Source organism: Amblyraja radiata, chromosome 18, assembly GCF_010909765.2.
Source record: "Amblyraja radiata isolate CabotCenter1 chromosome 18, sAmbRad1.1.pri, whole genome shotgun sequence".
In the NCBI taxonomy this organism is placed as follows: Eukaryota; Metazoa; Chordata; class Chondrichthyes; order Rajiformes; family Rajidae; genus Amblyraja; species Amblyraja radiata.
Genome location: NC_045973.1, coordinates 34,134,893 through 34,400,521, shown reverse-complemented (window position 1 = coordinate 34,400,521; position 265,629 = coordinate 34,134,893). Strand labels below are relative to the sequence as shown.

General features: G+C 41.2%; 1 protein-coding gene, 1 long non-coding RNA gene and 1 other non-coding gene across 6 annotated transcripts; 1 reads left to right on the top strand and 2 right to left on the bottom strand.

The window, feature by feature from the left end:
- The first annotated feature begins 27,288 nt into the window (after positions 1 to 27,288).
- On the top strand, positions 27,289 to 236,899 carry celsr3 (cadherin EGF LAG seven-pass G-type receptor 3). Of its 4 annotated transcripts, XM_033037097.1 has the most exons (36): positions 27,289 to 31,545; positions 69,738 to 70,376; positions 95,053 to 95,275; positions 102,596 to 102,711; positions 103,231 to 103,319; positions 106,160 to 106,317; positions 110,049 to 110,212; positions 114,349 to 114,474; positions 115,187 to 115,356; positions 134,462 to 134,647; positions 135,634 to 135,744; positions 135,997 to 136,165; positions 139,575 to 139,716; positions 141,385 to 141,505; positions 143,041 to 143,224; positions 158,827 to 158,928; positions 160,322 to 160,336; positions 160,544 to 160,638; positions 162,516 to 162,725; positions 171,808 to 171,991; positions 173,677 to 173,826; positions 175,873 to 176,050; positions 177,530 to 177,697; positions 197,545 to 197,671; positions 198,838 to 199,044; positions 205,981 to 206,155; positions 209,326 to 209,438; positions 209,976 to 210,055; positions 217,724 to 217,850; positions 219,549 to 219,668; positions 220,639 to 220,775; positions 221,456 to 221,574; positions 223,289 to 223,462; positions 228,176 to 228,385; positions 230,488 to 231,517; positions 234,458 to 236,899. In XM_033037097.1, the coding sequence occupies exons 1-36, from the start codon at positions 27,312 to 27,314 to the stop codon at positions 234,483 to 234,485; spliced, it is 10,581 nt and encodes a 3,526-aa protein (XP_032892988.1). In that variant the 5' UTR covers positions 27,289 to 27,311; the 3' UTR covers positions 234,486 to 236,899. The 4 variants fall into 4 exon arrangements, 3 of the variants coding, with proteins under 3 accessions (XP_032892988.1, XP_032892989.1, XP_032892990.1); XM_033037098.1 differs by lacking the exon at positions 160,322 to 160,336; XM_033037099.1 differs by lacking the exon at positions 228,176 to 228,385.
- On the bottom strand, positions 76,649 to 76,753 carry LOC116983612. The gene has a single exon (XR_004414764.1). It is a non-coding gene; the product is annotated as a U6 spliceosomal RNA (small nuclear RNA).
- On the bottom strand, positions 110,943 to 114,624 carry LOC116983372. The gene is made up of 3 exons (XR_004414676.1): positions 114,611 to 114,624; positions 114,105 to 114,108; positions 110,943 to 111,130 (listed from the first exon to the last, which is right to left on the bottom strand). It is a non-coding gene; the product is annotated as an uncharacterized LOC116983372 (long non-coding RNA).
- Positions 236,900 to 265,629: the final 28,730 nt, after the last annotated feature.

Here is a 265,629-nt window from a genome sequence, read left to right as displayed (position 1 = left end):
GTGGTGAATAGTCATGGTCCAAGCACTGAACTGCAGTACCCTGTCCCTAATTTCTCTTGTTAGTCAGAGTTGACCCATTTAAAAAAAAATCTCAGATAGAACTGAATGTGTTTCTATTTGTGCATTTAATTCATCTATCTTGTTACACGTGTTGTGTGCTTATGGACAAAGAGCTTTTAGATTTGTCTCTGTAACATTATTTCCTGCTGTCACTTTAGTTGAAGGTATACTCACATCCAAGACAGGATCGACACTATCCTGACAGAATCTTTTTATTGCCCATTTTTCTGCTGTGCACAATCAGTGCATTCTTTCTCCTTCACAGTCTAAGTTTCCCCTCACCAGAATTCACCCTCCGCTATCTTTGCATCCCTTCTCTTTAGCAGTCCACCGTTCGTCTCATCAGACCCGCCCTCCACTGTTTCAAATTTTATCTACAGCCCCAGTAGTTCCATTTGCTAAACTGTGGCGTAGGAAGGAACTGCAGATGCTGGTTTGCACCGAAGATAGACGCAAAATGCTGGAGTAACTCAGCGGTACAGGCAGCATCTCTGGATAGAAGGAATGTGTGACGTTTCGGGCCGAGATGTCTGAAGAAGGGTCTCCACACAAAACGTCACCCATTCCTTCTATCCAGAGATGCTGCCTGTCCTGCTGAGTTGCTCCAGCATTTTGTGCTTATCGTTGCAAAACTGTAGTGCTGGCCTGGCTCGAGTGAAGTCGATTCCAGGAGAAATGCTCTCTCATTCCCCAGTACTGATGGTGGTGCCACATGAATTGAAGTCCATTTACTCCCGAACAATCTTTGTGCCACACATTCAATTCTCTCATCGTTTGACTCTATGCCAATTTGAACATGGCTCGGAAAGTAATGCATAAAGTTATTACCAGCTTCACTGTAAATTTATTTAAGAAGGAACTGCAGATGCTGGAAAATCGAAGGTGCACAAAAATGCTGGAGAAACTCAGCGGGTGCAGCAGCATCTATGGAGCGAAGGAGATAGGCAACGTTTCGGCCTGAAACGTTGCCTATCTCCTTCGCTCCATAGATGCTGCTGCACCCGCTGAGTTTCTTCAGCATTTTTGTGTACCTTCACTGTAAATTTAAAAAGCTTTTCACTGTACCTCGGTAAATGCAACAATAAACTAAACTAAACCTTTGAAATTCTGATTTTGTTTAATTTGGACTCTGGTAGCTCTACTCCTTCTGTTCAACTTCCATTTTACAATGCAGCTGGTTCACACTTTGACCACAAAACTCTTTTCCCTGGAAATGGAGGGGAGGGGGCCGGTTGAAGATTTCAATGCTCATACCATCAGGTTTTAAGCTACCCAGGTGGAATATGAGGTGCTTTCCTTCCATTTTGTGTGTGGCCTCACTCTGGCACTGGAGGGGGCCTGGTACAGAGGGGTTGGAATGAGAATGGGAAGGGGAGTTAAAATGGTTAGCAACCTGGTGAGCAACTACATCACTTTAAACTCCCCATATGGTCATTTTGATCATTGTTCTTGCATTCCCTGCTGTCATCCGCACAGGCTGCAAGAACCTAATACCATTGGACAAGTGCAAGGACTGAGATGCTACTAGAACTACATTCAGGAACCCCATTTCTGCCTCTCGTGTAGTCACCCCTCCCCTACTTCTTCAATGACCATTTCTGCAGTATTTAATTGAAGGAAGGCAAATAAGGGAAGGCAAGATGATACATGACCTATCAAGAAAGTAGAAGATATACACATAGAGGAGGAACTTCTTCACCCGGAGGGTGGTTAGTTTGTGGAATTCACTGCCCCAGGGAGCAGTGGAAGCAGTAACGTTAAATTTATTTAAGTCAAAAATAGATGGTTTTTTAGCTGCCAAGGGGATAAGGGGCTACGGGGAGAGGGCAGGGATATGGACCTAGGTATGGTTAGTATAGTAGACCTGAGTGATCTCCTGGACAAGTGTCGATCGCCTGGATTGGGGTCGGGGAGGAATTTCCCGGATTTTTTTCCCGAATTGGACCTGGGTTTTTATCCGGTTTTTTGCCTCCCCCAGGAGATCACGCGGTTCTTGGGTTGGAGAGGGGTGATAGCGGTATAGAGGGGAGGGTAGTGTCTTGTGTTCTGTGTCTTGTGTCTACTGTTTGTGGGTAAGTGTGTCTGTTTAGTGTTCAGCCATGAGTGAATGGCGGTGCGGGCTCGACGGACCTGATGGTCTACTCTCGCACCTACTTTCTATGATTCTATGATTCTATGATATACTAAAATGAGACTATAACAGGCAAATGAGAGAGAGGGAAGAGGCTGAAAGCTGAGAGGAGATGTCCAGGTAATGTTCTCCCTCCTCGATCCACCATCATGTTCAAATATCAGACTCTGAGCCAGAGTCACCGAGCCATAAACATTTCCTGCAGTTCGAGCAGTCTTAGATCACAATGAAGTTTCACATGAAGGTAGCTACCCTTGATCGTAGGACTCATTGGGAGAGAGAAAATGTAGAAACTCTGAGGTTCCAATTGTTCAAAATAGACAAGGAAAGCTTTGAAAGATGAAGCTGATCCAAAAAAATGCCGACAAGAAGCAGCCTCCCCCTTCCCCCCCCATCAACTTGACACACACGGGAATAAAGAAGCATAAATGCATCGTTCCTGGAGATGTAAATGAAGTCTGTCATACCACTTGATGAAATGATTCATCCATTCATTGCAACTCTTGATAACCAGTTCAGCTCACATTAAGTTGTGCTAAATTATAACTGAAGGCACGAAAAAGATAGATAAAGAGAATGGAGGAATTTGAGTAACAGAATGTGAATTATTGATACTAACAATCATTAATATTACACCATTAAAAATAATTAAAATTGGAAATCAAACCAATATAATTTTGGATGATGAGAAGTAAATGAGACAAAACACCTTCCAGTTCTTCTCAGCTTTCAGTCCTTCCCTCTCTCTCTTTTGTCTGTTATTGTCCCCTTTTATTCTTTCTTCTACATCCTGTTCCTTGCTTGATGTATCATTTTACCTTCCTTTATTTGATTTCTGTTACACTGATCCTGGCATCCACAGCATCCGTTTCCATTTCATTTTGCATTTCTTCCTTTTTTTTAAATATAAGATACTGGTGCAGTTGAAAATGCAGAGTGCTCTTTAGCTTGCTGGTGGGAGAGGGCTCCTGTGTATTCTGCTAATGGTGACAATAACGCTAATTGCAATTCCTTTACAGGCACATTTCCTATTTCATTCTACCATCTCCCAGCTAGGCCTGGTTCTAACCATCTGCCAGGGGAGGGCAAGGGAGGGAGGGGGTGTAAGTATTGTGGGGGTTGGGGGAAGGAAGGGGTGGGGTTTTTGAACAGACAGTAAAGGCTGCTGCCATTATTGAAACTGGCATCGAGAATAAAAAGAGGATGGTTTAACTCTTCCAATGCTGGATTTAAGAAGTGGGTCTCTTTGTTTAAAGAGACGGTGCAGTCAAATACAAATTGTAAGAGATGCTGCCTGACCCTTTGAGTTACTCCGGCACTTTGTGTCCATCTTTGGTATAAACCAGCATCTGCAGTTCTTTGTTTCTACAAATCGGAACGAGTTTAGATCACATTGTCTCACAATATATCTGCATGCAAGTCTCTTTTATTAGTTCTCCTCTGCAGTCATTCAGTCAGACAATTCAGTGTAAATGAACATGTCACAAACTATCGGGTGAAATCATAAATTTTGTGCTGTCATGATTGGAATCTTTTAAATTATAATATTTATGATTTTGGATGACATTAAATGAACTAAGTGATAACAGTGCTTTGTTTAGGAACAGAACACAATCTATCATTGTTGCAGCCCTAGTTAGTTAATTTTCTATTCCACATCTCACACACACTGCTCCACGGAGATCAATAAGTCCCCATGGAGAATATTTCGTCAGTGTATTGAAATTGTAACTTTTTTTTTAGTTATGGCCACAATCTTGTTGCATTTATTCAAAAGATCCAGCAGTGAGTCGATGGGCCAAATGACTCATCGCAATATTTTACAATTTTACACTCAATAAATCCTCTCTTTCTCATGTGCGAATGATTGATACCACAAACTACTTTTTAATCCCTCCATAATCCTTTTATCATTAATAGTCCAGCTGCCATATCAAGCTCTCTGAATTTATGCCCCATTTTGCACTTATTTTCCGACTGATATCTTTGTACTGCGCTTCATTGGCAATGGAGGCAAATGGATGATATATTTCCAGGCACCCAGGGGTGGCACTTTGCAGCCAGCTGCTGTGTTGTAGGAACCTTCATATTGTTTAGAGATACAGTGTGGAAACAGGTCCTTCAGCCCACCGCGTCTGTGCCGACCGCGATCACCCATTCACACTAGTTCTATCCTACACAAATTGGGGCAATTTACAGACGCCAATTGACCTACAAACTAACATGTCTTTGGAGTGTGGGAGTAAACTGAAGCAGGGAGAGAAAACCTATGAGGGCCACAGGGAGAATGTACAAACTCCATACAGACAGCACCCGTGGTCAGGATTGAACCCGCGTCTTTGGCGCTGTAACCCAGCAACTATACTGCCGTGCCGCTGTGCCTCCCCTTCGAGAAACTCCAATGAATGTTGAAAGAGCTCTACCTTTATCTAGGGCCTTTCACACCCTCAGGGCATCTCACAGTCAACGAACAAACCATGCAACTCAGCATAGGGAGTACTTCAACCACTTGATGCAGGTTCGCAGCCTTTTTGGCATTTCGTTGGGGTTGTTTTTCGGTTAGGTTTGGGTTTAGAGATGTGGAATGTGGGAGGAAACCAGAGCTCCCGGAGAAAACCCACACAGTCTCGGGGAAAACGTTAAAAACTCCGTACAGACAGCATCCGAGGTTGGGATCGAATCCGGGTCTCTGGCACTGTACGGCAGCAACTCTACCGCTGCACCACCATGTTTATGTCGGTTTACATAACAAAGTTGGTTTTGATGTAGAAGCCTCTTTCAATTCAGGTCAGTAAAATGTCGAAGAGATTAATTGACACCAGCCAACCTTGAGCTACCAATGAAATAAATGCAGAGGACAAGCAACGGTCTTGGAAGGATGTCAGGACTGTCTAAGGAAGCATCCCCTCTCCTCCAGGCTACACAAAAGTAACTTTGCAGTTCCTTTGAAGGGCTATGTTCTCTGCTTGTGAAAATGATAAAGACATATGTCCATTGCTCCAACTATTTCCAGCCTAAAATGACAGTGGGGATAATACCATTTTAAATTGAACCTTCTGAAAGAGGTAAGTGCTTAGGATGTCCAGTGAGTAGAAACTTTTTAAATGGCAACAGATTCATCACTGTCCTTGGGTTTAGGTTTTCGTTTACTATTGTCACGTGTACCAAGGCACTGTGAAAAGTATTCTTCTGCGTGCTACACGATGGCACAGAGCTGCTGCCTTTACAGCGCCAGAGACCCGGGTTCGATCGTGGCTACAGGTGCTGTCTGTACGGAGTTTGTATGTTCTCCCTGTGACCAAGTGGGTTTTCTCTGGGTGATCTGGTTTCCTCCCACATTCCAAAGATAAACAGCTTTGTAGGTTAATTGGCTTCGGTAAAAATTGTAAAATGTTCTTAGTATGTAAGATGGTGGAAGTGTACGGGGAGCACTGGTCAATGCGAATTCGGTGGGCCAAATAGCTTATTTCCGTTCTCTAAACTAAACTTGATTATCCAATCAGACCAGATAATGCTATATGTAATTACAATTACATCAAACTCAAGTACAATAGTTACTTGACTAGACCCTTTTACAATGGCAGTAGATTCATCATGAACCTTAGGTTTAGGTTTAGGTATATTAATTTCACGTGTACTGAGGCACAGTGAAAAGCTTTGTTCTGCATGCTTTCCAATCAGGTCAGATAATACTATACGTAAATACAATCACGTGACATTCAAGCAGACTAGGTAGCGTAAAGGGGAAGATACAGAATGCAGAATATAGTTCTCAGTGTTATAGCTCAACAGTTCCATAGATAAAGTCCAATGTCTGCAATGGGATCGAGGTATCTGAGCTCCTCCTTTATCAGCCTCAAAAAAAAAAAAAGCAAGATTAGCTCCACATATTGCTTGCCTCTATTTTCAGTAATGACTGTGTTTTTCACAAAATCTAGCCACAATACTCTTCAGGTGGGGAATTTTAAGTCTGAAACGTGCCTCCTAAAGCTGAAAGGTTTCCTCTTATTATTACCTGGGGTGATTATGTCAGAGAAGATCAACTGCAGACAGGGGAGGCCCCATGTGGTGGTTAGAGGATTCACAGGGTATTAGCCAGTAGAGAGGTAACTCCCTGGCTGCCTTCATGTACATTGTTAGTCATGATGTTTGTTCACTGTATCTTTTAAAATGTTGCAATAATACACAGCGAGTTCCAGTCTGTGTGTGTGTTGGCAGAGGGAGGAATTGGTGTTGGGTCGACAGAGGGTGGTGGGGATAAGATGTGGATTCAACAATTTTATGGATAGAACATGGTGCTGAAGGAACTCAGTGGATCAGGCAGGAACTGTGGAAGGAATGGATCGGTGACGCATTTGACCGAGACTCTTCTTCAGACCATTCCTACCACAAGTGCTGAGTTCCTCTGGCACTTTGTGTTATTTCACAAGTTTCCAGCATCTACAGTTCCTTGCATCAACATTTTATGGATCTTTGCTCATCTAAAAAAATACAATTCAGATCAGTTTGAAGATGATATGATGCAAAATGTCACCTATCCAGGTTCTCCAGAGATGTTGCCTGGCCCTTTGAGTTACTCCAGCACTTTGTGTCTTTTTTTCAAATCTGCTGCACATCTTATCTCCTCAAATCAATGAGATCACAATGTTTAGAAAGGATCTGCAGATGCTGGTAGACACCGGAAATGGACACAAAGTGCTGGAGTAACTCAGCGGATCAGACAGCATCTTTGGAGAAAAGGGATGTGTGAGGACCCATCCTTGTTCTCCAGAGATGCTGCCTGACCCGCCCGCTGTGTTACTCCAGCACTTTGTGTCTATCTGAGGACAAAATGTTGCAAGTGGAGATAAACCAATTCACCGTAATTGACGTTTATAAAACTAATGCTTTCTATATTTCAAAACTGGGACGGGGAAGTTAATTAATAAATGCCACACAATAAAAGAGGTGTCTAGAATAAAAAATAGGGTAAAAAAATAGACCTATTGTCTATCGTCTATTGGGTCAATGTGGGTGGAAAAGTGCAGTAACAAGTCAGATTGAATCAGAAGTGTTAACACTGGAGAAAGCCTCGAGGCAAGAGCATGGATACTGTTCATCGCGAGAGGTCATGCTCCTTTCCTTCATTTTGTATAGCCCCAGCAGAATGTTATTTCTCCCTACCAGAAAAAAATATGAGGTTTTCCAAAACTGCACCCTGCTGCTAATCTGAAAATCCAATGCAGATATTGTTTGAACACTTTGAAGTGAAGCAAATACATAAATAATTGATGAACATGATGAACAGAAATGTTCTTATTAAAAACTCACTAAATATTCAGTATAATTAATGGATATGTAGGAGTGGTTTCAAGGCATTAATATAATTACAAACTTATGATTGTTTACATGGATAACTAGGAATGAGCAGTTAAGTGATCCAAATAGCGTCATCTCTCTTCACGTCATTTCCTTGTCTCTCTCCCTTTCTCTAAATTCTCTGTATGTTTCTGTTCATGAGCATGTGCCTTTGTGTAGATTATATTTGGCATTTTCTCGGATATTATACTAAGGAGTTCTCTGTTATTTTATACATTAAACAAAGCAACTTGAATTTATTCAAGTTGCTTTTAAAATGTGTTCCGCTCTACCCTTCAAATCAATTCCCTCTGAAATTCAGTTTACCTGATTCATGCCTTCAAGGTTTTCCTTCCACCATCTGTTCTCTGCGACTCTTATTCTTTTCCATGCATGTTCAAGATTCTCCTGCCCATTAACAATCCTCTATTTATCATCAGAATTCTCTATCCAAATCCATTTGATAATTCACAGACTTATAAATGTCTTATCGATTCTTTCCCTCACATTCCACTCAAGTGCATACTTTTGCGTGTTCTCTGTCTCTGAGATACAACCTGCTCTGTTTATATGCAGAGTTCTGTTATTCATTTAAGTGCTTTTCAGGTGTCTCATCCTGTTTATTTCCTTTGAAAGAGTAGCACCCATCTCAAATCAGTTTCAAATGTTATTATCACAACCGGGAAAAACTTAAATGTAAAATATGTTTAGGTAGACAAAAATGCTGGAGAAACTCAGCGGGTGAGGCAGCATCTATGGAGTGAAGGAAATAGGCAACGTTTCAGGTCGAAACCCTTCTTCAGACTGAAGAAGGGTGAAACCTTTCGGGTCGAAACACCTCTTCAGACTGAAGAAAGGTTTCGACCCGAAACGTTGCCTATTTCCTTTGCTCCACAGATGCTGCCTCATCCGCTGAGTTTCTCCAGCATTTTTGTCTACCTTCGATTTTCCATCTGCAGTTCCTTCTTAAACATAAAATATATTTAGCTTAGTTTAGAGATACAGCATGGAAACATCCCCTTTCAGCCCACCATGTCCACACTGACCAGCGATCCCCGCACACTAACACAATCCTACATACACTAGGAACAATTTACATTCTCACCAAACCAATTAGCCTACATACCTGAACATCTTTGGAGTGTGGGAGGAAACCCACGATCTCAGAGAAAACCCATGTGGCCACGGGGAGAACGTACAAACTATATACACACAGCACCATAGTCGGGATCGAACCCGGGTCTCCGGCGCTGCAAGACAGCAACTTTACTGCTGCGCCACCGCGCCGCCCAACGTATTGTCTGAGTATCGTCTTTCTAGCCTTCATTTCAATATTTTGTACCATAAGATGAGATAAACTAGGAAAGAGTAAATATAGCTTGTGCACTAAGTGAATGATCTTCACTTTAAGGCGGCATCTGAATACACTTTGTGATATAAATGCATTATGATTTTGAATGAATTGCACCAAGGAGTTAAAACCACAGAAATGGTTGCACCATGCACATGATACCATTTATAAGAAACAAATGATGTACAATTTTCCATACTGTATTTGGGGAGTTTAGTTTGAAGAATGTCTCTGCCCCAATGCCCATTATGACTAATGCCGTTTCACATTTGTAACTATATTTTTAGTTGCTGTGTTTCTGTGCTCCATCAAGATAATAACAAAGAAAAATAGCCTGAAGTTGCCATCTCAATTTTAATTTCTCCCTTCAGTGACATATAATAATCTTTTTTTTCTCTCTTTGAGACAAAGTTATTTCTTCCATTATCGAATTTTGTTATGGCCATACTTCAATCTTAACAACTTTCATTTAAATATTATGTCATTTTGACAAACCTTTCATTTAAACAAACTTCAATTTAAAACATTTTATGTATAACTTCAATACTATTAAATATGAATGGACCTCATAAAATAATTTTAATATAAATATTTTACTAATGTACTTTTTGCAGAATTTCAATTTCCATTTATCCAGACCAGTGAAAATATAGTGAAAATGCTCCTGTATTCCTTTTTTTAAAGAAACTACACCAAGTGTTTTAAAGTAGGTTGAATCAAGAGTATACATTAACAGAATGTCGGAATAATTATCTATAATATGGGTTACATTAAGAAAAATTTATGGTTGACGATTTAGACATGGCCAGCAGATAATCTAGGATCTTAGATGAGAGGACACATTTCATTTTGAGAAAAAAATAAAGAAATTCAACCAATGGCATCTGTCTAAACAAATGTGTAAAGCTATTGAAACCAAGGATGAATGAATTATGCAAAAGTACATTGAAATAGTTAAAGGTCAATTTTGAATTTGATATCGTGTTTAAAGCTAAATATTATACCATAAAGCTACGAGAGAGTTCTCTTGGTGAAATGCTTGCACTTTGACCCTTTGGCCTGTGCATAAGAGACTGCTTAATCTAAAGAAGATATTGCATTCTCTCATAGCTTTAGATTGACATCATAAGAAAATGTGAGGTAGACACAAAAAGCTGGAGTAATTTCGCTGGACAGGCAGCATCTCTGGAGGAAGGAATGAGTGACGTTTCGGGTCGGGTCTTGACCCGAAACGTCACCCATTCCTTCTCTCCAGAGATGCAGCCTGTCCCACTGAGTTACTCCAGCTTTTTGTGTCTATCTTTGGTTTAAACCAGCATCTGCAGTTCCTTCATACACATAAGAAAATGTAATACTGAACACAATTCTATTGATGAACTGGAATTAATAATTTGTAAATACAGTATATCATACTTGAATCTGTGTACATAAAAAAGGTAGACCAATTGCCCTGTTACGGGCCAAGAAATCCATGGTCATTACTGGGATTTCTCTCCCAATAAACGAGTAGTTATTTCATTGTTATGTACAGAGTAATAGTCATTTAATTACAATATGTCAAACTGCCTGAGTTCATTATGTGAAGGGTAATTGTAAATACAAAAAAAAAACATTACAAGCAGTGTTTCATTGCTGTATATTTGGTAGCAGATGAATTCACTTCAATTTTTGTAATCATAAAACACTGAGGTTAGAAAGAGGCCATTCAGCCCATTTGTTTAATAGTATTGCTGCATCATCCCATGTGTTTATTTTCTCCCTCTGTTCGAGAATTTATCTATTTCCCTACAGAAATGTACCCTTAAATTTGCTACCACCGTCCTTGCAGAAGGTGGATTACATCTCATAATGACAGTTTCTCCTCATTTACTCTTTCAGTGTATGTAGTTTAACTATAAAAAGAGATTAATTTTATCTGGGATGGAATGGAATGGGATTCGTTGCTGCATGCAACAATTTTCATTGAAGCAGAAAAAAAAATCTGCTTTGAGTGCAGCTGAGTAAAGGAGCTAATTAACCTCACAGGCTTCCAGATATCACATTAAGGCATCTGGGTGAATATCTTTTACCCATTGCTTTTAGATTTAACCCTCAATTGCTCAAATGACCTCAATAAATGGAGGTCAATGCAGTGTTGTTAACAAGCTTTTGCCGCTCTGTGGCAACTGAGTTGGTGAGGATCAATCATAGTTGGGTCACTATGCAGAAACATCCTTAAATGGATGCCAGGAAACTGGCTGATTTCATTATTACCACAAACTGCGACAGACATTTTCATTTAAGCAAAAAGTATGAACTGTTATGGAGTAAGTTGTAGTTTATCTTCTCCATGCCATCAACTTCTACCATGCTCTCTATATCCATAACAGGATCCTGCAGCAACTATATACCCACATACCAGACAGACAGACCCAGACAGATGGATAGATAGATAGATAGATAGATGGATAGATAGATAGATAGATAGATAGATAGATAGATAGATAGATAGATAGATAGATAGATAGATAGATAGATAGATAGATAGATAGATAGATAGACGGATAGATAGATAGACGGATAGACGGATAGATAGATGGATAGATAGATAGATAGATAGATAGATAGATAGATAGATAGATAGATAGATAGATAGATAGATAGATGGATAGACGGATAGACGGATAGACGGATAGACGGATAGACGGATAGACGGATAGACGGATAGACGGATAGATGGATAGATAGATAGATAGATAGATAGATAGATAGATAGATAGATAGATAGATAGATAGATAGATAGATAGATAGATAGATAGATAGATAGATAGATAGATAGATAGATAGATAGATAGATAGATAGACAGATTGACCGATATTCATATCTTTAAAAATGTCTGTTTGAGGGACAGAATGCAGAAGGAAAACTGAACTAAGAACATGTAACAGTACACACAGGAACAAGTCCTTATGCCCACAAGGTCTCTGCAAAACATGGCACCAAGTTAAAATAAATTACCCGACCTGCATGTGATCCATATTCATTGCTATATCCATGTGCCTATCTCTTAACTACCCCTATCATATCTGCCTCCATCACCCATGTAGGAATGTGTTCCAGGCATCCACCACTGTGTAAAATAACCTATCCTGCACATCTGCTTTAAACTTTACCCCTCTCACCTTATAGCTATGCTCTCTGGTCTTTGGCATATCCACTGCTATGGATAAAAAACATTCTGACTATCTGCCCTATCTATATCTCTAATAATTTTATATACTTCTATCAGGTTGCCCCTCAACCTCCGACATTCCAAAGAAAACAATCCAAGTTTGTCTCACCTCTCCTTATGGCAAATAACCTCTAATCTCGGCAGCATTCTGCTTTGGCACCTTCTCCAGTAAATCCTTTCTTTAACAGCCAGCTAGAACTGCAGACAATGGGAATCTATTTCACATTTACGTAGAAACAGATACATTTGCAAATGGTCATTGGATTTTAATTTCAGACTGAGGAAAATATGTTGCAATCTATATTTAATTACCATGTAATGAGGATAATGTAGCTAGAATTTTTATTATTTGTGCTGAAATTATTGCTTTTTGTGGAGAGAATTTCATAGCACAAGACATTTGTAGCGTAAAGATATAAAGGGCCTGTCCCACTAACGCGCCTTTTCAGCGACTGTCTTCGATCTTCAAGCTCGAGGGCACTCGCCTGAAAAACCTCGAGCTGGATCGACCGTCAGCGATGAAACCGCGAGCCGGATCGACCATCTACACACACACATACACAAACACATCGCAAAGGCGGGGGCCAGGGAAAGCGGGGGAGCGCTGTCTGAAATTCACACCTGCGATGAACAGGAAGGTAAAAGACGGCTGGCACAATTACGGTGTCCATTAGAGAGCGTGGAGGGGGGGGGGGTCGGAGAGAACGGGAGAGAACGGGAGAGAAGGGGGGGAGAAGGAGTGGAGACACTTTCAAGAAGCAAGACAACTTTTAATAAAGTTTAGCGGGCATTTAACATTACCGCTCGGTTTACTTACGTTTTTTTTCTCAACGAGCTTTACCTTCAATTACCTTTGATTTCCTTTGATTACCTACGATAGCATTACGACCTACTACGACCTACCTCGACTAAACCTACGAGTAAAAAAATATCAATTTTTTCCCATGGCGACCTTTTTTTACTCGCTGGCATTTTTCAGCTTGTTGAAAGAAACGCCGCGACCTAGCTGAGGCCTCGAATACGCGGGGACTACTCTCGAGCATGAAGGGGAGTTACAAAGGCCTCCTAGGACCTCATGCCGACCATGCTGCGAGTATGAGTCGAGGGCAAATTCTTCTAAACTCGCTAATTAGGTCGCCGCACTGGGACAGGCCCTTCAGAGAGAAAATGTTGGTTTGAGTTTGGAATATTTGTAGTATAAATCCTGTATTCTAAAAATATAAATTGCAAGACAGAAAGTAGGAAAAAAGAAATAGACAAGAAATGTAATGCTTTTTGGTCAACGCTTTGTTAAAAATGTATGTATTTTGAACAAGAATAGTTTTCTATGGACTCCTGCTGTCGAACCTATCCATTACTCTCCTGTACCAATCCGTTACATGGCTGATTCAGAGGGAGGGCAGTTGGGGTGGGGGAGACAAGGAGAGAGATGGGATGGAGTGGTTGACTATATTAGTCCGAGAAAACACACAGTATCTGTGGAGAAAAACATGTTAAACGGATCTTTTGTAAAGAAAACAATTCAAGGAGAAATTGGTATTGAAATAAATGTTTAAACCACTGCATCGGATATAATTCCATTTGGTTATTATGCCAATGTTCCAGGTCTAGAGAATAACAAAGACTGCTGACATTGCGGTTCACATTCTGCTCCTCAATAACTGGTTGCAATTTATTTTTATGATCTTGATCTTGGGACTTGCTGGAGGGCAGATGAGAGATCCCTTTTTGGGGCAATTCCTACGCCTGGCCAAGGCACCCATCAACAGGTTCATTTCCTTGATCCAAAATCCTTGCCCTGCTTCCACAACTTAGTTTAGAGTTTAGTTTAGATACATCTTGGGAACAGGCCCTGCAGCCCACCAGGTCCATGCTGACCATTGATCACCCGCGCACCAATTACATGTTATCCCACTTTCGCATCCTGCACACTTGGGGGCAATTTTTACAGAAGCCAATTAACCTACAACCCCGTCAGTCTTTGGGATGTGGGAGGAAACTAGAGCACCTGGAGAAAATGCACGCAGTCACAGGGAGAATGTAAAAACTCCACACAGCATCGGTAGTCAGGATTGAACCCGGGTCTCTGGCACTGTGAGGCAGCAACTCTACCGCTGTGCCACTGTACTGCCCTGCTGTGCCATTGTGCCTTTGTACCCCTATGTTTCTAGAGAGCGAGCAAATTGTGTCCACTAGTGTTCTCAAATGCATCAAAGGGACTGATGCATTTCATTCATCTCTGAGACAACATTTTAAGTTATATTTTTCTTCTCCATTTTCCAATCATTTCTGGATTTTAAATAAATTCATTGTTCCCTTAAGTGAGAGCATTCTACTTTATCAATATGTAAACTGTTCTCGTTTATGCACAGATGAATTAATTAATTGAGATACTGGGACATGTGCTGCTATGCTGTGACGGTATTTTGAATTAGCATCTCATCTTTCTTAATGACAAATATGAGATGGGAACTCTTTGATTATCTGAGGGAAGGATTGCTCCAGCCACCATATGAAACAACATCTGAAGAAAGATCTCGACCTGAAACGTCACCCATTCCTTCCCTCCAGAGATGCTGCCTGAGTTACTCCAGCATTTTGTGTCTACCATATGAAACAACAATGTATCTGTATCCATGGAGATTTGTTCTGGTTCAAACAGAATATGTTTCTAATTTAGCTAGGAATAGTAAACAGATCTATTAACTCCTCTCCTCCTCCAGGGCGGTATCATCACTACCTGTCATAGGAAATGTTAAGTCTATCATGGATATTTGTTGATGGGTGTTTGCTGTTTCAAACTTTTAACTCATTTTTTTCCCTCCTGTTCACTATTTCTCAAGTTGCTCTCTGACATATCTGTAATCACCCTTTTGCCATCTAAGTACATATTTTTCATTGACTTTGCATTCTCATCTGTCTACTTATTACTCAACAAAATTGACAACTTAATTTTACATTATGTTCTACTAATGATACATTAATGCACAGTATTAGAGATCCTACCACAGTTGTGGGCTTTGATTACTTTAACATTGTTTTGAGTAAAAAGCATGTCTAAAATGGTGAATGATGGTGTAAATGTCATGATGTGGATATAATTCAACCACAGTGAGATTAATGTTCCCAAAAAAATCAGATGTGAGCAACAGGATTCCCTGGGTTGTTTTATAAACCATATGTCAGCAGCAATAACCTCTTTATTATTTTAGAATGCACTACATGAAGGAGAAACAGTTGCACCCCTTGCACACAATGTTCAGAGCTGGCTTTCTCTATTTATGGTAAATCACTGCGATGTTGCCTTGAAATTCTCCTAATTAATCTTCCTTACCGGAGGGATAGGTTCCTTGCTGAGAACCTATTTAATAGAATCTAGAGTTCTACAGCATAGAAAAGGGTGCATGCCATCCTTTTTGTCTATCGACATTAATCCAATCTGTTTGTATTAGGTCCATGCCCTTACATGAGCACTTATAACCATATAACCATATAACAATTACAGCACGGAAACAGGCCATCTCGACCCTTCTAGTCCGTGCCGAACACGTATTCTCCCCTAGTCCCATACACCTGCGTTCAGACCATAACCCTCCATTCCTTTCCCGTCCATATAACTATCCAATTTATTTTTAAATGATAAAAACGAACCTGCCTCCACCACCTTCACTGGAAGCTCATTCCACACAGCCACCACTCTGAGTAAAGAAGTTCCCCCTCATGTTACCCCTAAACTTCTGTCCCTTAATTCTCAAGTCATGTCCCCTTGTTTGAATCTTCCCTACTCTCAGTGGGAAAAGCTTATCCACATCAACTCTGTCTATCCCTCTCATCATTTTAAAGACCTCTATCAAGTCCCCCCTTAACCTTCTGCGCTCCAAAGAATAAAGCCCTAACTTGTTCAACCTTTCTCTGTAACTTAGTTGCTGAAACCCAGGCAACATTCTAGTAAATCTCCTCTGTACTCTCTCTATTTTGTTGACATCCTTCCTATAATTAGGCGACCAAAATTGTACACCATACTCCAGAATTGGCCTCACCAATGCCTTGTACAATTTTAACATTACATCCCAACCTCTACACACAATGCTCTGATTTATAAAGGCCAGCACACCAAAAGCTTTCTTTACCACCCTATCTCCATGAGATTCCACCTTCAGGGAACTGTGCACAATTATTCCCAGATCCCTCTGTTCACCTGCATTCTTCAATTCCCTACCATTTACCATGTACGTCCTATTTTGATTTGTCCTGCCAAGATGTAGCACCTCACACTTATCAGCATTAAACTCCATCTGCCATCTTTCAGCCCACTCTTCCAACTGGCATAAATCTCTCTGTAGACTTTGAAAATCTACTTCATTATCCACAACCCCACCTATCTTAGTATCATCTGCATACTTACTAATCCAATTTACCACACCATCATCCAGATCATTGATGTACATGACAAACAACAGTGGACCCAACACAGATCCCTGTGGCACCCCACTAGTCACTGGCCTCCAACCTGACAAACAACCATCCACCATTACTCTCTGGCATCTCCCATTCAGCCACTGTTGAATCCATCTTGCTACTCCACCATTAATACCCAACCATTGAACCTTCTTAACCAACCTTCCGTGAGGAACCTTGTCAAAGGCCTTACTGAAGTCCATATATACAACATCCACTGCTTTACCCTCATCAATTTCCCGAGTAACCTCTTCAAAAAATTCAAGAGATTAGTCAAACATGACCTTCCAGGCACAAATCCATGTTGACTGTTCCTAATCAGACCCTGTTTATCCAGATGCTTATATATATTATCTCTAAGTATCCTTTCCATTAATTTGCCCACCACTGACGTCAAACTAACAGGTCTATAATTGCTAGGTTTACTCTTAGGCCCCTTTTTAAACAATGGAACAACATGCGCAGTACGCCAATCCTCCGGCACTATTCCCGTTTCTAATGACATTTGAAATATTTCTGTCATAGCCCCTGCTATTTCTACACTAACTTCCCTCAATGTCCTAGGGAATATCCTGTCCGGACCTGGAGACTTATCCACTTTTATATTTCTCAAAAGTGTCAGTACTTCCTCTTCTTTGATCCTCATAGTTTCCATAGCTACTCTACTTGTTTCCCTTACCTCACATAATTCAATATCCTTCTCCTTGGTGAATACCGAAGAAAATAAATTGTTCAATATCTCCCCCATCTAGAATAGAATAGAATAGAATAGTTTCTTTATTGTCATTGTAACATGAACCATGTACAACGAAATTGTAAAATGTCAGCCAGTCAGTGCACCATTCAAACATTTCTAAAAGCTAACGATACATACAAGGTAAAATATTTAAAAAAAGATAAACAACTAAAATAAATATCATGAAAATAGCACGCATAAACGTGCTGAGTGCTGAGTAACTCAGGCAGCATCTCTGAAGGACATTGGATAGGTCACGGTTCAGCTCGGGACCCAACTTCCATTTCTAGCCAATTATCAGATAGATTTGATAAGCCACATGTACTGGGAGGGAAGAGGCTGGAGAAGTCTTTTGGCTCTGCAGATAGCTGTCCACTCTGACTCTCTAATGGACCAATTTTATCCCTCGTCCACTTCCCATCCATTGGAACATCACCTGGTGCCCATTGTACGAATCTCGGGTATCAGAAAGTTATTCATTTACTGAGTGAGATTCACAGTCAACCCTGATCTTGCATCATTAAATAGCCTTCACCCGTCCATATTTCCAGGCATTGAAGAAAAGCAACCCTGCTTCCTTCAGGCATGCAGAAGCTATTTGAGGCATCCCTCTCTATCTTCTCTCGGGCTAAAAAGAGCTACAAACACGTCGGAGAGCAAACTAGGACTTGCAACTCTAGAGACACAAGATACTGCAGATGCTTGAATCTTGTGGAAAACACAAAGCGCTGGAGTGCTGAGTAACTCAGGCAGCATCTCTGAAGGACATTGGATAGGTCACGGTTCAGCTCGGGACCCAACTTCCATTTCTAGCCAATTATCAGATAGATTTGATAAGCCACATGTACTGGGAGGGAAGAGGCTGGAGAAGTGAATAAACAAAGCAGTCTCTTTGTTTAATGGGATTTCATGCTATGCAGGGGAACGTCCAGAGTGTCAAGCTCCCTCCCACAAAGATAAGGGGAGAAATCTGTATGAGAATTGTTGTGGGATTCTCTCCAACATTTCTGAATGAGCGTGTATACTGGCTTGAATAAAACACTTTATCATTTCGCAGGAAGAAACAGATTTATTGCACAAAGCTGCACTTAATGCTTTTCATGACCTTGGTTGAGAAATTTAGGATATTTGCCAAAGTGAAGAAATTTCCCAGAAGGAGGAGAGAGAATAATAGACAGAGAAGTGGCTCTGGGTTGATCTTAGCATATTCCCGCTTGTAGCGGACTTGAACAGTGGTTCGGGAACAGGTTGTTTACCAATCTATTAATTATGGAATGGCACATGTCACGAAGACACCCACAGGAGAAAAGTACAAATGAAAGGAAAAAAGAAAAAGAACTCTCGATACAGGCTGGAATATTTTATTCTGTGCATTTTCACAGCAAATCGTTTCACTGTAAATATTTGTTCTTTCTTTCTCCAGAATGACAGCTTGACAGTTAACTTGTTCTCTTGCAAGCAGGAGTTGAGAGATATTGCATTGTGATAAAAAATGATGGTCCGGTATTGAATCCCCAAACACATTGGTAACTCTTTTTGCTCATGAGCAAATGATTTTAGACTTTAGAGATACACCTTCGGCCAGGGGCGGAAAACCCGGGGGGGCCAGAGGGAACACGTCCCCCCCATGAGAGGTGGGGGTCATCCCCCCAAGTTTTTGTGATCTCGATTTAAAAATCTCCAATTTTAGTGCTGGATTGAGCCTTCGAAGCCTCGCGTGTGTGTGTGAGTGTGCGTGTGTGTGTGTGTGTGAGAGTGTGCACATGCGCGTGTGGCCGCCAAAAAATTGTGTCCCCGTCCCCTCCATGTTTTGACAGCGAGTTCCGCTCTTGCCTTCGGCCCACTGATTCCATGTCGACCAGCAATCACCCAATAGACTATCTTATACAGTATCTTATACGCTATCTTATACAGTAGGGATAATTTACAATTTACAGAAGCCAATTCACCTACAAACCTGCACGTTTTTGGTGTGTGAGGGGAAACCAGAGCAGCTGGAGAACACCCACGTGGTCACAGGGAGAACGTACAAAATCCGTACAGACAGCAGCCATAGTCAGGATCGAACCCAGGTCTCTGGTGCTGAAATGCAGCAGCTCTTCTGCTGCGTCACTGTACACAAATGATTCTTTAATTCCTATTATATCATAGAGTTGATGAATGAAGAGGTGTGCATGTATTGATGTTTAAAATATAATCTGAATTTTGTTTAAGCAGGAGTTAGACACAAATTGACTCTTACTGTTCACCTCTCTTGAATTAATTGTTATTATTACATAAGAGCTTTCTTTTTATTTTTAATAGTACGATTGTTTGTGCTTTTCTTCACTGCCTTTATTTCTAACAGGGAGAAGAGGCTCTCAATTCAGTGCAACAATTCATGTATCAGAAGCCAGTCAAATTGCCCTTTTATCATCACCCATAATCTAATTAAGTGCTATTAAATGAAAGCATTTACTTTACAAAGAAACTGAGCTCTAGGTCAGATGTTTGAAGAACCATGTCACAGGTTACGTCTTACCATTGTAGGATGGCACAGAGATGCAGATGGTGGAGCTGCTCCCTCACAATGCCAGAAACCTGATTTTTGATCCGGACTTCAGGTGGTGTCTGTGTGGAGTTTGCACATTCTCCCTGTGACCATGTGGGTTTTCTCTGGATGTTCCTGTTGCCTCCCACATCCCAAAGATGTGCAGGTTTATAGGTTAATTGACCTTTAAAAAAAAAAAATGCCCCTGATGTGTCGATAGTGTGATAGCATTGATGGGTATCAATGGTCAGTGTGGACTTGGTGGGCCGAATGGCCTGTTTCCTTGCTGTATCTCCATGTTCAGCTGTCTTTAAAACATGGAAGCGAATAATTTAGTTAATCATAATTGTATATTTAAAAGCAATGATTATGTCATAACTAGCAATGCTCAGGGTGCAACTGGCAAGCTATCTTGACATTGTTTTTCCATCAAATTTGGCAAAGATGTATGCATGGGCTTTAAGTGGGCTTTTGGGCACAGATAAGGTTTAATATTCTGTAATACATTATGTATTTTTAATTTATAAAATGACAGTCCTTTTTCTGAAGATGTAGGATGGAAATAATTCCCAGTATAAAAAGGCAAAAAAACAAAAAAAGTACAATCATATGTATGAGTTAGAGTGATAGTGTCATACTCTAGAGATCCTATAATAGATCCACTGGTTTACTTTTTTAATTGGTTTTGCATTGATACCATAATTTTTTGATGTCGAGACTTCTTCTTCCTTGCTGAATTATTTAACATTTTAGGCTGAGCTTTCACTAAGTAGGCATTTGCAATCTGCCGCCTGTTCACACACAATGCTTGGGAGCAGTGAGTGGGAATGGTGAGACCATTGAGAATTTGCAGTCTGTTCCGATTTGCCACTCCCCTGATCTTCAAGTTGCTCAGTTTTACCATTCCTGCTGTAAAGCGAAATACTAAAATGAGCATTAAGAAGTAGCTGTGAAAATTAATTGAATTGATTAGACGGTTAATATTTACTTAACAAATATGCTTCAACATATGTGGAAATCTTATCAGGCAAAATTAAGAAAAAGGCACACATTATTTATTGACTACCTTTTTCATAACCTTTTTTTACTGCTTTAACTTATATACCCTGCTGTAGCAGGATTCCATGGATGGGTTGATGTGCATACTGTGAATTCTAAGGAAAGCAAAATATCTCCAAGCTCGAGTATCTTTTATTATTTGTTGTTGTCAGTGTCCAATTAATAAGGTGCCTCATTAACTTTTACAGCCATATAATAGAAAATGAGGTCTGTCTTTAGAAATAACTATCCAATGTGCTATTTAGATGTAAATATACAGAAAGCCCATCAACACCTCTACTTCTTCAGAAGATTGAAGAGATTAGGTATGTCAGCGAATACTCTTGAACTTCTACAGGCGTAACATAGAGAGCATGTTGACTAGTTGCTTCACTGCCTGGGTTGCCATCTCAAACACCCAGGAACAAAGGAGATTATAAAAAGTGGTGAACACAGCCATTACAGGTACTGACCTCACCACCTTCGAAGGGATCTATAAGAGGCGCTGTCTCAAAAAAGCGGCCAGCATCATCAAGAACGCTGGCAACTCTTTCATTTCACTCCTGCCTTCAGGAAGAAGGTATAGGAGTCTGAAAACTGTAATGTCCAGGATCAGGAACAATTTCTTCCTAACAACCATCAGGCTTTTGAACACCACGAACTCCATCTAAACTTCAAGCTATGAACCTGCCTGGGTTGCACTAAGGACTTCGGGCTTTGTTTCGTTTTTGCGCCATGATTTATTTTTTAATTTATTGAACTTTTTCTGTTTATTATACTATTGTTCCATTTCAGTACATACGGCAATAAAGCACATTTAACTCTCTCTGGTCTTGAAACAGTTATAGTGATATTTTGCCTACATTGGATCATTTCAGTCCTAGTAATAGATAATAAAGGAGAAATGAAGACCTGGTTCTCAACAGTTATAATATGGCAACATTTATCTCTTCATATAAACTTCTGACACACCAATCTATGCTTTCTCCATTACACAAACCAGGTAATAATGTGTTCTCTTCAGACATGCACAATTTCTCTACCTCATACTTTAAATTGAGCAACCTATTTTCACTTATGTTCTCGTCATCATTTTCCTCAAATTGTTTTTCAACAAATTTGACCATTATCTGGTTAAAAATTGTGCCTCTGACTATCTTCCAAGAGACACACAAACGATGACCTCAGAATATTTCCTTCCATTCTAAATTTAAATTCACTTAATGTTGATACATTCCTGACATCACACCACTCCCTTTTGGCTTGATGACACAGCTAATATCGGAATTTCAAAAGTCATTCTAAATACAATGTCTTGGTAGCGATATGCTTCATTAAGAAGGCTGCCATCTATGTTCTGTAAGATCCCCCCTAATTGTCTCATTGTTAGAACGTTTCAGTTCATTGTTTGCACTGTTTCCCTATGCAGTCTAACTGATTCTGGATTCAGGAATATCAATTACTCCTGAAGTAACCAATTCACTCTGAGGGTGTACTTGTCAATACATTGTTCATGTGCTCACTACCTGTGTAAAGTTTGAAACTAAGTGCCATTATCACGATAGTCTGGGGCACCATTTGTTGCCCAAATTGAATGAAATGAATATGGATCACTGAATCATGGGTAGATAGATACTTGAATAAGCAAGGAGGTGAAAGGTTATCATATATATTTAGTGGAAATGCGAAGTTGAGGTGTTCTTATTAAGTGGTGGAACAGGTTTGAGGGACTGAGTGCCTTAGTTCTGTTCTAAATTTATATATTTGTTTGTTGAATCTGCCGCATATTTTAATGTTTGCAGCTTGGAAAAGATCAGAAGATCAGAAGACATAGGAGCAAAGTTAAACCACTTTGTCCATCGAGTCCGCTCCACTATTCAATAGCTTATCTATTTTCTCTTTCAACCCCATTTCCTACTTTATCACCCTAGCCTTTGATGCCCTTATTAATCAAGAATCTATCAATCTCTGCTTTAAAAATACCCATTGACTTGACCTCCACAGTCGTTTGTGGCAATTAATTTCTACAGATTCACCACAATGGCTAAATAAATTCTTCCTTGTGTCCCTTCCTTGTATGTTCTTTTATTCTGAGATCCAGCATTTTGTGTCTATCTTCAGTGTAAACTGGCATCTGCAGTTCCATCCTACACTTTCCTTTTATTCTGAGGCTGTGCACTCTGGTCTCAGACACTCCCACTACTGGAAACATCCTCTCCACATCTATTCTTCCTTGGTCTTTCATTATCCGGTAGATTTCAATGAGATTTTCTCTCATCCTTCTAAATTCCAGTGAATACAGGCCCCAGAGCCATTCAACGCTCCTCATATGTTAAACTCATCATCCCTGGAATCATTCTTGTAAACCTCCACTGGAGCCCTCCAGCTCATCCTTCCTAGGATATGGAGCCTAGAACAGCTAAAAGTGCTCAAAGTTATATGGAATAACATAAAACATATAGTGTAGTTATTGGCAATCCTGACTAACTAGATTGTATTTATACTGTAATTAAGTCTTCTTTCATTCCATCCACCCTCCAATGTCTTGTCTTTCAGCAAATGTCTTTCAGCATATATTCCCAGCCACATTACTGTTGTGCACTCATCTAATTTACTTCTAGGTTGCTTTAGGTTCCACATTCTTATCATGCAAACAAAAACTTCTTAATTTCCTGTTGGACATATTAGTAAATATCTTGTGCAGATAAAACAATTATCAATCTGATGAAGGTGTTTTTGACCTGAAAGTTTCACATTGTTCCTTTATCCACAGATGCTGCCTGATCTGCTGAATGTTTCCAGCATTTTTTTGTTTTATTTCAGATTTCCATCTTTTCGACTTTCTGCGGCAGCTGAGGAAGCACAATCTGCCACAGGCAATGATGGTCCAATTCTACATGGCCATCGTAGAGTATGTCCTTGTCTTCTCCATTATGGTCTGGTTTGGCTCAGCCACCAAGCACAACATCCAGAGGCTACAGCGAATTGTCCGATCAGCTGAGAAGGTTATTGGCTACATTGACGAACTGTACACTGCAAGGGCCAAGAAGCGAGCGGGTAAGATAATCTCTGACCCCTCTCACCCTGGCCACAAACTCTTTGAATCACTTCCCTCTGGAAGGCGACTCCGGACTGTCAAAGCTGCCACAGCCAGACATAAAAACAGCTTTTTTTCCACGAGTAGTAGCTCTACTCAATAACCAAAAATCTGTAGCCTCCTTTTGCTCTTGTATTTTATTTGATTCACATGTTTAATCAATAATGTTTTATGTGTCATTCTTAACTGTCGCTTTATGTCATGTTGTCACATGCAGGCGGAGCACCAAGGCAAATTCCTTGTATGTGAATGGCTTGGCCAATAAACTTATTGGTTCATTCATTCATTCACATTTTTTCTAATTTTCACAACGTTGCAGACTCCTGTGTCTTTTAATTTAATAAAATGCCTCAACTCGTTCAATCTCTCAGTTCTAGTATCAATTTTGTAAAACCTTTTATTTTTCTCCCTCTTAATTTTCTTTGGAACTTGTGTTTACAGATAAAGTGCGAATTCCTTGTGTGACAATTTTCATACTATTTTTGTTATCCTGTTTTATGGATAAGCTGCTGCATTTTGTTTCAAATTCTATTTGTAAATAAACTCTGTTTTGTTTGCTTTTGAGTGGCCACGCTTCAAATGGTACAGAATTACTTCAACAAATAAAAGCTAGAAGAATGAAAAGCTTCAAGGTAGATTGAGACCTTCATACAAACCAGGTGATTTGGGAATGATTATAGAACATGAATTTCAATTATTTAAAAATATCATAATTTTGCACCCTAGAGTAAATCAATTTTTATTGTCTTGTCTCCTCTTATGATTCTTATCCCTGACATAGATGGCTTCACGCTTTGCATAAACCTGGGCAATCATCTCCGACCATGCATTCCTGGATTCTTCAAGCACTACTCTGCAGCTTATTCCTTATCTGTATCTATGTGTACAATCTAGTACTTTGGAAATGTTCACTTGTATCTCCCCTTTCTGGTTTCAAATACCTCCTTAAAGAACCGAGTACACTGGGCTTTATGCTGAACTTACTTCGGGGGTAGAGGTTACCAGCGTGATCACGAAACTTTCAAATTGTCACATTTTATTTGGAATAATTTTGAAAAAAAATCTAAATAGTCTGCTATGTAATAATAGATAGACCCCCAAAAAAAACTGCAGTAACTAAGCGGAATAAGCAGCATCTCTGGAGAGAAGGAATGGGTGACGTTTCGGGTCGAGGTGTAATAAATGATTTTACAAATGTAAAAAACTCTATTAAAATGTGCAAATGTGTTTTTATTTTCCAATGGGAGCTTCCTACACTAATTTGTACAGACTAAGGCCGGACAAATTGCCAACACATAGATAGCCAGCCCAGGATAACTAAAAGTACGCTTACAGATAAATCGTTGAAAAAGGCAGCAGGAACGGCATTAACAGAAGTTCTTGAGAGAGGAGGTGTGGCGATTGTACAATCAGAAACATGAGAGCAGCAGAAGGTTGAGAAAACTTGGCACAGACTAGTCAGCAAGAGTGGGAAGACTCGCAGGAGGAGAACCTACAGCTAGCAGGCAGAAGGGGCGGCAGATGTAACAGCAGAGACGGTGGCTATGAGCAGCAGGAGGAGAGGAGAGGAGAGCTCGCGTAAACCAGCTCAGTAGAATAGCGCGGTTGCATGCAATTCTTCGTACAAAATCTAGCAGCGAAGACTGATCGTACATCATGCACATTCTTGCACTCTGACTACCTAACGTCTCCTGTTCTTTCTGGCAATATACTTACACTGTTTAACCTCTTATCTGCTGGAATTGCAAAAAAATAGTTGGCTGAATACTGGAGTACAGAAAACATTGCTGCTAAGTGCTAACATCCATCACAAAATCCACCAATGTTCATCTTTCTATTTATTTTCATATACTGTGTGACGCTTGCATAAACATTAAATGTTTATTGTCACTCCTAGTTCCCCCAGAGGATCCGGGCGGCATCAATTCACTGTGGGGATTACGTTTAAAATAATATGGTTTACTAAACATTGAGACGCCGTATTCGTTTTCACACTTTATCTCGCCGTTGCTTTTTCAGTCCCCATGTTCCACCTTTTATTCCCAAACAGAAAGCGACCGTGGAATGTCTAGGTGAATATGACACTTTCCATAATATGGAAAATGCTATGTTGTTTGTGACTTTTCTTTGAGCTAAAACGCTGGTCCCAGTAATATTTACCAATTCTTTTAAAAATCAAAGTTAAGTAGGAAACTGGTAATCAAGGCACTGAGCTTTAAAGAGAGTTGGGCAGGCGAGGATTTTATTCCTTGGCGTGCAGGAGGCTGAATGGTGATCTTAGAGCGGTGTATAAAATCACAAGGGGGAAGAGATAGGGTGAATGCATAGTGTATTTTATGCAGGCTAGGGGAATCAAGATCATATAGGACATATGTATAGGGTGAGAGGGGCAAGATAGGAACCTGAGGGACATCATTTTCACACAGAGGGAGCTGGGTGTATGAAACAAGTTGCCATAGGAGGTAGTTGAGGCAGGTTGTATAATAACATTTAAAAGACACCTCGGCATGTGCATGAATAGGAAAGATTTAAAGGGATATGGGCCAAACGGGATTGGCTTTGTTTGGACACATTAGCCAGCTGCCAGAGACGTTAGTTAAGCGGGTACAATAAACAATTCATAACTTAAAGGAGCAGAATTAGGTCGTTCGGCCCATCAAGTCTACTCTGCCATTCAACCTTTCTTTCCCTCTCAACCCCATTCACCCCCTTTTCCCCATTACCCCCGATTTAAAAGAGACTTGGACAGGTACGTGGACAGGAAAGGTTGATGGAGAGAGATGTGCCAAAGGCGAACAAATGGGACTAGCTTGGAGAGGTTGTGGACGGTTTGGGCAGAGGGGCTTGTTTCCGTGTTGTATGGCTCTAGACGAGCCTCGAGTCACTCGAGGCTCGTCTAGAGCCATACAACACGGAAACAAGCCCCTCTGATACTGGCATAGTGTGTTGGCTGGGTCCCACTCGAGTCGAGTGGAACCCAGCCAACACAAGGTGCCAGTATCAATGATGGCGGCGCCCGCATCCCCCCCCCCCCCCCCCCCCCCAATGGTCACAGGAGGCAGGCGGAAGTGGGGGCGCAGCAGCAACAGCAGCAGGGGCGGCGAGCGGACGCTGGCTGGCGCCGGCAGCGGGCGCCATGTTGGGGGCGAGAGGAGCGACGATGAGGAGATGCGCGGCGGCGGCGCGACGGCGAGGACAGGCTGAGCGAGGGAGGGTGGGCGGGCGCTGAGAGTGAGAGTGTGAGAGAGAGTGAGAGAGAGAGAGCGCGCAGGTGGATGTTGAGCGGCGGCGGCAGCAGCGGGCGGTTCGGGGCCGTGGGCCGGCGGAAGGACGAGCGACGAGGCTGAGGGACGGACGGTGATGGCGGCGGCGGCGGCGGCGGCGGTTCTGGGGCGCCTGTCTCTCCTCATCCTGCTGCCGCTCAGCCCTTTGTTCGCGCTGCCCGCCGCGGAGAGCGGGATGCTGAGGCCCCGGAGCGGCGGGGAGGGAGAGGGAGGACAGGCGGCGCTAAGGTGGCCGGGCGCCCCGTCCTGCCGGCCGGCCAAGCCGAGGAGAAGCCCCAGAGCCGGGGCCTGCTCGGCCTCCTGGATCCGCTGCCCCCAGGCTGAGAGGCGAGGCGGACGGTCAGCCGCACAAAGGAGCAGCGGAAAAGATTGGTTCCTTCACTTTGTCGCCGGAGCCTGTGGCAGCCGAGAGGCGAGGAGCCGCCGAGTTATCAATGTGTGGAAAGTGTCGCCTTGTTGCCGGGCTGTCCGCAGCATCTCATTGCCAGTCGAGGACACCCTCTGCTCGCTGACCTGGGAGAGGAAGGAGCGCTCACGCCCCCCGCAACCGGAGTTCATGGCAAACGTCCTGGCCCGTCAGCCCCTCTCCATCCAACTCTGCCAGGGCTGGGACAATAGCCCGGGGAGACTGTGTGGCGGCCGGTTTCCAAACCATCACAGCAACAAGAGCAAGTCGAACATCCGGTCGGGAGTGAGCGACGGGGTTACCTGGGACTGCGAAGAGGTGACTTGGAAGAGCCGATGTGTCGTGGGAGCCAGCGAGTGTCTGGAGAACGAGGAGAGAGAATTGGGGGAGAGTTTCAAACAAAGTCTAAATTTGCTTCTAAATAGCGCCAGACATGATCTCTGTCAATGCCACGTCTCAGTTATGGCTAAAATCCTGGACAGATGTTGCACAGAGCAGGAAAAGATTCAGCGCACCAACTACGTTTCAGCCCATCGCCCGCACCGACGCATGAATCAATGTGTGAACCTGTGTATGAGTCGGTTTGTTCAAAGCTGGACAAGATGGTCAAAATCGCATTTAATTAAAAGTAAAATTGGTTGTTTGAAGCCGTTCATTTGTCGCTTTCTACGTCCACAAAACCGCAATCTATGTTTTAAATCGTGCCTGTTACGCTTTCCAAACCTGTGCTCGCGGCCCGGAGTGTATTGCGAGCATCAAGATATTTCAGCACCAACAGCGCCGTGGACAGCTCCCGATACAGACGGAGAAACAGCTTCTGTTCAAAGTCGCTGCAATCCGGACAACAGAACAAAGAACTACTGGGGTTTGTCCAAGGCAAACGTTTCTTGTCCTCCCAGTTGTGTAGCATTTCTCAGTTTCCAGTTTTACAAACCTACCAAAGCTTCTATGAAAACTTGGCTCTCTGGGATTAGACCGAGGAGTAATTGTAAAAGTGATTCCCGTATTCTCCTCCAGTTAAACTTCACGAAAACTATGCAACACCATCTATTTAATCCCAGAATTGTCAAACGGGGGAAGAGAGCCGTGTTTTCTTTGCCGTTAACCAGAAGTAGTAGATCGGTCAATCGTCGCCCTCATTTCCCGCAATATAATTACCAGGTTCAGGTGGCGGAGAACCAGCCTCCGGGGACTCCTGTAATCTCCATTACTGCGGCGGACCCGGATTCTGGAGAGGCTGGAAGGCTTTTTTACTCTATGGCTTCGTTAATGGATAGCAGGTCAATGGATTATTTCACAATCGACGTCCAGAATGGACTGCTTTCTACCAGCAAAGTCCTGGACAGAGAGAGCATGAATCTGCACTATTTTCGAATCACTGCTGTCGATCACGGAATTCCTCGCCTTTCTGCCACTACCATGATCTCTATTACAGTGAGTGACACCAATGACCATGACCCAGTATTTGAACAAGCCGAATACAGGGAAACCATTCGGGAGAATGTAGAAGAAGGTTACCCGATCTTGCAGCTCCGAGCCACAGATATAGACTCTCCTTCCAATGCCAATATCAGGTATCGATTTATGAACCAGCAAACGTCACATGCCGTTTTCGACATTGATGCCAGATCTGGTTTAATCACTACCCGTGGATCTGTAGATAGAGAGACCATGGAGAAATATGCTTTGATTGTAGAGGCCAATGACCAAGGTAAAGACCCTGGTCCAAAGAGTGCCACAGTAAAAGTTTACATAACTGTCTTGGATGAAAATGACAACGTTCCACAGTTCAGTGAGAAGCGCTACATTGTCCAGGTGAGAGAAGACATCAGACCACATACAGAGATCTTGACTGTCACTGCCACAGACCTGGACAAGGACAATAATGCATTGGTCCATTATAACATAATTAGTGGGAATAGCAGGGGGCAGTTCTCCATAGATAGTATTACCGGTTCGATCGAGGTGGTGACACATTTAGATTTTGAAGTGGAGCGTGAATATGCCTTGCGTGTTCGTGCTCAGGATGCTGGGCGTCCTCCGCTATCCAACAACACAGGAATGATCAGTATTCAGTTGGTAGATGTTAATGACAATGCCCCTATCTTTGTGAGTACCCCGTTTCAAGTGTCCGTACTTGAAAATGCACCTCTTGGATACTCTGTAATTCACATCCAGGCAGTGGATGCTGATTACAGTGAAAATTCCCGCTTGGAGTACAGACTGATAGACACAGCCTCAGACACACCTTTTGTGATCAACAGTGGAACAGGCTGGATCACAGTGAGTGCACAACTGGACCGTGAGTCTGTTGAACATTATTTCTTCGGGGTAGAAGCTAGGGATCATGGATCTCCATCTCTGTCTGCTTCAGCAAGTGTTACTATTACAGTGATGGACGTCAATGATAACCGTCCAGAATTTACTCAGAAAGAATATTTTATCCGTTTGAATGAAGATGCTACAGTCGGTACCAGTGTACTAACAGTGACTGCAGTGGATCGAGATGTGAATGGAGTGGTCACATATCAGATCACAGGTGGAAATACAAGAAACCGCTTCAGTATTAGCACCCAAGCCGGCATGGGACTTGTAACGCTCGCCTTACCCTTGGATTACAAACAAGAGAGGCGCTATGTACTAGCAATCACAGCTTCTGATCGCACACTTCATGATACATGTCATGTACATGTTAACATCACAGATGCCAATACACACAGACCAGTGTTTCAGAGTGCACATTATTCAGTAAATGTCAATGAAGATCGCCCAGTGGGGAGTACTGTAGTGGTGATTAGTGCTACAGATGATGATGTTGGTGAGAATGCAAGGATTACTTACTACTTGGAGGATAACATTCCTCAGTTTCGAATTGATCCCGATTCAGGTGCTATAACATTGCAGACAGAACTTGATTATGAAGATCAGATGACATATACTTTAGCTATCACTGCCAAAGACAATGGAATTCCACAGAAATCTGATACTACCTATGTTGAAGTTATGGTGAAGGATGTCAATGATAATTCACCAGTGTTTATAAATCCTCAGTATCACGGATCAGTGTCCGAAGACGCCTCACCCTTTACCAGTGTCCTGCAGATATCAGCCACTGATCGTGACGCCCATGCTAACGGCAGGGTACAATATACCTTCCAGAATGGGGAAGACGGGGATGGGGACTTCACCATTGAACCAACATCTGGGATTATTCGATCTGTCCGAAGACTGGACCGTGAGACTGTTCCAATATATGATCTCACTGCCTATGCGGTGGATAGGGGCATTCCTGTGCGCAGGACACCAGTTCACATTCATGTCAATATTTTGGATGTCAATGATAATGCACCTGTGTTTCCTGCTGATGAATTTGAGGTGTTTGTAAAAGAAAACAGTATTGTAGGTTCAGTAGTGGGACAGATCACTGCAACTGACCCAGATGAGGGAACAAATGCACAAATTATGTACCAAATTGTGGAAGGCAACATTCCAGAGATCTTGCAGATGGATATCTTTTCTGGAGAACTCACAGCTCTAACTGACTTGGACTATGAAGTAAAATCCGAGTACGTAATTGTTGTGCAAGCAACATCTGCTCCCCTTGTCAGCCGAGCTACCGTCCACATTCTTCTGATTGATCAGAACGACAATAGCCCTGTTCTTAAGAACTTCCAGATAATTTTCAATAACTACATATCCAATAAGTCAAACACCTTTCCTGCAGGGGTCATTGGGAAGATCCCAGCCTATGATCCTGATGTTTCTGATAGACTCTTCTACACATTTGAACGAGGAAATGAGCTGAGCTTGATGATCTTGAACCAAACAAGTGGAGAACTGCGGCTGAGTCGGACGCTGGACAACAATCGGCCACTGGTGGCATCTATGTTAGTGACGGTCACGGGTAAGCTCAGGGTATTTATGTGGTGGATGTTTTCTTGTCACTGATAACAGTATGGTGTATTGGAAAAGAGGTGTAAAATAGGAAATTGACATTCCATTATGAGTGTTGGTAAAACTGAATTCATAAAATCCTGTAAATTTTGGTGAATGTTAGAACAAGCTTAAGTTACTGAACTATTATGAAAGCCCAAACAGTTCACGAGTGAAGGATTCTTCCTCTACCTGGTCTCGGCTGATGTGCTTCAAATTTAGAGTTCATCACATTCTCTCTGTACTCTCTGAAATGACTTAAACTGTTTATTGTACTGTGCTAAACTCAGTCCTTATCATTTTGCAACAAATAAGGTTGGATAATAAATCCACTTCTGCCTTTATGCATTTTCAGAAAAACTGCAATTTCTAACTTTATTCCACTAGTTTTTTCTGTATCTTATGCTTGTAATTTACACTGGAATTGTACCCAGGTACCAAAGTTATAGCTGACTGTAAGAAAATGTTAAGGAACCTCACCACTCTAAATAGCAATTATTTAAATATATTCTATAGGGCAATGGTGAATGAGGCTGAATGGAAAGATATCCAAGGAGTCAGATTGGGCCAAATGGCCCCATTCTCTGCCATAAGGATATCAGGATTCAGAATTGGCAGTGAACGTTTGTTTTGTCAGGGAATTGCAGTTCAAAACTAGTTACAAACAGCAAATGTTAAATTAGGGAAGTGTTAAACTTAATATGTAAACTGTGGTCTCTTACAGTGTTTTTGCTGATGACTGTAGTGGTGTGACATATGCATGGGAAACAAACAATTTGCTTAAAAGTCAGTGTACATTAATAGGTTTTCCACAGCAGCGCTTATTTTCCATATTCTGATCGAAGTTGTACTCAATTAGTAAAACAACCTGTGCTCTTCACCTGTCTCACCTCAAAGCTGTTATTTTCACTCATCTATGATGTATTGCAGATTGCTTTAAAATAAGCAGCCAAATACGGCTGCCGTTGTTGTTTGTGTGCCACCTATATTCAACTTCCACTTGCCAGAATGCTATACAAAATCAGTAAGCTAATTTCTCTCTCTGTGATTTCTCTCTGTGATTTCTCTGTGTGATTTCTCTCTGTGATTTCTCCCTGTGTGATTTCTCCCTGTGTGATTTATCCCTGTGTGATTTATCCCTGTGTGATTTATCCCTGTGTGATTTATCCCTGTGTGATTTATCCCTGTGTGATTTATCCCTGTGTGATTACTCCCTGTGTGATTACTCCCTGTGTGATTACTCCCTGTGTGATTAATCCCTGTGTGATTACTCCCTGTGTGATTACTCCCTGTGTGATTACTCCCTGTGTGATTACTCCCTGTGTGATTACTCCCTGTGTGATTACTCCCTGTGTGATTTCTCCCTGTGTGATTTATCTCTAATTTCTCTCTCTGTGATCTCTCTCATCTCTCTCTGATTTCTCTTTCTGATTTCTCTGTTATTTCTTTGATTTCTCTCTCATTTCTCTCTCTGATTTTTCTCTCTGATTTCTCTCTTTCTCTCTCCAATTATTCTCTGATATCTCTGATTTCTCTCTTTCTCTGATTTCTCTATGCTCTCTCTGTGATTTCACTCCCTCTGATTTATCTCTGAATTCTCTGATTCCCTCAGATTTATCTCTCTTTCTGATCTATCGGAATTCTCTCTGATCTCTCTTTCTCTTGCTGATTTCCCTCTGATTTCTCTATTTCTCTGATTCTCTCTGATCTCTGATTGCCTCTGTGTGATCTATCTTTCTTTCTCTTTGATTTCTCTCCCTCTCTCTCTGTGATTTCTCTTTTTCTCTTTTCTCTCAGGTTTCTCTCAGATTTCTCTCCGATTTCTCTCTATCATGATTTTCCCCTGATTTTCTCTGATTTATCTCTATTATTCCTCTGATTTCTCCCCTTCTGATTTCTCCCCTTCTGATTTCTCCCCCTCTGATTTATCTCTGATTTCTCTCCCTCTGATTTCGCTCCATTTGATTTCTCTCTCTGATTTCTCGCTCTCTAATCTCTCTCTCTGATTTCTCGCTCTGTTTTTTCTCCGATTCCTCTCATTCCTCTCATTCCTCTCTGATTCCTTTGATTCCTCTCTCTGATTTCTCTCATTCTCTCTGATTTATCTCTCTCTCTCTTTCTCTCTCTCTCTCTGATTTCCCCCTCTCTGTTCTCTCTCTCTGATTTTACTCTTTCTCTCTGATCTCTTTCTGATCTCTCTCTGATCTCTCTGATTCCCCCCTGATTTCTCTCCCTCTGATTTCGCTCCCTCGGATTTCTCACACTGATTTCTCTCTCTGATTTCTCGTTCTAATTTTTCTCCCTGATTTCTCTCTGATCTCTGTCTCTCTTTGATTTTTCCCTCTCTGATTTCTCTCTGATTTATCTCTCTCTGATTTCTCTCTTTCTCTCTGATTCCTCTCTGATTCATTTGATTCCTCTCTCTGATTCCTCTTTGATTCCTTTGATTCCTCTTTCTGATTTTGCTCTGATTTCTCTATCTGATCTTTCTTTGATCTCCCTCTTTCTGCCCTGATTTCTCCACCCGTGATTTCTCTCCCTCTGGTTTCTCTCTGATTTCTCTCACTGATTTTTCTTTCTGATTTCTCGCTCTAATTTCTCTCTCTGATCTCTGTCTCTCTTTGATTTTTCGCTCTCTCTGATTTATCTCTCTGATTTCTCTCTTTCTCTCTTTCCTCTGATTCCTCTCTGATTCAGTTGATTCCACTCTCTGATTCCTCTCTGTTTCCTCTGATTTCTTTCTCCCTGATTTCTCTCTCTGATTTCTCGCTCTGATTTCTCTCTTTCTCTCTCTGATTTCTCTCTCTGATTTCCCTCTCTGTCTGATTTTTTTTCTCCGTAATCTCTGATCTCTGATTTATTTGATTTCTCTGATTTTGTTATTCCCTCTGATTTCTCTTTTTCTCTCTCTGATTTTGCTCTCTGATTTCTCTCTCTCTTTCTCTGATTTCGCTCTCTTCTCTCTCTCTCTCTGATTTCTCTCTCTCTCTCTCTCTCTCTCTGATTTCTCTCTCTGATTTCTCTCTCTGATTCTCTCTCTGATTTCTCTCTCTCTGATTTATCCCTCTCTCTGTGATTACTTCAGTGAGTTGTTTGATTTATTTCAAGAGTTTTCAAGTGTTTATTTGTCATGTGGATCGGAACAATGAAAGTCACTTGTTGTATCTTTGCAGGCACATTACAGGCACCATGATAGCGTGGTTTATTTAGATAGCTGATAATTTATTGTACATTTATTTCTTGTTGCCTTAAAGAGAACTTTGAAAAAACAAACTTTGAAATTGATTTTGAATTCTGATATCCTTATGGCACACTAATACAATAACAAGAAGAAGTAAACGTGCAATAAATTACCTCACTCTAGTGCCAACATCAGAAGTATGTGGAGCCACCATAGTACTATGAAGTCACTAGCGGTTCATTTTTATTGTTGTGCAAGGTGGTTCAAGAATCTGATAGTTAATGGGTGGAAGCAATTCTTGACCTGGAGGTAACGGTACTCAGGCGTTTGTACCATCTTCCCAATGGTAGTAATGAGAAGAAAGCTTGACCAGGGTGGTGTTGGTCTTTGATGATTTTAGCCATCTTTGTGAGGCAGCACATCCTATAGATTCCTTTTATGGTAGGGAGGTCCATACCTGTAAGGGAATTACATTGTTCATCACATACTGCAACGTTCGGCATTCTTGAGCATTCGAATTATCGATAAATCCAATAAATATTCTCTCCATTGTACACCTGTAGAATTTCGATAGAGTATTCGGCGACATGCTGAATCTCCTCAAACTTCTGAGGAATAGAGGGACAAGTAAAATGCATGTACAACTAGAGGAGATTAGTTGAACTGCAGCATGTTTGGTGAAGCGCCTGTTCCTGTTTAAAGGTGAAGAATTGAGGAAAGATATGCAATTTCTAAGCTTTTGGTACATTGGTGGTAGAAGTGAGTGTGAGAACTTGGTTTCAAAGTAATAAAGTACTAGTCAGAATAAGTATGGTGCATATAGAACTTCAGTCTGTATCACAAAATTGCTGGAGGAACTCAGCGGGTGCAGCAGCATCTATGGAAAGCTGCACCCGCTGCACCCGCTGCACCCGCTGAGTTCCTCCAGCAATTTTGTGTACCTTCGATATTCCAGCATCTGCAGTTCCCTTTTGAACACCTTCAGTCTGTATCAGTTGCAGTGAGATAATAGTAATAGAAATATGTCATAGAGTGCGGAAACAGGCCTTTTTACTTGATAGGTATTTGGATAGGAAAGTAGTAGAGGGACATAATTCTTGAAACGGAAGGGTATTGGATCTGAAACATTAATTAATTTGCCAGAGATCTGCTGAATGTTGCCAACATTTCTGATTTAATTTCAGTTATCCAGTGTCTGCAGTAGTTTTGATTTTTATAATTCTTCAACTTTGAATCACATAATCCTGAGTTGGGAATGTAGCTATGTCAGTTTGCTATTCGGTTAGTGAACTGCTCCGATTGATACTCAGTTCCAAACTGATCAGCTCTTTAACATGCAGACCTAATTACCTGTGCAGTAGAACTCAGCAAAGTATACATACAGAAGTTAATCATTCTGAACAATTGCTCTTTATACTCTCATAACATTATTGGTAAATGTTTCCTGTCCTGAGACATTTATTAATTTTATAGGCATGAATGATTAAATATTTATAGAAAGGAGACACTTGTATTGTGTGTTGTAAGTGCCCCCTATGAACTGGAGCATCCAAACAGTTGTTTGAAATGGCAGAGAGAACATATTGCTCAAACCAAGTAATGCTGCAATGTATCAGATACATATTATTCAGCCATAAAAATAGGTGTAAACTATATCAAAGAACTAGACTTGTACTTAATGCCATCTCAAAAATGTTCAAGCCAGCATTGTTTGATTAGGCAACCATCTTGCATGTGATCTTATTGGCACCTGACAGCCAAAACCTCAAAGATTTGGAAATAGAAAAAAAACAATATTTGGCAACTTGAATAACTGTTAGACATATTTTAGTTTAGATTCCATTAAATATTTTTTCCGAACAAAAATGTTGAGTATAAATGCAATTGACAACATCACTGACAGTTAATTTTCTTATCTTGGTGTAGATATAATTTATCCTTGGTTTCATAGATACTCATTTTGGTTAAATCTGAAACTATTAACGAGCCAATTCTATACATACATCAGTACATTAATAACACATTGATGGCTGTGTAACCTTGCTCCTTTTAGGTTAACTTAATACAAGTAGAATGCGTTGTCATATTTTGAATTGGCGCCTGTTTAATTACAATGACTAAACTCATTTGAATTTTATACAGGATTTATTTACATTTGTAGAGACCCAAGAGTCCAGCTGCTTGCTCGCTGACCTGATTTGCTCCCAAAATAGATTCCAAGTACTGTCAATGGTTCTGTATGCTGTACGAGTGTATAGTCCTGCCTTGCCATTTAGGGATTGGCCTACATTTGTCCCACTATGCAACTGAACACTGGTTTACTGATGTAGGGCTATTATTCTCTACTATGCTAACAGTAAATGATATCAGCAATTCCTGTTAATTAAATTATAACTTTTTAATACAATTTCTATTACAACGAAGGGAAGGTTTGAATCAAAGCAAATTATTGTTAGTTTTATAACAATTAACTTTCTAAATGACCACTTATTCCTTTATTTTCCTGCCCAGTATCCAGTTTGGAATTTCAGCCAGATCTCTTCCAATTCTGCACTTATCTTGTATAACCTTGTGGATTATTATATTAAATTGTCATTAAATGTCATTTAAATACATTCCAACCATTGCTTTCCCTACATCCATTCAGCTCAACTCACTCTAACTCTAGATTTGTGAAATATGATTTCAATACATCTCTGTAACCTTGTTCAATCCCATTTCCTATCCTTCTTTCTGCACGGCAATTGAACATTTAACCGTGGGTAGAAAAAACTGTCTGGAATTCTTTTTCCTCTGAATCATTGTAAAAGTTCACTTCGATCCATTTCTTGGCCTGAGTTGTGGTCACTCCTGGTTCAACATCTGTTTCCTGTTCATCGTCTGATAAGTGTATGAGGTTTATTTGCTCTCAAAGATATTATGCAAAATGCATTATTGTTAGAAAATGGACAAAATTGAGAACAAAAATATATTAAAAAGAAATAAAACTATTATCGAGTTCAAATGAACATTTCAAAAATCTGCAAGGACTCATCTTGCAGTTATTTTTCAAGCCCCAAAGGATTTGGCTTTGTGGCTATTAAAATAAATGTTCTGTCTATAGATACCCTTGCATCCAAGTTGTTTACTTTAAATTATGTTTATCAATTTTTCTCTACTTTGTATTGCAAATCAAATTATTAAATAATTGATATCCGTGGCAGAAAATTAACAGGTGTTAGCTGTTCAGGAAAAAAGAAAATGTGGGGATTTTTAAATCTCATTGCTCTAGTAAATATTGTTGGTTGCAGGAAAACTGTACATTTTCCACTTGATGAGTGCAGGGTGGTGAGTGGTTCCATAAACCAATCACTTAGTCTTTACTGTAAATGTCAATAAAACTAGTCTATTACGAAGGCAGATAGCAGGTTAGTACAGTTTGAGAGACTGGAAAGACCTGGTGATTGAACCTCAATGTCAAAGTGTGAATATTGATGGAGAATAGATCTGCTCCAAGACATTTTGCTGTATGACTCCACCGAGCCTACTTGGCTATCAGAATATTGACTGTATTTTTCCACTGCGAGTTAAGATTATAGGAGATGTATCTTTAGGCAGGTATTGTACTTGTTGCTTGCATTGTAACAGTCGCCTTTAAAGGCTGAATGAAATGAATTTGATTTTCAATTCCACATGAAGAGGACTGAAATTTGCAATTTGCACCACCAAATAACATTTGGGTGCCCAAAGCACAGATTTAGCTTCTCGATGGTAATAAATAAAATACAGTAACTTGTTGTCTACCTTGGTTAGGTTAGACAATTTGTAAAAGCGCATCCTTGCTGGAAGTCATAATCTGATTGACATGGATCCTCCATGTTTGCACCATACTTCATCTCTTTGCATTATTGTTAGCACTCTTACGCATTCGCATTTTTACTCAAAACCAGTAGGAATAGTCTAGTAAAACAAAGGAATTCTTTTTTGATGCATCAATCCAAAAAAAGTAAATGAAAATGGAAAGGCAGTGCATTTCTGACAGTGACAAGTTGTTATGTGTCACAACAATATTTCTAACAACGTCAGGATTGACAAATTTAAGCATCCATTTTTGTTAAGAATAGATCTGAAGAAAATATATTTTTCTGTGTTTCCAGCAGCCACTTCGAAACTCATTTTGAATTTTCTCAGTCAGGTTAAGTCAATTTCTACTACAGGTGCACAACCTTTTATCTGAAAGCCTTGGGACCAGACACTTCTCGTATTTCGGAATGTTTCGGATTTCCGAATGGAAGATTTTTAGCGTAGATTAGGTAGGTAGCACGGGCGGCTTGAAAAGTCTGGAGCGGCTGCCTCCTCCCCGGAGACCGGGGAATCATTGTAAATCATTGCTTAAATGTTAGTCAGATAGTTTGGAGGGATTTTATGTGGTGGGGGGGGGGGTGAAGGGGGAAACTTTAATTCTTAGTCCCCTACCTGGTCGGAGAGGCGGGGAGCGGGCAATGCCTTACCGGGTCGCCGTGCAGTAAGCTCCGGAGCGCTGTGGCCGCCGACTCCCAACATCGCGGAGCTGGGGGCTGCGGGCGTCCGGTCGCGGGCGGCGCCGGTTGGAGCTCCGACCCCGGCAACTCTACCCCTGGCTGCGCGGCGCTCCAAATCCAGCGGACGCCGCAGCCCCAGCTCTGCGATTTTGGGAGTCGGCGGCGTCGCAGCTCTGGGATACGGGCAATGCCTTACCGGGTCACCGTGCGGTAAGCTCCGGAGCGCTGTGGCCGCCGACACACAACATCGCGGAGCTGGGGCTGCGGGCGTCCGGCCGCGGGCCGAGCTGGATTTGGAGTGCCGTGCAGCCAGGGGTAGAGTTGCAGGGTCGGAGCTACAACCGGCGCCGCCCGCGGCCGGACGCCCACAGCCCCAGCTCCGCGATGTTGGGAGTCGGCCTGGGGTCGCCAGAGAGGAGTGCTCCGATCGCTGGCCTAGTGACTTTGACATCATGGGGCTGTGGTCTGCGGAGTTTCTAGCCGCGGACGTGGAGAGGGCTTACCATCCAGAGTCTGGGATCCCTTACCAGGGATCACCGGAGAAGAACTCCGACCGCCGGCCTGCGGCCTATAACATCCTGAAGCCACGGTCTCCGGTATGGAAGCGCCAATTCGGGCGCTCCAAGCCGCGGAGTATGTTTGACCATCCCGACTTCGGGATTTTGATCATCCCGACTAGGGGGCCTGTACATCTGGCCGTCCGTAGCGGCGACTATGGAGGGTTTATGGCATTGACCACGGATGAACAAAGGAGGAGGACTGACTGAACTTTGTTGCCTTCTACTACAGTGAAGAATGTTTGTGTTAAATTCTATTGTGTATTGTGTGTTCTTTTTTTAAGTGTATCGCTGCTGGCAAATTCATTTCACAATTCCTTCTTCATGGCTCGAATTTAAGTGTCATAGCGAAGGGTCTGAATACATATGTAAATGTAATATTTCAGTTATTTCTTTAAAATTACTTTGCAAAAATTTCTAAACCGCTGTTTTCGCTTCTTCATTCTGGGGTATTGTGTGTAGATTGATGATAAAAGAAAGTTCTAATCCATTTTAAAATAAGGCTGTAACATAACAAAATGTGGAAAAAGTGAAGGGGTCTGAATACTTTCTGAATGCACTGTAAACAGCACACTTGGATTGTATGTGGGTGTTGAGGCAGAAGCAACAATATGAAAAGGAATTAGGCGAGTTAGAAAAATTGCATAATGAAAAAGAATATAAACTATGAAGTGGGTTTATCATGAATTATTTTTATTGTATAAATGGGCATATCACAAATATGTTGGACTGAATTACCGCTGAACAAGTTGGATGAGAATGAACTGGTTCTTTGCTAAATTGCTTTGCCTATAAGATAGACAATTATGGGTAGAAGTAGTAAAGTATAACTATTTGCAGGCAGTAAGAACTGCATTGAAAAATACATTTTCTTGAACTGTCGTTATTTTACGTAAGCCAGTTCTTTTTCTTAATTTGTGCCAGTGACTGGTAACATATTTCAACAAGTGCAAAGCCTACAACATGCAGTTGATTAAAAGAAATATGAACTTTTGCAATAGCAGTCTGCCTTTTTTAAATGACACCACTGCAGTAATTTAGGTCATTGTAAATTGTGGCTGCTGTGGGCAATCTAAATGTTTGATTACCCAGTGATTTTTGTGGCACATTTTTAAGATTTTCCTATGCTTCGTTCCTTTCTGTCGCAGTTGTAAAATAGCACGCCGCTTGAAATACTTAAATTAAAAATAAAAATAAGATCACGATGCAGCCAGAAATCTAACTAAATAGCATCTCTAGCAGTGTGTCTTCAACATAAGTATAGGTTTGTGCCAGTAAGAGGAACTGCACCCTCTAATTAAATTCACTGTGCCTTAAAATATTTGACACTTGGTGGTGGTTGAACAATTTGTCAAAATGCATGTAGCAGTTCTTTTTAAAGAAAATAGTCATTCTAATCTCCTCATAATGTTTCCAGGGCCATAATTGTTCGGTTGTCTCCTCCAACTAGGGGAGAAAAGAGAATTTGCCATCAAATTCTCAATGTTATTTTTCTTTTACTAAAGCTTAAATTTGATTATAATTTACCGTATTTCCCGGCAATGAAGACGCCATTTTTTTGCCCAAAAATAAGGGGGGAAAATTTACCTGCATCTTGGAGGCCGAAGGTTAGTTTGTTAGCCAAGAAAGATAGACTTGGCCATCCCTCAGTACAGCAACATCAAGAACGATGTTGCTGTACTGAGGGATAGCCAAGTCTATCCGTCATTGCTTGCAGCTGGTGGGAAGCGACTGTAAAAGAACAGCGCTGCTGGGGGAGAGGGGGGGGGGGAGTGTACCTTTCACAGCGTGTGGGGAGTCTGGCCCAGGTCCGCACAGGCAGGAGCGTTGAGAAGGAGGGGGTCGGGGATCATGCCAGCAACTCACTCACTCACCGCTGCTGCGGCGCTCCGGGCGCGGAGCCACCGCATTGTAGCTGGGGAGGGAAGTAGCTCGGGTGGCTGCGAGCGGCCGCCGGGACCGGACAGCAGAACCGGCCACCACCTCAGTGCCTTCTGGCGGCTCGCTCACCTCTGGCAGTGCTCTCCGTCTGAACATTTCTCTCCTGCCGGGCACCGGCCTCGCTCATGTCAGCCACTTCCCGCAAAACCTTAAATTCCGACTGCTGCCGGGAGCAGGACTTGGCTTCACTTGCTGCGCTGGCATTCATTGCCGGTCCGTGTCTTTCAGGAGCAAAGATCATAGAGCAGAGTGGGTCAGCGGGTGATGGATAACAGAACAGTGGGCGGTGGAGCTTACTCCTGTGTCAGCACGATCAATTGAGGTTACTCGCGCTGACACAGGAGTAAGTTCCACCGCCCACTTTCCTATTATCCATCGCCCGCTGACCCGCTCCACTCTATGATCTTTGCTCTTGAAAGACACAGACCGGGCAGTGATTGCCATGCAGTGTCACCCAGCGCAGCAAGTGAGGCCATGTCCTGCTCCCAGCGGCAGTTGGAATTTAAGGATTTGCGGGAAGCGGTTGACATGAGGGAGGCCGGCGAGCGGCAGGAGAGAGGTATTCAGACGGAGAGCACTGCCAGAGGTTAAAGGGCTGGCAGAAGGCACTGAGGTGGCAGCCGGTTTCGCTGTCCAGTCCCGAAGGCAGCTCTGAGCCACCCGAGCTACTTGCCTCCCCGGCCACAATGTGGTGGCTCCGCGCCCGGAACGCGGCGGCAGCGGTGAGTCAGTGAGTTGCTGGCATGATCCCCGACCCCCTCCTTCTCAACGCTCCTGCCCGTGCTGACCCGGGCCAGACTCCCCACACGCTCTGAAAGGAACTCTCCCCCCAATTGGTCCCTTGAACTAGTATTGTCATTGAATAAGATCACAACTTATTCAACTTGTCGCAGTGTGCTCCCGTTTTTCCCACCATCTCTTCACCTGGCATCACCCTCCACCCCCCACCCATTCAGTCATTCGGAATGGAAGAGATCTGGAAGCCTTGGGCAAATTGAATTGTTACTTTCTTTCTTTTTTTTATTTTTTACTTTTTTGAGCCTGAGAAATTCTATGTCCCACCAGCCTTTTTTTCAAAATTTAACAACTCAAAATGGGGGTGCGTTTTCGATGCAGGTGCGTCTTCATTGCTGGGAAATACGGTAGTTGTTGTAGAAATTTCACAGTGACCATTAGAAGTCTGTGTGAACTTCCAACTTGTAATTTTGTTTTGAATATGTTTGTTATGGTTTGTTATGCTATGAATCGATGAGAATCAGGGGAGGTGACTGAAGTCGTTAATAAGCTTTAAAAAATATATATATATTTACTATGAAATGGCCTTTAACAGTAATCTTCTGGAGTTTAAAACACACAATTCGCATTTCTAAATGCATGTCTATATTGCAGCATAGTAACTAACTGGACCATTGTGGAGTCTTTTCGATTCTGTGGATGTTGTATGAGAATAATCATTTGATTCTCGAATGTGGTTTTCAAGTTTATTCTTTGTATGTGGAGGGAATTTTGAAGTAGACAAAAATAATCTCTCATATGCCACTCTATTTTGATTTGTCACGGGGAAGATATTGGTTGACAAAATCTGAATCCATATTTGAGTGGAAGAGAAACAATCGAGTTATAATTTAATGTTTAAGAAGGAACTGCAGATGCTGGAAAATCGAAGATAGACAAAAATGCTGAAGAAACTCAGCGGGTGAGGGAGCATCTATGGAGCGAAGGAAATAGGCAAAGTTTCGGGCTGAACCCCTTCTTCAGTCTGAAGAAGGGTTTCGGCCCGAAACGTTGCCTATTTCCTTCGCTCCATAGATGCTGCCTCACCCGCTGAGTTATCATTTAAGGTGTTTTTTAAATTCATTATTCTCCATAATAATTAGCTTTGTGATCTCATCTGTGCTCTAATGGGAAATGGAAGCAAAGCATTCTCGAAAGAGGGGGAAAACTGATCAGTAGCCCCAGGTAATTGCATTGTCCGGTTTTAGGCAAGCTTCATCAGGGACCTGAGAGGGAAGCTCCAGATCATTCTCCCTTATGTGCGATAAGACTTGTGCAGGGCACTAAGGAAGGAATAATAATGTATCTTGGCTTTTTTTTAAACTCTATTGAAGCCAGTGGATGTCCCTATTAAAATAAAAAACAGTGACATCAAATGTTGCTTATTTTAAGTAGCAGGACTGAAGTTAATTTTGAACCTTTTTGGCGCCTGCTTGACTAAGTATCTTTAGTCTTTGCATTGTAAATATTTGAATTACCTTGATTTTCAGAAAACTCTTTCCAAATATCTAAATATAGGATCCATTATATCTTTGAATCTCCAGATTTAAACACCAGAGCAATTGATCCCAAAATCATTTATAAGAACTTAATATGTATGATGCTGTGAATATATGCAAACAACCATATTTGTTCAGAGAGATTTGGTTTGGTTTGAGTTCCATTCATTCAAATAAAAATCAATATAGTTTTGACCTGATACCCATTCAGATTGTTTCTTTTCTGTATTTATTGGAAGGAATCAATACCTTCCTGCATTCTGATTTAGATTAATTAAATCTTGAATACAATGCAATCAAATGGTGACATGTTAATTCCACGGGGACATAAGAAATCTAAATATTTGCATTCAGCATGTTGGGTAACATCTGTTGACTGATTAAAGATTATTGATCTGAAACATTAATCCTGTTTCCCCACCCTCTCTCTAGATGCTGCCTACCCAAATACATTTTTAGCATTTTCTGTTTTTATTTAAAATCTTCATCTTCCTTCCATTTTCCATCTTGTGAAATTGTTCATTGTGAAAATTATCTTAAGTAAGCTTAGCACTTTTAGTTTGCATCACCCACTGTCATCGCAGTCTGACAGTAATAAAATCTTTATTATTATCTTACAGTAATAATTATCTTACAGATCATAGCTAGTTTGGTCAATAGTGATACCTAGCTGTTAGTGAAATACACTGTGCCTTGCAGTCATTGTATTCGACTATATTGAACACTATTTTGAAGAAGCACTGAAGGAGGTTCTCTTTCTGATGTTTGATTTGGTGCCATTGGACTTCATGGAGTCCAGAGTTTTAGTTGAGGTTTTCCAAATCCTTTCTCTCCCAATTAGAATCCCGTGGCTTAACTACGTGTATAGAAGTTGGGCTAGATGGGAAATTACTCCCAACAAAATATTGGAATTTGGGACAAACCAGATTGTGGCCTGCAAACCCAGCTGTTTCAGTAGAGATGTCTGGTCTCTATTTATGTGAAAAGTGCCACATTTTCACATTGATAGTTGGGTTGAGCATGGAGCAAACCTCAAGCACTCTGGTTCACGTTAACTTCAGAACAACCGTGGCCAGGCCCTTCTTTTACATCTAAGCTGATTGTGCTCCTGATGATCACTTTGCTACTTTGAGGGCTATCTTGAGGTGGAGCTGAATACAAGGATATTCATGCAAAAGTATTAGATCGAAACTTAAGGATATTTTTTTATTATCTGGATCAGTAAGCAGTAAAATATTTCCAGCAGTTTATTTTGGTGTTCAATGTTCAAAAATATATGAGCATCAAATCAAATTGCTAGTTTGTGTACAGACATGACTAATTGATAAGCAAGCTAAAGGTATCTAAAGGTAAATATGAGAATGTTTGATAGAATCTACTACATTTCCAAATGGTGTGGTGCTTTCTCTGTAGATAATTTTATTCACATAATTATCTAATTGGAAAATTATCACTGAAATGCAAAAATCATTTCCTCACCTTAATACTTACAGAACCATTCTGACAACAGTGTGCTTCTGCAACCATGTGTAATTTGCAGAGCTAAAGGCTACACAGCCGCATTTGTTTTTAAATTGATGCTTTTATTAAAAAGTCAATCTTGCTTAAAGGCGATGCAATCAAATAAGGCATTGTCTCTGTGCAGCCTTTACAGCAGGAACTGTAATAATTCATGATCAATGTTCACCAGTTTGTGAGTGACACAAAGTCAAATATAAGTTCCTCTACCTTCCCCATTTAGCGAACTGTCTATGATATAATCAGCTAAATTGTCACTGGAATGTCCGGATATCCATCCCATACCTCTCCAAGTTAAACACTCAAAAGCATCAAACACCATGTAGGCAGTAGGGAGTCCAGTAAGTATTGTGCCTGGAAATAACTTGCAGACATATCGAGATTAAATGCTCCAAGGAGAGACAAGCAGACAGAATCTTGGTGTAAATGTAATATGACCAGGAATTCCCTTTAGTGTTTTTGTTTCATTATTGTCACCTCATTGGAAAAACCTGTTTATACATTGAACAGTTTCCTTTACACTTCTGGTAAAGATAGACCAATAAAGCAAGAGCAATTTCATGAAATGCAAAGTATCATATCTCTGTGGTATTGTGATTGTTTCTTGTCTCCCTCTCATTCTTGGTCAATATAATCTAATGGCGGCCATCACTTCTGGAACTATTTATCACCCCAACTACTATATAAGAGCCATTTCCCTAGGATGTCACCGGGATTGAGATGTGTTTCTCCTTTCCTCCAATGCAGCTACACAACATTAACACAAATGCAATGAACACAGTTCCTTTATTAAAATGCCTCCCAAATATTGTACCAATCAATATAATGGCAATGTATGTTACTTATAAAGTAGTGCTCTCTGTTTATTACATCCCGATTTTAAATATTGGAAACTACTCCTCATTTGTTCTAAATTCGTTTATCTTGCGATTATTGTTCAATATCAAGTATGAGTTAATCATGACGCCCTTCAGCCGAAAGTCAAGATGAGCTTTAATTTATAGAACTTGAATACTGTCCATCCCAGGGCATTGATTCCAATCCTCTCCCTGACTATTCAATCAAATTAAATAGCAATGTTGAAAAGTACCCCAGCTGCTGAAATTCATAGCTAACATATGGTAATTAACGTCACAGCTGTATGAAGCCTTGAACAGTTACGCCCACTGTTGTAAATAAAGTCACTAATAAAGTTAATATACACAAGGCATGAAGATTTTATTCTGTTAATGTGCAAATCTGCAAAGTTTGTGATTGCCTGAAGCAATTCCGTTGAGACCCTATAGAGAATTTAAGTACAGAATGTTTCATTATATGTCTGAAGACATGTAAATTATTAAGTCTCTAAGACTGTAACTTTATTTTATGGGCTGTATTGCACACCATATATCACGAGCATCTATTTACTGTGGTTGTTCTGCTGCTAGATTATCATTATAAATTAATCTTTTTGTTGACTCTGAAAAGCTCTTTGATCAAATATTACTGAAGGACAAAGTAAAGTGCTGGCATTCTCTTTATCTTGGAGCTTATCATTTGGTGTTGTTTGTGTCAGGAATGTGTGATATAATGCAGGCAGTTACCCAATGCATTGAGATATTTTTCCAAAGCATTCTCGTTTATTTCATCTATATTGTAATTTTTTTAGTTCCTCTGCAAATTTCCATTGACATAAAGGGTGGCAGTTCTTGGCTGCTTTTGTTGCACAATCTGTAGTTCCATCGTTTTCATCCAAAATGATTTAGACAGTTAACATTCTTAAATGGGAATCCAGAAGTAAAAGGGTATTTCATGGCAGAGTGGTGCCTATTAAGGACAAAATGAAAACTTGCACTCCTAAGGAATCAAATAGGTACAGAGAACATTGAACTGTACAGCACAGGAACAGGTACTTTTTGGCCGGCATTTTCAATGCTGAACATGATGTCAGGTTAAATTAATCTTCTGAGCCTGCACATAATTCATATCCCTCCATTAGCTGCCCATCTAACAGCCTTTTAAATGCCACTATCGTATGTGCCTCGATCATCACCTCTGTTCCAGGCACCCACCACTCAATATGTTTTTTAAATCTTGTCCCGCACATCTCCTTTGAATTTTGCTCCCCTGACCTTAAAGCTATGCTGCCCAGTCTTTGACATTTCCACGCTGGTAAAAAGGTTCTGATTGCCTACATATCTATGCCTCTCATAATTTTCTGTTTGTCCATCAGGTCTTTCCTCTACCTCTGACACTTCAGGTTGTGCAACCTTTATAGCCAGTACCCTCGAATCCAGTCAACGTTCTAGTAAACCTCAGAGCCTCCACATCATTCCTGTAATGGGGAGACCAGAACTGTACACAATACTCCAAATGAGGCTTAACCATAGTCCTATAAATCTGCAACATGACTTTTACACTCCAATGCTCAGTACACCAACTGATGAAGGCAAGTGCACCACACACTTTCTTTATCATTCAATCTACTTCTATTGCAATTTTCATGGTCTATGTTCTTGGACCCCAAGATCTTTCTGTATCTCACTTTTGTTAAGGGTTTTGTTATTGATTATATATTTTCCCTTAACACTTGATCTTCCAAAGTGTAAAGGGCCTGTCCCACCAGCATGCGATTGCATGCGTCTAGCGCGACCAAATGGAAGCGGAGTTCGCGCTAAGTTTGCATAAGTACATCACATTGACTACATTACCTCATCAAAATGCTCTATCAAATGGCAAAGCACGAGTTGTCCTTAACAAATACATGTTGAAATGCCTTAATCCATTTTCCTCCAGAAGGCTTTTGTTAAGATGCTGCTTAAACAGCTGATCAGCAAAGTTGAAGCATGTGACATGAAGAGACGTTGACAGCACAGGTACTGAATTGGCTCAATAATGGGTAATATAGTGTCATGGTGTTTGGTACTTTTCCTGATTGGATGATTGGGGATTGCGGTTAGGACCTTTGCTTTTTTGATCTATAATGATGACCTAAACTTGGGAACAACTGAATTTACCCATGATGTAAACCCTAGAAGTGGTGTGAACTGTAAAGAGGCCAATGATAAGTTGTGATAGAATAGAAATATACTGGTAGAGTGAATGGGCAGATGTGTAGTATACAAAGTTAATGTGGCGACATGTGAGGTGTTGGACTTTGGTTTATAGAAAAAACAAGTGATGTAGGAGCAGAGAGACATGGGTGTAGGTTCACAAGTCATTGAAAGTTGTAGAAGACAATTAATTAGTAAATAATTCTTAGCATTGAATGTAAATGTAGGATAGCTATGCCGATCCTTTATATAACACTGGTCGGATCTCACCTAGAGTTCTTGGTGAGGATTTCCAAATCCTCTCTCTCCTAGTTAAAATCCTTTGGCCCAACCACATGTATGGGACGGGCCAGATTGGAGATTGCTCCCAACAAAATATTGCAATTTAAGACAAATCATATTGTTGCCTGCCACTCCAGCCCAAAAACCTGTTTCAACATGGATGTCCTGGTTTCCGTTTCTGTGAACAATGCCACCCAGAATGCTATGTTCACCTTAATAATAGGGATGGGCATGGCAGATATTGAGCATCTTCTTACAGTAAAAAGTGGAGGCACTGGAAAGGGTACAAAGGAGATTTACAGGGATTGTTGTTGGCATCAAGGTCTAAAAATTACAGGGTAAATTGGTCACTGTGACATTTTTCACAAAGAAGAGATGGCTGAGGAGAGATCGTTGGAGCGCACCAAGTCCTTGTTATCCATTGACTCATTGCTAACTATAGTACATTCCTCCAGAACATTTATTTTTGTAGCATCAGCAAATCCTGTTTGCAGTAAAATAGAATACTTTTGATGTGCTGTGTTGGCAGGTAATAAAATATCAATATTTGTGTGTGTCGAAGTTGAGAGCAGAAATACTAGTGGGATTAAGAACAAGAATAGATTTGCAGCCTGAGCCTGTGTCCGGAGCGCTTGTTCATTTCAACTTATTCTGACAAATGAAACCTATGAGTTGAAGCATATAAGCAAGTTGTTATATCCATGGAGTGGGTTGATTGCTGTATGTTATTGCATCTTCAGTGTCATTGTCAGAAATCTTATTGGTATCCACATTTTTTTTCCCCCATTACCTCCAGAAAGTTCATACTCTATCCCTTTTGAACAATGAGGACTTTGTATCCCTAAAATGATGAGAGGTCTACACAAGTTGAATAGTGGGAGGTTGTCCCTGTCGACAGAGAGGTCAAGGACTAGAGATCATGGGAAAAAAATAATTTAGCGTGACATGAGGAAAACACAGAGAGTGTGTGGTTGACATTTGGAATGCAATGTCTGAAGATGTAGTGGAAGCAAGTTCCATATGTCCTCCACAAGGGAGTTGAAAACATGTGCAATAATGCAGAAGGATCTGGAAAATAGAACGAGAGAGTTGTTGTAGTAGAGAACCAGTCCAGGTACAATGTCGAACTAATCTCCTCCGCTGCTATAATCACTCTATGATTCCATGATATTATTCGATGAAAGTTGTAAAAAAATTGTTGGCAATCCAGTGTTCAGTGAACAATTCTGTAATCTATCTATATTACTAAAAGTCTGATCTTGACCACTTCCTGTTGTTCTGTATATTGATTTTAGAAAAAACGCTGCCACTTACGGCTGTGATTTTTGGCCATCTTACTCAGAGTCCCCCTCCGCTGTGCAGGACAAGAGGATTTTTCCCATCGATGAAAAATAAAAGAGTTATTAGTGTTTAAAAAATGTTGAGATTCTCTCTCCTGAAGGTTACGCCCCTTCAAGAGGGACTATAAAGCCCAGAAGTGTGGACGTGGTTCAGTCTCTGCAAGATGGAGGAGGGAGAGGTCATAACTTGCTGTCTTTAGTGGCCTTGCACCCTGCTTGAAATGGTATGAAACTGCACTTGAATTTGGTGGCCTTGCACCCTGCTTGAAATGGAATTTCAAGGAATAGCCGTGAGTCAACTGCCAGCCCACCAGCCGTGAGTGAGTCAACTGCCAGCACATCAAGCTTGAGTGACTGAGCTGCCAGTCCAAGAATCCATTCGGCCCACAATGTCCATACTAGCCCTCTGGAAACCAGTCCATTCAGCCCACAACACTCATACTAGCACTCCAGAAAGCCCCCCCCCCCCCCCCCCCCCCCCCCCCACTGGCCACCAATATTGGAATTGGTGGAGAGGTGGAATATTGCGTTGGGGGACCAGCCCTCCCGTGTGATGCTAGGACCCAACGGGTCCCACTTAGTCTAGTTTTTACTAAAAGGTTAGTTGACTGTGTTATAATCAAATCTCTCCTTGAACACTTATTTATCAAAGCCTCTGTACTGCTGGATCTGATGGCACTCCAATCGTCCATCATTATATCCCTCGTGTGCATTGAATGATGATGATACTTTATTGTCACGTACCTAGGTACAGTGACATTGTTTCTGCATACAATGTGCACAAGAGTCGCCACAATGGTGAGGACAAAGTTACAAAAAGTTCCCTTCATGCTGGGTATTCTTCGTTTGCCCATCTGAATGAAGTCCCATGCCCTCAATGTACATGTCACAGACAGTTGTTTGAGCTGGAAGAATCAGGAATTCAGCAAAACATTTAGAAGCTCAGTGATGTAGCTGCGTGTGAATGATCGCTGCTTTCTTAGTAATGCCTATCAGATGGATTTTTATTTTCATGTATTATGAACTGTTGCAAAATTACCTTTACTGTGTCCTATATTTCACTATTTTGTATAAAAACATTGGAGTAATTGACAAGGATGTATGGCCAAAAGAAAGATGCGACTTTATTTTAACATTAGTGCATCTGTCTTATTCTGTTGAATGGAGTACCTTAGTGAAGTGACAATTATTCTTTAATAATTGTGTTATTTTGTTGGTATAAATCTGGGAGCAGAGTTTGGACCTGACTGAGCATCTAAGGAGTATTCTTCTTGCGAATGGCATGCGCAGCCTAAAATTGTAGGACAACTTGTTCTATTTGATATTATTTGATTGTGCACGCCAAGTTGATTGGATTCGTCGAAACAGGGCGGATCACGTGAAGGTTGCAATCTTCCACCCCATCAAAGGAGTGAGATGACCATGACCAGAATAACAATGAAACTAAGAAGAATACCTTTTCCATTTCTTGAATTAAGATATCTTACCACACAGATGTCTGAGTGGTTTTAAAGAAGAAAGACAAAGTTCATTGAAGTGTTCAAGCCACATGAACAATGGTTTATCATGCTAATGCCATGCCAATCTGATTTGAAGAAGTGGTATTCTGTAGAATTAAGCACATGAGCACTTTTAAGATAGACTGGTGTTATTATGTCTTTTGGCCTGGTATGCATTCACACAGCTCTTTCTTAGAATAGGCCCTTTAGCCCACAATATCTGTGTGGAATATGATGCCAAGTTAAACTAATCTCATTTGTCTGCACATGATCCATATCCCTCCATTCCCTGCATATTCATGTGCCTATCCAAAAGCTTCTTAAACACCGCTATCGTATCATATTCCGCAGTTTTGGGGACAGAGCCTTCTCCAGGGCAGCTCCCAGGGTCTGGAACTCCCTCCCCCAACTGATCCGCAATTCCGTGTCCCTCACCATCTTCCAGTCCCGCCTCAAGACCCATCTCTTCACCTCTGCCTATCCTTAGCCCCACGTCCCCCTCCCTTTTCATCTCTACTTGAATTGCCTCATATTGTATTTTGAATTGAATTCTGTCTTTAATTTGTGTACTAGTCATGTCTCTACTATTTATTTCATTCCGCTTACATGTGTTTCCTCTACTTGCTAAATTTTTGTAAGGTGTCCTTGAGACTCTTGAAAGGCGCCCATAAATAAAATGTATTATTATTATATTCGTGGATTTTATTTGAACCTGAAAAAGGTTTGAGGCAGAAATCGAAGATGCACTTTAAACCCCTGCCTATATTAAACGCACACTCGCTTTACATCCATTTAATGCTAATTATCATGTAAGTGGTTGGCTGTCTTGTGAACTGAGTTTTTGTGTCCTGCTCTGAAGAAGCAATTTATTCTTTACAATATGATTTCTTGAACAGTGTATACTTCTACTTTGCTTCTCGGGGGGGTGGGAAACATTGCCAGAGTTGGTGGGTTTTGCTCTAAGCAACTATGCAGAAATGTCTTTGTGCAGCCTACAAAAGGGAAGTGACAACCTGAGACCAAAACTTATAATTTTTGCAACAAAGTAGTAATTGCAAGAATTCCCCTTGCATGGTGTGATTACCTTTTCCCTTTCTCTTTAAAAAAAAAGCAGGACAACAAGTATAATTGTTCGTTTTTGTAAAGTGTAGAGGTGTGACAAATCTTTTTAAGGTACTCTGTCTGGTCTTCATTATTAGTGCATTCAATGTACTAATGCATGGCCGTCCGAAGGGGGGGTGCGTTGGGTGCGACCGCACCCCCATTTTTTCCCCCCTAAGAAAAAATCACAAAAAAAAAACAACAAAAAAATCACAACAAAAAATATCAACGTTTCCACTTAGGAAACGGCCAGTTCTCTGTTCTCCCGTCGCCGGGCAAGAGTGGCTGAATCTGAACCCAACGGCTGTAACCCCAACACTAGACGCCGCTGCGGCGAAGCCCGCTCCCCTCGCCTCCCCCCGCAGCCGGGGCCCAAGCCATCTTACCCCCACACCACCCCGGCTGACCCCCGCTGGGCCCACGCCACCCCCGCTGGGCTCATGCCACCCCCGCTGGGCCCCCGCCACCCCCGCTGGGCTCATGCCACCGCCGCTGGGCTCATGCCACCCCCGCTGGGCTCATGCCACCCCCGCTGGGCTCATGCCACCCCCTCTGGGCTCATGCCACCCCCACTGCGCCCACGCCACCCCCGCTGGGCTCATGCCACCCCCGCTGGGCTCATGCCACCCCCGCTGGGCCCACACCACCCCCGCTGGACCTACGCCACCCCTGCTGGGTCCATGCCACCCCCGCTGACCTCCGCTGGGTCCACGCCTCCCTCGCTGACCACCGCTGTCCCACGCCACCCCCGCTGGGTCCACGCCACCCTCGCTGACCCCCGCTGAACCCACGCCACCCCCGCTGGGTCCACGCCACCCCCGCTGGGTCTATGCCACCCCCGCAGGGCCCACGCCAACCCTGCTGGTCCCCCGCCACCCCCGCTGCGTCCACGCCACCCTCGCTGACCCCTGCTGGGCCCACGCCACGCCCGCTGGACCCCGCTGACCCTTGCTGGGTCCACGCCACCCTCGCTGACCCCCGCTGGGCCCACGCCACCCCCGCTGGGCCCACGCCACCCCCACTGACCCCCGCTGGGCCCCTGCCACCCCCGCTGGGCCCACGCCACCTTCATCCCCCCCGCCCACTGGGCCCGCGCCACCTTCATCTTCGCCCCCCCCGCAAGAAAGAGGGGGGATGTGAGAGGGGGGAGGGGGAGAGAGAGAGGGGAAGGGAGGGGAGAGAGAGAGATGGGGAGGGGAGAGGGAAAGGGGGATTATTTTTAGTGAGATTGCAAAATTAAGGTAGGTTTTAGAGCTATTATATATTCTCCATATGAATAATATTAAACAATATCAAATAATATCAAACAATTGGAACTGCTTTCTTTTCCTTGATAACAATACTGAAAAATATGAATTCCATAGTTTGTGACATAAATACACATTTTAATGGGATCATTATATACAGATGTAACATTTCCATTTCGAGATCGGGGGGAGGGGGTGGGGGGTTGGGATCAAATATGCATCAAGCCGATAGCCTAATTGTTAAAGAGTTAAAAGATAGCCTAATCGATAAAGAGCTGAGAAGAGGAATCAGAGCTGCCAAGGAAAGGTACTCTGAGAAATTGAGGAGCAAGTTCTCAGCTAAAGACTCTTCTTCAGTTTGGAAGGGCATGCAAGAAATCACCAGCTATAAGAGGAAAGCCCCCCGCTCTTTGGACAATCGTCAGCTGACGAACGACCTGAATGAGTTTTACTGCAGGTTTGAAAATCAGAAACATAACCCTGGTACCCCTTCCCCAACAAACACAGCCAGACCCCAGTCTGCAAAGAATGGACCCTGCACCCTCTCCTTCCCATTCACCACTTCACATCTACTTAAGGCAAGACTCCAGTATGAAAAGAATGGACCCTTTCCCACCCCAACCAACACTTCACACCCACTCACAGCCCGACCTCAGTCTGCAAAGACTGGGCCCTTCTACACGCACCCCACTCCAATCACCACTTCACACCCAATTACTCATTTTAACCAGTCCCTGCCTGCTTCAAAGTCTCCACTATTGTCCCTGTTCCCAAAAAGGTAAGGATTACGGGTCTTAATGACTACAGGCTTGTTGCACTGACCTCTGTAGTCATGAAGACCGTTGAAAGGCTTGTGCTGGCCAAGCTGAAAAATATCACAATCCATTTGCATTTTGCATATTGGGCCAATAGATCTGTGGATGACGCAGTCAATCTGGGCCTGCACTTCATCCTCCAGCACCTAGACCGCCAGGGAACCAATGCGAGGATTTTGTTTTATTGATTTTAGCTCTGCATTCAACACCATTGTGCCAGAGCTACTACGCTCCAAACTTTCTGAGTTGACTGTGCCTGAACCCCTCTGTCGGTGGATCACCAGCATTCTGAAAGACAGGAAGCAGCATGTGAGGCGGGAAAGCATATCTCGGACCCGCAAACGCTCAGCATAGGAGCACCGCAAGATGCGTACTCTCCCCTCTCCTCTACTCTCGCCACACCAATGACTGCACCTCCACAGACACCTCTGTCAAGCTTCTCAAGTTTGCGGATGACACAACCCTGATTGGACTGATCCAGGATGGGGATCTCTGTACTCTTTTCAGTTTGACATCTTTCCTATAACATGGTGCCCAGAACTGAACACAATATTCTAAATGCGGTCTCACCAAAGTCTTATACAACTGCAACATGACCTCCCAACTTCTATACTCAATACTCTGACTGATGAAGCCCAAAGTGCCAAAATACTTTTTGACCACCTGATATACCTGCGACATGACCTTCAAGGAACCATGCAACCATCAACCATTCCTCTGCCCACCTGGCTAATTGATCCAGATCCTGCTGCAATCTTTCACAACCATCTTCACTATCTGCAAAACCACTCACTGGCTGAATATAGAAGTTGGGAGGTCATGTTGCAGTTGCATAAGAAGTTGGTGAGGCCGCATTCAGAGTATTGTGTTCAGTTCTGGGCACCATGTTATAGGAAATATGTCATCAAACTGGAAAGGGTACAGTGAAGATTTATGAGGATGTTGCCAAGACTAGAGAGCCAGAGCTATAGGGAGAGGTTGAGTAGGCTGGGACTCTATTTCATGGAGCACAGGAGGATGAGGGATGATCTAATAGAGGTGTATAAAATCATGATTTGAATAGATATGGTTGAGTATTTTTCCCAAAGTGAATCGAGGAGCAGAGGACATAAGTTTAAGGTGAAGGGCAAAAGATTTAATAGGAATCTGTGGGGTATGTTTTTCACACACAGGGTGTATGGAACAAGCTGCCAGAGGAGGTAGTTGAGGCAGGGAATATCGCAACATTTAAGAAACAGTTAGACAGGTACATGGATAGGACAGGTTCGGAGGGATATGGATCAAACGTAGGCAGGTGGGACTAGTGCAGATGGGACATGCTGGGCCGAAGAGCCTGTTTCCACACTGTATCGCTCTATGACTCTATCTTTCCCTCTCAAACCCATTCTCCTGCCTTCTCCCATTACCTTTGACACCCATATCAATCAAGGATCTATCAATCTCCTCCTGAAAAATGTCCATTGACTTGACCTCCACAGCTGTCTGTGGCAATGAATTCCACAGTTCACCACCCTCCGACTTAAGAAATACCTGCTCATCTCCTTCCTAAAGGAATGTCTTTTAATTCTGAGGCTGTGGCCACTGGCCCTAGACTCTCCCACTACTGGAAACATCCTCTCCAAATCCACTCCATCCAGGTTTTTACCAGGCTGGGACAGACAGCAACAGCTTCACACCGTGTCCCAAAGCTTGTGTCCTGCCCTGCATCACCCAAGGCAGCAGAGATGTTATAGGAGAGGGCAAGCACCGTAACAAAGTAGCTCACGATGGTTTGGGTAACATTCAGGAATGTCTATGCATGTCACATCATTAATATTACTGAAGAACGGTCTTGACCCGAAATATAATCTATACCTTTTCTCCAGAGATGCTGCCTGACCCACTGAGTTACTCCAGCACTCTGTGACACGTCACCTATCCATGTTCTCCACAGATGCTGCCTGACTCACTGAGTTACTCCAGCACTCTGTGACATGTCACCTATCCATGTTCTCCACAGATGCTGCCTGACTCGCTGAGTTACTCCAGCACTGTGAAACGTCGCCTAATCATATTCTCCGCAGATGCTGCCTGACCCACTGAGTTACTCCAGCACTTTGTGACTATGTTCCCTTCACTCATCTGCCCAAGCCCACTCTCCCCCCTCCTTTCCTATGTTCCTTTCCACCCATAAACCTCTCTCTGCCTTTACATTTCACTCCTCTTTCAAATCTGCTCTACTTATCTGCATGCATTTTTCTTCTTCACTTTTTAGTCATAGAATGATGCAGTATGGAAACAGGCCCTTCAGCCCAACTTGACCACACCGACCGACATGTCCCATCTAAACTAGTCCCACTCACACGCGTTTGGCCCATATCGATCTAAATCTGTCCTATCCATGTACGTGTCCAAATGTCTCCTAAACATTAGGATAGTCCCAGCCTTAACTACCTCCTCTGGCAGCTCGTTACATACACCCAACACCCTTTGTGTGAAAAAGCTACATCTCAGGTTCCTGTTAATTTCTGAAATATTGGTAATAAATTTGGTGCAAAAATGCTCCAAAATAAGGCTCAGAATGCATCAGAGAGCATCCAAAACCCCTGAGCTTCCAGGGCCCTTAAGCAGGCCCTGGACCCAGGCATCAAGGGACTTCACGCTTCGCGCTCGTGATGTGTGCAACGCGCACATTATTTCACATTACATTTTTTGTAATCCTGTCATGCCACCCCCCTTTTTGAAAAGCTTCGTACGGGCCTGTAATGTATTGTAAACTCAATGGCTGAATACAGTGGTTGAAGAATCTAAAGTGCCAATAGAGATGGATAGTTCCATCATATTTGGAGCAACGCAGTTAACAGGTATTGTTGATTCACAGCTGTTCACTTTCTAGTTCTGGTCTATTGAAGGCAATGCATTAGCACGGTGTCGGTATAACAACAAGTTAGATCCAATTTATGGCCACATCTTTAATAGAATTGCTGCAGACATTCTGCTGTGTGCAAAACTCATTGGACTGATCCATAATTTACCCCAGAACTGCTCTGTGGGCACATTTGTTACAAAAAAATTCACCTTCCTTATCTTAACCTGCTACTTGTTAACAGAAATGTGTAGTACCGAAGCCACCTTTTCATCTCCATGCACCCCTATTCAAGTGAGTTGGATGCAGAAGACTGTTCTTGTACCCTTTCATTTGAGTTGGGTGGTGACCCCTCCGATGATGTAGTGCTGAAGCCTTACTCTCCTGGATAATCCTGACAGACTTTGATTGCAGACAAAGCTTTCAAATCAAATATCATTAAAAACTAAAAAATTGAACTGAAACATTAAAAACTCAAGACCTTAAATAATTAAAATTACAAAGGTGAGAAATAAATTACTTATTTAAAAAAGGTGACTTGACTCCGTTTAGCCTGCAAATCTATGGGCCGAGAACAAGCACATCCATTTGAAATTAAAGGATTCTGATGTTATGGCGGATCTGAATAAATTATACCTGATTTGGAATTAGTGTGGACATATGTTATGTCCCATTGTGGAATCAGTAGACATTGGTACGGCTTGGACATCTGTCATTGGCAACACACAGGTGCGTGTGGCACAGTGGTGCAGCGCCAGAAGCACAGGTTTGCTCCTGACCTTGGGTACCGTTTGTGCGGTGTTTGCACTTTCTCCCTGTGACCGTGTGCGTTTCCTCTTGGTGCCCCGCCTTCCTCCCGCTACCCAAAGATGTGGAGGTCTGTAGGTTAATTGGCCTCTGTAAACTGCCCTGAATGCCTAGGGAGTCGATGAGAGAGTGGGGTAATATAGAACTAAAGATCAGTGGTCGGCTGGGAGTCAGTGGGCCGAAAGGCTTGTTTCCATGCTGTATCTCTAAACTAAGTAAAAATGAAAGTTAAAGTTTTCAATTTGGTAACCCTGATTCTACCCAGCAAGATTAATCTCAATATTTCACTGGCCTGATTTAGCAGTCAGCAATGACATGATGGAGCTGGTCATGGAACTAAAAAAAAACGTCCACATAGAACTAGCTACTGGCACCAACTTCCCCTTTTCCAAAAAAACAGTTACTGTCTGAAGATAGACACAAAAAGCTGGAGTAACTCAGCGGGACAGGCAGCATCTCTGAAGAGAAGGAATGGGTTTATGAGAGAGAGAGAGAGAGAGAGAGAGAGAGAGCAAATTGTGTCCACTAGTGTTCTCAAATGCATCAAAGGGACTGATGCACTTCATTCATCTCTGAGACAACATTTTATTTAAGTTATATTTTTCTTCTCCATTTTCAATCATTTCTGGATTTAAAATAAATGCAATGTTCCCTTAATTAAGAGCATTCTACTTTATCAAAATGTAAACTGTACTCGTCTATGCACAGATGAATTCATTAATTGAGATACTGGGACATGTGCTGCTATGCTGTGACGGTATTTTAAATTAGCATCTCATCTTTCTTAATGACAAACATGAGATGGGAACTCTTTAATTATCTGAGGGAAGGATTGCTCCAGCCACCATATGAAACAACATCTGAAGAAGGGTCTCGACCCGAAACATCATCCATTCCTTCTCTCCAGAGATGCTGCCTGACCCGCTGAGTTACTCCAGCATTTGTCTATCTTTGGTTTAAACCAGCATCTGCACTTCTTTCCTACAGAGTTAATGTCTGATGTCAGTTCAGAGGATCCGCTGCAGTCCAACAATTGTGATGTCATCAGGCTTGGAGCACAGCCTGAAGAATTGTTTTTTCTGCATTGAAGAATTCTCACAGCAAACAAAGACATCAATGTATAATTTACAGCTTGTATTTCAAATGTTTGATGGAGTATGAAATAAAGATGAGAAAATACAAAAGATGGCTGTGATAACATTTTTGGGTTAATTTGTGATATTTAAATTATTTATTTGGTAGAATTACATTTATAAAATAGTATAAAATAGTATACTTTTAATAGTATAAAATAGTATATTACTGATAGTTTGCTAATAGAGTCATAGAGTGATACAGCGTGGAAACAGGCCCTTCGGCCCAACTCGCCCACCGACCAACATGTCCCAGCTACACTAGTCCCACCTGCCTGCGTTTGTCCAGTATCCCTCTAAACATGTCCTATCCATGTACCTGTGTAACGTTTTCTTAAATGTTGGGATAGTCCCTGCCTCAACTGCCTCCTCTGGCAGCTTGTTCCATCCCCCAAACCACTCTTTGTGTGGAAAAGGTACCCCTCAGATTCCTATTAAATCTTTCCCCTTTCACCTTAAACCTATGTCCTCTTGTCCTCGATTTGCCTACTCTGGGCAAGAGACTCTGTGCATCTACCAGAACTATTCCTCTCATGATTTAATACACCTCTATAAGATAATGAAATAATTATGCGTGAGTTTACCATTGCAAAATCGGTTATACTTCATGCAGCAAGGCAGAATATTTTCATGTGTTCTTCACAATAGGAACAGCTGTATAAACCAGAATTTTTCATGAAATTATGCTGGAAACCTTCAACTGGTCGGACAGCATTTGAGGAAAGAATCAATCGATGTTTCAGGTCTGGGGACCCTTCATTGGAACAGGAGTTGAAGGGTCTCTGGGCCTGACATGCCAAATTTTTTCTCTCTTCCCACTGATTCTCTGACCTACTGTGCTTCCAGCATATTTGATTTTTATTTCAAGTTTCCAACATGCACAGTTTTTTGATTTTGATTTTGTTTTTCATCAGTTCACTGTTTTTATTTTTGACTGCAGTGGCGATGGATAAAATATAGTGCAGCTTATGAAAGAACACTTAATCACTGCCATCAGCTTCACGAATTTCCCATAAATTATGCAAGTGTGGAAATCCTGAAATTGCTTCCAGTTTCATTGTAGTATGCAAATGCTGATGGTTTCACCATCATTATTAATTCAAATTCCAATTCAAGGTTTTATAATCAGTTGTCTCTCTGTAGCTGTGAATGAATAATGATACTTTTGTGCTCCCTGTTTTACTATTCTGCCTTGTGTGCAGAGATACAGTCTTGAATCAAAAATCGATATTTGGTTATGTTTCAAGGCATATCTTAAGTTACATGTTATTGCTTTTCTTTGTGGAAGCATATCAAGATAAAAACATGCAAGCATCTATCTTAAACAAAGTAAAATGCCAAAACATTTTAGGGTCGATTTTCTTGTCCAACATTTTTTTCTATCATAGCAGATTCTTTTTTTCCCTTATCTTGCTATGATATCTACTGAGAATGGATGTTACTCTGGATTTGGTTAATTTAAATGCCATACATAAGTATCAGCTGGGCCTCCCTTTTTGGATCCATTGCATGTTCCATTTGAGGTACCTCCTGTAGCTTGTTGGGGCCAATTAGAAATTTGCTTTGTCATCAAATGCTGTGTAGTTGTGATTATTTCCACTCACAAAATGCAGCTCTGTTATTCTCTTATTTAAATTAAGACCACTGAGGCTTAAAATAAGTTGTTGGTTATCTCTTTACAAATCCTTAGAGTAAAGAAACAAATTGAATAATTCCTTAATATCAGGATTAAATTCTTTCAAGGTGCATGGTTGGCTAATGCTATTTTTGTAAACTAAAATATTCCTCAATTACTTCCTCCAGAATACTTATGCTTGAGTACGTACAATCTCAACCTTTATAAAGACATTTGGACAGGTACATGGTTAGATTAATTGAATGGAAGATACAGCATGGAAACAGGCCCTTCCGCTCATGGAGTCCTTACTGACATTAGATTATCCTAGTTCTATGTTATCCCACATTCGTATCCACTCCCTACCCACTAGGGGCAATTTACAAAAGCTAACTAATTATGAAAGGAAATCCGCACAGTCATGAAGAACGTGCAAACTTCATGCAGCCATCACCAGAAGTCAGGATCAAACCCACTTCCCTGGCGCTGCGAGGCAGCAGCTTTATCAATTGTGCCACTGTGCCGATAGGAAAGGATTAGAGGAATAAAGGCCGAACACAGGACTAACTTAGTTTATTTTGATGTGAAAGTTATGAATTTTTTTTATTATTATTTTTTTTTATTAGAAGCAATTGTACAAGGATAAAACGCTCGGCATCTACAATTATACAATTATTGTACAGCTTCATTTTAACCTTATAACCTAAATTTAAAAAAATAAACGGAAAGCAAGAAAAGAAGAAAAGAAAAAATGAAGAGGTAAAATAGAAAAGAACAAGAAAACGACCCCTGAGCTACCAAAGCAGTGCAGCGGAAAGAAAAATAAATAAGAAAAGAAAAGATGGAGATATACCTTGCCCTTCCCCCCCCCCCAACCGTAGCGTCGCATTTAAATCTAAATTTGTGTTTCACCATACTATTGTTGTAAAAATTCAGTAAATTGTATACATGCCTTAAGAATTTGATCTGCTTTTTCCACCAAGACAAGCATAATGTTTTCCAAGTGTAGTGTCTCGGACATATCTGTAATCCACATCTTCACTGTGGGGACTGTTGTCTGTGTCCAAAATTTAAGTATTAATTTTTTCGCCATTATTAGGCTGTAATTAAGGAACGTCTTTGAAATATCGTTAGCTTAAAGCAGGCCTCTGACATACCTAATATGATCAGTTTTATATCTAGGTCCAATTTAATTTTAAATATTTTGGAAAAGGTATCAAATATTTCTCTCCAGAAGTTTTGTAACTTTGTGCAGGAAGCAAAAGAATGGGTTGTAGTCGCTTCTTGGAGGAGACATTTATCACAAATAGAGACATTTGGGAAGATCTTGTTCAATTTGGACTTTGAGTCTGTGCAGCATTTTAAATTGTATCAGGTGAAAGTTATGAAATTGTATTATTTTTGCAGAAAGGAGACAGCTGTTCACCCCAATGTGTCTATGCCACTTGTAATAGAGGTACCCAACCTAATCCTACCTTCCATTACTTTGTTTCATGGCAGCTCAGTCACTCAGGCCTGGTGGGCTGGCAGCTCAGTCATTCAGGGTTGGTGGGCTGGCAGATCAGTCACTCGGGGCTGGTGGGCTGCTTGTTCACTCACAGCTACTCCTTGAAATTCTATTTCAAGCAGAGTGCAGGCCACCAAATTGCCAAACAACTCATTGCATTGTCATTGGTGTTTAGTTGAGAGTAGTGTTAAACTTGTTCATGATATATGTATTTTTATTTCTATTTATTTTTTACTGCACACTGAATGGACACTGGTTTGAGTAACGTTTTTTTTGTTTCCTCTGGTTATGTGAGTACTCAGGAAAATAACAATAAAGATATACAATACAATACAATACAATTAAGGGCTAACAAATAATTTATTGCAAGTACATTGCAGACTCACAGTTCAGTTGATTCACAGCTTAGAATCACAGTTGTGGACTCTCCCTCGCAATCTTCCAGAGTGACTGACTCACGTCCAGGCATCCGGGGTTTTATAGTCCTGCCCCCTCCACCCCCCCCGGAAGGGGCGTTACCTTCATCGTGGTGATTGACAGGCGAGGACCAGCAAGATTTTTTGAAACACTCATAACTTTTTTATTTATCATCGATCGGAAAAATCTTCGGGGCTGCCTCAGCGGAGGAGGACTGTGAGTAAGATGGTAAAAAATCATGGCAATATAGGGCAGCGTTTTTTGTAAAATCAATATACAGCGCAGAAAGGAAGTGGTCAAGATAAGATTTTTAGTAATATGGATAGATAGATATGTACTGGCAATGAAACAATGAAATTCTAACTTACAGCAATAATACACAAATAAATATACAATTACAAGGTAACCGGGCCATAATAGTTCAAAACCAAAGTTTGTAGTGCAATAATAACAAATTCCATTGAAGATCAGGGTTGCTTAGGTTCTGGTTATTGCTGTGCAGTGTTTAAGAACCTGATGGTTGCAGGGAAGGCAACTTCTTGAATCTGGAGGTCATGATTTTTGAATTCCGTTATCATCTTCCTGATGATGGGAGCGTGGCGAGGTTGGTGTGTTCTTTGATATTAGCTGCCTTTGAGACAATGCTTCCTGTCGATCCTTTCGATGGTGGGGAGGTCAGTGCCCATAATGGACCGGGCAATGTTTACCACTCTCTGCAGCCTCGTTTGCCCTTGGGTATCAAACGGAACTAAGCCATGATGAAACTAATCATCCTGTCGATAGAGATCGTTTTTTGGATCCACTGTTTTTCCCATCCTGAAATCGACAATCAGAGTTAAGAGCAAGATTGGTATTCTGGCATCATTCAATCATATTAGCAATCTCCCCACTGACTCATTATTACCTGTTATTCGGCCAACAACAGTAGTATTGTCGGTGAATTTAAAGAGGGCATTGGTGCTGTGTTTGGCTAGCCAGTCATGGATATAGAGAGCGTAGAGCAGGGGTCTGAGCACTTAAGGTACTTCTGTGTTGATGGTTATCAAGGAGGAAGTGTTTTTACCAATTCGTACTGATTGTGGTCTGCCAATGAGGATGTTGAGGATGCAATTGCACACCGGCAAGCAACAACCTGGTTTAGAGGGGGTGATGGTGTTGAATGCCGAGCTGTAGTCGATGAAAAACAGTACATGTACATGTTCTTATTATCTAAGTGGTTCATGGCAGAGTGGAGAGCCTTCTGTAGCTTTCTAGATACACCTCCAGGCATTTTTTAAAGTGCAGGGAAGATATCAGGCAGCGAGTTCCTTATCCTCATCAGCTTTGTGAAAAAATGTTTATTTATCTCATCTCAAAACTTCCTACAATTAGGGAGTTTTGTCCTTTTTAATCCAACCAAGCCCCTGATAATTGTGTACATATCAATTATGTCTCATGTTAACCTTCCCTATTCCAAACGAAACAAGTCCAGTCTATCCAATTTTCAACACACTCAAAATGTAGGCTCTTTTAAACAATGAAGATGTGACTGAGAGGTCTTTTTCAGCAGAAATAAATGAATCCAAACTATAGTATAAAATTGGAACTATGAGGTAGTGATTGATGATGATTTTATTAAATATCAAATTATCACGGGAGTCATAATATTCTTCAGACATAGTACTCAGCGCATTATGGATTCCGATGGAGGGGGAAGGAAACGTCCCAGAGTAAGTTAAAAGATTTTGAAGTCATATTTTAAGCTCAAGACAGTGAACTAAGATGGCCTTAAAGCCACAAGGTTTTAAAGATGATGCTTTAACAATTAATATTGAGTTTTACATTGGTGTGTTTAATTCTAATCTTTTTCCAATCGGTCTCTGATCTGAATGGACAAACTCTAGACACATGAAAAAGACAGGCAGGAAACCAGTACATAATCTAATGGCCCTGTTGTATATCATCATTGTTCAATTCTGTGAGGAAATCTCTTTGCAATGATGAAGAAAAAAAACATGGCAATTCACATGGGGGGAAAAAGCTGAAAGGAATGAAATAAGTTCCTGTAGTCCACAGTGGCAGGACACCCCCATTACATCGTAAACCTGTCATCCCAATTTGAACAGGTACAGTGAAACGTAATTCTTTAAACAATCAATCATTTTGTGTCAAACGTCAGGAGCTCGATGTGATAGGAACGCTCCTAATAAATAACCTAGTTGCATGTTTGAATATCTCTTGGGTTTCAATAACCTAGCGAAGTCGAATAGCTAAACTAATTTAAATTATTTTATTACTTGAACAACCCATATCCACCATTCATGCGATCCTGGGTTTAATGCAAGATTATACATTCAGCTTGCCATGTGAGAGCAATTAGAGGGCTAAATCCATATGCTACAATTGTGATACACTGAATGAAATTTGTACTTACACGGTCTCCTAGTTCTTCAGGATTAGTTTTGAAGTGCTATGGTGACTGTAAAACAGGCAAATTCTATTCTATTTATTCACAGTAGGAGTGTAGCAGCTGAAAGTGACTGAACATAAGTGATCTGGTTCTTTGTTAACTTTGGTCATGTAATGTTGGATCAATACATTAGGCTGTCTTCCAAAGCTGAAAGTGCTTGCATTCAAATCACTCTAGAGATTTATCAGCTAAAAGGCAAACATTCAACAAGAAAAGAAGAGTTGGAGGTTTAGTTGAAACAAATGCAAGAGATGCTCAGCAATGTCATTGAGATGGAAGTTGTGGTTTGTTCAGCTTCATGCCAAACAAAATTGCATAGTGTCCAATTGAGATAAACTATTTGACCCAGTTGGTCAAAGATTGGTCATGCTTCACATGAGTCTAATCTCACCTTTCCTACGCTAGTCCTAAAGTCATAGAATCATTACAGCACAGAACTGGGCCGTTCGGTCCAACTTGTCTATACCACTCAAGATGCCCATCTAAGCTGGTTCTGTTTGCTTGTGTTTCACCAATATCCCTCTAAACCTTTCCTATCCATCTACACGACCAAATGTCTTGTAAATGTTATTGTACCTGCCTCAACCATTTCCTCCGCCAGATTGTTTTATTTGTACCACATCCAAGGGTACTCGATGCCCTGATTAATAAATACCAGCATGCCCTAAGCTGCCTTCACCACTCTGTCTACTTTCAGGGAACTATGTACTTGTATTCCTAGGTCCCTCTGATCTACAATTCTCCTTTGGACCTCCCGGTTCACTCTGAAACTCCTACCCTGTATTGAGTTCACAAAATGGCACACCCGCATTTATCCGATTTATATGCCGTTTGCCAATCCTCAGCCCATTTATCCAGCTGATCACAATTCCAATGCAGTTCTTCATAATCATCTGCGCTGTCTACGAGACCATACAAGTGTCGTATGCAAATTTACTAACGAAGTCATACACATTGTCACCCAGATTATTGATATCAGGGCTCTCGCTTAACTTTTTTTCCCTGTTGCCAGCCGGGCAACCTCGGCAGCTTTTTAGGTTGCCAAATCACAGTTTAGGTGGTCATTTAAGACGGCTTGCATGACGCGTGCGATAATGTGCTCGGACGAAGTGCGTAGTTACCAGTCGGAATTATGCTCAATGAAGCATTCACATATTATTTCTGCTTCAAATAAAGTCACAAACTAAACATATTCACCAATCAAGATATGATATACACCACAATGACATGCAGCAAAATTACAATACAGTATCTCATCTCTTCTTACACATTGCAATGAATGCAATTTCTATTATCTCTTTCCGATTCCAAACAAAAATATGGTTATTCAGCGTATGATCAACCTTGGTGAGACCAAGCACAGGCTTGGCGATCGCTTCGCACAACACCTCCACTCAGTTCGCAATAACCAACCTGATCTCCCAGTGGCTCAGAACTTCAACTCCCCCTCCCATTCCGAATCCGACCTTTCTGTCCTCCATGGCCAGAGTGAGGCCCACCGCAAATTGGAGGAACAGCACCTCATATTTTGCTTGGGTAGATTACACCCCAGCGGTATGAACGTTGACTTATCCAATTTCAGGATAACGTTGGCTTATCCTTGCTTTCTCCCTCCTTCCCCTCCCATTGCCAGCTCTCCCACAGCCTACTGTTTCCGCCTCTTCCTTTCTTTTTCCCGCACCCCCACCCCTCCTGACATCAGTCTGAAGAAGGCTCTCGACCCGAAACGTCGCCTATTTCCTTTGCCCCATAGATGCTGCCTCACCTGCTGAGTTTCTCCAACATTTTCGTCTACACATTCACACAAGTTCTGTTATCCCACTTTCCTCACCCACTCCCTGCACATTAGGGGCAATTTTACAGAGACAAGTTAACCTACAAAGCCAATGCGTCTTTGGGATGTGGGAGGAAACCAGGGAGAATGTGCAAATTCAACACAGACAGTGCCCGAGAACAGGATCGAACACAGATCTCTGGCATGTGAGGCAGGAAGTCCACCAGCTGTGCCACTATATATTATTTTCGAACACACAAAAAATTATACGTTGATAACTTTGGTTACTAAAAAAAAAGAAACTATCCATTTTCAGTCTTAAATCTCTAAGTGACGCTATGTCCCCCTTTACAGCTACTGTATGTTTTAATTCAGTTCAAGGCTATTGGGGCAGTACATTGGCCATAAATGTGCTGCCTAAAATTGCCAGAGACGTGGAATTGATCCTGAATATGGGTGCTGTCTGTATGGAGTTTAGTTTTCTCGTTTATAACATTGTTTACAGAGTACTATGATTACATATTCTGTTGTGCTGCTGCAAGTAAGGATTTCATTGTTCTAACTGGGACGTGAGAGAATAAACCACTCTTGACTTACGTCGCTGATGTGTGGGATAGAACTAGAGTACGGGTGATCGGTGGTCGGCGTGGACTCGGTGGGTCGAAGGGCCTGTTTCCACGCTGTATCTTTAAATTAAACTAAAAACACTAAAACCAGAGGAAATGTAAAGAAGGGTTTCTACCCGAAACATCACCCAATTTTTTCTATCCAGTGATGCTGGCTGTTCCATGGAGTTTCCCCGCACAATTAAAGCATGGAATAGTCTTCACCCTACCATAGGCACCAACCAGACGCAACTAAATTTAAGGTAGCTTTTTTTTTTCCCCAAGAGCCATTTTTTGCTTATGTCCAAGTCAAGAGTCAAGAGAGTTTTATTGTCATGTGTCCCAGATAGCGCAATGAAATTCTTGCTTGCTGCAGCACAACAGAATATGTAAACATAATACAGAACAGGAGATAAAAGTTCAGTGTGTCTATATACTATAGACCATATATATACACAATAAATAAACAGATAAAATGCAATAGGCTGTTATTTTTCAGAGTTTGTAGTTTGGTGGTGGTGGTGTGTCCACCAATTTAAATTCCATTTTGAATATTTTTGGAGGATCAGGAAACCAAGAAGCAAGAGTTACTCCAGGGAGTTACTGCAGCTCCAGGGAGTGATTCTGCGTTGTTTTTCAGCGGTCGCGGTAAGGCAGCAAACGGACAGCAATGGTGGCCAGAACTCCCACAATGCAAAGGGAGGGAGAAAGTGGCCGACGCCGACCAGTTGCCGTGGCAGTGCGCATGTGCAGGGCCGCACATGCACACAACCACGGCCGATGATGTGCTCGGCGGCCGTATCTTTGGTGCCGAGCGGAGACCCGAGCCCCGAGCCGAGACCCGAGAGCTAGAGCTCTCATCAACCTTCTCAGATACTTCCTCAAGAAATTCAATCAAATTCGTGAGGCATAATCTCCCCTGCACAAGGGCTGACTATATCTTTTTCAACCCCAGTCTTTCAAAATATATGTATATCCTCTCCCCCATACAGTCTTCTCCATTAACTTACCTACCACAGATATTAGGCTTACTGGTCTTTAGTTCCCATGTTTTTCTTTGCAGCCCTTAGATACAGCATTAGCCACCCTCCTTTGATTACCTTTTTAATTTCTTCCATATGATTCTCACTTGCCTCTGATGTTTGAGGTCCTAATTCACAAATGCTAGGCTACTTTTGCAATGCAGTGCTGATGGAGATGCCATCATTTAAATGAAGTGCGAAATTGAATCTCTTGGATATGCGTATTTGAAAAAGAGCAGGTCTATTTCTCTGATATTTAACCTTCAGCAACATCATGGCAACAGAACTAATCCATAGCTGATGGATAGTTGCAGAAATTGCGTAGCACATTTCTAAATTATAATGGTTGTCTACAGTTCTATGTGTAGTGCCATGAAATTGTAAAATTATGTTTAATTACAAGTCTTTGTGATATCGTCAATGATTAAGGTAGATTTTGGTGTCCTGTGATACCACATTTTCATTGGTAAAGAATTTAAAAAAATTGGGAAGTATGTTCCATAGGATATTAGGGTTAGCCAAATGCCACTTGAAGACTATCAAGCATTTTGGGTGATTTATAAAAGATCCTAAATATACAAGTCCTTACGAAAAGTTTTAAATAACAGGTATATGTAAACAAGAAGATGATCCCAATTGTTTATTCCTGAGCTAATTGAATTATTTTGTTTATCCATTTTCAGATGGGATTCACAGCGTGACAGCACAGTGTGTGCTGAGAGTAATTGTCATAACAGAAGAAATGTTGATCAACAGTATTACGGTGCGCCTAGAAAACATGTCTCAGGAACGCTTTCTGTCTCCATCGTTGAACCGCTTTGTGGAGGGTCTAGCAGCAGTCTTGTCTGCCCCCCAGGAGGACATCTTTGTTTTCAACATACAAAATGACACAGATGTCAGCGGGAGCATTCTGAATGTCAGTTTTTCTGCTCTGGTTCCTGGTGGAAGCCAGAGCCAGTTCTTCTCCTCAGAGGAGCTTCAAGAACAGCTATATATGAGTCGGATGCAACTGACTTCAGTCTCTATGCTGGAGGTGCTCCCTTTTGATGACAATGTCTGCCTGCGGGAACCCTGTGAGAACTACATGAAATGCATCTCGGTGCTGAAGTTTGACAGCTCCTCTACATTCATTGCTTCAGGCTCCATGCTTTTCCGGTCCATCCACCCCATCACTGGGCTTCGCTGCCGTTGTCCACCAGGATTTACTGGAGATTACTGTGAGACAGAGATCAACCTTTGTTACTCAAATCCCTGCCAGAATTCTGGAGTATGTAGTCGCAGAGAGGGTGGTTACACATGCATTTGTGGAGAAGAGTTCACAGGTTAGTAAAACCAGAATTATTTTGTACCACAGTGAAGTAATCTTGTCTTTGTTTTAAAACCAATTTATAAAAAATATGGTTGTATCAATTTAATCTGTGCAATCTACCTAAAACACACATTTAATTCAAAGAAATGGCTAGATGAATGACAGCTGCTATGCACCACCGTAAAAGAACCAAAGCCTAATGGAATTGCCAGACACGGCATTATTTCAAATGCCTCGTTTATTTCCAGCTATCCAGTTGGTTTCAAGATGCGGTCAAGCCAGCCAGTCATCCTTTCCTTAAAAAAGACCAGGAGCAGCTGCTCACCAAATCCTCACCAAATCACTGGGCGCCCAGTGAAGGTTTTGTCGTACACCCAGTGATGGAATATGTGAATAGTATCAATAATGTTAATATCATGTTATAAATCCACGGTGACCAGTATGAGTCAGGCTTCAACTTCTGGCATTTGGAGATCTGTGATGTGCAATAGGCATTACACCGTAAAGCAATGATTCTCCTCAACAAGTATCGATGCTTATTTGTACTATGATCAGCATTTAATTTTGGCCACATTTGCTTCCTGATGAGGCTTTAATGATGTCCAGTGTAGGCTCTCCGTTAATTTAGTTTCAGTCCTTCTGTAGTAAAAAATGCACAAGCTCACGTCTACAAACTTTTACATTATTTCAGTCTTATTCCTGCAAGAAATGTCACCGTCCAACATTTTTGATGCTTTGGATTTTAAATTATTTTGAAAATTCAATTTTTGGCAGTGGATATTAGGTCCATCCAATCATTTTTTCCAGAGTTAAATAACTGCAATAACATTTATAGTTACATTTATTGACCGTCTGCATTGCAGATCCCTGCAGACTGTCTGAGATTAAATTCTTTGCTTAATGCGTGCAAAGGAAACAAACCACCTCTGGCTTATTTTGAACTTGCCCACTGCAGCCCCACTCCTTTAATATGGGCCAAAAGGTCCATTATAGATTGGATCTGGATTACCCGTGTTTCATAATGAGCCCTCAAGAGAAATAAATAATTCCACTTCCACCTTATCCATTTCTTGATTAAGTTCTTAGTGCAAAGCCAGGTTGAGATCATGTATTGGAAGTGGGGGTTAGAGCTTACTGCAGCCCTATTAATTTCAGTTATCAAATGAAGCTTAACACAGGAGTTACAGGGTCGCTAATTAGGTGTTTCTCAGTTCAAACACAAACTAAAGAATTCTGCACACAAGATGGAAATGATTTTTGGACATTTTTTACTCCTTTTTAAAATTAAAATAAAACATTTCTGCCTCTGTAAACTCTGTGCCATGTTTCTCAATGGAATATTATGGTCATTTGCTCTCATTTTCTTACTGAAGAATTGAGTAACAATTTATTTGAAAACAATTTATTATTGCTATTTATGGTACAGTGACAGATGGTTATTTGTTTTGTAACTCTTGCTCTGCAATAATCATGTTGAATGTATTAAGTGAACATTTTTGTGTGATATTAAGCTATCTGGATAGAATACGTGTAGAGAATTGAGCTTAATGTAGACAAATGTATGTTGACAAAGGAAATCAGCAGCCATGTGCACTTGCTAAAGTGGCCCCAATTTGAAATGGTGTCTGTTTGTTATAGGATGTCTCTTCAGATGCTAGAAGACTGGTGCATGTCACAACACTGACATCAGCAGAGATAATCTGTAAAGTAGAATCCTTAAAACAGCATTGGGCGTCATATAGAGCAAAAGCTGATCAAAATGAAAACTCCCCATTGAATCCGTTGGTCGTGGAACTTGTCCTCGAAATTTAGAAACCATAAGCTGACATTCAAAAGTCATGCACACGATAGACCAGAATACTGGCAACTGCCAGGTAAAACCTACTGGCTGCCGTGCATACCAATAACCAGTGCTCTCAGGAAAGGACTGCAGGAGGAACTCTGATCAACTTAGTTATTGGTTGGCTGTAACCAGCAGTCCTCAAGGCCTCTGTTATCGTCGAACATGATTAAATGTTCGCATTTACCAACACTTTTCATTAATGCTCTATTGTAATCTCTCTGTAAGGAGATGTTATCTTATTTAAGTTTGGTTACTGTGTAATACTTCACATCCTTTAAGCATTTACAATCTCATTATTTAATATCCTGATCTGTCTCCCTGCTAAATACTGGATAAAAGTAATAATTTAAAATTATTTTATTTTATTCAATCTTTAGTGGGCCAATTTCCATCATTACTTTTGCATTTTATTTTGTTTGTTAATTTAATTTCAGCATTCCTCCTTGTTTTCCTCCATTTTTCCTTCTCCCATCTCATCGTTTTTTTTGTTATCATCCTTTCTTCTGTTTTCAGTGTAGTCTAAATGCTCGGTAAGTGCCCCTTAACCAAACATTTTCCCATATGTCACTTTGTGGTGTCCCATTAGTGTTTATTTTTTTCTTGTTTTAATGTAATGTATTTTTTCTGGACTCTTTTATGCCATTTTAAACGTTTCCCATGGGTGCTGTACATCGTTATTTGCCAATATCATTACCCCGTTGCTTTACAAGATTCTGTTTTCAGCTCCCCAAAATTGCCTTTTATTTCGGTTTTCATCAATCTAATTCCTTCTCAAATATTGTCTTGTGCATTTTATTATGATGACTATTGCTTTGATGCTATCCTGCTTTCACTTCCCCAGCTACTTCCTTTCCCAATACTGCATCCTGTTGGGAGCAGTCTCCATTCTCATAATAGCTCTTCAAAAATGGTATCTTTTCATGTATTTCAAAAACACTTTGAACAAATTTTTTAAAATCCAGTTATTTTGACACTCAGCCTCTGAACTCTCGATGGCACCCTCAAAAGGAGCTTTTCACTTTTCCAGGCGGTGTAGCTAGTGAAATGAACCAAACAATTGGATATTTCCCTCTTAGAAATTCCTCTCCAGCCACCTTAAATGGCCTTTCCTTTGACAATGGCAGCACACATTACGACAAGACACATTATGACTGTAATATGCGACACCAAATTGGTGTTATTTTGTCTAATTTTGTCTAATCATTTCTAGTCTCTTCTCCCCACACCCTATATCTTTTTCAACTCCTTATTTAGGCAACCTTCTAAGCCATAATGTCATGCTCTGTCTTTTGTCTATGTATTCTGTCATCTTTTTCCTTGTCTTCATAGGAGAAATATGCATCATACTTGTTGGACCACAGCAATATCTATGGAATTTCCTTCTCAACCTATTGAACCTTTGCTCTTTGATATGCAAACCTTTACATTTGTGAATTCGTTCAGTATGTAACTGTGTTTGGGATGTAACTTTCCAGTAATTCTTCCTCCCTTAATTTAAGTGTGTCTCAATTAGCAGTCTAGTTCACTGACTGAGCCAGATTTACTTATGGCTGAGGCATTTCCTGGATAAAGTCAGTGTAAGGGTTCTAAATTGGGGAAAGGCTCTTTTTTTCTAGTCTGAGAAGTGATTTAGTAGAAATGGAGAGGAAATAGTTATTTGACAGTAAATCAATCTCGGAGCAATGTTGTACTGTTGTTTCGAAAGGGTAGAAAGGATGAACAAAGTAATTAAAGATCAATTAATTTAATTGGTAACAGGCAAATTATCAGAACCTATTCTAAGGGATATAAGAATATAAGACATCATTGAAAAAAATTCAGGGACAATCAGTAATGATTTGTTAAGAATTGTAGTGTGTGAATAATTTGAATGATTGTTTTTGATGAGGCAATAAGGAAAGTTGCCGTGGATAATATGTTTGTTACACAGTAAAACTATAATCTGACCCTTTCGGATTTTGGACGTTCTTTTTTGATGTTAAACACAAGTATAATAAACTGCAGTGAATTTAAAGGGAATGTGGAAAATGAGACTCCGGTGAGTTTAAAAGGAATGCAGGAAACGGGAGCCTATTTACAAAGGTATTGAATTATGAGCATTTCTGAATAATTCAGTACCGGTTTATTGGAGATTTAATGTTGCTCTGACAACAGCTTCCAAACCCATTGCCTGCAGCACCATGGAGGACTGGGACACCAAGCACATGGGGACATCACTTACTGCAGGTTCCTTTGCAAATAACATACAATTGGTCTTGGAAATGCATCACTGTTCCTTCATTGTCACTGGGTCTAAATCTTGGAACTTCCTATCAACTGGCACTGTGGGTGCATCTTCAAGAACTGTGGCCTCTCAGGGGTAATTAGTGATAATAAGCAATAATTGTCGGCTTTGAATAGATTGAATAAGTGACAAATAATAACACGCCCACAGATGGCAGGCAGTTTTTTTAAAATGCCCATGGGTTCTAAGGAAGAGTGACAAATTGAATCCAAAATTGGTTATGTGGTAGGAAGATATCAATGATCTAGTCCATTGGGTGGGAAATTGTTAAATTTAATTGAAAGTATTTGGGGAAGTGCAATAAGGCTAGAGGATGTACAATAAATGGGAGATATTGAGTGGTGGGGAGGATCATAGGGACCTTGAAATGTATGTCCACTTACTCTTAAGCAGATAGGACAGGCCAAAAGTGGAATAAAAAGGCACATCAGATTAGTAAACTATGCTGGAATTGTGTACAAATACTAATTAGAATATAGTTCGAGTACTGTGTAGAGTTCTAGTTGGTACTACAGGAGAGATCAGTAGTAAACACCTTTTTTTCACAACTGATGGGGTCACAAAGTAAATGCCATAGATTTAAAGTAATAGCATAAAGTGACGATTAGGCTAATTCCTTGATCCTAATAAGATGCATCTTAGGCTGCTGTGGGTGTTAAGGGAGAAGATTACTGGGGCTCAAAGAGAGATTTTTAAATCTTCACTGACCACTGAATTTTATTCAGAAAGGACAGCATGGGTAAGCCAGGAAATTGCAAGTCATGTAATTATAGACCTTCCTCTGATGTATCATATTAGAAAGCTGTCCTTGTAATAAAATCATAAAATTGCAAATTACATTTCATTTCAGAGTGAAAAGAGAGTTCATAATGACAGTAATGGTTGCTAAAATGGAGTAAATAGTTTCTGAAAGAAGTGAGCATGAGAGGGCCAATGGCCTTTACTCATTCTCTGCTGCTCAAGCTGCCTGTGTATTACTTGTGCAGAATTGTTGAGGTTTTTTTTATGTATGAATGGGCAAAATGGAAGCAACTGACAATTCTAACAATCCTTCTGATTCTATGAGAGTAAATAATTAATAGCCAGACCTGGGCATCAAGTAGGAACAGATAGATTGTTACTGGGTCTTCAGTTATTTTTCAGTAAGAATTAATATCTGAATGACGCTTGTGTAAAAGTAGTTACACCACAGATTTTCCTATTGCGGTAGAAATAAGAGGTAGCGACAAATCTTATAACTACTTAAACTGCTAGACCTATTGGGATAAATCATTATTTTTTAAATCAAATCTCTTAAAATGCACTTCTAAATTTGACAGTTACTGGATTTGTTATTCGTTTTTAACTAAGAGTCAACATTTACTAATGTTGCTCCACCTCTTATCAAAGGCGGCACTGTGGTGCAGCGGTAGAGTTACTGCCTTACAGTGACAGACCCAGTTTCAATCCTGTCTGTACGGAGTTTGTACGGTCTCCCTGTGACTGTGTGGGTTTTCTCTGGGTGCTCCGGTTTCCTCCCACACTCCAAAAATGTACATGTTAGTAGGTTAATTGGGAGTCGGTAAAATTGTAAATTGTCCCGAGTGTGCAGGATAGTGTTGGTAATCAGTGGTTGGTGCGGATTCGGTGGGCCGAAAGGCCTGTTTCTATGCTGTGTCTATAAAGTAAAGTCTAAAGGTACCACTGAGGAGATAACCTCTCAACGTTTTCCAAAACCATGTCAAGCATTTCATTGAGCCACTGACTGCTAGCATTTCAATAGGATACAACCTTAGCCAAATGTGGAAGTATGAAGAAGGCTGGAGGATACATCCTACCACTACATTGAGCATTACAATACATCACCCACCACTCACATTGAGCATTGTGATGATGCTGAGGAGATGGGCTGGCTGTACAGCATTGATCCCACTATTCTGAATGAGGTCACTGTTCCTGTGGTTAAAGACACAATTTGATTTATTTCACTTCAATGTTTTTAAATATTTATTTGTATTTTAGGGTGTTTCCAATGTTATTTTTTCTAAGTTATTTAAATTGATTTACACGGTTTGCAATAGTAATATTTAAAAATAGTTGAAAAGGTTTTGAAAATGGTATGCTCCATGAAAGCTAGCATGATTCTACAGGGTAGAAACTCAACTCCATGGCTTGGATCTGTCTCATGGGATGCCTCACGAATTTGCATGTGTCATCCTTGCGCAGGGGCCATGCTAATCTTCTCTGTATCGTTCCAATTTTAGTATATGTGCTACCAACGTACAGAAAGCTGTTTCATCTGGCCCACTGCCTTCAGAAATAGTCAGCGGGTGTAACACTACAGGGGACAAGTTGGGCAGTGAGTTGGGTCCAGTGTGATCTGGTCTCTCTCTCATAGTCATAACACTTCAACTTTCCCAAACAGAGGCAGCACCTAAAAAAGCTGTTGCGATGCAATTCCAGGGACCCAAGGTTTAACCCTGTTCTCAAATGCTTTATATGAGGAGTTTGCACATTTGTGGGATTCTTTCAAATGGTTCAGTTTCTTTCTTCATGCCAAAGATGTAGCTTTTTTAAATTACATTTCTGTGGTTGGCAGGTGATAGAATAGTTGGAAGTGGAGAGAAAGGGTAACAGGGAAACACAATACTATTATTTCAGAGTATTTAAGTGTGGTTTAAAGTCAAATATCATTCAGTAGTGTAGCCAAATCATGTTCATTTATTTGAATGTTGACTCGCCTCAAATGATCAACTGGCCATTAGCACAACAATGATTCAATTCACAATGAATGTCATTAACTGAATTTGTATGGAACAGTAATGTTTATCAATGCACTGAAAAGAAACTGGTTCTGAGACATACTGTGGAGAAGCATTTGTCTTCCATTCATAAGATGGCAACAAGTGTTTTCACGTTTTGGCTTTGTTTCTTTAAGTATAATTGTGTCATTGATTAATAGGCAGTCTGCTTCTTCTTGCGTTTGAGGCAGCAGAAGTCTGCAGCAGGGTGATGCCATCCGGTTCGACATCCGTAGGTGCCCACCCTAAAAAGGGAGCATGCTCTGGGTTGGCGCCATGCTGCGGCACTGCTGCTGTCTCTGTTTGTTGTCGTTCGCCTGATTGAGGTCAGTTGACAGGGCTCACCACGGGGAGATCGACAACAAGAGCCCCAATAGGCAGTGACATGTTTCTTATTTCTGATGCAAATAATTATTTATTAGTTCAGGTTTATTTTATTGTAGTTATATTGAAATGTAAATGCGATGCAGTTTGTGCTTCCTATTCACTCTTTTTGAGTGTGCAGTTAAATTGCATATGTCGACATTGAACTATTCTGCCCAGCGTCATTGCAGTTGTGCCTATTTGCAAACCATGCACAGAAAATGAAAGTAGTTGGATCTATTTGCATTCAATAGGCGCAAAGACATTTGTAACATGACTTTGCACCTAACATCTCCCTGAATCATATCAGGACTTTTAGCTTTTGTGTTAAAGGACCTGTCCCACTTACGCGACTTTTCAGCAAACTGTCTACGACCTTCAAGCTCGTGGCCACTCACCTGAAAAAGCCCGAGCTGGATCGACCGTCAGCGCTGAACACACACACACACAAACACACACACACACACACACACACACACACACACACACACACACACACACACACACACACACACACACACACACACACACACACACACACACACACACACACACACACACACATACACACACACATATCGCTAAGGGGGGGGGGGCAGGAAAAGTGGGGGAGCACTGTCTGAAATTCACACGGTGCAAACCAAGGTGATACCAGCGATGAACAGGAAGGTTAAAGACGGCTGTCAGAGTGTACGATAAGTCCTTTAAAAGAGCGGGGAGAAGGGGGTGGGGGAAGGATTAGAGACACTTTTAAGAAGCCAGACAACTTTTTAATAAGCCAGAGATACACAGCTGTGAAGTTTAGCGGGCATTTAACATTACCGGTCGGTTTTCCTCGGTCATAAAAACTCGTGCTTACGTTTCTTTTCCCCAATGAGCCAATTCAAATGTCTGGTCAGCAAAGGAGATTACCTACGGCTACCTCAACTACCTATAACGACATGGCGACTCCACTACCACTGCACTACGAGTTCAAAAGTATTGATTTTCTCCATGGCGATAAATTTTTGCTCGCAGAAAATTTTTCAACATGTTGAAACATTTTCCGCGACCAAACTGAGGCCGCGAGTGGTAACCACTATGTGGGAACTCCTCTCGACCATGAAGGAGACTCACCAGAGACCACCTACGACCATGCTGCGAGCTTGTGGCGAGCGCAGACTCTCCTAAACTCGTCAATAAGGTCGCCGTAGTGGGACAGGCCCTTAATGTTAGTATTTCTTCCATCAGTGGTTCACAATGTTTCCAAATGCTGAGATCCTTGAGTAAGTGACTAATAATATGATCTGGCAAATGGTGCTATGTTACATGTTTGGATTACGTAATTGTAAATGCAATTTCAAAAATGTACAGTTTTTATTAGAAAGAGTGAGGTAAAATACAAAATAACATTGTTAATCTTGCAGATTGAGTATGTAATCTGTAAATGAATACCAATGTCAGTGCACGAGCAACCAATCTTATGAACACAATGATTCAATTCATAATAAATATAATTGAGGAGAAAGGCGAAAATAAGCATTTAAATGGTGTAATAGCATATAGTGAGGCAGGGTGCAAATTCATAAATCATTAAAAGTTAACAAGAATTTATAAAGAATGCAAAAACCACTGGGATTCATTTATGAAGAAACAGAATTGAAATATGATATGTTGAACCACAGTTATTCACCATACTTGTTATATGTGTATAATTCTGGTCTCCTTTTTACAAAAGCATAAATGAAGCTGTGAATAAAAGGTTTGAAAATAGAAATAGGGGAAAATCCATGAGCAAAATTAAAACGGAGACTATAAATATAAAGCATTTGCTAATAAATTCATTGAAGAATTAATGGGAATAATTTCTTTCCAGGGGAGAGAACAGTCATAATTAAACTTATTGTACCATACTCAAGGTAAATAAGGTAATTTTAAGGGGAAGCTAAATAGATACATAAGGGAGAAAAGAATTGAAAGTTATGCTGATAAGATTGGATGAATTAGATTGGGAAGAGAAAATAGTTCGAAAGTAAAACAAATACTAGAAAAGCCTGAAATATTATGTAATTCCTGCTCAACACTTGTACATTTACTGGTGCCAATATAATGATTCCATGAACAATTGATGATAGTCTAAGCATTTTGTGCAGCTATGCATTTAAAGAATTAACTTCAGTTATATAGGAGTTAGATAGAGCTCTAGGGGCTAGTGGAGTCAAGGGATATGGGGAGAAGGCAGGCACGGGTTATTGATAAGGGACGATCAGCCATGATCACAATGAATGGCGGTGCTGGCTCGAAGGGCCGAATGGCCTCCTCCTGCACTTATTTTCTATGTTTCTATGTTTCTTGAGCACCCCTCTTTGAATCCTTTCGTACATACCTTGTTTATTTTAACATAAGATAAACAAAAAATGCTGAAAACATTCAGCAGGTCAGACAGCGGTGGAAAGAGAAACTTGACATTATCAGCTGAAAATCAATGAAGGGTTTAGACTTCCAGTGCCCTAAGTTTTTGATTTTCATCTCTTGTAATGTAATGTTGATTCATCAGTTGCTTTATCAGGCAATGCTTCTGAAGGCCGGCAAGCAGGGAAGAGTTGAAATAGGAGTGGGAATAGGCCAAACATTTCTTAGCATCTGCTCTGCTGTTCAATAATGTCAAGCTCGTTAGAACTCATTTTAATCAATTGCACCTCACTACCTGATCCCCATAACCTTCGTATCTCAGTGTTAAATCTACTTAATAACTTGGCATCCACAGCTCTTTAGAGATTTGCAAAGTTCACACCTATTCATGAGAAAAACAATTCTTTCTCATCTCATCTCAGATGGCTGACCCCTCATCCTGACGCTTGAGCTCTCCCACCAGATGATAAATCTGTGCAACCTGATGTGCATCGGAATCTTTCATGTTTCAATAAGATTACCCTTTATTCCTCTGAATTCCTGAGAGTATATGCCTATTCTGTCTAATATATTATGAGGAGAACCTCATCATCCCAGGCCTCAATCTAGTGAATCTTCTTAAGACTGGGCTGTTTCTGAAGGCAAATATAATCTTCTTTGAATAAATAGACCAAACCTGCAGTAATGGTCTTGATATTCTGCCATGAATAAAGGAGTGTCAAATAAAGGTGAGGTCTGATCCAGGGTCAGGCAGAATACCAGTACTCAAGCGGTTCTTTGAGGATTTGAGTGGGAGCAGACAAAGAACAGTACTGCTCAACCAACAGAACATATCGCTGCCAAGTTTAACCATTTTTGACACGCATCACCAAGGTTTTGAAGCGGATGCCCGACTTAAATGAAAGTTTGTGGAAATGTTTGCCTGGTACTTGATTTATGCATTTGTTCTTCACTTCTCTTTGAATGTCAAGCTGTGTGGCTGTCAGGAATCCCCCTCCAATTTTTGAGAGAATTGGTGCAATACGCATTTTCAGTCTTTTGCGAAGCCAAAAATGTGGCTGCTGGTCATTTTTTGTTTTGCACATTGTAATTTGTCACAAACACGTGTAGCTGTCGTCATTCTTCCATTTTGCTCTGACCTTTGCTCAGGAGTAAACAAACAAATTGTTTACTCCTGATTCTTCTTCTCACTATTACCAATTTCTAATCTGCAATGATTGTTTGTCAAAGCTACGGAGACCCAAAATGTATTGTTGAAGCTGTCAAAAACCCTACACAGACAGAATTTATTTTTGTATATCGAATAGCAACCAAACTTCAGTTGTGGGATACAGGCAAATGAGATGTTGGCAGTAAACCATGCCAAATTAACCCTAATGACTGTGGAAAGCACTGCCCTCTGAGCATAGCTAACAACTCAACTCAGCAATGGACAACATCAGTTTCTATTCATACTCTGATTCATGCTTTTGTACATCCTTTCAAAATTAAAGCTTGAATAAAGGGGCTGTCCAACTACGGCGACCTAATTGGCGAGTTTAGAAGAGTTTGTCCTCGACTCATACTCGCAGCATGGTCAACACGAGGTCCAAGGAGGTCTTTGTAACTCTCCTTCATGCTCGAGAGTAGTCCCCGCATACTCGAGGCCTCAGCTAGGTCGCGGCATATTTTTCAACATGTATAAAAAAGTCCGCGAGTAAAAAAAGGTCGTCATGGAAAAATATCAATATTTTTTTTACTCGTAGGTTTAGTCGAAGTTGGTTGTAGTAGGTCGGCATGTTATTCGTAAGTAATCGAGGGTAGTCGAAGGTAGTTGTAGATAATCTTCTACATAGTCGAAGGAGGTCTTCAACATGCCATTTTTTCAACTCTTCTAAACTCGCCAATTAGGTCACCGCAGTGGGACAGCCCCTTAAAAGTTGAGGAAAACATTATATTTTTAATGATTTGTTTTGTTACATTAATCATGTTGTAGGAAAGGTTAGTGCACGGCATGTTTCATTCCCAACTGTTATGAGATATTGCTCCATTTTATTCAGCAATTTGTTTTACTGGTGATGAGGAATATGCCATTTTATCAGCTTCGAGGTATAGGGTCTGTTGAGATCTAAGCAGGTTTCTTCAATGCCAAAATAAACTAAATGTCAATGATGACCACTTGGTGCGTGTAATTCTGTTCCACACTCCCCTCCCCCCTCCCCTCCCCCCCACCATCAAACATGTAGCGTATACAAATTACTCCCCCTTCCCCACAACCCCTCACAGCAAGTACTCTTTGAGACCTATTAAATGAGACTGCCACTGAATGCAATATGCACTGGATTGAAGTCTATACCCAAATTAAAATGGAAATAGGCAAATATTCTGTGCTCACAGTATTAGCTTTTCTGTAGCAGTCTCTGCAGTCTCTTGGTTTTTCAGTCAGTTTGCTTGCTCTCTCACTGTGTATTGGATTTGTATGAGTTATTGTTTACAGAGTAACTGTAATACATTGTATTTGTGAATGTATTACATTGTAAATTTGTGAACATGCATTTACAATGAACACTAAAATCTGAGAAAAACATCCTGCTCTACGATGCTGATCACCATCTGGAGAGATCGATATTGGTAAAGTGCCGTGAGCTTAATGCCATCTCAGTTGGTTGCTTGCTCTACAGCTGTGCCTCTTCTATTATTTAGACGCCAACTCCAGGACTTCTATTGACAATCGCCTATTGCAGTTTATTCGAAAGGGGCACCTTTTTGGGAATCACAGTGTGGTTTGATGCTCATTGTGTTTAGTGTTCAGGTTTGTACATTTAATAAGTTAGCTGAATAAAGGCTTGCCTCTGCTCTAAGGTTTTTTGGGTTTTTTTTTGCAACAATCCCGATTTTGTACTATGTTGTGTTTATATTTTCAAGCCTGACTATCGGCATCCTATTTTTGTTTTATGACATACTCTTTATCGCACTTATTCTGGGTAATTTTCCCGAGAGGGAGTTATCTCCTTAATTATGCAACGCATGGATCTAAATTACTGGCACAAGATGCCACCCGGTCCCTTGTGCCCAATCTGCCATTTAATGAGAACATGGCTGATCTGATTGTATACTCCACATTCCCACCTCCACCTCATAACCTGTCACCCCTTGCTTATCAAGAATTTATCTCCCTCTGCCTTAAAAGTCTCAGCTTTCTGCACCCTTTGAAGCTGAGAGTTCCAAAGACTCACACCCCACTGAAATGTTATCTCGTTGCTGCCATAAATAGGGTGAACGTTTTTTTTAAATACAGTGACCCTTTGTCTGGATTCTCCAACAAAGAGAAACCTTTTTGCATCCACCTTTTTGCGTCCGCCTTGCTTCGACCTGTTAAATCCAAAGCATTGTGCTGGCTGTTTCCTTCCAACACGCAGCGCCAATTGAGCATTTTTGTTTAAATCTCCTCTAAAGGGCTAATCTTCCACTGAGATGTGCCTGGTCTAGCCAGCAGAGAAGCTCATATTCCTGTCCAGGTACAACATCCTGTTGAAATGGCAAACTGCATGTTGGCCCTTTTTTTTAAACAAGAGAATTTTAAGGCAAAAGTAGGAATGGCTTGCTCCAACTTTATCGGGCTGCGATGATCCAACAGTTTGTATATTACACATAGGTCTCTCTCCCTATTGAAGTACAGTGTTACAAAAAAAAATAAAAAATCAGTTGTTGGTAATGGGTAAGTAAAGCTTTTTTTTTTATTGATCTGGTTGTCAGTTTAAATGTTTTTTATTGTTTATTGTTTTACTAGAATGTTGCCTGGGTTTCAGCAACTAAGTTACAGAGAAAGGTTGAACAAGTTAGGGCTTTATTCTTTGGAGCGCAGAAGGTTAAGGGGGGACTTGATAGAGGTCTTTAAAATGATGAGAGGGATAGACAGAGTTGACGTGGATAAGCTTTTCCCACTGAGAGTAGGGAAGATTTAAACAAGGGGACATGACTTGAGAATTAAGGGACTGAAGTTTAGGGGTAACATGAGGGGGAACTTCTTTACTCAGAGAGTGGTGGCTGTGTGGAATGAGCTTCCAGTGAAGTGGTGGAGGCAGGTTCGTTTTTATAATTTAAAAATAAATTGGATAGTTATATGGACGGGAAAGGAATGGAGGGTTATGGTCTGAGCGCAGGTATATGGGACTAGGGGAGAATACGTGTTCGGCACGGACCAGAAGGGTCGAGATGGCCTGTTTCCGTGCTGTAATTGTTATATGGTTATAAGTGCATCTGTTCTTGCAGTTTCTAAAATATAATCCAAGTGATTTTATGTAATTATGAATGTCAAAAGATATTCACCAATGTTCCATACAAGTGACAGCTTTGTCAGCTGGTAAGGCTGAGTGTTGGCCTCGCTGGTTGTCAAAGCCATTCTGTGTGTGTGACCAACTGCGTGCTATGAGACCGCAGCAAAGCTTGGAGTGCACATGTCGTGCACGGATCAGTGCTTTTGGGACTATGCTGGAAGAAACCATATATTCAGTTTATGGGTTCCCAGCCCCCCTAGCTTGCCACCCCTCATACCCTATCAATTCCTTAACTCTTCCCCCTTTCCTCCAACTCTCTGAATGCTATGTGCACTATCTTCAGTCTTCACATCCTCTTTTTCTCTGGGCACACTTGCCCATGCTCCCATGGACTCAATTGTTCCTGGCCACTCTCTATTTACACACCCGGCCAATTTTGCACAACTGTCCATCTGCACATACTCCAACCCTCAATTTGCATTTGGGGTTGAAGGGAGCTCTGGGCTTGTGGCCTTTACAATGAAGATTACTGGCATGGATCATACTTTGATGGAAAACATGATGACATTCCATTCACTGATGAAGCATTAAATCATTGGTACTTCTATCTCTTGAATACATTTTTACATCTAAATTCTGTGTTTGTGATCTGGAGAATATTAAAGGACCTAAGTAAATTGTCTGTAGACATGTTAAAGTTGCTTTTAACTAGGCAACTGGCAGAGATATCCTATACTGAAGCATTCTTTAAGGCCGTCAATTCTGAACAAACAACAGTGGTGGACAGCAATGCATCAAAAGTCATACCAGTTATTAAACTCTGATCTCATATCTGTATACATTACTTGTTTTTTGCCGGGAGATCTGGTAGTCAAGATGGCTTTTTACCCTTAGAAACAATGTGAAAAACAAATGAGTTTGTCAAATAAATAATTTGATGTTGTGGAAATTAGCTATCTACTAATTGATATGCCAGTGTTATAACAGTGACTCTGCTTGGAAAAATAATTAATTAGCTATGAAGTGTTTTGGAATATTGGGAGGCTATGATAATGCACCGTTAAAACAGGTTCAATTTTTCAATGTAATCCAATGATTTGGTAAAGATTTGCAATATAACTTTGAATTGACAAATCTTAGTCAATTTTATTCTAGTGATCATTTTAGACGTGAAATTGAAATAAACTTGAAATGCTTATTCTTCCTTCTTCCCCCCCCACCCCCCCCCCCCCCCAAAATTATAATTCCCATAATGCTGCTGTGTTAAATCTCATTTATTAACTTTCAATAAAGATCCCTAGCATTGACTGTATTTGCATTTGACAGCACCATTTCGGAGACAGCTGGAGAATACTGTCTATCACAATCTTATCAAATCCTCAACAGACATGAATTGGCTCCAGTCGTTATTCATGAAGAAGTCCATGGTTTTAGACAGTTGATGGGTTAACAGACGAAATGTGACTATTACAAAGATAGAGCTTTGTTTTGAAATATTAAAGATCTTTAAACTTTGTAATTGTACATTAGAGATGAGGCTGGCAGGCAGGAACCTGGAGCATTTCTTTGGTATTCAGTGGAAAGTGTGTGTACAACATTGTTTCCCTATGAATAATACATTCCTAGTTCATCCCCTGCAGTGATGGCTCCAGAGAATAAATTAATATCTGTATCAAAGAGAAGCCAATTCAGTTTTTAATGAAGAGGAAACCCCTAAATTCCTTTGGGAGGAAGAGAGGAAAAGGGAAAACTGAGCAAAGCATATTAGAAGCATATTAATCTCAGGTGGAGATAAAATACTTTTATGGGGTTGCGAAAGCCACCGGCATCGCCCTTGGTGGTATAATATCCTGAATATATCTTTGTAATAAAGTTTCATGCTTGAAAAACTTGAAAGCCAGATGGTATTTGGTTCTGTGTTTCGATCTATATTAATGAACAGAAGAAAACTAGTCCAAGGAAATTATCTGAGAGAATTTAAATTTAAACACAGCACAAATTTAAACTACTGCATTACCTTGTCTACTTTTACTGTTACCCCCACAAAAGATCCAATTGGATTTGCCAAGCAAATTTTTTCCTTTTGAAATCTATGCTATCTATCCATTATTTTTCTTTTTCATCTCTCAGTGCTTTTCCAGTCTCAATCCTACAATAGGATTCTACTTTATTTCCTGACACGGATTAGAAATTGACTGGTCTATAATTCCCAGGACAAATTTTACTTCCCCTTCTTTGACAGATCTATTATGTTAGCTATCCATTAGGCTTCAAACACCACTGCCTTTTCTCATAATTTCTCAAATATGTGTCATAATATCTCTGCTTCTCTAGATGTTTCTCAAAAATGTCAATACCATCCATCTGAGCTGGCATTTGTGTTTGACATGGTTATGTAATGCATCTACTTTTTTATATATTAAATGCACGCATTTCTTTATTCATTTCACTATTCAGAGGCATGTCCACCTGTTTTACATCCCCATTAAATACTGAAGCAAAATAATAAGAGTTGGACAGCATGGGAACAGGCTCACTGCATCATTGCTGACCTTTATGCCTATCCATATTAATCCATCTTGCCTACATTAATATCACACACCACTGTACCTTGCATTTTCAAGTACTAGATGCCTCTGAAATGTTGTTACTGTTTTTGCCTGCACTACCTCCTCTGGCAGCTCGTTCCAGATACCATCTACCGGTACTCTTTGGGTGAAAAATGTATCCCGCAGATCCTTTTTAAATCTCCTATCTCTCACTATAAACCTATGTCTTGTAGTTTTAAACAACCCTACCACAGGAAATTTAATATTTACATCATCTCCCTCTTGTTGTGTTTAAAATACTAATTTAAAGTAAGTATTTTTTAGTTTTAAAAAATGTATTCATTTTGCATGGATTGTGACCTTTGCATGGATCCTGTACCTTCAAGTAGAAGGTACAGGAGCCTGAAGACTGCAACGACAAGGTTCAGGAAATGCTATTTCCCCACAGCCATCAGGCTATTAAACTTGGTTCGGACAAAACTCTGAACATTAATAGCCCATTATCTGTTTATTCATGTGTGTATATATTTATATTATGGTATATGGACCCACTGATTTGTTCTGTAGTCATTGCCTACTATGTTCTGTTGTGCTGAAGCAAAGCAAGAGTTTCATTGTCCTATTAGGGACACATGACAATAAACTCTCTTGAATCTTGACACCTATGCTGTCATCAGCCAACTCGGAGGATGATAATGGTCTTTGACATCATTGTCACTCCGAAACTAATAGTGTCATATGTAATTTATGTTTTCCTCTGAGATTGATGTTTCCACTAATAATAGCTATGGGTTCTACCCCTAAAGCACCTCTGACATAATAATGGGGTTCCAAAGTTCTGCAGAGGAGTTTACCTAATCAAAAATTGGGGAATATAACTAAAACATGGATCAAAGAGTTAGATTTGAAACTACTCTTGACGGAAGCAGTTGTAGTGAACAACATAACAGGAAGGACATGACTGCAGAAGGAATTTAAAGCAAGTAAGAACATTTTAAAATGTCATCATTGTTTAACTGGGAACCAGTGTAAATGTGTACCTTGTTCCTTGAAATGAATCGTTTCATTTAAAATTCAAAGTCAACTATACTCTGGCCAGAAGTGGAAAAACAAAATAATAGCCTCATTCCTTACTCTGAACTATAATTTATTTGTTGGATTCAGGCATGCTCCCTTTATAAATCACATTGAGATTTGACTATTGTGCCGAATACTTTGAAGCTTAATATTACACCAGAACCTTTTGCTGGCACTTCCAACTGACAATTATTTCAAAAATGCACTCTAATAATAATAAAATGAAAATTGAGCTAACTGTAGTAGAAATAATCGAAGTGGAAATAATTGGTTGCAAGAAGTAGGTATGTTGTCATCTTAACAGAATAATAGCTACCTGAAACACGCAAGTGTGTAACATAGAGACAACGTACTCAAAAACAAATAACAATGTTCGAATGTATTTTATAAATCACTATAATGTTAAGGGTAACATCTCTCAACCTCAAATGTTTTCTCGCAGATTGTACCTGTTCAATCAGAGAATGTCTGTTTCCATGCTTCCAGGTACTCATAAAATTCCAGAACTGATTTTTTTCAATTTTATTATATCATCTGAACTAATTAAACTATGTGAACCCCCAAAAAGATTAATGGATACATGTTTGATTCCATTTCTGTGTCAACTCGTGCGTTACGGCTATTAGCTCTGCACTCTGAGCTAAGCATCATAAAAATAAGTCCAGTTTGGTATTTGTTGATTCTTGGGAGCAGGAATGGTGAACACAATTTCTGGTTTAGCTCTCCAAGGTGAGATAGCCAATTGAATTCAAAATTAACTTGGAGGAAGGAGTCAAAGAGTAGTGGTGTAGGGTTGTCTTTCTGATTGAAGGTCTTTGACCAGCAGAGTGCTGCTGGGTCCGCTTTTGTTTAGAGACATTAAGGGATACAGTGCATAAACAGATGCTTCGGCCCAGCGAGTCTGTACCGACCACCGATCACCCCGTGCACTCGCATTATCCTACACTCCAGGATCAATTTACAATTCTACTGATGCAAGAATTTCATTGTCCTATCTGGGACACATGACAATAAATTCTCTTAATTCTCTTGACTTGAACTGACTTGAAATAACCTACACACCTGCACGTCTTTGGAGTGTGGGAAGAAATCGGAGCACCAAGGGAAAACCCACGTGGTCACAGAGAAAACGTGGGTTTCTGACACTGTAAGGCAGCAACTCCACTGCTGCGCCATTGTGCTATCCTAACTTCTCTCTACATAAATGATTTGGATGACACTGTAGTGAACATTGCTAGTACATTTGCATATTACATCAAAATTAGTTGCAAAGTGGATAGTGACAGAGGTTATCTAAGGTTACAAAAGGATCTAAATCAGTTGGGAAGATGAGCCAAGGAATAGCAAATGGAATTTAACTCGGACAAATGTGAGCTGCTGCATTTTGGCATTGTTTATTATTATCACGTGTACTAAGATACAGTGAAAATCTTTGCATCAAGTCATAGTATATATGAGTATAATCAAAGCATACACAAGTACAACAGATAATGCAAAGAAAAATACAAGATGCAGAATTTCGTGTTGCAGCATTATAAGCATTACAGGAAAAAATCCAGTGCAATTATATATAGTTCAAGATCCGCAATGAGGTAGATTGAGAAATTCGGACTACAGCTTTAGCTTATGAGAAGACCGTTCATTAGTCTGATTACAGCAGGAAAGAAGCTGTTTGTGAATCTGGTGATATGTGCTTTTAAGCAATTGTATCTTCTGCCCAACGGGAGTGGGGAGGTGTGGGAATGACCGGGATGAAATTGGTCCTTGATATGTTGGCTGTATTCTTGAGGCAGCGCGAAGGGTGGATGGGAGTGCTGCCTCCTAAATCCAGAGGTTTGGAGATGAGTTTGGTTTAGATTATGGTTTAGATTCGTTTTTTAGTTTAGAGATACAGCGTGGAAACAGGCCCTTTGGCCTACCGAGTCCGCACTGACCAGCAATCCTCGCACATTAACACTATCCTACACACACTAGGGACAATTTTACGTTTATACCAAGCCAATTAACCTACAAACCTGTACGTCTTTGGAGTGTGGGAGGAAACTGAGGATCTCGGAGAAAACCCATGCAGTCATGGGGAGAATGTACAAACTCCGTACAGACAGCACCTGCAGTCGGGATCGAACCGGGGTCTCCGGCGCTGCAAGCACTGTAAGGCAGCAACTTTACCGCTGTGCCGCCCACGGTGTTGAAGGCTGAGCTATAAACTATAAATTTAGGTCTGACATTGGCAAACTTGTTATTCAGATGTGCCAGTGATGAGTGCAGGGCCAGGGATTTGGCATGTACTGTGGTCCAGCTGTGGCGATAGGCTAACTGCTGTGGACCAAGGCTGGATGGGAGGCTAGAATTAATGTGTGCCATGACCAGTCTATTGAAGCACGTCATGATAATGGATGTCAGAACAAGTAGTCATTAAGGCATGCTACCTTGCTTTTCTTTGGCAGCAGGATGATAGTGGTCTTCTTAAAGCAGATGGGAACTGTACAATGGAGTAGGGAGTGATTAAAGATGAGTGGTCCTGCCAGCTAGTCTGCGCAGGCCCTGAGTTTTCCGTGGGTTCATTATCTGGTAGGGCCGATCTGGGCAGGATTTACACAGCAAATGATAGAGCCCTGGACGGTATTGCAGATGTCTGGGAGTATGGTTCATTGAAAGTAGGCACGCTTACCTTCATTGGGAAGAATATTGAGTGTAGAAGTCAGGATATCATGATGCAGCTGTACATTGATGAGACAAGTGTGCAGTTGTACAGCTGCACAGTTCTAGTCGCCATTAAGTTGGAAAGGCTACAGAAAAGATACTCCATGATGTTACCTGGACTTGCCGAGCTTGAGTTATTGTGAGCGGCTGCATAGGCTGGAGCTGACTTATTTTGGAACTTAGGTTGATGGGCTATCAAATTGAAATATACAAAATCATGATGGGCATGGAAGAAGTGAACATCGAGGCTTCATCCCAGAATAAAGGATTCTAAAACTAGAGGACGTGGGCTTCACGTAAGAGGGAAGAGATTTAAGAGGGACTTTAGGCAACCTTTTCATTCAGATGGGAGTCCATATCTGGAATGATCTGACAAAGGAAGCTATTGGAAGCTGATACAATTGTGACTTTCAAAACACATTTGGACAGATGACAGGATAGGAAGGGTTTAGTCGATACTGCCAAGATGCAGGTGAAGGGTACGAGCCAACTTGCTCGGCATGGACACGGTGGACCGAAAGGACTGCTTTCTTGCTGAATAGTTCCGCGATTCTCCATAGCTGAACATTCTACACCAAGGGTTCTGGCATGATTTAGGATATAATCAACCAGGAGACAATAGACTGCAACCAATCAAGAATTGCTGTCACAAGGTTCAAATGGGGATTCGGTGGCTGCTCATTAAGAATAAATGGAAATGAATACATTAAAACTTTACTAAACATTTCAAAACAAGTCGATACAGTAGAGATAACTAAAGTATTGTGGGGGACTTCTACAAATTAATTATGCCAAGGTTTAATTAATTTGGTCCAATGGTAGATCGTGCTCTTATGTAAGGTCCAGCTGCTGCAGAATGGGTTCAGTAGCAACATCTATTTAAGGAGAGCAAATCACAAACTTGTAGCTTGCATTTCATCTTAACCAGTTTTATTTTGGTTTGTTTTTTAATAATCTATACCTTTCCCATTCTGTTCTAAATGTTTTGAAGTATAATGCATTTGAGGTTATGAAGTTAATTGAGCTGTGTGACAATTGTATAAGTTAAGTGGTAGTCAGGTGGCACTCAGGAGCTAATAGTTTTAAAATTCTCAGCAGGATATACAATGACAAGTGGCTTTGCTTTAAAGATTTAATTTACAATTCACTACTTGGAGTGTAATTATGATTTTTTTTTAGAATATTGAAACTATACAGCATATTAATATTCTGAAGCAGAAAATTACATACATTTGGGGAAAATTAGCAACTTTATGAGATACATGGCTGTGGTTGAAATGGATTCTGAAGACTTAACCAACTGTGAAGCTGTGATATTTAATTTCATTTTTATTTTTCATATTTTCATATGGCATTGAAGATTATATCCGACTCATCAAGTCTTTGCTGACTCCCAGAGCAAATCCATCAATCGCTTTCCTCATTTTTGTACCATCAGGATAGTTAATTTAAGTTATAATTTAAATCAACCAACATTTCTGTTCTCAAAAATTTGTCTAGTTCAGCATTAACATCTGCTTCGGGGGTGGGGGGGTTGAATAACATAGCAAATGTAGGGAAGTTGAAAATAACTTTTCAACAAAATGGGGGCTATAATTTTGCTGGGACTGTAATGCGTGTTTTTGATAGAGCAGTTATGTCAGAAATCATAGAGAACCATAAGCAAAATGGTGTTGTGATCGGGGGGTGAGGGCGGGGGGAGGGGGGGGGAGGGATATTTCAGTTTCCCCAATATTAACTGGGATTACTTTAGTATCAATGGTGCGGGGACAGGGGGAATTGGGGAAAGGCTGATTTCAATATCACATGACAGGCTTTGCAGATGACATGAAAATGGCTGCAAAACATTGAAGATTAGTCAGATAAGAATGGCAGTTTAATAATGTATAGGCAGAACTGCTGATACTGGTTGACACCAAAGATGGACACAAAATGCTGGAGCAATTCAACGGATCATGCAGCATCTCCGGAGAAAAGGAATAGGTGACATTTCGGGTTGAGACTCTTCTTCCGACTTCAGACTAGTCTGAAGAAGAGTCCCGACTGAAAACATCACCTATTCCTTTTCTCCAGTGATGCTGCTTGACCTGCTGAGTTACGCCAGCATTTTGTGTCTATCTGTCAGTTTAATAAGGTTTTCAAGAGAGAGTTAGATTTAGCTCTTAGGGCTAATGGAAATCAAGGGATATGGGGGAAAAAGCAAGAACGGGGTACTGATTTTGGAAGAACAGCCATGATCATATTGAAAAGCAGGCCAAATGGCCTGCTCCTGCACATTTTCTATGTTTCTATATTTCTATGAAAAAGCTCAAATGTATGTGTCAAGTGGCTAATAAAAATGATTGCTACAGAATGTTGCAGCACTGAACAGGACATTTGGGACACTGTCCCTGTGCAAGTCCCTGGTAAATCTTTCTATTTTGACCTAATCCCTTCCTCAGTCCATGCACCCTGTATATTTATTTTTCCTTTTCTCTTTTGACCATACTAAAACTTGATTCCACTATCCAATCATATCCAATCCAGTGGCACATACCAAGTAAAATAAGCCCTCTTGTCACCAATGCCCAATCCTTAATGTTGATCTTCTCATTATCAAGCTTTGTACGTGAGGGTAATTGAGAATAAATGTTAATCATGTCATTGGTGCTCACACCCTGTAAATTAATAAAACGGAAGGGTTTTGGTAGGCAATTGGTCTAAATATCGTATTGATGCATGGAATTGGTCTTTTGTACCACCAAAATTCAAGGTTGACAAGAAAATTATTGGGAAAGTATCATACCAAACATTAAGTGAACTTTAAAATTATTTTTGTTTATCCAGATGTTTAGGTACAAAAGTCCAATTAGCCCCTTGTTGGTAGGTATGCATCTCCTATCAGTTGGTCAGAGAGCAGCATTATTCGGCATCAGAGAATAACTCATCAGCCTAGGCAGAGACATTGTATAGGAATTGAAAAGAAAATTACCATAGATGCGAGAAGAAACGTCTTATGGGATCTGTTTATGGAAGCAATAACTCACAGAACTTAAAAATAAGTTGTGTTTGAGAGAGATAATTTAAGAATTAAATGCTGAAAGGCTTTCTGCTGTTACAATATATGTTTGCCTGTATCTAAAATGAGAAATCAACATTTAAACTTGGGAGCCAGATGGTCTTAACATGAAATTTAAATTATCTGAGAAGAAGTGCACATTACGCATAAGCAAATGTTTTTGTCGCCAACAATTCTTCCTTTATTTATTTCTATATTCTGTCTATGGTGATGTATTGCTTTGAAGTAGATGATCTCACATTGTCCATTAGATAATTCACAGATGGGCATTGCCCCCTGACTCACTCCAGGCTTGTGGTACAAAACTTGACCAATAGCTTGTTTTCCATTTTTAATTGTTTGGGGGAGGGGAAGTTTTCTGAAATGGAAATTTATTTCAGACTTCTCCTCATTGGAAACAGCTGCAGTGATATGACGACTGGAGGTTAGTGTTCAGCACTTAAGCCTCAATGCATTCCAAGTACTCCACTCTAATGATCCAGCTGTAAAATTACACCAGTATTGCCCATTTCAAAATGTGCTGCAGAAGTTATGCAGAATTATGGTGAATATATTTTGCACAATTCACTCCATTTTGTTCGACTTATTTATATTTAGAGTACTTAAGGTCTGTTGATTTGCTGAGTAAAGGGAACAGAATTGAGTCAAAACAGCATTTTCCCTGAATTTACGTGTTTTTATTATTGCCAATTTGGGTATTTGAAAGTTCATTTCAATGTCTTGTTTAGCCAGTGCGCTATAGAACATCATTAGTTGTCGCTCCATTAGAAGGGAAATATTTCTGGGAGGTGGGGAGAAAGCAGTGGAATGGAACTAATTGGATGGCATTTTTTCTCAAAAACCTGGCCCAGCGTAAGGGTGAGCTATCTGACGATTCTGTACAATTATTGAAACAAAAAAGAACAACAACAAAAAAATAGAATTTACTAATCTAATCTTACTGCCTTGTCGCTTTGGCATTAGAAAAAAGACAATCCAAATGATTGGAGAAAGGTTAATAGCCTTACAGTATTTGTGATGAAAACACTATTAGTACCACCTTTGGATGTGTTCAATGTGTGAACTCTAATGTTCAGATTGAATTGGAGGTATTTTGTCTTTGTCTCATTAGTGTCTGTCAAATGTCATTGTGAGAATGTTGTGTACAATTCCATTTTTGAACAATCTGTTTTGCACAGCTGGTATGATTTTCAAAATACAGCAGAATTTTTTTTAACATGGGGTTTCTTTGTATCAGTAAGAATCACTCTGAACAGCAACATTCCAGCTTATAAAGTGTTCATAAACAATGGGCAGGCTCGGGCAATGCTGTAATCCCAGTTCTATCATATTTAGTTATAGAAACTTAACATTTGCATTGACTTTTGCACTTTAATCCTGGTTAGGTGATCACTGCGAAGTGGACATTCGGTCTGGCCGCTGTTCTCCAGGTGTGTGTAGAAACGGTGGATCCTGCATGAATCTCCCAGAAGGTGGCTTCAAGTGTAATTGCCCCTCAGGAGGATTTGAGAAGCCATATTGTGAAGTGACTGCACGATCTTTTCCACCAAAATCTTTTGTGATGTTTCATGGCCTGAGACAAAGGTTTCACATGACAATATCTCTGACGTAAGTATTTACTGATTCTTCCTGCTTTCCCGATTAGAAGGTGTTTTGATGAATGCAGTAATTGAAAATGTTGAAGGCAGTTTCGGCAAATGCACTTTCTGAAATGTATTGGTTAGAAGGAGCCAATATTTCTGGCGAGACAATGGAAAGGATCACCATCACAAGGAAATTATGATCCTGCAATCACGGAGCATGTCTAATGTGTGATCCTGGCAGACTTTAACTACACAGATCGTAATCATGTTCAAAGTTGCCATTTTTGTAGTCTAAAATGAAATGCATGCTAGTCGAAGAGATAGACACAAAGTGCTGGAGCAACTCAGCGGGTTAGGCAGTATCTCTGGAGGAAAGGTACAGGTGATGTTTAGGGTCGGAAGCCATCTTCAGACTGAAAATATGGGGGGTGGGGAAACTGGTGGGAGTTTTGTCTCATCGAAGAGATCTCGGGTTTATTCTCATGATGAATAGAGTGCCTCCACTTTGCCCGTGTTTTTGTCCAAAGAGAAAGAGGGTATTTGCGGCCTTATAAATTGTTATCTGTTAGAGGCTTCTAAAGCTATGAATCGTTCTTTAATGAAAATACGAAACTTGATCTGTAAACAGTGGACACCAGGCCTGCAGTTCAACAGTGGTAAATGGGCCTGGAGTTCAAGTTTATTGTCATACTCACCAGTACAGTGAGGAGCAGGTACAGTGAAATATCTTGCTTGCAGCAGCATCATAGACTGACTCAGACAAACGGACAAAAAAAAATTATGTATAAATTATACATAAATTACACATACAAGAAACATTTAAAGAAACAAGACTGGAAATCAAGGCGTTGGTACAAAAACACAATTAGAAAAACAATCAAGCCCATAGTAGTGCAAGAGGTGAGCTGTAGTGTTCCATTGTCCCAATGTGATCAGGGTTATGAAGGTTGGCTCAGGACCATGATAGATGTAGGAAGTAGCTGTTCCTAAACTTAGTAGTGAGGGATGTGTCCATGATGGACCAGTTGAGTGCAGCACTCTCTCTGTAGTCTCTTGTGTTCTGTACATTGGAATTGCCATACCATGTCACAATGTAGTCAGGCTATTTTCTACGGTACATCTGTAGAGGTTTTGTAGTGTATTCAGAATCACACCAAATCTCTTTAAACTTCTAAGAAAGTAGAGGTGCTGGCATGTGTTCTTTGCGATTGCATGTGCTTAGCCCAGCACAAGCCATCTGAGATGCTATGTCCAGGAATTTGAAGTTGCTAACTCTCTCTACCACTGATCCACCAATCAAAGCTGGTTTGCGGTCTCCCGACCTAACCTGTCTGAAGTCAGCGAACAGTTCCTCGGTCTTGTTGACACTGAGCGAGAGGTTGTTGAGGTACCACTCAACCAGGTATTCTATCCTTTTCCTGTACTCTGACTCATCACCACCAGTGATTTGACCAGCCATAGTGATGTTGTCGCTGAATTTATAGATGGCATTGGTGCTGTGCTTAACCACCTAGTCATGGGTGTGAATAGAGCAGGGGGGGCTTAACATGCAGCCTTGTGAATTTATTGTGTTCCTGTGTTGTGTCTTCCTGTTCCATTGTTCAGGGTGTCGAGAGTAAATGAGGATTGAGTTTTGCGTGTTGAATGTGAGAAGTGGATGCATTTTATTAATAGAACTTCCTGCTTTGAATTACTAATTGGAAAGGTGGGGCAATGAGATCCTCTGGCAGATATGTGAATGTTGGAATTGCTGACTGTCAGAGGAGCAGCCAGGCTGAAGAAGGGCCTAGACCCGAAACGTTGCCTATTTCCTTCACTCCATAGACGCTGCCTCACCCGCTGAGTTTCTCCCGCATTTTTGTCTACCTAGGTTGATTTTTGAAGTACTTTTCACAGAATTGCTACAGCACATTGTAACAATTTTATATGAAATGGCAAGAAAATATTTGAAGCTGCTGGGATCTTTCTTTGTGGCAGATGAAGTGAGTTTGCAAGTGAAGAACATATGTGCTTGAATTTATTCATCAGTAGATCAGATGGAACTCGGAAAAAAATGACTTCCCCATCCTGAACACTCAGTAGAAAATGCCTTCTGTTTCATTGTAGTAGATTAAAAATCGGTTTTAACAAATGTTAAGCTTAAACGCGCAATAGTTTATGATCAAAAGGTTTTTAATTTAATTGGAATTTGCAAAACAAAATATATTTCACATGATATTTTTATTATTTTAATCCTGATTTTTAATCTGGGCATTTTAATACACTTTAGCACAGCACATTGTAGCTTTCCCTGCCATCCATGTGCAACTCATTTCATAGGTACTAGGCAGTGCAGTGATACACATGATGTGCTTTCTTTCCTGAATTTGGCTCGCCATTAAATTGTAAAGTGGGTGGAGAGAGGTGAGAACAAGCTAGGTTAATGATGTTCGGTGACAATGATAATGGATTAAACTTCAATTCAGATGAAATCAACTAAAGGATACTATTCATTTTACAGTAATGACATCTCATTATAGTTGCCCGCTGTTGTAATTTTATTATGCAAAGGAAGCAACCGCAGGGGGCTGTCTTGGTTGCCATTCAGATATTTTATCAGTTTCTAGCACAAAGAAATAAAATGCCTTTACGTTATCAAACAAATTAAAATTCACAGCTGAATTCTGTCAGAAATATCAAATTGACTGCTCAGCAAAAAAAATAATCTGATAAACTTATTTTATGCCCCATCATTTTGATGTAATATAGCTTAATATTTGCCTTAATATTTGCAAATTCCATTTATTTTGTCTTTCGCAACCTCAGGATCCTCCACAGCATTTTACTGGCAATGATGTAGCACTGTTTTTGTAAGGTAGTAAATATGTGAGAAACATCTGGTGTGGCAAGATGGACAATATAATGCTGAGTAATAAGTCTTGTACTAAGAGGAGTACTGACTGTGGCATTTGAAATTGAGTTGAAATTAAAACAGAGGTACTGTTCTGTGAAATGCATTTGAGCATGCTCAGTCTGATTCCAACTGGTTCAAAAATGTTTCTGTTCCTAAACGGCATTGGCAGCAATTGGCAATTTTGTTTTTTCATTACCAGATAGCTGATGTGGAAATAGAAAATATCACTTATTCAGTGGAAAGTGTTGTTTTTGAAGTTGGAACTGAGGAGAAGAGTTTCTGTTTGAGGACAATGAGCAACTCTGGTGCATGGGTTCTAAACATTGTTTCTTCCATTCTTCTTCCAATAACAGTTTTTTCTCAAATCGATTTGTTTAGTTTTGAGCACAAAATCTACTGTGAACCAGCAAAATTGAACAAATGTTTCACGACATTTTATTTGTTTTTTTGCCTTGAAAATGATGTCTAGATCTTGTGGATTATTATAGCTAAAACGTGTTTATCAACCATCTTCATTTAAACTCAGTGTCAGTCCAAAAATTGTGAAGAGCTTGACTTGAAGTTACAAAACACAACTTTCATAAAGGCAACAATACTATTTACTTGTGAGTCGAGAAAAGGAGTCATTTTTCAGAAATGAATTTAAAACTTTTACAAAGTTGGTGGCACAGTTCCCAATTGATCCATCAAAGACCTGAAAATGAAATCTGGGATTGGAAACTTCCCTTGTAGATTTATTTCACTGTGATGGCCTGATTAGACTTTTGGGTGAGGCATGCTTCGGGTGCAGTACTACTATGTAAGAAGATTGCAGAAATTTGAAGTGCATTGAATATAATTGATGTTGTTTGCAACAGTTGCACCACATTTATTATTGCACCGAGGGAAAATAAGTGGAAACTTCAGTACTACTCTGGAGCGGGGCCAGGTACGAAAGGAATGTTACTATTTTCTTTTGTATGCTCTGTGACTTTAGAGATACAGTGCGGAAATAGGCCCTTCGGCCCACCTAGTCCGTGCCGACCTGTGACGATCCCGTACACTAACAATCAGCATCTCAGGCAGCACCAGCAGGTGAAGGGTGTCAAGGATGGTGGGAAAAATCTGTGCTCGCTGGGGTGAGGGGGTGGGATAGGATGTACCCTCCTCTTTTCCCTCCTCCGTATGCTCATCTCCTTCCCCATGCCCCATACTTTTTTATCCCCTCTATCTCCTCCCACCCATACCGTTCCTCCGGCTTTACATTTCACCCCTCTTCTTTCTTTATCTGATATCTGTTATCTTGGGGAGAAGCCAGGAGAATGGGGTTGGTAGGGAGAGATAGATCAACCATGATTGAATGGCAGAGTAGACTTGATGGGCCGAATGGCCTAATTATACTCCTACCACTTATGACCTTGTGACCTTATACCCTTTGCCTCCTTTTCACTTCCGGCCTTTATCACTTGATCCACCCATCTGCCAATCAATCCAATTACGTCTAATCATCTTGGTAACTCAAATTTCACTCTACCTTCATTGGTACATGTGACAATAAACTGACCTTGAAACCTTTCATTTGCCAGGATTTGCCCCCCCCCCCCCCCCCCCAAACCTCTTTTCCAGCTTTCTAACCCTACTTCATCAGTCTGAAAAAGAGTACCAACCCGAAACTTTACCTGTTCATTCTGCAGGCCATTTTGTCTCTTACTAATTGAGAAGATGGGTTTGACTTTCAGTAGCAACATTGAACATTATTTAGTAGCGGGCCTGCCCTTCTTGCCATGAGTAATAATTGTGAATCATGAGCTATGCCCTGTGTAAACTGACCATGTGAAGGTAGCCCTGCAGCCCTTATACCAACTACAAAGCACAAGAAAAACAAGACACCTGTTACAAATCCCCCCCCCCCCCTCCCCCTCCCCATTCTCCCCCACACCCTCCCTTTCTCCCCATCCCCTGTGCCCCACCTGGAGTCCCAGCTATTTTTCCCTTCCCCTCCCCTTTGTCCTCCGCCTGCATGCCTTCCTCTGGCAATTCGCAACTCTTCAAACTGCAAGGAGGAAGGTATCCATATTGGTATTGATTTATACCGATGATAGACACAAAAAGCTGGAGTAACTCAGCGGGACAGGCAGCATCTCTGGAGAGAAGGAATGGGTGACTTCAAGTCGAGACCCTTCTTCAGACTAATCAGGGGAAAGGGAAACGAGAGATATAGATGATGATGTAGAGAGATATAGAACAATTAATTAAAGATATGCAAAAAAGTAACGATTATAAAGGAAACAGGCCATTGTTAGCTGTTGTTGGGTGAAAACGCGAACCTGGTGCAACTTGGGTGGGGGAGGGATGGAGAGGGAGGGAATGCCAGGGTTACTTGAAGTTAGAGAAACCAACATTCATACTGGTATTGGTTTATTATTGTCGTGCGTACCAAGATACAGTGAAAAGCTTGAGTTTACATATTATCCAGACAAATCCGAAAATACCATATGTGAATACAATCAAGCTATAATTAAGTCACGTACAACAGAGAGAACAAAGAAAAATACCAGAGCACACTATATACTTTTCCAGCAATGAAGTGTAACAAGTTTGTAGTTTGCAATGGGGTAGATTGAAAATGTGTACTCTAGATTATGGATGGACCATTCAGAAGTCTGATAACAGAGGGGAAGGAGCTGTTCCTGAGTCTGGTGATATGTTCTTTCAAGCTCTTATATCTTCTGCCTGAGCAGGGAGGAGTGAATGGCTGGGGTGGAAAATTGCTTTGATTATGTTGGCCGGAGCCTGAGTTTTTCCCCTTGTCTAATACATATGAGGTTCTTGCTCCTTGTTTGGAAGAGGATGGGGACTACAGGGAGGATGTGCAAATTGTTCATGGAATAGGGAGCCATTCATGTGGGGGTGGGCGTGGGGGGAGAACGGAGAAATGTAGTAGTCTTGGTAGAGAGCATAGTTCGGGGATGATCCAGTCCAGAAGGCTGTTTTGCCTGCCCGATGTCGGGGTACAGACATCTCTACTGAGGTTGAGAAAACCTTGGACTGGGATGGGGTGGATTCGGCTGTTATGGTCAGCTACTAACGACAGTGGGAGGTCTAGGTTACCGAGACAAGATTAGCAAAACCGCAGGGCAAAATTAAAAAGCAGATTCACAACAGTAGCAATCTCTGGATTTTTACCTGAGCCACTTGCACATTGGCAGAGGGTGAACAAGGTTAGACAATTAAATGTGTGCCTCAAAGGTTGGCATGGGAGAAATATATTTTGGTTTATGGGGCACTGGCACCAGTACTGGGAAGGAGAAAGCTTTTCCGTGAAGATGGGCTTCACCTGAACCATGCTGGGACTAGTGGCCTGGCAAAGCACACTGCGGTTAAAGACAAGACTATAAACTAACAGGGGGACGGGTTCTAGTAATGGAAAGTTTAATGGACCTAAAGTAAATGAGAAAGTAGTGGCACATAATAGCAAATGGAAGAATGAAAGTCAGAGTAGGACTGAAGGGAATTAAGATATAAGCAATTGTGTGCGGCAGAAAGTGAATCCAGATTAAGTAAGCTAAATGCACGTAGCATTTGTAACAATTGAATTGACAGCACAAATTGTAACAAATGAGTCTGACCTAATAGCTATTACAAGTTATGGTTGCAGGGTGACCAGGTCTGGGAACTGAATATACCATGTTATTCAGTGAGCCAAAAGAGAAAGTGAAACGATAAAAGTAGTGTGATGCGATAGTTAATCAAGGAGTTATCATTGTAATGCCGAGTTGTGATATGGATCCAGTGATCGGTACTTTCAAAATCTGATTGGGGTTAAAATAATCAATGGCAGGGAAGGATAGCGTGGAGGAGGAGTTTATGGGATTGTTTCTTAGAGCAATTTGCAGAATGTACATAAAATCAAAAAAAAAATGAGCTTCAATAGAGATATAAAAGCAGCAAGCGTTTCTGTGAATCTATATGGTTATGTAAACTATGCAGCAGTATGATTTGTCTGAAGAAGGGTCTCGACCTGAAACGTCACCTATTCCTTCGCTCCATAGATGCTGCCTCACCCGCTGAGTTTCTCCAGCATTTTTGTCTACCAGCAGTATGATTTGTTCAGCCAAGGATTGGAGATACAAATTTAATGACCAAAGAAGAGCTGGATGATTTGTGGATCTTGGACCATGAATGAAATCTTTCCTCATGCAATTTTGGCAGACTGTGCCAGTGGCCATTGACCATTGAGAGCTTTTAGATTCGCTTTAGTCTTTAGACCAATGCCTGTCTGTATAAGAAGCCTCAGGACCTGTCAGAAAGAGACCTTTATTTCAATGCTGTGATTGTCTGTCAGTTAGAATTAGTTCATGGGAGAATGTTAGTGACAGATTAGGTTCACATGCTTTCTGTCCAAAGAAGTTGGAAAGGAGAGCCACTGAAATAGAAATATATTCTTCAGTTGAATCTATTCTCTACTTTCAGGTTCGCTACACAAGAAAATAATGGGCTCCTGTTTTACAACGGTCGATTTAATGAAAAACATGATTTTATTGCAGTGGAAATCATTGAAGGACAAGTTCAGTTGAAGTACTCAACAGGTTTGTTCTAAAAATATTTTTACATTAAACATTCAATTCAATTACATCAGGTATTAATCTGCAAATAACTTCTCATTATTTATTGAATCATGTTGTTTAAGAAGGAACTGCAGATGCTGGAAAATCGAAGGTACACAAAAATGCTGGAGAAACTCAGCGGATACAGCAGCATCTATGGAGCGAAGGAAATAGGCAACGTTTCGGCCCGAAACGTTGCCTATTTCCTTCGCTCCATAGATGCTGCTGCACCCGCTGAGTTTCTCCAGCATTTTTGGGTACCATTTATTGAATCATGTCTAGTCAATTCTTTGGGATCACATGGAATGATATAACCATTAAACTACAACTGTGGTTCTTGGGTGTTAACTGTTTGTCATGTGCATGGAAAATAGGAGGTGGCAGTCTTCATGAAGATATATTTTTGCCTTTTACTCACCTGTAGCTGAAATGGGACCGGTGACATCAGTTTCTTTCAGAATACATAATTAAGGTCCATTCTCTATGATGTTCTTTTCACAGGGGAGTTGATGACAGTTGTAACCCCGTATCTTCCTGGTGGAGTCAGTGATGGGCAATGGCACACGGTACAGATCCAATACTACAACAAGGTAGAACATTAACACTGATTATTAATGGGCTTTCCTTTACACTTTAATTTGTGTGTGTAATATTTTCTAAGCAATTAAGCTCCTGACGTCAAAACTCTTATGAGGAGAAACAAGGCCTCCTGCACTCCTCCCAACTGCTCTTCTACTTATTAGATCATGGCTGATCTTTTACCTAAGTGCTACTTTACTGCACTAACCCCACATTCCTCCTTCCCCCTGACTCTCAGTCTGAAGAAGGGTCTCGACCCATAACGTCACCTATTCCTTTTCTCCAGAGATGCCATTTGACCCGCTGCGTTACGCCAGATTTGTGTGTCTATCCCACATTCCTTGATTTGCGAAGTACACAGGAAATTGATGATCTGATATCCAGCAACTGAGCCTCCAGTTGGATGGTGAATTTAAATGTTTTTGTAACTTTTGAGTGAGAAATTTTATTTTCCTTTCAGTCCTGAATAGGCAACCCCTTACTTTCAGATAATCACCCTTGGTTCTAGATAATTGACCCAGGACAAACATTATGTGAAATTCTGTAAGAATTTTGTAAGTTTCAATAATCAACTCACACCCTTGTGAACTCGTCAAGTCTATTTAATCTCTCCTTAGAAAGGTCTCCTCAGAAATCACTATGATAGACTTTTGTTGCACTCCCTATGCCTCTTATTCTTTGTTCAAATATATTTAAATTTGTGAACTCCAATAACTGAACGTTCAACCATGAGAATCGTTCTTAATTCATCAAAACCCTTTTTGATTTTGAATGGTTTCTTCCCTTGCAAGACTGAGGAAGGGATCAATCAGCTTCTCACGTAAATGAAATCCTGTATCAAGTCAAGTAGCCTTTATTGTCATTCAGACCTTGCGGTCTGAACGAAATGTTGTTGCCTTGCAGTCCTACATATAGTAAAAATGACAAAAACACACAATAAACACAAATTAACATCCACCACAGTGAGTTCACCAGGCACCTCCTCACTGTGATGGAAGGCAAAAATCTTAAGTCTTTGTCTCATCCCTTCTTATTCTCCCTCTGCGCTGAGGCGATCCAGGCTTCAGATGTGACCCCGCCGGGCGATGGTAAGTAATGTCAGTCCCGCGGCTGAATCCGAGCTCCGCGAACGGGCCGGTTCAACTCCGCGGCCCAGGGTGGTCGAAGCTGCCGAAGCTGTGGCCCTCCAGTCCAGCGGATGCAGCTGTTGTCGCGGGAGCTCCGGAAAACAGGTCACCTGTGCCCCAGGAGCTCCCGACGATGTCGTCCACTGGGCCCGCGGTCGGGTCGAGTGGCTGCTGCCACCGGAACACTGCCCCAGCTCCGAGGCCGGGTGGCTGCTGCCGCTGCCCCAGCTCCGAGGCCAGGTCGCCGCTGCCGCTGCCCCAGCTCCGAGGTCTGGTCGCCGCTGCTGTCGGAACACCACACCTCCGGAGTCGGACCGCTGCCGCTGCCGCTGCCCCAGCTCCGAGGCCGCCAATTCCGCTATTAGGCCTCAGCGCAGGCGGAGACGGAGACGGGGGATACGACAAGAGAAGTCACATCCCCCCGAAGGAAGAGACCAAAAACATGTTTCCCCCCCCCACCCACACACATACACAACCTAATAAACCAAAAATTAACTAAAACAGGACAAAAGAACAAAAGAAAAAAGAAAAAAAACAGACGGACTGCAGGCGAGCCGCAGCTGCTGAGGCAGCGCCGCCATCTTCTCCCGTCGTCACCGGTGCCATATCTATGGTACTATTCCATTAAATCTGCCCTGCATCCTGTTGAAGATTTAGACAACCTTTGTAATGTGCCCAAAATTTAGTTTCCTACCACCTGTTGAGTTTTCATTTTTAGTTAAACCTCTAGTAGGTTATTATTTTTCTCACTATCTCCTCTCGTTTATGATTTAAAGATACTTCACTGTGGTGCACCTTTGTAGATGCCAATGATGTAAGTTTGAATAGTCAGAAGAAATGTGCCTTTATTGGGCTGCAGACTGTTTTATTATTCAATCTTTAACACTGTCTTTAATACTGTCGTTGATAGCCTCTCAGACTTCAGTCTTTGTTGGGAGATTTATCAAAGGAAGTATGTAAGGAAGTTTGAAGGCACTCCCAATACAACATTACCAGCAACACAAATCATGAGCTGGCCTAATGATTACACCTGGGGACAATATTTCCACTTACTTCCTCATGTAGGAGGTTTATTAACAAGTAGGTTGCAGCAGAATTGCCAAGGTAATGTTTTCAGGCAATGACAGCCCCATCTGGACTCAATCAGTTCATCTTTCTCAAGTACTGAAATTAACTTCTAAAGTTTCATAAACGAATTTGCAAATGATTAGAAAATCCACTGGATAATTTAACTTCCATAAAGCTGAAGATATGGCAATCGTGGATAAAGACCTCTGAGTTTGATTCTCTTTCTATGTAAAAGTTTGATAAATAGGAGAAAAAGAAATGAAGTGGGTGGATACCTAATGTTTCCTTTTTTATTAAGAAAGGGCAGGTCAGTACAAACAAAATAGGAGATGATTTGCAATCACCATGAAAGCCAACAATCATGTTTATAGAATTAGCAAAGTTTACTTTTAAGAAAAAGGAAAAAAAGTGAAAGGAGAAAATAATTGATTGCCAATTTTTGGAAAATGAATTCCAAACAAACAATATAAACAACAAGCAATTCTTTAAAAATCTGACGCGTTATTGTATGAAGCTAAGTAGTGTTAATGAGATAGTCAAAAGTGTTTGCTCTTTATATTTATATTTTTATAATCATCTTGCTGTGGTGGCTATTTTTATTTACAATCCTCTTTATCAGTATTTGTTACTTTCATGTTTGTGTATATTTCTTTCAGCAAAAAATTGGGTCATTAGGAGTTGCACAAGGTCCCTCAGAACAGAAAGTAGCAATCTTAACCATAGATGATTGTGACACCTCAATTGCTGTTCGTTTTGGAAATGAGATCGGTAACTATTCATGTGCTGCTGAAGGTGTACAGTCCAGCTCCAAGAAGTAAGTGTATAAAGTATGCCAGGAAACATAACATGCAAAATCTTTTTGGAGAAAAGTATTGTTTGGCGACTAATAGCAAAATTAAAAGTTTCACTTAAAAGATTGAACAGGCTGCTCTAATGCTATATAATGTTGGATGTGATTATTTACTTCCTGATACATTGTGTGGTAATGCTGTGTGTTATTTCCACATCACTCAATAAAGCTGCATGGAGCAATGGCCAAAGTCATCAAAAATCTACATTGATGTCCAGTTCCCATTGTACTGATGATGTATATTTCTCCTCAATGGTTCTGATGGTTAATTTAAGCCAGATCACCTGTTATGTTACACATGAGAATTTGATGGTGCACTACTCCATAGATGTCCTCCAGAACTCGAGTAGCAACTCTTTATTCCACCTTGGAGTAGAGACCCTTCATGGCCTCATCCAAAGCTTCAAGGCTAGGGTCTTTGGCACTGTTAGCCACAGAATATTGGCTCCATGTTAGTGATCTGAGGATTATTAGATAGGGTGAGTTGTTGAGGCAATGGACTAGCTCTTTCTCGATGCTGAAGCTCACATTCTGAAGATGCAACGGGATCCCACCACTGACCACATCTTTCCATTTCCTCCCCTGCCTGCTTTCCGCAGGGACTACTCCCTCCGTAACTCCCTGGTCAATTCGTCCCTTCACACCCAAACCATCCCTTCGCCTGGCACTTTCCCTTGCAACTGCAGGAAATGCTACACTTGTCGCTTTACCTCCCCCCATGACTCCATTCAAGGACCCAAGCAGTCTTTCCAGGTGTGGCAGAGGTTCACCTGCACCTCCTCCAACCTCATCTATTGCATCTGCTGCTCTAGGTGTCAGCTGCTCTACATCGGTGAGACCAAACGTAGGTTTGGCGATCGCTTCGCCCAACGCCTCCGCTCGGTTCGCAATAACCAACCTGATCTCCCGGTGGCTCAACTCTTCAACTTCCCCTCCCATTCCGAATCCGACCTTTCTGTCCTGGACCTCCTCCATGGCCTGCTTTCTCCTCTCCTTCTCAGCTCTCCCGCATCCCACTGTCTCCACCTCTTCCTTTCTTCTTTCCGCGCCCCTCCCACCCTTACATCAGTCTGAAGAAGGGTCTCGACCCGAAACATTGCCTATTTCCTTCGCTCCATAGATGCTGCCTCACCCGCTGAGTTTCTCCAGCATTTTTGTCTACCTTCCGAAGATGAAGGTAACATTCCTCTTCTGCTTTACACCAACTTGCTCAAAAAATCGCATCTTTTAATTTCAGTAGTTTTTGAGTTATAATGGTGGAACAGTTTTCACATCTGTTGCTGTTGTGACTGCTCATAAGTGTCCTAAAATCCAAGTCCCAAATTATATTTATAAAGTGGAACGCGCACTTTTGGTTACTTTTGACCATCTTCAAGAAAGAAGCCGTCCAATCTTTGTAACGACAGGTAACCCAGATTACCTATTGCTGGTAATTTATTGTAATATTGATTATTGTACATTTATTTGTCTTGTTATTGAGTTAATGTGGCTGTAACACTTCTGCAACTTAAAATTATATTGTTCTGTTCTTGGTGCATATTAAAATTAAACACACTTTAACTGAACCATGTGGGATGATGAGCCTCACATCAACATCCACAAGCTGCAGGTACTCTATTACATTGCCCTCCAACAATAAAGGCTGACGAGACCCTGGAAAATGTAGACTACTTCTCTATGGCACCTCTCAGTTAAGGCAAACATTGTTTGAAGGCATTGTTAAAACATTATTTGAAGATCAAGACATTAGATCTACCAGGTAGCTCATGGTTTACTGGTAGCAGCAAAGTAAATAAATACCTGTTCAGCAAATCAATATCTTAAAAATATCAGGGTTTTAAATGCATTTACTGTGTTCTACAATGTAATTGCTGTTATAGCTTATCTGAAACAATTTTTCACTCTGTCTTGAAAAAATTCCAAGGATTTCTACAACTTTGTATATCAAAAATAATCCTACATCATTCTCAGATCCTTTCATTAATGAAACCGAACAAGGAAATATGTGCCCTGCCCTTATCTTTACAGACCTCCAAACAACATCCCATATTTACTTGTAGATTGAAGCATTGTTCTCATCTAATAGTGATCTCAAGAGATTCATTTGAGAATATTTGAATGTTTCCGTATTCAATAGTTGAAGCCTTTGAGATTTCATTCAGGTGCTTAAACTATTTCCATGATAAAATTTCAAAGAAGAACTGAGAAAATTACCCAGCATGTCAAAAAGCGTTGGCGAGATCATTTTCATTTGCTTACAGTGACAGCTGCAAACGGTAATTAACCACAAGAAGAAGTTTATTAATGTTCAGCATGTGAAAGGTGGCCTCAATCCCTAAATAGTTGATTTCTGTTTAATTTTCTGGAGCAGAAATTAGCAATGGCACACCCGCGCTTTCCGCCTCTGGTATCATCTCTTGGAGTCTAGAGACAGTAAACTTATAATGAATAAAGTTTTAAATGAATAATGAATTCAATGAGACATTTACGAGAACTAACATAAGTAGTAATGTGGTTGAATTTTGCAACTGACTCCAGAGTAAATCTTTGAGGGACTGTGGGTGAGGGAAGATTCTGAGTACTTAAGTGCAATAGTACCATTTACACAAATTAAAGATGAATGGTTTTCTTATAGCTGAGTTCTCAGTTGAAATTCAATGTGGACAATAATGCAAAATGGGATCCTAACGTGTGGAGTCCAGCGTTGGACTTTGCATCATCACCTGTTATTCTGTAAATCTTAGAACTACAGCAAGTCTGTTTATCCAGTTCGTATTTTGGTTCGACTGGGTGAACACTTTGGAATTATTACTTACAGCCTGGAAATGTTATCCCATAATATCCATTATAACTTCTGGCTGGATTAAAAAATAAGTAATTTTTTATCAATATTAATGAGACTATTGCACCTTACTAAAGATTTCCAGTTAGCGGCAGGTTCGGCCATAGATGTGTGATGAGATCCTTGTACAGGAAGCATGGATTGCATCAGCCACGACTCATTTTACATCAGGAACCATTTCATTCAGCAAATGGATATGGAATTCATCCCATCACTATGGGCTTGTTTCAAATCCAAACCTGACTAATTGACACCACATCCACCACTATAGGCAATCCAAAAAATGAATGTTAAAATTAATATACTTGCATAAAATAAAATAAGAAGAAGAGACCTTTGTCAAGTAATGACCAAGAATAATGCTCTTGCCTCCTGTATTTAATCTAGTTCTTTGTTAATTCTGTTTTCTCTGATATTAGTAGTTCAAACAAAAGTATCCCAAAAATATAAATGGAAAGAGACCAAGTCGGTTAAAAGATCACAGTTGTTTAAATGGCTTTATAAAAAAACAATATTAAAATATTCATCGTGAATCTCTAAAAATTGTTACTCCTGGAATCGATTCACCTTCTTGCAACAACATTTGATACTAAGCAAGCATGTACTGATTGTTCCATGCCATGATGCCTGGGATTATTTTGAACACTGCATTACTTTTCATTGTGCAGCATTTCAATGAAATGTATTCCTTTGTAAGCCAAGGTTGTGAATGCATTGATTTCAACTTAAACTGTTATATGTTGAGCTTACTAGAATCCCTAGACTTCATTGCTTATTTGTAAATCGGTCTGTGTACATGAATGCAAATTATTCTTCCGCTATCCTATAACTTATACTTACTGTGTATCAATAGGTCCCTGGATCTTACAGGTCCGTTACTTCTTGGGGGTGTCCCAAACCTACCAGAGAATTTCCCAGTCATTAACAGGGAGTTTGTGGGCTGTATGAAAGAACTTCACATTGACAATAAGCGTATTGATATGGCAGCCTACATTGCTAATAATGGCACTTTTCCAGGTAATGGGAAGGGTTGTGTGCTTCTGAGTCTGTTATGTATGCATTGGCACATTCTCTTTGAATCTCTTGCTCTAATGCTGTCTCCATGTTTTCACTCTCTTGTTTACAATTGCATTTTGAGTCACTAGATAATCATATGCCTGGTTAATTAATGTTCATTAGTACTTAAATTTTCAAAAACCTTTCCATATTTTGCCATTTTATTAGAGATGTAATAATGTGGATCTGTTGCTGGAACTGATTTTAATTGCCATGCAGCAACTAACCAGAGGTGTCATTGCTTGTAAATCAGTCCTCTGTATGCTGCTACTTAATTTATCTCAAATGTGCAATGTAATAGCAGATTCCTGAAATAAATGATCAATCAGGTAAAATTGCTCTTTTAAGGCTTTATATTAGAGCTGGGTACTAGTGCAATATTTTTTTAAATAGAGATTTCAGCTATACTCCCATCCCAAGAATGAATTTTATCAATCTGCAGTCTCTGTCACACAAACATACAAATTAGAAGCTGGCGTAGGCCCCCAATCCTTGAGCCTGCTCCACTATGTAATATCATAATTGTTACATAGAAAATAGGTGCAGGCATAGGCCATTCGGCCCTTTGAGCCAGCACCGCCATTCAATATGATCATGGCTGATCGTGCAAAATCAGTACCCCGTTTTGGCTTCTTCCCCATATCCCTTTATTCCCTAAGCCCAAAGAGCTCAATCTAACTTTCTCTTGAAAACATCCAGTGAATTGGCCTCCACTGCCTTCTGTGGCAGAGAATTCCACAGATTCACAACTCTCTAGGTGAAAAAGCTTTTCCTCATCTAATCCTACACGGCCTACCACTTATTGTTATATTGTGACCCCTGGTTCTGGACTCCCCCAACATCGGGAACATTTTTCCTGCATCTACCCAGTCCAATCCTCTTAGAATTATATATATTTCGATAAGATATCCTCTCATCCTTCTAAATTCCAGCAAATACAAGCTCAGTCGACACATTCTTTCATCATTCATCGGTCTGGCCATCCTAGGAATTAACCTGGTAAACCTGAGCTGCACTCCCTCTATAGTAATAATGTCCTTACTCAAATTAGGAGAGTAAAATGGCACACAATACTCCAGGTGTGGTCTCATCAGAGCCCTGTACAACTGCAGGAGGACCTCCAATCCTCTCGCAATGAAGACCAACCATGAAGAAATTGGCTTTCTTCACTGCCTGCTGTACCTGCATGCTTACTTTCAGTGACTGATGTACAAGCACATTCCGGTCTCATTGCACCTCCCGTTCTCCTAATCTGACACCATTCAGATAATAACTGCCTTCCTGTTCTTGCAAAAAAAGTTGATAACCTCACTTTTATCCACATTATACTGCATCTGCCATGCTTCTGCCCACTCACCCAACCTATCCAAGTCACCCTGCAGCCTCATAGCATCCACATCGTAGCTCACAGTGCCACCCAGCTTTGTGTCATCCGCAAACTTGGAGATGTTACATTTAATTCCCTTGTCTAAATCGTTAACATATATTGTAAACAACTGGGGTCCCAGCATCGAGCCTTGCGGCACCCTACTAGTCACTGCCTGCCATTAGGAAAAGGACCCGTTAATTCCTACTCTTTGCTTCCTGTCTGCCAACCAGTTCTCTATCCATGTCAATACCCTGCCCCCAATACCATGTGCTCTAATTTCTTGTGTGGGCCCATGTCAAAGGCTTTTTGAAAGTCCAGATACACAACATCCACTGGCTTTCCCTTATCCATTCTACTTGTTACATCCTCAAAAAATTCCAATAGATTAGTCAAGCATGATTTCTGTTTCATAAATCCATGCTGACTTTGACTGATCCCGTCACTGCTTTCCAAATGTACTGCTATAACATCTTTAATAATCAACTCCAGCAACTTCCCCACTACCGATATAGGGCTAACTGGTCTATAATTCCCCTTTTTCTCTCTTCCTCCTTTCTTAAAAAGTAGAGTTACATTGTCTAACCTCAAATCCACAGGAACTGTTCCAGAGTCGAGAGAATATTGGAAAATGATCACCAATGCATCCACGATTTCTAGAGCCACCTCCTTGAGTATGCTGGGATGCATACCATCTGGCCCTGGGAATTTATCTGCCTTCAGTCCCAAAAGTTTACCTAACACCATTTTCTGACTAATGTGGATTCCCTTCAATTCCTCCCTCCCACTAGATCCTCCGCTCCCTTGTATTTCAGGGAGATTGTTTGTGTCTTTCTTTGTGAATACAAAACCAAAGTACTCGTTTAACTGTTCTGCCATTCCCTTGTTTCCCATTATAAATTCACCTGTCTCTGACTGTAAGGGACCTTCACTAATCCTTTTCACAATTTCACATTTTCCTTATTATGGCAAATGTTGACAAATCTTTGTCTTTTCGCTTATCCTCTCATCCCTTTGTAGCATATGTCATCTTCACATTTTCTTACCTATCTGTGTGTTATTGGCAACTTTGTCAAGTAATTATTTTCCTATATGCCTCTGATGATGAATATAATACATTCAAACCATTATTAGTTTATTTTAAAGAAAGCAGTTTATTTGTGCCTTTCACAATCCTAAAATGTTACAAGCAATGCAGTATGTGATCTAGATGTGATCTAGGAATGCTGTAGCCCATTGTACAAAGCAAGGTTCAACTTGGTAACTAAGATTCTTTAGTGAGGGGAAAAAATTGATCAGGGCACTGAAACTAATTCCTCAGTCTCTATTAAAATATTATCTTGAAAACTTTAACATCCATCTTAGAAAGTGAACCTACCTTCAGGCACCAAATATTTCCTCGGACAGTAAAAGAAAAGGCACAAAGTACTGGAGTAAAGGGGCTGTCCCACTTGGGCGACCTAATCCGCGAGTTCTGGCAAATTTGCCCTTGACTCGTACTCGCAGCATGGTCAACACGATGACGTAGGAGGTCTTTGTAACTCTCCTTCATGCTCGAGAGTAGTCCCCGTGTACTCGAGGCCTCAGCTAGGTCGCGGCGTATTTTTTAACATGTTGAAAAATTCCCGCAAGCAAAAAAAAGTCGCCATTGAAAAAATCGATACTTTTTTTACTCGTAGGTTTAGTCGTAATAGGTCGGCGTATTAGTCGTAGGTAATCGAGGGCAGTCGAAGGTAGTTGAAGGTAGTCGTAGATAGTCTTCATCATAGTCGAAGGGAGGTCGAAGGAGATCGAAGGAGGTCGTCTTCACTCTCCACTATTCAGTCCAATTTCCCCGAAGTTAGTCGTAGCTAGTCGAAGCTAGTCTTCAACATAGTCGAAGGAGGTAGAAGGAGGTCTTCTACATAGTCGAAGGAGGTGTTCAACATGACATTTTTTCAAACTCTCCTAAACTCTTCTAAACTCACCAATTAGGTCGCCCAAGTGGAACAGCCCCTTAACAGCGGATCAGGCAGGAGCTCTGGAGAACATGGATAGGTGCGTTTTTTGTTGGGACCTTTCTTCAGACTGAAGAAGGGTCCCGACCCAAAGCGTCATCTATTCGTGGTCTCTAGAAATGCTGCCTAACCCACTAAGTTACTCCACAACTTTGTGTCGTTTTCAGAAAATTGGCATTCTTGTGTATGTGGTTTACCTCTGACAGTGCAGCACTCCCTCACCATTAGACTGAAATGTCAGTGTAACTTTTTTGCTCTGTTCTTAGTGGCATCTGAGCCTAAATCAAACTGGACAATGGCTGAAAAGGAAGTCTTCTATATAACCTGTTAAAATTGGATCAAAGAGAAAAATTAATACCAACTAATAATGTAAATAATCCAAGAGGCACTGCAGATGCTGGAAATCTGATATATAATCGGGAATGCTTTAAATACTCAGCAGGTCAGGCAGCATCTGTAAATGGAGAAATAAGGTGAACTTAACTTTGACTTAACTTAAATGCACTAGCCCCACAAATTCTTTAGGAATAAGAACAAATTAGAAGCTGGATATTATGCAGCATGTGACTCGCCATGATTCCTGATTTCCCAAATCCCTAATGCAATGTGCCATGCAATTCCATTTCTCCGAATAACAGCCAAAACCTCTATTTGGTAAGTTTTTACACAGTTCCCAGTTATTTCTGTAATTTAGTCTCACATTTTAAACTCTTGTTTTCCGTTGTGTCCTTCAGGTTGCAATATGAAACAGCCATTCTGTGATTCAAATCCATGTAAGAACGGAGGCACATGTGTTGTTATCTGGGAGACTTTTCTTTGCGAATGCCCTCTGGGATTTGGAAGCAAAGACTGTGGGCAAGGTAAGCCATGGTTGAGAGATTACAGCATTGTATGGGCAATGAGGAAACAACTAACTAATTAACATTTGAGTTTCCTTGTGTAATTTTAATTTCAGTTACTGTATCAAATGGAACAGTAGGTTCTATTATATCAAACTAATGATATGTTTTAAACTGTCATTTGTATGGACCCCTGCTGTTCGTTGGCGCATTAATGCATTGTGAAATAAGGCTGTATGATGTAATATTTCAAAACCATAACTCTTTAAACTGTGGCTGTTCCATAATTCTTGGGTGCAGTAAGATTAATGTTGACAGGCTAGATAAAATTGTTCCTTGTAGTAGCCATTTAGCTGTAAAAAAACAGTCACTACACTCCTTTTGTTTTACTTGAGGCAGGTCCTCAGTACCAGCAAAAAAAGTTTGCATAATATTTATTACAAGCTTGCTTTTGTGATTAGTATTTCTTTTTGTTCTTTATTCCAACAGGTAAAATTGTTTATTTCCTTTCCCTTGTGAGATTTATATTTCCAGATTTGTATTTAATGTTCTCAAACATAAATGTATGTTTGTTTATTTTCAATGCATTATCGAGTCCTTTTCTCAAATCGTAAATGCCAGAAGCTCATGATATCCAGGTCACTAACATGTATCCCATCACCAAAATGGATGACTGTAGTCTGTAATGCCAGTTGTATCACCTTTGTTTTCTTTTCTGTCTGTTTCTTTATAGTGATGCACCACCCTTACCATTTCCTTGGAAATAGCTTGCTATCCTGGGATTTTAAGAATGAGGTGAAGATTTCTATTCCATGGTTCCTTGGACTAATGTTTCGAACACGTCACACTGAAGCTATGCTGGTGCAGGCTCATGCTGGACAGTACACCACCATTGTCTGCCAGGTATAGTATTGTAATGTGCTTCTGCCATTCAGTCTTGCAATCATTAACAGCCAGAGATTTCTTGCAATGCTAATGAATAGTTATGCTAGTATGAAATGCTAGTTTAGAAAAGTCCTTGTTGACTAAATATTCCTATCAACAACATAAATGCTCATTCACATGTCCACGACACCAAATACAATATAATAGTCCTTTGTCATAATGCACTCTCATCCACATGTATACATACATAAATAACCATAAAAGTGATTACGGCTCCTGTAAATAACAGTTATAGATGCATATTTTTACATTACCTTCAGTTGGTGCAGCAATGTTGAAAGTTTGCATTGAAAACTAAAAGGCATTGAAGTGTTCCATGTTATTTGTCTTCTCAGGAATGGGATATGGAAATATAGAAGTAAATTACATAAATGGCTTAGTAAATAGCCATGCACTTTCTGTCTTTAATTGTGCACTGCCTCAAAATAGGGTGACATTATCAAAAATGTAAGATGTCCAATTGTCATTCTTTCAGAGGAGATTAGGGATGCCCTTGATATGTTTGCAAGTAAGGTGGTTCTGTGATATGTGCCAGCCAGGGTAAAGGCTGATTCAATGGCAACCTTCAATGGTAACCATCAAATATTTAATTCCAGGGAACAAAATTGCAAGGTACAGGAAAATATAGGTGACAAATTGGATAGCCTCTTCAAAGTGATGGTACAGGCACAATGGGCGAAATCTTGTCTGTGTTGTCGTTCTAGATTTTTATTTTCCTATCATGAATCTAGTTGAGGCTGATTATGTTGTTTGCTGGAATCAGCTGTAGAACACGTGAATCATTCAGGAAAATAGTTGGATGCTATAATAGGATATGAATCATGAAAGGGTAAATGAATTCAGCTGGGTTTAATCAAAGGTTCCATTTTTTTGCAGTTTGTCTAACGGGCAAAAACTTGTGAAGTTACCTGTACTATTTCAATTAAAACATACACTCTTTATCATTTGCTTTTCAAATGTGGTCTGATTAATAATTTGCTTGTATGAAGTGAATGTGTTCTTCCTTCATATTTCCTCCATATTTCCCAGAAGGAATGGAAAACACTAGTTCAGCATATATTAACCAAGTGCAAGATAATGAGGCTGTAACACATTTATAACAAAACCTTTTATTTCAAGAGGCAACATTGTTTATGGTGATAGGAATGTTAATAGGTTGTTGCCACCACATAACATTCTTGTAAATTACACCTGCGATCACTGGAACAACTTGAACAGTTTAATGCCCTTCATCAGCAGCACATCATTGAACGTAACCCTTTCTTCTGATTGTCACAATGAGGCCCTTCTTACACCCCATGTCCCCAGTTCCAAGGATGATGTGATCAGCAAATAAAGGTCTTTGACCTTTGTTAGAAAGCACAAGCCGTGTGTATTCACTACTAATGGAAGGCAGGACAGTTCTACAACTACGTTTGGAGAACATAGAACAGTACAGCTTAGGAAGGAATGGGCCCTTTGGCTCACAGTGTTTGCACTGAATATGATGCCAAGTTAAACTGATCCCATCTGCCTGCATATGATCCATATCCCTCTCTTCCCTGCACTTCCATGTGCCTATCTAAAGCCTCTTAAACACCACTATTGTGTCTGCCTCTACTACCACCCCTAGCAATGTATTCCAGGCCCCCACTACTCTGTGTAAAAAAATATACATCACACATCTCCATTAAACGTTCCTCCTCTCACCTTATAGCTCTACTCTCTAGTGTTGGACATTCCCACCTCGGGAAAGAAGTTCTGACTGTCTGCCCTATCTATGCCGCTCATAATTTTATATACTTAGATCAAGTCTCCCCTGAACCTCCGATGTTCCAGAGAGAATATATTTGCTAGAACATATTGTCCCAATCCCTGCTCCATATGTCAACAGAAAACAAACTGTCAATATCACTGTAGTACATTTTTGTATGTTATAATGTGTTCATAACGAAACAGTTGGTTGTGAAATTGCTTCATGCTTTATTACATTGGGCTCCAGGGTAGGGAAGAGCACAAACATGTCAATGGCATACTGGGAGCAAACAGAGGACCCTTTAGTCACACCCAAAATAATTGCTTGAACTGAAACACCAGAGGTTGAGGAGAGACCTGATAGACGTATATAAAATTATTAGAGGTATAGAAAGGGTATACAGTCAGAACTTTATTCCCAAAATTACATACTAGAGGGCATAACTTTAAGGTGAGAGGTAAAGTTTAAGAAGTTGTGCAGGACAACTTGTGCAGTTGTTTATTAGACAGTGCCTGGAACACTCTGTCGACGATGGTAGTTGAAACTGATATGATAATGGCATTTAAGAGACTTTTGAATCAAAATTTAGATAATATGCAGGTAGATAGGAGTTGGTCTTGGCATCATGTTCAGCACAGACATTGTGGGCCAAAGGGCCTGTTCTTGTGCTGTACTGCTTTATGTTCTAACCTCTATTTGCACATGGTTAGGAATTCCTGCAAGAAAAGTTCAACCTGAGGCAACAATGGTATTATCATGGTATATGGACACATTTATCTGTTTTGTAGTAAATGCCTACTATTTTCTGTGTGCTTAAGCAAAGCAAGAATTTCATTGTCCTATACAGGGACACATGACAATAAACTCACTTGAACACTTGAACTTGAACAATGAATATAAGTAACTTAAGTGCATAAGACGCCAAAAGAGCCCCCTGTATTTAAGTACCCTTCCAATTACTGCTGCTCTAAGTTTTTGCCTCTGCAACTCTAGGTTATCTACCTGTGACCCGCATTCTTGCTGCTGATACCTGAAACTAGCATCAGCCTGATTTTTATTTCTGTATGTCACTGACTCCTTTGCTTTGATGATTGAATTTCGACACCAGGGGTATATAATTTTAACTTACTTAAATTTGTTCAACTCACTGGGAGAAAAGTCAGTAAAATTGAGAATTTAACATGGTCATGGAGAAATTGTTCCAGGCAAATTCTTTTGAGGTACTGTGTTCTTGTTAATGTACTATGCTTGGTCACATCCATCTAAGAGCAGTGATTCAATTATCAAAAGTTACCGTTCTGTAGACGGTGATCTCAGGAAAGAGAACAGTTTAATTTTTGATATAACCAGATCATTGATGGTCTTTTGTGTTAGCCAGGTGACATCTGTTTATCATCTGCTAATGCTTCTATCATTTGTCAATGCTTGAGGTTCCTGACAAAATTGAATATCACGCACAGCACAGAACGTGAGCGGACGTTAATTTGACAAAAGAGAAGGCTCTTGAAATGTTGATAACTGTTGTTTGCATATGATAGGGCAGCAAAGTGGTGTAGCTGGTAGAACTACAGCATCATAGTGGCAGAGACCCTGGTTTGCTCCTGACCTCGGCTGTTGTCTGTGTGGAATGTTCACGCTGTGACCTTGTGGGTTTCTTGTAGGTGCTCCAGTTTCCTCCCACATTCCATAGACATGCGGGTTTGTAGTCTGTACTCTGTAAATTGCCTCTAGTGTGTAGGGAGTGGATGCGAAAGTGGATATTATAGAACTAGTGGGATTGGGTGATTGCTGGTTGGCCTGGACACATTGGGCTGAAGGGCGTATTTTCTTGCTGTATCTTTCAATCAATCAATCAGTGAATTAATTTCATTTCAGGACTGAATTTGAGAATTTACTGGTTGCAATTGAGTGTTTATGAGTGTCCCAGACCAATTTGTGTTGTGTGAACACCTCTTCATTTTTATTCATTTTATTAATGGATGCACATATCTGAATGGCTTTTTATGATATGAATAACCATATCTCCATCCTCTTCAGTGAATGTTTTTGATTATAATTCATTTAAAAATTCCAATGCTTTTTTTTACTTTCAATTGATTATCATTTAACGTACTTGTGTAGTAACACTACTTTCCCCAAACTCCAGTGATATAAAACTATTAATTTACTATAAATGAATTTTTGTTTGCGATGTAATAGATAGGACAACATGTAATTGATAGCTACAATAATAATTATGCACCTTACTTAGACAAAGAAGCATAATGTGCATGTAACTGATATTCCAACTACCCTAAACAAACCACATGATCTTACCTCACCAGAGGTATTCCTGTTCTATCCATCGCACACCAACATTCTCTGCTTGTGAGTTTTTTCTCTAATTTCCATTTCTTATGAAAGCCCATGGACCTACAATATTAGCTGTTTCCCTTTCTTCATATTCTGCTGGACCTACTTATTATTTCCAGCATGCTCTGCTAATTTAAGTAGCAATTAACCCGCTTTGGAAGCAGAAGTGTTACCACTTTGATTATTGCATTGCCATTATTCTGGCAAAGGTTCTTCCTCATTCGCAAGAAGCTGCTACGTGATAGCCTTTGTCTGAATAGTGATATTATAACACATCAGCTTCTCATCATGCCACACTCCACCATGAAAATGTTTTTTGCATTCAAATTATTAACAGTAAACAATAATGGGGTGATGTTCAACATATTATGTTACATGGTTGACACAAAATGCTGGAGTAACTCAGCGGGACAGGCAGCATCTCTGGGGAGAAGGAATGGGTGACATTTCGGGTCAAGACCCTTCATCAGACATGTTACATGGTCTTTGATCTGGGAAAAGCCTTTCATTTGTGTCCACTACAAACCATATGCTATCAGTTCAGTTCAGTTTATTGTCATGTGTACCGAGGTACAGTGAAAAGCTTTTGTTTTGCGTACTATCCAGTCAGAGGAAGGGCAATATATGATTACAATTGAGTCATTTACATGATAATAAGGGAATAACGTTTAGTGCCAGGTAAAGCCAGTAAAGTCCGATCAAAAATAGTCCAAGGGTCACCAATGAGGTTGACCCTCATTGAGGACTGCTCTCTAGTTGTGGTAGGATGATTCAATTGGCTGAAAACTCCTGGGAAGAAACTGTCCCTGAATCGGGAGGTATGTGTTTTCACACTTCTACACCTTTTGCCTGATGGGATAGGGGAGAAGAGGGAGTGGCCAGGGTGCAACCCATCCTTGATTATACTACTGGCCTTGCCAAGGCACACTTCATGTTACAGTCAATGATCTGTGTTAGTTGCAGAACAATACTCCTACCTATTACTGGCATGCTGTAGAGATATTTGAAACACTCTCAGAGAACAGAACTAGGGCATGTGAGCCCCAACTTAATTTATCAAGTTGAGTTTATTGTCATCTGCATAAGTATGGTGAGATATAATGCAATGAAAATTAGCTTGCAGCAGCATCACAGGCACTTAAACTTGAACAGCGTACAAGAACATAAATTATATGTAAGCTACACATACATTCTACACGGAGACCATGAAAAAAAAGGCATGAATGCATAAATACATAATTGGAAAACAAGTTCATGGTTGTACAGAATATTGTCCCTCATGTTATGTTGCCGAGGTAGGATTAGGGTTATGCAGGTTGTTTCAAGAACGTGATAGTTGTTCGAAAGTAGTTGCTCCTGAACTGGTGATGTGTGATTCAGACATCTGTACCTCCTGCCCAATGTTAGCAGACAGTAGAGATCATGGCCCGGATGGTGGAAATCCTTGATAGTTGTGGTTTTCTCGAGGCAGAGTCTCATGTAGATGCTTTCCTGGTGGACTGGGCTGAGTTCACCATTGCCTGCAGCCTCTTGCATTCCTGAGTACTGGAATAGCTGTACCAGGCTATTATGCAATCAGTCAAATACTAACGACAGTGGATGTGTAAGGTGTGAGTTCCAGTGTATGTACTGTCTACTCATGGCTATATTTATGCTCTCTTCTAATGCTCTGAAATCCTCTTTACAGCTAATATGTATTCCCATTTGTAAATCCACATCTCTCTAAAAGTAGAACATGAAACATTATTCATAACATGAATAGGATGACGTTTCGATCTTCTCATTTCTTCTCATTTCTTATTTTTTTAATTTTTTTTGGATCTGGTCATCATTGTCAAGTCCATTATTTATTGCCTGTCCTTAATTGTCTTTGGGACGTTGATGGTGAGCTGCAGCTTTTTTTCTGTACTTTGTAGAATGTACTCAAACCAAGCACTGATGGAATGAAAATTCCACGATCTAGACTCGGAAACTGTGATACACTTGCAAGTCAGCACGTGTGCAACATTGAGGAAAGACAGCTGTGTTCTCAAACGCCTGAAGCCCTGATACTTCTTAGTGGTCAGCCTTACAAGTATAGAGATGCTTTGCTACACTCTACTTTAGAGATACAGTACGGAAACAAGCCCTTCGGCCCACTGAGCCCGCACCGACCAGCGATCACCCCGTACACTGGCACTATTCTACGCCACTAGGGACAATTTACAATTTTACCAAGGCCCATAAACCTGTATGTCTTTGGAGTGTGGGAGGAAACTGGAGCACCTTGGGAAAACCCACACAGTTACAAGGGGAACGTACTAACTCCTAAAAGACAGTACCCATAGTCAGGATTGAACCCAGGTCTTTGGCGCTCTAAGGTAGCAACTCTACCACTGCGCCAGTGCTGTTAGTATACTCAAACAAATATCTCCACTGCATTTTGTACAATGGTGGACACTGCAAACAATGTGTTTTAGTGGCAGAGGGAATAATGGTAGATGGGGTTCTGTATTCAGGTTGCTGTATTCTGAATGTCACAAGCAGATTGGATCTTGAGGAGAACGCACTACAAAATCCTACTTGCTGATTTTCTACTGCTTGTAATGACCCTGTTTCATATTTTATGCTACGTATCAACCTTGTTCAAATTTTCTTTATTTTTCAGCCCATTTGACATGATTGTATTTGTTCTGCCATCCATTTTAACTTCATTCAGCTGTACGTAATCCTATTCTTGCTCTTTATAATATTGGTTTTTTTTCACAAAGGCATTAGAATATGTTGAAGTTTACTGCTTTGATTTTTGGAATGTGTCTGCCTTGATATTCTTACTGATTAACTGCAAAAACAGTCATTGTGAAGTTTTCTGCGTTTTTCTCCATGTGGCATTTAAGTAAGCTTTATGCTGCCAAAGTGCCAGGCAATGGCATCTCCAGAAAGAGAAGGTCCAACCAACTGTTGTTGGCATTCATTGGCATTACGATCACCAAATTCCTCTGATGGTCAACACTGGCTAGAAACTAAACTGGACCAGTTGTGTATGAAGACCAGAGGCTTGGTATCCAATGCCAAATAATTCATCTGTTGACAGTCTAAAGCTGAACCTCATTATGAGGTACATGAAGGTGATGGAATATTCGCCCCTTAGATGAGTGCAACTCCCACAAAACTCAAGAATTCAACACCATCTAGTGCAAAACCCCACGTTAGATTAGCATCCTGTCTATCACACTAAATATTCACTCAACCCATCAGCAATATGTACATTTGTTTTCTGGTACAGTGCACATTATTTTGTAAATATCTCCAAAATCTGTGCATTTTATCACCAAGTAAGATAGGGTTGGAGATGCAGGGAAACACCATCACTGACAGGTTCCCCTCCAAGGTCAATTTTGTTGCCACACCTTCATCACCGTTTTGCGTAAATCTGGTATCTAATGATCCGTGAAGGCCATGGGAATATGTTCGGCAAAAGCCTTTGACAAGGTTGGTCTGGAAGGTTAGATCACATGGAATCCAAGGACAGCAATTAAAAGGAATCAAAGGGTAGTTGTGGAGGTTTGTTTTCCTGATTGGAGCCCTGTGACTAGTGGAGTGCAAAGCGGGCCGGTGCTGGGTTCACTCATGCAGTAATTTGGATGACAATGTAGTTAACATTGTAAGTAAATTTGCAGGTTACACCAAAGGTGTAGTACACAGTGAGGAATGATATCAAAGTTTACAATAAGGTCTAGATCAGTTGGGAACGGGGGCTTAAGGAATGGCAAATAGAATCTAACTCTGACTTTGCACTTTAGGGAGGACTCACACAATCAGTGGTAGAGCCCTGGAGAGTGTTGCAGAATATAGATCTGGGAGTACAGGTGCATGGTTCTTATGCATCTGTAGTGAGGTGGATAGTGTGATGAAGAAGGCGTTTGGCACACTTGTTTTCATTGGGAAGGGTATCGAGTACAAAAGTCAGAATGTATGCAGCTGTACAAGTTGTTGGTGAGAGTACACTGAGGACTGTGCAATCGTAGTTGGCCAGCTTTGTAATTAAGTCATCATGCCATTAAGTTATAACGGGTGCAGAGGAAATTCACCAGAATGTTACCTGGGCTTGTGGCCAGTTAAAGTTATAGGGAAAGGTTGTATAGGCCTGGACATTTTCCTTTGGAATATAAGAGGCCAAGGGGTGACTTTATTGAAATCTACAAGTACGAGGTGCATGGATAAAACAAACGCTCGCTGTTTTTTTTCAGAGTAGAGGATTCCAAAACTAGAGGACATCGGCTTAAGGTGAGAGGGGAGAGATTTAAGAAGGCAACCATTTCACTGAGAAGGTAGCCTGCATCTGGAATGAACTGCGAGAGAAGCAGATAGAATTATGACTTGTAAAAGACATTTGGACAAATAGGTGGACAGGAAGAGTTTAGAGAACTGTGGGCCAAATGCAGGCAGATAGAAGTAGCCCGTTATGTCAACTTGGTCTGATTGGGCATGTTGGGCTGAAGGGCCTGCTTCCATGCTGTACAACTCTATGACTACAGTTCTATGGCGATGGACTGTAGTGATTCACTACCACTTTCTCAAATGAACAATAAATTTTAGTCTTGCCAGTGATGCCCGTGTCTCACAAATGAATAAATAAGTAGTAACATTCTTGCCTACTTGGTGATAGGGGTGGAGTCATTACGCAATTAAAGTTTAATTTAAACATGCCAGAACTTGTTGATTCAACTTTCAGACCTGGTTATGGGCTTCACCAAGGCACCACTCATTTGTACAATGGCTTTGTACAGAATGACAATGAGATGTGGGTGGCTCATGGCATCCAACATCCAGCTTTTGACCTATGTCCTTGAGAGGGCGGTGATAGTAGATTTGTGTAAACTGCAATAATGATGACTAACCTGGGAAAATGCACATGACACATCATTTTTGAATGGATCATTTCATATCATTGCAAGAAATGAATCAACTTCGCCGATATTGTCGCAGTACTGGACATGTCTGACCAGCTGGATTGATGCAATTAGTTTTACATTAAATCCTCGGAAGCACGCAGGATATTCTGCAGCTTATTATTTTCAAAATGTAATTGTTGCTAAGGCAAAGTTGTTCTGTGCTTGAGCAGCATTGTAGTCAACTGCGTTGTCGCTCTGTGAACTTGATAATAGTTTACTTTCAAATTGTTCTCTTGTAAATACCGCAAACTACCTGTAACCTGGAATCTAAGGGCTGCCGTGAGTATGATGACCCAGGGGAGGTTGCTCAGGCTGAGTCCAAACCAGTAACTACTCTGGGAGGTCATCAATTTAAATGTACGGTTTATCTATTAGTCAGTTTTGACCTGGTGAAGGTCAATTTTATTGATAATCTTCACTTCTGCTCAGCCTTCCGTACTCAGAGTTCCTCCGTGAATAACAGTAATAGTGCTTCATAGCATATTTACTCAACTATGATATATAATTGCAAAGCTTGTTGAGAAAAATGGTCCCTGGAAGAATTAATTGCACCCAATGGGAAACATCACCAATTTACGTTAAGTGCCATTCATTAGCTTTTAATTGACATTGTTAATCAGTGGCTATTATTTTTGGTATTCAGTATAACATGAAAATTCTGGAGTTACACAAATTACACAATCAGAGACATGACTGAGGATGGTCTGAATAAAACTTTGGACAGCTCAACCATGGCAGGTATGGTATTTTTTATAGGACTGTGGTGTATTAAAACAAAGAAAAGCACTATAAACATTTTTAACCCCAGGCTAATTCACTTCTTATCTACTGAATTACCTTGTGAAGTCTAATCAGTTGTAATAGAAACCATGGCAACCATTTGCACAGATCTGCAGAAACTGCAATGAAATAGTAATTCTGCTAAATGTCCTTATTTCTTTATCAACATGATTGAGTAAGATTTGTTAGAAAGGATTTCAGCATTTCTACTGGAGGAATGCACAAAATCTTCTACATCTGCCTCAACAGGTAGATGGTATTTAATCTGACAGATGGCACTTCTGACAATGCACTGCCTTCTCAGAATTGCACTGAAGTTTTAGCATCAATTTATGTGCAATAACATTTCACCAATTTTCCACTCCAAGTGATAGCTTCTTAATGAAGACCTCCGGGATAATGAAGAAAATCCGAATGTCACGTTATTTTTCCCTTTTTGAATTACAATTCAATGGGTATGCATAATGATGCTTCAAACTAATCAGAGTGCATTGTGATGTAATTATATTTTCCTGGGCAATTGTCCCAAACCCAAACCAATGCCTTCTTCGCCAGAAAATCACCAACTTTCTGCTCCCACCTTTTGATTTTCTCCTTCAGTATTTCATTTCACCTTTTTTACTCCTGTGAACAAAGGAGCATTTTATTAAATGTAAGTGTTAGTAGTTATATGTTTTCATGTGTCAGTTTCATTCATGAAATTGTTGTAGGTGTCAATGTGCTTTGCATCTACATTTGTGGTAGAAAGTTCCATTAGTGGCTTCAATGCCTCTATGCACAGCAGTGTGCCTGCAGTGCCCATTTTCTAATTACATGTTTGAGTCATCCACAGATGCAGCAGTAATATAGTCTCCAATAATGGCCTCAGTGATGTAGATTTTTAATTCTGTATTTCCACATAAGTTTAAGGGTTTTTAACTTCAAATAATGCACATGATCATTTTTTTTAAGGCATTTACCAGATTATTATGCTGATTTCACTTCATTGAAATGTTCTAATCTTTTCTCTTTTAAATCTGAGAAGTACCTTGAGTTATTTTTCTAATTATCTTACTTAATATTTTATCATTAATCTATGTTTCTGCTTGTTTTTGCACCTTGAAACTGTTCATTTGTGTAAACAATACATTACGTTTTGTATTCTAACTTCCACTACTTACACATGTTCATAGGGGTACCGCTTTGAGTTTAGTGCTCCCATTGCCGAGCTTTGCATTTCAGAAAAATAGTTATACAGTGTAGAAGCAGATCCTTTGACCCAACTTTTCCATGCCGACCAAGGTGTCTTCTTGCACTGGTTTCAATTCCCAGCATTTGGCTCATTAACCTGTCCAAATGTCTTTTAAAGTTTGTATCAGTATCTGCCTTTTCTGCTGAATCTGTGAATATGTGAGTCTGCTCAGAACCCCCCGGCTCTGCTTGCTTTGACCCAGGCCCCAATTATTGCAGCTCTGGAGAGTGGTGGGGGATGGTGGGCAAAGAAAGCGCATAGAATTGCTCATTTCCCACCCTGCAGGAAACACCAGTGGCTCTACAGCAGCCAGCATTTCCATCTTTATTCATCCTGTCGGTCTTCCAAATGCTTCTTCATATGTACGAGGTATCCATAAATCTGGCATTCATAACCTAGAGTACCTGTAGTTTCAATTATCCCTATGCAGTATGACAATTAATCTTGGCCATTGGCAAAAGTTTGTATCCAATACCTTAATCCCATTTCCACCTACAACAATAGTTTATTTCATTTTTGAATTTAATGACTCGGAAGGAAGGTTTTTAGCTCTGAGAAGCATCCATATTATCCTGCCCTCGGTATATGGATCCTAAAGTTCAGGCAAAGCAACTTAAAGGAAATGTTATCTAATTAAAGTTAGGGATGACAAAATCAGTGAGTTCAGTAAACAATAATTTTATACTTTCTGAAGTTAGTATGATATACCGTCATGTAATTCTTGAATTTATTGTGAACAGGAATGGGGTATGATTTTGAGTAATCAACCATAATCATATTGAATGCACTACTCCTGCAACTATTTTCTATGTTTCTAAACCTCCACCAAAGAGTTAGTTTCAACTGTCCAGTGACCACTACCTGCACTGTAACATTCTAAATGTCTTCTGTCCACGGAACAGGCTGCATATGTGAGGAATATGTAGTATGTTCTCATCATCATGCAGACTTCATGTGTCTCTCTATTGTAGTTTGCAGCAACTATTTTTGTTTTGCTTTTTCTCTCTTTTTTCCTTATTCAGTCCCCATCCCCCAAGCACCAATCTGCTTCCCTTGCTTTTCATTTGTCTCACTGTTTGCCTATCTTTGTAGTCCATCTCTGTTTGACTGCCCTCATCTGTCTTTCTTCTACAGTAGCGAATTTCATCAAAAAGAGACAGAATAAATAATATTGGTATATCTTTCTAATGCTCTTTCATTTAATTTATTTTTTCTGATTTTTTGATTTTCTATATGTTGAGGTATGTGATGTGCAGCTGCAAGGTTGGATGCAATAACCCAACTCAGATTTAATCTTGACAGATGGCAAGTGAAGTTTGTGTATGACTATTTATTTTCTTCCTTGCTTTCATGCTTTGTTAACCGTTAAAACTTTACTGACAGAAACTTGGTTACATTCAAACAAAACGCTTCTTTAATGACATTGACTAACCTTTACATTTATCATATTATAAATGTATTGCTTTGCGCAGACAACAAAATCTTGCAGTAGCCTAGTAATTAAAAATTGTACAATTTTGCCAATTCTTACGATAGTGGGAAAAGAAAAAAAAAACTGAGTGCTGGAAATTTGAAAAAACGAGAGAAAAATACAAAAGCTACTCAGCAGGTCAAGCAGTATATGTGGAAAAACAAAAGACAATTTTCAAGTTGATGATCTTTCATGAGGACTAGAAGTAAGAAAACAAGGACAACTATTTTTAATTGCAGAGTAGAAGGTGAAATGAAGAGAACAAAGGGGATGCCTGTAATAGGTTGGAAACCAGGAGACACATATAGTGTTGTCATCAGAGAGAGGATAATGAATCCGTGCCAGTGAAGGTGATGTCTCTGAAGGAAATTGAATAAGAACAAATAAGAAGGACAAAGTACCAGAACTGGGAGATGTTGAACACACGATTGATAGAAATACAAAATAAATAGAGTTCTGAAAATGCCCTGGTTCATCCTCAGAAAACAGCAGGATTATTTACGTCATCTTGATAATTTTGGTCTTCACCCCATCATAGGCTTTCCCATCTAACCTTCCTGCAACTTAAAACACACTTCTCGCTTTTCTCTGTTCTAATGGAAGATCATTGACCTGAATCGGCTCAGTTTCTCTCTCCACAGATGCTGCCTGCCCTCTTGAAATTTTCCAGTATTTTCTCCATTTATTTCAGAATTCCTCTAGTACTAAATTAAATTTTAGTTGTACCTGTACTTTTGATTTGCAAGATCTTCAAGATATGAATGTTTTCACTTCGGTAAAACCTACATTTATCATAAATCTTTTGTATTCAAAGCATGAACATTGTTTAATTCATGTTGTCCAATCTCATTAAAACTTTGCTGTAAATAACAAGACATAAATCCTCAAACAACAAGTTTATTATTTTCCAATGAAACCTCATGCTGCCATGACCTTATCAAAAATATTTATAACACCTTTAAATACCTCATTTTGATCCAGATTAAATGATAAATAATTGACAGACAATTAGTTTTTGTACCTTCATGGTTTATTAACCAAAATGATGGATGAGAAAGCAGAGTTTGAGGTATTTGACCTGTTGGATAGGATTAGCTGTGGTATTGCCTTCAACCTAGTGAATGGAATGACAAGTGAGGCACTCAAAACTCACTTACAGTGCCCTCCATAAAGTTTGGGATAAAGACCCATCATTTATTTATTTGCCTCTGTGCTCCACAATTTGAGATTTATAATAGAAAAAATCACATGTGGTTAAAGTGCACATTGTTAGATTTTATTAGAGGGTATTTTTATACATTTTGGTTTCACCATGTAGAAATTACAGCTGTGTTTATACATAGTCCCCCAATTTCAGGGCATCATAATGTTTGGGACACCTGGCTTCACAGGTGTTTGCAATTGCTCAGGTGTGTTTAATTGTCTCCATGCAGGTATAAGAGAGCTTTCAGTACCTAGTCTTTCCATCACCTTTGGAAACTTTTATTGCTGTTTATCAACATGAAGACCAAAGTTGTGCCAATGAAAGTCAAAGAAGCCATTATGAGACTGAGAAACAAGAATAAAACTGTTAGAGACATCAGCCAAACCTTAGGCTTGCCAAAATCAACTGTTTAGAACATCATTAAGAAGAAAGAGAGCAATGGTGAGTTTACTAATCGCAAAGGGACTGGCAGGCCAAGGAAGACCCCCACAGCTGATGACAGAAGAATTCTCTCTATAATAAAGAAAAATCCCCAAACACCTGTCCGACAGATCAGAAACACTCTTCAGGAGTCAGGTGTGGATATGTCAATGACCACTGTCCGCAGAAGACTTCATGAACAGAAATACAGAGGCTACACTGCAAGATCCAAACCACTGGTTAGCCGCAAAAATAAATAGCCAGGTTACAGTTTGCCAAGAAGTACTTAAAAGAGCAAATACAGTTCTGGAAAAAGGTCTTGTGGACAGATGAGATGAAAATTTACTTATATCAGTGATGGCAAAAGCAAAGTATGGAGGAGGGAAGGAACTTCCCAAGATCCAAAGCATACCACCTCATCTGTGAAACACAGTGGTGGGGCTGTTATGGCCTGGGCATGTATGGCTGCTGAAGGTACTGGCTCACCTATCTTCATTGATGATACAACTGCCGATGCTAGTAGCATAATGAATTCTGAAGTGTATAGACACATCTATCTGCTCAAGTTCAAACAAATTCCTCAAAACTCATTGGCTGGTGGTTCATTCTACGGCAAGACAATGACCCCAAACATACTGCTAAAGCAACAAAGGAATTTTTCAAAGCTAATAAATGGTTAATTCTTGAGTGGCCAAGTCAATCGCCCGATCTGTACCCAATTGAGCATGCCTTTTATATGCTGAAGAGAAAACTGAAGGGGACTAGCCCCCAAAACAAGCTTAAGCTAAAGATGGCTGCAATACAGGCCTGGCAGAGCATCACCAGAAAAGACACCCAGCAACTGGTGATGTCCATGAAATGCAGACTTCAAGCAGTCATTGCATACAAAGAATATGCAACAAAATACTAAACATGACTACTTTCATTTACATGACATTGCTGTGTCCTAAACGTTATGGTGCCCTGAAATGGAGGGACTATGTATAAACACTGCTGTAATTTCTACATGCTGAAACCAAAATGTATAAAAATGGCCTTTATTAAAATCTGACAATATGCACTTTAACCACATGTGATTTTTTTTTTCTATTACAATTCTCAAATTGTGCAGTACAGAGGCAAATAAATAAATGATGGGTCTTTGTCCCAAACATTATGGAGGGCACTGTGGGTTGCAACTACAATAGAGTACACGTGCAGGATTAAATCAGTGATGCCCTCTCCTTGTTTATCCATTGATAAACTTTACAAAATTAATCAGCATAGAATCAGGCAATTTCTGGATATTTTAATTCCTTCTGAACTATTATGATGTCAAAGAAAAGAAATCATACCATAAGGAATGAAGTGTGAATCAGATTTTAAAACTGCATGTAGAAGCAAAGAACCGCAGATGCTGGTTTATACCAAAGATAGACACAAAGTGCTGGAGTAACTGCGGGTCAGGCAGAATCCCTGGAGACAAAGGGTGTGTGATGTTTTGGGTCGGGACCCTTCTTCAGACAGTAAAACATCCTTCTTCAAACTGTACGACATCCTGTCCAAACAATCTCAGTCACTGAAAAATTAACATAGAACCAAGGAACTGCAGATGCTGGTTTACACAAAGTGCATCCATGTCGTGTGGATTGTCAATTGCTCAGAATAATTATTTATAAAATTCCAGGGATAATACAAAAATATTTTTTTGTAGTTTTAAGTTTAGGGTATCTTTTTCTGTTCCTGTCTTTAAAAGTTAATCAAGAAGATACTTCCTCATTTTTATGTGAGAATTCTTCAGTGCAATTGACTGTTAAACCTGATTGATAATATCGTCATTGTTGCTTCATGCCAGAAATTACCTATACCTGCCTTTGGAATTAAATCAATATCTGGAAAGGTGGAATGCCAAGGATAGATTGTGCAATCCTTGTGGACAGTTTTCATTATAGAGATATCTATGAAAGTGATACTAATATTATGTGGACTTCAATATCAATGAGCACTACTTGGGAATTGAAAAAATGATTCATGCATTGCCAACTCTGCACTATAGTTAGCTGCCTATTTGAAGGCAGAGTAACCAGAATGGAGGGAAATATCCCAACACACCAACTCAGGTCGATCTGACATTAAATGTATGTGCAGCGTTTTTATCATCTTAAATGAACCTGCAATACCCTGCACTTCGACAGTCCGAGATCTTGGGTGGCTGTGCATGAAACTGCAAGGATACCAAATGCAAATGCAGTCATTGCAAGCTAGGAAGGACAAACAATCTACCAGTGGCACCACATTCTACATCAGATACCGGCCTGCTTCGTGGAGAAGCCTTCTGCCCTGGAAGCTAAAAACAGAAAGAAAGAAAGAAAGGGAAAGATCTCCTCCAGCAGGCAGCTAATCTGCGAGGAAATGTCTGTACCTCCTGCAGGTGCGATTTTTATTCCAGGATTAGATTGGGATGCATTTGTGAGTTTGTGATAAAGATTTTCTTTGAATCAAGAGATCTCTAAATCATAATGAATGCCAACTCCAGATTAGCAAGCGATTTAAGCATTGTGTAATAGTCCTGTCGTTAACTTGGCCTGAGTGCTAGTTTTTTGGGAAGTTTGTAGTTAAGGAGAGGTAATGGTGGTCTTTTTTTAATGCCATCGCATTTTCAGTGACAGACAGGAGGAAAATGCACTGATCAGGAAAATACTTTAAGCACTTGTTATTGAAGAACCATTGGAATAGAAAGATTAAGTGGCACTGGGGCCCCATATCTGAGGAAGGATATGCTGAATTTGGAGAGGTCCAGAGGAGGTTTATGAGAATGATCCAGGGGATGATTGAGTTAACGTATGATGAGCGTTTGACTGCATGGGGCCTATACTCGCTGAAGTTTAGAAGGATGAGGGGGAGACTTCATTGAAACTTAACAAATTGTGAAAGACCTGGATAGAGTGCATGCCGGAGAGGATGCGTGGGAGTGTCTAGGACCAGAGAGCATAACCTCAGAATAAAAGGACACAACTATAGAAAGGAAATGAGGAGGAATTTCTTAATTCAAAGGGTTGTGAATATGTGGAATTCATTTCCACAGGAGGGCTAAGTCATTGGGCATTTTTAAAACTGTGATTGACAAATTCTTGATTATTAAAGGTGTCCAGGGTTCTGGGGAGAACGCAGGAGAATGGGGTTGAGAAGGAAATATTAATCAGCCATGATTGAATGGCGGAGTTGACTCGATGGGCGTAATGACTTATGAACATTGGATAGGAGAATGTTAGCAGGTAACAAAAGGGAAACAAATATGGACAAAACCAAGTTGGAGGAATAATCAAAAAATATTTCAATCTTTAGAAATTAAATGTTTTTTTCTGGCTTTAGAGTGGATTTACAATAAAATTCCCTTGAGATAATTGTGTAGCTTTATTACATAATTGTTTCAAATTTTAGTCGAGCTGAAGACATTTTAAAACGGTGAGCGTTGAGCAATCTCACTTTGAGGGTGAACAGCAGACTATCGGTCCAATGATTTGGAGAAAAGTATGAAGAGGATAATAATAATAATAATAATAATAATAATAATAATAATAATAATAATAATAATACATTTTATTTATGGGCGCCTTTCAAAAGTCTCAAGGACACCTTACAGAATTTAACAAGAGTAAAAAACATATAATCGGAGTAAAATAAATAATAAAGACATCACCAATACACAAATTAAAGACAGAATTCGATCCAAAGACAAAAAAATCAAAAACACAATGTGAAGAGAGAGCAGCGGCAGCTAAACTGCGCCAGCGTACACTCTCCCTTCCGACAGCCATCTTTGACACAAACTAAAATAATCACTTACACACAAAAATCATCCCCCCACAATGGTTACCACTGTGGGGGAAGGCACAATGTCCAGTCCCCATCCCCAGTTCTCCCAAAGTCAGGCCTATTGCCTCTACGGAGGCCCGATGTTCCTGGCCGTTCTCGCCGGGTGCTGTTGCCCCGGCGTCGGGAGAGTCCTCTCAGCGGCTGGGCCACCTGGAACGGCCGCTTCCTTACCGGAGACCGCGGCTTCCGAAGCCGACAAGGCCGCGCCGGTTTGGAGCTCCCAGGCTCCCGATGTTGAAGTCGGCGCCGCCCGCTCCGCAGACCCGCAGCCCGGAGGTGTTGAACTCGGCGGTCACAGCTCACCGGAGCTCCAGCGCGTCGATCCAGCGCGGCAACCCAGGCAAGGCATCGCCCGCTCCGCTCCGCGATAGCGCTCCAGCGCTGTGCCGCCACCGAAGCCGAGGTGCTGGGCGGTCCCCGCCAGGAAACGGCGCTCCACGCCCGCTGGTAGGCCACGAGGACGGGTCCACGGGGCAGCCCGGAGAAAAAGCTGCCTCACCGACCAGGTAGGGACCTAGAAATATAGTTATTACTGATGTCTTCCCCCCACATTAAAAAGTCTATTTCTCCCACAAACAAAACACAGGACTCACTAGAACTACAAAAAAAAAGTGAATTAAACGGACGGCTGCTGGTTAGCAGCCGCTCCCCAAGATGGCTCCTCCTCCTTGTGGATAGTGATATGATCTGCTGTGCACTTAAGAGATATAAAATGCACTAATGGTCTTACTATTTATTGTACCCTCAGAATCCAAAAGCAACTTGTAGACTGTTTATCCTCCTGTAATTTAACAGCAAAATGTTTAATAGCCTTGTAAAGGTAAATCCTTTTTTTTGCTTTTCAATTTCCACTGAATCTCATGCCAGTCACTGGCCAATACTAAGCACTAAGAGGTGTTAAAAGGGAATTCATTGTTGGAACGTCTCATCTTTATCCTTTCGTCATCTATAAAGAAGGCTGGTGCTTGCATTATTTAAGATATCAGTTTATATCTAGAGAAAATGTGTATTTTGTATTTGCCTCAAACTGTTCCTTGAATTCACTATTTTGCTAAACTATTCCTTCCACTATTGCTTTCAGTTAAACTTGGGGCACCTATCATTTGCTATCAATCGTGGATCCAGTCGAACAGTGAGGGTATTGCTGAATAAAATAACACTGAACGATGGAAGATGGCATGATCTTCAGCTGGAGCTCCGCGATGTGAGGAATGGCCACGATATACGATACTTAGCCACCATCACTATTGATTTTGGACTTTATCAGGTCAGATTAATTTATTTGTAAACCCATCACAACGTTATAGAACATAGAAGGATATTTGAAAACTTTGTAATGACAGTGAAGTTGGAAGAGAAATTGTATTTTTGCTGGGATGCCCTGGAATAGAAAACCTCATCGTGGGAGCAGATGTGGCGAAGACAAAGGAATTGAGAGTAGGGAATAGCTTCTTTGCAAGAGGCAGGGCAGGAAGAAGTGTAGTCCAGATAACTGTGGGAGTCAGTAGGTTCGTAATAGACATCAGTTATGGACACCCGAGAGATCAAGACATTTCAGAGAGGTGTCTGAGATGGTCCAGATGAATTTGAGGGCAGGGCGGAAGTTAATGGTGAAGTTAATAAAGTCCAGGTTAGATCTGTTTTTATTTAATTGTAAAGTTGCTTCTTTTGCTTACAGTTTAAATTGTTCATTTACAATTATTGCTGAAATTATTAGATAAAATATGTATTTGAAGCCATGCTTCCTTTTAATTATTACATGTGGCATTGCAATTGTCTTATTAATATATAAGCATGGCTGGTATTCATTTTGTTCTTGGTATATCGGTGATGATATGAATTAACATATTTACGGTCCATTCCTGGTTTCCCTTAAATGATGACGTGCCTTCTCTTTGTATATTTATTTCCCTCACTGATTGCATGCTGAGCTATTTCAAAGCATGAGGAGTCCATCAAATAGGATGGTCTGTCTGCTACCCTCATAGACTGTTGATTTTCATTTACTATTGAATTTGTTGACAGGATCACTTCCTTGCGTTTTAATGGCAAATGTGTCATTTTCATGGTGAATTTGTGAGAAGTAAGGAATAGAGATAAAAAGCACATCCTCAAAAGTAAATACTGTCTCACGGAAATGATAGCAATATCAGAAAGTTGAAACTTTTACAAGATTGTTCCCAACCATGAAAATATTTTAATCTAATTTTGCAAGCACTTGTACCATTTTGATTATTTCTTTCTTATTGCTAGGATACGGTTGTCATTGGCAATGAACTGCACGGATTGAAGTTGAAGCATCTCCAGGTTGGTGGAATTCTCAGAGCTGGTGAAGTGCAGAATGGACTGGATGGCTGTATCCAGGTAAAGGATGAGTCAAGAGTGTTTTATTTTCATATATCTCAAACCGAGCAATGAAATTCTTACTTGCAGCAGCACAACAGATGTAAACATAGTACTCTGTAAACAATTTAATAAAGGAAAAGTTCAGTATATATGGTCTGTGAGTAGATGGCAGAGACTAGTATTTCTGTATTTGTGAAGGATATCTGCACATAAAATCACGTGGATGTGAAAAGATTTTATCTGTGACTGCAGTTCTTTCTCAATCTGCAGGGGGTACGTCTTGGTGACACTTCGATTGGAATCGCAATGCCAAAGCCAAGTCGCACTTTGAATGTGGAACTGGGCTGCACCATGTCTGATCCATGTGACTCGTCCCCATGTCCAGCCAACAGCTACTGCAGCGATGATTGGCGGACATACTCTTGTATTTGTGAGCCAGGTATGGTTTGCAAAAATTGGGTTTTGTTGAGCATGTTTGCTGAAGCTGTGTGAGTGGCAGCGGGAATAAAGCATGCATCAGTGCTCTTTCTCTGTTGGAAGGAGGAGCCGTGCAACCCTGAATTGCAACAGGTTGCACGGTTTCAGGCATCACAATAAAGGATCACAAAATCACTTACAATGGGATCAACTTTAGAATATTCACCGGGAAACAACTCCATATCTGCCCAATACTGCATCTAATTCATAGACCCCGACAACAAACGGAGTTAGGGTTCTCCCTCCACTGCACATATTGGGTATTATTGGTTTGAAGGGCTAGATATCAATCCTCTATTTTCTTTTGGTTAATTTGAATTAATGTAAGTTGTGCACTTTTGATTTGATTTAAAGTGATATTTCAAATTCACATTTTTCATATTCTAACATTTTGAATACTTTAGATTACCAATGAAGACCCTTTTTTTTCCAAGGAAAAAACACCGGTATCTCTCCAGTTTGTTTTCATAGCAGACAAATTGCGCTTGGCATTAATCTTATGGGTGTTCTTCATGCTGCCTCTAGCACTTGACGTTCTTCCTCTTTGCCTTTCCAACTTTAATTTGATGGAGTTTACTGTACAGAATGATTTGAATACCACACGTTGATCATTATTCCATCTGGTTATATTCTGCTTGTGAGGATCCACAAGAAGATATTCTAACAGCTTGGCCAATTTATTCTACGTATCTGTGTCAATGGAGCACTGAAAGAGTTACTGAAAGATGTTAGTGGTTCTAGTGCAGACCTACACCCAGTGGCGGACTGGGTCTAAAAATATTGGTTGCCAGGAGACAAAGGGGGCCCACTTCATCAGGGGCCCACTTGATATAGGGGGCCCACTTCATCAGGGGCCCACTTGCCATCGGGCAAGCTGACACCCTGGCCAGTCCGCCACTGCCTACACCTACACCCACAATTTCCACCTTTGATTACCTCACATCTCATCCAATTGCCAAGGCCCAATGTTCTGTCCCAAAGCACCCCAGAATCCAGCAAAAGGCTAAGATGAAGGAAGACTATCCAACAGAGCATTGGAAAAGCTCTGCTCAACCCACCAACCTGCTCTGAAACTTTCAATAGGCGGTGAAGTCCTGACCATCAGCTTGACTGGCTATTAAAGTTGGAAAAGGAATGTCTACTGAAATAACTTTTAAAACTTCCTTCCCCTTTCTTTCCTTACAGCCCTACAATCCCTATTGAAATAAGTGGAATTATGGATGCTGCTCAATGTCTAAGCTGGCAGGAGAAATGAGAGCTAAAATAAAAGGAGTTAATGCTTTTTAAAACCCATTTTCCATTATCTAAAGTGTGCAATGATCATTGTGGCATGACAAGGAAGAAGTGGGTACTTCTGTCGGTACTTCTAAATTAATCCAATAAGAGTACGTGTTTAACAGATGATGCATCAAACACTCTGTTTATGTCCATTGTTCTTTGTAATTCCAACACTTTGTGTTCTTTGTTATTCATTAAGATGGAATTCGAACAGCTTTCTACTACCTGATTATTTGGTATCCAGACTGCAACGATATTCATAAACATCTCTCAGCAGGCCTGTTCTCTTCCAGTAGCTTTGATTAGCCTTCAAGTACTATTGACTGCAGAGATGTAGTCAGAACAGATTGTGCACAGCAGCACTAAATAATTTAGGCTGTTTTAATTTTCTGTGGAGTTTTTGGAGTAACATTAAAATTATTCAACTTTGATAAACTTCCCCACCTCCAGGGAATACAAGGGAGGGTGTCCTTTTTCAGTCTATCAAGATCAAATGGAAAAAAAATGTTTGTTAATTAATCTCTATTCAGTAAATGCATGGCTCTATGTGATGCTGCCCCGTGTGAAAAAAGAGATGCACAGGAACAGTCACCAGTATACTCTTAGTAGGTTGGTCTTAAGACAGGAAGGTACCACAGAAGCAGCTCCAGTTAGAATGGAAGGGGAGATTAGAGATCCAGTTCCTGACCATTATTCAGTGATCTTGTTGGAAAGTGATTGCTTTAGAAAGACAAGCATTGATATAGCAACTTTAATATCTCTTTGAGAATGTCCCAAAATACTTTACAAACACTGAAGTACTTATGAACTGTGGTTGCTCTTATAATACAGGAAGTGGGCAGCTGCTTTGTACTTGACAAATTTCCGTAAACTGCAGTCTGAATGACAATCCACTTTGAATGGTGGTGATTTAATAGTAAGAATGATTCCCTAGACATGCCTTTGAAATAATGTTGTGGGATATTTTCACAGCTACTAGAGGGATCAGATGGGGTTGATTTCTGTTACTGCACAGTCCTGCAGTATCTTCCTGTATTGAATTTAGCAATTATACCAAATAAGCATTTTGATACAAAAATCACAAAATAATTTGGCGATGAGAGAGTAATAATGATGAAAGGAACCTAGAGATTTATGACACTTGCTTGATGACACCTCCAGCGGCTCATTAAAGGGTGTTTTTTAGGTTAGGTCACGAAAAATTAGTAATTGAGCCATTCGGCATGAAAACAGGCCCTTCAGCTGAACTGGACTATGCTGACCAAGTTGCCAAACCAAGCTAGTCCCATTTGCCAATGAGCTCATTTTGCTTCAACCCTTTCCTGTCCACATATCTGTCTAAGTATCTTTTAAATGTTGAAATTGTACCCGCCTTTAGCTTTTAGGCTGGTAATTTGCTGTAATTGCCTCTGTCGTTCTACATGATGCAGCATCCACAATTCAACGAGGATTTGTAAGAATGCGGGGTGGGGTTTATAAACAGATGGGGAAACATAGTTTTTTTTAAATATTTTAAAGAGCATCGGGCGATATTGTAATAAGAACCAATTTTATGAGTGAATAATAAAGTTGCAATCACACAAATCTACCAATAGAAATAATGCCTATTTTTGCTGAGATGTTTCTTCGCTACTTTTTGGAGGAGGATTTACTGTCGAATGTCTGTTTGGTTTACTTCTGAAATTCAACATAGATTTCCACTTAGCAACAGGTCTGACATCACTTTAGCCACTTACATTGATTTTAATGGAAAATGTGTGCATCTACCTAATCAACTCTCCAAGGAAGTCAAGCAGTCCAAGTGAGAACAGACAGTCTTCCTTTGTCTTTGCAGCAAAACCACAGAAAAATTAAAGTGCATGTATACTCCATGCATGCATCAATTACTCAATTTTAATTACAAATCAGAGTGTAATTACCCACTTCTGGATTCCCAATTAGCCACATGTAGCGAGTGACAAATGTGTACTGAATAACTCTGTGTTCAACCACACAAATATTAAATCTAATCCCAACAAGAGTTTGTCAGAAAGAAAAACTGCAGAGGCTGCAGCAAGATTGATGTGAAGTACTTAAGCATGTTTCATATTTAGGTTACTATGGTGAGTCTTGTGTTGATGCCTGTCAGCTGAATCCATGTGAAAATGAGTTTGCCTGCCGACGTAAGCCTAGCCCCTCGCATGGATACACATGTGATTGTGGAGAGAACCATTTTGGCCAATACTGTGAACACAGGTAACAAAACATCCTTCTAAATAAGAATTGTAACGTATTTATTGGCATAGAAGCTTGCAAACAACAAAAATAATGAATTGGCAAGTGTATTTTGTCAACAAAATTATAACTAATTTATGGATCTCATCACCTGTTTTAAAACCTGCAATTTTTCTTCAGCTTTAGCACGAGTAATGCAATCTGAGTTTGTCAAACCTCAGGCACACTTGATTAGATTAGACCTTTGCTCTGCTTCCCATTTATCTAAAGACCTGATTCTTGCCACAACATAATTGGCAGCTGTACGGTTCTTTAAAAGTGGCCACTTCAATATTTTAGCATCTTTAAAGAGTGCGGTCAGCCACGTTGACCCTCTCAAAAACACTGCAGCAATGGTTCAGCCATGAACTCCTTAAAATCGGGGGGGGCAAAGGTCACTTTTTACCGAAGGTCCATTATCGAAGACCGACACAAAGTGCTGGAGTAACTCAGCGGGTCAGGCAGCATCTCTGGAGAAAAAAGATTGGCGATATTTTGGGTCAGAACCCTTTTTCAGACTCTGATCTGAAGAAGGGTTCCGACCGAAATCGTCACCCATCCTTTTTCTCCGGGGATGCTGCCTGACCCGCTGATTTACACCAGTACTTTGCGTCTATCTTTGCTTTAAACCAGCATCTTTTCTACACAGTCCATTATCACTGCATCTAAAAGGATATTACATGCTTCCCAATTAAGGTACTTAAATACTGTGCATTTATTTCTTGATTTATGAAAGGGATGGAAAATATTTAATTTATCAAAATTTTGGAAATTGATACGGCTGAACAAATACATTATAGGTACAGCATAGCCTTATGGGTGGAAAGCGATTTGTAGTTGTTATTGTGATAATTAGATTTATAAATGGAAGGGATCTTTTCCAATGAAAATATGTAATCAAGGAATCATTGTATGGAAAATAAGGTTGCTTTCTATGTGTGTTCTTGTTGCTTATCTTTGCTGATCCCCTGCTTACCTACCCCCATCTTCCCCCCTTTTCCTGTATGTTTCTAAACACAATATTATTTGCATGGTAAAGTTACTAACAAATAGTACAGGTAATACATTTTTTATTGCACATTTACATCTCATAATCCACAATTGACAAAAGAAGCAAAGTAACTTTTTTAAATTCTAAAATCAGTTGATGAATTCCTGTTGCAGTTTCCTCGGTAGACACTGCTCTAAATAGATAATTTACACCAAACCCTCTACAAATGTTGCTATCCAAATCAACAAGTGGAATAGATCTAAGAAGCACCAAACCTACAGTAGCTAATGCCTCTGACAATGATATGCCTAAAACTGATCGTAGGTACACAAAAATGCTGGAGAAACTCAGCGGGTGTAGCAGCATCTATGGAGCGAAGGAACTGATCACTTTGTTGTGATCTATGGTTATAAATTTACAGTCTACTAGGAGTGGCATGGTACTACACCAGCACACAGAGGAATGTTAAATATAAAGATCTAAAGAAATGTAACGTTTCTTTGTACTAACAAGCTTAAGCAATGTAATCCTTAAATCATGATAAAATTGACTGCATTTCAAAAGTACTTCATTGGCTGTAAAATGTTTTAAGCTGTCCTGAAATTGTGAAATGATGGAGATTAAGTCTACTTTTTTTCCACTTCTAACATTTGGTTTAGGACTGACCAGCAGTGCCCCAAAGGATGGTGGGGTAACCCAACATGTGGACCTTGCAACTGTGATATCAGTAAGGGTTTTGATCCTGACTGCAACAAGACAAATGGTCAATGCCACTGTAAGGTGAGCGTCATCCTAACTTAAGGACAGTAGCTGATTGTATTGTTTTCCATTTGCAAGTGTACACAAGATTACGTAAGTGGGAATGCATGTTGCCCCATTTCATGTGAGAAATTGAAACTTGTTTCATGCCAGACATGCAAACATATTTATTTTCCAGATATCCCATGATGTTTTAAATTTGACTTTGTACATTTTATGAGGATGTTGCCAGGACTAGAGGGTCTGTGCTATAGGGAATGATTGAGTAGGCTGGGACTCTATTCTTTGGAGTGCAGGAGACTGAGGGGTGATCTTATATAGGTGTATAAAATCATGAGAGGAATAGATCAGGGAGATGCACAGTTTCTTGCCCACGGTAGGTAAATCGAGGACCAGAGGACCTAGGTTTAAGGTGAAGGAGGAAAGATTTAATAGGAATCTGAGGGGAAATGTTTTCACACAAAAGCTGCCAGAGGAGGTAGTTGAGGTTGGGATTATCACAACATTTAAGAAACTGTTGGACAGGTACATAGATAGGAGAGGTTTGGAGGGATATGGACCAAACGCAGGCAGGTGGGACTAATGTAGCTGGGACATGTTGGGCCATGTGGGCAAGTTGGGCTGAAGGGCCTGTTTCCACACTGTATCACTCTATGACTCTTTTTAACTATCAAACTGACTTTATATGGAATGATTTTCTGACCTTCAAAAAATTCCATTCTCTCGTGCTCTTTCGCACTTGCCAGTCAGTAATTTCCTCAGTTTTGTTTCTTAGAGATATAATATTGTAGAAATTATTTTCATTATTCATTACAAATATTTTAAATAATGATTCTGCCCTGCCAATGGATTTTAAACCTACAGAAATGTTCTAGTTTATTCACAAGGTTGATGATTCCCATAGCAGCAGATGTATGTTGAATCATGAGCAATGTTATACCTTAATCCTGCCACTATTAGAAACTGACTGCCTAAACTTGTTTCATACAAAATCACCTGTTCCGCACCACCAACTGGGGGTTTTCACTCAATTTAATCTGCCAACCATTTTCATCACAATCTATTTCCTTTACTTATTTTCTTTAGCGTCTATCTTTATAAATTGTTTGCAGTTCTATTGTCACATATTGATTTGTGGTAGTAAAACAATACGTATTTAACTCCCTGCATCTGGACTGTTTTCACAAAGTCTCTTAACTGTGGAATATTTTGTAACATAAGCTGTGCTATATCCTTTGCTGTTCTCAACATTCACGAATAAAGGACCTGTGAAACCTTGAATTTGTCTGAGTTGGATTTGAATCCACCATCCAGATATGAAAGGGCAGATCTGTATTTGTCAAACACTATTAATTCCTAAATGCCAGCCACTGCAAAAAAAAATCAAATGAATAAAATATTTGTATTTGCGAATGATTGCATTAGATTTTTTTATTTTTATGATTTACAGATTAATGGGGTGCACAATTTATATCAATAAAAATCCCATAAATGTTGTCATAATTTATTCCCTACCGTAAACTCAGTTTAACACAAGTTTGTTTTTGTTCTTCCAGGAGTATCACTATCATCCTGTTGGAAGCGATGCATGCCTACCTTGTGACTGCTATCCCATTGGCTCGTTTTCCAGGTCATGCGATCAAGAAACCGGCCAATGCCACTGTAGACCGGGAGTGATTGGACGTCAGTGCAACCAGTGTGATAATCCCTTTGCAGAAGTCACGCACAGCGGATGTGAAGGTAAGAAGTGTTCTTCCAAGTTAATTTACCAAAACATCAAAATAGCAGCAGGAATAGTTAGAGTAACTCAGTGGGACAGGCAGCATCTCTGGAGAGAAGGGGTGGGTGACGTTTCAGATCTGAAGAAGTGTCCTGACCCGAAACGTCACCGATTCCTTCTCTCCAGAGATGCTGCCTGTCCCGCTGAGTTACTCCAGCATTTGATTGATTCCACTGATTCCATCTACACCTCACACTGCCTCAGGAAAGCAGTCAACATGATCAAGCACTTTTTTCACACCAGTCATTGCCTCTTCCCCTGCTCCTGTTGGGTAGTTTTAAAGGACGTAACAAAAGACTTAGAAACAGCTTTTTCGTCCTCTGTTATCAGATTTGTGAATGGTCTCTCCATAAGGTGGGGGTGTAGTCCCAATCTTCCAATTTACCTTATTGCAGCCATTGGACTTTTTCTCTGGAACTGTCATGCTATAATGCTGACAAACTATATTTTGAACTCTGGTATTTTTCCTCTTTGCTTTACCCGTTCTACTTGCGTTTGGCTTGATTATATTCTGGCCTGCCTTTCAATATGGTTATATCTGATCGGTCCCAGGCCATGGCTCCTCCACTGCCCCAGCCACAACTTCTCTTCCTTCCCAAGCCACAACTCCTCCTATCTACCACATGGCGGCTCCTCCTCTGTCACAGACCGCGGCTCCTCTTCTCGCAGTGGGTGGTAAATCTCTGGATTTCTATTGGGTGAAGAATTCCAGAGGGTCACTGTCCTCTACAAGAACTTCCCACACACTTATGTTTTAAATGACTGTTCACTTGTCTTGTAACTATGTCCCCTTGTCTGACATTCTGAAAATTGTTTCGATGATCACCCCTCATTCTTCTAAATTCCATAGAATAAAGATCTAATTTGGTGAGTGGCTTGTGACCGGGCAACCCTCTCAAACAAGGAATGGGTGGAGTGAATCTCTTTAGGATTGCTTCCACTGCTAATATAGGGGCCAGAATTGTGCACAGTGCTCCAGGTGTGCCTCCAGTATCCTGGCCACTTGTAACAATACTTCCCTATTACTAAACTTAAATTCTCCTGCAATGGGGCCAATATGCTATTTTCTTCGTAACTGCTTGACATTTTTAACTGCTCACATTTTTACAGTTTGTGCATAAGATCCCAGATCCCTTTGTTCATCTGCAATCTTTTGGTGTTTAGATGATAGTCTGAAGGATGATGGACTCCTTTTACTGAATTATGTGACCTCACTATTTCCAAGGCATTAAGTTATATTTGCTGAGCTTTCTTGCACTCTCACAACCTACCTGTATCCTGGTACAGAGTTCAAATATCCTCAGTCCCACCAGTTTTGTGTTATTGGCAAATGGAAATATCGAACACTCTGGCCCCTCCTCTAGGTTGTTGGTATAAATCATAAATAAATACGGTCAATATCTTTGTGGCATTGCATTCGTTGCATCCACAGTCTCAAATATACATATTTATTCTGATTTTCTGTCTTCTATGCAATAACCTATCTTCAATCCATTCTGACACACTTCCCTCTACACCATGTTCTTGTGCAGCAGCCTTCTGTGGCATATTGTCAAATGCCGTCCGAAAAAGCAAATAAACTGCACTTACCCTTCTATGCACTGTGCTAGTTATATCCCCAAACAATTTGAGCAAATTTATCAAACTTGATTTACCTTGATTTATATAAAGCTTCACTAAAAGACTGGCTTATTTCTTCCTCGATTATAGACTCCAGCATTGTGTCAGCAAAGGTTGTTACGTTAACAGGCCTGTAGTTGTCTACTTTTTATCTTCTCCTTCTGGACAATGCAGTCATGTTTGCCATTTGTCAGTCCGCTGTTACTTTCCCAGAACTCTGCTGTTGCATCCTGTGGTGCAAGCCTTCAGGACCAGGCAACCCGGCCGGCTGCCTCTAGTCCCAATGGTTTTTCTCATACCTCGTGATGGTGATTACTACGAGGTCTTCTATACTTCTAGAAACTAGTCCAGCAGATATCTGTGGGATATTTGCATTGCCCTCTGCCATGCAGAATAATGCAAACTGCTGTTTTCATTTATCTGCCATTTCCTTGCGTTCCCGTCTCACCCTCTGGGAATCTCACATTTACTCTAGCTCCCTCTACTCATATAAACATAAAATCTTTGTTGTAATGCTGCTTGCCAGCTATCTCTCTGTCAATTTTCCCTCTCCTATTAACTTTTTAGTTGCTTAGTTGTCACCGGTTTGTCTGCTCGAATCTTTGATTTTCTCTCGAAAACATAATAGAAAGGTTGTTTTATGATCGTGGACAGATGGAGACCATGATATAGATATATTATAACTAAATTAAATTTTGAAAAATTTGCACTAATATAATTTTTGCACTCTGCGTGAACAGTGTTCCTGTAATTTATTTATTTGGGTAAAGTTCTGTTGGCAATGTTTTCCTTCTTCTCGCATATATTTGTGTCTGACTATTTAAGCTCAGGGCATGTGGTAGCATAAATATGGATGAATTTCAAATCATCTTCCTTCATCTGTTAACTTAGTAAAAACAATAACACTTAGAGTAAATCGTTCAACACTTTCTTTAAAGTAGCAGAAAATAATCAGATGTAAGTTTGTCAATTTATTTGAAGCAGTTGACCTTACTGTTAGAAAATATTGCAGTTTGCATCTCAATAGATCCCTTAATTGATAGAGCGTTCATTAACTTTTGTTTGTGAAAGATAGTTGATAGAAAGAATTAACCTACAGCTAGCACTTGCAGAGAATCTTAATTGCAAAAAATAATTTAGAAGTTACCTGATGAAGAAACTAATGGGAGGTTTTTATGATGGAATACAACTATTATCTCCTGCAAGTTTAACATAAGGATTGTTGCAAATGAGGAGAATACATAGGAAAGTAAGCAACTGCAGCAGGAGTAGTCCATTCACCGCCTTGCACTTTACCGATTAATAAGATCGTAGCAGATCTTTTACCTTGCACCTCTTTCACCTTTGGGTCACTTTCCCATGCTCTCCCCATAGCTCCTTAGCATCAAAAAATCTTTAATATCCTTCCACAGATGCTGCCACAGATGCTACCACAGAATTCCACAGATTTACAACTCTCTGGGTGAAGAAGTTCTTCCTCATCTCAGTCCTAAATGGCCTACCCCTTATTCTTAAACTTTGACCCCTGGTTCTGGACTCCCCCAAAATCGGGAAGATTTTTCCTGCATTTAGCCTATCCAATCATTTAAGAATATTATATGTCTCTTAAGTTGACCTCTCATCCTTCTAAATTTCAGTGAATACAAGCCCAGTCGACCCATTCTTTCATCATATGTCAGTCCCGCCATCCCGGGAATTAACCTGGTAAACCTGCACTGCACTCCCTCAATAGCAATAATGTCCTTCCTCAAATTAGGAGCCCAAAATTGCACACAATAATCCAGGTGTGGTCTCACCAGGGTCCTGTACAACTGCACTAGGATCTCCTTGCTCCTAAATTCAAATCCTCTCGCCATTAGCTTTCTTAACTGACTGCTCTACCTGCATGCTTGCTTTCAGTGACTGATGTACAAGCACACCCAGGTCTCGTTGCACCTCCCCTTTTCCTTATCTGACGCCATACAGATAATAATCTGCCTTCCTGTTCTTGCCACCAATGTGGATAACCTCATATTTATCCACATTATACTGCATCTGCCATGCATCTGCCCACTCACCCAACCTATTCAAGTCACCCTGCAGCCTCATAGCATCTACATCGCAGCTCACGCTGCCACCCAGCTTTGTGTCAACTGCAAACTTGGAGATGTCACATTTAATTCCTTAAGCAAAATCGTTAATATATATATTGTTAATAACTGGGGTCCCAGCACCGAGCCTTGCGGTACCCCACTAGTCACTGCCTACCATTCTGAAAAGGACCCGTTAATTCCTACTCTTTGCTTCCTGTCTGCCAACCAGTTCTCTATCCATGTCAATACCCTACCGCCAATACCATGTGCTCTAATTTTGCACACTAATCTCTTGTGTGTGATCTTGTCAAAAGCTTTTTGAAAGTCCAGATACACCACATCCACTTATCCATTCTACTTGTTACATCCTCAAAAAAGATTCCTCCAGAAGATTAGTCAAGCATGATTTCCCCTTCATAAATCCATGCTGACTTTGACCGATCATGTCACTGCTTTTCAAATGCACTGCTATAACATCTTTAACAATGTTTGCATGTATTTATGCTGTGTTTCCACGTTGAAATGCTGGTTGTGAGATGTGTACATGGCTGTGGTATATTGCTATGTACTATAGTTGCCAGATGGGTTTCATTGTTCTTGCTGACCTTATAAAGTTGTCATTACATGTTTTCCAGCATTGGTTTAACTCTTTAGCGTGTTACTTCTAACGTTAATCTTTCCGGTCACCTCCTCCCAATGCCACAACATTTCTGTCCTTGATGACTTCCTAATGTTCACTTCTTTGACGGTGGTCAGTGTCTTTAAAGCAGGATATCTGCTGATTCTGTGCTGCCATGATTCAGTGTTTCTCAAGCTTTAAACAGAGATTGTATTCAGTAATGTATTCGGTGTTTAGTTCTCATGCAGAAATATATACGGCACCACCACTGGTTCCAGTGGTGTGCAGAAGTCCTGAAATTACCTCTACTTAATACTGTATGTGCTTGTGGTAAAATCATCGTATTGGTGCCTCCTAAATGCTTAAGTCCCCATATAAAAATCATACAATAATGACATTAGGGCAAACTAGCATGGGTAGCATTGTGCAGTGCCATTCTACTGTATGTTTTTAATTGAAGATTGAGATTTTATGCCCATGAGTTACATTCCTATAATAAACACTCATCATAACCGCGTTCATGAATGCTGAAACTCGCATTATATGTGTGGTACATTAACTTTAATGGGACCACTATGTAGAGTCATTATGTGCTATATATGACAATTTATTGCTGAGACAAATCCCCATTATATCTGAAGATCAACGGTTAGAACAATTAAAGAATTTCTTTCAGTCTCACTGCGACCATTAGTGTTTTGGATGATGCATTCATATTTTGCCTTGTGCAGCATATTTTGCGACATCATTGTTCATACCTGCCCCATTTAGGTGTTCAGTTGCAACGTATATCAAAATAAAAGGTTAAAACTAAAATTAATGCATTCTATAATCATTTATTTATAGACATAATGGTACAAATTGAAATGGGCAGGGCAGTGGTGCTGTAGTTGCTGCTGTCACACAATTCCAACAACCTGAATTCTGTTTGTGTGGAGTTTGCTTGTGACAGAATCCAATTAGCTGATATTGGTTGGTCACCTGAACCTTGTCAGCCTACGTTCTATAAAACCCAGGCACTCTAGCCAGAGGGGGAAGGGAGAGATAAGAAGCAAGAGAGAAAGAGGAAGAAAGAGGAAGAAAGAAGAGAGTGGGGAAGGGAACAAAACGGAGCACTTCCCTGCCAGCTGTGTTCCCCGGTTGCAGGTGAAAGGAAGACTGAGCCACTGGGACAAACCCGAGGCCACCAGCGCCACTGTGTGGTCTAGACTGGACAGTCAGGAAAGAAGCCCTAGACAGCTAGCGCCTCTACCTGAGGCTAAGACTGAGCAGTTGGGGCAAGCCTGAGATGCCAGAACCTCTTCCTGTCCATAGACAATGACGGCCTGTGCCCACACATGTACGCAAAGACTTGCTGTCAACATTATCTAGAGGTGGCCAGCGCCGTCTCTTCAAGCATAAAGCTTAGCAGCCAGGAGGAAACCTATACCGTCAACACCTCCGCTCAAGGCAAGGGTGAACTGCAGGACGAATTCAGAGATCGCCATGTCTCCTCCTTCGAAATATATCACGTGAGTTCACCCTACTGCGAGTGTTGGTGTGGTTACTGCCGAAAACCGACGTCATCCCTGACGTCACACTTCCAGGTTCTTCAGTTCCTTCAGCATCTTATAGATGTGCTGATGGGTCAGTTGGCTATGATTAATTTATCCAAGGCGCAAGTGGTTGGCGCTGCGTCTGCGGTTGCGACTCGCCTGCAGTCTGTCTGTCTCTCTTCCTTCTTTGACTTATCGTTAATGTTAGATGTATGTAATAGTCTATTTTTTGTTGTGTACTAGACCAATTGGGACCCGTTGGGTCCCTGTCACACGGGAGGCCTGGTGCCCCAATGCAACCCGTTCCCCAATGCAATATTCCACCACTCACCCGTTCCCCCCCAACACTGCCTTCCCTCTTGCTTTGAGGACTTTAAAAAATAATGCAATTGCCCCCTCCCCCTCCTGTTCAGCCAAAAACTTGCTGGAAGGACTGAGTGTTCCTCGATTGCAACTTTATTGCAAGCTGGGCAGCAAGGATTTTAGCTGCTACATTTTTCTGAAACTTGCATTTCTAAAGTAAGAAATTATGAATAACTTGTAAAATATTGCATCAATCTGAACAAAACTTGACACAGACCACCACAGAACAATGGCGAGTAAGGTGGTGCAAAAGGTATAGCGCTAAAGTGTACTGTTTTGGCGTAGGTCCTTGATCAAACACAGAAACACGCATAGATAGATAGAAACAAACAAAATGAGAGTTTTAGTAATATACTAGACCAAGTGGGGCCCGTTGAGTCCCATGTTCACACGGGAGGGCTGGTCCCCCAACGCAATATTCTACCTCTCCACCAATTCTAATATTGGTGGCCAGTAGGGGGGGAAGGGGGTTTCTGGATCGCTAGTATGGATATGGTGGGCCAAAGGGACTGGTTTCTAGAGGGCTAGTATGGGCATTGTGGGCTGAATGGATTCTTAGGCTGGCAGCTCACTCATTCAGGCCTGGTGGGTTGGCAGCTCACTCACTTAGGCTTGATAGGCTGGCAGCTCAGTCACTCAGGCCTGGTGGGCCGGCAGCTCAGTCACTCGGGCCTGGTGGGCTGGCAGCTCAGTCATTCAGGGCTGGTGAACTGGCAGCTCAGCTCAGTCACTCGGGGCTAGTGGGCTGGCAGCTCAGTCACTCAGGGCTGGTGGGTTGGCAGATCAGTCACACGGGGCTGGTGGGCTGGCAGTTCACGGCATTTCAAGCAGAGTGCAGGCCACCAAATTCAATTTCATAGCATTTCAAGCAGAGTGCAGGCCACCAAATTGCCAAACAACTCATTGCATTATCATTAAGGGCTAACAAATCATTTATTGCAAGTACATTGCAGACTCACTGTTTAGTACACTCATAACTTTTTTATTTTTCATCGATTGGAAAAATCCTCAGGGCTGCCTCAACGGAGGAGGACTGAGTAAGATGGCCAAAAATCACAGCGATATATGGTAGTGTTTTTTCTAAAATCAATATACAACGCAGACAGGAAGTGGTCAAGATGAGACTTTTAGTTATATAGATACTAGACCAAGTGGGACCCGTTGGGTCCTGTCCCCCAATGTGGGGGGGGGGCGCAGCGCGGCGCAGCGTCACATGGGAGGGCTGGTCCACGACCGCAGTATTCCACCACTCACCCATAGCTCCCAACAGCGCAGGCACGGCTGACGGGTTCCTGTTGTGACATAGAAGATGGAGGCATTACTGTGCAGGCTAAGTGCAGCCTGCTCCCCCATGTAAGGTTCCACCACTCACCCGTTCCCCCAATGCAATATTGCACCACTCAGGCATAGCCCCCAAATGCGGAGGCAGGGCTCATTTCTCTCATCCCCCAGCACTCCGTCCTCTTCCTCTTCACCCTCCCTCTCCAATCCCTAGAGAGGGAGGGGTGGTGGAGAGTGTGGGGTGGTAGAGAGGGTGGGGGGTGGGGGTAGAGATGGAGAGGAAGGGGGGTAGAGGGAGAGGTGGGGGGTGGAGGGGGAGGGGGTAGAGAGCGAGAGGGAGGGGAGTAGAGAGGGAGGGTAGAAGGAGGGGGTAGAGAGAGAGGGGCAGAGAGGGAGGGGGGTAGAGAGAGAGGGAGAGGGGTTGAGGGAGGGGGTAGAGTTGGGGGAGGGAGGGTAGAGAGGGTGAGAGAGGAATAGAGAGGGAGGGGTAGAGTGGGGAAAGGGAGGGTAGATAGGGAGGGGGCATCTCCCTCCTCCACCCATCCCCCCTCCCCCCTCCCCCCTCCCCCCATCTTCAAGATGGCGGATGTGCGGGAGTGGGCGCCGTCTGTGTATGGCAGCCTGCCCGCAGTCCGCCTCTACACCTTTCTTTATTTTATTTTATGTTAGTGGAGGTCTTCTATGTGGGGGGTGGGGGTGGGGAAGGGGGAAACTTTATTCTTAGTCCCCTACCTGGTCGGAGAGGCAGCATCCCTCCGTGCTGTTTCTTCGCCCCGTCCTCGCGGCCTACCACCGAAAGTGGAGCGGCGTTTTCCTGTCGGGACCGGCTGGGACTACAGCTTCGGCGGCGGTGGCGCAGCGCTGGGATACCAACAAGGAGCGGGCGATGCCTACCGGGTCGCCGTGCGGTAAGCTCCGGAGCGCTTTGGTCGCCGACTTCCAACATCGCGGAGCTGTGGCTGCGGGCGTTCGGCCGCGGGCGGCGCTGGATTTGGATTTGGAGCGCCGCAGAGCCAGAGATCGAGTTCGCCGGGGTCGGAGCTCCAGCCGGCGCAGCCGGAGGACTACGAGTGCCGCGGTCTCCGGTCTCCGGGGCGGGGACAGCCGCTCCAGACATTTCCAAGCCGCTGAGGAATGTTTCACCCGACGCCGATGTTTCATCTTTACGGCAAGAGGGCCCTGAAAATCATCGGACTGGCTGCACGGCCACAGATGGGCCCTGACCTCGGGATGTTTCACAGAGGAAGAGGACTTAACTTTCTGGTGCCTTTCCCCCGCAGTGGAAATGTTTTGATTCTGCTGTGGGGGGATGTTTGTGTTGAACTCTGTAATATGTTGTGTCCATTTTTATTCATTTTTTTAAAACCTTTTTCTATGGTTTGCAATGGAACTTATTATTATTTAAATTATGTGAAGCGCTTTGGGGTCAATGCAAATTGACTTAAAATGCGCTATATAAATAAAGTTTACTTACTTACTTACTTACTTACCACTCCCCACCCCATATCCCTCCTCCTCTTTTCCCTCATCTTCCTCCCCTCACTCTCATTCCCTGCCCCAGGACCTACCCAGGTCCTAAAGCAGCGACAGGGCTGGAACCCGGCCTGGCTCTCGTACTCGGCCTGCACTGACTTGGTTCCAGCAGCGGCTTTTATTTTGGCCCCAGGCTCGGCTCTCATTCCAGCTCGAGCACCAGTCTTGGCTCCAGCCAGGGCCCGCGCACCACCCTGACTACCAGGTGTCGGGCGTCGGCAGCCGCCACCACGCGAATGTGCTGGAGTGTCCCTCCCTCCCGGAGTGTCCTGCCTTGCGAGTGCAATGTGACGTCACTCGGGTGCGCTGGAGTGCCCCTCCCTCACGGAGTGTCCCATCCTGCCTGTGAGTCCATTATGGCGTCACTCGGGTTTTTTCCCCAAAATAGGTTTTCTGGCTTTTTTTTAAACTTTAACATAGAAACATAGAAACATAGAAAATAAGTGCATGAGTAGGCCATTCGGCCCTTCGAGCCTGCACCGCCATTCAATATGATCATGGCTGATCATCCAACTCAGTATCCTGTACCTGCCTCCTCTCCATACCCCCTGATCCCTTTAGCCACAAGGACCACATCTAACTCTCTCTTAAATATAGCCAATGAACTGGCCTCAACTACCTTCTGTGGCAGAGAATTCCAGAGATTCACCACTCACTGTGTGAAAAATGGTTTCCTCATCTCGGTCCTAAAAGATTTCCCCCTTATCCTCAAACTGTGACCCCTTGTTCTGGACTTCCCCAACATCGGGAACAATTCTAGCCTGTCCAACCCCTTAAGAATTTTGTAAGTTTCTATAAGATCCCCCCTCAATCTTCTAAATTCTAGCGAGTACAAACCGAGTCTATCCAGTCTTTCTTCATATGAAAGTCCTGACATCCCAGGAATCAGTCTGGTGAACCTTCTCTGTACTCCCTCTATGGCAAGAATGTCCTTCCTCAGATTAGGAGACCAAAACTGTACGCAATACTCCAGGTGTGGTCTCACCAAGACCCTGTACAACTGCAGTAGAACCTCCCTGCTCCTATACTCAAATCCTTTTGCTATGAATGCTAACATACCATTCGCCTTCTTCACTGCCTGCTTCACCTGCATGCCTACTTTTAATGACTGGTGTACCATGACACCCAGGTCTCGTTACATCTCCCCCTTTCCTAATTGGCCACCATTCAGATAACAGTCTACTTTCCTGTTTTTGCCACCAAAGTGGATAACCTCACATGTATCCACATTATACTGCATCTGCCATGCATTTGCCCACTCACCCAGCCTATCCAAGTCACCTTGCAGCCTCCTAGCATCCTCCACACAGCTAACACTGCCCCCCAGCTTCGTGTCATCCGCAAATTTGGAGATGTTGCATTCAATTCCCTCGTCCAAATCATTAATATATATCGTAAATAGCTGGGGTCCCAGCACTGAGCCTTGCGGTACCCCACTAGTCACTGCCTGCCATTGTGAAAAGGACCCGTTTACTCCTACTCTTTGCTTCCTGTCTGCCAGCCAGTTCTCTATCCACATCAATACTGAACCCCCAATACCGTGTGCTTTAAGTTTGTATACTAATCTCTTATGTGGGACCTTGTCAAAAGCCTTCTGAAAGTCTTAAACAATTAAAAGTGCAGAAATATAGGTGCGAATGCGATGGGAAGATGTTTATTGCCTCGACTGGAAAAATGTGAGTAGAATATGTGAAAATGTGAAGGCTGTAGTCTAGCATTTGGAAGAAAATAGGAAAATAGGAAAATCAAAATTAGCACACACACATACACACAGACAGCCGCAAACAAGATGAAGAGTTTTATTAATAGTATAGATGTTTCTGTGGGGGTTTGGGGAAACTTTTTTTATTTATTTCTTCAACGGAGATGCGACTTTTTTCCGTGTCGTATCTCTGTTTGTACTGCGGCCTAACATCGAGGAGCTGGGTGACCTCCGGTTGGGATCGACCTTGAAAGCTCTGGTCACAATGCCTGTGGACTCGCGGAGCTGGCTGACTTTCGTAGGCTTCGGCCGTGGGCCCTGTGGTCTGTAACATCGGGATCTCGCAGGTCTGTGGTTGGCGACCAACTTTTCGGGAGCTCCAGCCGCAGCAGCTTCGCTCACCCTGAATCGCAAGGCCTGAATCGGCCTGTTCGCAGGACCTTTCATCGCCGGGCGTGGCTCGGCCACGGGATTTCCATCGCCCGGTGGGGGCTTCAATATCGGGAGCCTCGATCGCCTTGATGCAGCAGTTGACTGCCTGACCGCAGGAAGCTCTGGTCACAAAGCCTGTGGACTCGCGGAGCTGGCTGACTTTCGGAGGCTTCGGCCATGGGCCCTGTGGTCTGTAACATCGGGATCTTGCAGGTCTGTGGTTGATGACCAACTTTTCGGGAGCTCCAGCCGCAGCAGCTTCGTTCACCCTGAATCGCAAGGCTTGAATCGGCCTGTTCGCAGGACCTTTCATCGTCGCGCGTAGCTCGTCCACGGGATTTCCGTCGCCCAGTGGGGGCTTCAATATCGGGAGCCTCGATCGCCTTGACGCAGCAGTTGACTGCCTGACCGCAGGAAGCAAGGAAGAAATAAGACTTTTTTTACCTTTCATCACAGTGAGGAGGTGCCTGCAGGAGAGTCACTGTGATGGATGTTTATGTTGAATTTATGTAATTGTGTGTTTTATTTGCTTTTTAGTGGTATGACTGTATGGTAACAACATTTCGTTCAAATTTTCTTTTTTTGAATAACAAATAAATTCAATCAATTGATGGAACATGTCGAGATATGAATATATAAGAGGAATAGGTTGACACAAGGGACTACAGTCGGTGGTTTAAAAAAAAAAGACAAAGTGCTGGTGTAACTCAGCTTATCACACGGCATCTTTGGAGAACATGGATAGAGGATGGGACCCTTCGTCAGACAGATTGTAGTAAGGAGGCAAAAGCTGGAAGAAAGGTGAGGGCAGGACAAAGCCAGACAAGTGATAGGTGGAAGATAGAATGCTGGAGTAACTCAGTGGGTGAGGCAGCATCTCTGGAGAGAAGGAATGGGTGATGTTTCGGGTCGAGACCCTTCTTCAGACTGATGTTAGGGGAGGGGGCAGGGGTGTTGATTGGCAGAAGGGTGGACAAAGGCCAGACATAAAAAGGAGACAAAAGTCTGTGAGGTGAGAAGTGAAGAGGTGTGAAATGTAAGAGCAGAGAAAGTGATATGTGGAAGGGAAAATGGTGCGTCGGGCAGTAACTGTGAGGAGTGGAACAAACAGTTTTGATGGGCATTCATTGCTGGTGGGAGGGGGCATTACCTCATCACTGTGTTGAGGCTGAGTGCTTTATTTTGCATTTTCTATTTTTGTTTCAAATTTTTAACAGTTGCACATTTTTGCTTATCAATAACTATCTATCACTAATAACAGTCTGAAGAAGGGTCTTGACGCTAAACGACATTTCTTCAGAGGTGCTGCCTGGCCTGATGAGTTACTCCAACATTAGAAACTTAGAAACATAGAAAATAGGTGAAGGAAGAGGCCATTTGGCCCTTCAGTACCCCCTTCCTGCTTTCACCCCATATCCCTTGATTCCGTTAGCCCTAAGAGCTACATCTAACTCTCTTTTGAAAACGTAGAGTGAATTGACCTCCATTGCCTTTTGTGGCAAAGATTTCCACAGATTCACAATTCTCTGGGTGGAAAAGATTTTCCTCATTTCACTTCTAAATGGCTTACCCCTTATTCTTAAACTGTGACCACTGGTTCTGGGCTCCCCCAACATCGGGAACATTTTTCCGTCCAATCTCTTAAGAATTTTATATGTTTTTATAAGATATCTGCTCATCCTTCTAAATTCCAAAGAATATAAGCCCAGTCGATCTATTCTTTCATTATATGTCAGTCCCGCCATCTCGGGAATTAACCTGGTGAACAAAATCCTTCAATTTTGTGTCTACAGTGCCCTCCATAATGTTTGGGACAAAGACCCATCATTTATTTATTTGCCTCTGGACCACTATTTGAGATTTGTAATAGAACAAATCACATGTGGTTAAAGTGCACATTGTCAGATTTTATTAAAGGGCTGTGTTTATACATAGTCACCCCATTTCAGGGCACCATAATGTTTGGGACACATGCCTTCACATGTGTTTGTAAATACTCAGGTTGTTTAATTGCCTCCTTCATGCATGTATAAGTGATTTCTCAGCACCCAGTCTTTCCTCCCGTCTTTCCAGCACCTTTGGAAACTTTTATTGCTGTTTATCAACATGCGGACCAAAGTTGTGCCAATGAAAGTCAAAGAAGCCATTATGCGACTGAGAAACAAGAATAAAACTGTTAGAGACATCAGCCAAACCTTAGGCTTACCAAAATCAACTGTTTGGAACATAATTAAGAAGAAAGGGAGCACTGGTGAGCTTACCAATCGCAAAGGGACTGGTCAGGCCAAGAAAGACCTCCACAGCTGATAACAGAAGAATTCTCTATATAATAAAGAAAAATCCCCAACACCTGTCTGACAGATCAGAAACACTTCAGGTGTAGTTTTGTCAATGTCCACTGTCTGCAGAAGACTTCATGAACAGAAATACAAAGGCTACACTGCAAGATGCAAACTACTGGTTAGCTGCAAAAATAGGGTGGCCATGTTACGGTTTGCCAAGAAGTACTTAAAAGAGCAACCACAGTTCTGGAAAAAGGTCTTGTGGACATATGAGATGAAGATTAACATATCAGAGTGATGGCAGGAGCAAAGTATGGAGGAGAGAAGTAACTGCCCAAGATCCAAAGCATACCACCTCATCTGTGAAACACGGTGGTGGGGGTATTATGGCCTGGGCATGTATGGCTGCTAAAGGTACTGGCTCACTTATCGTCATTGATGATACAACTGCTGATGGTAGTAGCATAATGAATTCTGAAGTGTATAGACACATCCTATCTGCTCAAGTTCAAACAAATGCCTCAAAAGTCATTGGCCTACAGCAGGGCAATGATCCCAAACATACTGTTAAAGCAACAAAGTTTTTCAAAGCTAAAAAATGGTTAATTCTTGAGTGGCCAAGTCAATCACCCGATCTGAACCCAATTGAGCATGCCTTTTATATGCTGAAGAGAAAACTCCCTTCACTAGCCCCCAAAACAAGCATAAGCTAAAGATGGCTGCAATACAGGCCTGGCAGAGCATCACCAGAGAAGACACCCAGCAACTGGTGATGTCCATGAATCGCAGTGGCAAAGGATATGCAACAAAATACTAAACATGACTACTTTCATTTACATGACATTGCTGTGTCCGAAATACTATGGTTCCCTGAAATGGGGGAACTATGTATAAACACTGCTGTAATTTCTACATGGTGAAACCAAAATGTGTAAAAATGGCCGTTATTAAAATCTGACAATGTGCATTTTAACCACATGTGATTTTTCTATTACAAATCACAAATTGTGGAGTACAGAGGCAAATAAATAAATGATGGGTCTTTGTCCCAAACATTATGGATGGCACTATAATGCAATTCAGTTTTCCTTCTCTACGTGCTGGTCGATCTGTCGGGCTTTCCCAGCATTCCCCTTTACATCGGATTGTCAGCATTTGCCGTCTTCTGTATCTCACAAGTTTTTTTTTGTTGTTTTACTTTTCTGTCTCTACTTACACCTCCAATCATTGACTGCTATCAACAAGCAGCCTACATCCCATCTGAATTCATCGTATTTGTGTCAACCATTTTCTTTTAGCCTCAATCCTATCACAGATGCTTCCTTTGTCCTCCTGTCTCCCTCCCTTCACTAACGTTACAATTGCAAGTTCTCTTTTTTTAGTTCTGATGAACGGTTATTGATGTTAAACGATAATTTTTTTTTTGCAGGTGCTGCCTAACTATAGAGTATTTTCCAGAATTTTAAATAAATCAAACATTGTACCATTTGCTCTTAATGGGATGTCTGTGTGCAGCTATAAATTGTACTAGTAGTGTACAAAATGAAGATTTTTCATAATGATTTACCAAAGCTGTTGAATAGTATGTCTTTCCCCACACTACAGAAAACGTATGTACCTGTACCACATGGAAGAATTGCAATGAGATCATTTCATTAAATTCAAATTTTACCATTGGAAGTCAGTCTGTCTGTTTTTCAGCTATTGAAGAAATGATACACACGCTGTTGGAAAATTAATTTGTAGAAGTTGAGAGAGAGATTTGCATCTTCAAATAATTAATGCATATAATTTTTATCCTATTAAAATGCTATTTTGCTAACCATTAGCAGGCCTCACTTAAGACAGTGATTCTGCTTTGTAACAAAGCACATCAGGAAGTGATTTTTTGATAATTATTTGATACCTCATTACTTTACTTATTGTGAAAGACACCCATGAGTAATCATTGTGGTTGAAATGCCTGATTCCAGGAAAATACTGCACAACTTAATTCATTAATGTTCTACTTAATAGTTGTGGGCTGTATGAAATGATTTAACAGCTGCAGCATATAAAACATAAGTTGATTTAAAGTCATCATTTTCATGTTTAATGTATTTTATTGTTTTGCTCTTCTTTAGTGATATACGACGGATGCCCCAAATCGCTCAAGGCTGGTGTTTGGTGGCCACGAACTAAATTTGGACTTCAAGCAGGCGTGATGTGTCCAAAAGGGTCCCTTGGTGAGTGCCTATTGTGTTCAATTATCGTCAGGCATTCCACCATGTTTGCAGGTTTGACCTACATAGATACATAGAGTGCAGGAGTAGGCCATTCGGCCCTTCGAGCCAGCACCGCCATTTAATGTGATCATGGCTGATCATCCACAATCAGTATCGCGTTCCTGACTTATCCCCATACCCCTTAATTCCACTAGCCCTAAGAACTCTATCTAACTCCCTTTTGAATTCATCCAGTGAATCGACCTCCACTGCCTTCTGAGGCAGCGTTCCACAAATTCACAACTTCAAAAGTTTCCCCCAACCCCTCCCCCACCCCCCACATAAAACAAACCATAACACATACTTTTTAATTTTAAAACACACTGCAAATAACAAAAAACACGAAAAGACAGACAGATCATTGGCGAGGCTGCAATAGTGAATATCAGCTAATGTTGAGAGCCTATCACTAGTCACCCAAAAAATAATGGATGTAGGTTTACATGTCTAGAGATCATGCTTTACATCAATGAAGTGTGAGAAATGTTTGATTCAATTCAGACATTAAAATCAAAATCTGAGAAAGAGGATGGTGCATAACATTAGGAAGCAAAGCACTGGTGCTTATCAATGGCTTTAGACCATGAAACACAAGCAGCATTATTTTGTTTTTGTTGGTATGTCTTGCTGCCTTGTCCAAGCTGGATTTGTATGACTGGAGAATTTGACAAAGCATTTTCCTTAACATTTTGACAAATCAGTCAAACTTTGGAAATGCATAAAAATTGACATTGACTTAGGTTATGTTTCTGATGAGAAATCTCCAAAGCCTATGGATACAGATAGACACATTCTTTAAAATTAACGGTTCACATGAAATTAATACTTTATATAAGCAAATTGCAGCCTCCTAATTCATCATAGTTGTTTTTGCACTATTTTAAACTTAGTTTGCCAAGACCTTTACCATGGTTGACTCATTTTGTCATGCAAACATAGTCACCTATTTACGTGTACTTTTTTGCTGTCTGTCTTAACAATTCTGCCACTCACTGTAACTTTTTCCACTTTGTTTATATTTTTCCACTATGATTCTTCTCTTTGAATTGTCTTAACACCAGGCCTTCTCACAGTCCTTGATGCCTATGAGTTATTTTGGGTTAACGTAAATAGTTTTGCTTAAAACAGAACAGCTTCAACTTCTAGTATTTCTCTGAATTTTTCAGTACTTTTTCTCGTCCTGTGAACAAAATCATTCCAAATGTTACCTTTTGTTTGGTAGAAATATTTGAAGTCTTGCCTGTGGCATCTCTTCAGTCTCTCTTTGCAGTCTGTTGGGATGCGTAGTTTTCCATTCTTTTTTTTCTTTTTGTGGTCTTGACTGGTATTTTTCCCTCTTTTCCTTGCTTTGCAGAGATGCGAGCTGATGGTAAGTTACTCTGCTCACTGCTGGATTGTGTGTCGCTTTGCTTGGCTTGGTATCCATCTTGTTGAGTCCACACACAAGATTAGAAGTTGTTCAGCCAGAGCTGAACGCACTTCTCGGCATCTGCAGCATGCAATGGTGCTTGGCTTGGTGTAGAAGTTTGTTGAAAAACCTGACTTTCTCGAGTGTTAATCTTACTATCCTCTTCAGGTACTGCAATTCGACACTGTGGGGAAGAACAAGGCTGGTTGGAGCCAGATCTATTTAACTGTACATCTCCGCCCTTCACACAACTAGCAGAGAACGTAAGTATTCCTTCAACATTCCTAAAAAGTATTCCTGTATTTCAGACTCGATTCCATCCTTCTTGCAAGACAACTGAAAAATATTTTTAGTCAAATCTCCAATTACAGTATTGCAATTCAGTTTTTTTCAACGTGAGCATTGTAAGAATGACTTGGATAATAAAGAGAACAGGTATTTTCACTTGGGCAACTTCAGAATGTGGCAGGAATGTCTTAACTTCCTCTAATTCTTCACCATCCTCTGCACCTTCTGAATTTTCTTCTCAAAGACAATTGTTCAATAAACAATCTCATACATGAAGTATGGTGACTTTGGGTAGGGTGCTTTGTAAATCAGTGTTCACCATTGACTTCTGTTGATGAATAACAGGTTATTTTGCTTCCCATTGAAAGTTTAATTTTAAAGTATTTTTTTAACCAGTACTTTTTACATATTTAAATCAAGATATAATATCACTACATAAACAAGTCGGCTGAAATATTAAACCTTCTATGAACATGGAATGATAGACCATAGAAAATTTTCAGAGTATGTTAAATAGATACATGGAAGTGGAGGAAGATACAACCTATGGAAAGCAGTGTGACAAGCTTTGATTTGTGTATCAAGCCAGCATGGCTGATTGGAAACACAAAGAACTCCAAAGGCTGGAAACATGAGTAAAACTCAAAGTTCTGGAGTGACTGAGCAGGTCTGCTGGCATCTGTGGAGGGAATAAATGGGAGGTGCATAGGATCAGAACCCTTCTTCTGAAGAGGTGAAGTGTCATTTGTCCATTCCCTCTACAGATGGTGTCTGACCCACTGAGGTACTCCTTCACTTTTATATTTTACACTGCATGCTTGATTGACTTGAAAAAAACCCCATCTTTCATGCTGTAAACTTCCACAATTTAATCTTTGTATATGATGCCTTTAATAACATTCACATAATTTGTGCAGGATACACAAGCAATGAAACAAATGAAAGGATCCTCTAATCCAGCCTGAGTGACATAAATGTGATGCATCTTGTGATTATTTTTAAGCCCATCTCCACAAAAACCATGTCTCCTTCCAGAGGAGATATATAAACACACAACAGAAGATGCTGGGATTACTCAGCAGATCAAGCAGTAGCTATAGAGAGACAATCATAACCAATGTTTCAGTTGAATGAACTGTGAACAGAACATTTCATGACCCTTCAATAAAAAGGGCTAGAATGGGGGAGAAATCTGAGAAAACAAATCCTTACCCTCATCCTCAACACAGGTTATAATGGGGGTGGCACAGTGGTGTAGCGGTCGAGTTGCTACCTTACAGCGACAGAAACCCGGGTTCGATCCTGACAATGGGTGCTGTCTTTACGGAGTTTTCTACATTCTCCGTGACCACGTGGGTTTTCTCTGGGTGCTCTGATTTCCTCCCACACTCCAATGACGTTTGTAGGTTTAATTGGTTTCTGTAAATAGTAAATTGTCCCTGGTGTGTAGGATAGTGCTAGTGTACGGGGTGATTGCTGCTTGGCATGGACTCACTGTTTCCGCACTGTATCTAAAGTTAAAGTCTAAGTCTTGTCTTTAATTCTCTGCAGTGTCTCCACCGGCTAGTATAGGTCCAGTTTTTGCTTGATTTATTGCTGATATTTCTGATGAAGGATAATTGCTTTTATATGTGTTTGTTTTCCCTCCCCGACAAGATGAATGGCATGTTGATGAATAACACGCATGTTCTCTCACAAAGACATGTAAATACCTATCAATGAGGGAAGATGAGGGCCAGCAGTAGATTTTGCATTTGATTCTCAACTCTAGTAAACTAAGAGTTAATTTTGTTTAATTTATTTGATTCAATGACACTGACGTTTGTCTTTGTTTCCTTCTATATGTTGAAAGCTTGCAAGTCTGGAAAGGAATGAAACTGAACTAGACACTATAGGGGCAAAGAAACTGGCTCGACATATACGGACAGTCACAGAGGATATAGACCACTATTTTGGAAATGATATCTACATTACATACCGGCTTCTCTTGAAGATGTTGGGATTTGAATGCAGACAAAGTGGATTTAATCTTACAGCCACACAGGATGTACACTTCACAGAGGTAAACATTGTAAGGAATTAGCCACATACATTATGAAGTACAAAACATCAATTTGCTTATAAGTCATTGCCAACTCAGGTACAGCAAATACCAGGTAAAGGGCAACAATTTATTCCCATCTGGTGTAAATGGTAATGTCTGTCTGGCTTTCTTTCAACTCTTGTTTATGTACACAGCTCATAAGATGAACAGTTTAACACCATCTGGCGTTGTACAACTCTGACAGCAGAAGGCTGCTCTCAATAATAATCTGTTCATTGAAGTCAAATTGAAAATGTAAGGTGGAAGAATGATGAAGAGAAGGTTTGTGGACAAGAGCCAGTATTAGCACAGTCAGGTTCAGAAATGATATTGCTGAAGAAGACAGGGCAGCCTGTTAAATCTCGTTGACTTAAAATGTTGAGAGTAATTGGTGAGAAAATATATTCTAACCAAAATGAAAATGACCATATTAATGTAATTCATTAGCATGGTTTGAAATCCGTGCCAAATTCATTTATATTTCTCCTGCACCACCTGGTAAATAATGTACAGATGTAGCATGGAGAGACGCTGTCTGTATCTTTTTCTGTCAGTGCCAATGTGTCACTCTTATCAGTGGAAACCATAGGAAAACTCAGTGTGAAACTTAGTGAGCTTGTTCCAAAGCCAAATTGAGTCCAACTCTTGGAGAGAAAGAATATAAGAAAATTGGACCTCATGATTTGCAGTTTCATTATGGAATGAGGCTAATCAAGAATACCTGAAGATAACAGGAGTAGTAGGGAAGGTTCATAATTCAAATCCAATTTGCTAATATGGTTGAAGAAATTTAATTTGTCCTTTGTAGAAATAGATAGTTTTAAATCTCAATAAAAATGTATTACAACAATGGCAACTTTTGATCATCTGCCAGATCTCACAAATCTTGCGCAGTACTTGGGCTAAATTATAGTAATATCTGTCAGTAGCACAATGCTCATAGGAAGAACAGTGGACAGGTTTACATGTGTGCATCTGTAAATAGCTTGTTCTAAGCTCCCCCCAGTCTAGTTTCAGTCAATAAAATACTGAGTCAAGCACTTGCGCAACTAAACTTTATTTTGGAAAACACAACGACAGTTCCCCACTACTAGACCTAACCACCGCGGGTTCGATCCTATCTGCTTTGCCAAGCCCTTCTAGCCTCGTGCAAGCAGAGACATTCTAAAAGGTCACGCAGTCCCAAGCGTTCTTCCAGAAGATCGACATCGGACCTCGTGGGAGCTACCTTTTATAGGTCCCCGAACATTGAGGGGCCGAACCACATGGGGGTGGTCTCTTTATGAACCAATCAAACATATTAATAATAACAGTATATAATAGACAGTTCCCTAACCCAATAATACAATCTTGAATACATTATATTTGAAATTAACTTCTAGAAGGAAGCAAACAAGAATAAACATTGAAACATGTGCCCTGGGATTCAAACAGTTTCTCCAAGGCTTAACAGTTCGGCCAATCATCAATTAACAGGATGACCGTCTTGCAACATTATTTATACTATTTCCAATGCTCTTGCAGCGATCCAATCGAAATGATGCATTTAGGGTTTGTTTGCAAAACTGCTATACATTTTATCAATTTAGGAGAAACAAGGAGAACACCTGGATACCTCACCATCCTGCATACCAGTCTGTGCCTAGACTGGCTGGCGCCATCCAAAGCCTGTACATTTCAGCTGACACGGGTCAAACAATTCTGACAAGTGCAGGGATCTTCCATTTTATGGTGTCTTTAATTTGGCCTGAATTGATACATCCAGCAACTGTGAAACATCAACTTGCCAAATGTAGACACAAGGAACTACAGATGCTGGTTTACACAAAGTGTTGGAGTAACTCAGCAGATTAACCAGCATCTCTGTAGAACATGGATAAGGGACCTTTCGTGTTGGGACCCTTCTCCAGACTGAATGCGATGGAGGTGAGGAGAAAGCTAGAAAGGGGAGAAAGCCGGAAAAGAGGAAGGGCAAGACAAAGCCTGGCGAGTGATAGGTGGATACTGAGGATGGGGTTTTGATCAGTAGATGGCTGGCCAAAAGCCAGAGATAAAAAGAAAAAAAGGTATGAGATAAGAATAGAAGAGGTGAAAATTGTGAAGCCAGAGGAAGAGATATATGTTAAAAGGGAGAAATGGGTGTGAGTCTAGGTGGGAAAGAGGGGAGGATAGGAGGGAAAATGGGGGTTTTGTTTGTAGGTGGGTTATCCAAAATTGGAGAATTCAATGTTCATACCATTAGGTTGTAAACTACACAACTGGAACATGAGGTGTTGCTCCTCCAAATTGTGTGTGGCCTCACTCTGGTCATTCCTTTGTGTGGTCTCGCATTTGTCCAACCATCTGCCTCTTTAAAAACTTCCCTCAACTGAATCCAGTAACTTGCCAAGGCTTCTTTAACAGCATCTGCTAAACATGCCATCTGTGCCATTCAAAAGTTCAAGAGCAGAAGGATCATGTAACCACTGCCTGCAAACCCCCTTCCATGTCACACACCATCTTGAAAGATACCAACCATTTTATCATTAATGCTGGCTCTAAGCTTCCCATTTTTAAAATAAGAGAGCCAAACCTTTACCGGTATCTCTAGGGTAGTTAGGAAAGTTGAATAGGCATTAAATGCAGACCTTGCAAGCAACACTCACATCGCAGGAGACAATACTAAAACAACCATGCCACTTGATTAGAATACCTGCAGGAAATGAGAGCCATTATCCAGCAGAACAGATTTGCATCCAAGAAGGTAATAGTTGAATTCAAATCTGTAAAGAAAATCTGTTCCTGTTGCAGTACAAAATAAAATAGGTCATAATGAAAACTTAGACTTGTGAAAGTTCATTATTTTATGAAGATATATTTTTTCTCCCATGTAACGTGCAATTCAAACAGATAATGCTAAAAATGATCAGCCGGTCAGTCAGCATTTTTTCACAAATTCTGAGCGTTTCCAGCATTTTCTGATGAAGGAATGGGTCGACTGGGCTTGTATTTACTAGAATTTAGAACGATGAGAGGGGATCTTACAGAAACATAAAATTCTTAAAGGATTGGACAGGCTAGATGCAGGAAAAATGTTCCCGATGTTGGGGGAGTCCAGAACCAGGGGTCACAGTTTAAGAATAAGGAGTAGACCGAGATGAGGAAGAACTTCTTCACTCAGAAAGTTGTGAATCTGTGGAATTCTCTGCCACAGAATGCAGTAGAGGTAAATTCACTGGATGTTTTCAAGAGAGAGTTAGATTTAACTCTTAGGGCTAACGGAAACAAGGGATATGGGGAAAAAGCAGGAACAGGGTGCTGCTGGCTCGAAGAGCCGAATGGCCTACTGCACCTATTTTTCTATGTTTCTATGATTACCTTGTAATTATTAAGCTGAAATAAGTATACTTGCAATGCTGAGGACTCAAATTTGTAGCATTGTACTAATCAGGACTTATGGCGCTACATGATGTAAGTCAAAGGGTACTTTATAAAGGAAGTCTAATCATAACTATCTTAACAATATGTCAAAGGCACGGTAATGAATTGAGGTTTAGAGATGTTTACAGATCAGTGCCCTCAGGAAAGAAATCAAATGAATAATTTTATACTATTTTCCTCATGGAATGTGTTTTACTCTGAAGCTAAGCACATCGAGATACAGCACATCACTATGACAAACTGTAAAATTTCAATTGTGCAAAAGCTGTAATAGGAGTGTAGCAGTTAATGAGGAAGAACTATTGTGAACTGTAATGTTTCACAAGTTGTTCAGCAGTTTGTGCTTTTAATTCTGCAAAAACGGCACCAGGAAGTTGCACTCAAATTGTCGGTTTTATTGTTTCTATCTGTTATTAAGGAAGGAGTGACAACCAACATAGATTTGTAAACGAAAGCTTATGCTTGTTGAACCAGATTAAAGCTTTTGAAGAGATGATTTAAGAAGTGGATGCAGCAATGTCCATGGTTGTAATTTATTAGGGCTTCAAGAAGGCATTTTATGAACTCCTCATAAAAGACCATTGGGAAGGAATGACAGCTAACTTATTGACCTGACTAGGAAATAAAGTGAGCAGCAAGATATGTAAACGAAAAGTCAGGAAATCAATTTACGACATGGATTTTGTTCTTTCCTTTACATATCTTGATAAATGGAGCTCATTCGTTCCAATCCCAGAAGCACAGCAGGAATTCCTCAGTGCAGTGTTCTAGGTCAAAACATCTTCAGCTGCTTCGCCAATGTCCTTCTCTCCATCAAATTGTTAAAACTGGGAATGCTACTATATTTAGGCCCATTCATGACTCTTTAACAAATGAGGAACTTTGAAGTACAAGCCCTCCTGCCACTCTACCTCATGCAAAGACCCTATCCCCACTCTCAGATTCTCCATCTCCACCACAGATTTCGATTTTAGGACATCCGAGATGTCCTCATTCCTTACTAACCATTGTTTCCCCCCTGCTGTTATAGACGGAACCCTCAACTTCCTTTCCTCTGTGTCCTGTAGTTCTGTTCACGATCCCTCCCCCTAGAAGGAGCAAGGAGAAAATTTTCCCGGACTTCACCTTTCATTCCACCAGCAACTACATCCAACATATCATTCTCTGTTAATTCTGCCACCTTCCAAGTGATCCCACTACCAGTTATCCACTTCTGCTTCCACATGTACCACTCTCTCCACAACTCCTTAGTTCACTGATGCCTTTCCATCTAACCCCCCCCCCCCCCCCCCCCAGTACTTTCCCCAGCAACCGCTGGAGATGCAACACCTATCCCTAAATCTCTTCCCTTACTTCCACTCAAGGACCCCAGCAGTCCTTCCAGGTGAGACATGCACCTCCTGATGTGACCAAGCATAGACTCAGTGACTATTTCACCGAACACTTTGCGATTTGCTAAAGCCTACTGGATCTCCAGGTTGCTGACTGTTTTAGCTCCCCCTTCCTATTCCCATGCTGAGTTTTCTGTCCTGGGCCTCCTTCATTGCCAGAGTGAGGCAATCTGGAGAAAAACAGTTCTTATTCCGCTTGAGTAGCTTATATGCGAATGGTATGAACATTGAATTCTCCAATTTTAGGTAACCAACCTAAAAACCCACCCTTCCCTGTGTTCATGATGTCACCTTCATGATGAGACCCCATTTCTCCCTCCCCCTCGCCTTCCACCTATATTCTTTCTCTGGCTTCATAATTGGCACTTCCTCTATCTTCATCTCCAAACTTTTATCTTTTCTTTGGTCTTTATCGAACTACCTGCCTATCAAACCCCCCCCCCCCCCCCCACTCCCCCACCCTCACCTGTATCTACCTATCATGCCAGGTTTTGCCCTGCCTCTCCCTTCTTCCAGCTTTCTCCCCCTTCCCCCCCATCACCACAATCAGTCTGAAGAAAAGACCCAATGCAAAAAGTCACCGTTCTCTGGAGATGCTACTTGAGTGAAAGTACTTTGGCTTTAAAGAGTATGACATCAACTGGCATTTTAAGAAACAATACATGATTTGCAACAAGTGTACATTGCTTCAAGATACAGAAGCACAACGGGAAAAGTGATTAACCATGATTTCAGATAAATTAAAGATAAAAATTTAATATCAGAAAAATGTATATAAACTGGCCACAAAAAACGAATTGGAGGTATTTTGCGAATTTAGCAGAGAATGACGAAGAAATTAAGTAAAGAAAGGGAAAGTAAATGAGTGAGAAACAAAATACAGATTGTAAAAGCTTTTATATGTATACAAAATTAAAAGATAGCTTTGCAGATACAGGCCCCTCAGAGATAGGAGTGGAAATTTTATTATGGGGAAAACAGGAGATGACAGAGGATTTAAAACTAATACTGCATATCAAATTTCACAGAAAACACAAAAAACTCCCAGAAATAATGGAGAACTATGGTTCCAGCACAAATGAAGGGATAAAATAAATAAGTATTAGTTAAGAAGTAGTACTAGAGAAGTCAATGAGCCTGCAAATTGATAAATCCCATGGACCTAATGATGAACATCCTAGTGTTTTGTAGGAGGTGACATATGTGTATGCTCCACTTTACCATGTTATACAATTCCACAATTGAATGGTTTCTGCAGATTGGAGGGGAGCACAAGTGACCCCACTATAAATTTTAAAAAAGGGAGTGGAAAATCAGAGAACGACTGGCCCATTAGCCTGATAATAGTTGTGGAGAAAATGCTACAATCTATAATAAAGCAAGTGATGTCAAGATAATTTTAAATAATGAATGAGTAGCATCAATATGGATTTATCAAAGGATAGCCGTGTTAACTGATCTATTAGAATTCTCGGAGGATGCATCTTGTAGGGTAGATGAGAGAAGAAAGTCAATGCTGTGCATTTGGATTTGCGTAATGCGCTTGATAAGTTACCACGCAAGATTAGAGCGCATGGAGGAATCAGGAATAATATACGAGTATAACTTAGTTAGCAGGTAGAAATCAAACTATAAACTAAGAGACACAAAATGCTGGAGTAACTCAGTGGAACAGGCAGCATCTCTGGAGAGAAGGAAGGGGTGACGTTTTGGGTCGAGACCCTTCTTCCGACTAAGTCTCAACCCAAAGCGTCATCCATGCCTTCTCTCCAGAGATGATGACTGTCTCGCTGAGTTACCCCAGCATGTTGTGCCCATCTTCGGTGTAAACCAGCATCTGCAGTTCCTACCTACACAATGTGCTTCGGAGATTGGCAGGCTGTGACATTGTCCCTCCTTGGGCCCCAAAGTATACTGACATTTTGGCTGAAGACACCAAATTCATTATTTCCAAGTTTGCAGATGGCATAAAACTAAGTGCAAAATCTGAGCAGTGATATGAATCGAAAGAGACTTCAAATGAATTAGGATAAGTGTCTGAACAACAGTATAGCAAGTGGAGCATGATGTTGATGATCTGTGAGGTCATCCACTCAAGTGAAAAAAACAGAAATTGCAAAGTAATTGTACAGTTTGGTTCTGTTTCCTTAAAAAAAGGATATATTTGCCAGAGAAAGAGTTCAATGAACCACACTGGTTCCAGGATGATTTGTCAGTCAGAGAAGAAGAGAATCCTCTCTTTCAAATGTAGAAGAATGAGAAGTGATCTTGTTGAAATGCACACAATTCTTCAGGCGGCTGACAAGGTAGATACAGGGAGAATGTTTCCTCTGGCTAAGGAGTCCAGAAGTAAAGGTCACAATCTCAAAAGAATGAATAAACAATTAAGGACTGAAGTGAAGAGAAATCTCTTTGCCTGAAGGGTGGCAAATCTTTGGAATTCTTTGCCCTTGAGAGTTGAGGATGCCCAGTAATTGAAATGAAGAACAGAGATCTATATATTTCTGGGTAGTAAAGGAATCAAGGGATTTGATAAAAGGGCAGGAGAATGGTGCACAGGTCAAAGATCAGCCTAGTCTTGTTGAATGGACATCGAACTCAGGGAGCCAATGGCTGACTCCAGCTCCTACTTCTTATGTTCTTACATCAAAGGGAATTGAGAGGACATTGAAAATAGTTTCACTGTTTGTGAAATCTGAGACTTTAGGGTGCATCTAAACATTTAAGGCTTTAAACTTTAAAATACTTCTGCACCCGGAGCTTAACAAAATCTGCTAGTCAGTTCTCTGAACTTAATACCAGGAAACAGCAGTTGGTGCTCAGTATCTTGTTAATGTTAAATCTTAAATGGATATTCCATTATAATTTTGGGAATCAAAAGGCTATAAGGTAATTGCAAGCAATTTATTAGGTTACAGATCAGCCAGGATTTGTCAGCAAGAGGAAAATAAGCTTGAAGAGTTGACTGCACTGATTTTCCTCTATCCCATGAAATTCAATAATTAAGTTTAGTGATTGAAAGAATAAAAGTTGTTTTAGTAATGCAATAGTTATTCATGGCTGCCAATATATACCTCCTCTTCAACAAATCAGTTATTTTAAGTTGGTCTTCTTTCTGCTTTTAAGTTAAGAGAACCAACTGTCAATTCTTTACTTATCATGCTGTTTCTTTTTTGTTAAATCTATTTCATTTGGTCCAAGACTTTCTAAGTTGACATTGAATTTACTAATTCAACCTTTACTCTGCCTTTTGACTATTTCTGAATCCTTCATTGTCATTGATTAATATTCATGTTGCATTGCTCAGTGGGGTTTCAGATAGCCTGTTGTTCTCCTCTGTACCATTATGAGATATTGTTGATTTTTTTTAAATGGCTGAAACTTTTACTATAGGTTAAATGAAGGATGGTGTTCAAATCTAGTTCAATGTCATTTCATCAACACAATGTTGGAAATAAGTTGTTCTGCCTTTTTCTACAACCTTGTTTTGGTATTACATTTACTGTGAAGTATTTCAGGTAGTGAGTAGATTGGACCTATAATCATCTAAAAAATGTATATTTATACTGCACAACAATAAATATTTGGGGTGGCGCAGCAGATAGAATAACTGCCTTACATCGCCAGAGACATGGGTTTGATCCTGACCTCAGGTGATGTTTATGTGGAGTTTGCATTTTCTCCCTGTGGCCGTGTGGGTTTACTCCCACATCGCAAAGATGCGTTGGTTTGTAGGTTAATTGGCCTCTGTAAATATGCCTCTATTGCATAGTGAGTGGATGTATACGTGGAATAATCGATGGTCGGCGCGGACTCAGTGGGCCCAATGGCCTGTTTCTATGCTGCCCTTCAATTTATAAAAATATTAGTGCTTTGAAAATATATGGCGGCGGGGGGGGGGGGGAGAGGGGAGGGGGAGGCAAAGGCAAAGTGGGAATGGGTTATCTTATGGTAGACAAAAATGCTGGAGAAACTCAGCGGGTGAGGCAGCACCTATGGAGCGAAGGAAATAGGCAACGTTTCGGGCCGAAACCCTTCTTCAGACTTTGTTTGTATAAGAATTTGCCTTTGACTACCTTCGATTTTCCTGCATCTGCAGTTCCTTCTTAAACATGGGTTATCTTATTTTTTTGGATTGGTTTTACCACAGTATTTTGTCCAAAATTAACAGTGGCAGTAAAAACCCATATTAGTTGCTCTTTGATGTGCCAAGTTACAGCAATAATTATTTTCTGTCCCATTTCTTTTAGAACCTCCTAAGAGCAGGAAGTGCCACTCTTGATCTAGAAAACGGGGAACACTGGAATAGCCTTCAGCAGACGGAACAAGGGATTGCTCACCTGATGGAGATATTTGAGATGTATGCAAGGACACTGGCCCAAAACATGAAGCTTACCTACCTGAATCCAGTTGCCATTGTAACCCCTAATATTAGTAAGTAACTATTTTAGAAAATATCACAGCATGTGGTTCCATATTAATGGCACATAGAGTTAAAAGGCCACTCAGTCTTGAAATTTAGACCAGATTATATTCATGGAGAATGAATCAATTTTTTCACAACCACTATTTAATTCACCTAAAAGCATTGCACGAATATTTTGTTTGTATAAGAATCTGATTTGCCGTTCTTTTTAAATTTGAGATAAAATGTAAATACTTTGTAAGTTGGAGTTTTCAATGTATGCTATATTATTGAAGTTGAATAGTCTATCTGGAACACCCGGAAAGAGAGGCAGGCCACAGAGACATCAAAGTTCATAGACACGTAATGAAAGCTGTTTTGTTTTTATTCTCAAGCTTCATCAATGACCTTCCCGGCATGATAAGGTCAGTGGTGGAGATGTTTGCCATTTGTGAACTGTTCAATTACATGCACGATTCCGCAGATAATGAAATAGAGCATGCAGCAATATTCAGGCATGGTCTAGTAAGTAGCAAGTAACATTTGTGCCCTACAACTGCCAAGCAGTGGTATCTTCAAGAGGGAATCTAAACACCTCCCTTAACATTAAACTGAATTAACCATCAGTAAACCTCATCACTAAGAAGATCATTATTGCCAATAAACTTAAATGAACTGTGACTGCAAGAATAAATCAGAGGCTGGATATTATTTGGTGATTGATTTGCCTTTAAATTCTGCAAAGTCTCTCCACCATCTCCAAGGTATGTGTCAATAATATTGAATATTGCCCACTTGCCTGGATGAATGTCGTTCCAAAGACACCCAAGAACCTTCGCCCTCTCTCTAACAATGCAACATACTTGATTAACACTATCCACCGGCAGCATACTACTTGATTAATACTCTATCCACTTCTCACCATTGGTGCAGCATGGTTTAATTGTGCACTATCTAAAAATACACTGCAATGGCTTACCAGGATTTCTTTGACAATGCCTCACAAACTGCACTCTTAGAAGGTATAATATAAGTCACCACCTGCATGCTTCCCTCTAAGTCATCCATTATCTGGATTTGGAAACACTTGGTTGTATGTAAAGAATTGAATTGATAAAATTAAGGCTACTCGCCCCATCTTCACATGGATAGCTAGTATTAGGCAATAAATGTTGACTTTGCAAGCGTGTCCACATTCTATAAATGAATATTATGTAAATATTAAAATGTAACTTGTAACATGTAAATTCACACTGAGCCATCGTTTCACATGTTAATTTTAATAAGTTGACAGCTCCAACCTAAGCTATGATGTAATCAAGCTTGTTCCACCATCTGCCAATTTTTAAAAGTCGCACAAAGGTGCGTGTCACAATGGGTTGCTGCTTGTTTTCTAGGCTCTTTACATATTGTTTGGATAGATAAAAAAATATTCCTTGTGGAAACAAATCAGAACCACCATTTTGGATAGTCTGTAAACGAACTTGAAAAATATATTCTGTACAAAATAAAAAGCATCCTTGATATAACAGGTTATATGTTCTATACAGGTTGTGTGTTCATGGTTGTTCAAGTGCAACATATATGCCTGTATATCATTTGTTAATATTGAATTTTAATTGTGAGACTGATGTGTGTTTTACATTATGTCAACTCCAGTCATAAACCCTGATACTTAATCCCATTGAACCTCGTGCATGGTTTTCTATTTCAGTTCTAACAATTGATCACGTGGAGAATGGCATCAAAAAAAGAAAGAGATTCCCTCGATATCACAGTGGACTCTTCCGTGGCCAGACCACATGGGATGCTCAGACACATGTTGAACTGCCAACATCCATGTTATCGCCATCCAAAGTGAAAGGTAATCAACAATGTTTTATTTGCAGTAAGATAGACACAAAATGCTGGAGTAACTCAGCAGGACAGGCAGCATCTCTGGAGAGAAGGAATGGGTGACGTTTCGGCTCGGGACCCTTCTTCAGACTGACGCCAGGAGTGAGTGAGGGAGGGAGATAGATAGATAGATAGATAGATAGATAGATAGATAGATAGATAGATAGATAGATAGATAGATAGATAGATAGATAGATAGATAGATAGATAGATAGATAGATAGATAGATAGATAGATAGATAGATAGATAGATAGATAGATAGATAGATAGATAGATAGATAGATAGATAGATAGATAGATAGATAGATAGATAGATAGATAGATAGATAGATAGATAGATAGATAGATAGATAGATAGATAGATAGATAGATAGATAGATAGATAGATAGATAGATAGATAGATAGATAGATAGATAGATAGATAGATAGATAGATAGATAGATAGATAGATAGATAGATAGATAGATAGATAGATAGATAGATAGATAGATAGATAGATAGATAGATAGATAGATAGATAGATAGATAGATAGATAGATAGATAGATAGATAGATAGATAGATAGATAGATAGATAGATAGATAGATAGATAGATAGATAGATAGATAGATAGATAGATAGATAGATAGATAGATAGATAGATAGATAGATAGATAGATAGATAGATAGATAGATAGATAGATAGATAGATAGATAGATAGATAGATAGATAGATAGATAGATAGATAGATAGATAGATAGATAGATAGATAGATAGATAGATAGATAGATAGATAGATAGATAGATAGATAGATAGATAGATAGATAGATAGATAGATAGATAGATAGATAGATAGATAGATAGATAGATAGATAGATAGATAGATAGATAGATAGATAGATAGATAGATAGATAGATAGATAGATAGATAGATAGATAGATAGATAGATAGATAGATAGATAGATAGATAGATAGATAGATAGATAGATAGATAGATAGATAGATAGATAGATAGATAGATAGATAGATAGATAGATAGATAGATAGATAGATAGATAGATAGATAGATAGATAGATAGATAGATAGATAGATAGATAGATAGATAGATAGATAGATAGATAGATAGATAGATAGATAGATAGATAGATAGATAGATAGATAGATAGATAGATAGATAGATAGATAGATAGATAGATAGATAGATGAACGTGTATGGGTGAAAACAGGGCAAGACTGCCTGTTCCACTGAGTGACTCCAGTATTTTGTGTCTATCTTCGGTTTAAACCACCATCTGCAGTTCCTTCATACACATGATATTTGCAGTTCTAGCTATGTACTTGCAACTGAGATACATAACAATCTATGCTGCGGGATTATCTGAAAATGCACACAAGTGAACGCTGATTGGATTTGGACTTTAGACTTTAGAGAGACAGGCACTTCAGCCCACGGCATCCGTGCCGACCAACGATCACACTGGCCCTATCCTACACACTTGGGCAGCTTACAGTGTTATCTAAGCCAATTAACCTCCAAACCTGTACTTCTTTGTAGTGTGGGAGGAAACCGGAGCATCCGGACAAAACTCACACGGTCACAGGGAGAACGTACAAACTCCGTACTTACAACATCATAGTCAGGATCGAACTCGGTTTTCTGACATTGTAAGCAGCGGCTCTACCGCCGCGCCACTGTGCCGATTTCATAAGTAAGGCAAAATATTCATGCAAAAGCAAAACATACCGATGCTAGAAATCTGAAATAAAAACAGAAGGGCCAAGAAATAGGTTGGGTGCATGGTGGAGAGAGCAACAAAGTTAACATTTCAAGTTCATAACCTTTCATTAAAACAATTCAGCTGAATATGATGAAAGGTTATGTACCTGATATCTTATATCATTGTTTGTATGATGGAAATTTTTGGTAATTGTGTGCTGAACCCATGAAGAATTTTTAATTCACTTTCTGCTTTTGCTGTCTTTTAGTCAAACTGAAAGTACACCTCACTGCATTCTTTTGTCCACACAGCTGTACCTACCTCAAAAACAGAGCATGTAGTCCAAGTGCGGAATGAAACAAGTAAAGTCTTGCACCAACGACTTTTGCCAGAGCCTGAGCCCACAATGACTATTCTGATCCTCCTCATTTATCGGACATTAGGCAGCTTACTACCAGCACGCTTCAACACAGATCGCCGTAACTTAAGGTACGAATTCTGCATTTGGCTTGAATTGAGCTTTTTGCAATATTGAGAATATTCCGATATCAATAATAAATTAACGTATGAACCAATTTTGGCATGTTTGACTAGACACCTGAATTGTGGAACCTGTTTGTTTGGAACTTCTAACAAAAAAATCCTTCTTGTATATGGTGCAGCAAGGGGGTGTAGATCCTAGGCCAGTAGTCGAGGTACCAAGCATGCTGGCTTTTGTCCTGGATGGTGATGAGATTCTTAAATGGAGTTGTGGCTGTATTTATCCAGGCATGTGTAGAGTATTGCATTACTCCTATTTTTAGCCATGTAAGTAATGGTGCAGCTACAGTGAGTGAGAAGCTGAGGCATTTGTTGCAAAATACCTCATCTTTTGTTGTGTTGTAATAGGATTTACCATTTCTTTGGGCCACACAGTAACATTTCTGTTCCCTGGTAACCCCAGAGGATTTAGAGAGGGATTTTGCAATGATAATGTGATTAAACAGCAACGGTAATTAGGCTTCCTGTCGTTGAAGATAGTCAGTGCTTGGCACTTGTCTCGTGTAAAAGCTACTTATCACATATACGCCTAAGCCAGATTTGGTGCAAATAGCATGAGCCATTTTATACTAAGGAATTAATGCTGAGGCTTAACAATGCATAATTCTAGCCTTATAATAGAGGAAGCCCATTAAAACGCATCAGTGGAAAGTTGGATCTAGGTCAGAGTGCAGAGACATTCTGCAGTGATGCCCCAAGACCGTTATAATTGGCCCTATTCAGCCATAATCATCATCTTTGGAGCTCAGTCTGACTAGCCACAGAGAGGTTCCCCTGTTTCTCACTAACTTGATTCCGCACATTAATCTAAACGTGGTTCATTGTTAGTCTAAAGCTGCACCATGATGCAGTCCTGGTAGAACTCAAACTGAGCAACATTGAGAAGCTAATTGCAAAGTCAATGCCAATTGATAATGTTATTGATTATTCCTTCTGTAATGATGGAGAGCAATTTCACAGAATGGTAATTGTCACTGATGCTCCTTTAATCAGTTTTGGTGAAATTGATTGGAAAATAAATATTGGCCAGAAAACTGAAAGTTTAATTCTTCAAATGATTCCATTCCATCTTAAACATGCTCATCGATCAGTCCATTGCCGAACTTTGAACTGAAAGGTGACTCCATCAACAGTGCAGCACTTTCTTAATTATCCTGAAAAATGATTCTAAATTAAGTGCCCAAAATGGATGATTCACTTATCAACTTTTACTTTGTTGGGAAATACTTGGCCTTCAGTATGTTATCCTCCCTAAGATAGAACAACGGTTGTGAAGCTGTTCTGAGAAATTATCAGTAGAAATATTATAGCTGAACAATGTTACCTCAATTCAGCAATTGGAACATACAATATATTAAAAAGAGCTAGAAGCCTTTCATTTCCCTTAATCCTAAAATTGTTTTTATATTAAAATTTCTTGAATTACAGACTTCCGAAACATCCTGTGATGAATTCTCCAATTGTAACGATCTCCATTTTCCACAACAACACGTTTGTTCATGGGCCATTAAATTCACCATTTACTTTGGAGTTTCGTCTGCTGGAGATGGCCAATCGTAGCAAGCCTGTATGTGTGCAGTGGAATCATTCCAGTCTGTAAGTATATTGAACTGCCCAGGTAATATTACTTTCCTGATCCAAGAAGAAGCTAATCATAATTCTCTTACTCTTACTTCTCAAGTTTTCCCCTTCCCTTGCAATGTCTGTGTTTCAGAAATGACTTTGTTATACGACGTATAAGCCAAAAAGGAAGGCGTAGCAAATTTGGCAATGAGGAATCTGAAGTACAGATTATTGATGCTTTTAGACCCTTACCCAGTCCAATGAGAATATGATTTAAGAGATAGGAGTTTCGTGAAGCCACATTTGGAGTATTGTGTGCAGTTCTGGTCGCCCCATTACAGAAAGGGTGTGGAGACTTTGGAAAGGGTGCAGAGGGAGTGTACCAGAATAATGTCTGGATTATGGAGTATTAGGGAGAGGTTGAAAATAAATCTTTGATCCTTTTGCTGAGATTTGCCTCAGTTACACATCAGTGCATGTAGGCACAAGAGATTGCAGGTGCAGAAATCTCAAGCAGTAGACAATGCTGGAGGAACTCACTTGGTTAAGCAGCATCTGTTGTGGAGAAAAGATTTGTTGATGTTTCAGGTTGCAACACTATGTTATTTCCTCCAACATATTGTTTGAACATCACTTCATGGGTTTGAAGTTCTGGGAATATCTTTCCTACAACATTAGGCCTACTAGTATCAAATTGGTTCTTCCTCTTCATGAGCCTTGGATTACAATATGCTCAGCCTCCCCCTCCTCCCTGTCCACAGTATTTCTAGTCACATTACTTGAATTGCTTTAATCTATGGGCTGTAAATGTACCATTCTGATGTATAATTTCTGATTTGTTTTTGGTTCAATACAAAATGGAAACCCTCCAATAAGTTGGAAGTTGGCATGATCATAGTGATGTGGAAAAGATATAATTAATCTTAGGCTGACATCTTTATTTGACATTGTAACAATTTGGCTATTAATCAAATCTGGGCATTATTCCCATAATAGCCGCCTATTGACTTTTTTTGCTGTGGGAAAGGTCAGTAAGAAATTAATTTAAATTGCTTTCTCCGGTAAAGAGAGCTTGAACTAAAATTACAATAGATACTATTCTTACATTTACAGTAAAGCTCCTCTGACGTTTTGTTCTAATGTCACCCATTACCTTTTGGTATAAAAGTTCATATTGTATCTGCATGTATTAGATTTGATAAACAAATCACCAATCCAAATGAGTGTTACGGTTTGGCTCTTTTAAAGCAATATGAAGTAAATCCTTATGATATGTAGAGGTAGGTACTTTATTTATGTTAGTTACTTTATGTTTAGGTATGTTATCATCAGTGCCAAACTCTGACAAATTTTCTTGCCGCAGGAATTGCAGTTGCTGATTTACAAAAAAAGATAAAGTGCTGGAGTAACTCAATGGGTCAGGCAGCATCTCTGGAGAACATGGATAGGTTACGTTTTGGATCAGGACCCTTCTCAGACTGATTGTGGTGGCAGTGGGGGGAGGTAGTTGGAAGAGAGATAGGGCAGAAGAAAGCCTGGCAAGGGAAAGGTGGATACAGGTGAGAGGGGGCTTTGATGGAGCAGGAAAGCAGCAGGAATCACAGATGAGAAGCGTGAGAAAACGTCTCGCAGAATTCCCATCGGAAAGAAGAGATCTGCTTCATTGTAGACATACCTGGAGGAAATTTCGCAGTGAAGCAGTAAACTCTAAACAAAAGGAATTGCAGGTGCTGGTTTACAAAATAGACACAAAGTGATGGAGTAACTCAGCAGATAATGGATCCAAACATGGATAGTTCATATTTTGGGTTGGGACCCTTCTTCAGACTGATTACATTAGTTCCTGTTGCAATAATTTCACCTTAAGTATATTCTCATGAAATAATGAATGTTAGAAAATTGCCCTTCAAATAGGTACCTTGTGTGAGAAATTTGCTCCTCTTATGTACAAAGAACCACATCCAGTTGGATGCTTGGGGAACTCAAAGGAAGATGAATTCTTTAATTCTCTCAACAAAGTTAACAATTAACATTTTTTATATGGAACTAACCGAGCTGGATTCAGCTCAATGCCTAACCCCCACCAGACCTGGCTTCATTTATCAATGCAGGATGCATGGTGCAGAAGGCTTCAGCAGACTCGAGAATAGGTTGACACACTATGACAGAGGGCAAGACTGTCCCAGCCTTGCCTCGTTCAAAATTGGTTTCAATAATTAATAATAAAGCGTGTAACATTTTTTTGTAAGTAAAATCAATCAAAAGAACTCAATTAAACTAATCAAAAAGATTAAGCAAAACATGTTTAAAATTATTGAACATTTACCTTTTCTGATCAAATAAATAGGGACATCTTTTCTATCCTGTCTGGTGTGGGGATGGTCAGCATCTGTTCCTCGCCATGTCCTGCATTTAATAGTAAGATTAAACAAGAACTTACCTGTTTGAAGTTTGATCTGTCTTTTATGAGGCGTTACGATGAGGGATTACGTGAAGACCCCGTCCAGCACGCATGCGCGACATACTTCAAAGCAGCGGTGTGGAATCACAGAAAACAACACAGTAATTGAAATAACATAGTAAAGATAAGGAGAACTAAGTTACCAGTTGATCTCTATAATTGAGGGTGGGAGCGGAGGGCACGTAATCCCTCATCGTAACTCCTCATAAAATACAGATCAAACTTCAAACTGGTAAGTTCTCGTTTAATCTTACTATTTTACTTCGGAGTCACGTGAGTAAATCAAGATGGCGGCCGTGAGGCTTGCCGCAGTACAAGCAGTGTTCCTGTCTGCCGTTTTAGTGTCTGCGTTATTTGTTTGCAAAGTGTCGTGCTTAATCCAGTACTCCCGTTCGGAGCTTTTAAACCTCAGCGATTCGGACCCATCTACATCCTTGCTGGAGGAGAAATTACGGGACTTAAACATCTCAAGCCACTCTACATCATGGCTGCCGGCCAAAAAGGGCCGCCGCTCCGGCACCTCTGCCAGGTTCAGGAGACGCCCTTACCGGCCACCGCTCCCAGCCCTTCTGCTGTCAAACGTCAGATCCCTCCGGCACAAAATGGATGAACTCCAACTTATGATACAAACTAACAAAGACTACAGTGACTGCTCTGCCATCTGCCTTACAGAGACCTGGCTGGATCAATCAGTACCTGACCAAGCGGTAACACTTCCAGGTTTCACATTACATCGTGCCGATAGATCATCCAAACTATCGCACAAGGTAAAAGGCGGTGGCGTTTGCATAATGATCAATGAACGCTGGTGTACAAATTCTACAGAACTCACCCATGTATCCTCCCCGCATCTGGAATACCTCACTGTCAAATGCAGACCATCATTCCTCCCATGGGAGTTCGCATCAGTAATTATGATCTGTGTTTACATTCCACCTGAGGCTAACGCTAACACCACCATAGCCGAGTTAGCCAACTACGTCTCCTCAGTGGAAAATTCACACCCGGACACAGCAGTCATCGTCCTTGGGGACTTTAACCAGACCAATTTGTCATCTGAGCTCCCCGGCTACCATCAGCAGGTAACTTGCCCCAGCAGAGGGACCAACACGCTGGACCACTGCTATACTACCATCAAAGAGGCTTACCGTGCATTCCCGAGGGCTCTGCTGGGCAGGTCCGACCACGCAATGCTGCTGCTAATTCCACAATACAGTCAAAAAGTTAAATCCTCCAAGACACCAACAAAACTTGTCCGGTGCTGGTCCCCTGAAGCCACCGAAAAACTCCGGGGCTGTTTCGCGTGCACAGACTGGAATGTTTTCCATGCTGCAGGTGACCTCCACGACGTCACCGTTGCAGTGACGTCATGCGTCAACTACTGCGTGGACCTGTGCATACTACTCAAAAAAGTCAAACACTACAATAATAATAAACCGTGGTTTAACAAGGACATTAAAAAATTAAGAAAGGAGAAAAATTCTGCACATCTGGCAGGAAACAAAGAACAATATATGGCTGCCAAATACAAACTGAGATCAGCTATAAGAAGAGCCAAATCCAACTATGCCACTAAACTAGAAGAACAAATCACTACCAGTGACACACGTTTCATCTGGAAAAAACTCCAAAACATGACGAACTACAAAAAGAAACCCACCCCCACACCTGACAGCGACAATCAGCTTCCTGATACACTCAACTTTTTCTATGGTAGGTTTGAGCAGGCACCGGCTCCACCACCATCTCCCCCCGACCCCCTCCCTCCCCCCCTTTCACCATCTACGAGGAGGAGGTGAGGAGCACCTTCAGGGGACTTAAGAGGAATAAAGCCCCCGGCCCAGATAACATCAGCCCCCCCGTTCTCCACCACTGCGCTGCGGAACTGGCTGGGGTTTTTACCAACATCTTCAACACCTCCCTCTGTCAAAGCTCAGTACCCAATTGCTTCAAAGAATCCATTATCATCCTGGTTCCCAAGACCAAGACCATCTCCTGCCTCAATGACTACAGACCCATCGCCTTGACATCGACAGTCATGAAATCATTTGAGCGCATCATACTCAATCACCTGAAAACTGTCACCACCCCACTTATGGACCCATACCAATTTGCATACAGAGCCAACAGGTCAGTTGAAGACACCATCAACTTAGCAACTCATCACATTCTGAACCACCTGGAGTCCGCAAACACATATGCCCGCATCCTGTTCATGGATTTCAGCTCTGCATTCAATACAATAAACCCGGCCAAACTGTTCAATAAATTACTGGACATGAACATTGACCCATGCATCTGTCACTGGATTCACAGCTTTCTCTGGAACAGGCAACAGAGGGTGAGGATCAACAATAACACATCCTCCCCTCTGTTCCTCAGTACAGGCACATCCCAAGGCTGTGTTCTCTCACCCTGGCTATTCTCCCTTTACACAAACCAGCTCACATCCCACCACAGCTCCGTCAACCTGTACAAGTACGCGGATGACTCAACCATCATAGGATTCATCACCAACAACCAAGAAACTGAATACCGTGCACAGGTCAACCAAGCAGTGACCTGGTGCACAGACCATGATCTCTTACTCAACTCATCAAAAACAAAAGAACTCATCATCGACCCAAGACGCCAGCCATCCCCCAAAACTCCTGTGCTCATTAAAGGTGAATCCATCTCCATCACTGACACATTCAAACTCCTTGGAACCCACATCAGCAACAACCTCAAATGGAGGACAAACGCAGACCACATTTATGGAAAAGCCCAGCAAAGACTTTTCCATCTCCGACAGCTCAGGAAGTTCAGAGTAAGGTCTCATCTCATGCTCCGCTTCTATACAGCCATCATCGAAAGCATCCTCACCTCATCCATCACAGTCTGGTTCGGCAGTCTCGACTCACTCTTCCGGAAGAAATTACAGCGCATCATCAACAGAGCATCCAAAATTATTGGCTTACCCCTACCATCCCTTGAATCACTTTACCACAAACGGACACTACACAGAGCCCGCAAGATCATTTCTGATCCCACTCACCCTGCACACTATGCCTTTCAGCTACTGCCCTCTGGGAGGCGTTACAGGACAATTGCCTCCAAAACAAACCGCTTCAAAAACAGTTTCATTCCCACTGCAATTAACATTTTAAACTCTGTACGGTGAGGAATAAGAATAAGCATGGCCCTTATGTATCATGTAATGTGTCTGTCTGTATGTATATCTATGTTATATGTTTAATGTTTGATGAAATGTTGGAACCTGTACCGAGCTGTACTGATAACAAATTCCACCAGCCTGGCTGTGTGGTCATTAAAATACAATACAATACAAATTTTAAAGCTCTGTGATTTCAAACCGTGTAACAGTTCATACTTCACTCGCTGCCGAAGTCATCCAAGGGAGGAAGTATGTTATCGTAATGAACCATGAATCTGTTTGTGAAACAATAATGGTATTTATTTGAACAATAACAAAAAAGAAAATAATGCACCCCCGGGCTTAAATTATATGTTTGCAGAGTCTAAAATTCTTTCTGCAAATAAAACAGGTTCTGCTAACGGCTTATCGTAGAACGTTTGGAATGTTTTCTCCATGGACCACCCCGCGTAAGCCAGGATGTGGTCCAGTGGTACGTCCACCCTTTTAGCCGCCGATGTGGATGCTGCCCTGGTGGAGTGAGATTTGTAAACGTCAGTACCATGAGGTTTTTTGTGTCTTTGACACATAGAGCTTTTTCTCTCCCTCGGGAATCTCTTGTTGTGTTGATGTAAGCCAGCAAATGAGTCATGACACATAACCGGGGGTCAGGTGGGTACGCCCGGAAATCCATAATGAGGCCTGAAGTCCCTGGTCTGCTCTGCTTTACCAGTTCCTGAATAGTAAATGTGATACGGTCTGATGTGATGACCATGTTGTCCAGTCTAAGTAAGTGGAGGGACTGGACCCTTTGTGCTGAGACTAGCGCCATCAGCATGACCGTTTTTAGGGTTAGTTGTTCCAGATAAGGATATTTCCCACTTCCTTATGCTCGAGAGGTATTGTTTCCTGGTGGATATACAGTGGGACGCTGTCATCGTATTCATGGCCCTGTTAGATAATCCCAGGCCCAGCAGTGGTCTTTTCAGAATCTGCAACCCAGTAGGTTAATTCTGTCATGGCATGGATGACTTATGCCTGACACCGGGTGAATTAACAGATCTGGACTACCGGGAATGGCCATTGGAGTTTCAACGACCCTGTCAAGGACCACTGGGAACCATGGCTGTGTAGGCCAGTCGGGTACTACCAAAATGCCTGAAGCAGAGTCCATCTGTATTTTGCGTAGTACCCGACTGATGAGGCAGAAGGGGGGAAAGGCATAGAAAAAATAGTTCCCCCAGTCCAGCACGAATGCATCTATCGCTGCTGCCTCAGGGTCTGGTTCCCAAGTGACATACATCGGTACCTGGTGATTCAGTCGGGATGCAAAGAGATCGATATCTGGTGTGCCATTTTGCATTGTGATTTCAGCAAATACTTTAGGGTTTAACATCCATTCGGTGTTATCATTGAATTTGCGTGACCTGGTGTCTGCCACTGTATTTAGCTTACATAGAAACATAGAAACATAGAAAGTAGGTGCGAGAGTAGACCACCAGGTCCGTCGAGCCCGCACCGCCATTCGCTCATGGCTGAACACTAAACAGACACACTTACCCACAAACAGTAGACACAAGACACAAAACACAAGACACTACCCTCCCCTTTATACCGCTATCACCCCTCTCCACCCCAAGAACCTCGTGATCTCCTGGGGGAGGCAAAAAACCGGATAAAAACCCAGGTCCAATTCGGGAAAAAAATCCGGGAAATTCCTCTCCGACCCCAATCCAGGCGATCGACACTTGTCCAGGAGATCACTCAGGTCTTACTATACTAACCATACCTAGGTCCATATCCCTGCCCTCTCCCCGTAGCCCCTTATCCCCTTGGCAGCTAAAAAACCATCTATTTTAGTCTTAAATATATTTAAAGTTTCTGCTTCCACTGCTCCCTGGGGCAGTGAATTCCATAAATTAACCACCCTCTGGGTGAAGAAGTTCTTCCTCATCTCAGTTTTAAAAGAGCCCCCCCTTATTCTGCAACTATGTCCCCTAGGGCTAGTTTCCCCGATCATTGGGAACATCCTCGGTGCATCCACCCGATCAAGGCCCCTCACGATCTTATATGTTTCAATGAGATCGCCTCTCATTCTTCTAAACTCCAAAGAGTAGAGTTCCAGCCTACTTAACCTTTCCTCATATGTCAATCCCCTCATTGCAGGAATTAATCTTGTAAACCTTCGCTGCACTGCCTCCAGGGCTAGTACATCCTTTCTTAAGTATGGACCCCAGAACTGTACACAGTATTCCAAATGTGGTCTCACTAATACTGTGTACAGCTGCAGCAAGACCTCCGTGTTTTTATACTCAATCCCCCTAGCAATAAAGGCCAAAACTCCATTGGCCTTCCTGATTGCTTGCTGCACCTGCATACTAACTTTTAGTGATTCATGTACTAATACCCCTAGATCCCTTTGCGTTGCATTACAACGCAGCTCCTCCTCATTTAGAAAATAACTTGCCCTATCATTTTTTTTCCCAAAGTGAATGACTTCACATTTATTAGTATTAAACTTCATCTGCCAAGTTGTTGCCCACTCACCTAGCTTATCTATATCCTTTTGCAGACTCTTCCTATCCTCCTCATCCCCTACTTTTCCTCCCATTTTTGTATCGTCCGCAAATTTTGATATATTACACTTGGTTCCCTCCTCCAAATCATTTATATAAATTGTGAACAACTGGGGTCCCAGCACCGACCCTTGCGGAACCCCGCTAGTTACCGGTTGCCATCCCGAGTATGAACCATTTATCCCCACTCTCTGCTTCCTATTTGTTAGCCAATCCTCTACCCATGCTAATATATTACCCCCAATCCCATAATTTTTTATTTTTAGCAATAGTCTCTTATGTGGCACCTTGTCAAAAGCCTTTTGGAAGTCCAAGTATACCACATCCACCGGTTCCCCTTTATCCACCCGGGTTGTTACTTCCTCAAAGAATTCGAGCAGATTCGTTAAACAGGACTTCCCCTTCACAAAACCATGCTGGTTCTGTCCGATGAAGTCATGTTTATCCAAGTGCCCCGTTAGTGTTTCTTTAATAATTGTCTCTAACATTTTACCCACCACCGATGTTAGACTAACCGGTCTATAGTTACCCGCCTTCTGTTTACTTCCTTTTTTAAATATAGGTGTTACATTGGCCATTTTCCAATCCACTGGGACCGTTCCTGCCTCCAGGGAGTTTTGGAAAATTATCACCAATGCATCCACAATCCCCACCGCTATCTCCCTCAAGACCCTTGGATGTAATCCATCAGGCCCAGGGGATTTATCCTCCTTCAGTCTCATTAATTTCCCTAATACCACCTCCTTGGTGATCTTAATAGTATTTAGCTCCTCCATTCCTACCGCCCCCTGTTTATCCAGCGTTGGAATATTTTTTGTGTCTTCTATGGTGAAGACTGATACAAAATACTCGTTTAATGCCTTTGCCATTTCCATGTTCCCCACCAACAACTCTCCAGTCTCACCCTCCAATGGACCAACGTTCACCTTAGCCACCCTTTTTCTTTTTATATAGCTATAAAAACTCTTACTATTAGTTTTTATGTTGTTCGCTAAATTCCTTTCATAGTCTATTTTCCCCGTCTTAATTAATCTCTTAGTTATTTTTTGCTGACCTTTAAATGCTTCCCAATCCTCTACCCTTCCACTATCTCTGGCTACCTTATATGCCCTTGCCTTCAGCCGAATACTATCCTTTATAGTTTTACTGAGCCATGGCTGACTGTTCTTACCCTTACCCCTTTTTTTCTTCATAGGAATAAATTTTTCTTGAAGGTTATACAGTATACCCTTAAACGTACACCACTGCTCATGTACCGTCTTATTCTTGAGTCTGCTATCCCAGTCAACTTTAATCAGCTCAGTCCTCATACCTTCATAATCCCCCTTATTTAGACTAAGCACCCTAGCCTGAGTTTCAACCTGCTCCCCTTCTATTTGAATATGGAATTCGACCATATTGTGGTCACTTGTTCCCAACGAGTCCCTAACTATGACATTTTTAATTAATCCTGCTTCATTACACAGGACCAGATCCAAGATTGCCTCCCCCCTTGTCGGTTCGGTGACATACTGTTCTAGGAACCCGTCTCTAATACATTCTATAAACTCTTCCTCTAGTCTACCCTGCCCAGTTTGGTTTGCCCAATTAATATGAAAATTGAAGTCCCCCATGATTACAGCAGTTCCCTTTTTACATGCGTCAACTATTTGCAGATTTATGTTCTGACTAACAGCGTCACAGCTATTTGGAGGTCTATAAATTACACCCACTAGTGTTTTTTTCCCCTTATTATTCTCTATCTGTACCCAAGCTGTTTCACTATCCTGATCCTTCAACGCAATATCCTTCCTCTCTATTGCCGTTATTCCCTCCCTTATTAAAAGGGCCACCCCTCCTCCCTTTCTTTCCTGTCTATCTTTCCTAATTGTCGAGTACCCCTCTATATTTAACTCCCAGTCCTGATCTCCTTGCAGCCATGTCTCCGTAATGGCCACGATATCATAACTATATATATTTAATTGCACCGTTAATTCATTTATCTTATTACGAATACTCCGTGCATTTAGATAAAGCACTTTCAGATGATTTTTACTACCCTTCCTTTCCGTTTTTGCCCCTTTTACATCTAGAGCTTTATCTTCACACATTCTGTCTCCTGTCACATTTTGACTTTCCGCTTCCCCACTGATACCCTGCTCTATTTCCTCTACCCCTGCCGTTATTACCCCCCTTGATACCTCCCCCCCGCTACTTAGTTTAAAGACCTCTCTACTGCCCTAGTTATATGATTTGCCAGGACCCCAGTCCCAGCACCGTTCAGGTGAAGTCCGTCCTTACAGAACAGATCCCCCCTGTCCCAGTACTGGTGCCAGTGGCCCAAGAAACCAAACCCATTATTCCCACACCAGTCTTTGAGCCACGCATTTAGCTTTTTAATTTTACGTACCCTCGCCGATTTGGCCCGTGGCTCAGGTAGCAATCCGGAGATCAGTACCCTCGAGGTTCTGCTTTTTAATTTATTCCCTAACTGCTCAAACTCCTTCAGCAGATCCTCCTTCCTCGTCCTTCCTATGTCATTGGTCCCCACATGGACCACGACCACTGGATCCTCCCCCTCCCTCTGCAAATTTCTCTCCAGCATCGCAGAGATATCCTTAACCCTAGCACCGGGTAGGCAACACAGCCTTCGGGACATGTTCTGCTGGCCGCAGAGAACCTTATCTACCCCCCGAATAATACTATCCCCTATCACTACGGCATTTCTTCTAACTCCCCCCTCTTGAATGGCCTCCTGATCCACGGTGCTGCAGCCAGGTTGCTCATCCCTCCCACAGCCCCTGATCCCGTCCTTACATTGAGTAAGAGCCTCGGTCATGCTCGTCAGGGACAAGGGCTGTGGCTCCTGCCGCATCTCCTCCTGGTTCCCCCTACCTGCCTCGCTTATGGCCACACCTTCCTTTCCTTGCTCACTGCCTACTGAATTAGTTAAACTGGTCGGTGTGACCATCCCCTGGCACAAAACATCCAGGTAATACTCCCCCTCCCTGATGTACCGCAGCGTATGAAGTTGGGTCTCCAGCTCATCAATGCGGAGCTGGAGTTCCTCTAGCCTCAAACACTTACTGCAGCTGTAGGGATCTTCTACATCAATGGTGTCGACAAATTCCCACATCTCGCAGTATTGGCACATCTCCTGACCGCCCATCTTATATAGGTAATTAACTGGTCCTGTTTAAGAATCCCCTACTGTATTGATACACCCCTTATTTATATAATCCTACCTCCTATAAATGGGAAAGTACTCACCCCAGCCGTAAATTACCTACTGGTTTGGCTGTCTAGTGGTAATTCCGTCCGCTCTTCCTGTCTGGTCCACTGCTCCCTTGCAGTGCGTGGCAAACCTCTTTGCCTCTGTTAGTCTCTGTTAGTCTCTCGAGCCGCGGCTCCGTCCGTCCTCCCTCGGCGACAGCACCTGTGGCACCGCGGTCGTGACGTCCCTTCCGTTCCTGCAGAGCCTTCCTGTCCTGGGCGGAGTCTGCAGCTAACTGTGTGCTCACGTCCGTTAAATCAAACGAACCTTGCTACTGCACACCCCAGGCGAATGGTGAGAAAGGCCTCAATCAGGAAGTGGTGTGCCTCAATCAGTCTCTGCAAGTGGTGTGCCTCAATCAGTCTCTGCAAGTGGTGTGCCTCAATCAGTCTCTGCAAGTGGTGTGCCTCAATCAGTCTCTGGTAGGTAAGTTGCTGATAGCCAAATATGTCTATCGACACACCATTGCCAGATTGTGTTGACCAAATTGTCACATGATATCGATTTTATCCCGCCCATATGGTTAATATAGGCCACCACCGTGGTATTATCAACCTGTAAACGAACATGAACATGGTGCGTATTTGTACAATATGCTTTTAAACCATAGAACGCACCCAACATTTCCAAATAGTTTATGCCCAGTGTTTGTAGTAGTGATGATTCTGTGTTAGTCCATCTACCACCTGTGTTAGATATGGTATTAGTTGCTCCCCAGCCTTGAGCACTGGCATCTGTTTGTATAGTTAACGTTGGGTTATTGATGATGATAGGACTGGAACTATGCCAAATGTACTCTATCCACCATTGTAACTCTGATATTGCTTCAATGGCTAATTTCACGGTTCGATCAAAATGACCTGCATGTCATTTTAATGCTTGCACCTTTGCTCTTTGTAGATTTTCATAGTGCTAAGGTCCAAATTGTGTAGCTGGAAATGCTGCTACTATTTTGCCAATTACTCTTGCCACTTGTCGTATGGTTGGTCGATTGTTAACCATTAGATTGTTACACGTCTGTGCCAATTCTGCTGATTTCTCATTTGGCAACGTTACAGACATGTGGACTGTGTTAATTGTGAATCCCAGATAGTCCATAGTTGTGGATGGCGTCAACCTAGATTTATCTGTATGTAAGACAAACCTTAAGGTTTCAAACAACTGTTTAGTAGCTAACACTGCTGATTTAGCTAATTCCATGGTTTTGCCTACTATGAAAATATCATCAAGATATGCCATGACAATATGTTTTTGTTTTCTTAAGATTGCCAAGGCTGGTTTTAATATCTTGGTAAACATTCTTGGGGCTGATGTTAAACCATTAGGCAACGCTTTGAACTGCCATAGTTGCCCCATCCAGGTAAATTTTAGGTATCTACGATGATCCTTGTGAATAGGTACTGAATAGTAGGCATCCTTTAAATCGATGCTTGCCATAAAGTATCCTTTGGAAATCAGTTGTTTGGCAGTTACAAATGTTTCCATTTTGAAGTGTATATACTTAACGAAAGTATTTAATGTAGTTAAGTCAATGATGATGCGACATCCACCATCTTTTTTGTTTTTGGTAAATATATTTGAGATAAATTCCAAAGGTTCATGTTTAGATTTCTCAGATACCCTTTGTAAGTAACCTCACCAGTTCTGCTTGACCCTCTAGTTTTTCTTTAAATGAGAGGGTAAAGCACCTTTGGTGTGCATGCTGAACTGGTGGCATGTTTTCTTGAATAAATTCAATTTTGTATCCACGAATACTGTTAAGTATAATAACTATCCTGTGTGATAGACCTCCATGCTTCCATTAACAGGTGTAGTCTCCCCCCTGTTAGTACAGTTTCCCCATTTTTTATGTGCTGGTAGGAACCAGACCCACCTACCTCCATAGTTATTGGTGTTACTTTCTTCTGTTTCTGACTCTTCTGGGTCTGACTCTTCGTCTGTCAGTGTGGAGCTGGGTGGGGGTGGCGCATTTTCCATGTGGTCCGCTCTGGGCCCTGGCCTAAAAAAGTCTTCCGGGGATGGTATGCGGACCCCGAGCTTTCACCAGTCCCATGAGGTTGACGTCGACTGGCGGATGCGATGGGGTACTGCCGTCTGGGTTGAGTGGCTCTGCTCGTTCCGGTTCCTGCACCCATGAGGCCAAATGCTTTAGATTCCTCTTCTAGGTCTTTGACTTGTTTGGACAAGTCTTTGCCAAATAGCAGGATCTGTGGCTCTGAGGCCAGTGTTCTGCACAGTCCTGCAAATTTAGGATTGAGGGCAGGTCTTATTGCCTCCTTGCGGAGTTTATTGATCTCATACTGAGTATTACACAGTAGAGCCAGGGTATCTTGCTGGTTGGTGGTCATCTCTACCCCGTCCACGGAACGAGCATAGGAGGTGATAGCTGATGTCAGGAGCTTTAGAATGCGTTGTAATTTCAGTTCTTGGGTTCTTATACCCTGCCCAATGTACCCCCAGATTTGGCTATTGACGGAGGGTACGTTCAGTGAAACGCAATTCTCAGGAGGCGAGTAGAGGTCCAACGCCTCATTGACTACCTGTTCTTGAAGAGGTTTAAATGACAGGTAGTCAATGCTGGCTGCCAATTTTGGTTCCAATGGCCGCCCCGCTTGTGGTGTGGCCACGTAGCGGTTTACCACACCCAGCAGCTCTTCCTGTTCCTGTACCCCGTGCATACTCCCGATATCTTCGGCCAGTGACCCCTGTTCCTGACCAGCCCAGCCCTGGTCGCCAACGCTCCCTTCAGCTGAGGGAGATGCGATGGCCAGTGCGTTGTATTGCTCTGGTGCGGGAGAGCCTGTAATCCCTTGGCGAGCTTGCCCCATCTCCCGGAGCAAGTCTCGCTGGAGCATTTGCGGCGAGTCTTCTGCACCGGACTCATCGGAGAATACCGGCCGGTCGGATTTTCTTTTTGCCTTGCCTCCAGTCCGCTGCTGTTGATCAGGCTGCGCTAGCAGCACTGGGCTCGGCTCGGAGTTGTCGGTAATTGTGGACCACAGCGTGTGCGGTCCAGGTGCCGCCGATCGCCCCCCACTGATGGAACCCTCCTGTTCCGTTGCAGTCGAACGGGGAGCGATCTTCTTTCCCTGTTTCGCCTTGTTCATTCTGACTAGTGCACAAAACAGAACAAGGTTTTGGAAATACGACCTCAGAGTAAATTACTTACCTGACGGTCCCGTTTTTAAACTTATAGCGGGATCGCCTGTACTCCCACTCGTCGCTGTTGCACTGCGTGAACGCTCATGTCGCGCATGCGTGCTGGACGGGGTCTTCACGTAGTCACTCACGTGACTCCGAAGTAAAATTTATGCTCAGGGTTAAAGAAATGGCATCACTTCTCATTGTTCCTTTCAACATAACCTTAAATTTATGTATTCCATCGAAGTCTTGTAATCTAATGTCAGTATTTTCAAGCACTGAGCAGCTTCTTGACTTGCATTCCTTACCCTCAAAACTACATGTATTCTTTAAGTAACATATTTTTACTGAATGAGCAGATCATATGCACTTTCATTGATCTATTTCATGGCATGTGGCCTGGTGTCAGGTGGGTCTCATAGGCCAGACACTTACATATAAAATCTAATTATTTCCTGTTTAAAAGAACATAGATACCTCATATAAAAGGGAAGGCTGTCAAGCAGAATGGGTGGTAATATTTTAACATATTTGGAGAATGAGAATGATTAGTGTTGGCAAACTCTGTTTGACCCTGTTCCAATCGTAATCTGTGATAGCTCCATGATCTTTTGACCTATTGAAGACTTTAGCTGTTATGTGCAGATGGCTGCAAATGAGGTACAAAGCAGTAATTGAGTCAAGGGAACACGGCAATGCTATAAAATGGAAGAGTAAAGCAAAGCTGTTTTCTGCAGAGCTTTGTCTTTCATTTATTACCTTCTGCCTTTTTCGGATGTTTTTAAAATTATTCATAATGTCGTCTGAACTATGTTGCTTTTCATTTGTTACGCATGTGATATTTTTGTTGTATACTTAAAATTGATAAAATAATATTATTTATGGTATCAAATTTTGATTAAGTCAAAAAAAACGTTTGGGATTATTTCTCAAATCTATGGTAATTTAAGAACAGCACATCTGCAAAGAAAGGCTATCAGGATGATTTGTGGCTCCCAGTCCTCTACAATGCAGCACACAAAGCCAAATTACTCTGTCTGAATAGAACATCTATGTCCTTATTTCAGGTTTTGTTAGAATTATATCGCGCTAGCTCTTAGCAAAAGCTTATTCTTACTGTTATTACCTCACTTGTGCATAAATCGATGTCAGTATGAATTTGTGTTTTTGCACTGTGTACCATGCTCATTGAGTTTAGTGGCTACACAGCATGGACTTTGATGACGTATGGGCAATAAATAAACTTATATTCAATAAAGACAGGGATGCCTGGGCGGTTGATATATTGGAGGTGCAGTATGTGGGAGCTGATAGATACCATTATTATCCATAGTGTCCACATCCTCATTGAGGGTTTGCAACTCGGAACAACAACTCGAGTATTCCAGGATTTGAAAGTTGCAATAGATCAGTGAGGAAGAAAGTTATCTGAATATTTTGTTCAAGAAGCAACCTTATTCCTTAGATTAAGTTATGCAGATCAATAGGGACAGGAGGGTGTGATCAAGAATGAGGCAGATATCAGAAACTAGAAGGTAGCTTTGGGGAAACAAGGTTCTTGGAGTTGTGTGGGCAAAAACAATGACTGCAGGGGGATGAGCAAATTGACTACAGCACCATGGTACAGGAGGTAAATCGGGTTGGAAGAGCAAGATTTTAACATGCTGATGACACAGGGAAAAATAGGCAGAGGCATTGGTAACATTCTCTGCAGCCATAAGTGTGAATCCCAAAGGATGGGGCTACGGGAGGGCATCTCCTTGGACCTGGAGAGACCTGGAATGAGAGGGGAAAGATCCAATTGTCATAGTCCATGTAGGAAGCAATAGAATGGACAACAAGGAAGTTCAGTAAAGGGACTATGTAGCTAAGGATACAAAATAAAGAAACAAAACACAAGGGTAAATTATTCTGGATTACATTCTGAGCTAGGGACATAAATTCAACAAGATTATAGATTTAAATATTTAGCTTAAACATTGGTGTGGAAGAAATGGATTCCCATTCGTAGGAAACTGGCACCAGTATTGTGGAAGGAGGGAAGGTACACAAAAATGCTGGAGAAACTCAGCGGGTGCAGCAGCATCTATGGAGCGAAGGAAATAGGCGACGTTTCGGGCCGAAACCCTTCTTCAGACTGATGGCGGGTGGGGGGGAGAAGGAAAAAAGGGAGGAGGAGGAGCCCGAGGGCGGGGGGATGGGAGGAGACAGCTCGAGGGTTAAGGAAGGGGAGGAGACAACAAGGGCTAGCAAAATTGGGAGAATTTAACGTTCATGCCATCCGGACGCAAGCAACCCAGGCGGAATATGAGGTGCTGTTCCTCCAATTTCCGGTGTTGCTCACTCTGGCAATGGAGGAGACCCAGGACAGAGAGGTCGGATTGGGAATGGGAGGGGGAGTTGAAGTGCTGAGCCACCGGGAGTTCAGGTAGGTTATTGTGGACTGAGCGGAGGTGTTCGGCGAAACGATCGCCCAGTCTCCTCGATGTAAATCAGCTGACATCTAGAGCAGCGGATGCAGTAGATGAGGTTGGAGGAGATACAGGTGAACCTTTGTCGCACCTGGAACGACTGCTTGGGTCCTTGAATGGAGTCGAGGGGGGAAGTGAAGGGACAGGTGTTGCATTTCTTGCGGTTGCAACGGAAAGTGCCCGGGGAGGGGGTGGTACGGGAGGGAAGGGAAGAATTGACAAGGGAGTTGCGGAGGGAGCGGTCTTTGCGGAAGGCAGACATAGGGGGAGATGGGAAGATGTGGCGAGTGGTGGGGTCACGTTGGAGGTGGCGGAAATGGCGGAGGATTATGTGTTGTATTTGCCGGCTGGTGGGGTGAAAGGTGAGGACTAGGGGGACTCTGCCCTTGTTGCGAGTGCGGGGATGGGGAGAGATAGCAGTGTTGCGGGGTATGGATGAGACCCTGGTGCAAGCCTCATCTATGGTGGCGGAGGGGAATCCCCGTTCCCTGAAGAACGAGGACATTTCCGATGCCCTGGTGTGGAACGTCTCATCCTGGGAACAGATGCGGCGTAGGCGGAGGAATTGGGAGTAGGGGATGGAGTCTTTACAGGGGGCAGGGTGGGAAGACGTGTAGTCCAGATGGAGGCTGTTTAATTGGGATAAGTGTAGTCCAGATGGAGGGGGCTGTTTAATTGGGATAAGCTTCCCTTGAATCAGGCTTGGACCAGTTCCCCAGTGAATTGAATAACCGGGACAGTAGACTAGACTTCAAATAATGAGGGATAGGTTCTGGTGAGGTGAAAGTTAGATGGTTAGACAGTAAAGGTATAGGATAGCAACATTGATGATGATAATAAAGAAATAGAGGATAAAAATATGTAAGTATATTTGAAAATAGAGGCAGAACAGAGAAAATTAATTAAAAATACAAAATTGAAGGCTCTTTATCTAAATGCATCCATCACTTATAACAAGAGATGAGTTAACATCGCCAAAAGAAATAAGTGGGCAGGATAGAGGCGATCCCTGCTTTACAGCGTTCACAAATCGCAACCCGAAAATGTTAGATATAGAATAAAATTCACGCTCATGGATTTTATATGTGGGGGGAAAAGTAAATAAATCAACACAATTTTTGTCAACTCTCTTTCTTGATGCATGCGCAAATTACATGGTTTACCTTCCACAAGCCTTCGCGATATGGATTGTTTTCTAGGATCACAGCCTTACTATTAATATACATTGAGGATTGGTTGTTGGGTGGAAAATAGAAAAGGAATGAACAAGTCATTTCATGTTGGGAGGCTGTGACTACTGGGGTGCAGCAGTGCTGGGGCCCCAGTTCGTCACAATCCATACGATGATGTGGATGAGGCGAGGAAGTGTAATATATCCAGGCTTGCTAATGATACAAAGTTCAGATGTGTGGAAGACACAGGACACAGAGATTTCAGAAGGTTATATGAAGGCAAAGTGAATGGGGAAGGAGTGGCAGCTGGAACATGATATGTAAAAATGTGAGGTTACCAAACTAACGAAAGGTGGATTTGCAACAGAGGATGGAGAGTGAAGGTTCACTGGATTAATTTCTGGGATAGGGGGTTTGCTGTGCAAAGTGAGCTTAAGCAGTCCAGGACTGGTGTTTTGAAGAATCAGTGATGATCTCAGTGAAAACTGCACGATAAATTGACAGTGTGGATAGGAGCTGGATATTTCCCCCATTTGGGGAGACCAGAACCAGGACTCACAGTCTCAAAATACAGCCTTTTGGGCCTGTCCCACTTAGGCGATTTTTCAGCGGACTGCCGGCGACTGTCAAGTTGCCAGTGGTAGCCTGAAACACCGGGAACTGCACTCGCCTAAAAAATCGCCTAAGTGGGACAGGCCCATTAGCCATTCAGAACTGGGACGAGAAGAAATCTCTTCACCCAAAACAGTAGTGAATCTTTGAAATTCTTTACCCAAGAGGGTTGTTGGGGCTTATTCACAGGGTATATGCTTGAGAGAGATCAATAAGATTAGTGTAGGATAGTGGAGCTGAGATGAAAGATTAGCTCATGTTTCAATTTCTTATGTTTTTGTACATGATATAGAAGCTGGAAACTAAGCATCTATCTAGTGTTGATTGTCCATACGATGTATGGTGCTGCTTATAGACAAAAACATGTAGTTCACCTCCACAGAGTTTCCCAATCCGAGAAAATTTTCAATTTATCAAGGAAATGTCAGAGATGACCTTTTACACTCTCTGGGGTTTCGGTCTCATATCTATGTAATAATCAGAACCCCAATAGAAATTTCAGATGCCACTGCTTGATGAAAGCTGTGAAATTTCAATTAACGAGTTTGCAAGTAATTGAAAAGAAAACCGATCAGGTGGTTCAACACTCTGATGTGTTTTTATGCTATTTTGAGCTATCAAATTCGCAGTTAGTTTCACAATCACAAAATTTCACACCTTACTTCAACTGTGCTGTACAGTGATATTTGAAGGCCATAGGTTTATAAACAGCAGGGTTGGCACAGGTGGGGAGGTGGGTGGATAAATCAGGCCAATCAATCGTTATATGATGATGGAAAAGGAACTAATGAAGCCTCAGCTAGTTAGTTATTTTCAACCTGAGGTATTAGTATGCATCAAGGGAAGGTTTAGGGGTCAGAATAGAGAAACTGTAAAGGTGCAACATAAATTTCAAAGTAAAACCTTTTTTTAAAAATGTACATTAAATTGCTGCTTTAAAGTTTTCTTGGCTTTTATTTTATATTGCCAGAGTGGTGAGAAGCACTATATGAGAGCTGTGCTTAAGTTGATCACAATTATTAAAGACTTACTCAGCTGATGGTCATGTTACCTTGCAGGTCTGAACCAACTGGCACGTGGACGGCAAAGGACTGCGATCTTGTTGATCGAAACAACACACATGTCCGTTGTCAATGTTCACAGCTTGGGATCTTTGGGGTTCTAATGGACAGCTCACATCGTGAGGTAAGCATTATTAAAAATGCTAGTAATTATTCTCACCATTTTGAAAAAATTGAGCCTCAGAACAGCAGAACATTGATTCATAACATTAGTTTATCCGTGAATGTCACTGGATAACAATCACTGGATAACATTGTGTGGTATTAAATGCCAGGTTAAAAGAGGAAAGGTGCTTACAAGAATACAGACAGTGTGCTTGTGTGCAAGCAGATTTCCAACTACATTTTTATATTATCCTTGCTTGGGGTAAATATATCATTTGTTTCTCTCGCCTTTTTTTTGATTTCAGAAGACTAAGCCACATTTGGATTATTTTTTCTTGTTTATTTTAATGGAAATGAGCAACACAGGCAAGGCCAGATTTTATTGTCCATCTCTAATTTGCCCTTGAGAAGGTGGTGGTGAGCTGCCATCTTCAACCACTGCAAGCCTTGTGCTGGCAAGGTGGGCACAATTAAAGATTTGCAAGTATGAATATTTTCTAATTCTGCTGAACGCCAGGATAAGACTTTGCCATCTGGTTATACATGATTTGGAGTTCATGTTTAAAAGATAATGTGTTTTAATGCAGCATGCTTGTGTGTTTGTTGATTAATGCTGCAAGCTTTTCCATCAGTGGGGCACACCTTCAAAACCATGAAAACTGAGGATTTTGATCACAGAACTGGAGACAATAACATAATCACTTACCTTGGGAGATGGTTGCTTTATTGACCAAAGGACCCTGAAAATTTGGCCAGCACATGTTCATTCACGAATTGGTTTCACATAGTCAGTTAACGACTTTATATTCAGTTTCAAAACATAAACAATCACAAATATTTAACTGTAAGATTATTTATATTATATCTGTACTGCGCCCTACCTGGGATATCTTGAAATTCCCAGTCAATGAAATGTCTCACTTTTTAGTCTCCTGGTGCCACAGTGCATACAGTAAATGGACAGTTTAGTCTTGATACACAAATTTCCATTCTAATAGTTGTAATTTAAATTAAGATGGGGGTACTTTCTTGTCTCATATTAAAGAATAAATATTGGGAAGGCTGTGCATTTGAAATATCATTATAGGAAACAACAATTATATTCATGCCAAATGGTCTTTTTATCAACTGCACTTTTTTGTGTTCTTGTAATGGGTAAACAGCCTGTTTGTAATATTCCTGCAGCAACTTGAAGGAGACCTAGAAATATTGGCAATCGTCACTTACTCCAGTATCAGTGTGTCTCTTGCCACACTGCTTCTAACTTTCTTCATCCTGTCTTGTCTAAATGGACTGAAATCCAATATTCGTGGCATCCACTGCAATATTGTGGCAGCAGTGTTCTCCGCTGAGCTAGTCTTCCTGTTGGGAATTAATCAAACAGAAAATCAGGTAAGGAAGCAGGCCAATTTGCAGAAGATTTCTTCCCATAATCACATCTTCAAACGGCACATACTTCATTCGGAGTGAGATGTACCTTTGTACTTTTTATCAGTCTTGATTTCCTGTGTTCATGAGCCTATTTTTAATAATCTTTCATCCTTTGAATATCTTTCTACATTTTTTCTGATTGCAATCACAATTTTCCTATTTGTCTTCTGATCTTTTTTTAAATCTCTTTCCACTTCTTATACTTTCTGTTGTTAACAATCTATTCTTCTCAATCTGATCCCATTTGAAGCCTGACCACCTCATACAGTTGTCTTTCTGAATATTTTTATTTTGTTTTGCCCTTTTGATGTTTGGTTTATTGGTGTATTAGTATTGTGCCAAGCATTCTGTATTCCTCTCATACAAATTGCTTCTTTTCCTCTTTTTGAAAGATTAGCTCCTGTTTCAATTTCTTTTTTTTGTACATGATATAGAAGCTGGTTCTATCCTAGTTAATTGCTTTATATAGTGTCGATTGTCCATACAATGTGGGGTGCTGCGTATAGACAAAAAAAAATGGTGTTCACCTCCACATATTTTCCCATTATGGGAAGATTTTTGAATTTGTCAAGGCAATGTCAGAGAGCATGTCTTTTTGGTATTGTATTCTGGGAGTGAAGAATTAACATGATCACAGACTATAATCGCATCTTGTCCAAAGGAATTACATTGCTGAAGATATTTTCAGATATAGCCTGGACATGGGCTGGAAAGTAGGAGGGCAAGGTCTAATGTTATCTGCTATTTGGATATTGAGGAAGGACATGGAGACCAGTGTCGGACTACATAATAATGCATGTTGCATTGTTCTGGTTATCATGTTAGTAATAATGCACAGACCAGATCTATGGAAACATTACACAAAAAAAGCAGTTCAATAGCAACATTCTGCAAATGCTGGAAATCTGAAATAAAGGCAGAAAATGCTGAAAATACTCAGCAAGTCTGGCAATATCTATGGAAAAAGAAAAAGCAATGACCATTCTCCCAGAACCTGGGAAAGTTGCAAATAAAACAAATTACAGAGGAAGTGGGAAGGGACAGAGAGAGTAAAATGGAAGATCTGTAATAGGGTAACGTTCATGAACAATAAATGGGTTATTGTTCAAGACACAACGTGCTGGAGGACCTCAGCAGGTCAGGTAGCACCTGTGGAAGGAATGGACAGGTCAGGACCCTTCTTCAGACTGGACAGGCCACGCTTCAAGTTGGGACCCTTCTTCAGAAGGTTTGTTCAGATAGTTTCAAATGGTTTGTTGCTGCTTATCTGAACGAAGATGGCAAAGGTTAATAAATAACAACAAATATATCAGAATGGTGTGGAGGAGATGAGGAGGACATCTAAACAGGAAAACAGATCTGTTTTAATTACTAAATAACCCTGTCACCAATAACATCTATGCCACAGTAGTGCAGCTGATAGAGCTGCTGCCTCACAGCGCCAGGGACCCAAGTTCGATCCTCACCTTGGGCGTTGCCTGTGTGGCGTTTGCACCTTCTTCCTGTGACCGTGTAGGTTTCCTCTGGGTGCTCCGGTTTCCCACATTAAAAGATGTGTGGATTTGTAGGTTAATTGGCCTCTGTGATTTGACCCTAGTATGTGGGGCATGGATGCGAAAGTAGGATAACATAGACCTCATGTGAACGGGTAATTGATGGTCAACGAGAACTCAGTGGACCAAAGGGCCTCTTTCCATGCTGTATCTCCAAAAATAAAAAAAGAATAAAACTAATAACATCTTTTTAAATAGTGTTTGATTGACATGCAGCCTAGAATCAGAATTTGGTTGAAGAAAGATTGCACTACTGGACTGAGTTAAATTGGTTTGGGTGGAGAGCTTCGTGGTGTGCTCTGGGAGACTGCAAGCTGAATGCTTTTCTTGGAGTAAGGTTGAATAGCGAGCTGGTTCTTGTGATATGTGAAATTTGTTAGCAGGGATGATAAACAGACAGTAAATCTGGCAAGCACAAAGGTGTTAGCTACCTGGACAGCTGTTCTTAGGATGTTCTTGGTGGGAGACTGGATTGGAAACCCCTTGTTGATTTGCGCCTGAGCTGAATAAAGAGTTGGCTAACTGCTGACTTTGGCTAACTAGGATACAACTTTTCCTCTGGCAACCCTCTAAATGGGAATTTGCAGTAACCACCGGAGCATTCTCAACACCACAGACAGGCATCCGAAAGATGGTCCGCATTATTAAAAACTCTCACACGGGGAGTTCAAAACAATACCCACCCACGCAATTGACAGTAAATTCTCCACACTTCCCCAAAATTTCAAATTCTTTCTTTTTATGAAGCAGACTTGTTAAAACATAATAAATAAGTTATAAAAAAAACTTTAAAACTCAAATAATTTGCTTTTAAGAGTTAAAGCATTTTCAAATATTCCAAGCACCTTTAATAAGCCCCGCACATCTCCTTTAAACTTTGCCCCTTACCTTACAGTTATGCTCTCTAGTATTTGATTTTTCCACCTTGGGAAATAAGTTCTAACAGTCTACCCTATCTATGCCTCAAAAAGTTTAAAATAATATCCAGATTTGATTAAAGAATATTTTTTAACAACAAAGTCTTTCTCAAATTCCTTTTGAACGTCTCTCACAGCCATTCCCTTCCATTCAAATCATAAATGGTGATGATTCAGCATATAGGAGGGAGACACAACATTTGGTTGAGGGATGTCACAACACCAATCTCTCGCTCAACGCCAACAAGATCAAGGAGATAATTGATTACCTCAGAAAGGGGAAGATGATAAATTCTCTCCTGCACACGCACTTACATGAGAAATCATAGTTTTCTGTTTCAGAAACAAATTGCTGTAAACAAGTTTGTGGATTTTTTTTTGTAAAAATCAAAGCGCTGGAGGAACTCTGTGGGTCAGGCTGCATCTGTGGAAGGAATGGCTGGGGAATGGTCAGGACTCTTCTTCAGACAGGGGAGAGAAAACTGAAGAGAGGTGAGGATGGGCAAAGCCTGGCATGTGATAGTGAAGGTGGGAGGAGAGATATAGAATAGAATAGAATAGAATAGAATGCAATTTATTGTCATTCAAACCTAGGTTTGAACAAAATATCATTTCTACAGTTTTTTACATTACAAAACAATCCAAGACCCACACTTAACACAGTTTACATAAACATCCATCACAGTGAGTCTCCAACATCTCCTCACGGTGATGGAAGGCAAAGTCTTTATCTCTTCCCTTTGTTCCTTCTCCCATAGTCCAGCAGTCCAACTGCAGTGTCGAGGCGAACTGGGGCTCCGATGTTAAAGCCCCCCACCTGCCAATATTGGCAGGTGGGTGGAGATAGTAACAAAGGCTAGAGGTGAAAAGCAGACAAAAGGGGATGGTAAGGAAATGAAAAGGAGGAGTGAAATGTAAAGCTGGATGGGGATGAAATGGGTGAAGGGGACGGGTGGGTAAAGAGAAGAGATAAAAGGGAAATTGGAGGGGTAGAAGTGAGCATACAAAGGAACAGAAAGGAACTGCGGTGGTGGGAGAGATGTCTGCACACCAAGGTGGGGAAAGCATTGTGGGGGGAAGGGGAAAGAGTGGGTATTACTAGAAATGACTTTTGTGTTTGTGTAAGTTTATGCATGCACTGATAACGATGTCAGTTACACTGGGTAATGAGATCAATTACGATATAGATAAGTTTGGTCTGTCATTGTCTTGCAAAGAAAAAAGTGTGGCTTGCATTATGTAGTAACTATTTATTCCCCTTGAAACATCCCATAGCTCTCAGTAAATAACATTTTACTTTTAAAGTACCGTTGTGCATACACTAACACAGTAAGATCCTATAAATTACATGCATGTCTGGTCAAAATGTAATTTTTGTGGCATTGTTAAAATGATTGGTACAAGATAATGGAAGATAACATCTGTACTCAGTAGGATGGAACTGCAATGCTGGTTTACACCGAAGATAGACACAAAATGCCAGGAGTAATTCAGCAGGTCAGGCAGCATCTTTGGAAAAAAGGAAGAGGTGACGTTTCGGGTCACGATTATTCTTCAGAAGAAACGTCATCGAACTGACCTACCGAGTTACTCCAGCATTTTGTGTCTATATTAGAAGAACTGTTCTATGTTTGAGATTAACTTTTATATTATTCTCTGCAAGGTGCAGAAGGAATCTTTAACATGCACCTGAATGGATAGCTTTGGAATGGGGCATATTTGAATGGCAATGCTGCATTCATGCAGAACTAAACAGGAACATCAAAATAATTAATTTGAAGTTTGTAATGGGGTTTCTCAAGATATATTATGCTTTTACCAAATGTAGGATATGGCATCTCTGCCATAACTCAAACGCGCCAGATGTAAATAGAAATGTTAAATAGAAATGAAATAAATAATTTCTACAAAGATCACTGAATTAAGACATGATTTGTTTGGCATTATTTAACGGAACAGAACAGGCACATGAAGGGCTGTGGAGGCCATCAATGGATATTCCTAAGGCAGAGATAGATAGATTCTTGATTAGTACTGGTGTCAGGGGTTATGGGGAGAAGGCAGGAGAATGGGGTTAAGAGGGAAAGAAAGGTAAGCCATGATTGAATGACTTATCTTTGTAGTGTAGACTTGATGGGCCAAATGGCCTAATTCTGCTCCTATTACTTATGCACATGAATTTATGAGTGTTAGATTTTATAGATACATTTGAATTTGCATTGGCAGGTTTATAAAGAGCTTGCTATACATGGATGTTATATGTAGCGTTTAAATATCTGATTCAAACTACAGCTATTGCAAAGTAATTGAGTACTGGAAACAGATACAGCCTAACAATAACATTTGGGGGAGTACCTAATGAATGATGGCCCAATTTGGGCAATGTAGTGGAATAGCTAGCTGGGCTGCAAACCAGATTCAGTCCTATTTCCCAATGCTGTCTGCGTAGTTTACACATTCACCCCATGTCTATATGGGTTTACACCACATATCCCCCCTTTCTGTTGTATCCCAAAGATGTGCAAGCTGGTCAGTCAATTAGCTATTTACATCAACACTGGTGCGTGGGGTGAGTGGTAGAATATAGGGCAAGATGATGGAAATGTGGGGATAATAAAATGAGACTGGTATAGGTTTTATGTAAATGGATGCTTCCTGGTCAGAACAGACTAGATGGGCTGAAGGGCAGATGTTCATGCTACATGAGTCTATGATGTATAATCTCAGAGATCAGATAACCATATAATTTGATGTGTTAAAACATTATTGAGCCTTTCAGCCATGTTACACCTTTTAGTGCACTCCTATTTACATGGAGAAAATATTTAAAAAACTGATGAAATGTTTAAAGAAATGTCTTGGCCTGTCATGCTGAGGTAGAATGATTCAAGTGTAGGAATGGGTAAGATTTTTCAGATAAAGAATCACTGGATATTAGGTGTTCTTTAAGTTATAGATAATGCACAAGCTTGTGTGTATTCAATGTTCAATTTACACTTCCCGTGAGTATTTTTATACACAACACTTATCCAAGAACACTACAGTTGTTACACCAGCATTACAGCCGCTGGGGTTTCATAAATTCACCCGTATATAATTCACAAATTACTGTCCAAACAGTTGAGAAATGGACTGAAATTTACTGTTACGGAATTTGTATTTGAAGTTTTGAAAGAAAGTAAATACATTTTTTTTTAATGTTATACCCCACGTTTCTTGGCACGTGCGCATATGACATGGCTCCATAAAATGAAAAATTGCAATACAGCCCGTTTTCTAGCAAAGCACCTCCACCCCTCTGTAACATGGGTAACATCTGTACTCAGTGGCAGTATGAATTCAGCAAGGCTGGTTCAAACATTCTGAAGTCCCACAAAAAATGTGTCAGGTTGATGGAATTGGAAACGTGTGATCTCTGTAATGTGTGGTCTTTGCACAGGTACAATATTTTATCTATAGGAGAGAACTCGTGAATAACTAATTTTTAAGAGCTATCCAACAAATGGCGTTATTGTTATGAATGGGTTAATTTCCACAGCCTTTTCTTTCTTTTGAAAATTATTGTTTTTTTTAATTCAAGCTTTGTGTCAACTAAAAGACAGCTGTATTTTGTAGAAACAACGGGTTTTTTAGTCTGAAGAAATGTCCTGACCTGAAATGTCACCTCCCACTTTTCTCCAGAGATGCTGCCTGACCCACAGGGTTACTCCAGCATGTTGTGGCCAGTCTGAAGTAGGGTCCTGACCATCTCCAGAGATGCTGCTTGACCTCCTGAGTTACTCCAGTACTTTGTGTCTATAACTGCTGTATTTTGTTTTGCTTCTTTTTATCTCCTATTCATATCAGCCTCAGTTGTATCCTTGATCTATTTCAGCAAAGTAATAATGATAATCATTCTTTGCAGAGATCTAATTCATGGTGAATTTTAAGTGCTGAAGTTAAGCTGTTCTGGAATTTTACTAAGGGAAGGAGTTGTGTGGAGGATATGAAATTGCAAGATTAGAGTTAAAGGGCAGCAACTCAACTCAACAATTCTGAAGAACCACAGTCTGACAAAGGGTCTTGATCCAAAACGTCACCCATTCCTTCTCTCCAGAAATGCTGCCTGTCCCGCTGAGTTACTCCAGCTTTTTGTGTCTATCTTGAACAATTCTAATATCATTTACCATCCTCATAGACCATTAAGCTTCAACTGATCCCAAAAAATTAACTGCTGCCTTTGACAAAATGCAAAAAATTTGATCTGTATAACTAAATTACAATCAATATTGAAGCGTTTATAAAATAAATGCTGGTATATGATTTATGTCTCGGATTTATAGATGATAGAAATTAAAATTATACTAAATTGAGTTGCATAATATGAAGTTACAAATGTGACCTTTTAGTGTAAACTGTAATAACCATCCTAATTTCTTTCCCCACAGTTCCTATGCACAGTGGTTGCTATCTTGTTGCATTACTTCTTTATGGCTACTTTTGCCTGGATCTTCGTGGAATGGCTTCACATCTACCGTATGCAGACTGAAGTTAGGAACATCAACTATGGTGCCATGAGATTCTATTATGCCATTGGCTGGGGAGTGCCTGCCATCATCACAGGTTGGCACCAGTATTACATGCAGTAATATAAGTGTATACTCACATGCTGGGCATTTCTGTGTTTGTCTAGTATAACGGTATGTTCTTGTCTTTTCCTATAAAAAATATGGGGAAATTCGCTGACCCAGGATCTTCTATCTAATCCGAGCAAGCCCTCCTACCTTTCTCTTACACTTTCAAAACACATTTAAGTCAGACTACTTTTGTATATTGGAATATTTTAATGGGAAAATGTTTCGTTTTCGTTTAGTATAGTTTATTGTCACGTGTATCGAGGTACAGTGAAAATCTTTTTAGTTTAGTTTAATTTAGAGATACAGCTCAGAAAGGCCCTTTGGCCCACCGAATCCACAGCAACAAGTAAACCACACACATTAACACTACCCTACACACACTAGGGACAATTTTACATTTATACAATTATACTAAGCGAATTAACCTACAAACCTGTACGACTTTGGAATGTGGCAGGAAATCGAAAACCTCAGAGAAAACCCTTTCAGGTCACGGGGAGAACATACAAACTCTGTACAGACAAGAACCGTAGTTGGGATCGATCCCAGGTCTCTGGCGCTGTAAGGCAGCTGCGCTGACCCCTATGCCACCGTGCTTTTGTTCATTGCGGTCCAGTCCATGGAAAGACTATACATGATTACACTTGAGCCGTACACTGTGTACAGATACAGGATAAAGGGAATATCATAGTTAAAGTAATAAATGCTGCTGTTGGGGTGGAGGCTTAAAAGAGTGGAACGATTGTAATGCGTGATTACAGATCCATTTCTGTGCTAGTACACATGAGAGTGGCCTGACTGGGTTCCAAATAGGATAGCTTTGAGCATAAAAACAAATTGAGGAGGAACTTGGTAGGATTTGTTAGTTTTATACTCTCTCCAAGGATCAGTGGTGGCGTTCACGAAAGACATGTGACTGTGAATTAGGTGGCCCAGTGAAATGGTTACAATAGCAAAGATGACATTGCATGGCCTAGAGGTGAAAATTCTGCCTGCAAGATCACATTTCTATCTGTAAGCATACAGGCCCACAAATAGAATAAACCTTTCAGATTGACACTTTTTTTAAAAGAACGACTACTCCAATTCAGTATTTTGCTTTTTGCCACTTGTATCTTCCTCCACATTCTGGGTCTTAACCTGTCATTCACTATTTTTGCTTTGTACTTTATGAACAATTTTAACCTCTAAGCCATGCAATAACGCAAGGGCCTGTCCCACTGCGGCGACGTAATTCGCGAGTTTAGAAGAGTTTGCCCTCGACTCATACTCGCAGTATGGTCGACACGAGGTCCTAGGAGGTCTTTATAACTCTCCTTCATGCTCGAGAGTAGTCCCCGCGAACTCGAGGCCTCAGTTAGGTCGTGGCGTTTTTTTCAGCAAGATGAAAAATGCCCGCGAGTAAAAAAAGGTTGCTATGGAAAAAATCAATATTTTTCTACGCATAGGTTTAGTCGAGATAGGTCGTAGTAGGTCGTAATGCTATTGTAGGCAATCAAAGGTAGTCGAAGGTAATAGCTCGTTGAGAAAAAAAAGGTAAACAGACCGGTAATGTTAAATGCCCACTAAACTTTATTAAAAGTTGTCTGGCTTCTTAAAAGTGTCTCCACTCCATCTCTCCCCGTCTCGCCCGCCCCCCCCCCCCCCCTCTCTAAAGGACTTAACATAAATGTCTCAGCCGTCTTTTACCTTCCTGTTCATCGCGGGTGTGAATTTCAGACAGCCCTCCCCCGCTTTCCCTGGCCAACAAAAATAATTCAATTTATGCTATTGATTTAAACTACAAAGAATAAGGCACTTTCTATTTATTAGTTTCTCGGTTTTATAATCTGTTATTGCCCTTCCCCAATCACATGCCCATAATCAATCATGCATGGTGGCGCGCCGGTAGTTGCTGCCTTACAGTGCTTGCAGGACAGGAGACCCCGGTTCGATCCCGACTACAGGTGCTGTCTGTACGATGTTTGTACGTTCTCCCCATGACCTCGTGAGTTTTCTCCGAGATCTTCTTCGGTTTCCTCCCACACTCCAAAGACATACAGGTTTGTAGGTCAATTGGCTTGGGTTTGTATGCTTGGTATAAGTGTAAATTGTCTCTTGTGTGTGTAGGCTAGTGTTAATGTGTGGGGATCACTGGTCGGTGCGGAATTGGTGAGCTTCCATGCTGTATCTCTAAACTAGATTAAACTGAACCACAAAAATAGAACCCTTGGCCTAACTCATTCAAGCTGATCAAGATGCACCATCCAAGTTAGTCCCATTTGCCTGCACCAGGCCCATATCCCTCCAAACCATTCCGGGCCATGTACATGTACAAATGTCTTTTAAATATTTTTATTCCTCTTGAAGCTCATTCCATGTGCCCACCATCCTCGGGTTCCTTTTAAATCATTTCCCTCTCACCTTAAATATATCCCCTGTAGTTCTTGATTGCCCTCCCAGGGAAAAGGACTCTGTGAATGCAGCCTATTTATTCCCCTTTTGATTGTATGCACCACTAGAAAATCACTCCTCGGCCTCCTATGCTTCAAAGAATAAAATCCTAGCCTGCCCAACCTCTCCCTAAAGCTCAGGGTCTCGAGTCCTCGCAACATCCTATTAAATATTCTATGCAATCTTTAAGATAACTTGAGAAAAGGCTGGCAGTATCATCAAGGACCCACACCATCCTGGCAAAAAGGCTGGTAGTATCATCAAGGAACCACACCATCCTGGCCACACACTCATCTCCCCACTACCTCCAGGTAGAAGGCACATGAGCCTGAAGACTGCAACAACCAGGTTCAGGAATAGCTACTTCCCCACAGCCATCAGGCTATTAAACTTGGCTCAGACAAAACTCTGAACATTAATAGCCCATTATCTGTTTATTTGCACTTGATCAATTTATTTATTCATGTGTGTATATATTTATATAATGGTATATGGACACGCTGGTCTGTTCTGCAGTCATGCCTACTATGTTCTGTTGTGCTGAAGCAAAGCAAGAATTTCATTGTCCTATCAGGGACACATGACAATAAACTCTCTCTTGAATCTCTCTTGAATCTCTCTAAATCACTTACTAGATGGCCTAGTTTATACAAAGACTTTGCGAAGATTTGAAACTGCATATTTTCTGTTTCTCTTAGTTTGTTGATGGTATGTGTTTTCCAGGTCTTGCAGTAGGTCTGGATCCAGAAGGTTATGGAAATCCTGATTTCTGCTGGATCTCTGTACATGATAAGCTGATCTGGAGCTTTGCTGGGCCAATTGCAGTTGTCATTGTGGTAAATCTGTCTTCAACTCTTGTAATATTTTTAGAATTAGTATTGGAGCTCTGTGCCTTCTATAAAACAAAATATTTGTGGCATAATAATAATGTTTCATTGAATTGTTTCTTTTACTTGATTTAGCTAGCTATATTATTTCTATTACCCCACTCCGGCTGGCAATTCTTCTCTTTAACCACCCATCTTAAGGCTCTGATGTTCCATACCCAAACAGCAGGAGAAATACTCCTGACATCTAGCCTTGTAGACTACTGATAAAATTAAAATGACTTCCAAATTGTCTGCAAAAATACAAAATGCAATATATTCTTAACAAGTTGAATGCTTCTGTTAATTGCATTGGTTCTATGAACCCTTTAATACTTGTTTAGTACTTCATCTCCCCCCTTGTACATGGAACCACTACTGTCATGATGGACTTATTTTAAAATCCTTCTGTTCAGTTTCTTTTTTTCCACCTCATCTGTATATTTCGAGTCCTTTTTGAAGTCTGAACTATGTTTAAAGTTTGACTCAGATGTTTGCTGCTTTTAGATGAACATTGTGATATCCTTATTGGTAGCAAGAATTTCCTGTGCCCCAACACAGAAGGAAGCCAAGAAAAAATCAATACTGTAAGTGGTCAAAACTGCTATATTAATCAAAAAGAAGCAATGCTGCTTACATTTTTACTTGTTTTTAAATTTACTACAGATATTGACATTTATTTGGTATTATGTTATACACTGAAATACTGTAATTGTTAAGTTCTTCAATCCTGCCCATTTATAAATGTGAGTGTTAAATCTGAAGAAAGTCTTTAGAATTAACATATTTTATTGGTGACTTGCCTTCCAGCACAAAATTACACCATTGTTGAAGATTTTCTGCTTTTTGCTGTCTTGTGAAACAAAATTATATGATTTGGCTTACTGCTTGTAGAGATATGTAAATGATCAATAGAAGACATTTTAGAAGAACAATGAAAATAATAACGTTGATAAAATGGAACGAAACCAGTAAAGTTGTATAGGGAGAGTTGATGACACGAGCTGTTCATATCTAAACTTGTAACTAGTCTGATGTCTTAACAGATGAGATAAAACACTTTATAAAGGAAATTCATTCATATGATTTTGCCAGGAATGTGTGATATGTGTTCGGAAATGGATGCAAAAGTGGGATAACCTAGAACTAGTATGAATGGATGATCAATGGTCGCCGGGGACTCAGTGGGCCGAAGGGTCTGTTTCCATGCTGTATCTTTTAATCAATCATAGTCATAGAGTGATACAGTGTGGAAACAGGCCTTTCGGCCCAACCTGCCCACACCGGCCAACATGTCCCAGATACACTAGTCCCACCTGCCTGAATTTGGTCCATATCCCTCCAAACTTATACTATCCATGTACCTGTCTAACTGTTTCTTAAATGTTGGGACAGTCCCAAACTCAACTACATCCTCTGGCACCTTGTTCCATACACCCACCACCCTTTGTGTGAAAAATTAATTAATAAACAAGCAAATGTATGGGAGCAGCTTACAAGTATAACCTGGTTCTAAATCTGCAGTTCTAATCATAGGTAGAGGATTTGCTATAATGATTTTTCTTCCTACTCGGCCATCAAAGCAGCATCTATCAACAACTCCTTCAGATTCTAATCTTTATGGTCGCCTTGGCATAATCATCAAAAGACAGAGCATTTGGTAACTCGCATAGCCAGCATGGTTCTGATACTGGTATTGGTTTATTATTGTCATGTGTTCTGAGACAAAGAGAAAATATTTATTTTTGCATGCTATCCAGGCAAATCATACCATACATGAGTACAACAGATGTACAAAAGAGTACAAAATAAAGGAGACAAGATTGCAGAATATTGTGTTATAGTTGCAGAGAAAGTGCAGATAAAATATTTCCAATGGGCACAACAAAGAAGATTGGGAGATTGCCTGATCCTCTGCTTTGTGCAAAGCCCTGCAGTAAGCACACAGGAGCAGCAAAAGATCCGTTTCCTCATGAATCATAATGTGCATTTCCATCATCAGCTCCTGCCACAAACCCTCTCCATCATTGATGCATGTATATTTTTCATTAAAAAAAATCCTATTTGACATGATTCAAATAAAGTTTACAGATCTCTAAAGCAGCTCAATGGGGTTGTAAGAATACATTTATAAGATAATCAGGAAACAAAAGAACATTGAGTGATCATTTCCCAGGGAACATAACTTAGGCCTGTCTGACTTTAAAATTGGCAGCATTTTTCAGCTGCAAAGTAATTATTTCGTTAGGAGCGTGCAGAATGCAGAATAGTATTTCAAATCCATGAGTAATCAATAGCACTGCTTTTTGTAGAAAAATAAGTTATCATTGTCATTGAGCTGTATAATGAAAAAATACAAGAGTTATTCACTCGTATGTTTTTAATGAATACTCTTGTACAGTTGCTCAGTTGTCTTCATCCATTTACAATCGCTTGAACTGTACTGATTTGATTATTTCTTGCATAGAGTTTGTACAGTTCGGTGTTTGCTATTTTTAAACCAAGCCTCTTTTCCTTTTTTAAATTTCCCTTGTTCATTTTATAATTTACCATTTATTGTGACCATGATAGCATGGTGCAGATGAATGAACTAGGGATTCGAGAAAGCCTCAGTAATACTCAATATAGATATTTAATTTTATTTCAAATTTTATCTCAAATTTGTGAAGAACAATTCCTGGCTTTGTCCACACTGCCATTTGGAGAGACTGAGGGTGTGGGTCAGAAAGGTGCCTCTATGCTTTAATTTATACTTATTTGGCTGTTGCAATGTTACATGTACAACTGATGAAACTTGCCCAAATCAAGTGCCCGAGAGATTGAAAGCCGGCTTGAAGCTTCAGTGAGATCCACAGCTTCCAACTTTGAGAGTTTCTGTCCATCTTGTAACTACCATATTGCTTTTGACCTATTAATTTTCCAGGGATCATGAGCATGAATCTCAATATATTTTTACACTATTCAATACAAAATTGTCTCCTAGTTTAATTGTTCTCTGGAACAGTTGTATAAACTGGCAATTTTAAAAACAACTCTAAATCAATATTCACCCTTGTATTTATTTAATTTGTTCTGTTTGAACCTTTGTTTACATGGCTACTTTTTAACCAAATTATCTTATTAGTAGCTAAATGAATATTTGTTGTTTTCAGTAATTTAACTGATGTACGTGCTGATGGTAAACATACATGTGGGGCAGGAGCTGGCAAGTGATAGGTAGATCCAGGTATGTCAGATAGAGGAGAAAAGGGTGGGGATGTTCACAAAATCTGGAGGCGATAATGTAGAAAACAAAGGCCTGCAGATGATAGGAAAGAACGGCAAAGAGAGAAATGTAGAACCAGAGGGAGGGACGGTGGGTAGACAGAAAATGAAGTGGGGAGTGAATAGGGGCTTGGAGGAGGCAAGGTTGAGTTATGAACAGAAGGAGGTGGTGGAAGAGGGGAAAGAAAGGTGTGCAAGAGAGAGCTTTGGTAGATCAGAAGGAGAGGGGGGGGAGAGGGGTGTGGAGTGTACAGGAGACCTCCATTTTTTCATCTCCATTCAGGGACCTACGCCATCCTTCCAAGTGAAACTGAGGTTTACATGCAACTCCTTCATACTTCTCTATTGCATTTGATACACTCACCCCTCCTTGTGTGAATCCACCTATCTCTTGCCCTTCCCCTTCCCCTCATCTTTTTTTACCACCTATCTGCCCACTTCTTCAGTCTTGAAGAATGGCCCTGACCCGAAACGTCGTCTGTCCATTTCGCTCCACAGATGCTACCGGACTTGTTGAGTTCCTCCAGCAATTTGTTTTTTGTTCAAGATTCCAGCATTTGTAGTCGCTTGTGTCCTTAGGAATAACATTAGTACAATAGCTCCACCTGGCTGTAACAAGACAGCACTGTCTGAGCAGAAAATGCTAAATTCTCAACAGCATCTTGAATTATCGGTATGTCTTTATTTTCATACCCAGAGCAAATCATTTCAACACAATTTGATTTAAATAAACTGTGGCATAGAAGAGAGTTTTTCAGCTAAAATAGTAGATGGCGCGATGTCGCAGCGGTAGAGTTGCTGCCTTACTGTGCCAGAGACCCGGGTTCGATCCTGACGATCCCCAGAACACCCGGAGAAGAGAGACACCTACGACAGACTCTTATTCATAGACTACAGCTCTGCCTTTAATACCATTATTCCATCCAAGCTTATCACCAAGCTCGCAGGACTTGGGGTCAGCACTCATCTCTGCAACTGGATCCTCGGCTTCCTGACCCCAATCAGGGAGGATAGAGGACAAATCATCCTCCACAATAATCCTCAACACTGGTGCTCTGCAAGGATGCGTTCTCAGCCCCCTTCTTTACACCTTGTACACCCACGACTGCGCGGCCATGCACAAATCCAATTCAATTTCAAATTCGCCGACAACACCACCATTGTAGGCCAGATATTAAATAATGATGAGACAGAGTACAGGAAGGAGATTGAGAACCTCGGGTCCTTGTGTCGAGACAACGTTTCTCTCAACATCAGCAAGATAAAGGAGATAGTGATCGACTTCAGGAAGCGAAGCGGTACACATACCCCAGTTTGCATTGATGGTGCCGAAGTAGAGATGGTCAAAAACTTCAAATTCCTCTGAGTCAATGTCACCAACAACTTCTTCTGGACCACCCACATTGAAGCAACGACCAAGAAGGCACACCAACGCCTTTGCCTCCTGCGAAGGCTTAGGAAGTTCAGCATGTCCCCTACAACTCTCACCAACTTCTACAGATGCACCATAGAAAGCATTTTATCAGGATGCATCACAGCATGGTTTATGAATAGCACCATCCAAGACCGCAAGAATTGTGGACGCAGCGCAGGCCATCATACAAACCAACCTCTCTTCTATGGATTCCATTTATACCTCACGCTGCCTCGGCAAGGCCAGCAGCATAATCAAGGACGAGTTGTACCCTGGCCACTCTCTCTTCTCCCCTTTCCGATCAGGCAAAATGTATAGTGTGAAAATGCACACCACCAGCTTCAGGGACAGTTTCTTCCCAGCTTTTATCAGGCAACTGAATCATCCTACCTCAACAGAGAGTAGTCCTTCGGACTTTGCTGGCTTTACCTTGCATTAAACATTATTCCCTTATCATGTATCTATACACTGTCAATGGATTGATTGTAATCATGTATTGTCTTTCTGCTGACTGGTTAGCATGCAACAAAAAGCTTTTCACTGTACCTCGGTACACATGACAATAAACTAAACTGAACTGAAACTGACTACAGGTGCTGTCTGTATGGAGTTTTACATTCTTCCCGTGACAGTATGGGTTTTCCTCCCATACTCCAAATACGTACAGGTTTGTAGGGCTTCGATAAAGATTGTAAATTGTCCCTAGTGTGGAGGATAGTGCTAGTGTACGGGTGGCTGGTCGGCACGGACTCGGTAAGCTGAAAGGCCTGTTTTCATGCTCTATTTCTAAACTAAAAATAATTTTCTAATAAAGCACCACATACGCATGAGCTTTTATATGGTAATATAATTTTGAGGTCTTCAGCCTGAATTGCCTTTTCCTTGCAGATTACTAATATTTGCAAGTACTTTAAGCGTATTTTCACTCATAACTCATTTTTATTTGAAGGATTGGCTTACTAGTGAATGGTTACTTCGTGGTTGTATCAGGAAATATGTTTTTTCTTAATGTAATTCAATCCCAGTTTAATGTTACCTGTTGTAGTGAGATCTGTTGTGCAAGTAAGAATTTCATTATTCTATTTGGTACATATGAGAATAAAACACTCTTAACTCTTGACTTTCTTGATGCTGTGGTGGATGCAATTCGCCAGTTTTATCCCTTTATCAGTTCTGTTTTCAGTTTATTGTCACGTGTACCAAGGTACAGTGAAAAGCTTTTGTTGCAAGCTAACCAGTCAGCGGAATGACAATACATTAGCAGTGCTCTTACGCCACCAACATTAAGAGGGAGGAAAGAGATGTAAGCAAAACAACGAAAACCACAGTCACTAACTTGGAAAGATTATATCCTATCATAGTTCAGGCATTTTTAAACATTTATATTTGTAACAGTGGTTGTTCACACCATAGGTACACAAAAAAGCTGGAGAAACTCAGCGGGTGCAGCAGCATCTATGGAGCGAAGGAAATAGGCAACGTTTCGGGCCGAAACCCTTCTGCAGACTGATAGGGGGTGGCGGGGAGAAGGAAGGAAAAAGGAGGAGGAGGAGCCCGAGGGCTGGGGGATGGGAGGAGACAGCCCGAGGGCTAAGGAAGGGGAGGAGACAGCAAGGGCTAACAAAATTGGGAGAATTCAATGTTCAAGCCCGCAGGCTGCAGACTCCCCAAGTGGAATATAAGGTGCTGTTCCTCCAATTTCCGGTGTTGCTCGCTCTGGCCATGGAGGAGACCCAGGACAGAGAGGTCGGATTCGGAGTGGGAGGGGTAGTTGATGTGCTGAGCCACCGCCACCCCCTATCAGTCTGCTCTCGGGCTGTCTCCTCCCATCCCCCAGCCCTCGGGCTCCTCCTCCTCCATTTTCCTTCCTTCTCCCCGCCACCCCCTATCAGTCTGGCCCTTGCTGTCTCCTCCCCTTCCTTAGCCCTCGGGCTGTCTCCTCCCATCCCCCAGCCCTCGGGCTCCACCTCCTCCTTTTTCCTTCCTTCTCCCCGCCACCCCCTATCAGCCTGAAGAAGGGTTTCGGCCCGAAACGTTGCCTATTTCCTTCGCTCCATAGATGCTGCTGCACCCGCTTTCTCCAGCTTTTTTGTGCACCTTCGATTTTCCAGCATCTGCAGTTCCTTCTTGAATACGTTGTTCACACCATGTTTGTTCCTACAGCAATCCTTTCTCTTACCTGTTGCAACATCCAGTGAAGCAAATTCAGTAATGTAATGTAATTCACAGCAAAGTCTCTGGAGCCTTTGACATTTGTGGCTATTCAGATAAAATGAAGAACTGATTTACATTTTAAGAATAACTACTCCTTTCACCATGACCCGTTTATTTCTTTATCTTAAGCAATTCTTAATAAACTACCAGACTCTTGCTTTGATATTTTGCCAACCAATCAATGTCTGTCCTTGTGGCCTGGAAGACAAAGCATAAAGATAAAAGTTAAAAGAAATGCAAGCTAGCACTTCTCTGATATCTGTGGTAAATTATTACAACGGAGATATATATATGCAATTACAGTGAGGCAAAGGAATTGGGAGTGTTAAATGGAACAAGCATTGTATAACTACATGTTAAGACTGAATTTTGCATCAGGGTTTCCAAATTAAAACACTTTGTTTCAAAATAGTTTTGCTTTTGCCACTATTTAATTTTCTTCAACTGAGCAAAATTTTCCAGAACACATTCTACTTTAGTTATGTAACAGTTCGTTTTTGTAACCTGCAAAGTTTAATTTATCTTAAGCAGTGTGCAGTGTTTTTACCCGGCAAAATCCCCTGGTAGACTGGGCGTAGTTTTATATAGTCCAGACCTTACATTTGTTTACATGCTTAGGGCTGCCAGGAGACGCGTGAGGAACTGGGACACCGGGATTAAACCTGGGCCCTACAAAAACGGCGATCTTACCGGTCCTCTGTGAGTAGATGCTGCTAAACCCTGGGTCCTTCATTTTCCACTTTTTTTCCCCACCCAATGGGTAACTCTGTCTTTTTCCTCTTTTTTCTTGCCCCCGTGTAGCCCTTGCACTTTCCAGGAGGATGAATCAATTTGCCCTCGGTAATGACCTGCATCTGTGATCACCACCACCCTATCAGGAGGCATGATTCAGATGATATCTCCATGCTAGAGTGTACCCTTGTGGTAAAGGTGCAGTGATAATTATCTCTTCCACCAACTGGAACAGCTAACAAGAATGTGCTAAGAGTCGGTTTTGAGTGTCAGGCAGGCTCTGAGCTATATCAATGTAAATTCATGGCCATAAACATCTACTCTGCTACTTTCTTAATATACAATGTTTCTGTTAATAATAATTGGAGCTTTTCATAAACTGATTAACAATACTCTTATTAACAGTTCTTCATACAATTATATCTAACCAATAACATTATATTTGTCCTGATGCCTAAACTGAGCTTTGCCTTCACACAAATCTGTCCTCTTCTCCCAGCACCCCCCTTCCCCCGCCCTTGCACATTTTTGTTTCCAGCACTGGCAGGTATGCTGTTTCTTCCAACCAGCTTTGCTGTTCTCCTGCTGTCTCGTTGTGTAGGTTATTCTCTGCTTCTCTCCATCTCTCCAGTACCACAGTGCGAAGCGCCTTCATTCTGCTGCTAATCGTTAGCACCACATGGCTCTTTGGGCTGATGGCTGTCAACAACAGTATCCTTGCTTTTCACTACCTCTACACTGTCCTCTGCTGTTTTCAGGTAACTCCCACTAATCATCTGCATGGCAACATATTCTAAGGTGACCTGTCTGAGTGATGGAATTCAACCCATTATTTTCCTCGTGTGATTATTACTGTGAAAACTGTTTGACATTTGCAGTCAGTGTAAGATCATCTTGTGCATAACTCATCTTTTATTGTTTTATTGAAATTATCTTTTTCTCCTATATATTTGAAGTTGACATGGTTCCATTTCAGTGTTACCATGTCTTGTATGACCTACCCGACCAATGAAAGGCCAAAACCGAGTGAATGTAAAGAGGATGTTTCCAGTAGTGGGAGAGTCTAGGACCAGAGGGCACAGCCTCAAAATAAAAGAACATACCTTTTGAATGGAGATGAGGAATTTCTTTAGCCAGAGGGTGCTCAATCCATAGAATTCATTGCCACAGATGGCTGTAATTGGAGCCATTACGGACAATTGTTGGAGGCCAAGTTATTGGGTTTGTTTAAGCGGAGGTTGATGGGTTCTTGATTAGTATGGGTGTCAAAGGTTACGGGGAGAAGGCAGGAGAATGGGGTTGAGAGGGGAAAAATAGATCAGCCATGATCAAATGGCAAAGCAGAAAAGCCTAATTCTGCTCCAATGTCTTATGTTGCCGAATTGCAGTGTTTATATGCATCTGTGTTAAGCAAAATTTGAATCGTCACTTGTCCGATGCATACATGCGCAATACAGATTATGTAACAATATATTTTCAATCAGTCCTGAATATCCTCCATGCTTGTAAAGCCTAATGGGTTCAATAATATAATACTTAAATTACAAGATTGTCAGACAGTGGTTTGAACCATTGATCCAGAGACACAAATTTAAATCCCACAAAGGCAGCTCGGGAATGAGATTAAATAACTAGAATAGAATAGGTCACTCGGATAAAATATCAGCATTGTGGCAATTGTAAAACTCATTTCCCCAGCAAATTAATATTTGCTTGTGTTCAATATCTCCTCAATTATGAGAGGGTGGGAGAAAAAAATTGTCATCAAAATTTCAGTTGCATTAATTTGTATGGTGCTTGAACTATTTGTCAGATTCCTCAGCTGAAGAAGTACTAACCTTAAGTCTACATTGTAAGGTTTTACAGGATAAACAGCAGCTGGGCAAAGATTTATGGTTCAGTAGATGCAATATGTGTGGAAGATAGACACTAAGTGCTGAAGTAACTCAGCGGGTCAGGCAGCACCTCTGGAGAAAAAGCATAGGTGACGTATCGGGTCGGAACCCTTCTGCAGACTGAAGGGGGTGGGGGGAACTGGAGGTAGGAAAATGCCAGACCAAATCAGGGCCAGCAACAGATGACCAAGGAAGGGTGGAACCCACAATGGCCCATTGTTGGCTGGGGGAGAGGTGATAACGAGAGGGATACAGGGATACGGACAGTGGAACTAGTAGAACGATTAGGGTGAGAGGAGGGGAGGTGTGAAAGAGGGAATGCAGCAGTCATTCAAAATTAGAGAGATCAACGTTCATACCGCTGGGTTGGTGTGACATGTGTGATCTATTGTAAAATCAGTCCACTCAAAATACACATCACATTCATTACCACATCATTCTTGCATGGAGATGGAATTTGCATTTCATTGTAAAGTTAGAACAGTAAGTGATTCTTATAACTGACCCAGTGGCAGAATTAATTTTGAGTTGACAGCATGACCGCATTTCAATCTTCTACAGGGACTGGCTATCCTGGTATTGTTTTGCATCTTAAATGAAGAAGTTCAGGAAGCCTGGAAATCAGCTTGCCTCGGGAAGAAAAACCAGGCTGATGACACAACACAAGTACCTCAACTCTCGGTAAAAAACCTTCTGATTTTAATAATAGGGCTGCCCTAGTGAATACGAATAGTATTAAGACACCAAACTGGTTCCCATTCGTTGTTGATGAAGCTCAGAACTGTGGTATTTATTTCTTGACCATGCTTACTTTTTTTTGAGTCTGAGGTCCCATTCCCCATTTTGTCCCTTAATGATATCTTAGGATCAGAATCACCCACTTTAGAAATGTGTGACTGGTGACCACTGGGTATTACATTTGAGTTACCCTGTGAACTTTTATTAGTTTTCTAGGCTAAGGAGGACCCATTGGATCCCGTCCCCTCAACGCATGGGGGGGGCAGAGTGGGGGAGAGAGGGGCGGGGGAAAGAGCGGGCAGGCGGGGAGGGGGAAAATGGGGGGGGAGAGAGGAGAGGAGGGGAGAGGGGGTGAAGAGAGGGGGGAGAAAGCTGAGGGGCCCTTGGGGTGGGGTAAAAGAGAGGCCCGGGGGGGGGGAAGGGGGGAAGAGCCTGGGGGAAGCTGCAGTTCCAGCCCACTTGGACTGCGTTCTGGCATCTGCTCTTTTCTTCAAGCCACTGTCCTTTCTGGGGGGGGGGGGTGGGGGGGGGGGGAGAGCTTACATTCAACTCGCTGCGCATAGGAACATAGAAACAGCAGGCCGCGAGGAGCAGAGCCATTGTGACATCATCAGTAAGACCATCTCGTTTATTTTCCAAGTTATTTGAAAGTTTTGAACATTTTCATAAATAACTCGAGAAATAATGCATGAAATCAGATAAGGCTATTTTTGACATCACGGCGTAAATCTCTATCGGAATATGTAAACATTTCACCGTTTCCGCGTCATGTTTTCGAGGAGATGTGAAACGCACATGAACATCGCACAAATACACACACATCCAAGATCAGAGTTTTCTAAGTATAGAGATACACTCAGCAAATTGCAGCCGTCAGGCATAATGTGTGCACAATATTTATTTTATCTCCTAGAGTTCCCACCCGTACAATAACGCGTCATTGTTTGAGGAGAGCGGCCTGCATCGGATAACACTTGGAACATCAACGATATCTTCAGTGAGCACTGCCCGATCTGCACCAACTCACTCCAGCCAGCCTGGCTTTCTCAGGTACACTGGCAAGACTTCAGTTTATGAGATCGCAATAGGGCTCTTTCAGGAAAGGAATCAATTATACCAGCTATTAGCAACAACCTAAACTCCCCAAAGTTTTGCACAAAATAAATAGAGCTCTTCTGAATCTGAACATGAGATCTTTGATTCAATTACCACCAAAAGCAATTTGATAAAATTGAAAATTAGGATGTCGCTGTTCAATATTTGTTATGGCATGATTGACATTGTAGCTAAGCCTGCAATATTTTAAAAAGGAACTCCGGGTTTACCCAAGGAAAGACACAAAATGCTGGAGTAACTCACCGGGTCAAGCAGCATCTCTGGAGAAAGAGTTCTCCAAAGATGCTGCCTGACCTGCTAGGTTTCTCCAGCACTTTGTGTCCATGTTTTGTTCACCATTGCACTCTTCTAGCACAAGGGAATGATTTATATTCCTTTTTCCAGTCAATGAGCAAATCGTCCATCCTAAGCTGTAAGGTATGGTTTCTAAAGTTTCCAAAAAATACTTTTACCGTCCCATTTTAGATCTGAATTTACACTTGAGTTCCAAAAGCAATACGCAAGTTGTGTTTAAAGACAAAATTCTGACTGAGCTTTGATGTCACAGCTGTGGAAAATAAAACAACTTTTTACTTGTTTTCTCGGCACTCCATTTATTTATTTGCTTCCTTCAGAGAAAACCTGCTCGCACGACAGGGCTCAGCCTTGGATCAAACCTTGTTGGGTCATGCTGGGCCCACTGACATAGACGTCGCAATGTTTCATCGGCCACAAGATGCAAGTGGAGCAGCAGGTGAGATGGTTTACAAAAGATATTCTCTGCCCATAGTTTATTTTCAGCAGGTTTCATGCTTTCACAACACTGAACATTCATGTATCAGCTAACCATGTTGGTTGTGTTCCCTTAGAGTTGTGTTTTGGTTGTTTGCCCATGATTGATCACATAAATATCCTGAAATTAATAAAATCTCATACTAATCACAAACTGTTTGTTACGTATAGCTCCCCCTATTGATTCTATCTGACATATAAGCGAGTTCAGTATTCCAACTGCGCATGCCCAGGTTATAGGTCACTACAGATAAACATTGGAGGGTGTGGATCTGCTGTGCGTTATCTTTGGTTATCAGACCTTCGTTTCAGTGAGTGCTTTATCCTTCGTACTGCTCAGTGGGGTCGTGGTCGGGGTCCATGGTCTCGGGGCGCCGGGGAAGTTAGCCGGCCGCTGGGTGGGGTGCGCGCGCGTGGTGCTGTGGCGACTCGACTGGACGAGCAGCATTGACGGAGAAAAGGAATGGGTTCCTTGGGAATAGGAGCGGGGCCGGGCTGGAGCTGGCGCCTCCCCCCCCCCCCTCGCTGGCCGGGGGGGGGGGGGTGGGGGCGGTTGTGGTCCAGCGGCCAGGGACACAGGCTCGACCCGGGCTGCGGATGAGGTGCGTGTTTGTGGGCGCTCTCCCCTGTCTCCCACTGGCATCTGCCCCCTCTCTCTCGCTGTTACACCCACTCTCCCGCTACCTGGCACCCCCGTTCCTCAGATTAATTCTATTTTTACACATAAATCATGAACAAAGATAAGAATTTACATACAGTTTATGCAGCCAGCGCTTCGTTCGATTTTTCTTTATAGGCACTGACCTTTGACAAATCCCATAATTTTTGCGTTTTTCAGAATACCTAACTCACTTATTCTGATGGAATATGTGCATGGCAATATAGCCATGCAATACCATTCATGGTAGCATCAGCATCACCCCAACATGCTCTCAAGAACAGGACTGTCCTTGACAAAAATCTGTCCTTGCTAAAGCTGATGTTAGCACGCAGGACTTAAGCAAAATTATTTCAATATCAAGTAATTTTCTCAAAGATTACAATCTGACCCTCAAACATATATATTTTTTAAATGGTCGTTAAATATTGACTTCTCAAGAGCTAATAATAGGTGTCACGTACCATGAAGCCAGATAAGAGCAATTAGTTCCTTCTTCAAAAGACATTAGTGAAACATTATTTCTGATAAACTGACAGCTTTATAAAGTACTTTTATCAATTCAAATTTTGATCCAAATTTATGACTCTCGAACTGCCTTGGTAGAATCTGACCTTTCGTCAAATGGATAATTAGTCCAGATCTGTGAATTAGCTGTCTAGTAATATAACATGTTTGAATAAGGGCAGTGAGACTCAATGAATTAATAATTTCTCACTAGTCTGTTTTATTGAGACAGCAGTGCACCTTTTCAGTTTAGCAACAAAATTGATGATTTTGACAAATTAATGGTAATTATTGGAGTTATTGGCAGATCCCTGTTTCACATGATTGTCGTCTCCATTGAGATAATCGACATGAATGGCACTATTATTTACACCAGCAATAATTTCTAATGTCTTGGCGACCAGACGTTTTCCTACCACTGATGACACTCACAACAGATTACAAGAATGCATCACTTAAGCTAAGAACATTTATATTATCTGATCTTTCATTTCCAATGGATTTTGCACAGACCATGATTCGGACACTGATAGTGATCTGTCGCTGGATGAGGAGCGTAGCGTATCGTTAGCATCATCAGAGAGCGAGGAGAACGAACGATATCGCGGGCGGTTTCCACGACGATTTAAGCGGGCAGCAAAGAGCGAACGGCTACTTACTGACCCCTTGCACACATCCACTAAAGGTGAGTAAAAAAATAATGGAGGAAAGCATAACTATCAGATCTAAAACAAATGAAGTTAATTTTAGCTGGTAAAATGGACTAGAATGATAAACCACCTGATAAACTTATTTGGCTTTTAATGGAATTTTACCAGAATACTGTCCTTTCTCCTTGGGGCTTAGGTTCAAATACAGTGCTGACCCCATTTCCCTATAAAAAATTAGATGGAAAACAATATTTCTTTATCTTTAAGACCCATGTTTGGATCACTGCAGCTGATTTACTGGATCATTTTACAATGCAAGTTTATTGTTGATGCAAAATAACTTTCGACTTACATTGAAAGTTAAGACTCAAAACTAACACCCAGTTAAATGGAGTGAGGCTGCCCAGAGGGCTTGGTTGCACAGTACTTTGGCATCACATCCAGTGCAATATCAAATCCTTCAGATTTGTGAATTGACCTAATCCTAAAGTAGAAACAATGAACTGCAGAAGTTGATTTATACAGAAAAATAACACAAAGTGCTAGAGCTACTCAGCAACATTCCTGAAGAAGTCCTAATCTGAAGAAGGGTCCTCACGCAAAACATCACCTATCCATGTTCTCCAGGGATGCTGCCTGACCCACTGAGTTACTCCTACACTTTGTGTTTAATCTCAATGTAATGTGTGGAGAACAGTGACACATAATTCTGAGGGGAGTTATGGGAATGTGGGGAGAATAAACTGGGGTTAGTGTGGGATTAGTGTAAATGGGTGCTTGATGGTTGGCACTAACTCACTGCATCAAGTGCCCGTTTTCATTCTGTATGTCTCAATATCTCTATAACAGTTTATTTGGTCATTATTATACTGTTATCGGTTGGAGTTTGATGTGTGCAATTTGTCTGCCGTGTTTCCAACTCTACAGCAGAGGCTGCATGTCAAAATAAAACATTTTGTACGATCCTGTGATCATGAATGGAGCTGCACAAAATCTTTCAGCTTGGCTCTAAATTCATCTTGTTCATAAAGACAAAAGGAATGGTTGGTTTTGAGAATAGATGCATTGCAATGACATTTAAAAGATATGAATTGTTCTGCATTAACATAGATGAAAAAGGATTTATTTTAGGCAATGAATATAAAGTTGTTCAAAACTAGATTATTGCAGCTCCAGCGACCTGTTGTATGGCAACTTGCACTCTGCCCCGCCCCAGGCATAAATTGTTCTAATTAATTCCTTACAATCCCAAATAATAATCAGTGCATGACTGGGACAGGCATGAATTCTACATAAGGTATCCACTAGAATGGGCTGGTGGATCAATCGTTTTCTTAAGTTCATAAGTGATAGGAGCAGAATGAGGCCCATCATTCAATCATGGCAGATCTATCTCTACCTCCCAACCCCATTCTCATACCTTCTCCCCATAACCCCTGACACCCCATACTAATCAAGAATCTGCCTATCTGCCTTAAAGATATCAATTGGCTTGGTCTCCACAGCCTTCTGTGGCAATGAATTCCACAGATTCACCCACCCTCTGAATAAAGAAATTCCCTCTCCCGAGGCTATGATCTTAGACTCTCCCACGAGTGGAAACATCCTTTCCACATTCACTCTATCCTAGCTTTTCACAATTCGGTACATTTTAGTGAGGTGTCCCCTCATCCTTCTTAACTCCAGCAAGTACAGGCCCAGTGTGTCAAATGCTCATCATATTTTAACCCACTCAGTCCTGGGATCATTCTCGTAAAACTCCTCTGGACCCTCTCCAGCGCCAGCACATCCTTCCTCAGATATTGGGACCAAAATTGCTCACAATACTCCAGATGCGGTCTGACCAGCACCATATAAAGCATTACATCCATGTTTTTGTATTCTAGACCTCTCGAAATGCCTTCCTTACCACCGATTCGACTTGCAAATTAACCTTTTGGAAATCCTGCACTTGCACTCCCAAGTCCCTTTGCACCTCTGATTTCTGAATTATTTCCCCGTTTAGAAAATAATCTACGCCATTATTCCTACTACAAAAATGCATGGCTCCACACTTTGCTACATTGTTTCTGAGGATTAGGTGAACAGAAGGAGCACTGGACTATTTTTTTCCTTAAGCATGGGCCTTCCCCATTGAGCTTCCTCTCACTTTGGTTGACACCACCGACTAGCCCTCATAATACCTTTAGAAAATTATTCCAATTTAAGCAAGAATTTTTATGCTTCAAGGCTAGAATAACTTTCTGGTTTTGAGAAAAAGGTTAGTAACGTGATTACATTTTAAAATGTGCCTTCTATAGATGAATGTAAGATTGCTGGAAGCAAAAGTTGGCAGGACTGCTTCTGGAGAAATTAATTGCCACAGGTCTCTGCGTTATCGCAATGCATTAGGTGTACAACATAGGATGTAATTTTCTAAAAGTACACGTAGAGGATTAATTATCTGCGCATGCTAATCTATTAATTGCTAATCTGAGCAGCTCAATTTAGCAGCTCATTATTCACTCACGACATTAAATGTCTCAACACCTCTTAAACACTCTTGTTACCAGAGATCACCTGTAAATAAATTGTGGCAGGCATATGCAGAACCCTTAAAAGCTTGGAAAATGCATTGAGAGTATTAATGGCTTAATTCTGCTCCTACAACTTATGAACGTGAACTTGCCAAGAAGAAACAATGAACTTATGGAGTTTACTGGCTCCCAGATTTCTTGCTTGATATTTGGAAATATCTTTGTGCTTGTACAACTTTTATTCATTTATTCTTCAAAATAAACATCAATATTAACAACTTAAATTGGTTCCGCATTTTGAGAAATTTGTCTTTACTGATTTGCGTAGCACAATGATCACCAATCAGGTGTGACATCACTTCACCTATTTAGTGGCATCTTGCTGTTATTTTTGACGCTCAGTACTCATCGGTCCTTTTTCCTTCTTTACCTTTGAGAATACACTACACAGTGGGAAAAAAATCCTGTGCTACATAAAGCAATTATTCAAATAGTAAAAGTAATTACTCAAATAGTAAATTCATGGCTTGCCGTTATTAGTCCCAGTGGACTAAATTTCATTTGATAACTCGTTAACATTTTGGTGACTTTTTAATAGGCTTCTCAAGTGAGGTTTTCTGTAGTTTGTATCTCTGGTAGAAGGTTAATTACATTTATTTGTCAGGGACATGTACAAAGATGATTAAGGATCCTTTATCATCACTTGGTGGATTGAGGTGCGGGAAGAATTGGCTTGAATTGTTCTCGTCTATTTTAGCAATGTAATTAAAGGAATGGTTTATATGAGGTGACAGACCTGTCAGCATTGAATCTGCAATACCTATTGAGTTTCAAGGTTGTACAACCCTCCCTCTATACATAAACCAGTTAACTATCACAAAATATAATTTAAGAAGAACAATGCTAATATTTCAACAAAGAGTTGGACAATAACAGTTTTGATTGAGAAATCATCGTGATATTTTGTGATTAGTACTGAAAAATCAATTGAAGAGATAGACCTGGAAGAACATTTTCACTAAATCTGTGCAAAAAAAAGTTGTTGCAAGGTACAATGACCTCGTAAATTATCCAATTTGGCTCAGAGGGAACTAACCAAAACACAACCAGGCTAGAACCTGATATGTAAAGGGATATGAGCACAAAGTGGAACAAATCTTCCAAAACCAATTCTAGGTATTTGGGAGTCTACACTCAGATGCGGATTCTGTGCCAGGATGGAAACAGTAAGTCTGAAATGGCATGAAGAGAAATTAAATGTAAAGGCATAAAACTGAACCTGGGCAGGTGTTGGACTGGTCCGGAGGTTAGGCCCTTGCTCGAAGGCAAAATATGCATGCTACTGTACAAAGTGGTGAAAGGAGAGTCCTCATTTGCTAATTTTGGCCAGATTTCTACTAGAACTGCAACAGCCTCGCCTCACAAAAATAGCTCAGCATTGTCAACAATATACAGTCATGCGCTCTTGCCATTTGGAAATGTTGGCACCAGCAAGTCTTCTCTCACCATTCAAAATACTGGCTCCTTTTCAACTTCAAGGAACTTCTTACCTGTTCATTTTATCTGTAGGATGCGGATTCACTGATTTAACATAGTTTTCACTAGTGGAAGAACCTTCCCTTTTGAAAGACTATCTCAAGACTTCCCAAATCCATAAACATGAACGTAAATCTGTTTTGGTTGATGAACTCCTTTCTCTCATCCAAGAAGTCCAGTGTCGTCTAAATCTCCAAAAGGATTCCTCTCTGCACCAATGTACATTGTGCTGGTTCTATATCTCATAAAATTATTCCTAAAGCAGCCAATTAAGAATGCAGAAATATCCCAATATATAATAAGTATCAATGCTGAAACAGAAATATATCTTGCTGTAAAAATCAATCTGATCAGGATAGTTTGGAGGCATAGTTTTAAGCCTAATTTACATTTGGATTGGGAACTAAACAGCTTCCAGTGTAACATAGAGGAGTTTCTTTTGCATGACCTTCAAGCATGAGACACAACACAACTTTTTCTACAACCTAAAATTTAATCATTCACAAAAATGGAATGCATAGGGCATCAAGGCCTTAGTTTACGACTTTCTTCTCACACAAGGAGGCTCCAAATTCATAGCAGACGCTTGGCATTTTGTGCTAAATTCCCAATTATTAGTTAAACTTTTCACAGAACTTTCATTTTGTTTTGTTTGATGCAGGCAGAGCCTGTAAAATGCTTCGTTATATTTTACAGATTGTGATGGCAATGATTTAATATCCTATTGGCCAGCACTGGGCGAGTGTGAAGTTCATGCCTGCTCACTGCAGAAGTGGGGCTCAGAAAGAAAGCTGGGCCTAGATTTCAATAAGGATGCCACTAACAACAACCAACCTGACATGTCCATTGTGAGCAGTGATGAGAATACACCAACCCATCTATTCAAACAAGAGCAGCAGAGGAAAGGTAAACATTCGCATTGAAAAAAATTGCGAAGAGTCCTCAGCAGTGGTAATGAACTAGAGGAACAGTGTAAGATAAATGCAGAATCCTCTGCACAGACAAATGCAACAGATCTACCAAATACCCAGCTGAAAAGTCTGTGATGTATTGTTACACTGTAAGGAATGTAGGGAATAATGAGCATTGGGATAAAACAGGTATAGAAAAAACTTGCATTTTTGTTGGTGCCTTTCTTGTACTTGAAAATGTGCAAAGAGCTTCTTGGCAAAGGTAGAGCTATTGAAATTAAATCATTATATTGTTAAGAAAACTGGCAGCCAATTTGCACACAGTAAGGTCTCACAAACAACAGTATGATTTATAGCCACTTATGGTGGATGAATGTTGATCCGGACGTACAGTACACTATAAGAAGCAGTGACATGTATCAAGGATTACAAGTGGGTTGTGTCCTGTTCTTGAGTCATCCTCTTCGGTAGGCGGCGCGACTCTCGTCTGCAGTGGCCTCTGCAGTCCGTCTGCGTTTTTATTATTTTATGTCTATGTTTTTATGTAGTTTTTGTTATTTTTGTTGGGGTATGTGTGTGGGGGGGTGGGGGTGGTGTGGGGGGGTTGGGGGTAACTTTTAAATCTCTCCCTGCACGGAAGACCCGACCTTTTCTTTGTCGGGTTTCCGTTGTCGTTGGGGCTGCAACGAGGAGCGGCCTCCAACAGGAAGACCGGGGGCTCTGGTGCCGACTACTCACCTCACCGTCGCGGAGCTGGCCGAGTCCAGAGCGGGTGGAGCTGTGGTGGACGCTGCTGCGACCCGACCCCCGGAGATTCGGTGGCTGCAACTGCGGGTTTGGCGGACAGTGACACCGGGAGCCCGCGGGTCCCTGGAGGGAGACCGCTTTTCGGGGCTTCCGCAGCGGCGACTTCTCCCGCCCGAGTTGCGGGGTTGAAGAGCTCCTGGAGCGGGGCCTTACAGCACCGCCCCGCGCGGCTTGGAATGGCGGCGGGTCTCTGCGAGCGCACGCCGGGGGCTTTAACACCGAGACCCGGTGTGCGACCTTGCATCACCCGACGTGGCTTTAATGGCCACGGGACAATTCGCCATCGCCCGCCGGGGGCTTTGACTTTGACTCTGACATCGGGGGGGGGGGGGGAGAGTGCAGTGGAGAGAGAAGTTTTTTTGGCCTTCCATCACAGCAATGTGATGGATGTTTATGTAAATTATGTTGTGTCTTGGGTCTATTTGTTTGTAATGTATGGCTGCAGAAACGGCATTTCGTTTGGACCTCAAGGGGTCCAAATGACAATAAATTGAATTGTATTGTATTGTAATTACAGGTAAAGTTTATTAAGTGGAGAAATGTATTCAATTTCTATCATATTTCTCTTCAATTTTGAGTAGTGCTTATAATAAAATCTGTCTCAAATTGAATATCATGTATGTATATACATGATGTATATCTTTTAGACTCAATGCACTCAAAGGTATTAACATTCAAAGTTTAAATATCATTCAAAACTTTCATAAGCAAAATATCCAGCTTAAATCTTCGGGAGAAAGCATGAAAATGTTATGTTAATATTTTAATGGTATTGATTTAACGTAACTCATATTAAATATTTGTATATTAATCATGTAATTAAGAAACTCTATAACTAGAAAATAAAAAAATGAATTGCTACTTTGCCAAAATTAATCTGCATTGAAATGAAAATGAGTGACTGGAAAATTGAGAGTGCAGTGTTGTGCTCAATTATTTAATCTTCACCCCCATTAAGCAAGTCATGTGTGGTCTCTCCATTCTGGACCTAATTGCTTTTCCAGCATTAAAAACAGTGAATCTCTTTGGACACAGTCAGTCCTCAACTCATAAAAGAAGTTTGAGAATAATTCCTGATTGTAAATCCTGCAAGTTATTGCACTGTGGGATAATTCAAAGTGGTCATCTTTAATAAAGAATTCAACATTAGTTAATAAAAGTATGGAAGAATGTTTTTTTTCCCTGCCCAATTATTCTAACTTTAAGTTTCCTTTCCTCTAACCTGGGCTGATACATAATTGAAGTAATTTGATAGCACACTATAATGTAAACTTTGTCTGTTTCATTTAGGTATTCTGAAAAACAGAATGCAATATCCTTCTGCAACATTAAAGAATGAAAGTTTAACTTCCATCAACAGAATGCAAGTTGAGCTGCCTTGGTACAATACTTCAACACTAGGTCCCAGGGTCGTTCCAGCAGCCTCCTATGGCCGAATGTACTCAGGCGCTGGAAGTCTGTCTCAACCTGCCAGCCGATATTCATCCCGTGAACAACTGGACATTTTAGTCAGGCGGCAGATGTCTAAGGAGCAGTTGGACGCACTCTCAAGCAGGCATGCATCTCGAGAACGACTGGAAACTGTTCCCAGCAGGCATGGGTCCAGAGAACAACTAGATACGATCCCAAGCAGGCATGCGTCTAGAGACCATCAGAACCCAGTACCCAGTCGGCATGGGTCGAGAGAGCAGCTAGACACAACACCAAGAAGGCACGGTTCTAGACAACAATTGGACGCATTACCTGTCAGACAAATGTCTAGAGAATGGTTAAACGCAGGACCCAACAGACAGCTTTCTGGAGAACAGGTGGACATTGTTCCCAGTCGACATGCATCCAGGGAACATTTGGAGGCACTATCAAATAGGCAACCTTCTAGAGAGCATCTAGATACGCTGCCTAGAAGACAGACACCTAGGGACCATCTGGGTCTATCATCAAGTCGGCAGTCTTCTCGTGAGCAACTTGACTCATTGTCTCGCAGATACTTATCGAGAGAGAATTTAGACACAGTGCCTAGCAGGCATCCCTCTAGGGAACAATTAAACACTCTTCCCAGAAGACAACCGTCCCGAGAGCAATTAGGACCCTTGCCTACCCGACAGCCTTCTACTGAGCAGTTGGACATCCTTTCCTCCATCCTTGCTTCTTTCAATTCTTCCGCCCTTTCTTCTGCTCCCTCCACCACCACCCCTTCTGCCCCACAGACAACATGTACCCCTTCTGGGGCACATACATCTTCAATTACTTCTGCCCCTTGCCCCTCAACTCCACATTCTGCAACATCCCACAGCATCTCAGAGATCTCTCCAGATTCAGAGTAAGTACAAACTTGAGATCACTTAACTGTTATTAATGGACAGGTACACATGCCATTACTACTATGATAAGATGGTTTGAAGGTACAAATCGCTTGTGAATTCCATTGCGCACTATTGTGAATTCTATTGTATTGAGCCAATTTAGACTTGCCTTAGTGGACAGATTGAAAAAGTTCCTCTGGTACCTCAAACCTATAGAACTTTCAACCTGCCCTTCACCAAACGTTTAAAATCAAACTTTAATAGTGCCAATTTTTTTTTCTTAATTGCTTTTTTTCCCTTCGTATTTGCTTCTTTTGGCCCATGTCATTCGCTATGACATGTCCAGCATTGTCTAACGATTCCACCATTTTGTATTGAAGAAGGGCCTTGACCCGAAACATCACCCATTCATTCTCTCCAGAGATGCTGCCTGTCATGCTGTTATTCCAGCATTTTGTGACCACCTTCACTCACTGCGGCTCTGGCCTTTCATCTGGATGCTTTTGGGAAGGAAACATAAAGGGCCAAGATGCTGTGGAGCAAACCACAAAACAGAAATGAATGCAAGAAAGGGCAAGATAAATTAAAAAAATTATTACTTTGTTGACTTTTGCAAATCATAGATTGTGGTAAATTAGGAAGCTTAAATAAAAAACAATTAATCTCAGTTTTAAGGAGCTGAAACTGACAAATTGGAGCAAGAGATGGTGTAATGTGTCTGGTTTAGCCCTCTGAGTTTTTAATATTATAATCCTGGATTAGATCCATGTGAGCAATTACTTGTTTGCATTTCCAAAATTAACAATTATTGTTGAGAATTTAAGATATAGAACATAGTCAAGGACTACTAAGCATTCAAATTCTGATGTTCTGAAATATTGGAGAAAACCATTGGAAATAAGAGTGTAGAGAATAAATCTATGGAGCATAAATTGATCGAATGGACTGAATAGCTGCTTTCTGTACATCCACAGTGAAGACTTCTTTACATTCATGGTAATGCGTGTTACAGAGCTCAGTGATAATATTAGGATTTGGGAATAGTTGTCACCTTGTAAGTTTCTGATTTTAGTTGAGATATTGTAAGTATCTCTATATAACTAAAAGTCTTCATCTTGTTTGTGCCCACAATGTGTCTCTATGTCAATCTGGTTTTCCTATCTTATTCCAAATGCTAGGCCACAGCCTTCCCATCCTCACACATCCTACTCACATTTTCCCCGTGGTGGCGATAAACATCTTCCTGTCGCATTTCCACCTATATTTCTGAACTTATTAATCGTTGAAATGTTAAAAACAGCCAAAACTGCTTTCTCACAGACAACTTCCAGCCCTCTCACTGTGATGATGTCACAATACCTCTCACAATGCAACAATCACAATGGGCTCCTAAGCTGGCCGCCGACTGCCACAATGACATCACAATGGGATGTTGCCAACGGTAACAATGGGCTCTCAAGCTGGCTGCCAACTGCCACAAAGACATCACAATGGGATGATTGCCAATGGTAACGAGGTTGCTGCCCCTCTACCAATATCTGAAGGGGCTGCTCCCCAAAGTCTGGTTGCATTTTGGTCCCACACCGTACTCAGCTTCACTTAAGATTTCATGCTATATTTCAAAAGTTATTAATGATTCAAGTTTAAAAAAGCCAAATATGAAAAAAACTGCTTTTCAATGGCAGACTCTTGTAGCACCTTCCACTGATGATGTCACATTGCCATCTCACAGACGTCCAATCACAATGGATCTCATTTGCAAATTACATCACAATGGGACGTTGCCAATGGTACGAGGTTGCTGCCACTGTACAAATACCTGAAGGGGCTGCTCCTCAACTTCTGATTCCCCTCCACTCCGTAATCAGGTTCACTTCAGAATTCATGCTATATTTCAAAAGTTATTAATGATTAAAGTTTTTTTTAAAAAGCCAAAACCGCCTTCTCACACATAGCCCTTTTTCCAGGAGCTTCCAGTGATGATGTCACAATGCCACTCACACTGCACCAATCACAATGAGCTCTCAAGCTGCCGACTGCCACAATTACATCACAATTGGACGTTGCCAACAGTAATGAGGTTGCTGCCCCACGATCCTGGTGATTGGCCACAAGGCAGGGAGTGGGGAGGGCCGATCGAGGGGGGGGGGAAATCTCATCAGCCCCCCCCCCCCCGTGTTCAGGGACTGGGCCCAATGGGTCCCCCGGTCTAGTAAATTTGGAGCAAAATAACATCTGGCATTTTAATGCCTCAACTACAGTAAGATGCTCTTCCCAACATGAATGCTTTGAGAGATCTTTGGATTTGGCATGTTTAAAGAAGAAAAGGTGCTCCAGAAATCATTTAAATTCAAAGATAGAATAATGCATATGCTTAAAACTCTATTTAACTCTGGAATCACATGATAATCAATTTAATTAAATTAAGATGCATACATCAAAACTGGAAAGAATTCAGACCTCTGGATTGATTGTTTGTACTGTTGACATGGTGACAAATGACCTGGCAGTTGACAATCTAAATATGTTAAAGTGTTGAGAATGTGGATCCTCCTACCATAGAGAGTGGGATGCGCATCATTGAATTTTAGGCGAGGTGGGACAACTAAGTGGATGAAAAAAGATTATTATATTAATGGAGTCAGATGTACAAAGCAGGAGGAGGCACGGACGGACATAAATGCCAACAATGTCTAATTAAGGCCTTATTTCCACAGTGTGGAAATATGACTAATTAAAAATGAGAAGCCCTTAAAAAGAAAAAAGGTTTTTAGCAGACAAATGATTTGAAAATAATGATAGTAGTGTTGTCTGTAGTGTGGTCTGGATTTAATGACACTGTAATTTCTTCTATTACCTGACTAACAAATCATATTTCATAATTCAGCATTCTGACATAGATTATTGTCTGTTCCTATTGTTAATTAAGTAATATTAATTTTGTTGTACTTAAACAGAATGGCAAGAGTTGACGCACAGTCTTGAGGCAAAATGCCTTTGCTGTTTGAGATTTCTTACTGTGGAGACCCAAAGGTGCAAGTGGCTGGAAGACTGCAAAATGGAAATAAATCATTCAACTAATGGCGTGATGGAATGTCGAGTGATGGAAAAAGACAAAGGAGTCAGTCACAGCTTGCACGAACATCAGGTCAAGGGTTCAACAGAAGGTCACAAGTACTACAAAAATGGAAACTACAATATTCTCAAAATGAGATTCCTTCCTCTGGAAGGAATTAATGTGGGCACTGTCACGAGGGCCAGAAAAGCAAGGAGAATTGAACATTCCAGACAGGAGAATATTTAAACTTAATTCCCACTTGGGTATTATGATATCCTCCATAATCAGTAACTTCCATTTTGGTCTGCAACATTTAAAGAACAGGGTAAACAGGTTAATAAAGGAAGAAAACTGTTTCCGTCCTCTAGTGTTCTAGCTCAAGACCCGCAAACGTCTTGCATTTCAAATCTGATTGTTTTACTGGATTAATTACTCAAATTGAGATGGGAAATTTAAAACTGCCAGTTGTTTCGGGGATTGGTTGAGAGTTAACTTTCCTCCAATTACCTCTGATATGATAAGCAACAAAAAATAGGAACGATATCCAGTGCAGCCAGATGGAAAACCAGTTGGATGAATCCTGCAATAGATTATCTCCTTGTTCAAAAAGCTGGAGCAACTCAGAGGGACAAGCAGCATCTCTGGAGAGAAGGAATGGGGGATGTGTCGGGTCGAGACTCTTCTGCTGCCTGTCTCGCTGATTTACTCCAGCTTTTTGTGTCTATCTTCAGTTTAAACCAGCATCTGCAGTTCCTTCTTACACATCTCCTTGTTCAAAGATGGTTTGGAGTTGCCCAGTTTAGGCTCTTGGTCAACATGCATCATGTAGGTCATGTAACTGAATACCTGATCTTTGCATTGAGTTCACCTTTTGCCCCACCCCCATAAGCTTGCCAACCATAAGGTCTTCATGAAGAAAATGTATAACATCACTGATAATCAAACATTTTCTAAGGGAAACTAATATTTTTATAATAAATTTCTAATCATGGTATTTTGGCATTTTTGTGCAGTATTATAGCATACCGATCTCTAACATGGTCCAGGCTAAGGTCGTTATATTTATCAAAATCAGACTATTCATCAAATAAAGGAGCTTCATGGCAAAGAGCATCTCTACCAATGTGAGGAGACTGTAAAAATCTTGAGTTTTATTTGCCTCCATATATTCAGAAATTATATTCATAAAAAATACTTTAGCGTCTGGACATGTTACAGTGCAAATCGTATCCATGTCTGCATTTAACAAAGTAAATTGCTGTGTGTCATAATAAAGGAAGATATGTAATACTGAGAAACGAGGTCTACATAAATAATGTGCCGATCCTAAAAATGATTTCAGACAAAGAGATTAGCATATTACCTCTTCTATTATGTTGGGGCCATTTTAATTTTCAGTATCACCTGGAATATTTATCTGAATATGTAAAACAATTTTGCAGTCCTCTTTTAAACCGTTTTTCTAGCTCATTCAATAGTTCTCTTCTAAACACCTGGCTTGTGTTAGTTTGATATTGTATTCATGGTAAACACCATATTCCTCAGGACCACAATGTTTGCTGAAAGTTAGCAACAAATTATAGTTCAACTAATTATAATGAAGGACAAACACAACACAGAAATCGCATTGGAAATGGGATCAGGTCACTAAAAGAGTCGACACTGCTCTGATGACCAGGATTATGGATATCCTGTTGTGGTTTTGGACTGCTGGTCTCAGTTAAACTTGTGTGGAAACTTCCCAAATTATCAAGAATGCCCCTTTAAGTTTATCCAAAGTTAAACACTGTCTACATTAACTTTAGCATATTACACTTTGGTTAATTCTTCCTCAATGTTAACCTTTCAGCTGGCAGACATAATTGAGGAGCTGTCGGTAAGCTTTATGCAAATGAAAAAGCTGGCTGTGAACTCACGAAAGTAAGGAGCTACTGTGTTTTAAATCATTAAGTGTGCCAAAGTAGATTTCCAGGTCACAACTGAATCATATTGCGCAATGATCCCTCTGTGCATTACTTTTAGAGTCAGAGGGAATTATGGAGTCATACAATGTGGAAACAGGCCCTTCGGCCCAACTTGCCCACACCGACCAACACGTCCCTTCTCACCTATGAAAAAAGCCATGTAGCCACTTACAAGAAGTCAATGAGGAATTATGTTTTGTGTGTTGTTGTGTTAAATTTATATCCATTATTAGTTAAGAGAAACATCCACGCAGACAGTTGTAATTGGTTTTATACAGTGCACTCCATAATGTTTGGGACAAAGACCCAGCATTTATTTATTTGCCTCTGTACTCCACAATTTGAGATTTGTAATAGAAAAAAATCACATGTGGTTAAAGTGCACATTGTCAGATTTTAATAAAGGGTATTTTCATACATTTTGGTTTCAGCATGTAGAAATTACAGCAGTGTTTATACAAAGTCCCCCCCCCCATTTCAGGGCACCGTAATGTTTGGGACACAGCAATGTCATGTAAATGAAAGTAGTCATATTTAGTATTTTGTTGCATATCCTTTGCATGCACTAACTGCTTGAAGTCTGTGATTCATGGACATCACAAGTTGCTGGGTGTCTTCTCTGGTGATGCTCTGCCAGACCTGTATTGCAGCCATCTTTAGCTTATGCTTGTTTTGGGGGCTAGTCCCCTTCAGTTTTCTCATCAGCATATAAAAGGCATGCTCAATTGGGTTCAGATTGGGTGATTGACTAGGCCACTCAAGAATTGACTTTTTTAGCAGTATGTTTGGGATCATTGTCTTGCTGTAGAATGAACCACCGGCCAATGAGTTTTGAGGCATGTGTTTGAACTTGAGCAGAGAGGATGCATCTATATACTTCAGCATTCATTATGCTACTATCATCAGTAGTTGTATCATCAATGAAGATAAATGAGCCAGTCAGCAGCCATACATGCCCAGGCCATAACACCCCCACCACCGTGTTTCACAAATGAGGTGGTATGCTTTGGATCTTGGGCAGTTCCTTCTCTCCTCCATACTTTGCTCTTGCCATCACTCTGATATAAGTTAATTTTCATCTCATCTGTCCACAAGACCTTTTTCCAGAACTGTGGTTGCTCTTTTAAGTACTTTGTGGCAAACTGTAACCTGGCCTTCCTATTTTTGCGGCTAACCAGTGGTTTGCATCTTGCAGTGTAACCTCTGTATTTCTGTTCATTAAGTCTTCTGCGGATAGTGGTCATTGACCAATCCACACCTGACTCCCGACAGGTTTTTGTGGATTTTTCTTTATTATTATGGAGAGAATTCTTCTATCGTCAGCTGTGGAGGTCTTCCTTGGCCTGCCGGTCCCTTTGTGATTAGTAAGCTCACCAGTACTCTCTTTCTTCTTAATGATGTTACAAATAGTTGATTTTGGTAAGCCTACGGTTTGACTGATGTCTCTGACAGTTGTATTCTTGTTTCTCAGTCTCATAATGGCTTCTTTGACTTTCATTGGCACAACTTTGATCCTCATGTTGATAAACAGCAATATAAATTTCCAAAGGTGATGGAAAGACTGGAGAAAAGACTAGGTGCTGAGAGCTCTCTTATACCTACATTAAGGAGGCAATTAAACACACCTGAGCAATTACAAACGCCTGTGAAGCCATGTTTCCCAAATATTATGGTGCCCTGAAATGGCGGTCTATGTATAAGCACAACTGTGATTTCTACTTGGTGAAACCAAAATGTATAAAAATGGCCTTTAATAAAATTTGACAATGCACATTTTAACCACATGTGATTTTTTTCTATTACAAATCTCAAATTGTGGAGTACAGAGGCAAATAAATAAATAATGTGTCTTTCTCTCAAACATTATGGAGGGCACTGTTATTGTTTGCTCGTGATACAAATCCTTTAAAATGCAAGGGAAAAAATTACGGAGCAATGCGATAGTGATTGTCTTTATTTCATTTCTTCCTGTCCAAACAGCATAGACTATGTTGTGTCGGGAAAGAGTATATGGATATAGGTTTAAGTATTGCATATCAGCCACTATAAGTAATTTTGGGGAAGCTGATTCAAGCAATTTCTTCAAGAATTAGTCACATATTCAACATTATACCCAGAATGAGGCATCCTTGGTCAGTAGTAGAAGAATCATTACTAGCCCTATAAATATCAGTGTTCTTACATTCCAATAATTGCACCAGTTGTCATATTTAAACAACGTGTTAGTGCAGAGAATTGGCATCGCATATTGAGAAGCACGCTCGACTGAATCCATGTTTATTTGAAAACAAAAAGGTCAGGAGCTGAGGTAGAGCTCCTGTTGATGATTTTTTTGGCTGCCTGGAAATCATTCATTTTGCAAAAGTAGTTTTGTAATAAACTGGGGAACTCTGCATTTCACAATCTGTCCACTGATTCCTGCAAAGAGGGAACCAGTAAAAAATACGATAGGTATTGGCAATACTGATGCGTTGGCTATTTTTTTCTTGCAGAACACCAGTGGCCGGTGAGTGATGGTTTTCTTCCTTGTTTTAAAAATAATTAAATGTAAGCTTCCCTTCAAGCATATCCAACATTTCGGAGAGGTGAAGGGGAGCGGGCGGGGGGAGGATACGCAGGGGGGGGGGGGGGGCAGGGAAGAGTATGAAGTAAAGGAGGATAAAAAGACAACTTTTTATACATTTTTGTATCTTTGTAATTCAGAGATGAAATTTTTATCTTATTATTTTTTATGGATTTAAGTTATTGTGATAAAGAGCATTTTTTCCTTAATTTATTGATGCAACAAACAATACTTGAAGCTGTCTTGTGTTAATGAAGCTTAAAAATTGATGTGTATATTGAGTACAGAAAGATAGAGCTGGAGACGTTTCAGATCTTATAAAAATCCATTGTTGTCCAATAAGATCCAGCATTAATATAGTCCACGTTGTTCCTTTAATACTTCAAGATCTGTGGTGGCCAGATTTTCACTAAAATCTGAAGGCAGGGGGGAGAATAGGACTCGTGTGATGCTACGTGTTAGAACACTGATGTTTCCATGCAGAAACCTGAGTTTGACTCTGAGCTGAGATATGAGTCTCCACCTTCTACCAGTGCTGATTTCAGTTCAAAGAATTTTTAATTCAGCTCCCGTAATATGCTCATAACTTAAATCCAAATGAGCAACATTTTGTAGAATTTTAACAGCACAGATTGTGTATAAAATGGAAACGTCATTATGGTACTTCTCTTGGAAACAATGGTTCAAGCATTTGTCTTTTAATTTGTCTTGGGAGATTATTGATGCTGACTCTGGATGTAAAGAGTGGAAATGGTCAATAAATGGATAAATATAAAGAAATGTGGTTCCTTACATTTTTACATTATTTTAATAATTTTGGATAACTTTTGCAAAGTATTAATAATGCCAATCACAATGAATAAATCAAATTACTACTTGAGATTAGATGTGATATTAAGAATACTTTACAACTGTACTATTGTCATTTGCTGCCTTTGTCTGCACTGCTGTAATAATGCCATTATGCGATGTTTTCTTGAGACAAGACAGATGTAAGAGATGGTATCCGTCCTGTGAGCTATCCTTTGTTAAAGTCTACAGCTATTGGTAGTGCCAATTTTCCAAATCTTTCCTTGGAAAAAAGATCATGGATCTTGGACATTGGTGGTGTCATCGTTTTGCGGCAGAAGGGGAAAATATGACACTGCTTAACCATAGCAAACGTTTAGCTTCTCACAACCACCCCAATCCCACCACGATATCAAGTTGTAAATTTGCCCAATGTCTCAGCTAATGAAGCACTTGCATGCAAACTAAATGATACACAGTAATGAGAGATTCTCCAGATCAACACTGACCTTTACTTGAGGATCAAAGAATTGCAGATGCTGTGAGACATAAACAGAAATTTCAATCAGCTTCTGTGGAAAGAAAAATATTTTAGTTTGAAGTCCCTTAATCAAAAAGAATGGTTTCAGGGCAAAGATACTTCATCTAACAACTGTTTCTCTTTCCACAGAGGCTGTCTGAGCCGCTGAGTGTTTCCACCATTTTCTGTTTTTAGTTCAGTAAAGTTAATTTAATCTGCAAGTAAGACCTACATCGCTGCCATCATGGCTGCAAATAGTTTAACATTAATCAGATGTGTGGTGTCAATCTTTCCCCTCTTTCACCTTTCTGCCTTTAACTTCTATATGGAAACATTTTGTCATTCATCAGCTTGGCAGGTTGGTGATGGCATCGTCTAAATGGTCCATTCATCTATTTTTAAAATACAGATGTTCGCTTGTGTATATGATTAACATTGTATTAAGATATTGATTTGAAATGTATAGAACCATATTTCTGAATTTATAAGACTGAATAAACAAAATAAAAATATTGTTTTGCTTTTGAATTGGATAAAAATCACTTCTTAGCAATTATTTGTGCACTTGTTTCCAACCACTTTAAGTATTTTGTGGCAAGTCTTTTACCCATCCCAAATTTTTCCTTTCAAATACTGAGACCCTTTCCACACACGGACATAATAGCAGAATTTCAATAGGAAGGCAGACCAACGGACACCAGCTTAAATTTGTGTGTATTTGTACCTCGAGTCATGTAGGCCATCAGAAGCATTGGTCATTCATCAGCACAGTGGCACTGAAGTATGGCTGGGGCCAGCGTATCATTGTTTCACCAAATTCTTGTTGCCTTCAGCTAACTCACGTGACCATTGTTCACAACTACACCCGACAACTACTACCTACCATGAGAGATGAAGCAGACTATGTGCGGACCTAACCACCTCCTAGCCTTTGTGTGTGTTGCATGTTTCTATACCCAGTGCCAAGGTGAGGACATTAAGCAATTCACATGAGGCAGGAAATGGTGCTCGGTAGACTGATGGGACTGAAGGCTGATAAATCCCCAGGGACTGATGGTCTGCATCCCAGGATACTTAAGGATGTGGCTCTATAACTCGTGGACACATTGGTGATCATTGTCCAATGTTCTATAAATTCAAGATCAGTTCCTGTGTTTTGGAGGGTAGCTAATGTTATCCCACTTTTTAATAAAGGAGGAATTATAGACCAGTTAGCCTGCCATCGATGGTGGGGAAGATGCTGGAGTCAACTATAAAAGATGAAATAGTGGCACATTTCGATAGCAGTAGCAGGATCGGACCAAGGCTCGGTGCTGGGACCGCCGTTATTTACAATATATATTAATAATTTAGATGAAGGGATTAAAAGTAACATTAACAAATTTGCAGATGAAACAAAGCTGGGTGGCAGTGAACTGTGAGGAGGATGCTATGAGGATGCAGGGTGACTTTGTGGGCAAATGCGTGGCAGATGCAGCCACAGAAGGCAGTGGAGAGAGTTAGATGGAGTTCACAGAATCAAGGGCTAATGGAATCAAGGGATATGGGGAGAAAGCAGGAACGGGGTACTGATTTAGGATGATCAGCTATGGCTGGCTCGAAAGGGCCGAATGGCCTACTCCTGCACCTATTTTCTATGTTTCTACACTATGAAAATGATATCTTTATATTTTGATCAAACCCTAAAAATGTTAGAATGATTTGATAAAACCAAGGAAGCTTGAATAAGTGGACACGTTCTTGAATTTAAACTATTTTGAAGTGAATTCAGAAAAGGGTTTGAAACATAAAGGGTAGAAGTAAAGGGGTAAGAACTGGTTAAATACAACAAAATGAGATGAAGTGTTGTGCCAATTATGTCGCTAAATAATTTTTGCTTTTCAGAGATTGAGTAGTTCCCATCCTCTAAATGTGCTTGAGATCCAACTTCTCGAACTACCTGTTTGTGAATTGGCACTTAATCTTGCAAGCCTTAATATTGTCTGGATCTGGCTGCATGCAAACAAACTGCTTTATTACATGTACGGCATAATCATTAGCTAACAATTCTACTTCTAAGAGTAAGGCTCTTCATGTTATTTTCCCTCTATAAGAGTTACTAGTGATGTATGAAGGAAAAGAATCGCAAAAATAGTCCGTCCCCCCCCCCCCCCTTCTGTCTTTACATTTAATTCCTCTTTCAAACCTCTCGTTATGAATACCCTTTTGTCTCCTTCGCATCTACAGCCTTTGTCCACCCATCAGCCCCCACCGCACAACCCTTCCCCTCACCTACAGCCAACTATCACTTGCCAGGCTCTGTCCCACCCCCACCTCTTTTCCAGTTTTTTCTCCCCCACTACAATCAGCCTGAAGAAGAGCCTCCAATCCAAAATGTCACCTGTCCATTCCCTCCAACGCCTGACTGGTTGAGTTAGACATAGACATAGAAATAGAAATTAGGTGCAGGAGTAGGCCATTCGGCCATTCGAGCCTGCACCGCCATTCAATATGATCATGGCTGATCATCCAACTCAGTATCCCGTACCTGCCTTCTCTCCATACCCTCTGATCCCCTTAGCCACAAGGGCCACATCTAACTCCCTCTTAAATATAGCCAATGAACTGGCCTCGACTACCCTCTGTGGCAGAGAGTTCCAGAGATTCACCACTCTCTGTGTGAAAAAAGTTCTTCTCATCTCGGTTTTAAAGGATTTCCCCCTTATCCTTAAGCTGTGACCCCTTGTCCTGGACTTCCCCAACATCGGGAACAATCTTCCTGCATCTAGCCTGTCCAACCCCTTAAGAATTTTATAAGTTTCTATAAGATCCCCTCTCAATCTCCTAAATTCTAGAGAGTATAAACCAAGTCTATCCAGTCTTTCTTCATAAGACAGTCCTGACATCCCAGGAATCAGTCTGGTGAACCTTCTCTGCACTCCCTCTATGGCAATAATGTCCTTCCTCAGATTTGGAGACCAAAACTGTACGCAATACTCCAGGTGTGGTCTCACCAAGACCCTGTACAACTGCAGTAGAACCTCCCTGCTCCTATACTCAAATCCTTTTGCTATGAAAGCTAACATACCATTCGCTTTCTTCACTGCCTGCTGCACCTGCATGCCTACTTTCAATGACTGGTGTACCATGACACCCAGGTCTCGCTGCATCTCCCCTTTTCCTAGTCGGCCACCATTTAGATAATAGTCTGCTTTCCTGTTTTTGCCACCAAAATGGATAACCTCACATTTATCCACATTATACTGCATCTGCCAAACATTTGCCCACTCACCCAGCCTATCCAAGTCACCTTGCAGTCTCCTAGCATCCTCCTCACAGCTAACACTGCCCCCCAGCTTAGTGTCATCCGCAAACTTGGAGATATTGCCTTCAATTCCCTCATCCAGATCATTAATATATATTGTAAATAGCTGGGGTCCCAGCACTGAGCCTTGCGGTACCCCACTAGTCACTCCCTGCCATTGTGAAAAGGACCCGTTTACTCCTACTCTTTGCTTCCTGTTTGCCAGCCAGTTCTCTATCCACATCAATACTGAACCCCCAATGCCGTGTGCTTTAAGTTTGTATACTAATCTCTTATGTGGGACCTTGTCGAAAGCCTTCTGGAAGTCCAGATACACCACATCCACTGGTTCTCCCCTACCCACGCTACTAGTTACATCCTCGAAAAATTCTATAAGATTCGTCAGACATGATTTACCTTTTGTAAATCCATGCTGACTTTGTCCAATGATTTCACCACTTTCCAAATGTGCTGCTATCCCATCTTTAATAACTGACTCTAGCAGTTTCCCCACTACCGATGTTAGACTAACTGGTCTGTAATTCCCCGTTTTCTCTCTCCCTCCCTTCTTAAAAAGTGGGGTTACGTTTGCTACCCGCCAATCCTCAGGAACTACTCCAGAATCTAAAGAGTTTTGAAAGATTATTACTAATGCATCCACTATTTCTGGAGCTACTTCCTTAAGTACTCTGGGATGCAGCCTATCTGGCCCTGGGGATTTATCGGCCTTTAATCCATTCAATTTACCCAACACCACTTCCCGGCTAACCTGGATTTCACTCAATTCCTCCAACTCCTTTGACCCGCGGTCCCCTGCTATTTCCGGCAGATTATTTATGTCTTCCTTAGTGAAGACGGAACCAAAGTAGTTATTCAATTGGTCCGCCATATCCTTGTTCCCCATGATCAACTCACCTGTTTCTGACTGCAAGGGACCTACATTTGTTTTAACTAATCTCTTTCTTTTCACATATCTATAAAAACTTTTGCAGTCAGTTTTTATGTTCCCTGCCAGTTTTCTTTCATAATCTATTTTTCCTTTCCTAATTAAGCCCTTTGTCCTCCTCTGCTGGTCTCTGAATTTCTCCCAGTCCTCTGGTATGCTGCTTTTTCTGGCTAATTTGTACGCATCATCCTTCGCTTTGATACTATCCCTGATTTCCCTTGTTATCCACGGATGCACTACCTTCCCTGATTTATTCTTTTGCCAAACTGGGATGAACAATTTTTGTAGTTCATCCATGCAGTCTTTAAATGTCTTCCATTGCATATCCACCGTCAACCCTTTTAGAATTAATTGCCAGTCAATCTTGGCCAATTCACGTCTCATACCCTCAAAGTTACCTTTCTTTAAGTTCAGAACCATTGTTTCTGAATTAACAATGTCACTCTCCATCCTAATGATGAACTCAACCATATTATGGTCACTCTTGCCCAAGGGGTCACGTACAACAAGACTGCTAACTAACCCGTCCTCATTACACAATACCCAGTCTAAAATAGCCTACTCTCTCGTTGGTTCCTCTACATGTTGATTTAGATAACTATCCCGCATACATTCCAAGAAATCCTCTTCCTCAGCACCCCTGCCAATTTGATTCACCCAATCTATATGTAGATTGAAGTCACCCATTATAACTGTTTTGCCTTTGTCGCACGCATTTCTAATTTCCTGTTTGATACCATCTCCAACTTCACTACTACTGTTAGGTGGCCTGTACACAACACCCACCAGCGTTTTCTGCCCCTTAGTGTTTCGCAGCTCTACCCATACCGATTCCACATCCTCCAAACTAATGTCCTTCCTTTCCATTGCGTTAATCTCCTCTCTAATCAGCAACGCTACCCCACCTCCTTTTCCTTTCTCTCTATCCCTCCTGAATATTGAATATCCCTGGATGTTCAGCTCCTAGCCTTGGTCACCCTGGAGCCATGTCTCCGTGATCCCAACTATTTCATAGTCATTAATAGCTATCTGCACATTCAACTCTTCCACCTTATTACGAATGCTCCTTGCATTGAGACACAAAGCCTTCAGGCTTGTTTTTACAACACTCTTACACCTTTTACAATTATGTTGAAAAGTGGCCCTTTTTGATTTTTGCCCTGGTTTTGTCTGCCTGCCACTTTTACTTTTCACCTTGCTACCTATTGCTTCTACCCTCATTTTACATCCCTCTGTCTTTACGCTCACACATTTAAGAAACCCTTTCCCTTTAACTCCATCCTCCACTATCCCATTCGACACCCCACCCCCCTTATTCAGTTTAAAACCACCCGTGTAGCAGTGGCAAACCTGCCTGCCAGAATGCTGGTCTCACACCTGTTAAGATGCAACCCGTCCCTTTTGTACAGTTCCTCCTTACCCCAAAACAGATCCCAGTGATCTAAGAATCTAAATCCCTGCCCCGTGCACCAGTTCCTCAGCCACACGTTCAGGTCCCGTATCTCCCTGTTCCTGCTCTCGCCAGCACGAGGAACTGGAAGCAAACCGGAGATAACAACCCTGGAAGTCCTGCTTTTCAGCATTTTTCCGAGCTCTCTAAAGTCACGCTGCAGAATATTCATCCCCTTCTTTCCGACATCGTTTGTGCCGACATGCACTACCACTTCCGGATGTTCACCTTCGTCCTTGAGGATTTTCTGCACTCTGTCCGTGACATCCTGGATCCTGGCACCAGGAAGGCAGCACACCATCCTCGCATCCCGTCTGTTGCCGCAGAAACCCCTGTCCGTACCTCTCACAATGGAGTCTCCCACTACAATGGCGTTGCCTGCCTTAGGCCTATTTGGTTCTGGCTCAACAGCCCTATTCGCATCGCAAGCCAGTCCGCCGCTCAGTGTAAACACGTCTTCTGTCCCGACAGCTTCTAAGTGGGTGAACCTGTTCACAAGAGGTACAACACCCGGGGACATTGGCATTCCATGCTTCCCTCCCTTTCTCACTGTCTCCCACCTTCTCTCTTCCAGTACCTTAGGTGTAACAATCGTACTGTAGGACTTGTCGAGGAACGACTCCGTTTCTCGGACGAACCGGAGGTCATCCACTTGCTTGTCCAGTTCCCCAACACGGCCCTTCAGGAGCTCTACCTGGATGCACTTGGTGTTATACACAAGATTCCAGCATTTGCGGTTTCTTATGTCTTAAAAAATAACGTGGATCCCTTACAGACTGGAATAGGAGGTATATTGCGGCAAAAGAAAATAGGGGTGAAATTAATCACATTTTTATGACCGTCTTTATTGAAAAATGAAATATTAACTTCTTGGAAATAATTAATAACAGATCTAGTGTGAAAGTGATTGGAAATATTTGAGTATTGGAAATATGAATGGAAAAAAGTATTGGATATATGAATGGAACTGAAAATCAATAAATTTCCAGAACTTGGTGACCTTTCTCCTAAGGTTATAAAGATGTGTGCGAATATGGGGAAAATAAAAAGGGATTTGTGTAGGATTAATGTAGTGTGCTTGATGGTCACTGTGGTGTCGGTGGCATGAAAGGCCTGTTTCCCTGCTCTATAACGCTGTGATGCCCATCCCTTGAACAACTTGGCATCCTCCATCAAAGTTCGTACAGTTTGTTAAGAGTTTTCAAATATCTTGTATAGAATTAATTTTTAAAAAACTATGAAGATTGCTTTAGGTCATTTTAAAAATGTGTTATCAATAAAAATGTCGTTGATGCACACAAATAATCAAGAACACTGAAGTAGAGAGTCATGGAGCTATACAGCACGGGAACAAATCTACCCTGCTGGCAAAGTTGCTTAACCAAGCTGGTCCCACGCCTGTCCATATCCCCTCAAACCTTTCATATCCGTGTACCTGTTTAAATATCTGTTTCATGGCAAAATTAGAGTCATACAGTGTGGAAACATGCCCTTCGAACCAACTTGCCCATGCTGACCAACATGACCCATCTACACTCGTCCCACCTGCCTGCCTTTAGCCCATATATCTCTCTAAACCTATCCCATCCATGTACCTGTCTAAATGTTTCTTAAACGTAGTGATAGTCCCAGCCTCAACTACCTCCTCCGGCAGCTTGTTCTATACATCCACCACACTTTGTGTCAAAAAGTTACCCCTCAGCTTCCCATTAAATCTTTCCCCTCACCTTAAACCCATGTCCACTGGTTCTTGATCCCACTACTCTGAATTGTACCTGCCTCTACCCCTCTCTCTGGCAGCTTGTGATGAAGTAAAATAATAAAGTTTGAAATAAACTTTTTATTTGTGATCTCCAGGGTAGGAATCTGCATCCTCACAGGTGGATTTCCTAACTTGACGCTGGCATCTATAATACCAGATTTAGGGTTGGACCTCCATATGTATGAAACAGGCATACTGTCAGAGGCCATTGCCAGGCTTTTTCATCCACTTCCTTCTCCAGAAGCATCCTGACCCGAAGTGTTCAAACATTATCTGTCTTTTATCTAAAATTGATCACATATGACCTGGCGGAAGAGTGTTGAAGAGACTATATGTCAAAGCGGAGCTTTTTTTCGGAGGAGTTCATCCTTTTATCATCTACATGCAATTGAATTCCATCTATAAAATCTAGGAGCTCAGTCCTATGTGGAACAGGTCCATTAAGCCATCTCTTAGTTGACCAGTGAAGATTAAAGCGGTGTAGAGCCTGTCTGATCCATACCTACAGGACTCGCTCCAGATTGCTTTAAAAGTTCATCAAGCATTGCTTAGACTTAGTGGAGGTCAGATCACTTGCATTTAGAGAAAGGCATGGTAACAGGCCCACTTTCTCATCCACTCCCTACACACATGAGGAAAGTAAAGGTGGGGGGGCGTGGCATTTCTGATGATGGGGGAGTTGTGACAATGAATGAATGGTGTTATGATTCCAAATCAGGGCGGATGCAACCTGGAGAGGAACTCGACTTGCACTGGTTAGATTATAAGGAGGTTTAACTTAGATATACTTAGTGTTCAGCAGAAAGTGAAGTTGGCTGCATTGCCTTTGCTTTTTGCATTAATTTACTTTGTTGGTTATTGGAAGCCTGATTGTAGCTTTTGTGGGGTGAGGCTTCATGTTTGTTTCTGTATTTTCCTATTCAACTGCCTATTCAGTCACCTCAGTCAGAAACCTGGGACTGTCTGATTACATGAATTCTAAATGATCCACAAGTTGCTCTGCAAAATGAAATTCAAGACCATAAAAGGAGAGGGAAAGTGTTACTAAGGTAAGTCCCGTGTGACTAATCTCTGTGAACTGAGTTACAGAACTCCTCTCTATATTTCTACCGATTTGTCTTTCTCTTCCCTTTTGAAATAACCGTTAAACGACCTTTTTTCACAAAAGTCATAATTTTTGTTATGGCATCAAATGTTGACTGACATACCTTGTGGCCTTTACTAAAGCATCATCTCAATGCAACTTGTTTTTCATGCTGCAGTGTGTTCTGTTTCAACATTGTAAATGTGTACATGTCCACACATCGGTATCTGAGAGTGCATGGCAGTCAGTGATTGTGTGTGTGTGTGTGTGAGAGTGCTAGTCTCGCTGCTTGTATGTGTGAAGGTCCTGTCCCACTTTCACGAGTTATTCACAAATTCTCTCGGGTTTTCCCCTTGATTCAAACTCGCAGAATGTTCGTAACAAGTCCGTAGGAGGCCGTAGGAGTCTGTAGATATATCGTAGCAGCTCGTAGATATATCGTAGGTACTCGGAGCATCAGGTAAGTCGGGACGTTTTTTCCAGCCTGATAAAAAATGTCCACGAGGAAAGGAATAGTCGGGAGGATGCATATTAAGGGGAAAACTCGGGAAAATTTGTGAATAATTCGGGAAAGTGGGACAGGCCCTTAAGTTTATGTGTGACTCTGAATGTGTGAGCTGTAATCGTAATGCTTTGGCACATCTTTAGTTCCTTTACTGAATTAAGTGACATTTGTGGATTTCTGAACATTCACCTAACCTTCCTAGTTATTTGTTAACAAGATCTTGATCTTTTGGAACAAAGATAACAGTCCACAAACAATATAACTGCTTGACTAATTCAGTTTGCACGTTTCTGTAATATAGAATCAGAGCACAAACTGTTTCCTATAATCATGTGAAATTATTGCCAGTTGCAAGTTAAACTTGAATGTTTCCTGAACTATTGAAGATGGATTTTAACCTCACTCACTCCTATCCGTTTTGCCTTGAGTACTGGGAATAGCGGGACAAAAATTGGGAAATTCAACCTTCTGTTATAACCTCTTTAAGCTTTATCCGATAATATACAAGCACCCCTTCACCATAGTCATATTGATAGTGTGGAAACAGGCCCGTCGGCCCAACTTGCCCACACCGGCCAACATGTCCCAGCCACACTAGTCTGCACCAAAAACTTGCCCAAAACATGTTCCATCTACACTAGTCCCACCTGCCTGTGTTTGCCCCTTATCCCTCTGAACTTGTCCTATCCAGGTACCTGTCTAAATGTTTCTTAAAAGTTGCAATAGTCCCTGCCTCAACTGCCTCCTCCGGCAATTTGTTCCACACACCTACCACTGTTTATGTAAAACAGTTACCCCTCAGGTTCCTATTAAATCAGTCCCCCTTCACTTTAAACCTAAGCCTGCTCAACCTCTCCCTTGAGCTCAGGCTCTCGACGCCCCTTCCTCTTCAAACTGTGAGTTCCAGATATCAACCAGTATCGCTGCGTTAAAAAACTGGCCCCTCAAATCCACTTTAAAAACTTCTTCCTCCCACCTTAAAGCTGTGCCCTCTTGTTTTTAATACCTCCACCATTTTCTTTCTCTGTAAAGCTTTTCTCTGGATAACATTTTCTCCGTTTTTTTTTTTTTTTAATTTCTATATTGCACTACTACGGACTGACGCAAAACTGCATTTCGTTGTACCCATACTCAGTATTTGTGCAATGACATTAAAGTTGAATTGAATTGAATTGAATTGAATTAATAATACAAAAGGTGTCAGAGGTTATGTCAAAAGGTAGATGAATGGGTTTAGGAGGGAGAGATGGATCAGCCATGATTGAAGGGTGGAGTAGACTTGATTCTGGCCTAATTCTGCTCCTATCATTTATGATCTTATGAAAAGCTTTTTACTGTCCATCGGAACCATGACAATAAACTAAACAGCTCCACTGCTCCTAGCCTGATATCAATTGTCTAGGAGATCGTATATGGTGCTTTAATTATCATGTGCAACTGCACAGCGAGATTCTTTTTGCATATTTGAATATTTGTTTTGGCACCATGTCCAAAGTCCGGTTCGCCCGCACACTCGGTCTACTGGAGCAGTTCACGATCCTGGTAAGCCCCAGACTCCTGCAAGGTCCGATCGTATTCCAGGTGCAGTTTTCTTCGGGTTACGAACGCCCGTAGTGTTTGGGAGACTGACGGGATGGATCTGCTGACTGCTTCTGGCATCTTCTGCCCGTGTTTGAACTCAGCTCATGGCCACTCCCGACGTGTGAACTGTCCGGGTCAAGAACGGATCCCAAGAGCAGATCCATACTCAAACCTAAAGGGAGTATGAAAATCATAAAATAAGTAAAGAAGTGCTCGCTGAACCACCTTGCAAGAATGTTTAGGCATTGGGAGAGGGTTTATAGGTGGTTAACTGGAGCAATTCAGACGCAAAGTTCCAGAAACTTTTCAGGGCAACAGTTCAGCCACCTCCGAGAAAAGGAAAAGGGTGAGGTATTGCACAAATGGCTTATCAATTGCCTTCAGAGAATAACACAGAACTTTCCATACAAAACCATTAACTGAGCTACATGAACTGTTCTGCTCACTGGGCAGCAAACTGTATCTCCCCTCACAATGAAGTGAATGATTTACAGTATGTGAGAATTTTTCACAGTCTCAGGATATCGCAAAGTACTCGACCATCAATGAGCTGTTTTCGAAGTATAAAAGCTGAGCCCAAACCTATGAGTCCGAGCAAAATACCATGTTTCAAAACTGCGCCGTAGAAAGCATTTTATCGGGATGCATCACAGCATGGTTTGGAAACAGCTCCATCCAAGACCGCAAGAAATTACAGAGAATTGTCGACGCAGCCCCAGTTTAAATTCCATTTGGAATATTTTGGAGGACCAAGAAACCAAGAACCAAGAACCAAGCCCAGATCATCACACAAACTAACCTCCTTTCCATTGACAGACACAAAAAGCTGGAGTAACTCAGCGGGAAAGGCAGCATCTCTGGCATCTCTGACCCGAAACGTCTCCCATTCCTTCTCTCCAGAGATGCTGCCTGTCCCGTTGAGGTACTCCAATTTTTTGTGTCTATCTTCGGTTTAAACCAGCATCTGTAGTCCCTTCCATTGGCTCCATTTACACGTCACGCTGCCTGGACAAGGCTACCAGCATTATCAAGGACGAGTCGCACCCTGGCCACTCCCTCTTCTCTTCTCTCCCATTGAGCAAAAAATATATATAGAAGTGTGAAAACGCACACCTCCAGATTCAGGGACAGTGTCTTCCCAGCTGTTATCATGCAAATAAACCATCCTACCACAACCAGAGAGTATGCCTGAGCTACTACCTACCTCAGACTATCTTTGATCGGACTTTACTAGTTTTATCTTGTACTAAACGTTATTTATGTTATTCCCTTTAAAATATATCTGTACACTGTGGATGGCTCGCTTGTAATCATGTATTGTCGTTACGTTGTCTGGCTGGCATGCAGCAAAAGCTTTTCACTGTACCTCAGTACATGTGACAATAAACTAGACTCAAACTCAATCTGTACCAACATTTCCCACTGGGTCACTACATGAGAGCTTCACTGCAGTAGAATAGAAATTGCATAAGAGGTCAGACACCTTGACCTCTGGTCAGAAGCAGAGTGCCACAAATCAGTCACAGGTAATATATAATAAAGATGCAAGAAACTATAACTCGGTGGCCTTGCACCCTGCTTGAAGTGGTATGAAACTGCACTTGAATTTGGTAGCCTTGCACCCTGCTTGAAATGGAATTTCAAGGAATAGTCGTGAGTCAACTGCCAGCCCACCAGCCGTGAGTGAGTGAGCTGCCAGCACATCAGGCTTGAGGGACTGAGCTGCCACCCCAAGGATCTATTTGGCCCACAATGTCCATACTAGCCCTCTGGAGACCAGTCCCTTCAGCCCACAACACCCATACCAGCGCTCCAGAAAGCCCCCCCCCCCTCCCCTCCACTGGCCACCAATATTGGAATTGGTGGAGAGGTGGAATATAGCGTCGGGGAACTAGCCCTCCCGTGGGAACATCCCACTTAGTCTAGTAACTGCTGGAATTTTGATCTAAATACAGTGTGCTGGAGGAACTCAGCGGGTCAGGCAGCATCTGAAGATGGAGCCCCGATCCAAAACATTGTCTGTCTAATTTCTCCGCAGATGCAGCCTGTCCCGCTGAGTTCCTACAGCATTTTGTGCATAACTAACACAGTCCTGTCCAAAAGTCCTGTTAGTTCATCCAATGTACTGCCCCATTGTTGACGTGACTCACCCTGAAGCAAATGTGGCTCAGATACAGAACTACACAAGGTCCTGTCGTTCAGTGATTCTCTGCATATCTCCATCAAATGTTATTGTCTGATTACTACTCAAAATAAGCGGATGGATCTGTGTGTTTTCTACATGGCAGAGTATTCTTTTATGCTGAGACCATGTTTTAGTTACAGCGCAATGAAATATTAGAGTCTGTGGAATTCTCTGCCTCAGGGGGCGGTGGAGGCCGGTTCTCTGGATACAGGGGATATGGGGAGAAGGCAGGAACGGGGTACTGATTGGGCATGATCAGCCATGATCACATTGCATGGCGGTGCTGGCTCGAAGGGCCAAATGACCTACTCCTGCACCTATTGTCTATTGTCTATTGAGTCATAGTCATACAGCGTGGAAGCAGGCACTTCGGCTGGTTGTTCCACATTGCGTTCACTGCTATCGTCTGCTCTGTTGTGTGGGGAACATGGGCATTGGCTCTGAGATTGAATCCTGGGGGCTTCAGTCCTTGTCCCAATTGAATGTTGCATATTTGGCGTTCAGGATTCTAAATCTAAAGTGGGTGATATTGGAGGTAGCAAAGATGGTTATCAAAAATTACAGCAGCATCTTGAGCAGCTGGGCAAGAGGGCTGAGAAATGGCTCATGGAGTTTAATACAGATAAGTGCAAAGTGTTGCATATTGGAAAGGCCAGGAGCTTCATGGCAGGGATCTGGGTTTGTTGTAGAGCAGATGGATCTAGGAGTGCAGGCACATAGTTCCCTGAAAGTGGCATCACAGGTAGATAGGGTGGTCAAGAAGGCCTTCGGTAAATTGGCCTTCATCCGTCAGAGTATTGAGGATAGATGTTGTGTTACAGTTGTACAAGATGTTGGTGAGACCGCATTTGGAGTATTGTGTTCAGTTTTGCTCATTTGGCTGTAAGGAGGATGTTATTAAGCTGGAAAGATTGCAGAGAAGACATACAAGGATGTTGCCAGGACTTGAGGTTCTGCTCTGAGGGGGAGGTTGAGCAGACAAGGACTATATACCTTGGAGCGCAGGAGGATGAGGGGTGATCTTGTAGAGGTGTATAAGATCATGAGGGGATTAGATAGAGGAAATGCACGGTCTTTTACCCAGAGTAACAATTTTGGTCGCCCAATTATAGGAAGGATGTCAACAAAATAGAGAGAGTACAGAGGAGATTTACTAGAATGTTGCCTGGGTTTCAACAACTAAGTTACAGAGATAGGTTGAATAAGTTAGGTCTTTATTCTCTGGAGCGCAGAAGGTTAAGGGGGGACTTGATAGAGGTCTTTAAAATGATGAGAGGGATAGACAGAGTTGATGTGATCAAGCTTTTCCCTTTGAGAATAGGGAAGATTCAAACAAGAGGACATGACTTCAGAATTAAGGGACAGAAGTTTAGGGGTAACATGAGGGGGAACTTCTTTACTCAGAGAGTGGTAGCGGTGTGGAATGAGCTTCCAGTGGAAGTGGTGGCGGCAGGTTCGTTGGTATCATTTAAAAATAAATTGGATAGGCATATGGATGAGAAGGGAATGGAGGGTTATGGTATGAGTGCAGGCAGGTGGGACTAAGGGAAAAAAGTTGTTCGGCACGGACTTGTAGGGCCGAGATGGCTTGTTTCCGTGCTGTAATTGTTATATGGTTATATGGTTATATGGTAAGGGAATTAAGAGGACATAGGTTTAAGGTGAGGGTGGAAAGATTTAGTAGGAACCTGAGCGGAAACTTTTTTACACAAAGGGTGGTGGATGTAAGGAATGAGCCGCCAGAGCAAGTAGTTGAGGCAGGTACTATCACAATGTTTAAAATGCATTTCTGCAGGTATGTGGATAGGATATATTTAGATACACTGTATCTCTAAAATAAATTAAACTATCAAGTAGGTAAAGGGTAGAGAGAGGGTACACAAAATTGCTGGGGAAACTCAGCGGGTGCAGCAGCATCTATGGAGCGAAGGAAATAGGCGACGTTTCGGGCCAAAACCCTTCTTCAGACTGATGGGGGGTGGGGGGGGGGGGAGAAAGAAGGAAAAGGGGAGGAGGAGGAGGAGTCCGAGGGCAGGCGGATGGGAGGGTGGGAGGAGACAGCTAGAGGGTTAAGGAAGGGGAGGAGACAGCAAGGGCTAGCAAAATTGGGAGAATTCAATGTTAATGCCATACGGACGCAAGGTCCCCAGACGGAATATGAGGTGCTGTTCCTCCAATTTCCGCTGTTGCTCACTCTGGCAATGTAGGAGACCCAGGACAGAGAGGTCGGATTGGGAATGGGAGGGGGAGTTGAAGTGCTGAGCCACCGGGAGTTCAGGTAGGTTATTGCGGACTGAGCGGAGGTGTTCGGCGAAACGATCGAAGAAGGGTTTCGGCCCTAAACGTCGCCTATTTCCTTCGCTCCATAGATGCTGCTGCACCCGCTGAGTTTCCCCAGCAATTTTGTGTACCTTCGATATTCCAGCATCTGCAGTTCCCTTTTGAACAAAGGGTAGAGAGATATGGGCCAAACACAGGGAGATGGGACTCATGTAGATGGGGTATGTTGGTCGGCATGGGTAAGTGGGTTGAAGGGCCTGATTCGATGCTGTATGACTATCATAATAATCATAACCATAATCATACTTTATTAGCCGAGTATGTTTTGCAACATACGAGGAATTTGATTTGCCATACAGTCATACTAATAAAAAGCAACAGAACACACAAAATACATTTTAACACGAACATCCACCACAGTGACACCTCCACATTCCTCACTGTGTTAGAAGGCGAAAAATAGTTAAATCTCTCCCCTCTTTGTTCTCCAGCGATCGGGCGCCTCTACCCTTCCGTTGACGGGACGATCTTACTCCCGTAGCCGGCGGCGGGCCTCCTCGCCGGGGCGTTCAAGCTCCTGCATCGGGGGGGGGAATTTCAGCTCCCCAGCGCCGGACGATCTACCCCGGGTCGGGCTATTTGAACGTCGTGTGACTTTTGGAGCTTCCCGATATCGGTCTCAACCCAAGACCACAAGCTCCTTGTTGTTAAAGTCCGCAGGCGTCGATCCCTGGCAAGGAATCGGCTCTGATGGTAAGTCCACGGTGGGGCTCAAAGTCAGTCCCGAGCAAGGCCTCCAGCTCCACGATGTTAGGCCGCAGAGCGACCGGAGATACGATCCAGAAATCTATTGCATCTCTGGCAAGGTAAGAGATTGAAAAAAAGTTATCACAGTTATCACGACTGATGCCATATTTTTATTGCAGGCTTATTTAATTACAGACTCAATCTCACATCTACAGTCTAGATCTCTGGGATACTAGTCCAATAACTTAACCAGTTTGCTGCCATGCCTTGATTACAGCTGCCCATGATTTGAGAGCTCAAAGGTTAGGACTTATCTTTAATTTACCAGCAATTTATTTTTAAGGGCAATCCAAGAATAGTGTGGGAGAGAGCATAAAAGGCACGGAGCAACGGATTGAGAAGACATCAAGAGAGTGGAACTTGGTTCTAACAGTTTAACCAAAGACTTCTAAACCAAGGTAGAGTTTTTCCTTTTATACTTATTTATCTTTCATAATAGCAGAAGCTCCTGCCTTCAGTTTCAACTTTAGTGAGAGAATGGTGAATCTGTGGAATTCATTGCCACAGAACGCTGTGGAGGCTAAGTCAATGGATATTTTTAAGGCGAAGATTGACAGATTCTTGATTAGTACGGGTGTCAGGGGTTATGGGGAGAAGGCAAGAGAATGGGGTTGAGAGGGAAAGGTAGACCAGCCATGATTGAATGGTGGAGTAGACCCGATGGGCCAAATGGCCTAATTCTGCTTCTTCTAAACTTCTAAACGCATCAACTTGAGCAAAAACTGACAAGATCACAAGACATAACTGTAAAATTGTAACATAATTGTCTGCATTTTTTGAAGAACTATTTTGATTCAGTGATTTGTGTACTATAGAACAGGACAAAATGTATGGAAAAGATAGCCTAATGTATATGCTGATATTATAGTTGGAGATTAGTTAAACAATTTGCTTAATGAACTTTGCTGGAAGTATCTCAACGGAGTGTACACTACATTTTTGACTTGCCCATCACAGTTCCTTCATTGTTTGTACAGACTTGATCTTTGATCAATTTTTCATTGGAAGTCATTCATCTGTAAGGGAATAAAATGGTAGAACTACCTTTAAACAATACCAGTTGACTGGTAGCTTGTTCTGGAGACATTTATTCGGTTCCTCTGTGTATTCTTGAATTAACATTGATACACAAGAGTTGATAATTACTCAATGGCTGTGAATTAATACAGCTAAAGTGTTGTACCAACAGTAAAGAAAAATTGCAGTTATCAATTGCTTCTCCTAATCCCATCTGGCATTTGGTTATGGGCCTGTACCACTTAGGCGATTTTTTTAGGCGACTGCCAGCGACTGTCATAGTCCTAGCAGGTTGCCGAAAAACCGGCAACTGGATTAATGGGCCTGTCGAACTTAGGCGTTTTTTAGGTGACTGCCTGCGACTATGACAATGGAATTCACTGAAGTCAGCACCGGCGACAACCTACATCATCCTAGCGACAACCTACAACAGCACCTGCATCAGGAGAAAACAAGCTACGACAAGCCCACGGTCGCCGACTGTCACCGAAAAGTTTTGAACATTTCAAAATCCAGCGGCGACCAGAAAAACGCTACAACTCTTTGGGCGACTGAGAAGACGACTCACGACCATACAGGCCTAGTCACCAGCAGTCGCCTAAAAAATCGCCTAAGTGGGACAGGCCCTTTAAAATTACGTTGACGGTTATACTGCCTAAGGTCGCAATTTTGGTTCGCGTTCACTGGTGTTGGCTTTTGTGTAGTTTGTATTTCATAAGAAAATAAGGGCAGCACAGTGGGGCAGTTGTTGGAGTTGCTATTTTGTAACTCCAGTGGCACAGGTTTGATCCCTTCTACTGGTGCTGTCTGTGTGGAGTTTGCACATTCTCTGTGTGACCATGTGGGTTTCTATGGGTGCTCCACCTCGCTCCTACATCCCAAAATCATACGAGTTAGTCGTTTAAATGGCCACTGCAAATTGCCCCTTGTACGTATGTAGCTGAGTGATAAATCCTGGGGGGAGTTGATGAGAATGCAAGAAGAATAAAATGGGTAAATGCATGCTTGATGTCACAACACACGCAATGGGCTGAAGGGCCTGTTTCTGTGTGCTAACTCACTTTGCTTATCTCTCTTCGACTCTCTCTAATGCAAGAGGCCAAAGGAGGAGGAACGGAGCAATCTGGGGCAAATGATGGACCTGGAAAAGATAGGGATAGTCAAGAGGATGAAGGGGTGTAAACTACAGGAGCAAACTTTTCAAATTGGCCCATTAGATGACCAGAGCCATTGAGGGTGGTGAAGATAGGAGATGGGCAACAGAATTGTGGATGGTTGATGTTTACAGAGAGGGAAGATGTCAACCCTGACATGTAAACCTTCAACTTTCTCAATCTGGGGTAAAAATGATCTAACGTGTAGAAAGGAACTGCAGATGCTGGTTTACACTGAAGATAGACTCAAAAAGCTGGAGTAATGAAGCAGGTAAGGCAGCATCTCAGAAGAAAAGGAGTAAGTGACTTTTTGGGTCGGAAGAAGAGTACTTTTTTTCTCCAGAGATGCTGTCTTACCCGCTGAGTTATTCCAGCTTTTTGTGTCTATGAACGAGCTGATGTTAAGCTGAGCTGAGGGAAGGCAAGTGGCGTTATGATGGACAGGTTAGTGACGTTTTGTCTGAATCTCAGTTTGGGGTTGGACATGGCACCAAGCTTGTGGAAAATTCCCTTAAAGCTGACAAAGTCGCTGAACGTGGAGGTGGAATTAGGAGAGATTGTACAGAGTTGTGCGTGCTGGAGATGAGGACGTGGTTGGTGGTGCATGGCGCAAATGCTTTGGCACCTATCCCAGAGCTTCAGGGAGGGAAGTTTGGATCATTCGTATGCCCTGAGATGCTTTGGCAAGTGGAGAACATGGACTTGGGTAATAGTACCAATGAATTCTGTACAGCCCACTTACTTTGATATAAATAATTGACATGTTCAACTTAGACAGGTACATGGATAGGGAAGATTTAGAGTGATATGGGTCTAATGCAGGAAAATGTGACTGGCTTGAATAAACTTCTTGGTCAATTTGAACTGAAGGGCCTGTTTCTGTGTATATAATTCTATGTGTTTAAGAAGGAACTGCAGATGCTGGAAAATCGAAGGTAGACAAAAGTGCTGGAGAAGTCATGGAATTATATAAGGTAGACAAAAGTGCTGGAGAAACTCAGTGGGTGTAGCAGCATCTATGGAGCGAAGGAAATGGGCAACATTTTGGGCCGAAACCCTTGGGGTTCGGCCCGAAACGTTGCCTATTTCCTTCGCTTCATAGATGCTGCTGCGCCCGCTGAGTTTCTCCAGCACTTTTGTCTACCTTATATAATTCCATGACTCTAAATTCATTTATTTTACATTAATTGGTATCCAGAACCTTTTTGAACACAGCGTTATATTATGAGATTAATTATAAGCAGCATGCTGATAAAATGTAATTATTAAAAACTCTAAGAGAGTGAAGTTGGCCCTTGGTAATTGTGAATTGGCAGCCAATTTTGTTTCAAGTACATTGGGTTCAACCTCATCAACTTGAAACATCAGCTTGGTTTCTCATTCCACTACTGCTGCTGAGTATTTGCAGCATGTTCTAGTGTTAAAGCCAGTTTAATACCATTGTATAATTTATCAATTTGACTTTGTTAATCTATTCAGTTGGCTGGCTGCAGGTGTGTAACAGGATCACTGTGGTGCTTGTGAAGATTTCTTCTGAACTATTATTTCACAATGTGGTGCTTATATTGCTGGAATTGTAATACAGAGGAAACCCATGTATACATTCGCAACATGTACAGACCAGACCTTTGGGCCTGTCCAACAGGCAACTTTTTAGAGACTCTGCGCCCGCCACATGGTCGCCACATGTTCGCCGATGGTCTCTGGTGAGTCTCCTTCATGGTCACGAGGAGTTCCCGCATTCTGGGAACTAGTTGCGGCCTCAGTATGGTCGCCGCAAATATTTCGACATGTTGAACATTTTTCTGCGACCAAAAATTGGTCGCCATGGAGAAAATCGATAATCCTGTAGTCGTAGGTGCAGTTGTAGTGGGATCACCATGTAGTTATGGATAGTCGAGATAGTCGTATGTAGTTGTAGTTAATCGCCTTTGCTGACCGGTCATTTTCATTGCTTCATTGTGGAAAAAAAACGTAAGCACGAGTTTTCAGAACCAAGGATAACCTGTCATGTTAAATGTCCGCCAAACTTCACAGCTGTGTATCCCTGGCTTATTAAAAGTTGTCTGGCTTCTTAAAAGTTTTCTCCCCCCTTCTAAAGGACATACCACACTGTGCTAGCCGTCTTAAATACAGCGTCAACCTTCCTGTTCATCGCGGTGTGTGTCTGTATCACCTTGGCTTTGTACCGTGTGAATTGCAGACAGCGCTCGCCCTGGCCCTCGCCTTTGCGGTGTGTGTGTGTGCGTGTGTGCGCGCGTGTGTGTTCGTTCCACTCTGACAGTCGCCGTTCCAGTTCCCGGTTTTTCAGGCAAGTGCCGGCAACTTGACAGTCGCCGGCAGTCCGCTGAAAAATCGCCTAAGTGGGACTGGCCCATAAGACTGTCCTCTTTCATGGTAAGAAATCGAACAGCTAGGATTGAAGTGAGGAGAAATGTTATAACTCAGAGAGTTGTGAATCTTTGGACTTCTCTATCCTCAAACACTATGGATCCTCAGATGCTGATCCTCAGTTGCTGAAACTGTTAAGCTTTTGAACAAGAAAAGATGAAGGGACAAGAGGGAAGAGAGAGGGAAGAGAAAATCAAGAGTGTTTTATGTCCCGAAACGTTTCAATGAAATTCTTACTTGCTGCAGCAGCACAACTGGTCTGCAAACACAGTACTCAATATATAATATAATAAACTAACAAAAAAACAAAAAACAAAAAAATACACAATACAGTACAAAATCAATCCAAAGCCCAAAGTGCAACCCAGGCACTTTGTAGTTCAGAGTTTAGTTGGAGTTTGTAATATTTAATAACCTGCTGGATGTTAGGAAGAAGCTGTTCCTGAAGCTGACTGACTGTTTTTGGTCTCCTATATTTTCTTCCCGATGGCTGGAGTGAAGGGAGAAGTGGTGTTGTAGGATGAGCCAGGACCTTTTTGAACATGTGGAAAAGTCTATGAGGCGATGTGGACCATTGCTGCCCCTGTCTCTTATGTCATTATCTTCCCCACACCCCACACTCAAACCAACTTGTAAATTGTGAATAGAAGAACGTTCCTTTGGGAATTACCATCCAGGGAGAACATTCCGCACCGATAATATTACTCGTGCATGAGGTCAGAAGCATTCACAGTGCCATAAAACATCTCATCAAATTGTGTTTAGGAAGGAACTGCAGGTGCTGGTTTGAATTTAGTTTTGTCTAGAGATACAGCATTGTTACAGGAGCTTTGGCCCACCGCATCCACACTGGCCATCAATCACCCGTTACACTGGACCTCCCACTTTCTTATCCGCTCCATACACACTAAGGGCAATTTGCAGAGACCAACTAACCCAGAAACCCACACGTCTTTGAGATGTGAGAAACTGGAGCACCCAGAGAAAACCCACGTGGTCACAGGGAGAACATGCAAACTTCACACAGAAAGCACTGGAGGTCAGGATCGAAGCCGGGTCTCTGGCGCTGTGAGGCAGCAGCTGCACCACCGTTCCACCCAAATAAAAGCAGGACAGAGGCTTCCCACCCACCAACCCATCATAGAAACATAGAAATTAGGTGCAGGAGTAGGCCATTCAGCCCTTCGAGCCTGCACCGGCATTCAATATGATCATGGCTGATCATCCAACTCAGTATCCCGTACCTGCCTTCTCTCCATACCCTCTGATCCCCTTAGCCACAAGGGCCACATCTAACTCCCTCTTAAATATAGCCAATGAACTGGCCTCAACTACCCTCTGTGGCAGAGAGTTCCAGAGATTCACCACTCTCTGTGTGAAAAAAGTTTTTCTCATCTCGCTTTTAAAGGATTTCCCCCTTATCCTTAAGCTGTGACCCCTTGTCCTGGACTTCCCAACATCGGGAACAATCTTCCTGCATCTAGCCTGTCCAACCCCTTAAGAATTTTGTAAGTTTCTATAAGATCCCCTCTCAATCTCCTAAATTCTAGAGAGTATAAACCAAGTCTATCCAGTCTTTCTTCTTAAGACAGTCCTGACATCCCAGGAATCAGTCTGGTGAACCTTCTCTGAATTGAATTGAATCCTTTATTTGTCATTCAGACCTTTCGGTCTGAACGAAATGCTGTTGCTCTGCACTCCCTCTATGGCAATAATGTCCTTCCTCAGATTTGGAGACCAAAACTGTACGCAATACTCCAGGTGTGGTCTCACCAAGACCCTGTACAACTGCAGTAGAACCTCCCTGCTCCTATACTCAAATCCCTTTGCTATGAAAGCCAACATACCATTCGCTTTCTTCACTGCCTGCTGCACCTGCATGCCTACTTTCAATGACTGGTGTACCATGACACCCAGGTCTCGCTGCATCTCCCCTTTTCCTAATCGGCCACCATTTAGATAATAGTCTGCTTTCCTGTTTTTGCCACCAAAATGGATAACCTCACATTCATATCATAGACATGATCAGACAAATGAGTTAGTGCCTGGAACTGAACTGAACTTTTGAAGAAACATTTGTTTGAGAAAAGATGTGGGTATTCTTTGGTTGTCTCCTCCCATTAAAGTTATTCCCATCGTGCATGAACTGTGTGCTTGTGTATTGTTTTTGTTTACTTTTGCATGGCTCTTTTTCCCCAGTTTATTGCCCTGCTGTCACTCTTCGAAAGTCCATGGCAAATCCAGAAAGGACAATGATCACCAATTCCGAAGAGGAAGGAGCTTCCGAGCTTCGGGTGCGGAAATCCAAGTACTATGTGGATCGACAGGTCATGGATGAGAAGGATCTGGAAATAGTGGCACAGCGAACAGAAAGAGCTGATCCATCAATAAGGGAACAAATGAAGAAATCCTTCAGGTTAGTGGCTGCTTGCTTACTGCTCAAAGGTGGACATCAGTTCCTAAGTACTGAGAGGAAAGCATTTTATTTCCACTTCTAACCAACAGCCCAATACTTACAGCACTCAGGTGAAGACAAGTTGAGCTTATTGTCCTAACCACAAGTACGGTGAGGTACAGATTAGTTTAGTTTATTGTCACGTGCACTAAGGTACAATGAAAAGCTTTTGTTGCATGCTAACCTGTTAGGGAAAAGACTATGCATGATTACAATCGAGCCATCCACAGAGTATAGATACATCATGAATAATGTTTAGTGTACTATAAAGTCCAGTAAAGTCTGGTTAAAAACAGTTCAAGGATCTCCAGTGAGGTAGATAGTAGCTCAGGACCATTCTCTAGTTGTTAATAGAATGGATCAGTTGCCTGATAACAGCTGGGAAGAAACTGTCCCTGAATCTGGGTATGTTCGTTTGTACCTCTTGCCTATTGGGAGACGGGAGAAGAGGGAGGGACCGGGATGAGACATGTCTTTGATTTTGCTGGTGGCCTTGCCGAGGCAGCGTGAAGTGTAAATAGAGGCAATGGAAGGGAGGTTGGTTTGTGTGACGATCTGGGTTGCGTCCACAATTCTCTGCAATTTCTTGTGTCTTGGATGGAGCTGTTCCCAAATCATGTTGTGATGCATCCCGATAAAATGCTTTCTACGGCGCATCTGTAGAAGTTGGTGAGAGTTGTTGGGGACATGGCTTTCAACCATCTCTACTTGGGCATCATCAATGTACAGGGGTGGGGGGGGGGGGGATGTGTACCACTTCCCTTTCTGAAGTCAATCACTGTCACCTTGTCTTGCTGACATTGAAAGAAAGGTTGTTGGCTTGACACCAGGTCACAGGGTTCTCTATCTCCTTCCTGCATTCCTGCTACAATGAAAATCTCACTTGCAGCAGCATCACAGGCTGCTGGATGTCATAGAAAATGCATAAATAACATAAATTCTACATGAAAAGAGAAAGACTGCAAAATAACAAGACGTTAGTCAAAACACAATTAGGTAGCAAGCCCATGGTATTGTAAGAGGTAGTGTAAGGTTTTCCATTGTTGAAGTAAGATTAGGGTTGTGCAAATTGGTTCAAGAATCTGCAGGTTGTAACTAGGTTTAGAGTCAAGAGTTAAGAGTTTATTGTCACGTGGCCCAGATAGGGCAATGAAATTCTTGCATTGCTGCAGCACAACAGGATATTGTAGTCATAAACACAGATCAGTGTGTCCAGATACCATAGAATATATACATACACACATCAGTAAACAGATAAAGTGCAATAGGTTGTTATAGTTCATAGTCTGTTTGAAGTTGTGTTTAATAGTCTGCTGGCTGTGGGGAAGAAGCTGTTCCTGAATCTGGATGTTGCAGATTTCAGGCTCCTGTACCTTCTACCGATGGCAGCGAAGAGATGGGTGTGTGGCCAGGATGGTGTGGGTCCTTGATGATGCTGGCAGCCTTTTTATGTTTATTATTGTCGTGTTAAAGAGAAACAGCATGCAATCCCGTCAAATCAGATGATACTATACATAAATACAGCCAGGCCAAACTGAAGTACAGTAGGTAGAGCAAAAGGAAAGATAGAGTGTGGAATATAATTCTCAACATTATAGTGCAACAGTTCCAGTGATAAATTCCAATGTCTGCAATGAGATAATCAGACTGCACGCTAGTAGATGGAAGGACTATTCAGAAGCTTTAGTTTAGTTTAGAGATACAGTACGGAAATAGGCCCTTCGGCCCACCGGGTCCGCGCCGACTAGTGATCCCCGCACATTAACACTATCCTACACTCACTAGGGACAATTTTTACATTTACCAAGCCAATTAACCTACAAACCTGTACGTCTTTGGAGTGTGGGAGGAAACCGAAGACCTCTGAGCAAACCCACGCAGATCACAAGGAGAAGGTACAAACTCCGTACAGACAGCACCCATAGTCAGGATCGAACCCGGGTGTCCAGCGCTGCATTCGCTGTAAGGCAGCAACTCTACCGCTGCGCCACCATGACCATCGTCTACAGTGACCTGGTAGCCTGGTGACACTAAAGTGGGTGGTATTGCAGAAAGTGAACTTGGTTGTCAGAATTTGCAGAAGGATCTTGATCAGTTGGGCAGGTGGGCTGAGGAATGTTTGATGGAATTTAATGCAGAGAAATGTGAGATGTTCCATTTTGGGAGGTCTAGCAAGGGCAGGACTTACACAGTGAATGGTAGAGCACTGGGGAGTGTTGTAGAGCAGAGAGATCTAGGAGTGCAGATACATAGTTTCTTGAAAGTGATGTCTCAGGTAGATAGGGTGGTCAAGAAGGATTTCAGCCCATTGACCTTTATCAGTCGAAGTACAGAG

Bases quoted from the DNA above. Each gene is read 5' to 3' on its own strand.
- celsr3 (XM_033037097.1), top strand. From the start codon at position 27,312: ATGGCGGCGGCGGCGGCGGCGGCGGTTCTGGGGCGCCTGTCTCTCCTC. The intron at 103,320-106,159 runs GTAGAACATTAA...TATTTCTTTCAG, and splicing joins AGATCCAATACTACAACAAG to CAAAAAATTGGGTCATTAGG. The intron at 135,745-135,996 runs GTAAAGGATGAG...CTCAATCTGCAG, and splicing joins GACTGGATGGCTGTATCCAG to GGGGTACGTCTTGGTGACAC.